This window comes from Macaca mulatta, chromosome 7, assembly GCF_049350105.2.
Source record: "Macaca mulatta isolate MMU2019108-1 chromosome 7, T2T-MMU8v2.0, whole genome shotgun sequence".
In the NCBI taxonomy this organism is placed as follows: domain Eukaryota; kingdom Metazoa; phylum Chordata; class Mammalia; order Primates; family Cercopithecidae; genus Macaca; species Macaca mulatta.
In genome coordinates this window covers 166,161,929-166,443,330 of record NC_133412.1, presented here as the reverse complement: position 1 = coordinate 166,443,330, position 281,402 = coordinate 166,161,929, and the positions used below count along the sequence as shown (strand labels likewise).

At 52.1% G+C, this 281,402-nt stretch overlaps 4 protein-coding genes and 1 pseudogene across 10 annotated transcripts; 2 read left to right on the top strand and 3 right to left on the bottom strand.

Moving 5' to 3' along the window:
- Nucleotides 1-3,987: 3,987 nt before the first annotated feature.
- LYSET (lysosomal enzyme trafficking factor) lies at nt 3,988-6,065 on the bottom strand. 2 transcript variants are annotated; one of them, XM_028850343.2, is made up of 2 exons: nt 6,014-6,065; nt 3,988-4,815 (listed from the first exon to the last, which is right to left on the bottom strand). In XM_028850343.2, the coding sequence occupies exon 2, from the start codon at nt 4,797-4,799 to the stop codon at nt 4,404-4,406; it is 396 nt and encodes a 131-aa protein (XP_028706176.1). In that variant the 5' UTR covers nt 4,800-4,815; nt 6,014-6,065; the 3' UTR covers nt 3,988-4,403.
- A 111-nt stretch (nt 6,066-6,176) lies between these two features.
- MOAP1 (modulator of apoptosis 1) lies at nt 6,177-8,840 on the top strand. Its single transcript, XM_001089776.5, has 2 exons — nt 6,177-6,492; nt 6,689-8,840. Exon 2 carries the CDS (start codon nt 6,809-6,811, stop codon nt 7,862-7,864), a length of 1,056 nt encoding a protein of 351 aa, XP_001089776.1. The 5' UTR covers nt 6,177-6,492; nt 6,689-6,808; the 3' UTR covers nt 7,865-8,840.
- Nucleotides 8,841-49,190: 40,350 nt separating this feature from the next.
- Nucleotides 49,191-49,590, bottom strand: LOC106999524 (cytochrome b5 pseudogene; annotated as a pseudogene).
- A 23,145-nt stretch (nt 49,591-72,735) lies between these two features.
- ITPK1 (inositol-tetrakisphosphate 1-kinase) lies at nt 72,736-254,850 on the top strand. 6 transcript variants are annotated; one of them, XM_077941648.1, is made up of 11 exons: nt 72,736-72,904; nt 73,354-73,590; nt 118,187-118,211; nt 178,000-178,125; nt 200,217-200,334; nt 232,105-232,203; nt 232,562-232,602; nt 236,549-236,714; nt 242,572-242,639; nt 248,106-248,268; nt 252,773-254,850. In XM_077941648.1, the coding sequence occupies exons 2-11, from the start codon at nt 73,496-73,498 to the stop codon at nt 253,114-253,116; spliced, it is 1,245 nt and encodes a 414-aa protein (XP_077797774.1). In that variant the 5' UTR covers nt 72,736-72,904; nt 73,354-73,495; the 3' UTR covers nt 253,117-254,850. The 6 variants fall into 6 exon arrangements, with proteins under 6 accessions (XP_077797774.1, XP_002805235.3, XP_001094303.2 ...); XM_002805189.4 differs by having other exon boundaries at nt 72,736-73,590; nt 252,773-252,855; nt 253,898-254,850; XM_001094303.5 differs by having other exon boundaries at nt 72,736-73,590.
- A 4,880-nt stretch (nt 254,851-259,730) lies between these two features.
- On the bottom strand, nt 259,731-271,884 carry CHGA (chromogranin A). The gene is given in 8 exon segments (NM_001278450.1): nt 259,731-260,225; nt 262,203-262,690; nt 263,372-263,824; nt 265,254-265,352; nt 267,366-267,434; nt 268,288-268,381; nt 270,739-270,785; nt 271,577-271,884. Coding segments are annotated over 8 exon segments (1,380 nt in total). The 5' UTR covers nt 271,623-271,884; the 3' UTR covers nt 259,731-260,141.
- Between the last annotated feature and the right edge of the window lie 9,518 nt (nt 271,885-281,402).

Here is a 281,402-nt window from a genome sequence, read left to right as displayed (position 1 = left end):
AGCCATCAATTTCTTTTTTCTTTTTTTTTTTTTTTTTTTTTTGAGACACAGTCTTGCCCTGTCACCCAGGCTGGAGTGCAATGGCACCATATCAGCTCACTGCAACCTCCGCCTCCTGGGTTCAAGTGATTATCCTGCCTCAGCCTCCCGAGTAGCTGGGATTACAGGCAAACGCCTCCATGCTCAGCTAATTTTTGTATTTTTCAGTAGAGTCAGGGTTTCACCCATGTTGGCCAGGCTGGTCTCAAACTCCTGACCTTGTGATCCACCCACCTCGGCCTCCCAAAGTGCTGGGATTACAGGCGTGACCCACTGTGCCCAGCCGCCAGGCTAATTTTTTAATTATTCCCTAGCCATCAATTTCAACTTCTTCCTCTATCCAAGAGCTAACAGATTAAAAAATATATTTCACTTTTTCCTCTTTACCTTACCTAAAAAATGCTTTGAACTATTAAATAGCCACAAACTAGAAATAACCCACAACTTGGATAAATAGGTCCTAAATAATCAAAAAGCAGATTAAACCTGCAATCTGAAATGTAGTAATTACATTTGGAAACACTAAGTTTACTACATTAATCCTACTCTATTTTAATATTTCTACTATCAAGGCAAAAGGCAATATAATCTTGAAAGACAGAGACGGACTGAACATTTTCTTACCAAATCCCAAAATACTAGAATTTGAAGTATCAAGAGAGATGGATCTACTTCATTCAAAAGGAATTACTACTTTGCAATACCAGTGGCAACCTCACAAACCTTGCATTACATGAAAGTTTTTTTTTTTTTTTGAGATAAGTCTTGTTCTTGTGGCCCAGGCTGGAGTGCAGTGGCGTGATCTTGGCTCACTGCAACTTCTCTCTCCCGGGTTCAAGCGATTCTCCTCCCTCAGCCTCCCAAGTAGCTGGGATTACAGGCATGCACAACCAGCCCTGGCTGATTTTTGTATTTTTAGTAGAGACAGGGTTATGCCATGTTGTCCAGGCTGGTCTTGAATTCCTGGCCTCAAATGATCTGCCCGCCTCGGACTCCCAAAGTGCTGGGAGTAGCATGAGCCATCCTTTTTAATAGAAATGGGGTCTTGCCATGTTGCCCAGGCTGGTCATGAACTCCTGGGCTCAGGCTATCCTCCCACCTCTGCCTCCCAAAGTGCTGGGATTACAGATGTGAGCCACCACGACCAGCCTACATAAAGCATTTATAAAACAAAACTGAAATAATTGTCTTAAATCACTGCCTCAAGACTAATAAAACTGAAAACTCTCGATGATTTACCTCAGATTACTCTCTTTTTTGAGAAGCAGTATAGAATGATAAAAAAGCTGGAGATCTGAAGCTGACATCCTGGGTTCAAATCTTGGCTCTTTCACTTACTGGCTGTATGACTATGTACCAGTTATTCGTATGTGTTTCAGATTTCTTCCTCTGTAAAAGGATACTAGTAGCAGTATAATACCTGCCTCCCAAGACTGTTGTGAAGAATAAATGTAAATCACTCATAAACAATGCCTGGGGCCGGGCGCGGTGGCTCAAGCCTGTAATCCCAGCACTTTGGGAGGCCGAGATGGGCGGATCACGAGGTCGGGAGATCGAGACCATCCTGGCTAACACGGTGAAACCCCGTCTCTACTAAAAAAATACAAAAAACTAGCCAGGCGAGGTGGCGGGCGCCTGTAGTCCCAGCTACTCGGGAGGCTGAGGCAGGAGAATGGCGTGAACCCGGGAGGTGGAGCTTGCAGTGAGCTGAGATCCGGCCACTGCACTCCAGCCTGGGCGACAGAGCGAGACTCCGTCTCAAAAAAAAAAAAAAAAAAAAAAACAATGCCTGTAACATGCATACTGAAGACTTAAAAGATGCAAGTGATTTGGTCATCTGAACCTCACAGAAACAGGTATTTCAAACTGCTGCTTACTTTGAGGATTCCATGTACTGTATCAAAAGATATATCATTTCAGTAACTAGACCTTTGGAGGCAGTGAGATAAATGAGACAAATTTATCTGAAAGATCTGATCTGCTACTTTTGCATGACAAAGGTACCTGCTTTATCTTTTAAGTAAAAGCTTGCTATGAAATACTCAGCCTTCCTTTCTGCTTCAGTCAGATGTAGTGAAAAGATGAGGTTGCTAGGAAACTTTCAGATTTCTAGTAGACAAATGGAGAAGAACTTGTCAATAATATTGCCATTTCCATTCTTTGACATGACTGGGCAAACAGTACCCAGTGCTTAAAACATTTGTCATTTGTGAGAAGCACTATGCCTCTGTGGTTAGTAACGAAGGCATGAGAATACCTGGTTATAACCCTGGCTCTGCTACTCGCTGTGACCTTTGGCAAGTTACTTGCCTTCTCTGCCTCAGTTTCCTTATCTGTGAAATCTGGATAATAATAGCCATCTTATAGGGTTGTTCAGAGTTAACATGAGTTAATTTCCATAAAGCTCTTAGAATAGGGTTCAACAGAATCAGCACCAAAAAGTGTTAAATTATTAAAAGCATAAAATGTTTTCCAGTATTAATGACATAACTGTATAAAAATATATCTTGATCTCACACAGAAAAGAAGACATTCTACTGTGTCCATGTTTTAGTTATTTGTATTAGTACCAGATGTGAGGTAGTACAAATGCAAAGGAGAAGGTATACAAGGATCACATCTTCATGTAATTAACCTACCGCCTGACGACCTGACCTTGGGCCAGAAAAGAAAATCAGAAAGATTATGACTTGATAGCATCTTTTAGAGGGGTCTCATGCATCTGATAAGGACTGGACTAAATTACCTGTTATAGGCTGGGCGTGGTGGCTCATGCCTGTTATCCTAGTACTTTGGGAGGCTGAGACGGATCACTTGAGGTCAGGAGTTCGAGACCAGCCTGGCCAACATGGTGAAACCCCATCTCTACTAAAAAATACAAAAATTAGCCGGGCATGGTGGCGGGTGCCTGTAATCCCAGCTACTTGGGAGGCTGAGGCAGGAGAATAGTGTGAACCTGGGAGGCGGAGGTTGCAGTGAGCTGAGATCGCACTACTGTACACCAGCCTGGGTGACAGAGCGAGACTCCGTCTCAAAATAAATAAATAAATAAATAAATAAATAAATAAATAAATAAATAAATAAAATACAGCTGGGCATGGTGGCTCATGCCTGTAATCCCAGGCCTTTGGGAGGCTGACACAGGCGGATTACCTTGGGTGAGGAGTTTGAGAACAGCCTGGCCAACATGCTGTAACCCTCTCTACTAAAATAACAGAAATTAGCCAGGCGTAGGGGCAGTCACCTGTAATCCCAGCTACTCAGGAGGCTGAGGCAAGAGAATCTCTTAAACCGGGGAGGTAGAGGTTGCAGTAAGCCAAAGGTTTCAGTGAGCCGAGAATGCACCACTGCACTCCATCCTGGGTGACAGAGCAAGGCTCCGTCTCAAAAAAAATAATAATTTTAATTAATTAATTAATAACCTGCTTATTTTCATTGAACACATTGTTTCCATCTTCTATTTGTAAGTTATTTCTAGCCTTTCAACATTTACCATTTAGTCTCTTCCCAAATAGTTTTCTAAACTAGTAGCAATGGGGCACATGTTCTCAGGGCCTCCTGAGGCTGTGTCACAAGCCATGGAAAAAAAAATTTTTTTAATTAAAAATAGCTGGGCATGGGAGCCACGCCAGTAATCCTAGCACTTAGGGAGTGCTAGAGGGGAGGAAAGCTTGAGCCCAGGAGTTCGAGACCTGCCTGGGCAACGTGGCGAGACCTCATTCTCCACAAAAAAGAAAAATATAAAAAATAAAACCATTAAAAGCACTAATAATAATTTAGCTAGCCATTACCAAGAGGAAGAACAAATTCTGCTTATCAAGACAGCCATTACCTTAATACTTTTTTTAGCAATGTCTCATAAGCTGACAGCAAGTATAAACAGCTGGCTTAGCTGCAATAGAATGAATCGGTGTTTTAAGTGTGAAGAATTTAAAGCAAGCCAAGTAATTGTATAAAATTTAAATTTTATGATCATGTCTGGACCTTTTTACACTTAACACAATGGAAATGTTCATATTCATTTTTTTTCCCCAAAGGAAAAATTTCTGAATCATCACTATGTTGCACAGTAGAATAGAAATATGAATTCAGGTACTCAGTCAAGTTTCTAAAGAATGCAAATAACAGACACGATTTAACTTCCAAAATCTGAAGTCATCAACATGATTTTGTAGTACTCTATCTCAGGTTTTACCTAAAAATTCATTATTATTCAGATAAAGATAGCCCCCTGATCACATGTTTTTAAAAAGCCTCTGCCCCACCACAACTTCCTGAGATCTGTGAAGAAACTGCAGTCTTGTGATCAGACTCCATATAGGACTGGCAGTTTTGTAATCGTAGGGAAAAAACGGTGACTGATTTTATGTGTCAATCAGTTGTAGTCTGCTGATCTGATTAGAAGCCTTGACAAATGCCTGGTGGCGATTGCAAATAACTGCCAAGCATATAGGGATGATACAGTAGCCCACTGTTTTGGGATCAGCTCTTGTACAAGAGTATAGGAACAAAAACATCTGTAAGTAAGGTACCAGAAAAATAATTGTCCACAACCAAAAAGGCAAGGAGAGTAATCGAGCTTTCAAGGAGTGTGTCCATGTGGTTCCTTCAAGGGGCTCCTCAGGGTGCTGTTGAATGTGTTCCAAGGCCAGCCTATTGTAAGTCTCATTGATTTCAAAAACATAGTAAAATGCTGCTGCACTTGCTAACAGATACAATCCCACTCCAATCCATCCCATCCGCTGACGGAAATTCATCATTCTCCATGCTCTGTGCCTTCAAATTAAAAAAGAAAATACAATTAGGGTCTTGTAGTACTGTCACCGCAACTACTCCAAATGTACTTGCTTTATCTCCAAGAATTCTAGGTCGGGCGCGGTGGCTCACAACTGTAATCCCAGCACTTTGGGAGGCCGAGGCGGGCGAATCACGAGGTCAGGAGATTGAGACCATCCTGGCTAACATGGTGAAACCCTTCTCTACTAAAAATACAAAAAATTAGCTGGGCGTGGTGGCGGGCGCCTGTAGTCCCAGGTACTCGGGAGGCTGAGGCAGGAGAATGGCGTGAACCCGGGAGGCAGAGCTTGCAGTGAGCCGAAATCGCGCCACTGCACTCCAGCCTGGACGACAGAGCGAGACTCCGTCTCAAAAAAATAAAATTAAATTCGAAAGCATCCCACTAACACACTTAAGATTTAAAATAATTAAACGCCTATTAAGAAATGTAAAACTTACAGGTTTTGTGTAATAGTTACAATAAAAAAACAAAAACAAAATAACCATTGATTTCAGTATATACTGAGTTCTGCTTTTTAACGGGAATCTCAGAATAAATCACTGCATCCTACTTAAACAGGTCCATAATACCCGCCCTCCAGAAACTGGAATTAAACTAGTTTCCCACAGCACTTTTCACTTTGACAGGTGAAACACTTTCGGCTTTACAGTACTGCTTCAGATGTGAACGCGGGGTGCTACAAGTCAAGCCCCCAAGTTAAGACAGTAACTCCTAAGCACTTACAGTGGTCCCGAAAATCTTCCTGTTCCCACGGCAAGCGTTAAAGAGTCATTCAGCTCTGAATAATCGGGTGGCTTTGGCATTTCAGAGAAAGCCACCATAAAATAAATCCCCTGGGTCACCCGGCTAGGAGAAAGGTGAGCGCCGCCAGCCTGGAGCACCAGCTACTAGTGATTAAGAACGGCGTGACTGCGGCGGGTCACGCGCGGCCCGGCCCCCGTCGCCGCCGCCGGAGACCCGCTATGGGGACCTGACCCGGCCGGGAGGCGTCCCCGCCAAAAGGGCCTCCAGGCGGCCGGCCCCGCCCCCTGCCGCGCTGCAGCGCCGGCACGCAGCGACCAGGGTTGTGCTGACTGCGCCAGGCCCGGGCCTCGCAGCCCTGCAGCGTCGCGAGCCCAGCGCCAGTCAGCGGCCGCCGGCAGAGCCTGCCTGCAAAGCTAAGGTCCCGGATCTCACCTTCCTGTCCCGGGTGGCCAGCCCGCCCGCCGTCCCGGATGCCGCCGCAGTCCGGGCTTCCGGCTCGGGCCGGAAGCGCGCGCGCCCCGCCCCCCAGAGGCCCGCCCCCCCTCATGACGTCAGATCGCCCCCGCCCGCCGCGCAGCTTCCCCCAGCGAGACCCAAACAGCTGGAATCCGCGCTGGAGCTGGGGGTCTAGCTGCGCGGGTGGCGGCACGTCCCTTCAGGTGGGCGGCTGTCTGGGTCTGGCGACTCAGCGCTCCTCAGCCTTTCCTCCCGGTGCCCGATCGCGACTGTCATCGCCCGATCACTTCTTGCTACGGAGAGCATCACAAGCACCTGGAGGACCGGCATCAGTCGCTTTGGCCCCTGAGTGTCCGTCCGAGCCTAGGGGAGCCCGCCCTCCCGCACCTCGTCGGGGCCCGGCCAGGCACCTCCGCCGCCGGCGCACGGACGCGGGCACCGAGCACTAGATTACGGTGAGTGGAAGCTGGCCCGGAGAGGCCCTGCAGGCCCGACATCCGCCAGGCACCAGGGCTGGGAGGGGTGAGGGGCGCGCGCCGCAGTGCGGCGGCCCTGGAGTCGCCGCGGGGGGCAGGGCGCGCGGGGCTTGGGGCCTGCACGCGTGCCTTGGACGTTGGCACCCTTAGCTAACCTGTCTGCTGTGTTTTGCAGGCTGCTGGACCTCGGCACGTTGACGAGATTTCCCTGAGGTACCGCGGAGGATTACTTTGAATTGCAGTGGCCGCCTGTGGTCTGGAATATTTAGAACTTAAGTGTATTATTTCGGGCACCATGACTTTGAGGCTTTTGGAAGACTGGTGCAGGGGGATGGACATGAACCCTCGGAAAGCGCTGTTGATTGCCGGCATCTCCCAGAGCTGCAGTGTGGCAGAAATCGAGGAGGCTCTGCAGGCTGGTTTAGCTCCCTTGGGGGAGTACAGACTGCTTGGAAGGATGTTCAGGAGGGATGAGAACAGGAAAGTAGCCTTAGTAGGTCTTACTGCGGAGACTAGTCACGCACTGGTCCCTAAGGAGATACCGGGAAAAGGGGGTATCTGGAGAGTGATCTTTAAGCCCCCTGACTCTGATAATACATTTTTAAGCAGATTAAATGAATTTTTAGCGGGAGAGGGCATGACAGTGGGTGAGTTGACCAGAGCTCTTGCACATGAAAATGGCTCCTTAGACCTAGAGCAGGGCATGATCCCAGAAATGTGGGCCCCTATGTTGGCACAGGCATTAGAGGCTCTTCAGCCTGCCCTGCAATGCTTGAAGTATAAAAAGCTGAGAGTGTTCTCGGGCAGGGAGCCTCCAGAACCAGGAGAAGAAGAATTTGGACGCTGGATGTTTCATACTACTCAGATGATAAAGGCGTGGCAGGTGCCAGATGTAGAGAAGAGAAGGCGATTGCTAGAGAGCCTTCGAGGCCCAGCACTTGATGTTATTCGTGTCCTCAAGATAAACAATCCTTTAATTACTGTCGATGAATGCCTGCAGGCTCTTGAGGAGGTATTTGGGGTTACAGATAATCCTAGAGAGTTGCAGGTCAAATATCTAACCACTTATCAGAAGGATGAGGAAAAGTTGTCGGCTTATGTACTAAGGCTGGAGCCTTTGTTACAGAAGCTGGTACAGAGAGGAGCAATTGAGAGAGATGCTGTGAATCAGGCCCGCCTAGACCAAGTCATTGCTGGCGCAGTCCACAAAACAATTCGCAGAGAGCTTAATCTGCCAGAGGATGGCCCAGCCCCTGGTTTCTTGCAGTTACTGGTACTAATAAAGGATTACGAGGCAGCTGAGGAGGAGGAGGCCCTTCTCCAGGAAGTATTAGAAGGGCATTTCACCTGAGTCTCAGGGAATCACGAAGGGATATGGCAATGAGTAGAGCATGAAGGTAGAACAGTCTATATACTCTTTGACACATACAATCCCTACCTTGTGCTGCCAAGTAACTCATTTTTGTGCAATTCTCAGTATAAGCCCTTTGTCGTTTCTATGCCTATTTAAAGTCTCCTAAAGGTGTAATTGACTAGGAAGGATGTAGTTCTACACTGCTGTTTACCTATTTAAATTCATCCTTGTGAATATCTTTGTTGTTGTTGTAGGGACAGAGTCTCGTGCTCACCCAGGCTGGAGTGCAGTGGCGCGATCTTGGCTCACTGCACCCTCCACCTCCCGGGTTTAAGCTATTCTCCTGCCTCAGTCTCCCGAGTAGCTGGGACTACTCGTGCCACCACGCCCAGCTAAGTTTTGCATTTTCAGTAGAGACAGGGTTTCACCATGTTGGCCAGGCTAATTTCGAACTCCTGACCTCGAGTGATCCACCTGCGTCAGCCTCCGAAAGTGCTGGGATTACAGGTGTGAGCCACTGCGCCCGGCCTCATCCCTGTGAATTTCTTATTGTACAAAAGTTCTTTCACTACCTGTGTGCAGTGCTCTGAGAGGACAGACAAGGCTCGGGTGTATATGCTGACCAGATCTCATTGAAATATCAGCTTGTTTGGTACGAGGCACAAGTGTAGCATGTCACATGTGATCATGTTGGATCATTGACAGTTTTTAGGTATGTATTGACCTACATTTATGATGAAGATCCTGAGTGGAGGTTAAGATACTAAGTTATTTTCTGTATGAATCAAAATTATATTGATTCTGTGCAATCAAAACAAAAGGCGGAATAGAATGCTGAGATTGGTTAAGTTTCAATGACCATCTTTACAGATTTCTGCTATGTGTCATCAAAACATCTAGTTCTGAGTAACATTTTCACGATTGTTATAAAATTATAGATGTGAGCTTCTAAAATAAAGGAATGGTAATAAAATGACGTTGTCTGTTTTGTTTATATCAAGGTTCCAGGAGAGATTTCATTTGAATAAAGAGTTCCCAAAGCATGAATCTGCAAACCACTGGACCTACACAGACTTAGTTCCTTGAACTCTTTCCTCTTGGTGCTCAGGGGTAGGAAACTGTTTTCTAAGTGAAGAGAGCTTCCACTGAAGCAGTAAAACAATGGGGTGAAACAAGACAGTGCACAAATTAGTGCAAGTAGTGCAGATGTATCAGTGTGTCAAATTTGGAGGGAGAAGGAAAGAAATGAACATTGCATGCTGCTGCTTGGAAGATTGGACTAAAAGTTTCTCCGTTTACTCTCTTATTTAGTCCTCTTGGAAAAAGGTTGAACAGTATAATCTTAGCACTTTGAGAGGCTGAGGCAGGAAGATTGCTTGAACCCAGGAGTTGGAGACCAGCCTGGGTAATGTAAAAAAAAATTTTTTTAACTAGCCGGGCATGGTGGTGTGCACCTGCAGTCCCTGCTACTCAGGAGGCTGAAGCTGGAGGACTGCTTGAGGCCAGGAGGTCAAGGCTGCAGCATGCCATGATCATACCACTGCACTCCAACCCGGGTGACAGAGCAAGACCCTGTCTTAAAAAAAAAAAAAAAAAAAAAAAAAAATCCTGCAATATAGGAAAACTCAGTTTCACACTTGTGGAAATGGGCACAAAAGTTTAGAAATTTGGTGTGGTGGCTCACACCTGTAATCCCAGCACTTTGGGAGGCTGAGGCGGGCAGATCACGAGGTCAGGAGATCGAGACCATCCTGGCTAACACGGTGAAACCCCGTCTCTACTAAAAATACAAAAAAATTAGCCAGGCGTGGTGGTGGGCGCCTGTAGTCCCAGCTACTCGGGAGGCTGAGGCAGGAGAATCTCTTGGACCTGGGAGGCGGAGGTTGCAGTGAGCCAAGATCGTGCCACTGCACTCCAGCCTGGGCAAAGCGAGACTCCGTCTCAAAAAAAAAAAAAAAAGAAAAAAAAAAGAAATTCAGTCAAGGTGAAACATCCTTGGGCCAGAATTCTATCCTCTGATCCTCTGTAGTAAGTGTAGTGAGTGATTAGGTCAGAATTCTCTCCTCTTTCTTTCTGCAAGGCCCATATTCTTTCTACTGCCAAGAAAGAGAAGCAATCATCAGGGTATCTATACCCATTAGCCTCACAAGGGAAGCAGGGCAGGCATTGGCTCCATTTCATAAATGTCCATCTTATGTGCATTGCAGGGGAGTACAGTTGACCCTTGAATAACTTGGGGCTTCAGGGAGCCAGCCCACTGCACAATCTGTACATAAGTTTTGATTCCTCAAAAACGTAACTATTATTACTGACTGGAAGCCTTACCAATAACAGAAAGTTGATTAACATATTTTGTATGTTATTTGTATTATATACTATATTAAAGTAAGCTAAAGAAAAAATGTTCTTAAAATTATATGACTGGGTGCAGTGGTTCACACCTGCAATCCCAGCACTTTGGGAGGTCAAGGCAGGTGGATCACTTAAGTTCAGGAGTTTGAGACCAGCCTGGCCAACATGGTGAAACCCACACACACCTGTAACCCCAGCTACTTGGGAAATGAGGCGGGAGAATCGCTTGAACCTGGGAGGCAGAGGTTGCAGTGAGCTGAGATTGCACCACTGCACTCCAGCCTGGGCAACAGAGCGAGACTGTGTCTCAAAAAAAAAAAAATGGGGGAAGAAAATTGTAAGAGAAACTATATTTACAATTCATTAAAGAAGTGCATCATCATAAAGGTCTTCATCCTGGTTGTCATCTTCACATTGAGCAGGCTGAGGGAGAAAAGGAGGGTTGGTCTTGCTGTCTCAGTGGTGGCAGAGACGGAAGAAAATCTGTGGATAAGTGGACCTGTGTAGTTCAAGCTCCTGTTGCTCAAGAGTCAGCTACACGTTATTCTGGATCAGAAACCTACTGCAAATTAGACACTTAGCAGTGGAGAATATGAGAATCTATAAGACCTGGGCAGGTGGCATGGGTTATCTTTTACCTTAAAAAAAAAAAAAAAAGCATGGTTAACAATTGCTGAAAGGTAGGATAAAGTATTTCATAAAGTACCCAAATTTGGAATGTGCACCTTGGTTTTAGATTCAAAGGCATGGTATAATGTTTGTGTTATGACTAAATGTCATGATTAGGTTCCCATAAATTCTTCCACGATGGAAAGATAAATATTAGATGATATATGGACTCTGAATAGATTAGAAGGTGTAATTCTGATCTTGTTTATATTTGTGTAGTCATTTGGAGTGTACAAGGCATTGTGACACGGGCCGCTCACTTGCCCCTTCAGTAGTGGGAAGCAGACATGGCGAATGTGTGCACCCATGGGTGTTAATACAGGTTGCACCTCTCCATATGTGAGGCACTGAGCTGAGGGCTTAAGACTGTGTCATTAGATTTAGACTACAATCCCTGCCCTGGAGGTCTGTTCAGGGTCAGTGATGATAGCTGGTGTTGAACAGCAGATACTGAGCACCAGTGAACACATTTGGTCCTACAATGAGCTCAGTCCTTGATTTTTCCTGTTTTACAGATGAGACTGAGAAGCTAAGAAACTTGCCCAGGGTTTCACAGCTAGTGAGCGGCAGGCTCAGACATTTCCAGAGTTCCATCTTAATGTATTCTATGCTACCTTATTCAGAAACCTGCTATTTCCCCATTTGACAGATGAGAAGCTTGAGGATCAGAGAGATTCAATGCCAGGGGTAAGGGCTCATAGTCTGATTCCAGAAAGCTGTTCTTAAGGTGTTCTGACATGTATCTGGTAAACACTACATAATTTTTGTTTAGGTTATGTTTATGGAATCACATAAAATAAAATATACTCCCCTTAAATAGCTATGTTTCAACTGGGCGTGGTGGCTCACGCTGTAATCCCAGCACTTTGGGAGGCCAAGGCGGGCAGATCACCTGAGGTCAGGAGTTTGAGACCAGCCTGGCCAACATGGTGAAACCCTGTCTCTACTAAAAATAGAAAAATTAGCTGGGCGTGGTGGTGGGCACCTGTAATCCCAGCTACTGGGGAAGCTGAGGCAGGAGAATTGCTTGAACCCAAGAGGTGGAGGTTACAGTGAACTGAGTTTGTGCCACTGTACTCCGGCCTAGGTGACAGAGTGAGCCTCCACCTCAAAAAAGAAAGAAAGAAAGAAAAAAAAAAGAAACCATCACAGATCACAGACTAGAGATTAAGGAAAGAGGTGGTGAACTAAATGTAATGTGTCCTGGAAGGGATCTTGGAACAGATAAAGGGCATGAGTGGAAAAGTGGGATCCAAGTATAGTTAGGAGGTTAGAGGTAACAGAAATGTGTCAATGTTAGTTTCCTGGAGGTGCCAAATGTACCATGGAAATGTAAAGTGTTAACAATAGGAGAAAGTAGGTGAGAATTCAGGAGCTCTCTGCGCTCTTTATAACTTATCTGTAAGCCTAAAACTACTATTAAAAAAATATTCATTGAAACACACACATAACTTGGGTTCCTAGATGTTTCAGCAAAAAGTAAAAAATAATTTAAAAAATAAGGACTGGGTGAGGTGGCTCATGCCTGTAATCCCAGCACTTTCGGAGGCTGGGGCAGGCTGATCATTTGAGCCTAGGAGTTCAAGACTGACCTGACCAACATAGTGAAACCCTGTCTCTACAAAACCACACGTGATAGTGCAGGCCTGTGGTCCCAGCTACTTGGGAGGCTGAGGTGGGAGGATCTCTTGAGCCTGGGGAATTTGAGGCTGCAGTGAGCCAAGATCGCACCACTGCACTCCAGCCTGGGCGACAGAGCAAGACCTTGTCTCAAAAAAAAAAAAAATCTGTGTAGATATATACACCATATGCATGGTAATAACAAATGACCTGAGATGCCAACCAGTAAAACAAGTCATTTCATTCATTGAAACACCACTAGGTGGCAGTTAGCACGAAGGGCAGGCCCCAGCCAAGCCAAAGCAGGAAAAGGGATTCTTACGTAAACAGGGTCATATCTAACCCTGGAAAACTAGAACATTTCTCCAGCTTTTATGCAGAAAAATATTTTTCAGTACTCAGTCTAGGACAATGACTTCTCTCTAGGTCCATGACATTCTAGAACCTTCTAATTCATTGGTCAGAGAGGCCTGGCCTCACCAAATGGATTGATCCCAGTCTGTTTAAGTGAGAACATTCTTCATGATTCCACTTCACTCCCAGCTAGTGTGTCTCTCAACGTTGGAAACCAGATCAACTTCTGAAAGTCACTTATTTTAAAGAGAATGAAATTGAGGTTCAGGCCAGGCGCGGTGGCTTACACCTGTAATCCAGCACTTTGGGAGGCTGAGGCAGGCATATCACCTAAGGTCGGGAGTTCGAGATCAGCCTAACCAACATGGAGAAACCTCGTCTCTACTAAAAATACAAAAATTAGCTAGGCGTGGTGGCACATGCCTATAATACCAGCTACTCGGGAGGCTGAGGCGGGAGAATCACTTGAACCCGGGAGGCAGAGGGTGCGGTGAGCTGAGATCGCATTTCCAAATATTATCAGCATATCTTTTGATGAGTATGCCTTTTAATTCTCTCACTAGATTCTATACTCCTCTTCAAGGAGTATCACATCCCTACATAAGCCCAATACACTTGGAAGGTAATCAATATTTCTTTTCTTTTTTGAGACATGGTTTTACTCTGTTGCCCAAGCTGGAGTACAATGGTGCAAACACAGCCCACTGAAGCCACACTGCACTCCAGCCTGGGCAACAAGAGTGAAACTCTGTCTCAAAAAAAAAAAAAAGAAAGAAAGAATTTGAAATTCAAAGCACTATGGAGCTATGGTGGGTTCCCACATGCTCTCCTTCTACTGCTGCCAGCCAGCCTCACTCTGCTTTGAGAGGTGTTAGTTTTTTGTTTTGTCTTGTTTTATTGAGACTGAGTCTCACTCTGTCACCCAGGCTGGAGTGCAGTGATGTGATCTCGGCTCACTGCAACCTCCGCCCCCTGGGTTCAAGCGATTCTCCGCCTCAGCCTCCCAAATAGCTGGGATTACAGACACCTGCCATCATTCCTGGCTAATTTTTGTATTTTTGTAGAGATTGGGTTTCATCATGTTGGCCAGGCTGGTCTTGAACTCCTGACCTCAGGTCATCTGTCTGCCTCCACCTCCCAAAGTGCTGGGATTACAGGCGTGAGCCACCACGCCTGGCCTAGTTTTCTTTTTCTTTTTCTTTTCTTTTCTTTTCTTTCTTTCTTTTTTTTTGAGATGGGAGTCTTACTTTTGTTGCCCAGGCTGGAGTGCAATGGCACGATCTCCGCTCACTGCAACCTCCACCTCCAGGGTTCAAGCAATTCTCTTGCCTCAGTCTCCCGAGTAGTTGGGATTACAGGCATGCACCACCACACCCCGCTAATTTTGTATTTTTAGTAGAGACGGAGTTTCTCCATGTTGGTCAGGCTGGTCCCAAATTCCTGGCAGGTGATCTGCTCGCCTTGGCCTCCCAAAGTGTTGAGATTACAGGCGTGAGCCACTGCGCCCGGCCTATTCTTATATTACCATATAAACTGGGTAAGTATGTTAAATAAATTAGTGTCATATATGACACTGATTTACTGATAATTATTCATTAATTCACTGTAAAGCAGGCTTGTAAGTCACCACCCTAAAAGGTGGGTTGGGAGTCAGAGGTTGGGTGGACAGTAGCAGAATTCTACAGATGAGGCGTGTGAGGCTCAGAGAGGGTGAGAGGCTTTGCTCCAGGACACGAAGCTGAGTAGAGGTGGGGCCCAACTGGGAACCCGAATCTGAGGCTGCTTCTCTCTTGCTCTGTGACCTGAGCAGAGATGCTTAATTCCTCTTGGACTTCAGTTTATTTACCTACAAAATCTGTGCTCTCTTTTAGCTCTAAAACTCTGGTACTCAGAGGATTCTTTTGAGTATCTTTAAACTATAAACTGGGCCGGGTGCGGTGGCTCATGCCTGTAATCCCAGCACTTTGGGAGGCCAAGGTGGGCAGATCACTTGAGCTCATGAGTTTGAGACCAGCTAGGCCAACATGCTGAAACCCCGTCTCTACCAAAAATACAAAAAAATTAGTTGGGCATAGTGGTGCAAGCCTGGAATCCCAGCTACTCAGGAGGCTGAGGCAGGAGAATCACTTGAACCCGGGAGGCAGAAGTTGCAGGGAGCCAAGATTACACTACTGCACTCCAGCCTGGGCAACAGTGAGACTCTGTCTCAAAAACATAAATAAGTAAGTTATAAACTGACTCTAAGTTCTTAATATTTGTCATTTAATACGCGTTTCCAAATATTATCAGCATATCTTTTGATGAGTGTGCTTTTAACTCTCCCACTAGATTCTATACTCCTCTTCAAGGAGTATCACATCCCTAGATAAGCCCAATACACTTGGAAGGTAATCAATATTTCTTTTCTTTTTTGAGACATGGTTTTACTCTGTTGCCCAAGCTGGAGTGCAATGGTGCAAACACAGCCCACTGAAGCCTCAAACTCTTAGGTTCAAGCAATCCTCCAACTTCAGCCTCCTGAGTAGCTGGGACCACACACGCGCAACACTATGTCCAGCCAATCAATATTTCTTGTTTGTTTGGTTGGTTTTTCTTTTTGAGACAAGGTCTCACTCTGTCACCCAGGGTGGAGTGCAGTGCCACGATCATGTTTCACTGCAGCCTTGACCTCCCGGGCCCAAACAATCCTCCCACCACCTTAGCCTCCGGAGTAGCTGGGACCACAGGCACGCACCACCGTGCCCAGCTAATTTTTTGTCATCGTTTGTAGGGATAGGGTTTCACTATGTTGCCCAGGCTGGTCTCAAACTCTTGAGTTCAAGAGATCCACCTGCCTCAGCAAGAGTAGGCATAAGGCAATGAATATAATCATTGGTGAACCGGTTTCTCACCTTGTTTCCTAAACCCAACCCATTACCTCTCTTCTATTAATTATTAATAATAATAATTATTATTATTATCACTCCAATAATAATAATAATACAGCATAAATTATGCTACAGAAGACACAACACTGTTCGCTACCACCCAGCGCAGCAACTATTAACCTTTTTCCTCTTTTGTAATTAAGATTTGTTCACCCACTTTACAGAACCGTTAATATCAGAGGAAGTTCAACCTCTCCCCAGCCCTAATAGAAAGAATGGGTGGTAAATCTTTTGTTGTTGTTGTTTTTGTTTGTTTATTTTAGAGATTTGGTCTCACTCTGTAGCCTATGCTGGAATGCAGTGGTGCAATCATAGGTCACTGCAGCCTCGAACTCCTGGGTTCAAGTGCTCCTCCTGTCTCAGCCTCCTGAAAGAATGGTAAATCTGAAAAGTTGAAATGATTTGGTATCCTTTGCCAAACTGCTTGCTATAGGCGTGGGCAAATAATTCAGATCTAGCCAGTGAAATATGAGCAGCTATTTTTTAAACTGTCTTCATAGGAGCATAGACTCTGGTGCCAGATTGCCCCAGGTCAGATTCCAGCTTCAGGCTGGGCACAGTGATTCACATCTGTAATCCCAGCACTTTGGGAGGCTGAGGAGGGCAGATCACTCGAGGTCAGGAGTTCAAAACCAGCCTGGCCAACATGGTGAAACCCTGTCTCTATTAAAAACACAAAAAAATTAGCCAGGTGTGGTGGCACATGCCTATAATCCCAGCTACTCAGGAGGCTGAGGCAGGAGAGTTGCTTGAACCTGGGAGGCAGAGGTTGCAGTGAGCCAAGATCGTGCCACTGCACTCCAGCCTGGATAACAGAGTAAGACTCCGTCTCCAAAAACAAAAATATTCCAGTTTCACCATTTTCTAACTCTGTGACCTTGGGCAACTTTATTAACCCTGCCTGGAGCCTCAGTTTCCTCAACTGAAAATGGGGATAACAATGAAACTCATTCACGGGATCACTGTGAGGATCCAATGAACCTGTACCTGTGAAGTGCTGTCAGTCACGGCACAGTGAATACTCAGTAGATAGCTCTTGTCTCTGTTCACCACTGCTGCATCATAAATTAACCCGGAACTTAGTGTCTGAAAGCAGCAATGGTTTAACAGCTGTTATCTCACAGTTTCTGTGGATCAGGAATCTGGGAGCAGCTTACCTGGGTGGTTCTGGTTCTCAGAGACTGCAGCAGAGCAGCCAGCCGGGGCTGCAGCCATATCTTAGATGATCCTCTTTCACACTCACCCACGTGTGCCTGTCCACGGGGCTGCCTCATGACACAGGGCTGATTTCCCCTGGAAACAAGTGATCCAGGAGAGAGTGAGAGAGATCACCCACGCGGAAGCCACCATCTTTTAATCATCTTATCTCAAAAGTGACATCCCGTTGCTGTGTCATATTCTATTCATTAGAAGCAAGTCGGTAATCCAGCCCATACTGAAGGCGAGGAGAGAAACATAAGTGTGGATTCCAGGACGCGGGAATCACTGGGGCTGTCTTAGAGGCTGCTGCTGACAGCTGTTAGTTTTACCTATGCAGAGAAAAAGCCTATATTTTTGTTACTTCTATTTTATATTTTACCTACAAATGACAAAATTCCTCTATTAGAACTAGATTAAAAGAGAAAAAATCCTCCGTCCATTCCTTCATGTATCCGAGCAATAAGCACAGAATTGCCCTGTGTCCATTCTAAAAGTTGCCAGAGGCCATTTGAGGTTCACTGGTGAACAGCCAGCATATGTTCACCTTTTTAACGTACATGCATAAGTGCCTCCTAAATCTTCCCTACTCCAAGCCGTAAATGTCCAGCTGCTTCTCGGTTTCCCTGATTCCCTCCTGATCTCACTTCCCTCCCTTCTGTGTGTCCTTTAAGAATAAGCAATAAGCCAGGTGCAGTGGCTCATGCCTGTAATCCCAGCACTCTGGCCTGAGGTCAGGAGTTTGAGACCAGCTTGGCCAACATGGTGAAACCCTGTCTCTACTAAAAATACAAAAATTAACCAGGGGTGGTGGTGCCTGCCTGTAATCCCAGCTACTCGGGGGGCTGAGGCAGGAGAATCGCTTGAACCCAGGAGGCAGAGGTTGCAGTGAGCCAAGATTGCGCCACTGCACTCCAGCCTGGGCAAGAGAGGGAGAGACTCTGTCTCAAAAAAAAAAAAAAGAAAGAAAGAAAAGAAAAACAGGAAGCAATAGCCTGCTTGGCCCCTGACACTCTCATACCTCTGTCGGAGTGGGGAGACTTACCTTGTACCAACCAGCTTTTGGTTTCTAAGCAACCGTACCATGAATATTTAACACAGGCTTTTATTTTTTTGCTTTTGTCTCACTCTTTTGCACAGGCTGGTGTACAGTGGCATGATCACAGCTCACTGCAGCATTAACCTTCCAGGCTCAAGCGTTCCTCCCACCTCAGCTTCCTGAGGAGCTGGGACTGCAGGTGCATGCCGTCACACTTGGCCATTTTATTTTTATTTTTGTAGAGATGGAGTCTTGCCGTGTTGCCCAGGCTTGTCTGGAACTCCTGGGCTCAAAGCAATCCTCCTGCCTCAGCCTCCCTTAGGCTTGCAAGTGTGAGTCACCATACCCAGCAACAAAAGCTATTAAAGTGTGCATTCCTTTTATCTAACATATTCTATAGAAATGTATCCCAAGAAACTAAATAAGGATGTCTACAAAGAATGGACTAAAATGTTTTTCACTGCAATATTTTTTATAATTGTGAAAAAAATCAGAAACCATATAAATATCCAATAATAACTAACAGATTAAGTAAATTATGCAATGTCCAAAGGACTATAAACTCAGTAGCTATTAAAAATTTTGTACTGAGGGCTGGGCATGGCGGCTCATGCCCATAATACAGCACTTTGGGAAATTGGAGTGGAAGGATTGCTTGAGCCCAAGGGTTGGAGACTAGCCTGGGCAACATAGTGAGACTCCCATCTCCACGAAAAAAAAAAAAAATTAGCCAGGCGTGGTGGTGTGCACCTGTGGTCCTTGCTACTCGGGAAGTTGAGACGGAAGGATTGCTTTAGTCTAGGAGGTCAAGATTGCTGCGAGCTGCGATCAAGCCACTGCACTCCAGTCTGGGCAATATAGCAAGATCCTATCTCTATATTAAAAAACAAAAAACTTGCATTGAGTTGCAAGTATTGCAGTTGCTGTTTTTGTAGGTCAAAACTATTTGAATTTGGGTAATTTCATATGTTTCAACCTAATAGAAGAATTTTTTTGCATACAAATAGGTTTACAACCCACCATGAAGTGAAACAAGGCCAGGTGCAGTGTCTCAAACCTGTAATCCCAGCACTTTGGGAGGCTGAGGTGGGAGGATCACCTAAGGTCAGGAGTTCGAGACCAGCCTGGCCAAAATGGCGAAACCCCGTCTGTACTAAAAATACAAAAATTAGTTGGGCGTGGTGGCAGATGCCTGTAATCCCAGCTACTCAGAAGCCTGAGGCAGGAGAATCACTTGAATCTGGGAGGCAGAGTTTGCAGTGAGCCGAGATTGTGCCATTGCACTCCAGCCTGGGCGACAAGAGTAAAACTCCATCTCAAAATTAAAAAAAATAAAAAAATAAAAAAAAAGGAAAAAAGGAAAAAAGAAAAAAGCAGAGTACAACAGTATTTATGGAACAACTCATTTTTGTATTGGCAAATACATATAAATTATTTATAACGAAAAAGTCTGGAGCAGCATATGCCAAACTGTTAACAGCAGTTATCTGTGGGTAGCAGAATTATAAGCAATTTTAACCTTTTTTAAAATGAAGTTTCTGCTTTTCTCCAGTGAATACTTCCTATTTGTGTAATGTTTACAGATTCTTGAATAAATGAAACAAAATAAACCATAAGAGATAAATTGTGAGCTTGAGTCTGGGAGGTCAAGGCTGTAGTGAGCTGTGATCATGCCACTTGCACTTTAGCCTGGGTGACAAAGCAAAAAAAAAAAAAAAAATTCCTTCACTTAAAAATATCTGCGGTTGGCGGGGCACAGTGGCTCATGCCTGTAATCCCAGCACTTTGGGAGGCCAAGATGGGCAGATCATGAGGTCAGGAGATCGAGATCATCCTGGTTAACACAGTGAAACCCTGTCTCTACTAAAAATACAAAAAAATTGGCCGGGCGCGGTGGCTCAAGCCTGTAATCCCAGCACTTTGGGAGGCCGAGACGGGCGGATCACGAGGTCAGGAGATCGAGACCATCCTGGCTAACACCGTGAAACCCCGTCTCTACTAAAAATACAAAAAACTAGCCGGGCGAGGTGGCGGGCGCCTGTAGTCCCAGCTACTCGGGAGGCTGAGGCAGGAGAATGGCTGAACCCAGGAGGTGGAGCTTGCAATGAGCTGAGACTGCACCATTGCACTCCAGCCTGGGAGACAGAGCGAGACTCCGTCTCAAAAAAAAAAAAAAAAAAAAAAGCAATTAATTCTTGTTGATCGTAGGGGGGAAAATCTGCAAAGACCCTCTTTCTCTCTCTCTTTCTTTCTTTCTTTCTTTCTTTCTCTCTTTCTTTCCATTTTTGTTTTGAGACGGAGTCTCACTCTGTTGCCCAGGCTGTAGTGCCAGTGGTGCACTCTCAGCTCATTGCAAACTTCGTCTCCTGGGTTCAAGTGATTCTCCTGCCTCAGCCTCCCGAATAGCTGGGATTACAGGTGCACGCCACCACGCCTGGCTAATTTTTGTATTTTTAGTAGAGATGGGATTTCACCAAGTTGGCCAGGATGGTCTTGAACTCCTGACCTCAAGTGATCCACCTGCCCTGGCCTCCCAAAGTGCTGGGATTACAGGCATGATGCATTGCACCCAGCTTTTTTTTTTTTCTTTCACCCCTACACCTTCTTCTGGGACTTCTTTCTTTCTTTCTTTCTTTCTTTTTTTTTTTTTTTTTTTTTGAGACGGAGTCTCGCTCTGTAGCCCAGGCTGGAGTGCAGTGGCCGGATCTCAGCTCACTGCAAGCTCCGCCTCCCGGGTTCACGCCATTCTCCGGCCTCAGCCTCCCAAGTAGCTGGGACTACAGGCGCTGCCACCTCGCCCGGCTATTTTTTGTATTTCTTAGTAGAGACGGGGTTTCACCGTGTTAGCCAGGATGGTCTCGATCTCCTGACCTCGTGATCCGCCCATCTCGGCCTCCCAAAGTGCTGGGATTACAGGCTTGAGCCACCGCGCCCGGCCTCTTTCTTTTTTTTGAGACGGAGTCTTGCTCTGTTGCCCAGGCTGGAGTGCAGTGACTCAAGCTCCGCACAGTGCAAGCTCCGCCTCCCGGGTTCATGCCATTCTCCTGCCTCAGCCTCCCGAGTAGCTGGGATGACAGGCGCCTGCCACCACGCCCAGCTAATTTTTTGTGTTTTTAATAGAGATGGGGTTTCACCATGTTAGCCTGATGGTCTCGATCTCCTGACCTCGTGATTCACCTGCTTTGACCTCCCAAAGTGCTGGGATTACAGGCGTGAGCCACCGCACCCGGCCACCTTTTTCTTTTTAAATTTTTTAAAAGTTTACTTGTTTATTTGAGACAGGGCCTTGCTCTGTCTCCCATGCTGGAGTTCAGTGGTACGATCATAGCTCACTGCAGCCTTGACCTCCCAGGCTAGAGCAATTCTCCCACCTCAGCCTCCCAAGTAGCTGGGAGACCCTTTCCCTACCTCCCTCCTTTCCTTCCTTCCCTTCCTCCCTTCTTCCCTCCTTCCTTCCTTCTTCCTTCTTTCCTTGTTTTTTTTTTTTTTTTTGAGACAGGGTCTTGCTTGGTCACCCAGGCACTGAGATGTGGTGGTGTGATCATAGCTCACTGTAGCCTTGAACTCTTGGGCTCAAGTGATCCTCCCACCATAGCCTCCCAAGTAGCTAGAACTACAGGCCTGTACCACCCACCTGACTAATTTTTATTTTTGTGTAGATAAGCTCTCCCTCTGTTGAACAGGCTGGTCTCGAACTCCTGGCCTCAAGCAATTCTCATCCTTCGCCCTTCCTCAGCCTCCCGGAGGGTTGGGATTACAGGCGTGAACCGCTGTGCCAGGCCCAAAGACCCTTTTTCCAATCACGGTAGCGTTCATAGATTCCAGAGATTAGGCCCTGATACCTTTGGGGGCCATTCTTCAACCCGTTACTTCCTGTGCTTTCAGACCATGGTGTGTGGCTGTGTCCTGTCCTGTGTCCATCCTGCTGCCCTCGTGTTGTGGAAGTTCCAGGAGGGTGACATGTTTTCATTTGATAGACTCCTCTGCCGGGACTGTTCCTTCAACAGTTGTCCAGGCCGAGCACGGTGGTTCATGCCTGTAATCCCAGCACTTTGGGAGGCCAAGGGGAGTGGATTGCCTGAGGTCAGGAGTTCAAAACTAGCCTGACCAACATGGTGAAACCCTGTCTCTACTCAAAATACCAAAAAAAAAAAAAAATTAGCTGGGCGTGGTGGCAGGTGCCTGTAATCCCAGCTACTCAAGAGGCTGAGGCAGGAGAATCACTTGAACCTGGGAGGCTGCAGTGAGCCAAGATTGTACCATTGCACCCCAGCCTGGGCAACACAGCAAGACTCCGTCTCAAAACAACAACAACAACAACAACAACAACAGTTGTCCATATTCCAAAACATATTGACACCACTCCTTGGCAGTCGACGTACCCACTTCTCCTTGTTGTAGGTTTATATTTGTTTTCATCCTTGACTGTCATTTTGGATGAGTTTCAGGTAGAAACAGAGATAACATGTGCATTCAATATACAGTGTTTAACCAAATGTTTCTCTACAGGCTTTAAATATTTTTGTGACTAGCTTTATTACTTCTTCCATTTGTTAAAATATTATCTGCTTGTTTTCAAAATATTCTCGTACCGAGGACAAATAGACAGGCGGCTAGAAATCACATCTCTTGGTCAGGTGCGGTGGCGCATGCCTGTAATCCCAGCATTTTGGGAGACCAAGGTGCGAGGATTACTTGAGCCCAAGAGTCTGAGCCCAGCCTGGGCAACATAGTTTGACCCAGTCTTTATAAAAAATAATGAAAATAGGCCGGGCGCGGTGGCTCACGCCTGTAATCCCAGCACTTTGGAAGGCCGAGGCGGGCGGATCACAAGGTCAGGAGATCGAGACCATGGTGAAACCCTGTCTCTACTAAAAATAGAAAAAAATTAGCCGGGCGCAGTGGCGGGCGCCTGTAGTCCCAGCTACTCGGGAGGCTGAGGCCGGAGAATGGCGTGAACCCGGGAGGCGGAGCTTGCAGTGAGCCGAGATTGCGCCACTGCACTCCAGCCTGGGTGACAGAGCGAGACTCCGTCTCAAAAAAAAAAAAAAAAAAAAAAAAAAAAAAAAAAAAAAAAAAATAATGAAAATAAATAAAATTTAAAAAAAGAAATCACACCTCTTACCCAAAAACAATGGTTAAAATTTGGGTCTACCATTATATATTTTTTGAGACACTGTCTCACTCCAGCCCAGGCTGGAGTGAGACAGTGGTGCGATCTCAGCTCTCTGCAACCTCCGCCTCCTGGGTTCAACCGATTCTCCTGCCTCAGACTCTTGAGTAGCTGGGACTACAGGTATGCACTCCCACGCCCGGCTAATTTTTTGTATTTTTAGTAGAGACGGGGTTTTACTGTGTTGGCCAGGCTGGTCTCGAACTCCTGACCTCAGGCATCTGCCTGCCTCGGCCTCCCAAAGTGCTGGGATTATAGGCATGAGCCACCGCACCCAGCTCCTGTTATAAAATTTTTAAAGCCTGTCCCAAATATGATGGCATTTTGCCCCAAGCATGTACTTCTTAAAATATAGACCTTTTCTTTTAATACTTATAGCACACATGACGAAATTGCCAGTAATGACTTAGTATCATCCGATACCCAGTTCATATTAAAATTTCCCCAATTACGTCAAAAATATCTACTCACCAAAATTAAAAAGTATCTTCTTACAGTTGGTTTATAGGAATCTGGATTCAAAACAAGAGCCATGCCTGACATTTGGTTGCTATGCCTCCAAAGTGTCTTCATTAAAGCAGTCTCCTGCCTTGTCTCCATGCCATTGCCTTGTTGAATTTCAATTTTTAAAAAAAAACATAAGAAATATACAATATTCCCCTTTTATCCACAGGGGATACGTTCCAAGATCCCCAGTGGATGCTTCAAACTGTGGCTAGTGTACCATGCCTTTTCCTATGCATACATACATATCTATGTTTTGTTGTTGTGTTGTTGTTGTTTTCGAGATGGAGTCTTGCTCTGTCACCCAGGCTGGAGTGCAGTGGCACAGTCTCGGCTCACCACAACCTTCACCTCCTATAGTCAAGCGATTCTCCTGCCTCAGCCTCCCGAGTACCTGGGATTACAGGTATGCACCACCATGCCCAGCTAATTTTTGTATTTTTAGTAGAGACGGGGTTTCAGCATGCTGGTCAGGCTAATCTCAAACTCCAGACCTATGATCCACCCGGGTTGGCCTCTCAAAGTGCTGGGATTACGAGCATAAACCACTGTGCCTGGCCTGTTTGTTTGTTTGTTTTTAAGAGATGAGGTCTCACTATATTGCCCAGGCTGGTCTCGAACTCCTAGGCTCAAACGATCCTCCTGCCTTGGTTTCCCAAAGCGCTGGGATTACAGGTGTGAACTATCACAACTGGATTTTTTTTTTTTTTGAGACGGAGTCTCGCTCTGCCGCCCAGGCTGGAGTGCAGTGGCGCAATCTCGGCTCACTGCAAGCTCCGCCTCCCGGGTTCACACCATTCTTCTGCCTCAGCCTCCCAAGGACCTGGACTACAGGCGCCTGCCACCACGCCCGGCTAATTTTTTGTATTTTTAGTAGAGACAGGGTTTCACCGTGTTAGCCAGGATGGTCTCGATCTCCTGACCTCGTGATTCGCCCGCCTTGGCCTCCCAAGGTGCTGGGATTACAGGCGTGAGCCACCGTGTCCGGTCTTTTTTTTTTTTTTTTAAGAGATGGGGTCTCACACTGTTGCCCAGGCTGGAGTACAGCAGTATAATCATAGCTCTCTGTAAACTCAAACTCCTGGTCTCAAGCAATCCTACGGCCTCATCCTGCCCAGGTGCTGGGATTATAGGCATGCACCACCAAACTCAGCTAATTTTTTAAAAAGTTTTTGTAGAGATGGGGTCATGCCATGTTGCCCAGGCTGGAGTACAGTGGTATGATCAAGGCTTACTGTAGCCTCAAACTCCTGAGCTCAAATGATCCTCCCATGTTAGCTTCCCGAGTAGCTAAGACTACAGGCGTGTGCAACCAGGCTCAGCTACTATGATAAAGTTTAATTTATAAATTAGGAGCAGCAATAGATTGACAACAATAACATAAAATAGAACAATTATAACAATATACTGTAATAAAAGGTATGTAAATGTGGTCTCTCTCTCTCCTCTGTGTGTCAAAATATCTTATTGCGTGTAATATTTTCAGGCCCCAGTTGACCGCAGGTAACTGAAACCACAGCAAGTGAAACTGTAGATAAGACAGGACTACTGTATTTCTATTTCCCACATTGTTCCAAAATGGATTTGAGATAGTCCAAGAGGGTGCACTGTTTCATTATGTTAAGATTTGTGAATGTGACTTGGGGCTAATGAATCAGCTTAGGTCTTGCTCAGATGTCAAACTCCAGCCCCAGGCATTCTGCCCCCAGAGCAGCACCTGTAGTCTGAAATTCGAACTATTTCACCTGGGAGGCGGAGCTTGCAGTGAGCTGAGATCCGGCCACTGCACTCCAGCCTGGGCGACACAGTAAGACTCCGTCTCAAAAAAAAAAAAAAAAAAAGGCACCTGTTTTTCACCCGAAGGTCTTGAACACCATCTCCAGGCAAAATTACCTTTGAATCAGATGGGATCTAGGAAAAGGCAGAGACCTCAAATACCAAACTCCTTCCATAGAAGCTATCCTGCCCAGGGGAAGCTGTGCCTACATTTCCTCAAGTTCATGTACAGTCAGCTTCAAATTTTTATTTTTATTTTTATTATTTTATTTTATTTTTATTTTTTGTTGAGATGGAGTCTTTCTCTGTCACCCAGGCTGGAGTGCAGTGGTGCGATCTTGGCTCACTGCAACCTCTGCCACCAAGTTCAAGCGATTCTCATGCCTCAGCATCCCAAGTAGCTGGGACTACAAGCATGCACCACCACACCAAGCTAATTTTTTTTGTATTTTTAGTAGAGACAGGGTTTTGCCATGTTGGCCAGGCTGCTCTCGAACTCCTGACCTCAAGTGATCGGCCTGCCTCAGCCTCCCAAAGTGCTGGGATGACAGGCATAAGCCACTGTACCTGGCCAATTATTTATTTATTTATTTGAGATGGAGTCTGGCTCTATCGCCACGTTGGAGTACAGTGGCACGATCTCAACTCACTGCAACCTCTGCCTCCTGGGTTCAAGTGATGTTCCTACCTCAGCCTCCCAAGTAGCTGGGACTACTGGGGCATCCTACCACACCCAGCTAATTTGTTTTGTATTGTTAGTAGAGACGGGGTTTCACCGTGTTGACCAGGATGGTCTCCATCTCTTGACCTCATGATCCGCCCACCTTGGCCTCCCAAAGTGCTGGGATTACAGGTGTAAGTCACTGTGCCTGGCCCAATTTTTTATTTTTTTAGAGACAGGATCTCCCTGTCATCCAAGCTGGAGTGTAGTGGTGTGATCATCGCTCACTGTAGCCTTAAACTCCTGGGCTCAAGTGATCCTCCTGCCTCGGCCTCCCGAAGTGCTGGGATTACAGGGGCATGCCACCACCTGCTTTAAAGGAAGAAACATCCAAGAGTCCTTCTCTTGAATTATTGTTTCAGAATATTACTGAAATATGTATAGGAAAAGAAAACGTAACTTTTTTTTTGAGACACAGTCTCACTCTGTCGCCAGGCTTCAGTGCAATGGCATGATCTTGACTCACTGCAAACCCCACCTCCCAGGTTCAAGTGATTCTCCTACCTCTGCCTCCCACGTAGCTGGGACTACAGGTGCGTGCCACACCTGGCTAATTTTTTGTATTTTTAGTAAAGATGGGGTTTCACTGTATTAGCCAGGATGGTCTCAATCTCCTGACCTCGTGATCTGCCCACTTCGGCCTCCCAAAATGTTGGGATTATAGGCGTGAGCCACTGTGCCCGGTCAACATATCTTTTTTATGGGGGTAAACGGATGACTTCCCTCATCACCTCCTTCCTATATTTGAGGATCTGCCCACTGCATTCATTTCCCAGGGCTGCTGTCACAAAGCACCCCGAACTGGGTGGCGTGAAGCAGTAGAATTCGAATCTCTCACAGTTCTGGAGACTAAAAGTCTTGACTCCAGGTTTCAGCAGGGCCATGCACTCACTGAAGGCTGTAGGAAGGATCTATCCTGTGCTTCTCCCCGCTTGTGGTGGGTGCCAGCAATCCTCAGCGTCCCTTGGCTGGGAGACATCACTCCAGTCTCTGCCTCTGTCATCACATGGCCTTCTCCCTGCGTGTCTCTCCGTGTCTCTGTTTTCTCTTCTTATAAGGACATCAGTTATTGGATTAGGGCCTACCCTAATTCAGTATGACCTCATTTTAACTTAACTAATTACATCTGCAAAGGCCCTGCTTCCAAATAAGGTCACATTCTGAGGTTCTGGGCAGACATGGATTCCTGGAGGACACCATTCAGCCCTGGCCACCCACCCCATGAGTCTCACTGGGCCAGGGAGGGATGCAGCCCACCCCCTTCTACAGAAAATGAAAACACCCAATACACACGTTCTCAGTCTCCCTGGCAGGTGCTGCACAGATGCATGACCCGGGTTTGGCCAATGGGGTACAGCCACATAGGCTTTTGTATCTGGAGCCAGGGATGCAAAGCAGCAGGGGGTGGAGAGATTCTTTTTCTTTTTTTTCTTCAAGATGGAGTCTTGCTCTGTCGCCTAAGCTGGAGTGCAGTGGCGGGATCTCGGCTTACTGCAACCTCCACCTCCCAGGTTCAAGCGATTCTCCTGCCTTGGCCTCTTGTGAAGCTGGGATTACAGGCATGCACCACCACACCCGGCTAATTTTGGTAGTTTTATTTTATTTATTTGTTTGTTTGTTGTTTGTTTTGAGACAGAGTCTCACACTATCCCCTAGGCTAGAGTGCAGTGACGCGATCTCGGCTCGCTACAACCTCCACCTAGGTTCAAGTGATTCTCCTGCCTCAGCCTCCTGAGTAGCTGGGATTACAGGTGTGTGCCACCATGCCTGGCTAATTTTGGTATTTTTATAGAGATGAGTTTTCACCATGTTGGCCAGGCTGGTCTTGAACTCCTGGGTTCAAGTGATCCACCCGCCTCAGCCTCTCAAAGTGCTGGGATTACAGGCACGAGCCACCACACCTGGCCTGGAGAGATACTTAAAGCTGGTCACGTGTATTTTTTGTATTTTCTGTCAGCTTTTGTTGTGATAACAAACACCCCCAAATCTCAGGGGCTTCTAGCATCAAGCATGCGTTTCTCACAGTTCTGGGCATCAGTTGTGGGTGGTCAGATGATTGGTTGCTTCTGCTGGAATCTGATGGGCTGGGGTCCAGACTGTAGTTTGGGATCAGGTGTGATCCACATGTCTTATTGCAGACCCCAGGCTGAAGGAGCAGCCAGCTACCTGGGGTATGCTCTTCTCATGCAAGACGGCAGGAGTGCAAGAGCAGGGGCAGGAATCCAGGATGCCTCCTGAGCGCTCTGCTCAGAACCGGCCCAAGGTCACTTTGCCCATCCCCCATTAGTATGTGCAAGTCACACAGCCAACCCAAAGTCAGTGGGGGCAGGGCAATATACTCTGCCCACAGAGAAGCACAAAGCGGGGCGAGAGAAGCAATCCTTTCTGGAAAATAATAGAATCTACCACACCATGGCAGCAACAGCTAGATGGCAGTGGTGTCCTTACTAGTCTGGATCTGGGCTGTGGTTCCCGCCCAATTTATCTTATTTTCGTAGAAATAGGCGGTGGTGGGGCAGCGGGTGGCGGTGGGGGAGGTTCTTATTATGTTGCGCAGGCTGGCCTTGAACTCCTAGCCTCAAGCAATCCTCCTGTCTTGGCCTCCCATAGTGTTGGCATTACGGGCAAGAGCCAGTGTGCCCAGCCACCTAATTTCTGATCTGGTTTCTTTCCTTTTTCTTTTCTTGTCTTTTTTTTTTTTTTTTTTTTTTTGATGCCTAGTCTTGCTCTGTCTGTCTCCCAGGCTGCCAGGCTGGAGTGAAGTGGTGTGATCTCGGCTCACTGCAACCGCCACCTCCCAGGTTCAAGTGATTCTCCTGCCTTGGCCTCCCAAGTAGCTGGGACTACAGGCATGTGCCACCAGGCCTGGCTAATTTTTGTATTTTATTTTATCTATTTATTTATTTATTTTAGATGGAGTCTGGCTCTGTTGCCCAGGCTGGAGTGCAGTGGCATTATCTCAGCTCACTGCAACCTCCACCTCCTGGGTTCAAGCGATTCTCCTGCCCCAGCCTCCCAAGTAGCTGGGATTACAGGCACCCGCCACCACACCCTGCTAAATATATATATATATTTATATAGATATATAATTTTTATTTTTTTATTTTTATTTTTTTTCGAGATGGAGTCTCACTCCGTTGCCCAGGCTGGAGTGCAGTCGCATGATCTCGGCTCACTGCAACCTCTGCCCCGCCAGGTTCAAGCAATTCTTCTGCCTCAGCCTCCTGAGGATTACAGGTGACTGCCACTGTGCCCAGCTAATTTTTGTATTTTTAGTAGAGACAGGGTTTCACCATCTTGGCCAGGCTGGTCTTGGACTCCTGACCTCATTATCCACCTGCCTTCGCCTCCCAAAGTGCTGGGATTACAGGCGTGAGCCATCACACCCGGTCAATTTTTTGTATTTTTGGTAGAGACAGGGTTTCACCATGTTGGCCAGGCTAGTCTCCAACTCCTGACCTCAAGTGATCTGCCTACCTTGGTCTCCCAAAGTGCTGGGAATGCAAGTGTGAGCCACTACACCCACCAATTTTTGTATTTTTAGTAGAGATGTGGTTTCACCCTGTTGGCCAGGCTGGTCTTCAGCTCCTGACCTCAGGTGATCCACCTGCCTCGGCCTCCCAAAGTGCTGGGATTATAGGCGTGAGCCACTGCGCCCAGCCTCTGATCTGGGTTCTTAAACTAGTTCTGTGACATGCCCAGTAGCCTTTGGTACATTCCTTTTCAGCTTCAATCAGCCAGAATTGGAGTAGCGAGGTGGCCACTGACCTAGTGTCTCTCATCCCGAAGTCCACCTGTCCACTTGCTCTGGGGCTGGGACTCTGAAAACCACATTCCAGACTACTTGGCCAGCTGGCTTTCTGGCAAGGGCAGCCCATCTAGAGAGAGACTGGCAGAAGGAAGAGAGAAGGGGCAGCCTCTCTGACACTCACACCCCTGTCCTTGCTTTCCTAGCAACAGCAGACAGTCCCTGCCTCCAGATTCCCCCAGCACCTCACACCCTGCTCCACCGCACACTCCTCATAGTTTTCCTGACGGGGTCCTCCCCAGTCACTGTCCCAGACTCAGCGCCTCCAGATTGAGCCTATAATCCCCGCTTGCGGGAGTGGGCCTCCTCCTGTTCCCACCACTGGGTAGCCAGACATACCCTCGGGGCTCTCAGGGGTCCTGGAGTATTTCAAAGAAGAGTCCACACTTTGGAGCCAGATAGGACAGGACAGTCTTGTGGCGTTGCTGGCTGTTACCCCAGCTGGGCTGTCCCCGGTGAGAACCTGACTCCATCCTGTGTGCAGACCAACAGGTGCTGCTCCCAGGGTCTCAGGAAGCTGGTGTGGCTCTCAACAGTGCATTTCAAAGTCCCTCCCTCTTCGCCTCTCCCTCGCTTCACACAAAGGCCTCTCTTTTCTTCCCTGGTAGGTCCTGATGGCCCAATAAAACTGACTGCTAAGTCATTACCCACTGGAAACTGGTTTCCCTTCCCCTCGGGCTGGAGGGACTAATTCTTCACATGCTACTGGAAAGGGAAGGAAACTATTCACACCAGTGTGTGATTGGGATGGGAGGCAGCGAGGGTGTGGGGGATTCCCTTCCCAGATCAGGTTGAATCCTGCCAAGGCAATGAAGAGAAGGAAGAAAAATAAAACTTAAACTTCCATATTTTAAAAGTTCATATTCTGGCCGGGTGCAATGCTTCACACCTGTAATCCCAGCACTTTGCAAGGCCAAGGTAGGCGGATCGCTTGAGCCCAGGAGTTCGAGACCAACCTGGCCAACATGGTGAAACACCACCTCTACTAAAACTACAAAAAGTTAACCAGGCGTGGTAATGCGCACATGTAGCCCCAGCTACTTGGAAGCTGAGGCACCTGGGAGGCAGAGGCTGCAGTGAACTGAGATCATGCCACTGTACTCCAGCCTGGGCAACAGAGCGAGACACTGTCTCAAAAAAAAAAAAAGTTCATATTCTGCCTCAGCTTTTTAAACTAGAATAAACTTAAAAATACAAACAAAAACTCATGAACTAAAGTTAACAACTTTAAATCAACCTGACGGATGGATAATGTTTCACTGAAAGAGAATCAAAGTGAATCACTGATAATGTGGTTTAACGGAAGAAAGATGTATTTTCAACTTGATTTTTCTCTTTTTTTTGTACTGGATAATGAATCATTATTTGAGTCACTGGCATAATCACTATTGATTTTTTTCTGGATGTGAACAATAAACTCTTTTTCAACCACTTATCTGTTATTTTAATGAGCCAATCAATTTAATCATATACTCCCAAAATATAACACAGAAAATATTAAATGAAATTTCTTTACTGTTTATTTACTACCATACGGACTGCTAATGCAGATTGTAATTTGGATAGGAAGAAGGTGAAAGTTGCAAAATTCATCTCACAGGACCACACAACTCTCTTTCCATTTTTTCGTATTTGAACTCTGGTGAAATGTTTGCCTTTAGTGATACTGCACACTGACCCATCTGCAGTCAACAGGATCTTAACCCAAATGGAAAAGCACGTTTCAAAATCCTGAGCACTCATGGGAAGGATAAAATAAAATAACATAAAATAAAATAAAATCGTGCAGGCTGGGTGCAGTGGCTCACTCCTGTAATCCCAGCACGTTGGGAGGCTGAGGCAGGCAGATCACTTGAAGTCGGGAGGTTGAGACCAGCCTGGCTAACATGGTGAAACCCCGCCTCTACTAAAAATACCAAAATTAGCCAGGAGTGGTGGCTGTAATCCCAGCTACTTAGGAGGCTGAGGCAGAAGAATTGCTTGAACCCAGGAGGCGAAGGTGGCAGTGAGCCAAGATCATGCCGCTGCAATCCAGTCTGGGCAACAAAGGAAGAATAGGTCTCAAAAAAAAAAAAAAAAAAAAAAAACAAAAAACTGTGCAAGGCACAAAAGTTCTGGGATAGTAACCCAGATAACCCAAAAATGAAAACACAACATTCCAAACTTCTGGCAGAGCTTGTGGATCCCCAGGAATACGGCTGCTGATGCCAGTTGGAAAAGCACCACCCTGAGTTACTTGGGGAGGGGAATTAGGATGAAAAAAGAGATTGCTCAGGGGCCATGTCCATGGGCTTTGGAAGTACCTACTGCTGAGCTGCAGAAGCAGCTTGGGAAGACCCCAGATGATGAAAGAAATTGGGGGTGAGTTTCGAAGGACAAATGTAGGCCCCTCATTTACGTGTGAGGACGTGGGCCTCCTCTAGGAAGCCTGGGGCAAACCTGGCCAGAATGGGGATCCTTCTGAAAGCAAACCCCATAAGATGTAAGATTGCCTTTCTTTTCAAAAAAAAGTTTTTATTTAATTTTGAGATGGAGTCTCGCTCTGTTGCCTAGGCTGGAGTGCAGGGGCACGATCTCAGCTTACTGCAGCCTTGAACTCCTGGGCTCAAGTGTTCCTCCCATCTTAGCCTCCTGAGTAGCTGGAACTACAGATGTGCACCACCACACCTGGCTCCTTTTTAAAATTTTTTTAAAAATTTATTATTTATTTATTTTATTATTATTTTTGACACAGAGTCTCACTCTGTCACCCAGGCTAGAGTGCAGTGGCACGATCTCAGCTCACTGCAACCTCAGCCTCCCAGGTTCGAGTGATTCTCCTGCCTCAGCCTCCCAAGTAGCTGGGATTACAGGCATGCGCCACCACGCCTGGCTAATTTTCTGTGTTTAGTAGAGATGGGATTTCACCATGTTGATCAGGCTGGTCTCAAACTCCTGGCCTCAGGTGATCCACCCACCCCGGCCTCCCAAAGTGCTGGGATTACAGGCATGCACCACCATACCCGGCGTTCCTGTTTTTTTTTAAAAAGTAAAGATGGGATCTTGGTATGTTGCTCAGGCTAGTCTACAACGCATGGGCTCAAGCGATCCTCCTACCTCAGCCTCTCAAAGTGTTAGGATTATAGGAGTGAGCCACCACACCCGGCCTGTATGATTGCCTTGCCACTGCTCCTCCTTGAAGCATGAGCTGCAAACTTCTTTAAAAAGGCTCAAATGAGGAGGGGCATGGTGGCTCACGCCTGTAATCCCAGCAAATTGTGCAGTAGCACAATCTCGGCTCACTGCAACCTCTGCTTTCTGGGTTCAAGCGATTCTTCTGCCTCAGCCTCCCAAGTAGCTGGGACTACAGGTGTGTGCCACAATGCCCAGCTAATTTTTGTATTTTTAGTAGAGATGGGGTTTCACCATGTTGGCCAGGATGGTCTCGACATTGTGATCCACCTGCCTCGGCCTCCCAAAGTGCTGGGATTACAGGTGTGAGCCACTGCACCCGGCCTTCATTTTTTTTTTTCCCCAGAAAGCATAACTAAGTGGCACTCTCCTTCTTTTCTGAGGTATAAATTTCCATTCCTTGTCCAGGCGCAGTGACTTATGCCTGTAATCCCAGAACTTTGGGAGGCCGAGGTGGGCAGATCACGTGAGGTCAGGAGTTCGAGACCAGCCTGGCCAACATGGTGAAACCCTGTCTCTACTAAAAATACAAATATTAACCGGGCATGTTGGCGCACACTTGTAGTCCCAGCTACTTGGGAGGCTGAGGCAGGAGAATCGCCTGAACCTGGGAAGCAGAGGTCGCAGTGAGCCATGATGGCGCCATTGCACTCCAGCCTGGGTGACAACAGCGAGACTCCATCAAAAAGAAAGAGAGAGAGAGAGAGAGAGAGAGAGGAAGGAAGGAAGGAGGGAGGGAGGGAGGGAGGGACGGAAGGAAGGAAGGAAGGAAGGAAGGAAGGAAGGAAGGAAGGAAGGAAGGAAGGAAGGAAGGAAAAAAATCAAGAATCCCTTCATTTCAAAACTGGTGGGACTCTGAATTGTACACTGTTTATGACCATCCCATGGGATGGCACCACTCTAGCAGGTAAACAGAAATATACATCCTATCCCAAGTCAGCCACTGGGAGCAGCAGCGTCCAGGCGTGCTGGGACTCAGGCATGCTGGAGCTTCATTTAGTGGTCTTGGAGCATTCCAGCTGACAAGCGCATCATCGGTGTTGTAATCACTGCTACAGAACAGTTAGCTGAGATAAAGTGCTGCGAGGAGGTGCTCCGATCCCTGTGAGGGCACTTGTTGTAATTTATGTGTGAGTGTTTTGCAAAATACTAGCAGTGATACAGACAGCAAAGGCTCAACGAAAGCACAATACTGCAATGGCTGTAGAATCTGTGTTCTGAGGATCATGCCCCCCAACTTTAGAGCTATTCTTAGGAGAAATTATTCTTGAGTTTTTGAGTTGTAAATGATACAAGTCTTCAGAAACCTGCCATTCTCATGAAATGTAACTGACTCGATCAGATTCTGATGCCTAGGAGATGACCTCGGCTGGGAAAGAAGTATTGCCCTCCCAGCCTTACCCACCTTCTCTGTTTTTTGTTTGTTTGTTTGTTTGTTTTTTTGAGATGGAGTCTTGCTCTGTTGCCCAGGCTGGAGTAGCATGGCAAGATCTTGGCTCACTGCAACCTTTGCCTCCCAGGTTTAAGCGATTCTCCTGCTTCAGCCTCCTGAGTAGCTGCGACCACCAGTATGCACCACCATGCTCCACTACGTTTTGTATTTTTGGTAGAGGCAGGGTTTCGCCATGTTGGCCAGGCTGATCTCGAACTCCTGACCTCGGGTGATTGGCCCATCTCGGCCTCCCAAAGTGCTGGGATTGCAGGCATCAGCCACCACGCCTGGCCTCACCTTCTCCCATCTAACCCTTGGAGGCCTATCTCATTCCATTGTCTTCTCCACCTACCACTCATCTTTTGTCAGGGTTTTTTTTTTTTTTTTCTTCAACAGCTGAGGAAACTGAAGTTCTGGTAGGTTAAGTTGCCCAAGACCACACAGCTGGCCATCAGTAGAACTGGGATTTGAACCTAGGTCATCTTGACACCAAAGCACATCCTGTGTTTTCATTTCCACCATCAAAAAGTTGGCAGGACGGCCAAGCATGGTGGTTCATGCCTGTAATTCCAGCACTTTGGGAGGCCGGGGTGGAGGATCACTCGAAGCCAGGACTTGGAGACCAGTCTGGGCAACATAGTGAGACCCTATCTCTCCAAAAAAAAAAAAAAAAAAAAAGAGCTGGGAGTGGTGGTGCGTGCCTGTAGTCCCAGCTACTTGGGAGGCTGAGACGGGAGGATCACTTGGGTCCAGGAGGTTGAGGTTGCAGTGAACTGTGATCATACCACTACACTCCAGCCTGTGTAACAGAACAAGACCCTCTCTAAATCTAAAAAAAAAAAAAAAGAAACAAAAAAACCCAACAGGAATAAACAGGTGTCTGCCTGTGATGAGGGTAGAGGGAAGGTATTTCTCAATAAGATATCATTATTCTTTCACAAATTATTCAAACATTATGAGGCACCCCTGAATGGGATGATTTTGAAGTTTGTGTAGGTGGAAAGGGTCACACCTTCTCTCCAGACATAATGTCACTGTCATGTGGTTAACGTGGCAATGGTATGTATGTCAATCAGCAAACTCAATCAGTGATTCACTTGCAAGATTTTATTTTAGTGCATCAGCAGACTTTTCATTTCATGGAGTCAAGGAGAGGTTGATGCAGGCAGGGCAGGAAATTGCAACACAGGGGCCAGCCACGGTGGCTCACGCCTGTAATCCCAGCACTTTGAAAGGCCGAGGCAGGCAGATCACTTGAGGACAGGAGTTCGAGACCAGCCTGGCCAACATGGCGAAACCCCATTTCTACTAAAAATATGAAAATTAGCCATGCATGATGGTGCATGCCTGTAATCCCAGCTATTTGGGAGGCTGACACACAAGAATCACTTGAACCCAGGAGGCAAAGGTTGTAGTGAGCCAAGATTGCGCCACTGCACCCCAGCCTGGGTGACAGCGTGAGACTCTGTCTCAGGAAAAAAAAACGAAAACGAAAATTGCAACACAGGCTGCAAGGGCAAACCGTCAAACGCTTCCTGATTCTCTGGGAAACTGCGAGGTTATTTATCTATCTACTCACCAAACACAAATGACGAAATAAAAGCATGAGACCCTGGATAATTTTCCCATTGCCGGATTACAGGCCAGCACTGCCTTACAAAACAGCGTCATTCTGAAATGAAGTGGCTGTGTTATCGATTAAATTGAAAGCAGAAATCAATTGATTTTCATAAGTATAATTCTAGGGGACTTACATAACACATTTTTCTTTTCGAAATCCTTTTACATCTGTGATCTTAATTTATCTCTGCACAACCTCCCTGCTTTGGACAAACTTTCATTATAGCACTTATCGCCCTGCAGTTAATGTTTAGAGTACGTGTCTGTCTCTCCCATTGGTTTATAACCTTCTTCAGGGCAGAGACCCTGCCATATTTATGCATCTATAAAGCCCTAGCACTTGGTAAGGTATGAGTTAGGACTTGTTTTGTCAGGAAACTGACAGAAACCCACTGGATGCAGTTTAAGCAACAAGCGAGCTTTGTTTCAAGCAGCTCCAGGGCAGGGGTGCAGCCACGTCTAGGATGACCGGGCACCAGGCGCTCTCACATTTCCTCATCTCCCTGCCTGCCTCATTAACACCTCTGCAGAAGTGTCTTTCATCGCTTCCTGGTCCACTGAAAACCTGGCTGCCAACATCTCCTGAGTTAACGTGCAACTTGCCCAGCCCTGCATTGACAGCCTCAATCACCCTCTGGGCCCTGACCTCCCCAGTCTTCTCAGGCCTAGGCTCTGATTGTCCCGCCTCGGTGAGGTGTTCACCTCTAGTCCAATCAACGGCCAGAGGGCTGTTCCTATGGTAACCATGTGCCCGGGCAGGAAGGAAGAAGGCACAGCTCCCAGAAAAAAAGGGAGAAGGGGCAGGGCAGCTCAAACAATAGGTGGCTACGTCCGTGTGTGTATACTTGGTGCTCTATAAATGCTCACTGTGATCTGCCTTGCTCTGAATGCTGCTGCAGTGTCGGCCTTCTTTTAGTTCCGCAAACACACCCTGCTCATTCTGGCCTCAAGGGTCCCCACATGTGGTTTTCGCTTCCCGATGACTCTTCCCTGTCTGCACCCCTTGGCCTGGCTGACGCCTACTCTTCCTTTGGGTCAGCATCTGGACTCACGACCTCCTTAGAAGGCCTTTCCTGACCCACGCCCAGAATACCCTGTGCTCACTTTCTTTCTCTCTCTCTCCCTTTCCTTCCTTCTTTGCTTTTTTTTTTTTTTTCCCCCCAGTCTCACTTTGGCTCACTGTGATCTGCCTTGCTGGAGTGCACTGGCACGATCTCGGCTCACTGCAACCTCTGTCTCCCGGGTTCAAGCAATTCTCCTGCCTCAGTCTCCCAAGTAGCTGGGACTACAGGCAGGCGCCACCACGCCCGGCTATTTTTTTTAATGTTTTTTAGAGACGGAGTTTCACCTTGTTGGTGCACTACCACGCTGGTTAATTTTTGTATTTTTAATGGAGACAGGGTTTCACCTCGTTGGCCAAGGCAGGTCTGGTCTCAAACTTCTGACCTGAAATGATCTGCCACCCTTGGCCTCCCAAAGTGCTGGGATTACAGGCATGAGCCAGTGCCTCTGGCTACCCTGTGCTCTTTCTTCAAAACCCTCACCACGTTGCAGTTACTTGTTTAATTCCCGCCTGTCAGTTCCAGGGCTGCCAGCAGTCCCTGCAAAGGAATTAGCCGGCAGCCTGCGGGGGTGAGGGCGGTGGGGAGTTAATGCCCCATGAAGCAAACCTTTGACTGATGGGAGATGGGGAAAGTGGATACATTCTGGCCCTTTTCATCCTCAATGGACTTTCAAGAGGAGAAGCCTCATAGCCACTGTGGTTCCTTCTCTCCTCTCTCCCATGGTCTCTCCTCGGTGCTTTCTGCGATGGCCCTCCCTTATAGAGTAGGAGCAAACAGGCCTTTACCTCAAGCTCTGCTTTCTGGGAACTCAAGCCAAGTTACCACCTCTGGCTGGCTGAGTAGAAACGTCCGTGTATGAAGCACGGTGCTGAAGCAATGCGTGAGGAGGCTCCTCTGCCCACCTCTAGGCTTTGCTTTCCTCCACGTTACGCAGCCTCTCCCTCCACGGAGGCAGTTTGCCATCAGCAGCTCTGGCTTGTTCCTAAGTGCAAAGAATGTTCCTTTCCCATAGTTTCAGCCTAAGTCCTGGGCTCTGCCTCACAGACTGTGATTGGTCCCTAGAGGGACGTGTGTTCTCCTTTGACCCAATCGCTGTGGGGGTGGGCACCAACCTTAGTCTCCAGGTATGCATTTTTCAAGTGTCAGGAGCAGGGGTACCAGGAATAGGGAGCAGATGAGGCCCAGGAATTGTAAACAGGGTGTGGTATGGGAGAAACGATTCCTGGGGTCATCTTGGAGGCTGCCTCCCACAGCTCCCCGTTGAGTCCTCTGGGGATCAGCCCTATCTACATACTTTCTGCAAACCTTTTTCCATGTTGTATTATGGATGCTTTGCCTTATTTCCAGATTGCAAACTCTTTGAGGGCAGCGACTAAATCTTACTCAACTTTTCCTTCGTTTTTAGCCTCAAGAAATTCTTTTTCTTTTTTCTTTTTCTTTTCTTTTCTTTTTTTTTTTTTTTTTTGAGACAGAGTCTTACTCTGTTGCCCTGGCTGGAGTGCAGAGGCGCAATCTTGGCTCACCGCAACCTCCGCCTCCCGGGTTCAAGCGATTCTCTTGCCTCAGCCTCCTGAGTAGCTGGGATTACAGGCATGTGCCACCATGCCCGGCTAATTTTTTAATTTTTAGTAGAGACAGCATTTCTCCATGTTGGTCAGTCTGGTCTCGAACTCCCAACCTCAGGTGATCTGCCCGCCTCGGCCTCCCAAAGTGCTGGAATTACAGGTGTGAGTCACTGCGCCAGCGCCAGAATTTCTAATATAGAATATATATTCAATAAATGTCAAAATAGACTGGGTGCAGTGGCTCATATCTGTAATCCCAGTACTTTGGGAGGCTGAGGTGGGAGGATCACTTGAGTTGAGGAGTTTGAGACCAGCCTGGGCAACAAAGTGAGACCTTATCTCCACAGAAGATTAAAAAATTAGCGGAGCATAGTCATGTGTGCCTGTGGTCCCAGCTACACAGGAGGCTGAGGCAGGAGGATCGCTTGAGCCCAGGAGGTTGAGGTTGAGGCTGCCCTGAGCTATGCTCGTGCCACTGCACTCCAGCCTGAGTGACAAAGTGAGACCCCGTCTCAAAAAAAAAAAGTTAAAAAAAAAATGTCAAATTAAGGCTGAATGTATTCTTGAATTAATATAAATGAATGAATTAGTGACTACCTGGACAGATAGTTCAAAAGGCTAGAGGAGATACTGTGAAATATGATATGATTAATTTTCCCCATTTTCTGCGGGCCAGATCCCTAATGAGTAGGTTACTCAGATCTTGCTTCTTTTTTCTCTGATTACTTCCCACTTCCCCGCCCCCACACCCTGTGGTTACAGAACCCAAAGTCTTGGTGGCCATATTGGAATAACATCCAGCCCTCTAGTCACAGCTGGTTGGACACTTACCCCAGGATGCACCAATGGGCTCCTTCTTAGGGAATTTGAAGTTGGGACTAAAAGAGGCCAAGCTTTGGTCTGGCTTCTTTTCTCTCAGGAGGAACATGAAAACCTGGATAGTGTTAGCAACAGCAATTCTTCGTTCTATGGACTGGGGAACAGAGAAAGTCAATCTGCCAGAACAGGAGACAGAATGACCACAGAGGAATGCGCATGAAGAGAGAGAGAAGGATGGCCTCGGGCTACTGAAACACACCAGTTCCTGCTTCCAGTCCAATCCTGAGATCCCAGCGGCATCTCCAGTCTTGGTTCCTGTGAGACCAAGATTCTTCGTTTTTGTGTTTTGTTTTTTTTTTCGTTCAAGATAGGGTCTCACTCTGTCACCCAGGCTAGAGTACAGTGGCATGATCATACCTCACGACAACCTCCACCTCCTGGGCTCAGTGATCCTCCCACCTCAGCCTCCTGAGTAGCTGGGACTATGGGCACGTTCCACCGCACCTGACCAATTTTTAAAAATTTTTTTGTAGGGACAGAGATTTCACTATGTTGCCCAGGCTGGTCTTGAATTCCTGGGCTCAGGCAATCCTTCTGCCTCGACCTCCCAAAGTTTTGGGATTACAGGTGTGAGCCACCCCACTTGGCTGAGACCAAGATTCTTACAGTCAATGGGACTGAAGTGGTGATGTGCTAGAGCCACTCACCATGCCCATGCGAGCCAGTTGTGCATACTTCCTCCATGCGAGCCAGTTGTGCATACTTCTTCTATGCGAATCAGTTGGGCATACTTCCTCCATGCGAGCCAACTGGGCATACTTCCTCCATGCGAGCCAACTGGGCATACTTCCTCCATGCGAGCCAGTTGGGCATACCTCCTCCATGCGAGCCAGTTGGGCATACCTCCTCCATGTGAGCCAGTTGGGCATACCTCCTCCATGTGAGCCAGTTGGGCATACCTCCTCCATGTGAGCCAGTTGGGCATACCTCCTCCATGTGAGCCAGTTGGGCATACCTCCTCCATGTGAGCCAGTTGGGCATACCTCCTCCATGCGAGCCAGTTGTGCATACTTCTTCCATGCGAACCAGTTGGGCATACTTCCTCCATGCGAGCCAACTGGGCATACTTCCTCCATGCGAGCCAGTTGGGCATACTTCCTCCATGCGAGCCAACTGGGCATACCTCCTCCATGTGAGCCAGTTGGGCATACTTCCTCCATGCGAGCCAGTTGGGCATACCTCCTCCATGTGAGCCAGTTGGGCATACTTCTTCCATGCGAGCCAGTTGGGCATACTTCCTCCATGCGAGCCAGTTGGGCATACCTCCTCCATGCGAGCCAGCTGGGCATACTTCTTCCATGTGAACCAGTTGGGCATACTTCCTCCATGTGAGCCAACTGGGCATACTTCTTCAGTGACATCACATTGGTAGCTTGAAATTGGCTATGGGGAGGACTGGGCACCGTGGCTCATGCCTGTAATCCCAGCACTTTGGGAGGCGGGCAGATCACCTAAGATCAGGAGTTAGAGAGCAGCCTGGTCAACATGGCGAAACCCTGTCTCTACTAAAAATACAAAAATTAGCCAGGCGTGGTGGCGAGCGCCTGTAATCCCAGTTACTTGGGAGGCTGAGGCAGGAGAATTGCTTGAACTCAGAAGGCAGAGGTTGCAGTGAGCAGAGATTGCACCACTGCACTTCATCCTGGGCGACAGAGACTCTGTCTCAGTAGGGAAAAAAAAGAAAAAGAAAAAGAAAGAAATTTGCCATGGGGGCAGTATTTATGCTACAGAAATTGGTAATTACTGCCAATCAGGTATCCCTCCCTAAGAGCTGCTTATTAAACATTTATAGGCATGCCACTGGATTTAAGGCCATTCTGGGGAATTTCTGTAACTTACAGCTTAGAGTCTGATTAAAACATGTGCCAGGAAAATTCCTCTTCATGCTTCAAGACCCAATAGATCGCCTGTGAGAAGCCTCCCCTGATGTTTGTAGGAAGCTTGTTCTCAGCTATTCATTGTGTCCCTTAGACATGGTGAGACAGACCAGAACTCTGAGGGTTAGATGACACAGGCCACGTGGAAAACTGAGACCCACCTAGGCAATAACTGTCTATTGCCCTAAGAGGGGCGTCCGTGCTCCTCTGAGTGGTGGCCCTTGTCCTCCTTGTACCTCCAGACTCTTTCATGCCACCCCGTCCCCATGCCCTGGCCGCTTAGTCTTCTCAACCTGTGGCCCAGACTCTCTGCTCGATGAACTGTCAATCATTTGGAGAATCTGATGAAGATCATGGACTTTCTCCTGCAAGAAACACACAGACACAAAAACACATGCATGTTGTTTCAAGATACTCATGGACCAAATATCTTCTTTACTCAGAAGTCTTTCCTGCATCCTGTGTGCCCCTCTACCCGAAGCATGCTCCTGTCTCAGGATTTAGCATTTTCAAATTTATGTTGATTTTTCAAGTATTTTACTACACGGGAGCTTCTCAAGGGAAGCACCTATTATTGTGTTATTTGAGTAGAAGGATGACTGAGGTATGACTGAGGTGTGTCCCAACACCTAATTTCTAGTCATGAGCTCACGGTGGCCAGGCACAGTGGTTCACGCCTGTAATCCTAGCACTTTCAGAGGCTGAGGCAGGCGAATGACTTGAGGTCAGGAGTTCAAGACCAGCCTGGCCAACATGGTGAAACCCCCATCTCTACTAAAAATACAAAAATTAGTCCAGCATGGTGGCGGGCGCCTGTAATCCCAGCTACTCAGGAGGCTGAGGCAGGAGAATCGCTTGAACCTGGGAGGTAGAGGTTGCAGTGAGCTAAGATCACACCACTGCACTCCAGCCTGGGCAACAGAGTGAGACTCCATCTCAAAAAAAAAAAAAGAGATCACAGTGTAGCTACAGCCACAACCCAGCTGTCTAAGCACAAAGGTGTGCCATTAGCATTAGTAAGGGACAAAGATTCCAACCAAAGAGAGGCCTGGCACACGCAGAAGCGGGGAAGCAGGAGTCACCATGGCCAGTATATTCCCAGCACCCGTGGGATGAGGGGGCTCAGGGTGTGGGGAAGTGCCTTGGGCAAAGGAGGAGGAGCACCTCAAATGTGGTACCAGGGGAAGGAAGAACCTGTACTTTGGGGTCTCAGAGATCTGGTTTCCCATTCTTGCTCCGTCCCTTATGGCTTATGACTGTGAGCAAGTCACTTTGTCTCTCTGAGACTTAGTTTTCTCACCTGTCAAAACATACTTTATTGCCAGGCGTGGTGGCACATGCCTGTAGTACCAGCTACTTGGGAGGCTGAGGTGGGAGGATCTCTTGAGCCCTGGAGTTTGAGGCTGCAGATGAATTTGAGGACCATGTTTGCTCAGTCCCCTGTGCGAACCCATCCTCTGCCCACACAGGTCTCTTCCTCCTGCCTGACCTCCCGGATAAGCTGGCCAAGTTCTCAGACATGACCAAGGGAAAGGGGAAGAGACCAGAGTCACAAGTTAAGATAGTATCAATCTGGCCAAGTGCCACGGGTCACGCCTGTAATCCCAGCACTGTGGAAGGCCTAGGCGGAAGGATCGCTTGAGCCCAGGAATTTGAGACCAGCCTGGGCAAAGAAATGAGACCCTATCTCTACAAAAAATAAAAAAATTAGCTGGGCCTGATAGCATGTACCTGTGGTCCCAGGTACTCAGGAGGCTGAGGTGGGAGGATCACTTGAGACTGGGAGGTCAAGGCTGCAATGAGCCATAATCGTGCCATTGCACTCCAGTCTGGGTCACAGAGTGAGATGCTGTCTCAAAAAAATTTTAAATAAAATAGTCTCAACTCCTCTGCTTCCCTTGCCCATCAAATAGCGTCCTTCTTACAATATGGCTTCCCATTTAGCCTGCTTATAGGTGCAACATGAACTCACCTCCTGGAGAAAACACTGGGCCTCGGGGAAGATGGAACATTGAATTTGTGACCTGCCTGTAGAAAGAAGGTAATGGAAGGGGCTGAACTGCCGGACACCTTTGAAGAAGGCTGACGGTACGAAACCTGAAGCTTCTCCAACACCCCCAGGGTGGGGGTCTAACTGCTTCTAGGGTGCCTGATGCTGAGGTAGCTGCTCTTTAAGAGCATCCAACCAACTCCCTTCTTTTTGTTTTGTTTTGTTTGAGACAGAGTCTTGCTCTTGTCACCCAGGCTGGAGTGCAATGGCATGATCTCAGCTCACTGCAATCTCCACCTCCCGGGTTCAAGTGATTCCTCTCCCTCAGCCTCCAGAGTAGCTGGAACTATAGGTGCCCCCACCACACCCAGCTAATTTTTGTATTTTTAGTAGAGACGGGGTTTCACCATGTTGGTCAGGCTGGTCTGGAACTCTTGACCTCAGGTGATCCACCTGCTTTGGCCTCCCAAAGTGTTCAGATTACAGGTGTGAGCCACTGTGCCTGGCAACCTCCTTCTTTTAACTCCATCCTCAAATACCACTGCAATGATGAAAGCAACATCTACCACCTTGTGTTAGCATGACTTGACGTGCCAGGCATTGTGTGGGAGGCTTCGTGTATATGATCTCTCTTTTTTTTTGAGACAGAGTTTCACTCTGTCACCCAGGCTGGAGTGCAGTGGTGTGGTCATGGTTCATTACAGCCTCGGCCACCCAGGCTCAAGTGAGTCCCACACCTCAGCCTCCCAAGTGGCTGGGACCACAGGTGTGTGCCATCACACCTGGTTAATTTTTGTATTTTTTTGTAGAGCTAGAGTTTCACCATGTTACTTAGGCTAGTCTTGAATTCCTGGGCTCAAGTAGTCCTCCCCCTTTAGCCCCTCTAGTAGTTGAGACCACAGGTGTGCACCACCATGCCTGGCTAATTTAACATAGAGACAAGGTCTCACTATGTTGCTCAGGCTGGAGTGCAATGGTGCAATCCCACAGCCTTGAACTCCTGGGTTCAAGGGACTCTCCTGCCTCAGCCTCCCGAGTAGCTGGGACTACAGGCACGTACCACCATGCCCAGCTAATTTTAACATTTTTAGAAGAGAGAGGGTTTTGCCATGTTGCCCAGGCTGGTCTCGAACTCCTGGGCTTAACCAGTCCTCCCATCTCTGCCTCCCAAATTGCTGCGATTCCAGGTGTAAGCCACGGTGCCCGGCCTGTTACCTCTTCTGAGTCCTCACAGCACTAGTAGTAGGAGGCACTATTATTGTCCCTGTTTTCTAGATGAGAATACTGAGTCTAGAGAAGTGGAGGAACCCGCCTGAGGTCACATGGCAAATATTAATTCAGAAACTCTCCAAGTCCAGCGCCACTGCCCTGTTCCCCACTGCAGTGTTCCTTTGACCTCCACCTGCCTGTCTGTAGCTGCCCATGCTCTGGCCAGTTCTGGTTTTGTCCAGGAAATAAAGCCCCAGGTTCACAAATGATGTCAGTGCCAAGATTTTTCAAAAGGTATTGTTATGTAATATTTAACACACACGAGAGAAAATATGTCACATATATATGTAATTCAAAAAACATAACAATAAAACAATTCCCCTGCCCTCAAACCTACCTCCCGACTTAAAAATATACTAATAAGTTTTCAAAAAACCTTTCATCTTTTGTATGTTTAGGGATCTGTTGTGTTTTCAAAATGTGAAACCTTTCTCAATATAACCCTCTAACTGGAAACCTGAATATCCCCTGTAGGTTAGCCAGCTGTCTCCCTCTACCGTCTTTTCTGGAGGGGCAGGCACTTGACTACAGTATTTTTTTTTAAATTTTTTTAACTTTAAAATTTAATTTTTTAAAAAGAGATGAGGGTCTAACTAAATTTAATTTTTTTTTAAAGAGCTGGGGGTCTTAATGTAATTATTTTTTAAAGAGATGGGGTCTTATTAAATTTAATTATTTTTTTAAAGAGATGAGAGTCTTACTAAATTTACTTTTTTTTTAAAGAGATGGGGGTCTTACTAAATTTAATTATTTTTTAAAGACATGGAGTCTTATTAAATTTAATTATTATTTTTAAAGAGATGGGGGTCTTACTAAATTTAATTATATTTTTTAAAAGATGGGGGTCTCACTAAATTCATTTTTTTAAAGAGATGGGGGCCTTACTAAATTTAATTTTTTTTTTAAAGGGATAGGGGTCTTACTGTGTTGTCCAAGTGAGTCTCAAGATCCTGGGCTCAGGCCATCCTCCTGCCTCAGTCTTTCAAGTAGCTGGGACTATAGGCATGTGCTACCATGCATTTTTTTTTTTTTTAATCAAACTTCTGTCAGCAAATTCTGTGGGTCTGGCCTTCAAAATATATCACAAATCCAACCGTCTCTTCTGCCCTAATCTAAGTCACAATATGGCCGGACTCCTGCAGTAGTCTCCCAGGCACTCTCCACCAGGCAGCTATGGTTAGGTTTTTCTTTTTAAAAAAAAAAAAAAAAGAAAAGAAAAGAAGAGGAAATCGTGCCAGGCACAGTGGCTCGCACCTGTAATCCCAGGACTTTGGGAGGCCGAGGTGGGTGGATCACCAGGTCAGGAGTTCAAGACCAGCCTGGCTAACATAGTGAAACCCCGTCCCTAATAAAATTTTAAAATTAGCCCGGTATGGTGATGCACGCCTATAGTCCCAGCTACTCAGGAGGCTGAGGCAGGAAAATCGCTTGAACCTGGGAGGTGGAGGTTGTGGTGAGCTGAGAGCACGCCACTGCACTCCAGCCTGAGCAACAGAGCGAGATTCTGTCACAAAAAAGAAAAAAAAGAAAAAAAAAAAAGGGAATGGGCTGGGCGCAGTGGCTCACACCTGTAATCCCAGCACTTTGGGAGGCCAAGGTGGGAGGATCTCTTGAGCACGGGAATTTGAGACCTACTTGGGCAACACAGCGAGACTTCATCTTTGCCAAAAAAATAAAATAAAATTAGCCGGGCATGGTGACAACTGCCTGTGGTTCCAGCTACTCAGGAGGCTGAGGTGGGAGAATTGCTTGAACCAGGAGATCGAGGCTGCAGTGAGCTGTGATTGCACCACGACACTCCAGCCAGGGCAACAGAGCGAGACTCTGTTTCAAAAAAAAGGAAATCAGATGATGTTTCTCCCTGCTTGGTCCTGACCCTGGGACATATCTGTCCTGCTAGTTCAATCCTGAATCCTCAGCACTGACCAAGGAGATGGGAAGAGAGTTCATTGTCTTGATGCAGTTGACAAGGCCTTATGGTGCATCCCTCTTTCCCTGCAGGACAATGAGCTGACACTCACTGTTCTTTCCTTTTTTCCAGAAGCCTTTCCCAGACATGCTCATGGCTCATGCCTTCCTCCAGTTGCCTCTGCTCATTGGCACATCTGCCCTGACCTCTGACCTGCTCGACCCCTTTCCACTCCCCTGGTTCTCAGCCCACCACCATTGAGATCAAATACACCCTTTTTATGACACGTTGTCATGTGCCCTCCCCTTTACAAGCATGAAATAAATTCACAGGCAATAAAACCTACCCAAGCATACACTTTAAAAAAGCAATAGGATGTAGTGTAATTTATGTAAGAAAGAAAAGGAAATTAACTTTTAAAATTTTATTTATTTATTTATTTGAGACAGAGTCTCTCTCTGTTGTGCAGGCTGTAGTGCAGTGGCATGATCTCAGCTCACTGCAACTTCCGACTCCCTGGTTCAAGCGATTCTCCTGTCTCAGACTCCCAAATAGCTGGGACTACAAGCATGCACCACCACACTCAGCTAATTTTTGTATTTTTGGTAGAGACAGAGTTTCACCATACTGGTCAGGCTGGTCTCGAACTCCTGACCTCAGGTGATCCACCTGCCTCGGCCTCCCAAAGTGCTGGGATTACAGACAGGCATGAGCCACTGAGCCCAGTCAGGATATTAACTTTTTTTTTTTTAAGTTGGAATCTCACTCTGTAGTCCAGGCTGGAGTGCAGTGGCACGATCTCAGCTCACTGCAACCTCTGCCTCCCAGGTTCAAGCAATTCTCTTGCCTCAGCCTCCTGAGTAGCTGGAATTACAGGCATGCGCCACCACAGCCGGCTAATTTTTACATTTTTAGTAGAGACGAGGTTTCGCCATGTTGGCCAGGCTGTTCTTGAACTCCTGATCTCAGGCAATCTGCCCGCCTTGGCTTCCCAAAGTGCTGGGATTACAGACGTGAGCCACTGCGCCTGGCAGAAATTAACTTTTAATAATTGAATACATACTTCAGTAAATGAATGCTCTGGTGGCTATCTGCAAATATACGTAGACTGAGGTTGTGAGATGTTGACTTGAAATTGGCAGAGACATGATTTCCTCAAACAGTAAACAACTCTCGGTGGAGTTCCAAACAAAATGAAGTACAACCTTCCCTCCATGTACAAGGTTCTTGAATTCCTGGAAATTCACTGAGTGATAAATCTGTGTACAAAATACTTCGTGCTTGATTATAAAACCAAGTGAGGTTCTAGGCTCAAATACTTATAAACAGAATTTTCACATGCATGGATGTCTGCTGAGACATTCTAAAGTCACGTGAGGAGATCAGTTTTCATCCCCTCACCTCTCCAACTATCTTGTGCATCGCAGCATGTCTGGCGTGCCTGACTCCAGCCAGCTGAACGCCTGCTGTGCCCCCACTCAATGGGACAACTAGAAAAAAACCTATAGAAATTTCAAAAATGTACGCTAGGCGGCGCTGCCACCCTGGGCAAGAACCACATCTAGGCCCTCGTTTTATTCTTTCTCCTCACCCACCCCTGACCACGTGAGATTGTAGTATGCATTTTTTTGTTTGTGAATGGCTTGTTTCCACGACTAGAGTGTGGGCTGCAGGAGGGCAAGGCTTTGTTTCTTTCTTTTTAAAAATGATGTGTGTGTGTGCGTGTGTGTGTATATAGGTGTGTGTGTATATATATGCATATATATGTGTATACATATATACACACGTATATAGGGTTGTGTTTTTTTTTGTTTTTTTTTTTTTTTTTTTTTGTGAGACAGTCTCGCTTGTCACCCAGGCTGGAGTGCAGTGGCGCCATCTCGGCTCACTGCAACCTGTGCCTCCCAGGTTCAAGCGACTCTTCTGCCTCAGCCTCCCGAGTAGCTGGGATTACAGGCATGCACCACCATGCCTGGCTAATTTTTTTTGTATTTTTAGTGGACACGGGGTTTCACCATATTGGCCAGGTTGGTCTCAAACTCCTGACCTCGTGATCCACCCGCCTCAGCCACCCAAAGTGCTGGGATTACAGGCGTGAGACACGGCGCCCAGCCTGTATTTTTGTATTTCAAAACCAGATATATTTTTAAAAGATCATGCTTACAATAAGTAAATTACATAGTAAAGAAACATCAAAATAAAGTAGATGAATAAAAGGCACACTCGAAAAATCCGAGAGCGGAAAGGACAGTTCCTTTTGTTTTGTTTCTAATGTTGGAAGAAAGAAAAAGAGAAAATTAAAATTATTTTTTTCAAGAGAAGGTTTCTGTCATTTGAAGCAATTAGCGTTGGCTTCTTTTCTCCTGTGTCTAAAGCAGGATTTTCCTGCACTGGCTTCTGAGGAGGTTCATCCTTCCGCCATGTACAGGCGATACATCAAGCCAACGGCCACTGCTGACATGGCAAGGCTCACGCAGTTGGTCCACCAACTGGAACTAGAATCAACAGCAGTGATGAGAGTTTCCGAAGCTTGTTTAACTTTGGTCTGTCATCTGGATGGGGCTCCTCAATGATACATGTTTTGGACAATTCCCTGGCATCTCAAAGATGCCCGACATCCTCAAAGTTCTCAGTAGCGTCACCTCCAGCTTGTTCCCTTAAGACTTCTTCCCCACCAGGACGCTCTTCCAGAAATTTGGTCAAATCGTACACTTGTGGTGCAGAATCTGCCAGGTGCTCTTGCTGTTGTTGTGCTTCTGAATCTCTAGGGTGTAGTACTTCACGGCCTCCTCCAAGTGCTCGGCCATCTCGGTTGGCCGCGAGCCAGGCCCAGTACACATGGTCGCGTCGGGTGGAGCAGAGCTTGCAACTCCACCAGCTCCACCCGGGACATTCCCCATGCCGGGCACCGCAAGGGAGGCTGGGCGGCTGGCTCAGGGGCGGGGAGCCGTAAAAGTGCATATACATACACATATATTTTAGAAACAGGTTCTTACTATGTTCCCAGGTTGGTCTTGAACTCCCGGGCTCCAGTGACCCTCCTGCCTCGGACTCCCGAAGTCCTGGGATTACAGGCGTGAGCCACTGCGCCTGACCAAGGTTTTGTTTCTTCCACTAGTGGTACCCCCAATGCCTACAACAGCACCTGGCAATGACGGCTCGCCAAGGGGGAGTGGATAAATGAGTGGTATCCAAGCCCTCCCTAGTTTCCATCCCTAGAACTCTATGTTAAAGAGTGTTCGGATCCTTCCTTCCTTCCTTCCTTCCTTCCTTCCTTCCTTCCTTCCTTCCTTCCTTCCTTCCTTCCTCCCTCCCTCCCTCCCTCCCTCCCTCCCTCCCTTCCTTCCTTCCTTCTTTCCTTCCTTCCTTCCTTCCACAGAGTCTTGCTCTGTCGCCCAGGCTGGAGTGCAATGGTGTGATCTCGGCTCACTGCAACCTCAGCCTCCTGGGTTCCAGTGATTCTCCTGCCTCAGCCTCCTGAGTAGCTGAAATTACTCAAAGTGACCTACCTTCAGTCGCTTTTAAATCCAACTCCCGATTTTGGACAACATAGAGATTTTTGAATCCCTTTCTTTGCTCACATCGTGTTTTTTTGTTTTTTAAGATGGAGTCTCACTCTGTTGTCCCACCATGATCTCGGTTCACTGCAACCTCCACCTCCCAGGTTCAAGCAATTCTCCTTCCTCAGCCTCTCAAGTAGCTGGGATTACAGGTGTGCACCACCATGCCTGGCTAACTTTTGTATTTTTAGTAGAGACAGGGTGTTCACCATGTTGGTGAGGCTAGTCTCGAACTCCTGACCTCAAGTGATCTGCCCCGCCTCAACCTCCCAAAGTGCTGAGAGTCCAGGTGTGAGGCACCGTGCCTGGGCTCACATTGTATTTTAATTCGATTTTACACTGACAATGGTTCCTGCCAGCCAGGCGCTGCGCCAGTGCTGCAGAAGTGTCCTGTCACTCGATCCTCCAGGAGCTCCCTTTGGTTAGGCACTGTCATTAACCTCACTTGACAACAAGGAAACTGAGGCTCAGTAGAGAGGCTGGGCAGTTTTCTCAATGTCACACCCACTGAGCTCAAGGCCTGGGTTTTGAATACCAGGCCCTTGCTGTCCACGCACAGAGCCACCAGGCTATATACCCCTCTGGACACACTTCAGGCAGATCAGTGTGTTACAGTCGAGAGAGGTCTAGTCTAGGAGCCAGAAGACCTGGGTTCAAGGTATTAAGTCTGCCACTGGCTGACTGTGTGACTTTGGGCGGCCCCTTAACCTCGGCTTCCTAGTTTCCTCATCGACCAAGTGAGGAAGGAAGAACCAGCCAAGGCCAGGCGTGGTGGCTCACGCCTGTAATTCCAGCACTTTGGGAGGCCAAGGCGGGCGGATCACCTGAGGTCAGGAGTTTGAGACCAGCCTGGCCAACATGGTGAAACCCCATCTCTACTAAAAATAAAAAAATTAACGGTGCACGGTGGTGCATGCCTGTAATCCCAGCTACTCGGGAGGCCGAGGTGGGAGGATCTCTTGAACCCAGGAGGCGGAGGTTGTAGTGAGCTGAGATCATGCCACTACACTCTAGCCTGGGTGACAGAGCAAGACTCCATCTCAAAAAAAAAAAAAAAAAAAGAAAAAGAAAAGAAAGGAAAAAAAGGAAGAAACAGCCAAAAAGACAAACTGGACCCAAGGCCGCATGGACTGCTGTCTACCTCCTCAGGGCGGAATTCAGCTCTGCTCTGAGCTGGCCAGGGGGCCAGGTGTACCCAGGATGGCCTGGAGAAGGCCCTGAGGACAACATCCGCATTGGGGGAGGGGCTTCCACTGGAGGGACAGGGGGCTGTTCCGGCCTGGAGAGAGAGGACCAGTGGGTGAGTGGGTGAGAAGGACCTTCTGAGGGAGGAGAGTTCGCCGGTTTTCCAGGTGTCCTGACATGACCCGGCACTCCTAAACAACAGCCAGAGACAGGGATGAAGGTCAGTGTTCACACTCCTCAGGGTGGCCTCCGTCTTAGGTTAGAAGATGAAAAGATCTGATGCCACCCCGAGGGAATCGAAAGCTAGGCACAAAGGGAGGAAGAACTTTCTGTAAGCCAGGGGTATGGATACAGAATGAGGGGCCATGGTGGAGGAGAATGCTGGGTGAGCAGAGGCACGTCAGGAAAGTTGTCCAGAAGCTTCAAGCCAGGTTTTCCAACATGAAGATGCTATTTGCATATAACCTATGCCCCCTCAACATACATACACACACACAAAAGACCGAGATGCCTTCTCCTCCTCTTCCCACTAGACCTTAAAAATCCTTCAGGGGCTTTCCTAGGCACAACATGGAGGAAGCTGCTGAGATCTATTCCACCAACCCTGCTGGGACCAGGCCTGCCTGGATATTTCTGGCTCTCTTAAAAGAAAACAAACCTTTACCCGCTAATGTAAGCAGGCAAAATCTTTACCCAACAAAACAAACAAACCAGCTTCTGGAGGCCATGCCCGGCTTTCCTAATATGGCATCGGGTTGGTACCCTTGGCACCCAATCAACATGGATAGTCCCGCTCCCAGGAGAAGAGAAGAAGAAACAGACTACAGGTGCAGATAAAAGTCTCATCACACTGAGGGGCCTTCAAAGTTGGACAGTGCTCTTCAGGGGAGGGGTTGCCAGATAAAATCCAGAAGGCCCAGTTAAACTGTAATCTCCCATAAAAAGTGAATATTTTTTAAAAATAGGCTAGGCATGGTGGTGCACACCTGTAATCCCAGTACTTTGGGAGGCTGAGGTGGGAGGAACGCTGGAGCCCCAGAGTTTGAGACCAGCCTGGGCAACATGGCGAGACCTCATCTCTACAAAAAATTCAAAAAGTGAGCCGAGCATGGTGGCGCCTGCCTGCGGTCTCAGCCACTCAGGAGGCTGAGGTGGGAGAATCATTTGAGCCTGGATGGCTGGGGCGGCAGTGATGACCACACTACTGCACTCCAGCCTGAGTGACATTGCTAAAAAAATAAATAAATAAAAATAATAATTTTAAAAAGTATATCCCACAGCCCATTTGGGACATACTGTAAAAATTATTCATTGTTGGCTGGGCATGGTGGATCATACCTCTAATCCCAGCACTGTGGGAGACTGAGGCAGAGGGATCTCTTGAGGTCAGGAGTTCCAGACGAGTCTGAGCAGCAAAATAAGACCCTGTCTCTACAAAAAATACGAAAATTAGTCGGATGAGGCTGAAGTGAGCTATGATGGCATCACTGCACTCCAGTCTGGGTGACAGAGGGAGACCCTATCTTTAAAAAATAATAATAATGGCCGGGCGCGGTGGCTCAAGCCTGTAATCCCAGCACTTTGGGAGGCCGAGACGGGTGGATCACGAGGTCAGGAGATCGAGACCATCCTGGCTAACACGGTGAAACCCCGTCTCTACTAAAAAAAAATGCAAAAAACTAGCCGGGCGAGGTGGTGGGGCGCCTGTAGTCCCAGCTACTCGGGAGGCTGAGGCCGGAGAATGGCATGAACCCAGGAGGCGGAGCTTGCAGTGAGCTGAGATCTGGCCACTGCACTCCAGCCTGGGCGACAGAGCGAGACTCCGTCTCAAAAAAAACAAAAACAAACAAACAAACAAACAAAAATAATAATAATTCATTGTTTATCAAAGATTCAAATTTAACCAGGCCTCTTGTATTTTTATTTGCAACCTTCTGGGTTGCATATAAATATGATAAACAGGCCAGACGTGGTGGCCTAATCTGTAATCCCATCACTTTGGGAGGCTGAGGTGGGAGGATCACTTGAGGTCAGGAGTTTGAGACCAGCCTGGCCAACATGGCGAAACCCCATCTCTACTGAAAATATCAAATTGCCTGGGCGTGGTGGCGCACACCTGTAATCCCAGTCACTTGGAAGGCTGAGGCAGAAGAATTGGTTGAACCTGGAAGGCGGAGGTTGAAGTGAGCTGAGATCACGCCACTGCACTCCAGCTGGGGCTACTGAGTGAGACCCTGTCTCAAAAATAAATACATAGATAAATATGGTAAACAACCCAGGCCAGGCTGACGGGAGTCTTTAAAGGGAGTACCTGTCATAGGGGGACTTCATGCTTATAATTCTGGGCTTTCGTTACATATGAAAATGCAATCCCTTTTGCACTAAAGACAATCAAAGCTGAAATAGCTGCTGCTGAATGGGTATCACCGTTTTAAAAGCTACAGAAGAAATTAAAGTCAGTTTCAGCCTTTAGGAGATACCCTTGACTTCTCGTTACTGAAGGAGTTTGACCCGTTACTCACCTATGATTAAGTTTCCAAGTACATACTCACAAGCAAGCTTTAGGGATAAAGTCATTCATAACTCAAGTGCTTAATATCAGAGAACTAGTAAAGTGAGTTGATGGCTTAAATAACCACTAGGCAGAATATGAGACAGTCATTAAAACTAATGATTATGAAGGCTGGTATAACAGAGGATACTTAAGGTATGATGAGGAGAGGGAAAAGTATAGATATAACATTAAAAACATGTTGCCTATTTACAGAAAAGACACAGGAAAGAAGTAAATGCTAACTGTGATTATGCTGGGTAATTTTTTCTTTCACAGTCTCTTTTTTTCCCAAAAGTCCTTTAATGAGTGTATATTAATGTCATCATTGAAAAAAAAACTGAAAAGTCTTTAAGAATCATTCCTTTCTGCCAGGCGTGGTGCCTCACACCTGTAATCCCAGCACTTTGGGAGGCTGAGGTGGGCAGATCACAAGGTCAGGAGATTGAGACCATTGGACTAACATGGTGAAACCCCGTCTCTACTAAAAATACAAAAAATTAGCCAGGCATGGTGGCGGGCGCCTGTAGTCCCAGCTACTCAGGAGGCTGAGGCAGGAGAATGACGTGAACCCGGGAGGCGGAGCTTGAAGTGAGCCGAGATCTCACCACTGCACTCCAGCCTGAGTGACAGAGCGAGAGTCCATCTCAAAAAAAAAAAAAAAAAAAAAAAGAAAGAAAGAAAAAAGAAAAATCATTCCTTTCTTTCCAGACAGTCAGGTGGAATCCAGATATACCCCAGGTTGTCACACAAAGGCCTACCCTGCTATTTTCTCACCTTCCCTCCTCACTTTCCAATGAATTAAAAATAATATTTAACAAGTGCCTCTTAGCTGCCAATGCCTGCAACCAATAGCAGTCGGGATATGGGACTGAGAAACACACAAATCCTGTCTTCAAGGATCTTATGGCTACAGCACTTTTCTCTATTTCTTTCTTTCTTTCTTTCTTTCTTTCTTTCTTTCTTTCTTTCTTTCTTTCTTTCTTTCTTTCTTTTTTTTTTTTTTGAGACAGGGTTGCACTCTGTCACCTGGGCTAGAGCACAGTGGCACAATCTTGGCTCACTGCAACCTTTGCCTCCCGGGCTCAAGCCATCCTCCCACCTCAGCCTCCTGAGTAGCCTGACCACAGGCTACCACACCTGGCTAATTTTTGTATTTTTCATAGATATGGGTTTCACTATGTTGCCCAGGCTGGTCTCCAACTCCCAGAGTCAAGCGATCCACCAGCTTCAGCCTCCCAAAGTGCTGGTATTACAGGAGTGAACCACCATGCCTGGTCTATTTTTTAATTCTAAAATTTTGTTTAGAGACGGGTCTCACTATGTTGATTGACCAGGCTGGTCTTGAATACCTAGGCTCAAGTGATCCTCCTGCCTTGCCCTCCCAAAGTGCTGGGATTACAGGCATGAGCCATCATGCCTGGCCAGCACGTTTACATAACACCTGCTAAGCTCATTCGCTGTTCTAAACTCACCTCCCCCAGGATGTCTTCCAGGATACCCTCTCCTCATGGTCCCATATGGCTGTAGACACACTTACCTGATTTTTCCACTAGTCCATGAGCTTCTTGGGGCCAAACCCAGTGCCTCTTCTCTTTAATTATATTTAAAAATTAAAACATGGCCAGGTGCAGTGGCTTTCACCTGTAATCCCGGCACTTTGGGAGGCCGAGGTGGGCGGATCATTTGAGATCAGGAGTTCAAGACCAGCCTGGCCAACATGATAAAACCCCGTCTCTACTAAAAATAACAAAAATTAGCCAGATGGTGGTGGTGCACCCGTGTAATCCCAGCTACTTGGGAGGTTGGGGCAGGAGAATCGCTTGAACCCAGGAGGCGGAAGCTGTGGTGAGCCGAGATCACACCACTGCACTCCAGCCTGGGCGAGAGAGTGAGAGTCCATCTCAAAAAAAAAAAAAAAAAGCCAAGTGCGGTGGCTCATGCCTGTAATCTCAGCACTTTGAGAACCTGAGGCAGGTGGATCACCTGAGGTCAGGAGTTTGAGACCAGCCTGACCAACATGTGAAACCCTGACTCTACTAAAAATACAAAACTTAGCCAGATGTGGTGGTGGGCGCCTGTAATCCCAGGTACTTGGGAAGCTGAGGCAGGAGAATGCTAGAACCTGGGAGGTGGAGGTTGCAGCGAGCAGTCATTGTGCCATTGCACTCCAGCCTGGGGGTCAGAGTGAGACTCTGTCTCAAAAAAAATTAACACACCTTTTTTTTTTTTTTTTTTTAAACAGACACTCTTGCTCTGTCTTCCATGCTAGAATGTGGTGGCGTAATCACAGCTCTCTGTAGCCTAGAACTCCTGGGCTCAAGCGATCCTCCTGCCTCAGCCTCTCAAGTAGCTGAGACTTCAGGTGTGAACCCACACACCTAACTGCCTCTTTCCTCTCTGACTGCAGAATGTGTAATTGGCCTCAACAGATGTTTGCTAAATAAATGCTTAATCTATGCTACAGACGCATGGAATAACTTGGGGGTGGTGTTACCTCACTGTCTTCAGTTTGTCATTTTGATTTTCTTAGTTTGCCTTTTTCAGGCATGACCCAAACTCCAGGAAGGAAAACTAGCAGTTGTCACGTGTGTGAGAAAACTAAGCCTCTGAGACCTCCTTCTGTTGTAAATGTCTTTATGGCTTCCCACACCTGAATGCTCCATAGGTTTGCATCCATAGATTTGAATCCATCTACCAGTACAAGAAATCTCGGACAAGCTTAACCAGGCGTGGTGGTGCATCCTGTAATTATAATCCCAGCTACTCGGGAGGCTGGGCCAGGAGAATTACTTGAACCCAGGAGGCGGAGGTTGCAGTGAGCTGAGATTGTGCCACTGCACTGCAGTCTGGAAAACAGAGTGAGACTTTGTATCAAACAAAACAAAACTATCCTTAAAAAAAAAAAAAAGTCTTGGCGAAGCAACCGATTGGTTTATGTTAGCTGGCTCTATAAAAGCAACTACATACATGTTCAAATTTAGCAGAGCGTTGGGGTAAGAAGAGTACTCATTTGAGTGTAAAAAAAAGAAAAGTGGAGAATTTATAAACAGTGAAACCATTTCGAGCAGGGTTCAGCAAACCTTTTCCGGCAAGGGCCAGATGTAAGTATTTTAGGCTTTACAGGCCGCCCGGTCTCTGTCGCAACTATTCAGCTCTGTCTTTGCTGCAGGAAAGGAGCCACAGGCAAGATTTAAAGGAATAGGTGTGGCTGTGTTCCCACACAACTTGATTCATGGATGCTGAAATCTGGATTTCCCATAATTTTCACTTGTCATGAACTATTATCTTCTTTCGGGACACTGTCTTGCTCTGTCGCCCGGGCTGGAGTGCAGTGGCATGATCTTGGCTCACTATAACCTCTGCCTCCCAGCTTCAAGCGATTGTCCTACCTTAGCCTCCTGAGTAACTGGGATTACAGGTGCACGCCACCACGCCCAGCTAATTTTTGTATTTTATTTTATTTTTGAGACAGCGTCTCACTCTGTGGCCCAGGCTGGAGTGCAGTGGCGCCATCTCAGCTGACTACAACCTCCGTCCCCCAGGTTCAAGCGATTCTCCTGCCTCAGCAGGAGTTCAAGACTAGCCTGATCAATATGGTGGAACCACGTCTCTACTAAAAATACAAACAAAAAAATTAGCTGGGTGTGGTGGCAAGTGCCTGTAATCCCAGCTACTCTGGAGGCTGAGGCAGGATAATTGCTTGAACCCGGGCGGTGGAGGTTGCAGTGAGCTGAGATTGCATCATTACTCTCCAGCATGGGCGACAGAGCAAGACTCTATCTCAAAAAAAAAAAAAAAAAAAAAAAAAAAAAAAAATTAGGCGGGCATGGTGGTGCACACCTGTGGTCTCAGCTACTCCAGAAGCTGAGGTGGGAAGCTCATGTAAGTCTGGTATGTTGAGGCTGCAGTGATTGCACCACTGCACTCCAGCCTGGGCAACAGAGAAAGACTCTGTCTCAGAAAAAAAAAAAAAAAAAAAATATATATATATATATATACACACACACACACACACACACACATGTTATATACATATATATATAGAAGGCTGGGTGCCAAGGCTCACACCTGTAATCCCAGTACTTTGGGAGGCTGAGGCAGGCGGATCATTTGAGGTCAGGAGTTCAAGACCAGCCTGGCCAACATGGTGAAACCCCATCTCCACTTAAAATACAAAAATTAGTCAGGTGTGTTGGCAGGTGCCTGTAATCCCAGCTGCTTGGGTAGCTGAGGCAGGAGAATCGCTTGAATCCGGGCCACAGGGCAAGACTCTGTCTCAAAAAAAAAAAAAATATATATATATATGTGTGTGTGTGTGTGTGTGTATATATATATATAGAGAGAGAGAGAGAGAGAATATTGAGTACCTGATTATAAATGATGATGACAATTTTTTTTTTTTTTTTTTTTTTTTTTTTTTTTTTTTTTTGAGACGGAGTCTTGCTCTGTCGCCCAGGCTGGAGTGCAGTGGCCGGATCTCAGCTCACTGCAAGCTCCGCCTCCCGGGTTTACGCCATTCTCCTGCCTCAGCCTCCCGAGTAGCTGGGACTACAGGCGCCCACCACCGCGCCCGGCTAATTTTTTGTATTTTTTAGTAGAGACGGGGTTTCACCGTGTTAGCCAGGATGGTCTCGATCTCCTGACCTCGTGATCCGCCCGTCTCGGCCTCCCAAAGTGCTGGGATTACAGGCTTGAGCCACCGCGCCCGGCCGATGATGACAATTTTATGCTTTATTTCTCCCCATATTTTGATGTAGTGTAATAGTTCTCAATCTCCATGGGCACCTAAACGCCTCGGGGCAGACCTATCTCTTGCATTTCCTGATGCTGATCTTAGATGCAGAGGGTTTGATTCATTTCACTGCACATCATTATCACTGGCACATGTGAGGTGCAGCTCTTGTTTATTTTGGGGGTCCAACTTCCCCTCCAAGCCGCTTCTCCCCCAATAATTCTTTTTTTTTTTTGAGACCAAGTCTCGCTCTGTCATCCAGGCTGGAATGCAGTGGTGCAATCTCAGCTCACTGCAACCTCTGCCTCTAGGGCTCAAGCAATTCTGTTTCAGCCTCCTGCGTAGCTGGAACTACAGGCACACACTACCATGCCCGGCTAATTTTGGTATTTTTAGTAGAGACAGGGTTTCACCATATTGGTCAGGCTGGTCTTGATCTCCTGACCTCAGGTGATTTGCCCACCTCAGCCTCCCAAAGTGCTGGGATTACAAGCGTGAGCCCCTGTGCCCGGCCCTCCCCCAATAATTCTGATTCAATTGTTCTGAGGTGGGATCCAGACAGGGGTATCTGTTTTTAAAGCTGCCTGGTGATTCTAATATGCAGCCAGGGAACCCTGGAACTTGTGTTTTGTTCTCATTTTTAGTATCTTGCTGCTCAGAGTGACCAGTGAACCCAAGCATCAGCATCACCTGCTAGACATGCAGAATGTCAGGCCCCACCCCAGACCCACTGAATCAGAATATTCATGTTAACAAGATTCCCTGGCCGGGCACGGTGGCTCACACCTGTAATCTCAGCACTTTGGGAGGCAGAGGCAGGAGGACTGCTTGAGCCCACAAGTTCAAGGCAAGCCTGGGCAACATAGTGGACCCCTTCTGTACAAAAAAATACTTTAAAAAGCCAGGTGTGGTCCCAGCTGCTTGGGAGACTGAGGCAGGAGGATCACCTGAAGCCGGGAGGTTGGGGCTGCAGTGAGCTATGATCATGCCACTGCACTTCAGCCTGGGTGACAGAGCAAGACCCTATCTCAATAAATAAATAAATAAATAAATAAAAATTAAAAAAAAATCCCAGGAGATTCACATGCTCACTGAAGTTGGAGAAGTGCAATTCTTGGTTGTGGGTGTGACGCTTCCCTTTCTGTGATTGACAGGAGTTTGAAAGCAGTGTTTGAGATGCAGGACTGTAAATGGAATCCTGTTTTAGACCCAGGAGGGGCTGGTGAAGCATTGACCGCTGAGACACGTGTGCTGTGAACTTTTGGTGTTTTTTTTTTTATTTTTAATCTAGGGTTCTTGTAAAATGAGGTCCCATTGCAGTAGTCTGTCTAGCAGAGCCCAGAGAGTGAGACTGTGCCAGGAAAAGCAATTTAGGACCCAAGAGGCCAGCAGGGGCCTCCTTCCCCATGACCCTGGAGGGTGGACGTCACTGGAGCTTCTGGGGCTGGCCAAGGGTGGGCTGTAGATGGCATTTCTTAATATAGTTACTCAATAGCTATGTTTTCTAAGTGCCACAGAGGACTAAAGGAATGTCACTAAATGTTTGGCATGGAAGGAGCTAATGGCTTTGAGAAGAACATTTCCCAGGCCTTGGTAGGAGAACAGCTGTCATAGAAGGGGGGTGTCATGGAGACAAACCCCACGCATGGGCCTGGCCACTACTTTTTCACCACTTTGACTTTGGGCATGAAACAATGGTGTGAGCAGAGAGCCAGCATTGCCCAGGGAGGCTGTGATCTTGGGGCTTGGCCTTGCCCGGGCAGCAGGCAGGGCCGGCTGCTGCTGGCTTTCTCTGTCTGCCTCCATTTATCAGCCTGTACAAAGGGCATGTTGCTACAGCCAGCAGGATTTCAAAACTCCACGGTACCACCTTGCTCTCTGAGTATTTCCTTCCTTCTTTCCTCTGGAGGTCTCGACAAGACTCCTTTCCTTGACCTCACAGTAAGAAGAATGGTGGGAAAAGCCCAATATGAGGGGGAAAGTCCCGCCCTGCCATTGCTCTGTGACTTCCAGGGGACACTTCACCCATCAAGACTCTCATTCCAGGAGGTGGGGAAAGCATGCCCCTCTCTGCAGGGTGGCTATAGAAAGCCATGAAGCCAGGTATTTAAGAGTTCTTTGGAAACCAGATTCAGGGTAGCTGTGTATACACTAAATGAGCTCCTCTTGAATAGAATCACTTCCCTTCCACCAGACCTGCAAAGTCAGTTTAAATCTCTCCTATCCCACTTTTTCAGGAATGACAGCTGACTTCAGTGTCTGATCAGTTTTGTCACCTCCAAGGAAATAATGGACTTAGGTAAGAGTATCAATTGGCGTTAAAACCATTAGGAGGTCTAACGGCAAGGGAACGAACAATAAAACCATGGCAGATTCATTCAAATAAATCAGTCAACAATGGGGACCAAATGTGATACACACAACAATATGGATGTATCTCATAGATAAGGCTGACTGAAAGAGTTCATATTGTAAGATTCTGTCTGTATGAATTACGGAAACAGGCAAAACTCATCTGTGTGATAAAAGTCAGAATAGCAGTGATGTAGTTTGGATATTTGTCCCTGCCCAAATCTCATGTTGAAATATAATCCCCACTGTTGGAGGTGAGGGCTGGTGGGAGGTGTTTGGATCATGGGGATGGATCTCTCATGAATGGCTGGGGCTATCCACTTTTAAAGGACCAGATAAGTGAGTTCTCACTCCGATTTCATGAGAGATCTGGTCCTTTAAAAGTGCCTGGTGGCCGAGTGTGGTGGCTCATGCCTGTAATCCCAGCACTCTGGGAGGCTGAGGCGGGTGGATCATGAGATAAGGAGATCGTGACCATCCTGGCTAACACGGTGAAACTGAGTCTCTACTAAAAATACCAAAAATTAGCCGGGCGTGGTGGCGGGCGCCTGTAGTCCCAGCAACTCGGGAGGCTGAGGTGGGACAATGGCGTGAACCCAGGAGGCAGAGCTTGCAGTGAAACCTTGTCTCTACTAAAAATACAAAAATTAGCCAGGCGTGGTGGCACATTCCTGTAGTCCCAGCTACTTGGGAGGCTGAGGCATGAGAACCGCTTGAACCCAGGAGGCAGAGGTTGCAGTGAGCCAAGATCATGCCACTGCACTCCAGCCTGAGTGACAGAGCAAGACTCTGCCTCAAAGAAAAAAAAAAGATCTAACTTCTAGTTTAGAGCAAATGTAAGGGATAGAGAAACAAGTTAAATGGCACAATGAAGAAGCAAGCAGAAGACTGAATCTTCTGCAGGACAATCAATCCAGTCTCTGTCACGAGAGGACCTGATCAGAGGAGCTCAAGGGACATCACAATCAGATGCAATGCAAAGCCTGGGCTGGAACAAACCAGTCAAAACTAAGTAAACTTTTAGAGGTAATTAGGGATAACTGAACATAAATTGAGTTCTAGATAACTGCAAAAAATTGTTTTTAATGTTTTCTTGTTTGTTCGTTTGTTTTGGAGACAGGGTCTTGCTCTGTTGCCCAGGCTGGAGTGCAGTGGTGCAATCTCTGCTAACTGCAACCTCCACCTCCCGGGTTCAAGCAATTCTCTTGCCTCAGCCTCCTGAGTAGCTGGGATTACAGGCACCCGACACCATGCAGAGCTAATTTTTGTATTTTTAGTAGAGACAGGGTTTCACCATGTTGGCCAGGCTGGTCTTGAACTCCCGACCTCAGGTGATTCACCCACCTTGGCCTCCCAAAGTGTTGGGATTACAGGCATGAGCCACTGTGCTCAGCCAGTGTTTTCAAGTATGTAACACTAACTGGGTTCCATTTTAAAATGTTATTTTTGCTGGGAATGGTGGCCATTGCCTGTAATCCCAGCACTTTGGGAGGCTAAGGCGGACGGATCATCTGAGGTCAGGAGTTCAAGACCAGCCTGACCAACATGGAAAAACCCCATCTCTACTAAAAATACAAAATTAGCTGGGCTTAGTGGCGCATGCCTGTAATCCCAGCTACTTGGGAGGCTTAAGCAGGAGAATCGCTTGAATCCGGGAGCCCAAGGTCGTGGTGAGCCGAGATCATGCCATTGTACTCCAGCCTGGGCAACAAGAGCGAAACTCCGTCTCAAAAAATAAATGTTATTTTTAAAAGACAAATGGTTTCTTGTGCATCTTTTCAGACTGAGACGTTCTCCATTCACACAAACACATCTATGTTCATGTAGTCCCTTACTTTCTTTACTTAGCAGTAGCTTACCATATACATTGCATTACACTTGGGGTTTTTTTGGTTTTGTTTTTTGTTTTTGAGACAGAGCTTTGCTCTTGTTGCCCAGGCTGGAATGCAATGGTGTGATCCTGGCTCACCGCAATCTCTGCCTCCGGGGTTCAAGCAATTCTCCTGCCTCCGCCTCCTGAGTAGCTGAGATTACAGACATGCACCACCACACCTGGCTAATTTTTAGTGGAGATGGGGTTTCTCCATGTTGGTCAGGCTGGTCTCAAACTCCCACCCTCAGATGATCCGCCTGCCTCGGCCTCCCAAAGTGCTGGGCGTGAGCCACCGAGCCCAGCCCCTACACTTGGGTTTTTAACCCAAGTAATATGGTTTGGTGGTGTCCCCACCCAAATCTCAACTTGAATTGTATCTCCCAGAATTCCCGCATGTTGTGGGAGGGACCCATGGGGAGATAATTGAATCATGGGGGGCAATTCTTTCCTGTGATATTCTCGTAATAGTGAATAAGTCTCACAATATCTGATGGGTTTATCAGGGGTTTCCACTTTTGCTTCTTCCTCATTTTTCTCTTGCTGCCACCATGTAAGAAGTGCCTTTTCCCTTCCGCCATGATTCTGAGGCCTCCCCAGCCATGTGGAACTGTAAGTCCAATTAAACCTCTTTTTGTTCCCAGTTTTGGTTATGTCTTTATCAGCAGTGTGAAAACAAACTAATATAGCAAGTTAAAAACACACCGCATACACACTGCATTATACTACACGGTTACCAGTTACCATACACGCCACATTACATCACCTGGCCAGGCATGGTGGTGTATACTTGTGGTCCCAGATACTCGGGACACTGAGGTGAAAGGATCACTTGAGCTCAGGAGTTTTAGAACAGCCTGGGCAAAATAGTAGACCCCATCTCTAATAAAAATAATAATAAGTAAATAAAAATAAAAATGTAGGCTGAGTGTGGTGGTTCATGCCTATAATCTCAGCACTTTCGGAGGCCGAGGCGGGAGGATCACTTGATCCCAGAGGTTCAAGACCAGCCTGGGCAACATAATGAGACCTGTCTGTATTACTTAAAGTAAAATTAATAAAAAAAAATTAAAATGTGGCCAGGCGCAGTGGCTCATGCCTGTAATCCTAGCACTTTGGGATGCTGAGGTGGCGGATCACCTGAGGTCAGGGATTCGAGACCAGCCTGTTCAACATGGAGAAACCCCGTCTCTACTAAAAATACAACAATTAGCCAGGCGTGGTGGCAGGCACCTGTAATCCCAGCTACTTGGGGGGAGCTGAGGAAGGGGAATCACTTGAATCTGGGAGGTGGAGGTTGCAGTGAGCCAAGATCATGCCACTGCACTCCAGCCTGGGCAGCAGAGCGCAACTCAGTTTCTAAAATAAAATAAAATAAAATAAAATAAAATAAAATAAAATAAAATAAAATAGTCTGGGCACGGTGGCTCATGCCTGTAATCCCAGCACTTTGGGAGGCTGAGGCAGATGGATCATCTGAGGTCAGGAGTTTGAGACCAGCCTGGGCAATCTAGTGAAACCCCATCTCTACTAAAATATGAAAATTAGCTGGGCATGGTGGCATGCACCTGTAATCCCAGCTACTCCAGAGTCTGAGGCAGGAGAATCGTTTGAGCCTGGGAGGTGGAAATTGCAGTGAGCTGAGATTGTGCCACTGCACTCCAGCAAGGGTGACAGAGCAAGGCTCCATCTCCAAAATAAATAAACAAACAAATAAATAAATAAAGTATATAAAAAAAGATGCAGGGCCAGGCATGGTGGCTCATATCTGTAATCCCAGCACTTTGAGAGTCTGAGACAGGAGGATCACTTGAAGCCACAAGTTTGAGACCAAACTGGGCAACAAAATAAGACCTTGTCGGCCAGGCATGGTGGCTCACGCCTGTAATCCCAGCACTTTAAGAGGCTGAAGTGGGTGGATCTCTTGAGGTCAGGAGTCAAGACCAGCCTGGCCCACATGGTGAAACCCTGTCTCTACTAAACACACAAAATTAGCCGGGCGTGGTGGTGCACACCTGTAATCCCAGTTACTCAGGAGGCTGAGGTAGGTTCCCTTCCCCCACTCCCTCTCCCTTTCTCTCTCTCTCTTTTTCTTTCTTGACCGGGTTTTCCTCTGTTGCCTAGACTGGTCTTGAACTCCTGGCCTCAAGCAATCCTCCCACCTCAGACTCTCAAATTGCTGGGATTACAGGTGTGAACCACTGCACCCAGCCTTTTCTTTTTAAACGTTTTATTAAAATTTGTTTTTCATTTAAACTTTTTAATAATCTTATGAACTAGGTCTGATGATCACTGCTATTTAATAAATGATAAGACTAAGGTTTGGACAGATTTACTAGCTTGGCACAGTTACACAGTTAATAAATCACAGATAATACACAATCACGGCCAGGTGCAGTGGCTCACGCCTATAATCCCAGCACGTTGGGAGGCCGAGGCCTCCTGACCTCAGGTGATCTGCCCTCCTCAGCCTTCCAATGTGCTGGGATTACAAGTGAGCCACCGCGCCCAGCCAAGTTTTTATATTATTCGTAGAGACAGTTTTCGCCATGTTGGCCAGGCTGGTCTCAAACTCCTGACCTCAATTGATCTGCCCGTGTTGGCCTCCCAAAGTGCTGGGATTACAGGCATGAGCCATCACGCCCAGCCACTGTGTCTTGCACTAGCAAATTTAACTTCCGTGTCAATCATTGTCCCTCTCCCCTGAGAGGTCTGGGACCACCTAGAGGAACTTACCTAGCCTGCATTCAGTCGATATTTCCTGAGCACTCTTGCATGCAGAGGGCTCTTAGAGGCAGCTTGGCTTCATTTAGAATCCAGAGAGAACCCAGATTCTTAGCATCATCTGGTTGTTTTTTTTTTTTTTTTTTTTTTTTTTTTTTTTTAAGACAGGGCTTTGCTGTGTCACCCAGGCTTGGAGTGCAGTATTGCAACCATGGCTCACTGCAGCCTCAAACTCCTGGGCTCAAGCAATCCTCTCACCTCAGCCTACTGAGTTGCGGGGACTGCAGGCATGTGCACACCTGGCTAATTTAAAAAAAAAAATGGCAGGGCTTGGGGGCTCATGCCTGTAATTCCAGCACTTTGGGAGGCCGAGGTGGGCGGATCACCTGAGGTCAGGAGTTTGAGACCATCCTGGCCAACATGGTGAAAACCCATCTCTACTAAAAATACAAAAAATTAGCTGGGTGTGGTGGCAGGTGCCTGTAATCCCAGCTACTTGGGAGGCTGAGGCAGGAGAATCACTTGAACCTGAGAGGTGGAGGTTGCAGTGAACCGAAATCATGCCATTGCACTCCAGACTGGGTGACAAGACCAAGACTCCATCTCAAAAAAAAAAAAAAAAAAAAAAAATTTTTTTGGCTGGGCTCAGTGGCTCATGCCTGTAATCCCCCAGCACTTTGGGAGGCAGAGGTGGGCAGATCACTTGAGGCCAGGAGTTCCAGACCAGTCTAGTCAACATGGCAAAACACCATCTCTACTAAAAATACAAAAATTACCTAGGTGTGGTGGTGCACACCTGTAGTCCCATGCAACTTGGGAGGCTGAGGCAGCAGAATTGCTTGAACCCAGGAGGCAGAGGCTGTAGTGAGCCGAGTTTGCGCCACTGCACTCCAGCCTGGGTGACAGAATGATACATCTTAAATAAATAAATAAACAAATAAATTTTAATAGAAATGGATCTTGCTATATTGCCAATGCTGGTCTTGAGCTCCTGGGCTCAAGTGATCCTCCCACCTCAGCCTCTCAAAGTGCTGGGATTATGGGTGTGAGCCTACTTGTATGCTATGGGATACAGGGCTGAGCAGAAAATAACCCAGCCCCTGCCCTCAAGGGGCTACAGTCTAGTGGTGGGGACAAATATTAATCAAGCACTCAAGCAGTGTGAAAAGTCAAATGTAATTATCACCACCCCTAGAGTTACAGAGAGCTAGATGACTGAAACAGCAGGGAAGGGACCCCTGAACCGAGAACTGGTGAATGGGCTAACAAGCAAAGAGAGGGAAGAACATTCCAGAAAAAGGAATTGCATGTCTGAAGGCCCTAGGGAGCACAGGGACTAAAAGAGGACAGCATGACAGGCAGAGAGGAATGGGAATAGAGAGGGAGATGAAGCTAGGAGGCCTTGGCCTTGTCAAGGAGTTTGGCTTTATTCCAAGTACAGTGGGAAGCGGTTTAAGCTGGGGGCATAGAGGAAGAGGGTAACTGTAGCCTGATCAGATCCAATTTAGATAGTTCTGGCTCAGAACAGTCAAGTGGGGAAGAGTTGATGGGTTTCCTGGAAATGAAAGAAACTGACAAGTAGTGAATCAGATAAATACTTAGCCCAACGTCATATCCATTCCTGGAACCAGCCCATATCCAAACACTGTTTGATCGGGCAGGGATGGGGTAGGCAAAAAGGCCCACTCCCTTAGTCAAGGCGGGACGTCTCTGAATGGTGGTCCTAGTCCTTGAGCTCCCTGTGGGATGACCAAGACCTTAAAACAAAGATAAACACGTAGAATGATCGGCCCAGGATTTCAGAGAAGAGTGGGGAGGACCCTGGTTCCAGCTGAGCAGCAGGAAGATCCTGTTCCACCCAAGGCAGGGGTCCCAGTCCTAGAACCCACCCCTTCCCTCCTTCTCCTGATCACCAGAAGAACAGTGAGCTCTCTCTGTGTGTGTGTGTACATCTTTGGCTGTAGGATCCTGGTTCTAACTCTCACCTACTTGCTCTGTGACTTTGAATAAATCCCCTTCTCTCTCTGGGCCCGTTTCATTATTGGAAAAAGAGAAAGTTGAAGTAATCAGTGACTCAACTTTTGGGGTGGTTCACAAGACCCTTTGAGAGTCTGTTGAAAGCTCTGACCACTATGTACATAATTTCTGGCAGCTGCAGGGGTTCCTGTAGCCCTGGGGCTGGGTAGCAGGATTTACCTGGGGCTCAAGTGAAAAAATCCTTAGACAAGACATTAACAGGCACCTTTTCTGACGGCCTGCTATAGAACCAAGTCTCATACTCTGTTCTAGTCCTCACCACAATCCTTTGTTGTTTTTTTTTTTTGAGATGAAGTCTCGCTCTTGTTCCCCAGGCTGGAGTGCAGTGGTGCGATCTCAGCTCACTGCAACCTCCGCCTCCTGGGTTCAAGCAATTCTCCTGCCTCGGCCTCCCGAATAGCTGGGAGTACAGGTGCCTGCCACTATGCTCGGCTAATTTTTATAGTTTTAGTAGAGACAGGGTTTTACCATGTTGACCCGGCTGGTCTTGAACTCCTGATCTCAGATGATCTGCCTGCCTTGGCCTCCCCAAGTGCTGTGAGCCATGGCGTGTGAGCCACGGCACCTGGCCACCACAATCCTTTAAGCACTACTCTTCCCACTTGGAGCTCGGAGACAGCACTTAAGTCACTTGCCCAAGCTGAGAAGAGCTGAAGTAGGACCCCCAAGCCAGGTCTCTGTGAAGCTAAAGACTGTTCTCCCCGTTCCAATGGGAGACATCACTACTCTTACCCTTTCCCCATTCCACCCCTGCCCCCATAACAACACACATTTAAGGCCCCATAGCCCCCTCTTTTTTGTATTTTTTTTTAACTCCAAAGAAGGCAAATGAGGGTCGCAGGTTTATTTATTTATTTATTTATTTATTTATTTATTTATTTGTTTGTTTGTTTATTTATTTATTTATTTGAGATGTGGTCTCATAGTATTGCCTAGGATGGCCTGAAACTCCTGGGCTCAAGCAATCCTCCTGCTGCAGCCTCCTGAGTAGCTGGGACTACAGGTGTGCCACCATTCCCGGCCTTATAAATTTTTAGTTATTAGACATGAGGTCTCACTATGTTGCCCAGGCTGGAGTGTGGAGGCTATTCATAAGTGTGATAATTGTGCACTACAGCCTTGAACTCCTGGGCTCAAGCGATCGTCCCATCTCAGCCTCCCAAGTAGTTGGTACTACAGGTGTGCACCACCGCACCTGGCTGTATTTTCAACTCCTTTCAGGGAGCAAGGTTTACCTTTTGACGTAGGATAGAGGATCTGAGGCCTCAATAGGCTAAGTGGCCTGCAAGGTCATACAGCAAGTGAGTAGTTCAACTGAGAGCTGGAGACAGAGGACATCTGTGATCACCTTGGAAGTCCCAGTGAGGACAAGCCTTACCTAGCTCCAACTCAGAAGGCCAGAAGGAAGAAGGGTTTGGGGGAGGCTGTAATCAGGGGAAGGACGCAGGGCCCTGGGGTGGGCCTTAAATAAGGGGCTTCCTGTGAGCCTGAGGATGGCCATGCCCTTGTATATACTTTGTCCTCCAGGCAAGTTCTCTGCTGGCCCTTTAAATCTTTTCAGTGGCTCTAGGTGGGGCATTTATCCCCACTTTACAGATGAAGATACCAAAAGAACTTTATCCCGGCCAGGCGTGGTGGCTTACGCCTGTAATCCCAGCAATTTGGGAGGTAGAGGCAGGCAGATCACTTTAGGTCAGGAGTTTGAGACCAGACTGGCCAACATGGTGAAACCCCATCTCTACTAAAAATACAAAAATTAGGTTGGGCGTGGTGGCTCATGCCTGTAATCCCAGCACTTTGGGAGGCCAAGGCGGGCGGATCATGAGATAAGGAGATCGTGACCATCCTGGCTAACACGGTGAAACTGCGTCTCTACTAAAAATACCAAAAATTAGCCGGGCGTGGTGGCGGGCGCCTGTAGTCTCAGCAACTCAGGAGGCTGAGGCGGGACAATGGCGTGAACCCGGGAAGTGGAGCTTGCAATGAGCCGAGATTGCTCCACTGCACTCCAGCCTGGGCAACAGAGCAAGACTCCATCTCAAAAAAAAAAAAAAAAAAATATATATATATATATATATACACACACACACACACAAAAAAAAAATTAGCCAGGCGTGGTGACACGTGCCTATAGTCCCAGCTACTTGGGAGTTTGAGGCAGGAGAATCACCTGAACCCGGGAGGTGCACTGGACTCCAGCCTGGGTGACAGAGCGAGACTCCATCTCAAAAAATAAAGTGAAATAAAATACTATTAAGAAAAAAAAAAAGAACTTCATCCATCTGCTGTTCAGAGGTGACGATACACACACTGTCTTCAGGGTCTCTCCCAAGTTCCCCTGGTCCGTTGCTCAGGCCTCATCTTCCTGCCTAGCTCCATTTTATCGTGCCCTTATTTACGGTGTTCTTGCCTTTTCACCCTCTGAAACTGTTTTCCCCTTTGCCTGGCATGTTGCCTCCCTCCCCCACTGAACTACTCATCCTTCAAGATCCAATGCCAAAGTGTCCCCAGTCATGCAGCAAAATGGGACAGATTGCCATCTTCCTTCCCATTTCCCCCTCAGCTCTCACCCCGTTTCTTTCTTCCTTTTTTTTTTTTTTTTGAGATGGAGTTTTGCCCTTGTTGCCCAGGCTGGAGTGCAATGGCGCGACCTCAGCTAACTGCAACCTCCACCTCCCTGGTTCAAGCGATTCTCCTGCCTCAGCCTCCCGAGTAGCTGGGATTACAGGCATGCACCACCATGCCCACCTAATTTTGTATTTTTAGTAGAGATGGGGTTTCTCCATGTTGTTCAGGCTGGCCTCGAACTCCCGATCTCAGGTGACCCGCCCGCCTCGGCCTCCCAAAGTGCTGTGATTACAGGCATGAGCCACCGCACCGAGCCTCACCCGGTGTTTCTAATCAATGGCTCGTGTCCATTTTCCTGCGCCACACCCTAGGCTCTCATGTGTTTGCCAAAGGAGTGAGGGAATTCCAGGAACCCTCCTGAACCACTCAGCCTCAACTGGTCTTTCAGTTCCTAAGAACAGCAGGACATTTTTTTTTTTTTTTTTTTTTTTTTGAGACGGAGTCTCGCTCTGTCGCCCAGGCTGGAGTGCAGTGGCCGGATCTCAGCTCACTGCAAGCTCCGCCTCCCGGGTTCACGCCATTCTCCTGCCTCAGCCTCCCGAGTAGCTGGGACTACAGGCGCCCACAACCGCGCCCGGCTAATTTTTTGTATTTTTAGTAGAGACGGGGTTTCACCATGGTCTCGATCTCCTGACCTTGTGATCCGCCCGCCTCGGCCTCCCAAAGTGCTGGGATTACAGGCGTGAGCCACCGCGCCCGGCCATGGACATTTAAAGTTGATGCCTATAATCCCTACTGTTGACTTCATTTGTCAAGTTTATTGTTGCAGCCCCCATCCCCTTCGTGTTTACTCCCTTAGCCTTCTTTTATCCATTTTGTGCCTTGGCCCTAGGGGTCCTTGCCATGATCTTCCCTTTATCCAGCTTTCCATGCCCCCCCAGGAACCAGGCATTCTAAGCCACAGAGCTGACCCTGGAACCTGTCACCACTTCCCTTCTAGGCTCCCATGGCTTAAGAAACTCCAGTACCCTTGCCAGTACCCGTCCCTAGCTGGCCTCCTGGAGGAGTTCTGTGTCCCACCCATCGCCTTTTCCACTCTCCACCCCATCTTTTTTCTCTATCTTGTTAAAGAAAAAAATTAATCAGATTCTCGTTAAAGATGGCAAGGAAGCCAGGCGCGGTGGCTCACGCCTGCAATCCCAGCACTTTGGGAGGCCGAGGTGGTAGGACAGCTTGAGCCCAGGAGTTCGAGACCTGCCTGGGCAACACAGTGTAGCCCCAGCTGCTCGAGAGGCTGAGGTGGGAGGATCAGTTAAACAGGGGAATTCGAGGCTGCAGTGAGCTATGACTGCACCACTGCACTCCAGCCTGGGCAGCACAGAGAGAAGCTTGTCTCCTTTTATTTTTTTTTTGAGATGGAGTTTCTTAATGTAGGCCGGCCAGGGTGACCACATACCAAGCGTAGGGATATTCCTGACGGCAGGATTCTTGGTAAAACTGGACTAAGAAGGCCAAGGACAAAGCCCAAGGTCGCGGCCTGGTCAGAAAGAGGTCTCGGAGGAACCTGACTCAAGTGTGGTCAAGGGGAGTCTTTGTCACCCTCTGGCAACTTGGCTCTTTCGTGTCTCCCAGCCTCAATTCAAGCTCTTCCCCCTTCCCAGCTCCATCAAAATCTCCTTGATTTCCAAGGCCAGCTTCAACGTCTCCTCTCAAACTTTCCTGAGCCTTCCCTCCACGGGAATCCATTTTTCCTGCCTGGGCCAGGGGAGAGAAGTCCATTTCTCCTTCCCAAACCCAGAGACCTTTGAGGCAGGAAAGCTCTCGGGCTGCTCCGCAGGGAAGGGCAGGGTAGGCGGGGTTTAGTGACTCCCCGGCGCCGACGCTTACCCGCACCCATGAGGAAGGGGTCTCCGGGGACGGCCGCTGTTGTCGCTGTCGCCTCCAGTCCCCGCCCCTTCCCCACTCCGTGAAAGGGACCCAGAGTGGAGCTGTGGTCACGTCCTACGCCTACGAGGGCCCCTGAGTGTTTGTTCACCCCCTCCCCGGGGGCCCCATCCTGGGCCGGGGTCCGCTTCCTCGAGGGAAGGGGCGAATTCCTGGAAGGTCTCCGTCCGGGCGCAGTTGCAATGGATTGCGTTGGGGGCGCTGAACCCTGCTGGGGGTACAGAGACGCTTCCGAAACTCAGCGGCTCGGTCGCCTCAAAAGGCCAGGCAGAACACGCCCACACCGCGCCTCCCTTCCCGAAGACCGCCCGGCCACGGCCGCCCCCAGGAAGCCCCGCGCCCTGCACCCGGGGACACAAACAGGCGCCGGGTAGCCGCGAGGGCCGGCGCGGCGCCTTTAAGAGGCGGCGGGCGGCGCTGCCCCCTGGCGGCCGCCCCGCGGCTTCCTTGCCGCCGCGGGCTCAAGCGGGGCGGCCGGGCCAGCGCGGGGCGGCGGCGGGCAGGGGCGGCGAGTGCGCGGGCGCTCGCCGCCGCCCTTCTCCGAGGACAGCGCGCGGGGACTAGGCCGAGGAGGAAGTGGCGGCGGCGGCGGCGGGTGAGGACCGCGAGCCGGGCCAGGTGGCCGCGTGCGCCCCGCCGGGGTCCGAGCGCGCCCGGGGAATACGGCCCAGCTCGGAACGTCCGAGGGCGGGGACCTGGGCGGGAGGAAGAGGGAGGAAGGGCTCGGAGGCCGCGCTTCTGCCGCCGCCGGAGGGCGCGTGGCTCGGGCCGGCGCGGCGGGAGGGCGGGCAGGGCGGGGGCGGTGTCTGCGGAGGCCCGGCTTTCCCTCCTGCGGGCCCTGGCCCCAGCACCGGCTCAGGCTCAGCCCTGCCCCAGCCGGCAGGCCGGGCGGCGCGGCGCTCGCGAGCCGGTGGGCGGGAGGGCGAGCCCGCGGGCGGCGGGGGCGTGGGCGGTGGCAGCTTGGCCCAGCCAGTGGCCTTCCGCGCTGAGCGCCGCTCCCTCCTCCCGGCCGCCCGCCGCGCCCCGCCCCGCCCCGCGCGGCAGGACTGCGCGCCCCAGCTCCGATCCCCGTTCCGCGTCCCCGCCGCCGGGAGGAGGTGCCCACTCGCTCGCGGCGCGCGCTGGCCGCCAGACTCGGCCTGTGGGCGATTTCCTCCGGACCCAGGCTCCCCGCCCGAGGAGGAAGATGCAGACCTTTCTGAAAGGGAAGAGAGTTGGCTACTGGCTGAGCGAAAAGAAAATCAAGAAGCTCAATTTCCAGGCCTTCGCCGAGCTGTGCAGGTAAGGAGGGACGCGGCGCCGGTGCCCGGGGACTCCTGGCCCGAGTCCGGTGCAGCCTCAGCGGTTGTTTTGGGAGGTCGGAGCCAAACGGGAAGAAGTGACGCGCGGGGAGACTGAGTCCAAGCAGCCAGGTGCCGGTGGCCGCCGCCGGCCGCGTTCCAGGAAAGCGGTGGCCGGTGCGGGCGAGGTGGCACGGACCGGGGCGCTCAGGTGCACAGTGACCCGGCTGGGGAGGCCCCCAGCAGCCCAGGGCGCGGTGGGAGTGCTGCTGAGGATTGCGGAGGGACCTGGGAAATCGGGGCATCCACGCTGTGGGCTAGGGGCTTGAGGTTACTTTTGGACAGGAGTGTTTTTCTTCCTTCACCCCCTTCCCTTTCGTGAAGAAAGGGCACCCACGTTTGTGGACCACCTACTATGTGCCCCGCGTGTGTGCTCGGCTCTTGAGGCTGTCATTGCATATCATGAGGTTAAGCCCAGTTGAAGCGAGTAGCAATTCTTGGCATGTATGTGGTGATTTGCTGTCTCATTAGAGCCTCGCAGCAGCCCTGCAAATTGGCCAGGGTGGTGATTCTGGGCCACGTGTCTGAGAAGGGGGACCGATCGGCAGAGGAGCGGGGTACCTCGCTTGGGGTCCCGCAGTCTAGGGAGTGGCTGGTGCGTAGAAGGTGCTGGGTAAATGCCCGTAGTGTGGAGTGGCCTTTTGCCATCTGGGCTGTGTGCCCCTGCTCCCACCGTGCTGGTGCTCCTTGGCGGAGTCTCCGGTGTTTAACAGATCACGTTCTTAATAAATTACAGAACTACTGAGTCTTGGGTCAGATAGGCCTTCCCTTGCTCCACAACTGTGGCTTTGCCTCTGAGAAGCAGTTAAGTCCTTTTCTCAGTGCAAGCCTAAGAGAATCCAGCTCTGAAAGCCTTTTGCAAACTCCAGGTGGAAACCTTTTGTGATGCAGCTGGTTAGATTGATTTTTGAAAATCGGCTCTACTTGCATTTTTGTCCCTGTGGGGGCCCCACACATGTTGGAGAATTGAACAGTTGGGTTTCTGTATCCCCTGGTGCTCCTAGGGCGAGTGGCTGGTCTGAGCTGGCATGCGCAGGTGGGCCTGGCAGCACCTCTGTGTACCTGATGCCTGTCCCAAGGGCCTGCTGCTCCTTTGCCCCGTGCAAGCCCCGCAGGCGCTCTTCCTGCAGCCAGAGGTGCGCAGCTTGTATAAGATAGTGCCTGGTTCTTTATCCCTTGGTCTGGGGATGGGGTTGGCTGCCTTCTCCCAGGCCGGTTCCCTCTTCATGATGGATAGGGCGTGCAGAGTGGTCCCAGCAATTCATGAAGAAATCAGGAGGAGCTCAAAGCCAGAGCTTTGAAAATGAGTCTTAGGACCCTTGAAACATTACAAAAGGGTACTTGAACATTGTACCGCAGGTACACTCTCTTGTGGGAAGGGCATTCTAAGACACTGAAGAATTTGGAGAAGCCCCTTTGGCATGTTCTCAAAGTCCAGTTCTGATGTGAGGCACCGGAGCTCCCCCTGCAGTCATATAAGACTTGGGAAATCCCAGTGAATACCTCGCACCCTTTGTACTGCTGTCTGTATTTGTGTCATCTTGTGTCTGCAACTCAAGCTTGAGGCTTGTCATTGGGTTGGCTTGTTTTACTTGGTAATTAGGAGGCTCTAGCAAAATATTCCTCACCAAGACTCACAACTAGGTCCTCGTGCTGGACCTGCAATTGGCTTGACCTTGTAGACATTCTTCCTTTAAAGGGGTAGGAGTTCAGGGCAAGCTATGGTATCAACATTCTGGGGGGTAGAGCATTAATTTTTCTGAAAGGGTGGTTGTCTTCAAAGTCTAGTTGCCTTCCTTTGGCCAAAATATTGGCTTCAAAGAAGGCAGAAGGCACCAGGGCCATTCTAGAACCCGAGGAAGCTCATTTGGTGTTTTCACTAGGGAAGCTTTAGATATTTTATCACTTAAGCCTAAGAAGGAAAAGAAAACACCAAAAAGAGTTTTTCCGTTTCTTCTTTATTACTTTCAGGGCAGTGCCCCCTGGTGGCCACATTTCTATACTGGCTGCAAAATACTGCAACTGTTGAGCCAGTGACCAGGGAGCCCCATGAGGTGGTTTTGTTTGGTGTGAGGGCCGCTGAGACTTCAGTGGCTGAGAGACAGTGCAAACGACATGATCATGTTTTCCACATTCAGAATCTGGGGGCGCAGGGCTTCTGTATTGACCGGTGATGAATTGTCTATGAATTCCCTAATGAAAAAGTCTAAAGGTATTTGAAAATGGCCCTGCTTTGGACCGGGCACAGTGTCTCCTGTCTGTAATCCCAGCACTTTGGGAGGCCAAGTGGGTGGATCACGAGGTCAGGAGATCGAGACCATCTGGCCAACATGGTGAAACCCTGTCTCTACTAAAAATACAAAAATTAGCTGGGCATGGTGGTGGGCGCCTGTAGTCCCATCTACTCAGGAGGCTGAGGCAGGAGAATCACTTGAACCTGGGAGGTGGAGGTTGCAGTAAGTCGAGATCGCGCCACCGCACTTCAGCCTGGGTGACAGAGCAAGACTCCATCTCAAAAAAAAAAAAAAAAAAAAAAAAGAAAAAGAAAATGGCCCTGCTCTGAATGTTTGGGCAAAGAATGACCCAAGTGGTCTGGCCTGGTGTGGGTTGTTTAGCTGAATGTCTGGCCTTGTAAAAATCTGATCTCAGAGCAGGAAGAGATGTTGGCCATCATCTCATCCAGCCCCTTTGTCTTACAGTGGGGAAACCCGTCAAGAGAGGGGGCAGGTTCCGGACTCTTGCTCTTTTCATTTAACTTCTAGAATGGGTCCAACCTGGCTACCTTGAGACTTGCCTTTCTTATTGGGCATCTCCGACAATAAGGCAGTCCCCCGCATTGTCTTTCCAGGAGTCTGGTGGCTGCTATTTAGCCCCCAGGACACATTCCTTACAAGGCTGAGCCCCTCTGCAAGTGTAACCCTTGTCCTGGTGTAAGGGTTTGGGGGGTAGGGCACGTTGATGGCAACAGTGGGTGGTTAGAGCCACTTCATGGGAAGTGCCCCACCTGCCGTAGGTAGGGACAGGGGCCAACCTTTTCAGATGTACACTCTGATAGGATGGGGCTCTGCTAGCCAGCAGATGGGCCTTTGAATCTGCTTGTTTGTGAGTAGTACTGTTTGTTCCTGTTGCCATCCTGTTTCTTCCCCTTTCTACGTGGACACGGCTCTGGTTGTGTTCTCTTGTACCCCTCCCACCTGCCTTCCCTAGCCTAGGAGCAACCCTGTAGGTCTCCCACACCACCCCCTCTTTGTGGCTTTTTTTTTTTTTTTTTTTTTGAGGCAGAATCTCGCTTTGTCACCCAGCCTGGAGTGCAGTGGCGCAATCTCAGCTCACTGCAACCTCTGCCTCCCAGGTTCAAGCAATTCTCCTGCCTCAGCCTCCTGAGTAGCTGGGATTACAGGTGCCTGCCACCATGCCTGGCTAATTTTTGTATTTTTAGTAGAGGTGGAGTTTTACCATGTTGGCCAGGCTGGTCTCGAACTCCTGACCTCAGGTGGTCCACCTGCCTTGGCCTCCCAGAGTGCTGGAATTACAGGCGTTCCCGGCCTTTGTGGCTTTTTCTAGATGCTCAGAAGGGGCTTCAGAGGGGGAGTGAAGAAATTAAAGCTGTTAGTTGGAAATACTGGGTGATATTAATTTAATTTTTAATTTTGTAGTTCTCTACAGTGCCTCATTGGGGAATGCTGGCTGGCCCCAGTTTCCTCAGCTCATGTTTTCTGTGCCTCGTCCTCTCCTCCAGCTCTTCCTCTCTGTTCCATTCTTTCTGTGGCTGAACCTACATTGCAGGAGGTGGGGGCGGAAGAGGCACATGACTTGGTGAAGCTTTCTGTATAAAATTTGGGTGAACCTCATCTGCCTTTACTGTAATAATTGCTGATTTTTAATGAAGTGCTTCCAGGGACCTCATCTCATTTAATCCTTCCAGCAGCCCAGGGATGGAGGGATGAGTGATGGAGGGATGAGGAATCAGGGATGAGGGATGAGGACATCCCTCATTGGGATGGAGGGATGAGGAAACAGAGGCCCTGGGAGTATATGGGACCTGCACAGCCAGTTGGAGGGCTTTCTCGCGTCCACTCCTGAGGCCTTTGTGCTGAGAATGTGGCTTCCTTGTTTATTTGCCCAGGTTAGGCTGGGGCTTCCAGGAGGCTCCAGAAGCACAAGAGTGTCTGTGAGTTTCTCATCCTCCAGAGACTTGGAGGCCAGCTGGGCTGACTCGGCTTGCAAGAAACGTGTTTCTGGAGCAATCTCAGACTTTGGTTTCCCACCAGGGACCCATTTGTCCCAATACCTTAGAAGGGACGGAGGAGTTCATTAATGCTCACGTTTATGAGCACCCTCGGTAGGTAGCCCAGGGCTGGGAGTTTGGTGTCAACAGTAAACTGGCTTGGGAGGCGTGCCAGTGAGAGTGTAGCATGCCACCGGGCCTCTCCCTTCCCCTTGAGCCCTACATTTGTTCCTTTAAAATAGGGCCATCTCCAAGGCCCTTTTCTGCAGGGATGGCCTAGCATTCTGGTCTGGAATTCTTTCAGGAGATTCTCTGGGGGGAGGAAGGAGGATCTTTTCCAGGATTAAGTGATGCTGGTTTGTGGGTGGGTATTTTTTTATTTATTTTAATGTCTGGATTTACCACCATTTCTGGGGTGCAGAGGTGGGAGGAGGTGCTGACTTAGGTTTTCTTTGCAGCAGTGCATAGGGAGTATTCATAACCCAGCCTCGCAAATGAACACTTTCTACCAGCCTCCTGGGGAGCACACAGAACTTCATGTGGGAGGAAGCGTCCGTGTGTACATGGGTTGTCTATCGAAGGGACTGCCTCTGTTTCAGGCCTGGCTCTGTGGCTGACGGCCCACGTGCCCTGTGACCCTCGACACATTCCCTACCCGTCTGTGCCTCACTTTTCTCATCTGTGGGGGTAATAATTTAGCTTAGGGTTGCAAGCATCAAATGAGGGAATTGGCTAAAGGGTTCAGGATAGTGCCTGGAGCTCTGTCAGTGGCAGCAGCCGCTGCTGTCATCATCCCTGTGGAGTGAGCGAGTGGGTCTCTGCCCACGGATGCCTCTCTATTCAGGGACCTTTGGCCTTTGTAGATTTAGTGTTCTTAGTTTTGGTAGTTTGCAAGTCACCCTGAAGGCCATGATGGCTGAACTGATCATCTTGCAGGGATGTGGGGTTTGTGGATTTGAAACTGTTCAGTGGGCACAGCTAAGAAGGGGAACCTGGCTTTCCTGGTGGCCTTTCAGCATCACAGCAGGGTTCTGTTCTCCTTTAGCACATGGCCCACCTGAATCTTACAGCCCCTCAGGAGGCGGTGGTGCTGTCCCCACCTACTTTATGGATGCGGAAGCTGAGAAATTTACGTTAAGGTGCTACTTGTATATTTTCAAGTTTGGAGATTGAGAAGAGTTTGTTCTGGGGGTTTCCTGAAAATGCCAAGTCTCCACTAGTAATCTTGTTACTATTACTAGCTATCATTTATTGTTTTCTGTATCTTTTTGAATATTCAAGACATGCACATATTAAAACAAATTCAGAAGACTCAAAGTATACAATGAAATGTCAGCCCCGTTTGCTTCTCATTCCTGCGTTCCAGTTCCCTGGGGCAGTCTGTCTCTATAGGCATTTATGCATACACACGGGCGCAGGCAGGTGTGGGTCTCTCCATGTGTATCTACTGTTGTGCTCTTGCTCATTGCATGGGACTGTGTGTCTTGGAGAAACTCCACATCACTGCTTCATTTGGAGACAGTTTTGTATCATTGCCTCTTTTTTAAAAACAGCTGTGCGGTCCAGTTCTTAAAAGGATGGAACATGTGTCTTCCCCTGGTGTTGGTTTCTGCTGGTATGGGCAGCACGACAATACCCTGTCCCCTTGCCTGGGTGTACATTGCTAGATGAGGAGGGCTGGGTCAGAGGGCACGGGCAGTTTACTTTTTTTTTTTTTTTTTTTTTTTTTGAGACGGAGTCTCGCTCTGTCACCCAGGCTGGAGTGCAGTGGCCGGATCTCAGCTCACTGCAAGCTCCGCCTCCCGGGTTTACGCCATTCTCCTGCCTCAGCCTCCCAAGTAGCTGGGACTACAGGCGCCCGCCACCTCGCCCGGCTATTTTTTTGTATTTTTTAGTAGAGACGGGGTTTCACTGTGTTAGCCGGGATCGTCTCTCGATCTCCTGACCTCGTGATCCGCCCGTCTCGGCCTCCCAAAGTGCTGGGATTACAGGCTTGAGCCACCGCGCCCGGCCCAGTTTACTTTTTAATACTTTGTGTGTGTGTGTGTGTGAGACAGTCTTCCTCAGTCGCCCAGGCTGGAGTGCAGTGGCACGATCTTGGCTCACTGCAACCTCCGCCTCCCAGGTTCAAGTGATTCTGCTGCCTCAGCTTCCCTAGTAGCTGGAACTACAGTCATGCACCACCACGCCCGGCTAATTTTTGTATTTTTAGTGGAGACTGGGTTTCGCCATCTTGGCCAGGTTGGTCCAAACTCTTGGCCTCAATTGATCTGCCCACCTCAGCCTCCCAAAGTGCTGGGATTACAGGCATGAGCCACTATGCCCAGCTTTTTCATACATGTTCTGAAACTGCTCACAAATTTCACTATGTCAGTCCCAGTGACAGTGAATGGGAGAGCCTGCGTTGCACACCCTCCTGTGCTCAGCGCTGGGACAAATCTGTGGGTGAGATGGTCCTCTGATTCGTATTTTGCTTAGTGAGATAGTGAGATTGAGGAGTTTAGGTTGTTGGGGGCTGACGGCAGGCACCCGGAAGAGCTGGGTGCACCTGCATGGTGGGCTGGGCGCCAGTGTTTCTAACCACTGGGCCATCCTGCCTTTACCGGTTATTTCTCCTACAAGGTTTAGCAGGTTTGGGACATTCAGTAAATACTTAGTCAAGTGCCCCAAGAGCACAGTTCCTGAACAGTTGGATGTAAATAGGGTTTCAGTTCCCACTCATTTTGAATTCAGCTGGAAAGCTACTTTTGAGAGAATGCTATGGCACTTCCCTTTTAAAAAGTAACATTCATTTTAGAAAGCAAAGCATTCAGGAGCTGTGCACCTCCTTCTTTCCCTTGCAAAGTCACTGTCTTAAACACCTTCCCCATCCTGCATGAATTGGGCCCAGCCCAGCCTCTCCCACTCTGGTAGCCCTTGGGGAGCCGGCCTGGGTGTGTGTGGCCTTGCTCTGGAGAGGGTGTGGGACTCCCAAGAGCTGGCCCACGGTCACACAGTGGAAATGTGGGAGGGGAACTTGCCTCACTCCAAACCGAGTGCTCCCCATTCACCACTGGCCAAAGCCTCCTTGTGAACAGGCCCTACCTCCCGGCTGCGGCCCACGGTATGTGTTGGAGTGGCCAGGCCATACCTGTGGGGCTGTTTGAATCCTTCCGGGACTTCGTCGTGCTGCTTGGAGCCTGCTCAGAAAGCAGCTGCCCTTGTGGCCTGCATCTCCCCAGCAGAGCCCCATGGGCTGGTTTCTGTAGGCGCGTCCTCCGGATGGCCCCGGGGAGTGCTCCCCCAGCCGCTTTTAGGGTTCGGTGGGGTGGAGCCGTGGAGTGTTGAGAATCACTCCCACAAGGGAGCCCCGGACTCCGGACCCCCCTCCACATCCCCTACCCCTCCAGGCCCTTGAGTGCTGGGTGCCCCACCCTGTTAATTGCTCATGGTGTTCCAGGGCACACCGGTGGCAGAGGCCACCTGCAGACTCGTGTGCCCCAGAGGGCAAATCGAGACCCACAGGCCAAAGACCCTCCCAGACAGCTTCAGGGAGATGTCTTCGTTCTCCTCTCAGGCCGTCAGAATCTTCACTGATACTTAGGCCCCCACCACTGGGCCTGTTCTTTCTCTCTGACTTGCTCATCGTCCTGCTTATTTTAAGTCTGTCTGGTTTTTAAGTAGTTGGTTCCATGAAGGTAGAGATTTTGGCAGCTTTATTTACTGCTGAAACCCCAGTGCCTATACCAGTGCACATAGGAGCTCAAAAAAGAATCTGTTAGTGGCCAGGTGTGATGGCTTACACCTGTAATCCCAGCACTTTGGGAGGCCGAGGAGGGCAGATCATTTGAGGTCAGGAGTTTAAGACCAGCCTGGGCAACATGGTGAATACCCATCTCTACTAAAAATAAAAAAAATTAGCAGGGCATGGTGGCAGGTGCTTGTTATCTGCTACTTGCTACTTGCTACTTGGGAGGCTGAGGCAGGAGAATTGCTTGAGCTCGGGAGGTGGAGATTGCAGTGAGCCAAGATTGCACCATTGCACTCCAGCCTGGGCGACACAGCTAGACTCTGTCTCAAAAAAACAAAAAAAAAGTATGTTAGTGGATTAATAACTGCCTGGTGGTTTTTGGAAACCTTTTTCATGTTCCTATGGCTCAGCCAAAGCCGCTTGTGACTCTGGAATGCTCTGGGTCAGGAAGGAAACCCCAGGGGTGGGGGAGATGGGGAGGGAGTTAGGTGGTAAGTCCCAGGTTCCGGAGGGGCTCGTGGGCAAGTCCTGAGCATCTGCCCTGGCCAGGCCTGTGCTGGGTGCCAGTCCTTGCCGGCATATACACCTGCAGGAGGTGAAGGCAAACCAGCTCTCAGATGCACTGGAAATCTGCAAGGTGTGAGTAGAGCCAGGAAACCTGCAAACAGGAGAGAACCATGGCGCAGTGACTGTAGCCACTTTAGCACTCTGTGGTCAGAGAAGGCCTCTCTGAGGAGGTGACGATCAGCGAAAGGGGCCTAGAGCTCTCTCCAGGAGCTAAAGAACTCACAGGGTGGATGGTGTCCACTGTGTAGAGGCCACACACTCTGGCCTGCCTCTGCCATAAGCCCTGGGTTCCATGTGGACTGGAGGGCAGGCAGCTCTGGGCAGAACTGAGGCCGGTTTCCACTTTAGACAGGGTGGTTCAAGGAGGTGTTGGGGTGTCCTTCTAGAACCTTGTTTCCTGACCGTATGACCTTCCTCTCATCCGAGGGAGGCTGCAGTTATGCCCTCGGGGCCAGGGATAGGAAGACAAAAATGCTCCCCTTAGGTCTGGCTCAGTCCAGCCTTTGTGTTCAGGAAATGAGCCGCTCTGGGCTGTGGGGTGGTGGTGGATGGGGTGGTGGTGGGTGGGGTGGTGGTGGGTGGGTCAGCTGACCTTTCTCAAGGATCAGGTTAGGCCTCAGGTGCCCAAGGGAGCAGAGGGAAGCCACGCCTGACGTGTGTGCTCTTTGACAGTCATCAAATCTTCCTCCAAGTTACTTGTTTGCCAAACTTGCCCAACAAAAGAGGCACCAGGGGCTGGGCACGGTGGCTCGCTCCTATAATCCCAGCACTTTGGGATTCTGAGGCAGGCGAATCACCTGAGGTCAGGAGTTCAAGACCAGCTTGGCCAACATGGCAAAACCCCGTCTCTACTAAAAATACAAAAAAATCAGCTGGGTGTGGTGACCGGCACCTGTAATCCCAGCTGCTCAGGAGGCTGAGGCAGGAGAATCGCTTGAAACCGGGAGGTGGATGTTGCAGTGAGCTGAGATCGCGCCACTGTACTCCAGCCTGGGCGACATGAGCGAAACTCTGTCTCAAAAAAAAGAAAAAAAAAAAAATCCCACAAAAATTAGCTGAGTGTCGTGGTGGGTGCTTGTAATCCCAGCTACTACTTGGGAGGCTGAGGTGGGAGAATTGCTTGAACTCAGGAGGTGGAGGTTGCGGTGAGCCAAGATTGCGTCACTGCACTCCAGCCTGGGTGACAGAACAAGACTCAGTCTCCAAAAAAAAAATAAATAAATAAATAAAAAGACACCAGGGGCACTGGGGAGAAGTACACTGAAGTCTACCTTCCCTGTGAGATGAAGATTCCCCTGGGAAAGGGGCTGGGGAGCTCCTTGTGAAGTACCCTGATGATTCTTACGGGAAACTACTCACTGTCATTTCATAAAGTGCCTCACTAGACCATAACTCAAAACTGTCAGGCGTGGGGAAGCACCGAGTTAGCCAAGGCTGAAGCAGTGTCTTCAGACTTCTCGGGGGCAGGGACCCTCCAGGAGGTGTGCTGGAGCCAGAGGTTCCCACGCTGGCTCCTGGGTCTCTGTACCCTGAGCTCATCGTGGGAATCTCCAGTCTAGCAGCGTTCACCTGAGGCCTCACTGGAGCCCTCTCATGCAGGAGGGAAACATGGCAGGGGCACCAGGTCGTCAGCCCAGCCCAGTTCTACCTGCTGTTGCTACCTTTTGCGAAATTCCTTCTCAAAAGAAGCCTTTTCAGATTTCTTGCCTATGGCTGCTGGTTTGCCCGGAGTGTATAGAAAGGAGCTAGTTTTGCACAGGAGACATTCCTGGGACTGACCTGGCCAGATAGACACTTGCGGTGTATTCCTCGGCAGTTGATGTTGCAAACCCATGGACTCCTTAGCAATCATTCTCATTGGCCTGGGGTCGCTCTGGGCGCTCTTGGAGCCCAAGCCAGAAACTGGGACTCTGGGCTTGTTTAGGTGGCCTGCTGTGCTTTGGCGGGGCTGTGTTGCTTCCCCTCTGCCCCCTTGTACATTCATGGCTCATACCAGATCTCAGAGGATCCTGAGAACCTACCCTGGGGGTCAGGCACTATTGCAGATGGGATAACTACCCTCCGGGATGGGTGAGGGGTCTTCATTTGTTAGATGAGAACCCTGAGACTCAGGGAGAGGTGAGGTGCTTGGTCACTCAGCTGTGAGTGGCACAGCTTGGATTCACTACTCAGGAGGCTGAGGCAGGGGAATCACTTGAACCCGGGAGGCAGAGGTTGCAGGGAGCTGAGATCGCGCCACTGCACTCCAGCCTGGATGGGTGGAGTGACTCCTGTAAGATGGGTGGGGGTGCAGAGGATGGGTGACTCCTGAAACCATGCTGTTTCTACCCCGCCAGGTCGCCTTTGTCTTCAGCACAGCATCCAACCGCCGTCGATCGGTGTGGTATCCAGTGTCAGGAAAATCAAGGGGTTCTTTTCTTTTCTTTTTTTTTTTTTTTGAGATGGAGTTTCACTGTTGTCACCTAGGCCAGAGTGCAATGGTGTAATCTTGGTTCACTGCAACCTCCACCTCAGCCTCCCCAGTAGCTGGGATTACAGGCATCCACCATCACACCCAGGAGATTTTTGTATTTTTAGTGGAGACGAGGTTTCACCATGTCAGGCTAGGTTTTACCATGCCAGGCTAGTCTTGAACTCCTGACCTCAGGTAATCTACTCAACTTGGCCTCACAAAATGCTGGGATTACAAGTGTGAGCCACCATGCCCGGCCTCAAGGGTTTTTTTTTTTTTTTCCTGAGCATTCTTTGTGTGCAGTTGTTGGGCCCAGAGGGATAGTGCATGGTGGAGATGGCAGTGAAGTTGGAGCATGAGACTTGCCCTGAGCCTCTGCCCTCCCAACTGTAAAGCGGGTGTAGTGCACCTGCCCTAGGGCCAAATGATAGGATTCCCCCTCCACCCAAGAGGCCGCCCCCAAGGCAGGGCCTGGGGCGTCTGACACCTCTCTGCTGGGAGCTGCTACCCATCTTTTTCTGGGGGATCCTCCAGTGGTCAGCTTGCTGCTTCCTGGGCAGGGCGGGGCATGGTTGGTGGGTGCAGAGAGAATGCTCCTGTGGCAGTTTCACTTTCATTTCTGCCTCACACCCTGTTTCCATCCAACAGTCGAGGGCTGGGCTGCGGAGGTGAGGAAACATCCGGTCTCCACCCTGGGGTCCTTGTCCTAGTGCAGGTTCCCAGGCCTCCCCCTCCCCTGGAACAAATCTGGGGTGGGCCGTGACATCTTCTTTTTAAAAAACACCCCATTCATTCCTTTATGCACTCACATGCCACGTACTTACTGAGTGCCTGCTGCATGCTGGGCACTCCTGGGTTCTGGGGATTGATACAGCAGTGAGCACCACAGTCTCCTGGAGCCGCAGGGTCAGTCTTAGGGAGAGCTTCAGGGCAGTCGTCTCGCCACTGAGCAGCTCTTGCCCACAGTGTGCTGGGTCATGCACCTCTCAGGGTCCTGGGCTCGTGAGTTTCTTGTTATTATTATTATTTTTTTGAGACAGAGACGGAGTCTTGCTCTGTCTCCCAGGCTGGAGTGCAGTGGCGCGATCTCAGCTCCCTGCAACCTCTGCCTCCCGGGTTCAAGTGATTCCCCTGCCTCAGCCTCCTGAGTAGCTGGGATTATAGGCGCCTGCCACCACACCCGGCTAATTTTTGTATTTTTAGTAGAGATGGGGTAGAGACGGGGTTTCACCATGTTAGTCAGGTTGGTCTTGAACTCATGAGCTGCCTGCCTCAGCCTCCCAGAGTGCTGAGATTACAGGCGTGAGCCACCATGCCTGCCCCTATTTTTCTTTTTCTTTCTTTTTTGTTTTTTTTTGTTTTTTTTTTAAGAGACAGGGTCTTACTATGTTACCCAGCCTGGTCTCCAACTCCTGTGTTCAAGCAATCCTCCCCGCCTTGGCCTCTTGAGTAGCTGGGACTACAAGTGTGCTACTGCACGCAGCTCATGAGTTTCTCTGTGAGGAATAGAGTGATGTGGGTCTGCTGGCTTCTGTCTGTGTGAAATTTCCTCTTCACTCTGCACCCCCACCCATCTTACAGATATGGAAATGAAGGCTCAGAAAGAACATGCAGGTCAGGCGCAGTGGCTCATGCCTGTAATCTCAGCACTTTGGGAGGCTGAGGCAGGTGGATCACCTGAGGTCAGGAGTTCAAGACCAGCTTGGCCAACATGGTGAAACTCCATCTCTACTAAAAATACAAAAAATTAGCTGGGCATGGTGATGCACACCTGTAATCCCAGCTACCCAGGAGGCTGAGGCGGGAGAATTGCTTGAACCCAGGAGGCAGAGATGGCTGTGAGCCGAGATCACACCACTGCACTCCAGCCTGAGTGATAGAGCAAGACTCTGTCTCCAAAAAAAAAAAAAAAAAAAAGCCCCGAGCAAGTAGTTATAGAGCTAGCAGGTGGGGCAGCTTAGATTGGAACCTGATCTGACTGATACTAAAGCTTTTTTTTGTCTTTTTTTTTTTTGTTTGTTTTTTGAGACAGAGTCTCGCTCTGTTGCCAGGCTCTGGAGTGCAGTGGTGCAGTTTCGGTTCGCTGTAACCTCTACTTCCCAGGTTCAAGCGATTCTTCTGCCTCAGCCTCCCGAGTAGCTGGGACTACGGGCACGTGCCACCATGCCCAGCTAATTTTTGTATTTTTAGTAGAGACGGGGTTTCACCATGTTGGCCAGGATGGTCTCGATCTCTTGACCTCATAATCCGCCCTCCTTGGCGTCCCAAAGTGCTGGGATGACAGGTGTGAGCTACCACTCCCTGCCTTATTTCTGTCTTTTTTGCCATTGTTGTTGTAGAGACAGTGTTTCACTATGTTGGCCAGGCTGGTCTCTAACTCCTGAGCTCGATCAATCGCTCGCCTCAGCCTCCCAAAGTGTTGGGATTATAGGCTTGAGCCACTGTGCCTAGCCAGCCTATTTTCTTTTGCTTTTTTGTGAGTCTCTGTCATCCAGGTTGGAGTGCAGTGGTGTAATCTCAGCTCACTGCAACCTCCACCTCCCAGGTGCAAGCGATTCTTGGACCCTAGCCTCCCAAGTAGCTGGGATTACAGGTGTGTGCCACCACACCCGGCTAATTTCTGTAGTTTTAGCAGAGACAGGGTTTCACCATGTTGGCCAGGCTGTTCTTGAACTCCTGACCTCAGGTGATCTATCCACCTCAGCCTCCCAAAGTGTTGGGATTACAGGTATGAGCCACTGCACCCGGCCCAGCCTATTTTCTTTAAGATTTTAAAGTCCTAACATTCATCATGGGATCCTTGAAAAGAAAAGGAGTTATGTCCTCGCCACCAGAGGCTTTTGCCGCCTCCCTGCAGGAAGGTGTGTCCGGTGGCATTCGGATCGTGTTGGAGAAAGGTTTTGCTTCCTGCATAATCGGCTCCCAAGCACCCTTTTTATACCTTGACCTGGGCGCAGACAAGTTGTGGCCTGTGCTTGCGGAGATTTGGGTGCGCCATCCTCTGGCTGCTCTGGGGATGCCTGAAGCTGTGGAGAGGCCAGTCCAGGACCCAGCTTCTGACCTTTGTCTGCATATCAGGAGGAGCCCTCCTGGTGAGTAATGTGCCTCATTCTTTTGGGGGAGCTGACAGCGGTGCCTGTAGTGTGGAGCCGGTGGCAGGGGCAGGGGAATCTTCCTCCAGAAATGCACATAAGCCTGCAGTCACCCTGCCCTGCATGGTTAAGTGTCATAAGGACAGTTTGCCCCAGAAACAGCAGTGGCTCCTGTCTCTGGAGCTCTAGCTTCGTGCCTGACGTGGTGCTGAGCGCTAACATGTGGCTCTTTGAGGCTCTCAGTCTGTATGTGGAGACCGAGGCTCAGAGGGGGTAAGTGACCTTCCCGGGGTTTCATAGCCGATCACCCTGGGGGTGGGTTTTAAACATCAGTTTGTGTGGTGGCACGATCTCAGCTCACTACAACCTCCGCCTCCTGGGTTCAAGCGATTCTCCTGCCTCAGCCTCCTGAGTAGCTAGAATCACAAGCATGCGCCTCCACACCCAGCTAATTTTTTGTATTTTTAGTAATGATGGGGTTTCACCCCATTTGCCAGGCTGGTCTCGAACTCCTGACCTCAAATGATCCACGTGGCTTGGCCTCCCAAAGCGCTGGGATTACAGACGTGAACCACCGTGCCTGGCCTCGGCTTCTTACTAGGAGGATGACTGTGGGTGTGTTTCGGCTCCTCTCTGGGCCTTAATTTCCTTGTCAGTAAGAGGTGGCCTTGTGCTCAGGCATAGGAGGGGGTCAGCACATGCGAACTTCCCTTCTGTGCAGGGCAGAGGCCATCTTTGGAAGCAAGAAGGAGAAGGTGGCCCCTCACTCACCTGTGTCAGGTGGTATCAGAGTAAACCTCCACTGTGGGGTGAGGTACAGAGAGTCACAATCTTAAAAGAGGAGTAATTTTTGAAAACCTTTGAGCCAGAAGAGGCCTTTGCAAATGAGAATTTGCAGCTCAGAGTGGTGGCCTTGCAGGGTCACACATGTAGAGCTTTGGGCTGACAGCTTCACAGCCCACAAGTACATCTCCTGTGGCCTCCAGGGAACCTCTAGGAGTGTGAAGAGGCAGGGTGTGTTCTGTTCTGGGCCATCACTGGTGGACCCCATCCCTGGCCAGGATGAGTTATTTTTGTTGATGGACCCTGAGGACTCTCCTAGCCTTGCTGGAAATGCGGCAGGAAATTGGATTTGGGATGGGTGGGGGGTGGGGAGGTGCCCCTTCCCTGACGCAGCCATCTGGGACTTGGGCAGTTCTGTGAGTGCCTCTGCGTGAGCTTCAGGCTGGGACCCCGTGGACAGTGAGACCCATGGACTGGGCCACATGGCTGCAACTCTGTTTCTGTTGCTGCGTGCTCCGGTCCTCTTATTCTCAACCAACAGATGTAGTGAGTCACTGGGGTCTCGTCAGCTAATGATCTGAGCAGGAAGTTGATTGTATGGCTGATTCCTAGAGTCACAGGGATGGATGGGTTCTGACAGGAGCCTTGATGCTGAGCGGGTTCAGTAACAAAGGGGATGTATTGGTTCCTGAGTCAAATCCTTGGGGCATTCGGCATGAGGTGCAGGTAGGCTCAGGCGACAGTCCAATAGGGCCCGGTCTGCCTGTCTCTCTCTCCCCCCCGCCCCCTCGCTGCTTCCCTGGTCTCTTTTACATTGGCTTCATTCTCAGGCCCGTGTGGTACAAGGCGAGTCCTCACCCTCCACCCTTATTCTCAGCCAGGCACTGTGGCATTCCTTAGGTGTGTGATCTCATTCGATCCGCATTACAGCCCTGGGAGGCGGGTGGTTTTAGCATTCCTGTTTCTAACAGAAGGGCTAAGTAACTTGCCTGGGGTCACACAGCAGGTAGGGGCAGAGCTGGGATTCAGAGCTGGTCCGGTTGGCTCCAGGGCCCCACATCCCTCATGCTCCAGGTCCACAGGGACAGGGATTCCTTCTGGTGGCCTCTGATTTGTCAGCCTGGGCCACGTACCTGTCTCTGAACCATTCTCGCTGGGGCTGGGGAATGCAGTGTCTCATTCCCTTCTACATGGCCCGAGTGTGGGCAGGGTGGATCCCCAAAAGGATGCTGTGGGGGAACTGTTCCCCAGAGGCAGGGGAGGGATATTTGGCAGCTGAGGTGGGGGTGGACGTGCTCCCTGGTTCTGGGCTTCAGTGGCTGGCCAGAGTGAGGCTGGAGGCTGCTTTCCCTCAGCTTCCAGCTCTGGACCTGGCTTGCAAAGACCTGGACGGGGCCTGAGGGTTCGCACACAGAGTCCAGGGCCAGGACTTTGTTCCCAAGAAGGGAGTGGAGGTAGCCCCACAAGTCTGATCCCCAGTCTGGCCTACCCTCTGCTGGGCGCCTCTGCTTGGGGTTCCAGAATTCTCAGAGGCTGCTGGGTGTGAGTGCTGGTGGGAAGCTTTGGAAGGGAGGCTGCTCGGGGCCTCCCTGTGGCTGTGGCTGCATGGGCAGCCCCGAAGCGGCTTCTTGGACCCCACCTTGTGCCTCAGTTAAACCTGAGTCTGGCTTATTCCCATGGCCAGTCTGACACAGGCAGATTCTGAAGGTCCTGGCTGTGCCCAGCAGCCGGCTGGGTGGGTGGGCATACTGGAGGGCTATTTGTGGGCTGGGGTTTTTCAGGGCCTTGGGAAAGACTGCCTGAGTTCTGGGAGAAGGACCACGTCTTCCCTGCCCCGCTGTCGCTGTGCAGAACCTTGGTGTTTTGACACTGGAGTGTTCTGGAGCTAAACAATCTTGTGTTTTGTAAACACAATTAGCCTGTTGCTGTTTGACCCTGTCCTGCTTGGGAAAGGTTGAGAAGGTGTCTTTCTGCTGGGTCCTGGGAATTCTGAGAGCCTGGAGCAGCTGTGAACTAGTGGCTGGGGGTTGTCAGAGCTGGAGGGGAGTGTTGGTCTGGGGAGGCCACTCCTGTCCAGGACGTTCTGCTCCGATGTACTAAGCTGAGCAGGCCTGGGGGACTGCGGGGAGGACATGCTGGACTATTTCCACCTGGAAGGGGAGAGGAAATGGACGGTGAGTGGCTGGTGGCCACAAACCCAGGATGTTCCATACCTCAAGGCCCCAGTTCCGAGGGCCCCGGGCAAAGGGGCTGGGCTGGAGGTTGGGAGAAGTGCAGGGTGACAGGCCCTGGTTAGAGTGTGGGTCCCTCATGGTTCCTTTCTGAAACGAATGGGGCAGGTGAGGGCAAGGCCTGCTCAGAGCCCCTTGCCCCGGGCCTGCTTACCCGCTGCGGGCGCCTCTGCTTGGTGTTCCAGAATTCTCAGAGGTGGCTGCATGGGAGTGCTGGAGGGAAGCTCGGGAAGGGAAGCCGCTCTGCCCTGCCTTGGTTGTGGCCACAGGGACAGCCCTGAAGTAGCTTCATGGGCCTTTCGGTGCTGCACAAGGTGGCAGAAGCTGGGACCAGCGCTCAGACCCCTGCTCTGCCGTTTAGCTGTGTGGCCCTGCACCATGGTCTCTATTTGAGGACTTCTAGCTCAGAGGCTCAGGAAAACGAGTTTGGAACCCAATACTTCTGGTTTAGCTGGTGGGGCTGGTGGACCTGTCAGGTTGGACAATGAAAACCTCAGGGAAGCATGTCGGTCGGGTCTGTTAGGTTACACTGTGAGGAGGGGTTGCTGCCGTTTATCCGCTGGTGAAAACGGAAACCAAGTTCAAGAAGTTGGTGAGTTGACCCATGAAATGCCTTGCAGTCTCTTGGGGAAGGTCATAACTGCTTGTGAATAGCACTAAACACATTTTTGTTAAAAAGTACTACTGACTGGGTATGGTGGCTCATGCCTGTAATCCCAGCATCTGGGGAGGCCAAGGCAATAGGATCGCTTGAGCCCAGGAGTTCAAGTGTGGGCAACATGGTGAGATCCAGGTCTCTTTTTCTTTTGGTTGTTTTTTTGTTTGTTTGTTTGTTTTGAGATCTGGGTCTGTTTAAAAAAAAATTAGTAGGGTATGGTGATGCATGCCTCTGGTCCCAGCTACATGGGAGGCTGAGGTAGGAGGATCAGTGGGGGGCTGCAGTGAGCAGTTATTATGCCATTGTAATCCAGCCTGGACAACAGAGTGAGGCCCTGTCTCAAAAAAAAAAAAGGTACTACTGTACATGATCAAAAATCATATTAAGTGTGGCATGCCTGTAGTCTCAACTCCTTGGAAGGTTGAGACAGGAGGATTGCTTGAGCTTAAGAGTTCGAGGCCAGCCTAGGCAACATGGTGAAACCCTATGTTTAAAACAAAACAAAACAAAATCTCCAAACCAAATTATATCAAGGGCATATAGTGCAAAGTGAGTCTCCCTCACACTCAACTCTTAGTCCCCAGAGGCAGCCACGTTGCCACCTTTTTGTGTGTTTTCTCAGATACGTACTGTTTACAAGCAGACAGGTATGAAGACAGATGCGTGTAGGCACATACATGACGGCCCTCCCACACTTCACTTATTTTCATTTAATAAAGCTTGTAGATGATTCTATACCTACACTGACTTTGAATCGTCAGTGTTCTGAAAATAATATGCGCATATAACTTTACTTTTCTGTTCTAATACAACCCCAGGATCGAAAAAGAACCCTTGTCAGTCATTTCTTGGAGTTCTTGGCCTGCCGCCTTGTGCTTTCTCTCTCCTTCTCTGGGTCAGCTTGGGCTGCTGTAACAAGTATCACCCACTGGGTAGTTTAAACAGCAGACATTTATTTCTCACAGGTCTGGAGCCTGGAGGTCCAAGACCAAGGTGCCAGTAGATTTGGCTTCTGGTGAGGGTTCTCTACTTGGCTTGCAAACAGCTGCGCTCTCACTGTGCTCACATGATGGGAGGAGAGACAGCATGCTCTGGTCTCTTCGTAGAAGAGCACTGATTGCACCTTGGGTACCCTACCTTTGTGACCTCATCTAACCCTAATTACTTGCCAGAGGCCCCAACTCCTAGTATCATCACGTTGGGGACTAGGGTTTCAACCTCTGAATACTGTGAGGACACAAACGTTTAGCCCATGGCATCCCTCCTGGCAGTGCAGAGGTTGTGCGGCACAAGTCACTGTCCCCCCAGGGCTAGGCTGGGAGGGGCTTCATTCAGCATGTGCAGGTCCCCTGCCTCCTGCACCAGCCCCGGGCATGTGGCCCCAGGACAGGTGCTGTTCGGGAAGGAGGCCATCAGGTGTGCTGGCCCTAGTCTTCTTCCAGGCTTCTGAGCCCAGCCTGGCACCCAGGGCAGGTGGCTGAGCTTGGGCAGGTGGGGACCTCCCTTTCCTCATCTGAAAATGGGGGTATCAGTGCCCAGTTTTGGGGTGGGTTGGGGGATCAGAAGAGATGCAGACTGAATTGGTAGAGGTTTCTAGCAGATAATGTCTAGTCTGATTATAATTTATGTTCTTTTCAAAGCTTTTTTTTTTCTTCTTTTTTTCTGGCTAAAGATATGTTTTAGAGGCGGTCCTCATCTCTTATGTCTAAATTGATCTGAGAGAGGGGCTGTTGCTGTGGACTCTTGCACTAGGGAGGACTGATCTTGGTTGATACCCTCTCACCTGGTACTCTCCCTGCCTTGAGGCCAGCTGGGGCAGGGAACTGGGGCCTGCTGCGGGCTGGTGAGGGTCCTCTCCACAGCCCAGCCAAGTCTGGATTTCCTCAGCTACCTCCCTTGGCTTCTAGCAAAATCTACCCTCCCTGAGTCCCACATGCTTCTGGGAGGGCCCCCCCACCAGCCAGCCCTTGATTCACATTGAGCCCCAGCTGAAGGAAATGAAAGGGTGTCATGTTTTTCCCAAATTTTTGGTCCTCTTTTTTTTTTGAGACGGAGTCTCACTCTGTCACCCAGGTTGGAGTGCAGTGGCATGGTCTCGGCTCACTGCAACCTCCCCCTTCCGAGTTCAAGCAATTCTCCTGCCTCAGCCTCCCAAGTAGCTGGGACTACAGGTGCCTGCCACCACGCGCAGCTAATTTTTTTATTTTTATTAGAGATGGGGTTTTACCATATTGGCCAGGCTGGTCTCGAACTCCTGACTTTGTGATCCACCCTCCTAGGCCTCCCTAAGTTCTGGGATTACAGGCGTGAGCCACTGCGCCCGGCCTGGTCCTCTCTTAAGACAATTTAACATCATGAAATAAAAATTTCAAGAGACAAATCATCCTTCTACCTTCCGTCCATTTCCTTTCTGTATATTCTCTCCCCTTTTTGTATCTAACACTCAGAAAGTTGAAATCCTCGTATATGGAGCATTTTGATTTCTTTCTGCACCCAGTGTTGTAGCGTCAACAAGTTCCATGTTTGTATAATCTTTAGACTGTTCTTTTTTAAATTTAATACTTTATTATGAAAATAATACATATACATAAATGTGCTTATAATAAAATAAGCATCTCCCTCCCCCTTAATACCAAGTGTTAACCATTATTAACTTATAGCTGCTCTTGTTTTATTTCCTTATTATTATTATTATTATTATTATTATTATTATTAGAGACAGGGTCTCGTGCTGTCATCCAGGCTGGAGTGCGGTGGTGCAGTGGTGCAGTCACGGCTTACTCCTGGGCTTACCTCCTGGACTTACTCCAGCCTCAACCTCCTGGGCTCAATTGATCCTCCCACCTCAGCCTCCTGAGTAGCTGGCACTACAGGTGCACACCACAAGGCTGGCTAATTTTTGTATTTTTTGTAAAGATGAGGTCTCACTATGTTGTCCAGGCTGGTCTGGAGCTCCTGGGCTCAAGTGATCCTGCCACTTCAGCCTCCCAAAATGCTGGGATTATAGGGATGAACCACCTTGCCAGGCCTTCCCCATTTTATTACTATTGTTTTTCAAGACAGGATCTCACTCTGTTGCCCAAGCTGGAGTGCAGTGGCGTGATCATGGCTCACTGCAGCCTTGATCTGGACTCAGGCAATCCTCCCACCTCAGCATCCCAAATAGCTGGCACTACAGGCACGCACTACCATGCCCAGCTAATATTTGTAGATTTTATAGAGACTGGGTTTTGCTATGTTGCCCAGGCTGGTCTTGAACTCCTGGGCTCAAGCTGTCTGCCCACCTTGGCCTCCCAAAGTGCTGGGATTACAATTAAGCATGAGCCACCGTGCCTGGACCCCATATTGTTTTAAAGCAAATCTCAAACAAATCTCAAACATATAATTTCATATAAAACAATTTTAGTGTGGGGGGCCAGGCATGGTGGCTCATGCCTGTAATCCTAGCATTTTGGGAGGCTGAGGTGGGTAGATCACCTGAGGTCAGGAGTTCAAGACAAGCCTGGCCAACATGATGAAACCCCGTCTGTACTAAAAATACAAAAATTAGCTGGTCATGGTGGCACGCACCTGTAATCCCAGCTATTTGGGAGGCCGAGGCACGAGACTTGGTTGAACCCAGGAGGCAGAGGTTGCAGTGAGCTGAGATCGCGCCATTGCACTCCAGCTTAGGTGATGGAATGAAACTGTCTCAAAAATAAAATAAAATAAAATAAAAAATAACTTTAGTGTGATCTTTAAAAGCTAAAGACTTAAAAAAAAGTACAATAGACAGTGATCATTTTAAATTACTTCAGAATAGATCTACTGAATGTCTATGCTTGTGATTTATTGCATTGTAATCTTATTTAATTTTTTTTTGTGACAGGGTCTTGCTCTGTTACCCAGGCAGGAGTGCAGTGGTGCCATCATAGCTTACTGCCCCCTTGAGCTCCTGGGCTCACACAAGCCTCCTGCTTCAGCCTCCTGAGTAACTGGGACCTTAGGCATGTGCTACCACACTCGGCTAATTTCTTTTTTTTTTTTTTTGAGACAGAGTCTTGCCCTGTCGCCCAGGCTAGAGTGCAGTGGCGTAATCTCGGCTCACTGCAGCCTCCACCTGCCGGGTTCAGGCCATTCTCCTGCCTCAGTCTCCTGAGTAGCTGGGACTGCAGGCATGCGCCACCATGCCTGCCTAAATTTTTGTATTTTTAGTAGAGACCAGGTTTTACCGAGCTGACCAGGCTGGTCTCGAACCCCTGACCTCATGGTCTGCCCTCCTTGGCCTCCCAAAGTGCTGGGATTACAGGTGTGAGCCACTGTGCCTGGCCATTTTTTTTTTTTTTTTTTTAGATAGAATCTCGCTGTCGCCCAGGCTGTAGTGCAGTGGCGTGATCTCAGCTCACTGCAACCACTGCCTCCTGAGAATTGGGTTCAAGCAATTCTCATGCCTTAGCCTCCCAAGTAGCTGGCGTTACAGGCGCCCACCACCACGTCCGGCTAATTTTTGTATTTTTGTTTCTTTCTTTTTTTTTTTCTTTTTTGAGATGGAGTCTCGCTCTGTTGCCCAGGCTGGAGTGCAGTGGCGCTATCTCGGCTCACTGCAAGCTCCGCCTCCCAGGTTCATGCCATTCTCCTGCCTCAGCCTCCCGAGTAGCTGGGACTACAGGTGCCCACCACCATACCTGGCTAATTTTTTTGTAGTTTTAGTAGAGACGGAGTTTCACTGTGTTACAGGATGGTCTCGATCTCCTGACCTCGTGATCCGCTCGTCTCGGCCTCCCAGAGTGGTGGGATTACAGGCGTGAGCCACCGTGCCTGGCCGTTAATTTTTGTATTTTTAGTAGAGACAGGGTTTCACCATGTTGGCCAGGCTGGTCTTGAACTTCTGACCTCAGGTGATCTGCCTGCCTTGGCCTCCCAAAGTGCTAGGATTATATGCATGAGCCACTGGGCCCAGCCCACACTTGGCTAATTTTCTTTTTTTGAGATGGAGTTTTGCTCTTGTCACCCAGGCTGGAGTGCATTGGCGGCAATCTTGGTTCACTGCAACCTCTGCCTCTCAGGTTCAAGTGATTCTCCTGACTCAGCCTTCTGAGTCGTTGGGATTACAGGCACACGCCACGATGCCCGTATAATTTTTGTACTTGTGATAGAGACAGGGTTTCATCATGTTGGCCAGGCTGTTTTCTAACCCCTGACCTTAAGTGATCCACCCACCTTGGCTTTCCAAAGTGCTGGGATTACAGGCGTGAGTCACCGTGCCCGGCCGATTTTTCCCATTTTCTTGCTGTTGTAGATACAGCTGCATTGGACATCTTTGTGAATATAAATGTCTTCCTTCCCTTTCTGATTCCATTACGTGTACGTAAAAGTTTTTATCAGTTATTGTTGCATAACAAACCATCCTAAAAACTACCGGCTTTAAGCAATAAGCAGTTTTTCTTCCCACAGTTCTGTGGGCTCTGCTGCTTAGCTCTGGTCTTGCCAGGAATCCCTTGTATGTGTGCAGTCAGCTTGCAGTCTGGTAAGGGGTCTCTGCCCTGGGGCTTGGCCTTTGGCTAACTGAAGGTGCTGGGCATGACCTGGCCTCCTTCTTGGCTTTCCTCAGGCTGCTGGACTTGTTCCTGACACTAACAAGATGTTTCCAAGGCCTCTGGAGGCCCGTTTGCGTTTCTACAGTTTGTTGGCCAAAACAAGACCCAAGGCCAGCTAACGTTCAAGGGGTAAGAAAATAAACTTTACCCCTTGGCGGAGGTGGCAAAGTCATTGAAAGGGCCTGGATACAGGGAGGGTCAAGCCCTGGGAACATGTGTGCACACAGAGTGTGTGATTTGGGCCTGCGCATTAGCCAGCAGCCCATAGACCTTTCCCAAATTAGTACCTGGCAGGTGCCCAGATGGTGTTGGGCTGGGCATGGGGAGGGGCGGAGAAGTCGGATTCATAAGGAACAACTGTCGTCATTCAGAAAGCTTTTCTGAGTGCCCGCTGTGTGCCTAGCTCTACCGAACCAGGTGTTGTCAGTCCTGGTCCTCCAGGAACTTGGCCTTTGCTGACAGAGAGAAGGCTCTGTGGGTGACTGACCAAGGGACTCAGTGGCGTCAGTGTCCTGTGTGGTGGTGGGAAGTTTTGTTCCTGGATTGGGGCCTGGTGGTCTCTGTGTGGCAACCCCCAACCTCCATGAAGAAGTTCATTTTTCTCAGCTGGAAGAGGAGGATGTTAGAACATTGGAGCCCATACATTCTAGAACATTCGAGCCCCTACATTCTAGAACATTCCAACTGAGAGAGCCCTTGGGATTCTCAGTGGGGAAACCAGTGGTGAATCTGCAGCCAGGACTAGCTCCTGCGCTCTCTCCTCCTCGTGCTGCTGGGTGCTTGTGTTGTTTCCAGATTGCATCCAGACCCAGGATTTCCTGTTGTTGTTCTTTTTGTGTGTTTCTTCACTAGAACAACTCCTACATCCCCCGCAGAGCTGTTTACAGACATCTGTTGACCTCCCTCTGTGCCAGGCCTCGTGGTGCATGTGGCCTCATGGTGGCCAAGATGGACAAGGTCTTGTCATTTGGAATTTTAGTCTTTGAGGGCTATGGGGAGGGTACAGACATATCAACCAGTGACAGGGATGAAAACGAAGTAATAACAATGGTATGAAGGGGTCTGGGGACTGTCCTCACATAGTCAGAGAAGGCCTTTCCCAAGGAGAGAGCTGTGGCTGCTGCTGACAGGTCAGAAAGGAGTCAGCTGCAGAAAGCTGGGGCTGTATCATCTCAGGCAGGGGAAGCGGGAATAGCAAGTGCAGAGGCCCTAGGGACTCGGGAGGGAGCCAGAGCTTGGTATGTTGGTGAGCTGTGGCTGGAGGACATGGCGGGGCAAGGCCTGGGAGGACAGGTCCGTGGGGAAGCAGGCAGGGCCAGGTTTCTCAGTGCTTTCCAGGCCCCGGCATGCAGTTTGAGTTTATTTTACAGGAGGTGGAAGGCAAAGGCTCTCATCAAATTACCGCACAATGTAGTCCATGAAATACTACTCAGCCATGAAAAACAACACAACCACGTCCTTTGCAGCAACATGGATGCAGCTGGAGGCCATTATTCTAAGCAAATTAATGCAGGAACAGAAAGCCACATGTTGGTTTGGCTTTCTAACCAACTAAACCTTGGGTACATATGGACACAAACATGGGAACAGTAGACACTGAAAAACTACCCATTGGGTGCTATGCTCAGTACCTGGGTAATGAGATCATTCATACTCCAAACCTCAGTGTCACACATTATACTTGTAACAAACCTGCACGTGTACCCCTGAATCTAAGATAAAAGTTGAATTTATGTAAAAAAAAAAAACTTAGTCTGTGACTCTAGGTGACCCTTTTAAAAGCTTTGGGTGGTGCTGATAAGGCACCCAGGCCTATCTATGCCTGTTATCCTTTGATGATATTAAATGAACAGCATTGCTCCCAGTATCCCTGGGGCCGTGCTCAGCCTCGAAGACCAGACATGACCAGATGCCTGTGACTGTGCCCTGCAGCGGCTTCATTACTTCCCATCCCTCCAGCTGCCTGCCACAGGGCCCAGAAGCTGGCTTTGGAATCGGAGGGACCGGGTCAAACTTGCTTCTGCTTCTGTCTAGCAAGTTATGGAGCTTCTCTGAGACTGTTTCTCTGTCTGTAGGATAAACAAAGCACTTCTTAACTTCTGTGGTTGGTGTGTCAGTTGAAATAATTATGAATGTTATAAAGTTCCACTGCCTGCTAGATTTATTTACAAATACTACACATAACCCATTGTAGGCCCCAATCAGCAGTGGATGGTATTACTGTGGTGGTGGTGCTGTGGTCTGGGTTTCAGACACCATGTGAGGTGCTGGAGTACTGAGTTCCTCCCACACTCCGGGACACCATCTGGTGGGGAGTCAGAGACAGGAGGTGAAAGGTTAGATGAACCCTGCTTGAGGAACAGGGCAAGTTTCTCTATCTGGGAAGATGGAAGAAAGCTTTCCGCGGGTGGTGACCCTTGAGAGGTATGTTTGAGGGCTCAGGGAGCTTGTTCACAGACGATGGAAGGTAGTGGAGAAAGCAGGCAAGCCTGTGCCAAGGCGTGACTCTTTGGAGCCAGGAGTCCTCCAAACATGGACTCTGGGCATGTAGGGCCAGCGCGGGTGGGTGGCTGCGGGGAGCCCCTGGAAGCCTGGGCCGAGAGCCTTGAGGAAGTGGTGGGCTGGCTGGGGGAGGAGCAGCCCCTGCCTCTCCCTGTGCCTGCAGTGGATCCTGTCCCGACGCTCTGATTGGCAGGTGTGGACATACACATGTCAAGTGGTGAAGAACATGGAGCAGGTGGGCTCAGTGGCTCGGGTCCTGGCTGCTTCACTGGGAAGCTTGGTGGCCCTGGAAGGTCATTGAGTGTCCCTAAGCTTCCGCCAGGGAGACGATCGTAGGGCTGGTGTGAGGGGAGATGAGGAGTCTGTGTCTAGCACCCAGCACAGGGCATGCACTGATAACGTGATGGCTTCACCCAGCTCCCAGGGGCCGCAGCCAGCTGACACCCCCTGGGTGACTTAGCTGTATGGGTGGTGTGCGGCCTGGCACTGCTTGCTGGTCTGGGGGAGACGTCATAGGCTGGCCTGGGGAGGATGTCCCCTCTCAGCCTCCTCTGAGCCGTGGACATAGGTGAGTTTTTGGAAAAGCCCATACCGGCGGTGATTCAGCTCTGCTTCTTGCTTCCTTCTGTCTTACTCTTTTTTTTTTTTTTTTGAGACGGAGTCTCGCTCAGTTGCCCAGGCTGGAGTGCAGTGGCACGATTTCGCCTCACTGCAAGTTCGCCTGCCTCAGCCTCCTGGGTAGCTGGGACTACAGGCGCCCACCACCACGCCCGGCTAATTTTTTACATATTTCGTAGAGACAGGGTTTTACCGTGTTAGCCAGGATCTCCTGACCTCGTGATCCACCCACCTCGGCCTCCCAAAGTGCTGGGATTACAGGCGTGAGCCACCGCGCCCGGCCCCTTCTGTCTTATTCTTAAGTCACCCACAGAGCAGCCACCTGCCAGTGTCTGTCCTCCAGTCCCCTGCCCCAAGGGACTGCTCTAGGCAGGGAAGAGGAGGAGGAGGCCCCACATATCCTCGGGTAGAACGGAGGAGGAAACTGAGGCTCCTCACAGAGGTTGACTGACCTCTGCGGGACCACCCAGGTGTAAGAGCTTGGATGCTCCCAGACCCTCCCTCCTCCCGGGAGAGGTGGAGCCGAGGCGGTGGGGCCTGGCTGGAGCGCCCCAGGAGCTGAGAGAAGTTTAGTCTGCCTAGAGCTTGGCAGTCGGGGTGAGGATTCCTTTGAGGCCTGATTGCACAGGATCCTATAAGCCATACAAGCTTGGGCTTTGCCCTGAAGGCTGGGGAAGCCATAGCAGGTGTGTGAGGTTGGCTGCTGGGTGGAGGCTGGGGGCCTGTGGGATTGGGCGGGGGAGGCTGCTGCAATTGTCCAGGCAGTGGCGGTCTAGATAGTGCGGTGGCTGTGGATATCGACTCTTTAGAGTCCATCCAGGTCTGAGGACTCATTAGCACCTCAGCTACTCCTCAACTACTCAGGATGTTGTCTGTCTGGGGCCGGTGGCCTCAGCACTCCTGGTTCCTGAGCATCGCCACACACCCTGTATCCACGGACTCAGAATCTGTGTTTTAAAAGGGCCCCCAAGAGGTGCCAGTACAGACGGCACATTCATGTTTGCAAACATTGGTTTAGGGAAACTGTTGACCTCAGTGCAGGGCTGAGAGCGGGGAAGGAAGGACTGAAGTCAAGACCTGACTTCACGAGGAAGGGGAGGTTGGGGAGTGGAGGAAGAGAAGATGATGTTGGAGCACTCAGACTTCTGACTGGGAGGAGGGCTACATCCCCCCACCCCAAGGGCGGCTTGAGGACTAGCACAGTTACAACACAGAGGGCTGAAACGGCCTGGCTGCCAGGGCCAGGGCAGAGAGCTGGGCTCTGCCGGGCAGCCCGCACACCCCAGCTCAGCTCTGCCCTTGGAGGCCCTAGAACCCTGTGGACACTGTCCATTGTCCTTTCTGCCGTGTGCATGTAGGCGTGGGTCGTGTCTGCCCCACAGATTGGGTATTTGCTGTTGTGCTGTCAGCAGATGGGTGTTGAGCCCATGCGGGCCTGGACTGGTCACACAACGGCATCCTGCTTGTTGAGTAGCCATCCTGGTGAGGGGTCATGTGGTAATGAGCATGTGGAGAGCTGGGGGCATCATCGTGAAGACCAAGTGAAGCGGCAGTCGGATCTGGGACAGAGGTTCCTCTAGGGAAAGACCGTTATGGTCTGGGGCGCCCTGGCTGGGGGGTGGGTGAGTGTGTGACTGGTGGGTTTGGCTGAGGCAGGGGAGTGCGCTCTTCAGCCCAGCCCCCTGGCCTGAGCCCTGCCATGCTGGAGTCTCCTGGTGCCTGGAGGCTGAGTCGAATGCAGCGGGGCTGGGCAGAGGGTGCCCGGGCTATCATGGGGTGGAAGCTTGGCTGGCCCAGTGGGCATCAACCAGGACCACATTAGGCCCAGCTTTGGCTGGGTTCCCCACAGGCTCTGCCCGTCAGCTGTGCCCAGCGGCATCCCTGGCCTCCGCCCGCTGAATGCCAGTACTACTCTCGTCTTCCAAGAATGCCTGCAGGTACTTCCAGGTGTCCTCTGAGTAGGGGGTAAAATTGCTCCGCTGAGGACCGGTGCTGGCTGAGGGTCCGTCATCATTCCCTTCTGGGTCTAGCCTGGCTGCACTGCCACCCGGTGAGCTCTGTTTCCAGGCAGTGGGTCAGGCCTGCTTTGGGGACTGGCGTGCTGTCCTCCCTCACCCATGTCAAGGCCTGCGTGGCTGTGTGCTCACGTGTGCTTGATGTGATCTGGGAGTCAGAGCGCCTGGGTTCCTGCTCCAGGCTTCTGTGGTGCCGTAAGGACCTTAGGTCTGGGGGTCAGGACGCCTGGATGGAAAATCCTGGCACTCTGGTCCTTGTGGGGGACCCTGAGCCTCGATTTTTGCATCTTTGGAATGGGGCTGTGGTAGCCTTTCCATGGGTGCAGGTGGAGGCTGGGAATGCCAGTGTGCCCACCCTCCCCATGCTGGGCTCAGCGTGGGTGCCTGGTGACAGTGTGTTAATCTCCCCCTGACTTGACTTCTCTGTGAACTCAGATAAGTCCCTCTCAGTTCTGGGCCTTGCTTATAAAAGGGTTCTTGGGCTCTCTTCTGTGTAAAAACGGGGGGCCCTATGAGGTGGAGAGTCTAGGGGACAAGGGAGCCATGGGGATTGGACACTGTGCCAGAGCCTGTGGTGCTTTAAAATCAAGGCCCAAACCCAGGGTCCCAAGGCGGGCCAAGCAGCAGTCGAGGTCCGAGTGCACCCGGCCTGCCAGTGCTGCCCAGGAGTGGCACCTCCCGTCATCCCTCAAGCCCAGCAAGGATCCAGTGTGACAAGAGCATGGAGGTTGGACTTGGCAGAGCTGGGTTTGCTTCTTTGCTCTTCTTTGACTTCCTGGAGCCTTTCTGAGCTTCAGGTGCCACATCTGAAGAATGAGGTTAAATGGGAGGCGGGGAGGAGCTCGGGGAGGAGCTGGTGACACTGACTGGATGCCACTATGTGCCAGCCTCATTCATTCCACCCTCCGGCAGTGTCCTGAGTTACACGCCTGGCCATGCTATTTTCCAGACGGGAAAACCGATGTGTAGAGCCCAGCATAGGAGGCACACAGCAAGTGAAGCTATCCTTGTTGACATTAGCTGGTTGCTCTTGGCATTTGAGTCTGAACATCAAAGGCCTTGAAGATTAGAAAGAGAGAATGAAGAATGATGTGCCTGGTGCCTTCTTGGGAAGAGCCTGAGGCCAGCTGTAGAGGGGAGCAAGACTGGTTCTGGGCTGAGCTTCCTGGCCTGGTGCTTTCCTGGGCAGCTGGAAGTGCTTCTGTGGGAGCTGTCTGGCCCTGGCGCCGTTGTTGGCTTTGTTATTTTTTTGCCTGCAGGGGCCTGAGCATTCTGTACTGACGGTAAAACATTTGTTGGACTGGCGCTGTAATCACACCGCGAGGGACACTTGAAATTATGTCTGTATTTGGGAAGCTAATTTTAAAGAACTTTTTCTCTTCATAATTATATGCAATCAGCCAGCTAGTGTTATTGGGGGTTCTCTTTTTCCCTCCTCAGCTGAGAGGCCATCTGCCTTCCTCTTCCTGCCTTTCCTCCCAGCACATGGTGAGCCATCTCCCTGGGAGAGGGACCACCGGCCCTTGGCTGCCTGCAAGCCCCAGGGAAACCTTTCCACAGTGATTGCGGAGGAAGGGATGAAGAGGAAGAGCAGGGGAGGACGATGGGGACCTCTGGCTTGGCTATAGGATGGGTCTGTTTTCAAGATTGGAGGCGCAGGTTGGTGATGGAAATGATGGAAGGTGACGTTTCGATTTGGACATTGAAGCAGCCAGGGCTCTTGTTGAATGCAAGTGACAGAAAATCCAGTTCAGATGAGTTTCAGAAAAAAAAAAAAGCATTTCTTGGCCCAGGTAACCAAACTGGCACAGGAGTCGTCTTACCCCTCAGGTCCCCAGACATTCCTCCTGTCTCTGGAGTTTTATTCCTTATCAGGAAGAATTTAGTTCCAGAAAACGCTGGCCAAAAAAAGAAAAGAAAAGCCCCCATTGCCCACTCCCTGCAAATGGGGCTCATTCCTCTCTATCTTGAGTTCTGATCCTGACAAGTAGGGTTTCTCCAGGATGGTTGCTAGCACACCAGTCCGGGATATGGGCTGGATGTTTAGGGTTGGCACAAAGTGGGCTCTGTGGATTGTCCTTCACGTGGGAGGCATTCAGGTCAGGAGGATACACCGTGTGCTGGCCCTTCAGGTCTCGGTCCGACTGCCCTTTCCAGCACCCTGGGTTCCTCCGTGTCCTTCCTCTTGGACCGCCCTCTGAGAGGATGGTGCGAGGAAGAGGCTTCCGATGTTGTCCGTGGTAGGCAGGGATGGGGGCGTTCTAGGGGCGGACAGCATGGGCAGGTGGTCAGAAGTGTGAAAGAACCGACCCGTGGGGGCAGGGCAGGAAGCCCGGTGTGCTTGGAGCAGATGGGGCGAGACTTGCTGCGCGAGGAGGTAGGCACCTGCTGCAGAGGCCTGAGTGGTGGGGGTGAGGGAAGCCCAAGGGGTGAGTCTGGGCAGCGGCTGGGAGGTGACGAGCTGGGTTTCAGATGCAGAAGGTGCAGAGTGTGTGTGCAGGGACAGCAGGGAGGCTGCCCGGTGGCCTGCACCGCAGAGCTGTGTGTCTCAGAGAGTGGGAGGCTGCCCGTGCTGGCCTCGGTTCTTCTGCCCTTCTGGAATTCTGCATCCTTCTTTTGACATTTCTCTCTAATGCTCAGGGTCCTGCCTCTTGGCTTTGGCTTGGTGGCAGCTCTGACCCCCTGCATGGGGTTCTGAGGGGTTATTCCAGCTGTTTAGGGACTGTAGCCATGGCTCCCAGCTGCAGAGCCTGACAGGCCTGGAGGCTGGCAGGAAGAAGATGGGTGTGCCCGTCTGCCAAGAGCTGGCTCTGAGGCTGACTCTTGGCACTGGGGTCCTCTGAGGCCCCAGGCTCATTCTCACCTCCTCCAGAGGCCCAGCTGACCTACCATTCTCATGAGCTGCAGTCCTGTGACCCAGCTGATTTCTATCTCATTGGTGGAACCCTTTAGAGGTGGGGTGGGGCTGCTAAAACATTAGCCCTGCTTCCTTCCCCACAGATTGACCTCTCTTCCCTGCCTGCGGGCATCTGGCATCTACTTGAATCCTTCTTATCACGGGGTGCTCATCACGTCTCGACTGCCTTCCTTTGGAAGCCAACAAACTCTTCCTATGGTTGAGCTGAAATCTACTTCATAGGAATGGTTCCTTCTGCCTGGAAGGTTTGATATTGGACAGAAGGACTGTCAACCCTGTGGAGAGGGGAGGAACAGGGTGCCGGCTCCCCCGGCTTCTGGGCTGGATTGACCCAGGGTGTGTCTATTCCATAGCGTCCTGACATGCCAGAGGCTGGACCTTAGGAAGTGCCTTCTGGGCCCTTCACTTCGGGCCTCCTCAGAGACTGCTCCTCAGGTCTTGGGGCCCCTGGGGCAATGGCACCCATCTTTGGGCCTCCTGGGGTCAAGGTTCTGAGGGAGGGTTGGGGCAGCAGGTGGTTGGGTGGAGAGGCAGCTCTGTCCAGGATGACCCTCTTCCAGAAGTCCCAGAAGCCTCATCCCCAACAGACCTGGTGCCCCCCGCGCCCGCCGCCACCATAACACAGGTCCCTTTTCTCCCCAGGAAGTCACACAGTGCTGTGGGATGAGGAGGGTTTCCTGACAGATTTGGGGAGAGCGGGCCTGGGTGGGAGTGAAGGAGCCTGGGAATTACTGGTATTTGGATGGGTTTAGATTGTGGTTCTGCTTCTTTTTTATTTTTATTTTTTGAGACGGAGTCTCGCTCTGTCGCCCAGGCTGGAGCGCGGTGGCCGGATCTCAGCTCACTGCAAGCTCCGCCTCCCAGGTTTACGCCGTTCTCCTGCCTCAGCCTCCCGAGTGGCTGGGACTACAGGCGCCCGCCATGTCGCCCGACTAATGGTTCTGCTTCTTATCTGCTGTGAGTCTTTGGTCGGGAAACTGAACTGCTCTGAATTTTGCCACTTGAAAAGAGGTGATGGGCTGGGCACAGTGGCTCACATCTGTAATCCCAGCACTCTGGCACTCTGGGACGCCAAGGCGGGAGGATTGCTTGAGCCCAGGAGTTTGAGACCAGCAACCTAGTGGGCAACATAGTGAGACCCTGTCTCTACAAATAATAAAACAAGAGGCCTGGTGCAGTGGCTCGTGCCTGTAATCCTAGCACTTTAGGGGGCCAAGGCAGGCAGATCACTTGATGTCAGGAGTTCAGGACCAGCCTGTTCAACATGGCAAAACTCCGTCTCTCCTAAAAACACAAAAATTAGCCGAGTATGGTGGCACACGCCTGTAGTCCCAGCTACTTGGGTGGCCGAGGCGGGAGAATTGCTTGAACGCAGGAGAATCACTTGAACCCGGGAGGTGGAGGCTGCAGTAAGCCGAAATCGTGTCACTCTATTCTAGCCTGGGTGACAGAGGGAGACCCTGTCTCAAAAAAAAAAAAAAAAAATTGCAACCGTTGTACCCACCCAGTGGCTGCTGAGATCCGGTGTGAGGGGGGCGGAGTACCTGGCCCTCACTAGTCCTGCCACCACCTCCTCTGTCCCTATTTCTGCCTGGGACAGGGAGAGCAGGCCTGGGCGGGGAAGGAGAGAGCCCAGGGTTTACGGGTGTTAGCCTCTCGTTTATTTGGGTCATGCTCAGGCGCCTGGAGTCCTCTCTGAAACTGGAGGGTCTCGGGTAGCTGATGAAGTGCTGCCTGTTTTAGGGTCAGGTGCCTGGGCACCTCTCATGGACCTCAGGATGAGCCCAAGTGTCAGTAATTATCACCCAGCTCCCCAGTTTATAGTCAAAGCTTCCAGGCCTGGAGCCTTTGGTCTCCAGCACCCAGTTCCCCCACATCTCTTCCCTGGGCTTCTTCCCCCCGATTCCCATCAGGGACCCCTGTGGCCATGTAGGGCTGTACCCAGTGCCTTTTGGGAATCTGCAGGCACTGTGCGAAGCTGAATACTGGGCTCCTCCCCATCGACTCCTCATTGACTGTTGAAGCCCCTTATGAACTCCTGACAAGTCCTTATTCGTTCCTGCCTGACACGTGAATGCTTCCAGGCGGTGTCTAAGAACCCTGGGACGGCAGAGCTGTGGGAGCCTTGGGGTTGTGGTGGGCAAAGTAAGGCCCCTGCCACTCCCCACCAAAGACGGCAGGTCCTACTCCTCAGAGCCTGTGAATGTGCTGCCTTGTGTGGTAAAAGAGTGTGACGTGACTACAGATGGGATTTTTAAATTTTTATCTTTTAGAGATGGGGGTCTCACTATGTCGCCCAGGCAGGAGTACAGTGGCTATTCACAGGTGTGATCAGAGCACACTGCAGCATCAAACTCATGGCCTCAAGTGATCCTCTCACTTTAGCCTCCCAAGTAGCTGGGATTATAGGCACGTGCCACTGCTCTTGGCTTACAGATGTGAATGATTGAGTGGTCTTGAGATAGAAAATGTTCCTGCATTACCTGGGTGGGCCCAGTGTAATCACAAGGAGGCAGGAGGATCAGAGGGGATGTGACAGTGGAAGCAGAGGTTGGGGTGTTATGGCCACAAGCCAAGGAATGTGGACAGCCTGTAGAACTAAAGAAAGTGAAGGAATCAATTTCTCCCTGGAGCCTCCAAAAGGAAGCCTGCCTCTGACTCAGAACCCTAAGAGAATAATACATTTGTGTTGTTTTTAGTCACTACTTTTGTGATTTGTTACAGCAGCAATGGGAAGCGAATACGGTGTTCTCCTATCCTGCTCTTCTCAGGGCTTGCAGGTGAATCTGTGACTGAGAAGGGAGGGACTGGGTCAAGGTCAAGGCCAGAGCCCATGTGACCTGACATCTTGGGACCTTCCTTTGACCTGCCATCCTGAAAATATCTGAGGGGCCAGGGAGATATTCGAGTAAGGGGCCTTGTGGTTTAAGTTTTCTGAGATGGGGTCAGGGCTGACTCGTGCTTGTGGCCAGGGGGGCCCAGGAAACCCCAGTGCCCATGACCTGCTCTTTGCCTCTGCTTCTCCTGGTGCTTAGCAGGCCTTCTCCAGCATGCTCTGGCAGCTTCCCTCTCCCTCCCCTCCAGGGCCTGGCTCACACAGCGGCTCTACCGAGACTTCCCTGTGCCTCCTCTGTCCCCCGGGTGTTTGTCCTATTTAAGGGCCTGTGGCACACCCGCCAGAGGGCGTGGCATGTAGTCCACTGGTCTGCCCTGTGGCAGCTAGCATCTCAGGGCAGGGTTTGCGGTTTGGGGTCCGCCTCTGCTCCCGGGCCAGCCCCGTGCTTGACAGAGAAGACCAAAATCAGACCAGGAAACTCTCCCTGCCTGTGGTTGAAGGTGCAGCAGCAGGGCAAAGACAACTCAACCTTAAGAGCTTGAGATCCAGGGACCGGGAGCTGCCCCCAGCCCTTAGGCCAGGTAAGGAGTGTTGGCAGCAGGATTTGGGTGAAGTCTTTCAGTCTCCTCTGGAACACAGCCTTTCAAAGAGTGTCAGCATCCAGAACACAGGCTGGGGACACACGCACTTGTGCTGCTATTTTAGGAGTGTGGGGTACCTTGAGGATAGGTGCTAGAACAATGCAGGCTTTCCTGAGCTGGCTTCTCCCTCCCCCAGTGAGTCCAAGGGAGGGAAATGTCACGGGAATTTCTGCCTTAGCTCGCTCATTAGGCTGATACTAAACGACTTTGCATTCTTGGGATTAAGAAGCTGCTGTGAAGAGAACCAACTGAATCATTAGCCCTGAGGCTGGCCAACTGACGGGGATGGGGGAGTGGGGGTGGTGGGGAGGGGAGGAGGTGCTAGAACCAAGCCTGCCGACCTGCCCCCACCACCTCCCTCTCCCAGCAGCCCACTCCCCTGCTTCCCACAATTTAGGTCCCATCCCTAATTAGGGGAAAGAAAAATTACTGCATCTGCAAGGGGGTAGTAAAAGACTCAAAAACGATTTCAAGTCAAGAATTTTCATACTAAAAAGCGGGGATGTCGAGAGCCCTTAAGGGAATAGACTTAACATCTGTGATCAGCCAGAGGTCAGGATGATTCCCCATCTGAAGTGGTGACCCCTTGGATGTGGCAGAACACTGCCTTGCGTGATCTCCTGCCCTCGCCTGCCTTCCTCCTTCCTGAAAATTGAATTGAGGAGGGGAGTCTCAAAGGCACCTCAGTCCCTGTGCTGCTTTCAGCCCCTGCAGCTCTGATGGCCTCTCCAGGAGGTGCCAAAGGTGGGTTACCCACTCTGCCTCTCACTCTTGTCCTGTTCACTGGGAAAAGCTGCTTCCAGGCACCCCTGGAAGCTGTTCTGGGTCTGAGGGAGTGCACTGACTCAGGCTGCTATGCCTGCACTGAGGGGCACCCGGACCTTGGGCTCTGCCTGCCTCCCCTGGGTGGGGCACCCAAACTGGGGGAGGGTCTTCAGGTAAGGTGGTTGGTGACTCCCCAGTCAAAGGAAAGATGCCGCCACTCAATAAAAAAGACACATGGCAGCTTCCAGTTTATCTGGTTCTTCCCTAGAGCTGTTCAGACAATTCAAATGTTTGTACTGGCTTTAAAATTCTGTTCGTATGTTGTCTTTATATCAGGCCATTTCAGTTTCTGGCACTGTTAATAGGAGGAAAATCCAAATTCCCAAACAATCAGCAAGTGAACCAAGATGCCGCAGAGCAGGCAGGCAGGGGACACGGGACTGGAGCCTGGCCCAGAAACCTGGCAGCACTCGGGGAGTGTTTGCAGAGAGCCTGCCAGGCCCGGTGTCTGCAGGGGGCACAGGGATGCTGAAATAAAGAGCCGTCTTTGGCCTCGAGGGGCTCATGGTCTGATGCCGAGTGTGGAGCAGTCTTCAGTGGAAGCCATGATTCCTGCCTCTCGATGAGGAGGGTGCTTGAGCTGCTCTTGGTGGGTGGGCAGGAGTTTGCCAGCTGAGGAAGGGCACCTGGCAGGGGGATCAGTTTGTGCAAAGGCAGACTTAGGTCAAGCCTTGGCATTTGGAGATTGGGGTCCCTCCTGGGAGGGTTTGAGAGGCTGCCGCTCCCTCCCCCTGTTGTCTTCCAAGCTGCACCTCCAAATGCCTGCGTGGCAGGTGTTTTGCTAACAATTTGGGGCTGTAGACACAAGGCACAAGCTGTGTCCCTGAAAGAGTGCTTGTTAGTCAGGATAGGCCAGGTTAGGCTGCAGTGACAAACAGCCCCGAGAGGCCAGAGGAAACAGGTTTACTCACAACTCGTTCAGCATGCACTCTGGATCCAGAGACTCTTGGGGGCTGTGATCTGCCCTGCAGTGGCTCAGTGTGTATCCCACTTCTTAAGTTCAGCACTGTGGACATTTGGGGCTGGATAATTCTTTGTTTTAGGGGCTGTCCTGTGCATTACAGGGGCCCTTTCCTCACTGGATTCTAGTAGCACTTTCCTCAGTGTGACAATCAAAAAGGTCTTCAGGTGTTGCTAAATCTCCTCATGGGGACACACAGTTGCCCACAGTTGGGAATCAGCGCTGGCTGAAAGTCCTCTTCATCAGTTGTTTCTTTCTGGTTCCCAGTCTGACTTCGTCACCACTCAGCCAGCGCTGTTTCCAGGTGGTGGGTTTGGCTGGCTCTGCTGGTGGGTGGCAGCCTCATGTGCTTCCTTGTTACTGAGGTCAGGGAGGCCTGGGTACTGGCAATGGAATGCTTCTTCCGGGAGGGGACGTGGTCACCTCTGTTCATGTCTCATTGCCCAAGGCAAGTCATGTGGCCATGCCTAACTGGGGGCAGGGACAACACAGTGGCACTGAGTGTCCAGGAGGGAAATTGCCAGCTTTGGTGGCCACCATTGATGTTCACCACCAAGCATTAGCCTGGTGGGGTCAGTGCTATGGAGCCCAGCAGCCTTTCTGTCTGCCCAGTGCTAGGTGTGGGCAGCTTGGGGCGGTGGGGCCTGAGGAGGGTGGGAGCCAAGGCAGGCTTCCCAGAGGAGCTGATCTGGGGGGTCAGGTGGTGATGAGGGGATGGCATTTGAGGAAGGGAACAGTGTGGCCATCAACACACATGGGTGACAGGGGCCCAATCATCTGTTTAGGAGCCCGAAGTCCTGGGGAGGCATCTTGGGCTTCTGTGGGGTACGGTGTGGGCCCTGTCCTCTGCAGGCAGGGAAAGGGAGACCATCACTTGGGGCTTTTTCCCCAGCGCCTCGTTCCTGGAGATGCCAAAGGGTCTTGTTATTTGGGTGCCTGAAATCAGCAATTACTGAACTGTGCCACACGTTGCTTGGATGAGGATGTGCCTGGCCTCCCACTTCCCTGAGTGGTTCTCGGTATAACCCTCCTCCCTTGCTTCTTCACCATTTCATGTACTTCACTTGCTGCAGCCCTCAGGTCCCCACACCTGCCCTGGGGAGGGCCTCTTGGGCAGGAAAGGTCATATCCGTTTAACAGATATGAAAGCTGAGACCCTGGGCGGCTCAGCGGCACATCCCATGCCTGCTGCTGGTCATGGTCCCTGAGCCTTTTGTGCCCTGCTCTGCTGTGTGGCAGGCCTGCTGCTGGATGGGGTCTGTTATGCCAGAGTGTCTTGTGTTTACCTCCTGACGCCACACCTGGTAGTGTGCTACAGTGGCCTGGTGGTGGCGTGGATGCTGTGGACGTGTCTCTGCTCCGTATCACTCTCTTCTACTTCTGCTCTGATCCTTTTTATTGTTTTCCCTTATCATCCCCTCTCCCTCAGTGCTGGGTCATCCAGACTAATTTTCGTCATCTTCAGAAGTGGTAACCACTGTTACTCACGGGACCCCTGCTGCTCAGCGGCCAGTGACAGAAAGCTTTAGCTGGCTTGAGCAGAAATCTGCAGCTGAAGCTCCAGAGAGGACGAGCCCCACGCGGCCAGGTCTGGCCAGGGAACCTGCCCTCCTGGAGCCCTCTTGTCCCTTTCTCCTGGTTGGCCTTGGGCTCCTCTGGATTCTCGCCACATGGAAGCAGTGGTGTCCTCCAGCATTTCCAGGCAGTGCCATTTGCACTGCAGACAGTCCCCCAGGACCTGTCTGGTAAAGGACCAGGACCAGGGCTTGGATCCTGCTCCCGTCCTGCTGCTAAGTGAGGTGCCAGGTCACGTACCCACCCCTGGAGTGGGCGTGCCGCCCCCAGTCATGTGGGCTAGAGGAGGCGCAGTTCTGTAAGGGCAGGAAGGCAGGGTGGCAGGGCAGAGCACAGGTCACAAGACCCCGTCTCTGGTGTGAGCCAGGTACTGTGCCAGGCCTGGACTCTGCTTCCCTTAAAGCCCGTGTGGGGTGAGTTCTAGGATTCTTCCATTTTACAGATAAGAAAACAGAGGCACAGGGTACAGAGGGGTCTGGTTCCATGTTCTGCTCTCAGGGGCTCACCTACCTCTTCCACTTCCACCTACCTCACGAATTATGTTCATCTAAGCCTCTGAATGCTGCGAAGCTCAGTCCTGGGCTTCTGATCACTTCCTGGTACCACCATGGTTGAACAATGGAGTGCTACTGCCTTCCTGTGATGTTCTCTCATCTCCTGGGCCTGGCGCAGTGCCTCGGTCTGCTCTTTCCAGACTGTGAGCCTCACAGCTATTTCTAGTTCTTAGGTTTCCTTTACTCCTGTTCCCAAGACCTGTGAGGGCTGCCCGCTACCCCTGCTATGTCCTCCCCCAGCAAATCAGATCCTGCTTCCACTGGTCACAGAGAAGCCCGTGGAGTCGCTCTTGTGGACAAGCAGCTGTCCCCATACCCAGCCGCTCCTGAGCAGCACCCAGGGCGTGATGAACCCTGAATCCTTCCCAGGCCCTGCCCCCAGACCTCCTGGATCAGAGGCTTCAGGGTGGCCTCGAATGAGGATTTTTGACACGCTCCAGTGGTGGTTCTCAGGTTATCTGCCCTGGCATTTGGGACCCACTGGCCCATGGGTAAGGGCTGGGCCACCAGGTGACATCCTGGGCCTCGGAGGCGTGCCCCACCTTTATCCTCTGTCCTGCGTCTCAGCCCCTGCCCCCTGAGAGGGCTTTATGCTTCCAGAGCCCCAGACACCCTTTGGGGAGGGTGCAGGACTCCCCTTACTCCTCCATAAGTACTCTTCCCAGCACCTGTCTGTAGTTACCCTTCGGTTGCTCTGCCAGATGGCAAATGCTGCCTCCTCCTTGAAGCCTTCTCTTATTGCCAGCCTCATCCCCTGAAAGCATCAAATCATTTTGTGAGTATTTTAACTTCCTTAAGGGTTCGAGCTCCTTGGACTTCCGGGGAGAGGCTTCCTTGTGCAAAGCGGATCCTCCCTTCATTAATAATCCAGCTTTTGGAAAAGCATGTTTATACTTAGCTATTCCTATTTTATTAATATTAATATATTAATGTAATATTTATCAAGAAAATGACAGTTTAGAGCCTATAAAATTATTCGCAGGTGCAGGATTTTTTTTAAGATGGAATCTCGCTCTGTTGCCCAGGCTGGAGGGCAGTGGCCCGATCTTGGCTCACTGCAACCTCCGCCTCCTGGGTTAAAGCAATTCTTCTGCCTCAGCCTCCCAAGTAGCTGGGATTACAGGCACCCGCTGTTATGCCCAGCTAATTTTTGTATTCTTATAGAGACGAGGTTTTACCATGTTGGCCAGGCTGGTCTCGAACTCCTGGCCTCAGGTGATTTGGAAGGCCCACCTCAGTCTCCCAAAGTGCTGGGATTACAGGGGTGAGCCACCATGCCCGGCTGCAGGTTTTTAATGAAACTTAAAAGTTATTAAATTGTAGGCCAGGCGCAGTGGCTCACGCCTGTAATCCCAGCCCTTTGGGGGGCCGAGCTGGGTGGATCACTTTAGGTCAGGAGTTCGAGACCAGCCTGGCCAACATGGTGAAACCCCATCTCTACTAAAAATACAAAAATTGGCCGGCGTCATGGCGAACGCCTGTAGTCCCAGCTACTCAGGAGGCTGAGGCAGGAACCCAGGAGGCGGAGGTTGCAGTGAGCTGAGATGCTACTGCGCTCCAGCCTGGGCGATAGAGCCACACTCTGTCTCAAAAAAAAAAAAAAAAAAAAAAAAATTAAATTTTAACTTTTATTGTTACCTTCCCTATAGTTTTGAGGGTAGCATATATGTTCATTGTAGAAAATCTCAAAAACACAGAGAAGTAGGAAGAAAAAACCACAGCACTTTGTTGGCATCACCCAGCCCCGTGGCCACAGTTAACACTGCAGCCCACGCCCCTCAGTCTGTTTTCCAGGTACTGGACCGTTTCCAGGCCTTAGAACCCGTAGCGAGTTGTGGTGGTCCCCGATGCAGGCCTCATTTCAGCTCCTCTTGGGGCAGCACTTGGAAGCTTTTCACAATACACCCTGAGCTCTTCTGTCTTGTGTCCTCCATTGATCGATTGCTTCGTGCTTTTATCAAGCATCTATTTAAGAAACAATTTAAAAAATATATTTTCCAGTTTTTGATAACATGTTATAGGCCCTTGGCACAACATTGAAGCGATGTATGAGGGGACACAGTGAAAAGGAAGTCCCTCGGCCACCCCAGCTGCCCTTGCCCTTGACCAGGGCCCCTGCCATGATCGTTTTCCTGTAGCACCCTCAGGTTCACTCCGTGTGTACACAAGCACACATGCTCGTCCCAGATGTTGTTCTTAACACAGATAGTTGTCTACAGCACACAGGGTTTTGCATCTTACGTTTTCCATACAGCAACGTCTTGGAGATAATTCCTTGTGGGTGCATGGAGGCCTTCTGTGTTCTTTTTACTGCTGCGTACTATTCCTTTGACGGCGTGTGGTTTGTTAATGTCCCCTCTTAGGGGAGTTTAGTTTGCTGCTAGTGTTTTGCTATCGCATACAGTTTGGTAATTAACAGGGCAGAACTGGAAACATATTGCACACTTGAGCCTATCTGTGGGGTGATGAGGTGGGATTGTGGATCCAGGGTTTTTAGGAGGAACAGTCAGTCACTTGACAGCCAGTGCTCTGGTTTCTCTTCCCTCCCACTGTCCCTCATGTCCCTTCCTTTTCCCTCTTCCCCTTTGGCTTCATCATTCAATTTCTGAACTTTCTGGTTACGGTGGGACTTCAGGAACGTGCTTCTTAGGGCATCAAGGTTGTTGGTGCCTTTGTTCTGCAGGAGTTTCCCGATGAAAAATCAGCCCGACAGGTTGTTCTATTTTCCCAAGAGGCTGTGGTGGTGCGCGTGGGATTCCACCACCAGAGGGGATGCAGTTTTCTGCCTGCCACCTCCTGGTTCTTCCATTGCACTGAGGCCCTGGAGGCTGGAGACCAGGCCTCCCTGCTTGGTGCCACCCTTGCCCATGGTGGTGCGCCTGGTGAATGCCTGGGTGTGGGGAGAGCCCTGCTCGGGGCCAGCTCCTGCACTTTGCGAGTCTCCCATGCCTCGGCTTGCTCCGCAGGTAATGGGGCAACCACTGTGCCCCCCTTATGAGGCTGCAGAAGGTATTGGTGAGTGGTGAGCTTCAAGGGGTGTGCAGCATACATGGGTGGCCCCCTCTTTTCTGCCACTATTGCAGTTTATCCTTTTTTTGGAGCTCTGTGTGACAGAGGAACTGCTGTGGCTCCTGGGAGCTCAACCCCACTTAAGATTGCAGCCGATCTTTTCTCTAGATTACTTTTTTGTTGCTTTCTTATTTTATGTGTTCCATCTGTTTTCAGAGTTAGAGACTGTTTTTTTAGGACTAAGGGAGAGAGGACTGCCTGGGATGATGTAAAATGTGGACTGATTGGAATTGACCTCAGTAAAGAGACGAGAGTCACATGCTGAGATAACCCGGATGCCAGCAGGGTTGACTCAGAGGGAAACTGAGGCCCTGGCCCAGAGCCCAGTGGAAGTCTGCACCAACTGGTGTGGGTCACTCATGCTCCTCTGTCCCTGGCCTTTCCCATTGTGCGGTTCACACTCTGGGTGATTTGGGGCTTGGGTTTTCCGTCCTGGAGCTGGGTTGCTGGAGTTTGGGCTGGCTCCTCAAGGTCCTCTGCTGTGTGTCCTGGGGCAGGTTCCCGTCAGTGACGCTTCCTGCAGCTTTCTCGTCCCTCTGGTGGGGGCCAGGGTGATTGGGAATGAGGCAGGGGCTGAGGTGTCCACAGGTGCTCAGAAACGGTGCAGGTTGTGAGCTGATGGTTGGGTGTAGCACAGGTTCCTCATGATGCTATCTGTCACTGTGCTGTGGGCTTTGGTGGCCCAGTGCTATGCTATTGTGTGTCTCCCCTGTCCCTCATGAAATCATGGAAGCAGATGGATATTGGCCACCATTCCTACAGGAAGTGCAGAGAAGCTAAGAGACGCTGAGGGTCCCTGAATGCCTCAACCAGGGTGGTTCTCAAACTGGACTCCTTGGGGCCCAGGTTTCTGTTGAGGTGTCGGGGGTTTGAGGAAAGGTGGGCTGGGTGCTTCCCACAGTGGGACCTGGTCAGCTCTCCTTGGCCTCTTCTCTTCCTGTCTCTTGGAGTGGCTCCTTTGTGAGGTTCCGCTCAGTGCCTTGGTATCAGAAGGTGCTAAGGAAGCCCTCACTGAATGAGCTGACAAACAGATTTAGGAATTAGTGGGTGGCGCCTCAGCTGTGCCATGAAACAAGGCAGCAGGGGTGCCCAAAGGTTCCTGCGGGGCTTTTGCCCATCTCCTCCCTAAGACCTTGAGCCTCTCAAGGGCCCAGACTGTGGAGGTTGCATTTGTTGTACCCTCCAAGTGCTGGGCTCAGGAGCTAAGCTAAATTGTTACACATTTACACCTTCATCTGCCAGCAGCTGTAGAGGAGTGTCTGTGTGCCAGGGGGCATCATAGCTGGGCACGGGCACACATAGCTTTAAAGTTTGGCATAGTCCCTGCTCCAAGGAGCTTGGGTGAGTAAATCACAGATTCCTGACCTTGCCTGGCCGCAGCCGTCTCTGAGCATCTGCTGGAGGCCTTTCTTCCCAGCACAATGTGCACAGCATGCTGTTTTGGGCGCTTGGGTCCTGCAGGTCCTGGTGGCCCTACACCAGCACTCATCCCTGGCTCATAGCAATCAATACCCCAGAACAAAGGGCCAAGACAGTGGTTGCCTTAAGTTCTTCCAGGTGGGGAGGCTTCCTGGAGAGGCTATGCTGAGCGGAATCCTCAAGGCTGGGGTGTGAGGTGGGCACCAGGGCCGGGGAGGAGAAAGCTTTGTGTGCCAGAGCTGCACAGGTGGGCACTTCCTGGGCTCACAGTAAGAAATGTGGGGTAGGGAAGGCTGGGCATGGTGGCTTACTCCTGTAATCCCAGCTCTTTGGGAGGCTGAGGTGGGTGGATCACAAGGTCAGGAGTTTGAGACCAGCCTGGCCAATGTGGTGAAACCCCATGTCTACTTAAAATGCAAAAATTAGCCGGGCATCATGGCGGGCGCCTATAGTCGCAGCTACTCGGGAGGCTGAGGCAGGAGAATCGCTTGAACCCAGGAGGCGGAGGTTGCAGTGAGCTGAGATTGCACCACGGCACTCCAGCCTGGGCAACAGAGTGAGACTGTGTCTCAAAAAAAAAAGAAATGGGTGGGGAAGGGAAGGGTGGGAGTCAACAGAAAGCCTTTGTGTGTCCTGGGCAAACTCCAACCCAGGCCATGAGGCTCTTAACATTGGGTGGCAAGAGTCAGGTTATGTGGTGGCCGTGGGACTGCGTGTGAAGCGTGAGGATGTGGGGGACATGAGTGCAGCTTGGAGGCTGTTGGCGAGGCCGGGGCAGGCGTCAGTGGGGCGTTGGGAAGGCAGTGGGGCAGGACTGTGTGGGCCTCCCATGTGTGGCAGTGGATGGGTTGGGGCATGACTGGCTGTGGCAGGTCCTGGGGTGAGACCTGATGGGGAGGACAGGGGGAGCCGTGGGGGTTGAGCTCAGCAGGGATGGCAGGTGCTGGGGATGGTGGTAAATTCGGTGGCAGGGGCCTTGGGACGACCAGGCTGGAGCTTGGCTGACAGAGGCCTGGCACAGGAGTAGAGGGAGGTGGCTGGTGTGGGGCCTCCAGAGGACTCCAGCAAGTCCCTCTGCGGAGCCAGCCCTCTCAGCGGGAAGGTGGTGTGAGGAGTGGCTGGGAGTGGAAGACATGGCCGTTCTGGGACAGTGGCAGGAGAAGCGTAGCTGCCGGCTCCCTCCTGAAACCCCCTCACGGTCCTGCCCTCAGCTGGCTGTTGGGAACCTTCAGAAAGGACGTGTCCAGCCTGCTGGAGTAACGCTTGTTTTCTTTGTTTTTCTCCACAGGAAGCGAGGGATAGAAGTTGTGCAGGTGAGTACACTCATCCTCGTGGTTCTATGGGTAGGGAGGCCCTTGGCGCCCACCTCTCCGTCTCTCCTCCTCTCCTCCTCTCCTCCAGCGTCGGACACAGCTTTCTCTCTTCTTCACGTGCAGCTTGTTTTTAGCACCCCTGTGGATTTGATGTGGTTTCTGCCCTGGGCTGGGAAGACTCCGACTAGGGCTTCTCGGGTTTGGAGGGTTGCTGTGGCTTTGTCAGTGGGGAGAGGGTTGGTCTGGGAGTGCTGAGGGGAGTGTGCGTGGCAGTGGTCAGGTTGGGGTGGGTGTGGGAAGGGTGAGGGGGCAGTAGGCACCCAGCTAGACATTCAGTTGTCTTTGTGTCTTTGTGCTTTGTGTAGCCTCACCCTGGGTGGACTTGGGTCAGGTGCTCATTAACTAGAAAAAGAAGGATGGATGGAAGAAGAAGGAAGAATGGATGGAGGGGGAGGGAAGGATCTTGGAGCGAGGGGAAAGGTGGAAAGATGGAGGGAGAAGGAAGGAAGGGTGGAGGGGGAGGAAGGATAGAAGGATGGATGGAGAGAAGAGGGAAGGATGGATGGAGGGAGAGGAAGGAAACATCAAAATACTCTCAGACTCTGTGTGAGGGGCAGGCTGTGTTATTTGCACTAAAGGCTGTACCTGGCGCCTAATGGGTACTTGGTAAACCTGATGGTGACCTGGCCATGTCCTGTGTTCCCCTCGCTGTCCCCGTTGAGTGTGACTCTGTGGCCTGTGCAGCTGGGCTGGCATCCTGTCTCCTTGCCTTGTGGGCCTCATCTGCCTGTAGCTGCAGAGAGGGGAACCCAAGCTGGGGACTAGATCAGGGCAGAAGAGGTGCTGGCCCCTGCTAGAATATCTAAGGGGCTTTCAAAAAGCCTGCTGGGGAGCTCTTCTAGCCCACCCCTGTTAACTTCAGCTCCAGGCCTTCCCTCAGTGGCCATAGGAGAGCAGTGTCCCCATTCCTGCAGGTTCAGCGTCACAGGGCCCAGGTTTCCCCTGCTCCTGGGACCAGACTGGGGCTGGTTGATGGATGGGGCTGGTAAAGGCTCCTCCTTACCTCCCTGCTGGTAGTTTGTTGAACTTATCACTGGAAGGGTGAGATTTGTTTTGGGGTAAGGAGGTAGTTTCTGGAAGCCTCTCAGCAGCTCTAGGTTTTTGTCCAGGCTCTTCTTGGCTGTGCAGAATTGCATGATATACACTAGATTTTTCTCTTTTATTTTCTGTTTTTGTTTTGTTTTGTTTTGTTTTGTTTTTTTGGATGGTGTCTCGCTCTGGAGTGGAGGCTGGAGTGCAGTGGGGCTATCTCAGCTCACTGCAACCTCCGCCTCCTGGGTTCAAGCAATTCTCGTGCCTCAGCCTCCTGAGTAGCTGGGATTACAGATGCGCGCCACCACACCCAGCTAGTTTTTGTATTTTTAGTAGGGATGGGGTTTCACCATGTTGCTCAGGCTGATCTTGAACTCCTGACCTCAGGTGATCCGCCCACCTCGGCCTCCCAAAGTGCTGGGATTTCAGGCATGAGCCACCGTGCCCAACCTGCACTGAATTTTTCTGTGGGCTTTAATTTCTCCATCATCAAGTGAGGGATATTGGAATTCAGGAATGTCTTACGGGTGTGTGTTCAGGGACCATTTCTGATTGATTGGTTTTGGTGGCCTGGAGGATCCTAAATCTGTGAGTGGGTGGGAATAGGGATTGATCTGTAGTGCCTGCCAGGGGTACAGGTGTGGAAAGAGGAGATATAGTTGTATGTCTCATCATGGGGTTAGATGGTCTCTAACCATTGCAGCTCTAGGATGTGGTGGCTTCCATTTCCCTTTTATCCCTCCATAATGGTTCACTTGGAAATCCACAGATCCTTTACAGATGCTACTTTACCTACAATAAGCCTGAGACTGACAGCTGGGGCTCCCTGTGCTCAGGAAGGCCCCGGCTTGCCCTGTGGTTCCACCCAGCCACTTGGGGGAACTGCTGTGGAAGCCATTTTCAGAGGAAGTGAGTTCAGGCGCTCCCCAGCAAACACACTGCCTGAGAGGGCAAGACAGCCTTCCCCCATGCCTGATCCTGTTCACATGCGACCTCAAACTGTCACACAGTGGGTGTCACCCCCACCGCTGGAGGACAGGATGAGAGATGGACAGGGGTCGGCGAGTTTCATTTGTATGGCGTTCCGGGAAGATTTAGACTAAAATCTTTAATCCGCTCCGTCTGTGGGAGGAACAGGAGACTGGAGCCATTGTGTCAGAATGTCCGGGGCAGAAGCAGCATTGCAAAATCTTTCTAGACATGTATGCTGTTCATTTCAGTGGTGGCTTGGGGGAGGAAGTGGTGGCTGGGCACCAGAGCGAAGCCAGACTGGACACTTTCCACTCCAGCATCTGAAAATAAAACCTACTATGATACCTCTCTGTTCACCTCCTCCTGGCATCCGTGTGTTTGGAGAACTTTTAGATTTTAAGGCATTGAGAAAGACTCTGCAAAAATGGGAGGCTTTTCAAAATCAGCTGGGCCTCTGTGCACAGGATCTCCAGGCTGCTGGGCCCTGGGAGCTGGGGCTGTGCCATCCTCTGGGTTCAGGTGCTGGTGACTGAAGAGGATGTGTGTCCCCTTGCTGCCAGCCATCTTCTTGTGTCCTATGTCTGGTCCCTGAGGGGCGTTTCCTGTTCTGTGCAGCCACCCAGGGATGGTGTGGTGTTAACCCTTTAGAGTTGGGGAAACTGAGGCTCAGAATGTTGTGCCTTCTCTTGGGGATTTCAGCCAGCAGTGGTGGAGTTGGGATTTGAGTACAGGTCTGTCTGTCTCAAAAGCCTGTGGCCCCTGGTTTTCTGCCGAACAGTCTCCTCTGCATGTTCATTGGTTCTCCATTTACTAAATGCTTCCATTCCTTTTATTACCTGGACTTTGGCTGCTATCTAAAAAAAAGGATGTTGGGGCCAAGAATCAGGACTCAAGACTGCAAAACGCTGGTGACCGGAGGGAGGTCGGTTGGTCATGGGAGTTGTTTCTCTTCCTGTTATTTAATGGCAACAGTAACAGTCCTTTTATTGAGGACTCCAGTGTACCAGGCATCGTGGGTTTACTTTAAGGAAGCATTTGTGTGTAACCTTCCCGAGGCTGGTGTGGGGGCATATTTAAGAAAGTGGATTTTGCAGATCTCAGTGTCCTCTTGTGCCTGTGCCTAAGGCTGAGAAGCTCAGGAGCCCTCCTTCCCTGCTACCCCTGTGCCTGTTCAGCTCGTTCCTTCTCCCAGCTCTGCAGAAGAGTGTGCACGCTGTGAGGTGCAGGGCCGCCTGGGGTCAGGTTCCTGCCTGTGTGACCTTGGGCCAGTTGCCTAACGACGCAGTGTCTTTCTGCTCATCTGTAAAATGGGGATAATCATGGTGCTGTTCCCTTGGCACCGTTGTGAGAACTGAGTTAATTTGAGTGAAGTAATTGGCACTGGGCCTGGCACACTGGAAGCTGGCTGTCTGCAGGAGAACTGTACACTCTATCCACAGGCAGACCTGACCGAGGTGTGAGACCTCAGGGCATAAAACCCTCCCAGTAGTCAGGTACAGTGAACAGTCATTGTCATCCTGGGGCCAGGGAGGTATTTCCAGTTCCTTGCTTGCAGCAAAATTCAAAGAGGACCTGATGGTGTCCTCAGCTGATAGCACGTTAAGAATAACTTCTGTTTTGGGTGGCTGAGGTGGGTGGATTGCTTGAGCTCAGGAGTTTGAGACCCACCTGAGCAACATGGCAAAACCTCATCTGAGGGCTCCCCACCAACTACAAATGCAAAAAATTAGTCGGGTGTGGTGGTGTATGCCTGTCATCCCAGCTGCCTGGGGGCTGAGGTGGGAGGATCACTTGAACCCAGGAGGTCGAGGCTGCAGTGAACCGAGATCGTGCCACTGCACTTCAGGCTGGGTGACAAAGTAAGACACTGTCTCAAAAAAAAAAAAAAAAGAATGATTTTTGATAACAGATTACTATAATTCTTGGCATATAATTATAAAGGAATCCAAAGAATTTGCTATGGTAAATCTCTTTCCATTCCATTTTTTAAATTTGAGTAAGTGGTTTCTGCTCTCATATCTGTAAAAATTAGAAAATGGAGATGAAATTGATAAACGCTGTTTGATTCTAGCGATAGGCAATATTCATCTGAGCATTCATGAAGTAATTTTTCAGAAAATTCCCATTCTTTGTACAGATGTATTTTTAATAAGATTTATTTATTAAATTTTATTTATTCATTTATTTATTTATTTTTTTGAGATGGAGTCTCACTCTCGTTGCCCAGGCTGGAGTGCAGAGGCATGATCTTGGCCCATGCAACCTCTACCTCCCAGGTTCAAGCGATTCTCCTGCCTCAGCCTCCCAAGTAGCTGAGGTTACAGGCACCTGCCACCACGCCCAGCTAATTTTTTTGTTTGTTTGTTTGTTTTTTTAGTAGAGATAGGGTTTCACTATGTTGACCAGGCTGGTCTTAAACTACTGACCTCAGGTGATCCGCCTACTTCGGCCTCCCAAAGTGCTGGGATTACAGGTGTGAACCACTGCGCCTGGCCTAATAAGGTTTATTTTTAAAGGTTATTTCTTACACAGTTTTGCAATATCTTTCTGTCTTATCGATCAATTGTATACTTATAGTAATTATTAGAATAATTCGGTCCAGGAGAACACTTTTGACAGAGCTTTATGGTCACAGGAAGTTAAAAAAAATTAAAACATTGATTTTTGCATTTTTTGGCCCTGAAGTATAATAGGATAATCAGTATAAAGCTTTCAAGCATAAAATACACTGTGATGTATAAACATCTCTGAGGGAGATCAGAGTTTGTGGAGGAAAAAGGAACACTGTTAAATTTCCAACAGTTAAAGAAGAGCTTGATTATGTAATTTAAAAATGGATGATGGTGAATCTCAAATCGCCATGGTATTTAGATACCGTTGGATCCATTTAAAAGAGAAACATTAACAGTTTTATTTTAAAATGTTAATATTTACAGTATGTTGGAAATTACATCCTCTACAAGTATTTAGACTTATGAGAAATTTTTCATATCAACTTAAAAATGTGCAAATAGATACGTGGTTTTAAACATTTATTTTGTGGGGGTTTGGTTGGAAGGCCACTGCTTCAGAACATTACCCTGTTTACTTCTCAGAACCAGGCCTGAGGCACGTACCTCCTCAGAGAGGCATAGCACCAGGCTTTGCTCTCAGGCCGTCCAGAGGCCCTGATGGGGCTGCGCTGGACTGGCCTGACTCTGGGGCCTGTGCGTCCCCTGAGATCCAGAACCGCTCGCCGAGACTTGCTTGGCAGTGGACTTGTCTGCAGACCTGGTCTGTTAGGCCATGTGATGATGATCATGCAAGACACAGCGCTGTCTGCTCAGGGCTGCTCAGGCAGGAGAGGAAGTCGCAGGGGAGCCAGGACCCAGGCCGCTCAGGAGAGATTGTCCTGCTTTGTGTTGAGAGCAGGGAGTTGGGCTGTGGGACAAGGGGAGAATATAGTAAGGGTTGTGGGGCCAGATGCCCTCCGCTTCCTGTCCTGAGAGGCTACTTGTCGTGACAGTGATGGTGGCAAGTGCCTGTTTCCTCAGCCCCCTGCTCTGTGGTATGGTAATGGGAATGCTGGACGCACGGGCCACCCTGACTCCACCGTTTCAGTGTTGAGTTGGTCTCACTGAGTGCTGAGCTGAGGGCCCCTCATAGCCAGGCTGTGCAGATGGGACACAGTAGCATGAAACAGTTTCCCGGACACCTGCTGTGGATAGGCCCCAGGTGCTAGGGGCACACACAGGCCCAAGCCAGGCCCCTTCAATTCTCTGTGATGTCTGTGGATAGTGACCAAGGTGGGCAGGGACACCAGACAGGCACAGAGGAGGCCCTCACGCAGCCTGGAAGGCTCCCTGGAAGAGGAGTCTGGTTAGTGGCAATGAGCTCATCTACCCAACAGATCCTATCTGAGAGGCAAGACCTGACGGGGCTCGACCCACTCCCCAGGTCCTTGTGCTTCCTTCTAAAACACCTAGTTGCTAAAATGACCAAGTGCCAAGCACAGCGCTATGATTGCTTCCCCTGTACACAGTGAGCCTGTGTTGGAGAAAATATCCCCTGGGTCGTCTGTGGTCTGGGGAGTGGAGCTGGGGCTCTCCTGTGGACTGGGCAGAAGGCCTGCATCAGTCTTGCTGGGTGCTGTCACCTCGGGGCATCCTCCACTCTAATCCAATCTGTGGGGAAGGCTCAGGAGGAGCAGTCTCCCATCCAGGGACTCACTGCCTCTTTCTGGAATAGTCCTGAATTTGGTGGAGGAAGACCCTGAAGGAAAGACCCACCTGCTGCCGGGCCCCCTCCAGCCTGGGCATCCTTAGGAAAGTATGTTTTGCAGCCTGACCCCTGCCCTGGCCTGTTCTCCGGGCTGCCTTTCCCCAGTTATTGTAAAAGATCAGGGGAGAAGGTGACTGTTGGCATGAGAGGGCTCGGGGTTTGACTTTAAAATGCAAATGAGCAAGCTATAAGCGTGAGAAGTACAGTAGCTGGTTATAGATTCACTGTCCTCCATCCAAATTCCTTGAGAATTCAGACACTATGAAACCCAGTCTCTGGTGCAGTGGCTGTTTCTCAAGCAGGCAAGGAAGTAAGTAAGTTCCCCCAGCTTGCAAATGAGTGAACGGTGGGCATACACCTTTCTGTCCATGTTTTCTCCGCAGCTCGTGCTGGCTGGCATGCTGGTGACCTTTGTGTATGTATTTTTACCCCTTCCTGCACCAGACTTTCTGGGGAAGAGGTTGGGTGGGTGACCATCAAACCACCAAGAAAAGGCAAGTCTGAGAAAGAGACACTAAGACCCCAAGGGAAGGTCCATGTGCCTGGGGCCGAGGCAGAAGTGGGTGCTGGGCCTCTGGAGGCGAAGGAGCCATGGGGATGCCCACTGGCAGGGAAATCCTGGGGATGCCCAAGCCCAGGGGCAGGGCAGGCCTGTCTGAGCTGTGGGGGAGCGGTGGGGATGGAGGGTTGGGCATGTAGGAGGAGTGGGCCACCAGAGGATGGAGGCCATACCTCCTGACATGGAATAAACCAGGCATAGGGGCTGGCAGGGGGGCGAGGTGTTAGAACGGCCTTACAGACAGGAAGCACGGCGGGAGCCCACACACAGAGAGCAGCTGGGGAAGGGGGTCCTTTGGCTGACAATAGCTTGGAAAGGCCGCAGCCCCAGGCTTGAGGGGGCTAGTGAGAGACCAGGCTGGAGAGAGTAGCGATGCCAGGTGAGTTGTTCATGGGGTGCTGTGTTGGGGGCATGGAGGGGCTTCTGCAGGTGAAAGCTGGGTGCTCCAACTGGAGGCTATGGGGGAAGAGCTGTGGGGAGGGTACATGGAGGGTGATTAGACAGGGCTGCACTGGAAAGCCAGAGAGCAGAGTTTTCTGAGAGAGACTGTGGCTGCAGCCTAGTGAGGGGTGATGTGCTCTTCTGGGGCTCCTGCAGTGACAGAGGGCAGCAGGAGACAGACGGCACGGCGTGGTACCTGGGTAGATGTGGGATGTGAGAGGGGAGGATCAGTCCGCAGACTCCTCCCTTGTTTCTGGCCGGAGTGCCTGGGCATGGGGGTGCAGGAGGAGCAGCCGCCAGGGAGGGAAAGCCCATGCCAGCGCTGGCGCTTTCTGATAGGCGTGCTGAGCACAGGCAGCAGAGGCCTGTGTTGGTAGCTGCTCTCTGAATTCAGAGCCAGAGGGGACTCCTGTGGTTGCATGGTATGCATCTCCAGAAGTTATAGGTGCTAAATTCTCCATCTCAACATTAAAAATGTACTTGTTATTTAGGTTATATTTTCACATGGTACCAACATGTTTTTAAAAGGTGTGCAGAACACAGTGTGAAATGATCAGTCCACAGCAGGGTTCCCTCTGCCACCCATACTCTCCAGCGTACCCCAGCTGGCTGGCCCCGGTGCTCTTGATGGATTTTATTTCCAGGTCACTGGGGCATAGGTAGGGGTGGACACCCGTGAACATTCTTCCTTCTGTCAGTTTTCTCTGCCGTGTGCTCTGGAGCCAAGCATAAGGGGCTTTGGGAGTAACGATTGCTGTGGCCTTTATTGGAGGGTTCTGACATCTTTGGAGCTGGGACAGCCCATGGCATCATGCGGTCCACCCCTATCTTGGGCAGTGGCTTTCTGAAATTCACGTGAGCCTGACTCTGACCTCTCCCCAGACCCCAGCACCTCCAAGGAGGACCGCCACGGGCTTGGGTTGCTGGCTCTGCACACAGTGTTTCCATGTGGTCATTTGAGGCAAGTAATGGACACAGATTGCTCTTGGCTGTGCCTCACCTCCCTGTGGGATCCAGAGACCTGGGTTTGAGTTTCTGAGCCTGTTTCCTGGCTGTGGATCTTTTTCTTCTTCTTTAAAGGGATGGCAGCGCATAGGTTTAAAGACACCTAAGAGATGCTGAAGGAATATTAACTGATTTTTACTCATCTGTTGTTGTGAACAATGGTGGCATTTGAGTGGGGAAAATACAGCTGCAGATGAAACTGGGCTGCTGAGAAAGATACGTTGTTTCAGGGTAGAGAATATAGGTTTTTTTTTTTTTTTTTTGCCTCCCCTCGGTATCACTTCTGGGTTTCTCACTATTGTGGATTCCAGCTTACTCATTCATTTTTTAAAAGATAGATTTTATGGTTTTTTTTTAAATTTGAAATGAGGTATTTTTCTTTTTTTCCCCTAAACATTGAAAATTATTTTCATTCTCCGCCATTTACTATTTGCTTAGGCTATGTAGATAACAAATAATACAAACTTAGGTGAAAGCATGATCCCCATAGTGTTTTTAATAATGATGATACGTGAGGTGGGGGGAAGGGTTATATAAATCAGGGTCTGCTCATAGCAGTTCTGCAATGTGGCCATTAAAAAAAAAATCACATTTGGGAAGACAGTGTGGGGAAATGCTCGTGAGTTGCTTTGAGTACTGTCGACATACTCTGAGTGGTTTCATTTCTATCCGTTTTATTTTGGTTTCTGAGCTTTTTAGGTTTGCTGTTAGAAATAGAAGCTGTCATCGTGTTGCAGTCCTGCGTGGCTTCCGAAGGCTGTGGCGTTCAGTTCTAGGGTGGTTCTTTCCCCAGCCTTTGATGCACCGACTCAACTTGAGCAAATCCTTTAAAAAAAAAAAAATGTTCCCACAAACCATGTCAAGACAACAGAGCTCTGCCAGGGCAGGTGGGGCTCTCTGTGCTCCAGGGTGCCTGGGTGCCTTTTTGCAGGCTGGCTTCCAGAACCCCAGGCCCTCCTCACCACACCATGCAGGGTTGGGACTGGATCTCCCTGGTACCTTCCACCCTTGCGTGGCCGTCAAATGTCAAGAATTCCGTGGCCTCAGTGGAGCGTGCCAGACAAGCATTTTACATAAAAGCAAAGAAAAGAGATGGAATGAAGAACACAGGGGAAAGAGGAAGGGATGGAATGGGGGTTAGAAAGGGCCAGAAGCAGGACTGTGCTCTTAAAGTAGCTGACTGTCCTGGCATTCTGGGGTGAAGGTATCCATAGCATTGCTACTCAGAGTGTGATTCTAGGGAATCTGGGCGCAGATGGAGAAACTTGGACACAAACACTGGACTCCTCAGCAGTCAGTTCCCGTTTGGCCTGGTGCAGGGCCGAGACTCTGAGGAGGAGGGTCTTGACCTGAGGACCCGGGACCGTGCTCCATGCCCAGCCAGGCGCAGCACCATCGTAGTCAAAGCCAGGAATGGAGATGCATTGCTTCAGGTCAGTTCTAAAGACCAGGAAGTGTCCCTGAGTATTTCGGTTGAGTAAGGAGTTGGCATCTCCCTCTTGAGCCCCTTCCCTGCTCTCATATTTCTATTCATGCTTTTAGAACTGCTAAATGTCGGCCAGGCATAGTGGCTCATGCCTGTAATCCCAGCACTATGGGAGGCCGAGGCAGGCGGATCATGAGGTCAGGAGATCCAGACTATCCTGGCTAACATGGTGAAACCCTGTCTGTACTAAAAATACAAAAAATTAGCTGGGCATGGTGGCAGGCACCTGTAGTCTCAGCTACTCGGGAGGCTGAGGCAGGAGAATGGTGGGAACCCAGGAGGCAGAGCTTGCAGTGAGCTGAGATTGCACCACTGCACTCCAGCCTGGGCGACAGAGCGAGACTCTGTCTCAAAAAAAAAAAAAAAAAAAAACTGCTAAATGTCACCTTGGCAGTGACACCTCCCCTGCTTTCCCAGCAGACGCCTCTGCCCCACTCTACACACACACACACACACACACACACGCACGCGCACACATGCACACACATGCACACACATGCACACACACCAAGCTGAGCTGCCTGTTGGTGTGTCCTCCTGAGGCTGGGACTTGTTGGTCTCCGAGGAGCGCATGGTCTGGCCCTGATGTGTGCTGTGTCTACTGGGAGAGTGAATTAAAGACTGAGCTGTTGTGCTACACAGGATGTGGCAGGCCTTGAGGGTCTGTGTTTGCTAAAAATAATTCTAGATTATTCTTTTGCTCATTAAGTAATATGTACTCGTGGAAATCTTGGGAAGTCAAGATAGGCTTACAAATGAAAACCCAGAGATAATCATTAAAGCAATTTTTACATAAAATATGCTCTTTTTTCTATATGATGTGCATTCAGGTTGGGCTTTTCTGTGTCCCTAGTCAGGGAAATGGTTGAGCATTTGCCTGTGCCATTTAAACACCTTGGAAATTGCTGTTAGAGTGGCTGCACCAGCTTCCCACCATCCCTATGTCCCAGCATCTAGAACCATTTCTCTGCTCCAGAGTCTCAAGTTCTAGGTTGTTTCTGGTTTGCTGTTACTAACAGTGCTGCCCTGGGTGTCTCTGGACCTAAATCTTTGGGGACCTAAGTCACATCTCAGGCTGTTTCATTGGGTTGTGGTCTAAAAGTGACTTCATGGAGTTTAGGGCATTGAGATCTTACAGGGTGGTAGTGCCAAATGGCTTGTAGCCTGTTTGTATCTCTTTGCACTCCCACTGGCAGTGCATACAAGGGTATATCTCACAGCAGTGAATTGGTTGTTTACCATGGTATCTCCCATGCCTGGCTCTGTGCAAGAAGCGGGAGGCTGGGGGACCCAGGGCTTTACAAGGCAGTGTCAGACTGCAGCCAGTACTTCTATAAGGACGGAGGTGTGGCCACCAGTCCCCTACACTGCCTTGTGATAGAAAAGGCCAACTCCGCTTGAGCACACACTTTGTGCCAGCCTTGGTTGTATTTACATATATTAATTTGTGTGTTCCTTATACTTTATTGTTAGGCATTTACTATTGTCATCACCTGTTATGAACAAGGAAATGAAAACAAAGAAAGATGAAGTAGCTTGCCCAAAGTTGCATGCTTATTAAGTGCGGGAGCTGAGATAGGAACCCAGGCAGTGGGGTTCTAGAGGGCTTATTCATTATTTTTAAAGCTTTCTGTTATGGAAAAAGCCACACAGTATACCAGAGTAGAGCCTTAGTCAGTGTGTGTCAGCAGGACCCCCTTTCTCTGTTGTGCCATTCTGGCCTCAAAACTTGAGACCAGCTCCTTGCTAACGATGGCTGCTGTCCTCAGAAGGAGCTGTTTGTGATTATTTACTGGTGCCACCTGCACCACCTTCACTGTCATCATCAGTGGCCCAAGGAAATGTGAGTCTGAATGAGGTATGTTGTGTATTTAAAGGATGCGATGGGCAGATGAGCCAAAATGAAAGGATCTCTTCTGTTTGATTTAGTATCATGAGTAAAAAAGTCAGAAATGTCTGTAGCATAAGTTATGTCTGTTTGGTTTGGCTAAAGCAGGGCTGACCAGGGATGATTCTCCTGCTGTGAGTGAGTGAGCTCCCAGCTTGCCCCCTGGGGTTAGAGCACATTTTGCTCTGGCTGGGGTGCATTTGGGGGCATGGGCTGATTTACGTTTTCCTTCTTTCTGGACCTCCCCGGGTCTAGCCACGATGGGGTGAAGGCATCACCCCCAGGGAGTGCCAACCCCTGACCCTAGCCCCATGACCCCCTCCCATGCTAGCTCATTATTGGCAGGGGAGGTCCCAGGGATTCCCCGTACATGCATCATGGCTTTTCCAAAAGCTGTGTAAATCCAGAGTTGTAACTTGGCTCTGTCTTTCTCCTTCCGCTTGATCCACCCCCAGCTCAAGAACTCCCCTGGGAAGCACAGTGGCTCCCGCCTTTGCCTTAGGTTCTCTGATGTTCTGCACAAATGGTGGGCAGAGTCAGCCCTTTCAGGGACCTGATTGCCCTGGTGTCTGGTTCTCCTTCCATAGGCCTGTTTTCCAGCTCGACTGTCAATCTGAGTCTTTCTCTTTTTGAGCTTTATGCAATAGCTTTAGAGTATACCCTATAAGGAGATCCCGGCTTGCTGGTGCCCGGCCCTGCAGCTGTGTCCCAGAAACTTGGCAGTGGTGCGTGCGGCTCACTCAGCACTTCTACAGAAGCTGCCTGGGGAGGCTCCCAGGGTTCCGGTGGGAATGGGATACCGAGGTCTGAGAGGGGGCTTTGATCAGGTGTCCTGGGGGAACATTTAGAGCTGGATTCTCTGCAGGAAGGCCACCAGCCAGCCAGCCGTGATGGCCTATGCTTGTAGTCCCAATACTTTGAGAGGCCAAGGCAGGAGAATTGCTTGAAGCCTAAAGTTCAAGACCAGCCTGGGCAACATAGTGAGACCCCATCTCTACAAACATTTTAATTTTTCTTTTCTTTTCTTTTTCTTGCTCTGTCGCCCAGGCTGGAGTACAGTGGCGCGATCTCGGCTCACTGCAAGCTCCGCCTCCCGGATTCACACCATTCTCCTGCCTCAGCCTCCCAAGTAGCTGGGACTATAGGCGCCCACCACCAGACCCAGCTAATTTTTTGTATTTTTGGTAGAGACGGGGTTTCACCATGTTAGCCAGGATGGTCTCGATCTCCTGACCTCGTGATCCACCTGCCTCAGCCTCCCAAAGTGCTGGGATTACAGGCTTAAGCCACTGTGCCCGGCCAATTTTTTTTTTAAAAGGTCACCAGCCCTGGTGTCTGGGCAGTAGGCACCTAGTAGGATTGCTTCAGAGCTCTAGAATGCGCACATAAAAGTTCCAAAGTGCGTTTGGTCTCTGGGCTGGGCTTCTTTGAGCAGCCCAGCCAGCAGCAGTGAGAACTCCTGTGTGTGCCTCGCCTACTGGGTGCCAGGGTTAGTGCCCCACCTGCCAGGTGAGAGGACTGAGGCTCACACAGGTGGGCTCGTCACTGCCTAGCATGTGAGCTGTGGAGCTGGGATTGGATTCCAGGGGTGTGATGGCATAGCCAGTGCCTCTTCTGCTCTGAAGCCTGGCTGCCGGGTGAGAGTCCAGTGACCCCTCCCTAGTTCCAGCTCCATCCCTCCATAGCTGTGCAGCCCTGGGCAGTGGCACAACTTCTCTGAGGCCCGTCTACCAGATGGTGACGAGATGGATGATTGAGATGAGGGGAGGGCAGGTGAGAAGGCCTTCTAGAACTCAGGTCCTCCTAGGGGAGGCGTGGGTAGCCTGAGGTCAGGGACAGGGCTTAGTGTGCTGTGTGGGGCTGTGGGGAGTGGGAAGCTCACTGGTTTTCTTGCTCCTGAGATGACTCGAGGGGTCTTGTGAAGCTCACACCCCTGTCTCACTGGGCAGGAGTTTGGCCTCCACTGTGTATCTCTGCCATCTCAGGTGGGTGGGGGATCAGGGGGTCCCTGGGCAGGAGGGTGTGGGTTTCCTGGCTTGGAGGCAGACCTTGGCTCACTCCCTTCCCTGCCCAGGCAGTCTTTTTGCTGCAGGCCCTGCCAAGTAGAAATAAGTTATTTACAGTGTTTTGACAGGATCATCGGCAGCCGGGATGGGCAAGGATGCCTTTGGGACTGAGCTAATGGCCAAGGAGTGGGGCTTGGAGAAGGGTCTGGCGTGGGAGAGAGATGGGAGATGGGGGTGGGGTGGGGGCCCATATTTACTGAACTTGATAAATCTTGATAAATGCCAGGCCCGGCCCTCCCTTAAGCCAGGGCTTTGGGGCCTGGCAAGGGTAGGACTTGATGAGTTTGCCTGTCGACCGAATATTCCGCCTGATTGCTCAGGACCCTCACTTATTTTGCCGTCTGAGCCTTCAGTGCCTTCCTTTTTTCAGCAGGGACAAGGACCCCTGCCCACCGAGTAGATCTTCTTGGGGAGAAGATGAAACGCCTTGGTGTGTGATAGGCCAGGCCCTTGCCTTGACCGTGAGCCAGGCAGCCCCTCACACTGGGCCACCATTGACCTGTTTTACGACTTCAAATAGCATAGACCTGCTGCGGGACCAGGGCCGCCCGCTAGTGCCTGACCTCTGTCCTGCACGATTTTCTGACCCTCTAGAAGTGGGTTTGAAAGTGTCTTTCAGGACGGTCTGGAGAGCCTCCTGTGTAGCTTGTGGGAACAAAATGTGTTTCCCCCAGCCCAAGGATAACCAGCACACTAAAACGTGAATAAAGTGTGACTTTATTCATGTCCTTTGAACATAAAAATGGCACACACATTGATGCATTTAAAAAAACTTTTTTTTTTTTTTAAATTAAACTTTTTTTAGAGATGAGATTTTGCTCTGTCACTCAGGTTGGAGTGTAGTGGTGTGATCATAGCTTACTGCAGCTTTGAACTCCTGGGCTCAGGCAATCCTCCCACCTCAGCCTTCCGAGTAGCTGGGACCACAGGTGTGCACCACCATGCCCAGGTTTGATGCAGGTTTTTTTTTTTTTTTTTTTTTTTTTTTTTTTGAGACGGAGTCTGGCTCTGTCACTCAGGCTGGAGTGCAATGGCTTGATCTTGGCTTTACTGCAAGGCTTTGCCTCCCAGGTTCAAGCGATTTTCTTGTCTCAGACTCCAGAGTAACTGGGATTACAGGCACGCGCCACTATGCCTGGCCAATTTTTATATTTTTAGTAGAGATGGGGTGTCACCATGTTGACCAGGGTGGTCTTGAACTCCTGACCTCAAGTGATCTGCCTGCCTCGGCCTCTAAAAGTGTTGGGATTACAGGCATGAGCCACCAGCCTTGACGTAGTTGTAAACAGAGTTGTGGTTCTGTTGTAATCTGTCCCCACAAACACGCTTAGCATTCTTTTAGTGCTTCCCCCTTTGTTAAATGTCTACTTAGGCTTGCTTTTTAAATGACTGCATAATATTATCTGATTGTAACTGAAATTCTTTGAGTCCCTTGGTTGATGCTGGCCACGGTTCTGGTCTCTCACCTTTATAAATAGTATTGTGATAAACATCCACTTTTGATATTGTCGGGGCAAGCCTGTGATGATTATTTCTTTGGGTTACAGAAGTTGTATATATTGTTTTTATAGTCTGTAGGAGGAATACATACTTCTTGGTGAAATAAACAAACCCATACGTTTTGGGGAATTACAGAAAGCGAAGGTCTTGTGGGAGTTTGTGCTTCCAGATTTGAATGCTGTGTTATCTCGTGTGCACCAGGCACACATACAGCAAGCACTCACTTCTCTCTCATGTGCCCTCCCTCCCCTCCTTTCTCACTCCTGCCCCAGACCCCTGCTCTCTGCCCATGGGGCTGGGGGCCGTGGCCTAGCTGCAGCTGTGCCCATGGCCTTTTCCCCTTGCGATTATTCCTCACCCAGGGAAAGCGGCAAGGAGTGCTGGGCTCTGGAGGAGGTGGGTGGTCTCTGGGTGGCCTCTGGTCCTGCTTCTTCCCAGCACTGAGAGTACTTCAGCCTCCTTGCCTGGAAAAAGGGGTTGTCATAGCACCAACCTCTAAGGTTAAGAAGGGTAATTGAGATACAGCGTTAAAGTACTTATCCCATAGCCTGGCCCCAGTTCTGTGTTGAGGAATCTGCAGCTAGTAGTGGAGGGTTAGGAGTCGTTTGGGGAATTGCAGTCTGGAAAGTTAATTTCTGAAGAGTATCACACAGCAGCTTGCAAGTTAAGTTGTCTTTTGGAGTGATCCCTCCAGTGGGTCCTTAGTGGTATGGAGCCAGTCCAGATTTGGAGTGGGACTTTTGGTGTGGGTATGGGTCACTGTCCCAGGGAACCCCAGCTGCCTGACCTTGAACCAAAATCCTTGTCATTGTGGAGCCTGTGTCCCCCTCTGCCTTGGGCATTTTTACTTTTATCTTCCTAGTTCTCAGAATAGCTCTGTGAGACGGGATCTATTTATTATTCTCCCCATTTTGCAGATGAGAAAACTGAGGCTCAGATTTGTCACTTGCTTCTGTGACATTTCTAAAGTCACAGAGCTCCAAGCACCAATCACTGTGGGTCTTTGAACTCAGATCTGCTGTTTCTTATGGCCTAGGCTCTTTCTACTCTGACCCTTCCAACCCCTGCCCCTGCCCCAGTGCTAACCAGACCTCTCTGGTTCCTCATAAAAACCTCATGTGGCCTTCCTGCATTTTCCAAGGTTACCACACAATCAGCACCCCAATACCTTGTAAGCATGGGCCTTTTGCAGCAGAGCAGGGTCCCCTCCATTTCTGAGCTTGTGTCACTGTCCCCATGCTGACGCTCACCTTTTCCAGACTGTTTCCCCCTCAGCCTGGCCTCTCTCCTGGTGAGGGTCCATGCCTGGCCCACGCGGCCTGATGGTTCTGCGCTCATCTCTCTGGCTCAAGTTTGCTCCCTGTCTTCTGACCCTGTATGTGTGGTGACCCAGAACACGTTCCTCTTCATATCAGCCAGGGAGCTGGCAGGAAGCAGAGCTCACCCTCAGTGGTTCAAAGAGAGCCTTGAAAGCAGGGGCTGTTTGTTGAGCTGTGGGCAGGGTTAAGGGAGCAGCGGGGGCTGGTGAGGCACCCAGAGCCTGGCAGCAGAGAGGAACTGCTCCTGCTCCTTGGGCTGCAGGTAAGGTGAAGAAAGTGTAGAGGCTCTGTGATGGCAGTCACAGCAAGCCACAGCCACTGCCCAGGCATGTCACTGAAGCAGGGAGCAAGGGGGGACTAAATACCCCGCCCCTCCCTCCTCCTGCCCTCTGGTCTCCTGTCAGTGAGCCCTTTTGGCCAAGTGCAGCTGGAAGCCCTGGATCTTGAATGCTTCGTTCTATGGCAGTCAGTCTCCCAGGCTCAGAGCTGGGCAGTGGATGGGGGTGAGCAGGGAGTGACCAGCACCCCCCACCCCTGCCTCACGACCCGCACCCCCTCTACCCCTGCCTTGTGACCCGCATCCCCTCCACCCTTGCCTCGGGACCTGCACCCATTCCACCCCTGCCTCGGGACCCACACCCCCTTCACCCCTGCCTCGTGACCAGCACCCCTTCCATCCCTGCCTCAGGACCTGCACCCCCTCCACCCCTGCCTCTTGACCAGCACTCCCTCAAGCCCTGCCTCGCGACCTGCACCCCCTCTACCCCTGCCTTGTGACCCCCATCACCTCTACCCCTGCCTCGTGACCCGCACCCTCCACCCCTGCCTTGTGACCTACACCCCCTCCACCCCTGCCTCATGACCTGCACCCCCCCACCCCTGCCTCATGACCCGCACCACCTCCACCCCTGCCTCGTGACCTGCACCCCCTCCACCCCTGCCTCGAGACCCGCACCCCTTCCACCACTGCCTCATGACCCGCACCCTCTCCACCCCTGCCTCGTGACCTGCACCCCCTCCACCCCTCATGACCCGCACCCCCTTCACCCCTGCCTTGTGACCACCACCTGCCCCTGCCCCGAGACCTACACCCGCCCCCGCCTCAAGACCCGCACCCCCTCCACCCCTACCTTGTGACCGGCACCCGTCCCCGCCTCGAGACCTGCACCCCCTCCACCCCTGCTTCATGATCTGCACCCCCTCCACCCCTGCGTCGAGACCTGTACCCTCTCCACCCCTGCCTCGTGACCAGCACCCCCTCCACCCCTGCCTCATGACCAGCGCCCGTCCCCGCCTTGTGACCTGCACCCCCTCCACCCCTGCTTCATGATCTGCACCCCCTCCACCCCTGCCTTGAGACCTGCACCCCCTCCATCCCTGCCTCGTGACCAGCACCCCCTCCACCCCTGCCTCATGACCTGTACCCCCTCAACCCCTGCCTTGTGACCAGCACCCCCTCCACCCCTGCCTCGTGACCAGCACCCCCTTCACCCCTGCCTTGTGACCTGTACCCCCTCTACCCGTGCCTCGTGACCAGCACCCCCTCCACCCAACCTTGTGACCCACACCTCCTCCCCCCTTCCTCATGACCCGCACCCCCTCCACCCCTGCCTCATGACCCTGTGGACCTCAAGGCAGAGCAGCAATGTGTCCCGTGTCCTCTGTGGGAGGAGACCCAGTTCTTCTGTCCCTACCCAGAGTCCAGCATGGCCACTCTGGCTTCGACCTTCCAGCCTGGCCCTCCCAGATGCCCCTGTGGCCATCGTCTTATGGGCTCATTTCTATAATCAGTTTATGATTGATCCTTTGAGGGAGCTGATGGGCTTGCAGGCCCAGGGCCCTAACAGGGGCTCAGCCCTTCATTCCTTCTGTTGCTGGGCGCTCACCCAGGCCCCAGTGGCAGGTCCCCTGCTGCCCTCTGGGGAGTCTAAGATGACCAAGTCCTTGACCTCTTCTGCGTCAGTAGCTCAGGGAGACAGACAGGTGTGGGGCCACCTGGGAAGATCGGGGCAGGGAGCTGGGGAGGGCTCTCGCTGGGCTGATGGATTTCTCCCACCTGTCAGTAAGTAACCCCTTGAGAGACAGCTTGTGGTGACACCGGAATCATGGGCCATGATCCTTTTTCTCTCCATCAAGGTGCCTGGCACCACCAAGCATGGTGAGAATGACCAGGAGGGCGCCTGGTGGGTGAGCCCTGGGTCATGTGGCCCCCATGGGAGAGCATGAAGCCATGGCTGCCTATGCTGCAGGCCAGGGCCGCAGGAGACTGCGTTCCCCGCTGGAGACTGGGTTCCCACTGGCTCTGCCTCTCATCCCCACCTCTGCCTCTTATCCCCGCATGGCCTGGGCTGGGCTCTGCTCTTTTCTCTGTCTGACAGCTGATAGGATCTCATGGGTCCCGTTTCACTTTCGCCTTCTGTGAATCCCTGATTTTTCAGAAAACGGGGCTAGAAAATCTCCCAGGTATACTCGCACATCTGTTCCCTTTCTTAGCCTTTCATCTTGAAGTCAGCTTGGTGAGGTTGCCCTGTTCATGCTACAGAATCCAGGGATCTGAGGCCTCCCGCCCTCTGGGCAGGGAGTGAGTATGAGTGAGCGAGTGTGTGTGAGTGAGTGAAGGTGTGAGCGAGTGTGTGCGCGCGAGAATTTGTCAGTCTGCTTGAAGCAAGCTCTTTGGGTGCTGTTTCAGCAGGACAGATTTCCAGAGAACCCAGCCAGCTCTCCACGTTGGGCCGCACCTGGATGCGGTGTTTCTGTGTATAGCAAACGCGCATGTGGCTGCCTGTGTATGCACCGTGGATTTGGAGTCTGGCTGATGGGTTTGCATGCCATCTCTGACGCTGACCAGCCTTATGACCTTGGGGAGTCACTGTGCTCTGGGCAAGTCGCCTGTTGAGGCTCATAATCCTGACAGCATTATTCATCCTCGGCCTGTGGTCTCCTGGGTGGCATTTGGGAGCACCCGGTGGGTGAGCCAGGTGCTTTCTAAGCTGTAAAAGTGCCCTGTGATGTGAGCAGATACGTGATGTGCTCTCCCAGCAGCACCCAGTTTTGGAGGCTCAGGAAGCATTCCCAGCAGGGCCTGTTTTTAGCCTTAAAACATCATGCTTGAAAAATGCTCGCATGCAGTTTATTTAACTTTAAGTGGGGCAAATTCTGAAATGAGTTGTTTATTGTCCAAGTTGAATTTTTAATTTCTCATAAATTCCCCACAAATTGCTGTAGTACATCTTTATTTGTTGAATCTGTCAGAGTTGTTTATGGCACTGAAGCCTGGGCTCCCCCTGTTTGTGGGCTGTTGCCACGGCAACGCCAGGGTCGGAGGCTCTGGAGGAGGGGCACTGCTCCAAGGTGGTGTGGAACGTTCTGGAATGGGCTGGCGGTGTGAAGTAGAGCTGTGGCTGCTGCACTGAGATCCAGCCTTGGGTGGGCTGAGCTGGTTAAGACCCTTGTTCCTCTTTAACATTGCCATGCTCCTCTTGGTCCCTCTTCCCTTGGGGGTGCACTGCTGAGGTCTCCTAATTCTGCTTCCCTAAGCCCTCGCTGCTTCCAGTGTGGTCTGGAAACTAGTGGCAGCTGCACTGATGGGGCGCCCATGAAAAATGCAGACTCCCGGGCCCCCAGACCTGCTGAGTCAGTCTGCAGTTCACCAAGCTTGCAGCATGGGTAGGCTGCGGAAGCCCTCATGGCCACACTGCCCTTGGGTGACCCCAGAGGCCTTGGCCTGGCGGTTCTTGGTCTTTGCCACCATCCTCCCCTGTGATCTTTCTGACTCCTTCCCGGACAGTTCCCTCTGCTTGGCCAGGCGTGGGCTTTGCCCGTCAACCCTGCTGCACCCAGGCCACTCTCCTGCTTCGCACACACCAGTCTCTACTCACACCGTCCACCCCAGCCTTCTCTATCTGGGGAACTCTGGGCATCTTGGAAGAGGCAACTCTTGAGACACCTCCTCTGCGAAGCCCTCCCTCCTTTTCTCCAGACCGGGTGAGGTTCAGCTTCACTGGAACTCTCCTGTGGCCTAAACACCTCACATGCCCTAGCCTCATGAGGCTGCCTGATTCACCTCCCTAGCTGTGAGCTCATGGGGTGCCCTGGCTGCTCCTCCCGTCTGCTGGGTGCTCAGACCCCAGCTAGTGCTCAGGAAGGTCTGTGGAGTCATTGCTACTCCAGTCAGCTGGCTTCACGAGGCTGAGACTTGAGGCTGGACTTCTCCCAAGAGGCTGTACGCTCTGCCTGGGGAATGGTAGGGACCGCTGGGCACCTTCAGTTTCTACCCGAGGCCTGACTGGCAGTTGGGGCTAGGACCGGATGAGGCTGGGTCCTTGGACTTTGGAAAGGCACTGTGGGAGGGAGGCATGGGAGGGGACAGCTGAGAGGATTCCCGAGCTCATGCGCAGGTGAGCGCAGAAGTTCAGGTGGCCTTTGTATGTCCCTTGAGTATCTGCTCTGGGCCAGGCAGTTGCCAAGGCTCAGGAGAGTCCCAGTGAACAGACCCCAAATCCCTACTTTCATGGAGCGCTTGTGTCTAGGTTGAGAGACTGAAAACAGAAATATGTGTGGGTGGCAAGTGAGGTGGGGGAGGAGGACAGGGAGAAAAATGAAGCAGAGTAAGGGGCCGAGGGTTGGTGTGGGATTTGGGAACATGGCTTGGCTAAAGCTGAGGAGATGCTGACCCTTTGACCCTGCAAACCCTCCCCTGCATATACCCAAGAGAAAGGAGGGCTGTGTCCACCAAAAGACACGTGTAGAATGAGTGTTCCCAGCAGCAGCATTCCTGGTGGCCTCAAAGGGAGACAGCATGCATGCCCACTGGCTGTAGAATGGGTACGTACGTGAACTGTGTTATCGTCGGGTCATGGAATTGTATCGAATACAGCAGTAAGAATCAACCACGGATGAGTCCCATAGGCATGAAACATAGCCAAAGATGCCAGGCGCAGAGGCGTATTCAGTGTCTGAGTCCATTTATGTGAAGATCTTCACCAGGCCAAGCTTCTCTCTGGGGACTGGAGGCAGGCTAGCAGTCACCTTTGGGTACAGGGTGCCGGGTGGGAATGTGAGGAGCCTGTTGGTGTCTTGCAACTGTCCTCAGTCTTCCTCTTGGGTGCCAGTTTGTGAATATTCAAGCTATTCACTTATGGCATGTGCTTGCTTTCTTATCATGTTATGTGTCAGAAAAAGGCTCATAAAAGAAAGAAACAAAAGGGGGAAAAAAGCCATGAGAGGCAGAGAGAGTGCTGTTTTCTGTAATATATGCCCTTAGATTCTCTAGAACATTGGTTCTCAAGCCACTGTGCATATCAGGACATGGCACTGCCCCTCCTGAAGCTCCCCTTGCCAAGAGGGATGCATGCTCCAAGGATGGGCTGCCTGGTTAGAAGCCAGTAGCCCCAGTGGCATCTTTCTTGCTCTTCACTAGACTGGAGCCTCTCTGTAATCAAGGGAGTATGTGTCCTGCACCCCCAGCCCTGGCCCAGTGTCTAGTTAGAATAGACAGTGAGCATGTACAGATTGAAGTGTTTTTTTTTGGTCCCAATGGTTTTAGCGTGTCTTCGGGAATATAGGCTCTGTTTCTGGGCAAGGAGATACAGGGTTCCCTCCTGTACTTTAAGACTAACCTCCAAGCCAGAGAGGTGGTACTGGCGGGAGATAAGATCACCCGTTGTCTGGATGCTGTTTTCCATGCAGCAGATGTCGGCTCCAGTTTCTGTCAACCAGTTTATTAAAACCTGCGTTTATTACTTGTTTGCCCTGTGCCAGGCACTGGGCTGTGTCTTAGTCCAGCCCCACAGTACCCTGTTTCCAGATGAGGTCGAAGCAGCTACACATGGGGGACTGGCTCAGTTCACTCGCTAGAAGTGGGGACTCTGCCTCTAAGTGGGGTGAATCCCAGGCCAGCACTTGACCCACTGACAGGGTGGAGGGGATGTGAGGAAGGAAGATGTTCAATCAGGGTTGGATGCATGAAGTGCGGGGTGGGCTGCAAGGAAGTACTTCTAAGCCTTTGCTCTTCACTTTCTTCCCCCACCTATCTCTCCCTACTTTAGCTGTCAGTCTGACTTCCCTCTCTCTAGAACCTTCCCGGATGACTCCGCAACCGGGTGGTTTTACCTGCTGTTTCCGAAGCCTGGCTGTTCCGTCTACCTCCCAGGCATCAGCCCAGGTTCCAGAGACCACTGGAATCACTGTCACCTGGGAGATTGATTTTTAATAGACTCTGTTTTAGAGCAGTTTTGGGTTCACAGCAAGATTGAGAGGAAGGTGCAGAGATTTCCTGTATCTGCCCTACCCTGACACACATGCAGCCCCCCTTACTGTCAACATCCCACACTAGCCTGGAACATTTGCTACAATCAGTGAACCTCCCTGGATGCATCAGGATCACCCGAAGTCCCCCATGTGTGTAGGGCTCACTCTTGGTGTAGTACATTCTGTGGGTTTGGACAAATGCGTAGTGACCTGCATCTACCATTGCTGGACCATACAGAGCAGCTTCACTGCCGTGTAAGTCATCTGCACCGCCTGTTCTTTTTAAAGCATTTCTAAAAAGAAGTGCTGATGGGGTGGCGTCAATTACGTCCAGATCTCTGGGGCAGCTCCTGAGCATTGGCTGTCATGAGGCCCCCAGGTGGTTCTGACAACAGGCAGCCAGGAGAGGGGCGGGTGGGAACCACTGGATCGAAGTAATGGTTCTCAAACTTGAGTGTGCACTAGAACCCCCAGGGAGCACGTCTTCAAACAGGTGGCTGGCCCCATTCCCAGGGTCTCCGAACCAGCAGGTCTGAGGGGCCTGAGAATCCACATCTGTAACAGGTACCCAGGTGATGTTGACCCTCTGTCTGAGAACCACTGGTTTTAAACAGTGGTGACAAAAGGTGTGGTTGGGCCAGATGTGCCTGCTCAGAAAGCCACCAGAGTGCTTTCCAAGTCTTTGGGGCATCTGGGAGATTGTGCCCAGCCCCTTTCCCAGTTCCGAGTGAGGGACTAACCCTGGGATGGGAAATGTAGGGCTGTTTCCTGTACCACCAGACCCTTGGGGACCTGGGTTTGGAGGGAGGGTGGTAGTGCGGGCAGGTATTATATTGAATATAGAGTGAGCCAGAAGGCCGGTGAGGCTTGGGGGCGAACTTCCAGCCCACTGAGTCACTCTCAGGGAGTCTCTGGCCCCACTGAAGGATCTCCCCACCTGCCCCCACTTGGGGTTCCTTTGACCCTCACAGCAGGACAAATAAGACCCCTAGGGTAAGAACAACCCAGACCAGGCCTCCCTGGGTCAGAGTGTCACCTAGGGCCTGGCATTGAGACTTTGACCTTGTATAGAGCCTGGGATTATGGGAGAAGCAGGCTGTTCTTCAGACAACAGGCCGCCCTAGATGCCTGGCGTCTGTTGTAATAAAAGACCTTTAGTAGAAACTAAGTCTGTTGCCTTTGGCCTCCTAGGAGCCCAGCAATAAAATCAGTGTAAATAGAGCTAACATTTGGGAGTGGTTTATAAAGCACTTGAAAAAAAATCCCTCATGTAAACCCAAAGACAGTCCTACAAGCTGCGGGAACGATTAATTACCCTACCTTTTGGATGTGGAAACTGAAGTTGAGAAAGGTTAAATAACTTGCCCATGGTCACAGATCTTTTAAATGGCGGAGCTGGGATTTGGCCTGGGGACTCTGCCACCCAAGTCTCTGTGCTTTCTGCTGTCTTATTCCCCTTCCTCCACATGGTCCCTCCAGGCAGAGATGAAGGTGCAAGTTCCAGCTACAAAAGGGTGAAAATGCTGGTGCTCTCAGAGTGGAATGTGTTGGAATTTCTCACAACAGAGTTGTTCTTGAAATAGGTGGTTATTCTTGGCGTTTCTTAGCCCAAAACTGTAGAGGTGAGTACTCCATAGCCATAACCGTGGCAGGGATTAGGGAGTGAGTTAGCTTTCCAATGGAAGGGCTTCCGCCCCACCTGCTGTCTTCTGTTTCACATGCTGAGACATTTGGAGGCGCAGGGTGGGTTCTGGTCTCATTGGATTAGCTTTCAAGCTTGGCTCTGAGGCACCCCTAGGGGTTCCTTGAAGGGGTACCTGCTTTTCAAGGGGGATGAATTGCTCACCACTCCCTTCACCTGAGCAGCTCTTTCTTTTTTTTTCTTTTGAGACAGAGTTTCACTCCGTCACCCAGGCTGGAGTGCAGTGGCATGATCTGGACTCACTGCAATCTCCGCCTCCCAGGCTCAAGCGATTCCCCTGCCTCAGCCACCTGAATAACTGGGATTACAGGCATGCGCCACCACACCTGGCTGATTTTTGTATTTTTAGTAGAAACAGGGTTTCACTATGTTGCCCAGGCTGGTTTCAAACTCCTGAGTTCAAGCGATCCACCCGCCTTGGCCTCCCAAAGTGCAGGGATTACAGGTGTGAGCCACCTTGCCCAGCCACTCTTTCTTGATCTGTGTTTGATCTGGGGTCTAACTTTGATCTGGAGTTTGCATGTTAGATTTCGTTTCAGGAAAGACATTTGAGGTCAGAGAGAGTTTGAAAACCATGGTGTCTGGGGCAGAGTCCTGGGACCCTCAGCTTCCCTGTAGTGGGAAATTGAGGCATGTGTATGTGCAGAGAGCTGTGGGCCTGCCAGGTGGTGGCGACTGTTGGCTGTCAGGTCCTGGGGGTGGAGTGTGGCCATCACCGTTTGATTGGTTCCTTGTCCATCAGGTGTCCTGAGTGCCCAGGCAGACCGGGCCACATACTGAGCACTAGGCATATAGCTGAGAGCAAACTGCCACGTCCCGGCCCTTAAGGAGCTTCCAGTTTAGTGGGAAGACAGAATCGGTCTTGGATGGACTTTGAGTCTCTTCCGGCACTGCAGGGCGCGTTTACTAAAGAGCTGGGCATTGGACTCGCCTGACCTCTGCCAGCTCTGCTTGCTGATGGGCCAGCGACACTCACTTCCTCCTCCAAACGTGTGGGCCTACCCAATGCTGGTGACTGGAGGTCTCGGTAAGCCTGCCATGGGGTCACTGAGGTCCTGTGACTCGGCTCCCTGGGTCTCTAACCATTCCTCACCTGACTCCATCTTTCCAGAATTACTCTTGCCAGCCCCCCTCACATCCAGGGCTTGGATTTGTCACCTTTCTGGGTGGAGGGAATAAAGGGAGGAAACACGACCTGAGGTGGGGTGCAGGAGCCAAGGCAGGCCCTCAAAGTGTGCATCCATGCCTTCAAAAGCTGGCTGCAGTATTCGGCCACCTGCGACCCCTGGGTGCCCGCCATCAGCCCTTGCTCCTCTCTCTTGCCTTGGATAGGACAGAAGTTGCCACTTGGGTGTTCTTGGAGAACCATTTGGAGCATGTGGTACTCAAGAGTGAGTCACTTATTTTTTGCTGTGTGGCAGCAGGGTCTCCCTAGACAGGACATACTCAGGGGCTTGCAGGGAAGTAGGGGAGTGGAAGTGCCTCCTCCCACCCCACACATGGCAATTGGAGATGAGGCAGCCGATCCTGCCTCCTTGAGTCTCAGCTGTTATTTTCCAGGCTGGCAGCACCAGTGGGAGAACCCGTGTGTCCGCTGGGCTTTCTTTAAAATGCACCGAGTGCAACCCGGTCCTCCTTGTGTAAACTTTCTCCAACTGGCCAGATGGTTTGCTTCTATTTAAGGCAGTGAGAGTATTTCCTCCGGCCTGCTGCCCCCTGGCCTTTGTTTTGTCCCAGGAAGGCCATTCCTCGAAAGGGAAGCTGAGCAGGAGTTGCACTTCTCAGCAGCAGGGATTGTCGGTGCCCACCCCCATGGCAGGCCTAGAACCTTTGCCAAGCGTCTCTCTGCCTGGAGGGACCGTGTTTGTAACTTGACTCCCTCCGTCCCTTCCAAACCTGTTTGTGCTGTGTTTTCTTAGATTGTCATGAAGGTCTCCCCGCCATCTCCCACCCGAGTAGCCAGCCCGGTGCCTCTGTCCGTCCACATCCCCATCTTTTCCGCTTCCAGGTTCTGTTGATTTTTCCCTCTGGGTATTTCCTTACCCACAGCTGACCCCCGTCCTTCTGTTCTGTGACCCCAGTCAGTCTCCCAGTCCCCCTTACCCATTATTGCCAAGCCTCTGGCTGGCATCCCCAGCTCTGGGCTCTCGCTCCCTCAGCCCAGCCCCCACCTGGCAGAATGATCTTTCATCGATAATATCTGAGTCACTCCTCTGATCTAACCTTTCCTGGCCTTTCATTGTCTTTAGGTTAAAGTCTAAGCCCTGGAGAATGGTTGACGAGGCCCTTCCCAGTTTGGTCCTGCCAGCCAGGCAGCCTCACCCCCTGCCACTCCCAACTCAGACACCAGCAACAGCTGCACACTCTCTCCCTACCTCTGCACGTGCTGGTTGCAACCTTCTCCAGCCAGACGTTACTTGCTGGCAGAAGCATTCCTGGCTTCCCCTCTGTCCCCTCACCTCCTCCAAGCTGACTACATTTACCTGTGGGCTCCTTGCGGGCACTCACCTTGGTACCGAGCAAAGAACCCTGCATGCAGGAGGCCTTCCACACGCGATTCTTGTGTATTGCTGACTTTCCCCCAGGGTCTACCTAGAAGCCACAGAAAGGGTTTTGTAGGGCTTTTAAGGGTCAAATGGAATCTGTTATTCTTTAGTATCATTAATATCTGCAAAGTGTCCTTCCCAGCAGATCTTCACTTCTCCTTGTCTACACTGTCCCTTTTCGTCTGGGTGGCAGTAATGATTGGCCTGAGCCTGTTATGAGATCTTCATTCCCAGCCTCCCTTGCAGCGGGGGTGCCCATGTTATGTGCACTTCTAACCAGTGAGACGTGACTGGAGAGAGTTTCTTTTTTCTGAGACAGAGTCTTGCAGTGTCGCCCAGGCTGGAGTGCAGTGGTGCGATCTCGGCTCACTGCAACCTCTGCCTCCTGGGTTCAAGCAATTCCCGTGCTTCAGCCTCCTGAGTAGGTGGGGTTACAGGTGTGTGCCCCCATATCGGGCTAATTTTTGTGTTTTTAGTAGAGACCGGGTTTCATGGTGTTGGCCAGGCTGGTCTCGAACTCCTGAGCTTAAGCAATCCGCCCACCCTGGCCTCCCAAAGAGCTGGGATTACAGGCGTGAGCCACAGCGCCCAGCTGGGAAAGAGTGTTTCTTCTCTTTCAAAGGGTTAGCTGTTCCGCCCTGGCCCCTTCTTGCCCCCTTCCAGATACTTTGTGGGAGTTTCAGGAGCTTTGGCAGCTGTCTTGTGAGCATGAGGCGACAGGCATGCGGACAAAGGTCTACCATGGCGAGCATGGCAGAATAGAAACTTGAAAGGAGCCTGGGTTCTTGCTCATGTCAAGCTGTTGAAACACCCTAGAGACTCCACTCCCTCCTAACATTCCGTCCTTATGATTAAAGTCATTTTTAGTCAGCACTTAAAACCAGACACATCTTCACTCATGATTCTGAGTTTGTCGGAATTGTTTTTTGTTGTACAAAAACCAAATGCACCCTTGGCATAAGGACTGGCCATCATTGAAACAAAGCTTTGAAGGCTGAAGGTGCTTGCCAAAGAGAAGGGTGGCAGTGCTCTGAGTGTTACTACCATCGATGTCAGAAGTGTAGGTGCCCAAAAGGATGACCGCTGGGCACTCTATTCATTTGGACATGTTATGTCAGAAAACAAATCACACCATGTTATGAGAAAATGTAAAGCCTCTTCAGGTTGTAAGTAGCAGTTGTCAATATGAAAGAAAAATCTTAAGGAAATGTCAGTAAATAGAATTTATTGGCCCGAATGTCTCAGAAGGTCCAAAGATAGGTCTGGCAGGTTTCAGGCCATTAAGGACTCACGTGTGTTGTCGTCAGAAATATTTCTTCACTTTTCATGCTCCTTGTGAAAGTCATTTTGGGTGGGCTTGTGCCAAGTCATGTGAAACTGGTTGCCTGCAGCTTCATCCCCTTGGCTTAACAGCCCTGCAGGAAGAGATGCCAGGCTGGCTGGTGCTGGCTGTCATGTTCATAGGTTGGCCTGGCTTGGGTCACATACATGTCGTATTTGCCTGCTAGGAATGCCATAACAAGTCACCGCAAACTGCGTAGCTTAAGAGAACAGAAATTCATTCTCAGTTCTGGAGGCTAGGAGTTGGACTCAGGGTGTCAGCAGGGCCCTGCTCCCTCTGAAGCCCCGGGGGGAGGACCCTTCCTTGCCTTGCCCGCTTCTCATAGTCCCAGGTAAGCCTTGGCTTGTGGGAGTATCACTGCAGTCTCTGCCTCCCCACTTGGCCATCCCTGCCTGGGTGTCTGTGTCTTACCTGGCTTTCTCCTTTTCCTATAAGGACACTAGTCATAATGGGTTAGGGCCAACCCTGATGACCTCATCTTAACTTAATTTTATCTGCAAAGACCCTGTTTTCAAGTAAGGTCATGTTCATAGGTACCAGAGGCGAGGACTTCAGCTTATCTTGTTGGGGGACAAAGTTCAATCCATGACACCCGTCCTTGAGCCAGCAGCCACGTTGGACTGGATGACATGATACTCTAGCTGGCCAGGTCTATATCACATGCCCACTCCGAAGTGAGTGTGGGTCAGCCCCCTGGAGTTACGTGCCTTAAATGTCAGGGAGGAAGGTTCTCCAAGGGAACTAAGTTGAGGGCAGGCCACAGATGGAAACTTGGCAAAAGCAGTGGTGGTAATGGTTCCCCAGAAGCCCGGCCTGGCCTGAGGGCCCCAGCTTTCCGGTCCGGAGTGGTCCATTGGTCTGATTCTGCTCTCCCAATTCAGTCCCCTCTTTCCCGACTTTGGCTCTGCAGGAGGGGCACTTAGTTCAGTTGGAGGTGGATGGAGAGAGAAAGGAGACCCAAAGCAGGGAGGCCCTTGGATTTCCTTACCGGCCTCTTGCTCTGGGCTAGAGCATGGGCCTCAGATAGCGTTGGCGCTGGGCTGCATATGTGGCCTTGAGGGGGTTCCACTGAGCAGAGCTTCTGATGGGGGTTTGCAGCCTGGGCGGGCTAGGTAGTGACAGAGCTCTGATGATAATGAACCATCGTTTGCTGCTTTTATTCATTCACTAGCTTTTCATCTTCTGTGGGAGAAGGCTGTGGGAGCATGCGGTTCACAAGAAATGGAAAAACACCAGTCCCCTGATTCTGCCCCATGCTTTCCGCTTGACCACTCATTTGGAGATGTTTCTGTTTGCTTGTTTTTGTTTTTGTTTTTTTCCCCAGGCTGCTGGGCCATCCCTGCTTCCCTAGCCTTTTTCCGAAGGTTCCAAAGCCCAGAGCACTTAGGAAAGTCTGAGCACTAAATTGCATCCTGCGCAATCACCATATCCCGTGTGTATGTCTTATCTCCTTTATGACGGGGACATGGTTCATAGTTGCCTTTATCTGGAGCGCATGGGGCCATGTGGGAAAGGAAGCTTGAGCCAGGCCAACCCTGTGCAGACCCTGCTGTCCCACCGTGGGTCCCCAGGCTAGCACTGTTTCTCTGAGCCTCAGTTTCTTCCTCCTCAGAAGAGAAAATGGGAGTAGCCCTAATGGTTGAGATTTCTCTCAGCCAAGTGCCTGTGAGTGGGTTTGTGCATGCTTAGGACCTGAGCAATGTCCACAAGAAAGTCCTGTTTGGAGCTTGTGGTCAGCCTGGGCGATGAGGTCAAGATGCCCTGAGAGTTAGGAAGAAGGGGTGCGGCTTGACTGCCCCAGACCACACTGGGAGGTTTGCAGAAGAAAAGAGCACGGGGTGGGGATGGGGTCAAAGAGGACTCTCTGTGTGCCTGGTGAGGGCTTGAGGCCTGGCTCACGGACCATGGGTGGACCCATCCCACCAGAGCAGTGAGCCGCTTGGGAGGCAGTGAGCCGTGAGTGTGGAAAGGAAGCCAGAGGCAACGTGGGTCCTCATTTGGGGGCATTGGGGAGCCATTGAAGGTTTTTAGGTAATTGAGGAGAACAGTTTCAGGAAAGGTATTCTGACAGTTCTGGCCCAGGGTGGATTGGGTTGTGTCTAGGCTAGAAACTGGATCCTGAAATTAGTTCTGAAACAGTAAAAAAAAAATAAAAAATAAAATAAATAAATAAATAAATAAAACTGAATTAGAGAGTATAACTTAATTTTAATTACTGGTCCTTGTTAATTAGTTCTCTGATTGCATGTAAGCCAAGGTCTCTAATTGGATTTTCTTAGATAGGGTTTCACTGTGTTGCCCAGGCTGGAGTGCAGTGGCTATTTCACGATGCAATCATAGCGCACTCCAGCCTTGAACTCCTGGGCTCGAGTGATCCTCCTCTCACTTCGTCCTCCCGAGTAGCTGGGACTACAGGCATGCGCCATCACGCCCAGCCTCTAATTGGTTTTTAAGTGCTGTCATACGTTTCAGGGAGACTCTCCACCCACTCTGCACTAATCTTCCCCCATCCTGGTGATTTGCTGCAGAGCCTTTGTCATGGGGCAGGGGTGGCATAGCCTACTTCCAGCCCCTCAGTCTGCGGCAGTGCTCTTCAGGGTCGCCACGGGAGTTGAATTAAAAGGCCACTCTGACCTGGCCTCTGTGGTTTCCTGGCTGGCTGCATGGACCAGCCCTCAGGCGCTGTGGGAGGCAGAGCTGCTAACTGGCAGGGATAGGGGCCTGAGGGCTTGCCCAGAGGGGTAACTGGCCCCTACTTATTTGTGAGAGGTGAGGCTTGGAGGTTTGGTTTGATCTTAATGCCCTGTGCCTGCAAGGGCAAGGAACCAGTGCCTGGTGACTTGGAACTAAGGCACAGACTTCCATTTCAGGCTCAAAGGCAGCATGGCACTGGGCTGCAAAGTCAGGGATCTGGTTCTTTAAGGTAGATCTTACAGGAGGGAGACCTTAAATGCCCCTTTCTTCCTGATCTGATAGATCCTAGAGCCCTGGGGCCTGTCCTGGCCAGGATCCCTGGTGCTAAACCCTGTCAGGTTGGTGGGGAAAGGGCATTTAAGGCGCTTACCCTGTTAAGAGGTACGCTAAAGAACCACAACCCTGACTTGCGGCCCATGCTAGTCCGTCACGATGTCAGGGGTTTTCTTGCTTCTTCCTCTTCCTCCTTTGCTAGCCTTGGTGCTTGCGGTGGCCTTTCTGGCCAGGCCATAGACAGAGGCCACACCCTTCTTCCCTCTCTGCTGTGTTACTGTCCCCGGGGCCACTGTCCTACCTCCTCTGAGATCTACAGCCCCACGGAGTTGGGTGATGGTTGCCGCCGCATTGGTCAGTTCTGCGTCTGGGTCAGTCCCAGGGGCTTGCATGGCCGGCTCTCAGTCCTTTACCTGGGGGTCCTGTGGCTCACCCATGGCCCTGGCATTCCAGAGTTTCCATCTGCTGCCAGGCCAAGTGCAGCATCCTCACCAGGTTCACAGCCAAGCAGATGGACGCCACTGTTCGGCCTAGGCTTTGGTTTAATTTTTATGCTGGACTTCCTCAGTAATCGCCAGCACAAACTTACTCATGATCCCTTCCTTGTGTCTGGATTTCAGCTTTCCCATCTCTGCGGAGGGGTTGGACCAGATTACACACGGGTGACTCAGATATACCTGGGCCTGTGTGCAATCTGTTTGGCCCACACAGGAATGTTACATTCTTTCCTTTGAATTTGTTGCCAGTATTTAAGCTGGTTGCCCTTAGGCCCCACCATTCTGTGTTGTCCCACACCACCAGCCTCCTGGTTTACATTTGCCCCATGGGCGCTTCAGTTTGTGCCCCTCCATTTGCTCCTAGGACTCCCTCCTCACCTCCCCCCCCCTCCCCCCGCAACCGAATTCCTCAGTACCCTCTGGCTCTGTCTTCCCAAGGTGATGGGACTGAAGAGGAGGGAGGCTAGAGCCTAGCCATCCACAACTGGGTTCCAGAATGGTTGGATTTGAGGACTCTGGGGATGGGGAAAGATTTTTCATTTGCTCAGTACTCAGAGTAGTGGACTTAGGGCAGTAAAGGTCTCGGGAACAGAGTTGAAGCCAGAACTGTAGGAGGATGCATACTGGGGCCTTCAGGTGGGCGGCGGGAGAGGAAGGATGGGGCTGTGGTCTGGGAAGGGCCCCTCGCAGGATGCCAGCCCTGCCACTGATGAGGGCAAGGAGAGCGGTGGCCTGGGCATGACGTGCGCCTGGAACAGGTTCCTGGTGACAACACCCCCAGCCTTGGGGCTTAAAGATTGTGGTGTAATCCAAGCTTGTTTTAATCAAGCCACAGATAAGAATGAGCCTCCTCCCAGCCAGGCTGAGGCTGGCTATGGCCTGAGTGCACATTCCTGCCTGGTGCACTTTGTTCTTCTTGTAGGTGGGGCTGGGCGGGGCGGGGGGCGGGGTGGGGAGGCTGCCCTGCTGCCTTGGACCCAGCATGGCATTTCCCCTGCTTGACAGGGACACTTGGAATTTCCTGTTGGAAACAGCCTCAAAGGAAAGAGTGCTTGATGGGTTGAGCCTTGAATGTGTTCAGCGCTTTCTGCAGTGACTCCAGAGAGCACTGGGCTTTTGCAGTCTGTACTCTGCTGTCTTTGGCTTTCCCACTGGTATTTCCTGCCCTCAGAAATCCACCTGCCCCACATCTCTTTTCTCCCCTTCTGTCTGTGCACATAAATTGGGGTGGATTTCAATCCGACCTCCTTAGCTGTGTGTTCTTGGGCAAGTTATTTTGCTTCTGTGAGCCCCACCTTTGGGTTCTGTGTGTGCTATGAAGCCACCTGTGGCCCACGTGACCAGTCCTGGGTCAATATTTTTTTTACCAATGACAAGAAGTTTCTAAGGGTTTTCCCAAAGTGTGGGCCTTGATGGGGAGCTGGCAGTAGCTGGATGAGAAAGAGTTTGGACTTCAAGTCCATTTGTAGAGTTAAGATGGAAATTTTTTCTTTCTTTTTTTTTTTTTAAGACAGTCTCGCTCTGTCACCCAGGCTGGAGTGCAGTGGTGCGATCTTGGCTCACTACAATCTCCGCCACCTGGGTTCAAGCAATTCTCCTGCTTTAGCCTCCCGAGTAGCTGCGATTGCAGATGCACGCCACCACTCCTGGGTAATTCTGAATTTTTAGTAGAGACGGGGTTTCACCATGTTGCTCAGGTTGGTCTCGAACTCCTGACCTCAAGTGATCCGCCTGCCTTGGCCTCCCAAAGTGCTGGGATTACAGGTGTGAGCCACTGCAGCTGGCCACGATGGAAACTTTAATTTCCTTCTCCTTGTCTGAGGCCCTTCTCCCTTTCTTTGCCCACCAGTTCTTCCCTCTGAGTGCTGCAGCCACCCCACAAGCCCCAGTGCCCTGTCAGGCCCAGCAAGACGTGCAGGTGGGGCACTGGCCTGAGTTCTGGATCTTTGCTTCAAAGCCGTGTTAAGTTCAGCTCTACCTTGTTCCAGTTCCCAACCCTGTCCCTGTTAGGGGTATCCGATCAGCACCCTCAAAACTAGAGAGATCGCAGCCTCAAACAAATCCTTTTGGCAAATGGCTGCATGCTAGGAGGGTTTTGGTGACCTGAACATGTGCCAGGCATGTTCTGAAACCCCCAGCATCAAGGCCCACCCAGGGATTAGGATCGAAACTGCTTGGCTGGGGAGAGAGGGACTGTTTTTCTTCTTAGCCACTTTCTTTTCATATATGGCTATCATTCACTGAGTGAACGTTTACTACAACAGCAGGGTGGCAGAGTGGAGAAAACGTGTTTCCAGTTTGCTGTACCTGTGTTGGAATCTTGGATTTGTTACTATGAGATTCAGGGCACTTGAGTCATTTGTTCTCTACAAGGTTTATTTCCTTACCTTATAAAATGACTTGATTTGTACCTCCTGCAGTGGGCGTGGTGAGGACCCAGCATGACACCTGCACATGGCAGCTGTGTGGTAGGCAGTCACTACTATTGTCCTTTTGTAGGTGGCCCTTAGGATTAGACACCGTGGGGGACACAGGCTGGGTGAGATAGGGTCCTTGCTACCAGGAGCATATGGTTAACAGGGGGCTGCAGGATAGATTTGTTGTGTTTTGGGAGTTCCTAGCATCTGAACCCCCTCCCAGCTTACATCTGAGGATTCTCTTCCATATGAGTCTTGGAGGCCAGACAGGAAGGGCCAGGAACTCTCGTCACCTGTAGTGCTAGGTGCAGGCACAGGACTGCCAGCCAGGCGCGCCACCTGGTGCTGGGATTCAGGAAGCAGGACAGGGAGCATTCGTCATGGTGGCTCAGTGGCAGAGGCAGGTGCCAGATGGGACTCTGTGCCCTGTGTGTTCAGGTGTGGGCATGGGCTGGGCAGGGGTCCTTGCCTGCCTGCCTGCCGCAGGGTCCACTGTCACTGTGCTTCTCGGGGTGAACGGCCTCCCTGGCAGGGGCCGGGTTTCTGAGCGTGGCTCTCCCAGGTTCCTGTGTTTTCTGACCTGCACAGTGGCCTTTTAGTGAGGTCCCTCGCTGCTCTGGTCAGCCTCAGGAAGGTTCCGGCGCTCACATCCCAGAACCTGCTGGTCTCTGGGCCTCAGAGTAACTCATACTGAGAGGAGGGAAGCATACCCAGGCAATACTGTGCAGAGAGAGCAGGGTTGCCACTTCTGGCTGCTGGGAAGAGTCAAAGAAGACTTCTTGGAGGAGGGGGCATTTGAAAGGTACTTTGTAGGACAGAGGGCCTAGCCTCGGGGGTGGCAGCCTGGCCCTCACCTTATAGCCTCTTTGAAATGTAAATGATGCTAGTGCCTGTGGGATAGGGCCTTTGTGAGGAATAAATGTTGGAGGACAGCACCTGGCCAATCGTTGATCAGTATAGCCCCCTCCTGTCAGGGGATTAGGTTCATGGCAGTTGTGTAAGACCAGCCATCTCCCCCGAAACTCTGTATTGATGGGGAGTGGTAGAGTTTTATTGGAGAGCTTCTCCTCTGAGCTCAGTGCATAGACATCCTATCTTGTTGAATGTGCACAACACTTCGAGACATAGGCAGGATCCTTCCTTTTTTACAGGGCAGAAGACGGGGCCTTGGTGAGGTGAAGTAGTTCCCAGGGTCTTCCATCCAGGTAATGGGGCCAGGACCTTGCTTCTAGTTCTCCTGCCTCCCAAGCTTGGCTGTTTCCTACAACTGCATACGGCCCCACCCAGAGGGAGGTAGTCACCAGAGAAAGAGAATGGCAGTGACCCAGAGGGGGCACAGAGCTACTTCCTGCTCAGGGAGTGCCGGGTGGCCTCCTGCGGGAGGGCAGGGGGGGATTGAACGGCTCCTTCAGAGAAGGCTGGGAGCTCACCAGGTCCTGAGGAAGAGGAGGGACTGCGTGCAGGAAGCCTCAAGGCATGAGCCAGCTTAGCATTTGGGGGAACTCCAAGTATTTGGTGTGTACAGTGTCTGTGGGGTGCCTGGGCAGCGGTATTGGGCTGAGCAGTGTGGCCGGGGACCATGTGTGCTCTGGCCAGGGGCCTGGACCTCATTCTGTTTGTGATGAGGGCCCATGCAGGTGGGGAGTGGCAAGGCGGACCAAAACCACTTCTCCTCCACCTCCCCTCCCCACCCCTCCCCACTGCTGCTCTGTCCTTGTACCCCAGGCCACAGTGAAGGACATTGGGCTGAGGCCCTGCTCTCATAGGAGGAAGCAAAGCCCTGCTTCATGTAGCTGAAGCCCAGGCTCCGCATTGTCCACCCTGACATAGACTCTCTGAGTCCTCAGTTATCTGGTCTGTAAGTGGCTATGAAGTCCGTCTTGCTTCTCCTCCGAGAGAAATCATGAGCATAAAGAGCCTGCCAGACGTGTGGATATGTGGTTTTAAAGATTAGGGCAGTTTAACCGAAAAGAACAAAACACTGGCTGAATTAATAGAAGTGGCACTGGGCATTCTTCCCATCAGCCTGAGTTGGAGGTGGGGTGCCTCCCAGCAGGGGCTGGCAGGAGCACCCGCGTGCGCTCTGACCTCATCCGGAGTTTCCGGGTACCCTGCACAGCGGGACACCCTCTGGAGGAGGCCCTGTGGGGAGGGCAGAGGGCCAGTAAGAACACTCAGTGGCCTTGGAGAAGCGAAGGTGCCATTTGTCCCCTCCCAACCACCCTGCACTTCGTGTACTGAAACTGACAGCAAGGGAGACTTGGCAGGGAGAACTCCCAGTTTAGTTCCTCAAGTGTTGTTGAGGCTGAATACCAGCCTGACAACTTGCTGGCCTGCTGGTGGGTGTGGGGCCGAGACGGCCTCAGCGACTTATCACAGCGACCCTGTGAGGTGTAGGTGCATCCTGGTCCCCCATTCAGTGGTCACAGAAGCACAATAGGGTTTAAGTGACCAGCCAGGTCTGCAAGCAGCGGATTCAAGATTCCAGAGTCGGGGGGTCTGACACCAAGCACCTTTGGTTTGTAAAGGTACAAAGGCTCCAGCAGGCACAGGGTGGAAGAGGAAGTTTCTGGTTTTGAATTTTTTTTGTAGACAAGGGGTCTTGCTGTGTTGCCCAGGCTGGTCTTGAACTCCTAGGCTCAAGTGATCCTCCTGCCTTGGCCTCCCAAAGTGCTGAGATTACAGGTGTGAGTCACCACGCCCAGTGAAAAAAGAGGAGGCGTCTTGTTGACATGGATTGGGAGAAGGTTGAGTAGCTGAGAAGGCAGAGAGAACAGCCTCTGCAGAACAAGGAGGTGGGGGGTGTTTCTGGGTATTGTGAGCGTGGAGTAAAGGGGAGAGGGAGCCCAAAGCATGCTGGGGCCAGAGCCTGCCCAAAAGGCCTGGGCCCTGAACTCTGGGCATCATTTAGTAGGAAAGGGGAAGTCAGTGGTGGGGTCTTGAGTTTGGCAGCACCCCTGTGAGAGCTGGGCGTATGCAGGCGGACACTGTAGCCATGGCAGCAGAATCAGTGGTGGTGGCAAAGGGAACTTACTGCCAACTTGGGACATCATTTGGGGCTCAGTTCAGAGAAAAACTGAGCAAGAAATAGGTCACAGGTTTTAGGAAGAGTATTAGAGTATCTTATTTTCTGGCATGTCCAGGAAATGCCATTTTCCACTGGATGCATTTTTTTAGATGGTTGCTTGGAGCTTATGTCTTTGTCTTAAGAAGAATGGTTTTCCAGTTTTAAACACGTTATCTGGCTGGGCGCGGTGGCTCACGCCGGTAATCGCAGCACTTTGGGAGGCCGAAGCAGCTGGATCACTTGAGGTCAGGAGTTCCAGACCAGCCTGGCCAACATGGTGAAACCCATCTACTAAAAATACAAAAATTAGCCGGGTGTGGTGGCACACGCCTGTAATCCCAGCTACATAGGAGGCTGAGGCAGGAGAATCACTTGAACCCAGGAGGTGGAGGTTTCAGTGAGCTGAGATTGCACCATTGCACTCTAGCCTGGGCGACAAAGTGAAACTCTGCCTCAAAAAACAAACAAACAAACAAAAAATAAATTTAAAAAACCCCGCATATATCCCACTCTTCTTTCCCTTCTAAAAGAGAGTATATGGATATAATTTAATCATTTTTTCTTTGTTATTTATGATTGTACAATTAAACAACCAAACATTAAAAGGTAGGGAATTGATTAAATAAATTGTGCTTGATTTACCTTTTAATCATAATGCTTTAGAATAATATGCAATGTTGGCTGGATGCGGTGGCTCACACCTGTAATCCCAGTACTTTGGGAGGCTGAGGTGGGCAGATCACCTGAGGTCAGGAGTTTGAGACCAGCCTGGCCAACATGGCAAAACCACATCTCTACAAAAAATACAAAAGTAAGCTGGGTGTGGTGGCGCACGCCTGTAGTCCCAGCTACTTGGGAGGCTGAACCTGGGAGGCAGAGGTTGCAGTGAGCTGAGACTGTGCCATTGCACTCCAGCCTGGGCAACAGAGTAAGACTCAGTCTCAAAAAACAAACAAACAAACAAACAAACAAAGGAGGAAGAATATGTCATGTCACAGGAATATGTTCATTATAGTTTGTTAATTAAAAAGTAGGATCCAGATGTTTGTGTAGTATAATTTCAGTTTTAGCAAAGATAAATATTAAAAACTTGGAGGAGTATGTTATGTAATACAAATGTTATGGGCTATCTCTGAGATTAAGTTAAAATTTTTCGATCCCTGAGTAAATAACTGGGGATGTAAACATCCCTTACAATGGACATTAATTTGATCAGAGAAAAAAGACAGTTTTTTGAAAAGCTGCATTACTTTATAGACACAGCTGTTATCTTTATTGTGCCTGAGTCTTACCATCTCCACTGCAGGAGGCAGCTGGGTCACGTTCAGGGTTCCTAGGGCCCCAGGTGGCACTTCTCTGTCTTCCTTGTCTTCAGCATCCAGACCACACCTTGTCTGGAAGCTGAGTTTGAATCTCAGCCCCTGGGCTTGCCAGTGGGAGTTCTTGAGTCTTGGGCCTGGCCTTGGACTCTGTTGTGAAGTGGGAGCCAGCCTTGCAGGTGACTCTCAGGTGAACATGTAAGGTGCATCTAGGCTGCTCGGGCCTGGGGCTACATCCTGAAGCTTACCTAGGCCTTCAGCCAGTGGCTGCTGTTTATTCCAGCGGTGAAACCCAGCCGTCATATTCCTTGAAATACCTTGAATAACTCTTACCACACTTGAATTTTCAGTGAGTTTGACCTTGACCGTCTGTTTGAAAGAAAGGCAGACACACACCCACACACACCCATGGTGAAATGGAGGCAGGATCTGGCATCCTGGGCTGAGAAGTGCTGGTCTCCTCTTTTCCTATCAACGCTGCCCTGTTGACCATGCAAAGCGCATGGAGGTGCCATTGTCCCGGGGTCAGGGAGTTGGCAGGGAGGTTTGCTGTGACTCAGGAGCTTCCTGTGTAGGCCCCAGGGATTGGGACTGGCCTAGCTCAGAGCAGGAGCCACCCAGGGAGCAAGGGAACAGCCTCCCAGGGCCTCCCTGGTCCAGCTGCCTGGCCCTGCGGGCTCTTCTGAGGACAGAGCCCTGACAAGTGAGGGTCAGTGCCCAAGAAAAAAGGAGCATTGTTAGGGGGTGGGGGCCAGGGGAACAGCCAGGGCATTGTCACCCAGCCGGGAGGCTCTGTGTGTTCCGTGGCTTTAACAGCTCTCTGACAGTCACAGGCACTGAGGTTTGGGGCTTCTACCCCTTGACAGCAGGTAGGTCCCTTTTTGGCAGCTGTCAGCCTCTCTCAGCCCTTCCCTGCTCTGCTTTGGGGGGATTTTTCTTGGCATTTCCAAGTTCTGGGGGCCACATCCTCCCCCACCCTCCCCTGCAGTATTGAGATGAGCGGTGCGGGTTGTTGGTAACGATCCCAGAGCCCAGAGAATAGGGGCAGTGTTCCTGGGGGAGAGCCCTCTCCCGGCCGCTGGGGTGCTGAGCCTGATGAGTCATGAGGGGTGCGGGCCTCAGAACGCTGGGGAGGCTGGCCTGGGGTTACGGGGTATGGAGAAGCTGCCACCAGCAAGCAGCAAGAGCTGCGGGGGTCAGATGGGGCGCGTGCTCCCACCAGCCTCTCGGAGGAGGTCACGTGTTTGTCATTGTTGGCTGTGTCTGACGTGCGGGAAAGCAGCCGTGAATACTGAGGAGCCTGTCACGTTTGTTCTCTCAGCATCTTTGGTTTATCTTAAACCCTAGTGAGATGTTTGCAGTTCTTCCCACGCTGTCACAGAGCGTGACCTTGTGGCCTCAGCCGCATGCCCTTTAGACATTGCAGTCCACTGCACCATGTGGGCCTCCTGGAGCAGGGCTGGTTGCTACAGGAGGGGCTCCTCCCAGCAGGACAGGGACAGTGTTCCTCCGGTTGTGGCCTCTGCCCCCCGTAGCTCCCGAAGTTACCGACCTTGGGCTCCTGGGGAGGGGCAGGTCTCACTGACGCCACCGTTGCTTTTGTAGCCCTTTCTTGGAAGGGGTGGCCTTGGGCTTGGTGAGTACTCCTCCCACCTGTTTCCAAGCTCTGAGGATGCTCCTCGGGAATGAGAAAAATCCAAGTTAGTCATCAAATGCTGGAGTCAGGCTGGGAAGAGGCAGCCGCTTGGCACCACATACATCCACCTGGGCCCACCACCCTCAGCCCAGTCCTTGGACCTCTCTGGGCTCCTGGCTAGGCCCTGGGCCCAGCTGGTTTCTGGTGGGAAGTGACAGGCCCAGTAACTGAAGCAGGAGGCTCTGGTCCAGACTGACCTGGGTGGGTTGAAACCTGCCTCTGCCATCTCCTGGTACCCAGGAGGATGAGGCGGCTGTTCGTGGTGTTGCTGGGCACCAGGCCCTGGGCAGCCGTGGTTGTTTCCATCCTGGGCCTTCTGCAGCGCCCAGTAGACCACTGCCTCCCACTCACCGGTGTCACAGCAGCCAGATGGGTTTCTGTGGCCTGAGCCCCCTCCCTCCCTCCCATCCTATTTCCTAGGCAGTGTGGCCTCTTTGGCCATTTGTTGACCTCCCATTCTCCTTGGCTTCTCAGTGCAGAATTTCCATAGCACATCAGTCTGCACTGGTGATTTGGGGCTCTCTGGTGTACATGTGCAGATATACACACCCATGGGAGATGAGGGAGGCGTTCCATTGTCCTTCAAGGCTCAGCTTACCTGCCATCTCCTTTGACTCGGTTTTTGACTGCTCAGTTTGAATACCTGTGCCTGCCTTTGTGTGCTCGCTGCACTCTTTTGGGTCATTCTGGAAGAGCCTCCATTTTATTTTGCCTCACTGGCCCGATTGCCAGCCATGTCTGCCCTTGAGGCCATCCCTGCTGCCCTGGTGCAGCATTAAGTCCACAGCGAGTGCCTGGTCTCATTTGTTGAATGAATGTCTGCAACATAATGTGACCAAGGTCCCACAGATCAGCAGCCCAGTGAGCTGAGAGCTCAGGTGAGCTCATCTGTGTGTTTCAGAGGGGGCGGTGGGCAGAGGACAGCAGGCTGTTGTCCTGAAGCCTCTAGAACCTAGCGGAGACGAGGAAGGACCCAAAAGAAGGAGGTGTGTGCACCCTATAGGACTTGCTTTTTAGGTGCAGGTGCCCAGAGGCCAGGCCCGTCAGTGCTACCTGGGATGGGGCTGGAGAAGGGAAGGCCTGCCACGCTCCATAGGTGACAGGAGGGCCAGGACCGCTGTTGGAGGGAACCACTGAACCCTCGGCCCTACGGTGCAGGCCCACATGGGGCATAGCCCCTGGGCACTGGCACTGCCCACTGCGCATGTGTCCTGGGGCCATGCCAGCCTTATCTGCTGCTAACCTGGCTTCTTCACCATCCCTCAGTGGGCACAGCTGCCGCTTCCTCTCAGTGTCTGCTTCTCCCTTGCTTGGTGGGTCGTTATGTACCCACTTAGCCATAGGCTTTCACTGAGTCCTCACCTTCACGTGGGATGTGGGAGGTCCCAGGGCCCCCAGGCAGCTCAGGCTGGCCTGCCCTCTAGTGGGGAGCAGAGCAGACAGATCTCCCAGCCCAGGGGGGCCAGCTGTGGTGGAGCCCGCCTCCCCATTCTGTTCTCAGAGAGGAAAAGCACAGGAGTACAGGGGTGAAGGCATAGACTGGGCAGAGGGGCCAGAGTGGCCCTCTGAGGGGGCCTTTGGGGCCCCCAGAAGAGTTTTCTGGGTCAGAATCAAGAGGCTTTTTGCATTCTGTGAGCCCAGTCACTTTGCCTCTGGTCGGGGTAGGTTTTCCAGAGCATCTTCCTGCTCTGACGGGGGGCGGGGGTGGTGGGGGTGGTTTGCCATAGGAACTCCCGGCTGCTGCAGCTGCTGTGTGGCTAAAGCCACCTCCCAGTTCAGTGTGCTGAGGGCAGGATGTGGGGGAGGGCACCTGGGAGGAAGGTGTCAGGGCAGGGCTTACCAGGACCCACGGGTAAGTGTTAGACGGCTTTTGGGGCTACACTTTGGATAGGAGGCTACGGGTCCCCAGCATCAGAGCCCACTCTTTCTCCCCCATTCCTGAGTTTGGAGAAAGGCTGCCAGCTGGTGCCTCACCCCTACCCCTCACCAGAAGAGGGCCTGTGCATGCCCCCTGCCCCTCAGTCCCCAGTCCCGCAGCTGCTGTGCAGTCCTGCTTCTCTTTCTGCCTCCTCCCCTGCATCATTCCTGCCCTAGCTGTAGACCTCTCCACCTGGCTACCCCTGTGCTGCCCACGAGCCCTCCTGTGCCGCACCACACACCCACGCTCACATGCACGCACATTCACACACGCCATTCTCTTCCAGGACAAACCCTCCCTGGTTCCTGAGGCCCTGGGGACCAGTGGGGGTGTGTCTGTCTCTCTCCAGTGCCTCTTTCTCCTCTCTGCCTTTCCTTAGACACGTGCCTCTTACCTCTTGTCTGGCCCAGCTTCCTCCATGAAGCGCTGTTTGGTTTTCTCAGCAGGAGCCTCCCCTTCCCAAGGCTCCCGCTGTTCCTCTACCAGTCCTGCCCTGGGGCCCTCACTCCTGGGTGGTCACTGTTGACTGATTACTCATCAGTGTTCCCTCTCTAGACCCTGGTTCTGATGTCCATGCCCAGCAGGACCGGCCCAAAGGAGGTGGTGGGAAATGTTGGGGAGAGTTGGCTGCTGTGGGGCTTTGAGGAAGCCTCCTTCCTTCTCTGGTTAGGAAGTTATGGCAGCAAGGCAGGGCAGCCCTGCACACTGATCCAGCTTTGCTTATTCTACTCCTTTTCACAAGGCTCACAGGCCACACGGCTGCTGCCTCAGAGTCACTGAGGCACTGCTGTGCCAAGGCACAATTGGTTTATGTTAATATCACCCACCCCAGGAAACCTCCCTTGACCCTGTCCCTAGGTCTGGCTGAGATGGCCATCGGTCCTACTCTCATCTGTAGGATTGCAGGAATAACAAATGACACTTAATCACAGGCCTCTGAACAAAAACTGGGACCCAACAAATTTACAGATTTGAGTGTGCTGATTTCATTTGCAGACCCTGGGAAAACCGATGCCTGTACCTTTCCCAAGCCCTGGCAGGGCATTGGCACAGATCTGCTTTCGCCCTGAGTCTCTATAGGGGTCTCTGTGTCCATGCCTTCTCAGCAGCTCACAACTGCTGCCCAGGGAGATGAAGCCCACCTGCTCCTTTGCCAGAGGGCTCACCCCCTGGAGAAAAGGGCTGGCTTTGCAGGATTCGTGATGCAATCCGTGCTGGCCTTTGTCACCTGTTTCCCTGAGCAGCTGCTCAGAGCTGTGGAGTACGCTGCAGTCTGCCGAGTGCGATGGCCCCTTCATGAGTCCCGGCGACTCACCAGGGTCACGGCCAGAGCTGGGTGGACGTGTGCCCTCTAGATGAGGCTAATCGGAAGATATTCAAGGGCATCAAGCTGCCCCGCCCAGCTTGGTGTGTACATGGTCCCCGGTGGACTTCCTCCCATCCAGGGTGGGGCAGGTCAGATGTGGGTCAGTAAACTTCTGTGACCTGGCAGCATTCTTTGGAATTCTCCCAAGTGAGTATGCAAGGGTTTCCGCGTCAGCGTCTTTGTCTCTGCACATCTCTATGCAAGTGAACGTATTAAAGTACCTGAGAAGTCCTGCAGCAAAGCTTCTGCTTAGCTTGACACAACCGAGTCTTTGCAAATGATTTTGAGTGCTGAACTTCCCCTTTTCAAGAAATGTTTAAAAAAAAGTTAATGCTGCTTTATTATGATTATTATTTTTTGAGACAGAGTCTCGCTCTGTCGCCCAGCCTAGAGTGCAGTGGCGTAATCTTGGCTCACTGCAGCCTCCGCTTCCTGGGTTCAAGTGATTCTCCTGCCTCAGCCTCTTTAGCAGCTGGAATTCTAGGCACGTGCCACCATGCCCAGCTAACTTTTCTATTTTTTGTAGAGATGGAGTTTCACCGTGTTGCCCAGGCTGGTTGCAAACTCCTGACCTCAAGTGATCTGCCTGCCCCAGACTCCCAAAGTGCTGGGATGACAGGCATGAACCACTGCACCCGGCTGCTTTATTACTATTATATCAAATACCAGTTTGGAAAACTGCCTCAAGGAATGCTCACTTTGGACTGGAAAGCAATGAATATAGAAAGAGTACAGCTTCAGGGCTTAAATAATAATCTGTGCAGGCTTTGTAGGAATTTGAGTCAGAGTTTCCCCTGCTTATTGTTAAAAAGGATGCATAGAAAATATTTTTGGCTTGGAGAATTCTTTGCCACCTGTGGCCGGGGTTGCCAGTTGCCATTCTAGGGGGAACATGGAGATAAAGCAAGCATTGAAATATGTTTTTTTGTTGTCAGCAAAAATAAACATCCCAGGCCGGAAGCCAGGGCATGGAAGGGGAGAAGTTTGGGGACATGAAGTTGGAAACCCACTTGGAGATGGGCACTTATTCTCATACCACCACCTCTTGGAGCCAGACCAGGGAACCTTAGGGGGTCTGGGGCCCTCGTTAAAGCCCAGGCCCCCAGGTTCCAGACAAGGGAAATGATGGCTCGAGGTTCCACAGCAAGTCAGTGCCAGGCTCCTGACCCCGGCCTGCTGCTCTCTTCGAAGCATCATGGTTTCCGAAAATCTTATCTAAGTCCCTTGTTCCATGAGGCCATAAAAATGGCAACTGCCATGTATGAAGCGCTTACAGCCTGTACCAGGCAAGGTGCTGACGCCTCACCTGTGTTAACTTCCACAGCGGTCTCTCCAAAGGGACTGAGGCATCTAACTCCCTCACTCATGGCCCTTTGCCAGCTTCCCCCACTCTGAGGACCCTGACTCCTAATTGTGCCCCCACCTCTTTGTCCCCTGTCCCCTGCCCCCTGTACCCACGCTGGCCTCCTCTGCTCGGGACCCCTGCACTTGCCTTCTTCTTAGTTCAGAATATTCTTTCCCAGGTCTCTTCCTGGGCCTTCTTCTTGCCCAGTCCTTCCTTAGAGAGACCTTGGATTCATTTGCCAGTGCTGCTGTCACAAAGAGCCACAAACTGGGCAGCTTAAATAGCAGAAATGCACCCCTTCCAGTTCTGGAGGTGACAAGTCTGAGATCCCACGCAGGGCTCCTTCCGAGGCGGCGGGACCTGTACCAGCCGTCTCTCCCTGCTGGGGGTGGATTGCCGGCCGTCTTTGGCGTTCCTGGGAATGTAGAATTATCACCCTCATCTCTGCCTCTGTCTCCTCACGATGTTCCTCGTTTGTGGGGGTCTATGTCTAAATTTCCCCTTCTTTTTTTTTTTTGAGACAGAGTCTCGCTCTGTCACCCAGGCTGGAGTGCAGTGGCCGGATCTCAGCTCCCTGCAAGCTCCGCCTCCCAGGTTCACACCATTCTCCTGCCTCAGCCTCCCGAGTAGCTGGGACTACAGGCGCCCGCCACCTTGCCTGGCTAGTTATTTGTATTTTTTAGTAGAGACGGGGTTTCACCGTGTTAGCCAGGATGGTCTTGATCTCCTGACCTCGTGATCCACCCGTCTCGGCCTCCCAAAGTGCTGGAATTATAGGCTTGAGCCACTGCGCCCGGCCCAAATTTCCCCTTCTTATAGGAGCACCAGTCATCGTGGACTAGGGACCTACCCTGCTCTGGTATGACCTCATCTTAACAAAGGTCATCTGCAAGGACCCCATTTCCTAACAAGGTCACGTTCTGAGATACTGGGGCTTAGGACTTCAACATACTGTTTTTTGGGAACACAGTTTAGCCTGTACCAGGCCTTCTGACAAGTGCCCCCCTTTCCCATCATGCCCTCTGCACTTCATTGATACTGCAGCCCTTGGTGGCGCCTGCAGTCACTTCATTTACTTGTTTGTCTGTCTCCCACACTAGGGTGTGAGTATGAGCACTGAGGACAGGGACCTGGTGGTCGTCTTCACACTGTGTCTTCAGAGCTTGAGCAATGCTAGGCACAGAATTACTCTGTTCACTTAATTACTCAGTGAATGAGTGCGTGAATGAATGAATGAACGAATGAAAGAAAACAAGGCCTGTTGTCTTTCCCATCCATCACTCACACAAACTGAGGCTTTGAGAAAACCGGAGCAGAGTAAAGAACAGGCTTTTGTGTGTGATTCATGAAGCAGTAACGGTTTCTCTTTTATTTACATCTTGGATAAAGGGCAGAAGCAAGCAGGGTGGCTGTGACTGCATTCTTGATGTTTTCAGCATTTGTCAAGTGGGACGCGTCACCTCATTTTATTTTTGCACGTTCTCCAGTCAGCTCTACTGAGTGTAAATGCGGGGCGCCACTCTCACACCCTCAGCTCCCACGTTGGCAGTTGGAAGGGAGTGCCGCATGCATTGCGCGCTAACTTCGTGCTCGCCATCTGGGAGGGAAGTTGGGATCCAGGTGGTTCAGTCCTGGATCTGAAATCCTCTGTGGGAAGTGCAGAGAGACAGGGTAGCTGGGTGTCTGGAAGGGGGTAGCAGCCTTTCAATTCATCTGGCCGAGAGCTCAGATAGAAATCGATCCCTCGCCACAGCACGTGTTCAGCTTTGGGACAGTCAGACGTGGTGCACCAAAGACAATCGGCTGGGGACTGTCGGTGGCTTCCTCTGTTACCCTTGCCCTGTCCACTCTCTTTGGGCCTGGGAGGGTCGGTGTCTGTGACTGTCCGATCCTCACTATGCTTGGCTCTAGAGGAAGGGGCCTGCATGATGCTCATGGCCTGCTTGGGAGGACCAGAGTCATGCCCAGGAAGCTGTGCTGGTGACCAAGGGTGGTGGCCATCTCCTGCCTTGTGTGTGCTTGTTGTAAGAGCCGTGGCATCTTTGGCCCACAGGGACTGTGGTCTGCCAGCTTGGCTGAAAGCACAGCTGCTTGGTGCTTGTGTGCATTTTGAGCTTCCTGTGGCCCATGTCTCCTCTCTACAAGGTACACCCTGGGACTGAAGCTAGGGTGGCTCGAGTGTCCTTGACTACTCTGTTGCCCAGAGACGGCTTGCTTTTTCTTACCCTGCCAGGCCCAGGGCATGTGTGGCTTACTCCTGGGCTGCTTGGGACATCGTGGAATTCTTTAACCAGGAGATTCTCACCTCCCCCACCATACCCTCCAGAGTCCAACACAGACGTAACTAAGCTCAGGGTCCCCAAGGGTCTAGGCCCCAGGTGGAGGCGAGGGGCGGGTAGTGTGAGGTGTTGGCTGTAGGGAAGGGAGTGGTAAGAAAACATGGGCCTGCCCTTACTCTCAGTGACCTTCCACAAGTTCCCTCATCTCATCCTGTCCTCATTTTTTTGGTGCAAAGCAGGGATAACATGTCCTCGGAGGGTGGTTATGGAAATGCCCAGTACATACTGTATGGATAGGTGAATGGCACAAATCTCGCCAGCCTTGGGGAATCAATTCAGTCCATGTTTGCTGGTTTCTAGAACAACTGGGCACGGTGCCGGGCCACACAGGGGACATGGGGAGGAATAAGACATAGTCCCTGTCCTCAGAGAGAGGGCACAGGCTAAGGAGAATGCTCTGTGACTCATCAGTGGTGTAAGCTCAGTCAGCTTGAGCCTCTCTGTTCTCCCTGAGTAGGCACCACTGTGAGGAGGCAGTGAAGCGTTCTCAATGGGAGGGAGGAGCCACAGCCCCACCATCGTGCCTGGGACGCTGAGGCTTAGAAATGCCAAAGCTGAACCTGAAGGCGGTTACCAATGGTGGGCTGAACCATTTGGCGTTGGAGGTGGGAGATCCAATGGGAACTGTGATTGATGGAGTTCCGGAGGGTCCGAGAGCTGACACCTGCTTCGGGAGGGTGCCTGCAGGGGCCCTGTTCTGGCCCAGGCTTGGTGCTAAGGCTTCACCAACACGGTCTTGTGGAATGCTGGTGGCAGCTGTCATTGGCTTTATTGTACCAGTGAGGAAACAGTGTCTCAAGGGGGTTGAAGATCACTGACAGAGGCCCAGCTGCCTCTGCTGCTCCATTGCTTCCAGTACCTGGGACTTGAGTTCCAAAGCCATCCTTGGCATAGGCACATAGTGAGCAGTGCCTGGGGAGAGATTGTCCTGGCTGGAGAGCTCGTCAACAGGCTGAGCAAAGGTGTTAAAATAGGCTGTCCTGTACCTCTGGGAGTTGGTTTCCAGTCCAGTGGAGACTGGTGGCCCCTCCAAGCAGTGACTCAATCTGGGTTCACTCCATCAGGTTGTTCTGTCATCCAAGTGTTTTTCGTCAGCCACATGAATGGGGTCTAGGGAAAGCATGCTGTTCATCATACACTTGAACTAGCTTGGCCTGGAAGCCCCCACTATGTCTGCTCCCATTCTGTTGGCCAGGACATGTCCTGTGGCTCCTGTGCACATGCAAGGGAATCAGGGCAAGTTGAGTATGTGGCTATGGGAGAGCAGCCTCCAGGTTTCTGGCTGGAGCCAGCAGATGTGTGAGCCCACAGTGCCAGTTTCCCACTGAGGTCCTCTCAGTGCAGAAAGCCAAGCACCAGCACCTTTTTTTTCCCACTGCACTCTAGGTGACTTGGAAAGTACTGAAGCCTCAGGCCAGATGTTGGAGAGAGGAGAGCCAGGATTCCTCGGGCACTGAGAGCAGGGAGGGTTTTTCAGTGAGCCCCTTGTGCTCAGCCAGAGCAGCTGGGTCAAGTGGCCCTGGGTGAGACTCAGGTTGTCATGTGTGCCATTTGGTGGGAAAGGGCAGTTGGACAGCAGTGGAAATCATTTCTGTTTTCTGTTGATGACTGTCTTGCTCACTCAGTGGCTGGTGCATGGGCTCTGAGATCTGCGGAGGAGTCCTGAGAGCCACATGTACACGGTTGTCCACGTGCGTGCACATGTTGTAGACGTGTCCCTGTGTTGGAACATCTGGAGTGTGGTTCTCCACTTGTGTAGCCCAGAGTCTGCCTCCCTGGCCCGGCCTCTCCCAGGTCCTTCCTCATTAGCTATGTGGATGAAGGCGAGTTGCCTTGGTGTCCCCATCTGTACAAGGGGAATAATAATCGGCTCTGCCTCACGGGGTCATTGAGGTGATTAAGTGAGATAGTTCATGCCAAGTGCTTAGAGCTGGGCTGGGTGCACAGAGGTGCTCGATGGCTGTTAATTATTGGCTGGATTTGAATCTAAGCCTGTCTGACTCTGACTTCAAACGTGTGTTCTTCCTAGAGACTGCTCAGTTGGTAATTTACAAACTTTCAGTAAGTAAATAAGACATTTTACTGGTTTTAAATTTCCAGGAGCACATGATGAGAAGTCTCCCTTTCACCCTGGTCCCACAAGCCCCCCGGTCCTCTCCCCCGTGGTGGCTGCCAGTCTGACCAGTTTCTTGTGCACATCCCCACATACTCTGTGCATATCCAGTAAGATCCCACTTAAGTCTTCGATAGGTTCTTGAGGACTGTGACTTTAAACGAAATGTACAATGAAACCAATTTTTTTCTCACTGTTATAAAAAAGTGACGTTGAAGGAATTGATGTTATCTGAGGACCTGCTGTACAATTCAGTTGATGCCGCACCCTCCAAGAACCTATCCCCAATGTTCAATGAAGACTTACTGTACAGGCAAATGTTGATTTTGTGTAACCCTTTATTTCCCTCCCCATACATATTCTAGCGTGCTATGCTCAGTGATCGGCACCTTCTTGGAGATCTTTCCATGTCACTACAGAAAGCGCTCCCCGTTCTCTTATGTGGCAGCATAGTCTTCCACCATATGGGTCATCATAAGTGATTCAGTCTCTTCTTGTTGGACTTTTATTTAGTTATTAATTTTTGGCGATTACAAACAGTGCAGCAATGTGTGTAAGTGCATATGTGGGTGAGTTCACCCTGTGGGATCAGGTGGTCCTGGGTGAGATATACCCAGATATTGTGACAGATATTACCGACTTGCTGCCTTTTGAGATGGTCAAATTCACATCCCCCCAGCCCTGGCCAACACAGCATGTTAACCATCTCTCCAACTTTCAACAATGTGGTACATAAAAAAATGATATCTTAATGTAGTTATAATTTGCATTTGTTATATAAATGAGGTTGAGTATTTTCTAATACTTATATGTTGGGAGCCTTTTGTAGTTAATTTTCTGTACTTACATTCAAACATATCTTTTGTTCATGTTTTCTGTTGTGTTAGGTTGTCTTTTTAAAAAAATCAGTTTGTACGATCTTAATTATATTTGAGAGAGATTAGTCATTTGTGATATGAGTTGCAAATATAATAATGTGGTGTTCCTGGTTAAGAGGATTCATGACCAAACCATGGGTTTTCCTTAAATTGATACATAAATATAACTAATTCTCCATCCAAGTCCTATTCTTTTTTTCTTTTTTTTAGACAGGGCCTCACTCTGTCACCCAGGCTGGGGTGCAGTGGTGCAATTTGTGCTCAAACCACGCTCCTGCCTCAGCCTCCTGAGTAGCTGGAATGATAGACATGGGCGTGTGTGCACCACCAGCCTGGCTAATTTTTGTATTTTTTTAGAGATGGGGTCTCAGTCTGTCATCTAGGCTGGTCTCAAACTCCTGGACTCAGGCGATCCACCTGCCTTGGCCTTCCAAAGTGCTGGGATTACAGGCATGAGCCACCGCTCCCAGCTCCAAGTCCTGTTCGTAAGGGTTTGTAGGAAAAATAAATGAGCGTGACTGGTCAGGAAGATTGTGAAAAATGGAGGACCTAGCTCTTACTGGTATTAAACTGTATTATGAAGCTATTGTAATTAAAACAATGTGGATAAAAGAAAACCAAACCAAATCAATGTGGTATTGATGCAAGACAAATTAATGGAGAGTCCAAAATATGTGGGAATTATGAAAATATTGGCATTTGAAAACAGTGGGTAAAAGATGGGTAAGTAAATGTTGTTGAGACACTTGAGAGCCCATCGGGAAGAAAATGTACACAGATGCACACCTCAGTCTTCCACTGAAACAACTTCTGGTGGATCCAAGATTTAATGATAACAACTTAAAATGTAAAAATAGTTGAGAAAACCATGGGCTGATTTAAACAACAGTCTAGGGAGCAAAGATCAAAAGATGAAAATATTTATACATTTGAATTACAGAAAAGTCAAGATTTTATGCCTGGCAAAACCACCACAACTAAAATAGAAAGACAGCAACGTGGGCGGTGCTAGGCCTTACCACTGCCTGCTTGCCCCCACAGCCTCCGTTCCTGCCCTTGTTTTCCGGGTTGGGGTGCCAGTGCCAGGCCCTTCAGCTTGGAGAGTTTCGTGAAGCTGACAGTGGTGTGCTGTGTCGGTGGCCGGCAGGATGGAAAGACCCTGATTCCAGCCCTGGATAGGCTCTGGCTTCCTGACCCAGGTGGCTCTCAGGAGATGGTGTGGTTGAAAACCTGAGGCCTGCCAGCTAGGATTTCAGAATTGTCCTCTTCTCCTGGAGCTGGGGCAAGTCTGGGTTGGCAACGCTGTGCTTGTGGGTGCTTCCCTGCTTCTGGCCCCCTCAGATTGTATCTCAGACCACATGACAGCTGCCCCCAGTCTCACTCCCTGCAAGTCAGGAAAGGACGTCCAGCCAGCCATGTTGTCAGCCCACTCCCCTTCCTGATGAAGGCAGAAGGCTCAGGAGCCTGTGTCCTGGAGCCACAGGGACCTGGGGGTGTTGGGGGAGATTTGCTGGTTATATAGCCTCAGTTCGGTTGTTTTGCCTCTTGACTTCCTTGCTTCATGTGTGAAATGGCAACAGTGGCCTCTGCCTCTTAAGGACATGGAGTTTACGTACTTAGGAGATTAGGTCTGTCATTTGCTCAGTGCAGCACCTGGAATATGATAAGGGCCCTGGTAGTTCTGGTGGAGGTGATGATCAGAATCATGCTGGTGGAAAGCCTAAGACAGACAGAAAGGCCTCCGCTGAGGCCAGAGAACATTCAGCCTCATGTGAGGAAGAAAGTCCTATTTGCTGACACCAGTGCAGCATAGTCAGCTCTAGTCACAGAGGGAAGTAATCGACGGCCGGCCCTGGCTGTGTGCTCATCATGACTATAGGAAGGATATTTCTTTACCCTCACTCCGCAGGCGAGGAAGCAGGCTTGGGGAGGGGAGGGATGTACCCTTTCCCAGGCTGCACAGCTGGAGGCTCAGCCCCTGCCCCCTGACCGCTGGGCATCCTTCTCCCTGGGGAGGGGGCACCTCTGTGCTTGTGGTGGTCTGGGAAGAAGAGCACTGGCCAGCCATGGAGGAGTGCTGTGGGAAAGAGGATTCTGCAAGTTCCTTCCTCCAGGCCTGGCAACAGGAGGTTAATGTGTGGGATCCTCTCCGCTCTCCCCACAACACACACAGAGTGCGGTCAGGCTTTGTTACGTGGCCTGTGATTCCTGCCTTGTGGGTCCAGATCTGCCAGCCCTTTTATGCCCCTTTTTTTTCTTTTTCTGCCAGCCTGTGATTCATACTTTCCCCCCGGGATAGGACTAGATTGGTGCCTGGCAACAGAGGGAGGGGTTAGCTCCTATCAGCTCTGACTGTAGCCTCTCAGGTGCCACTGTGAACAATAACACAGATGAAGCAGCCCCTCGGCCAAGACACATGGATCGAGGGACTCATCTGGCAGATTGAGGGGACTGCTAGGGGTGAGCTTTCCTGGGATGCTGGGGAGTAGCCACGTCCGTAATGTGGCTCTATGGAGGCTCCTGCCTTCTGCTCCTAAGGACTCTGACAAGTTATCTTCCTCTTACAAGATAAATCCCCGTTCCTCTCTCATCCAAATACTAAACTACAATGTGAAAAAAATCACAACTAAATTCCGTTCTCAATCTTGCAGTTACCTGTCGGGGCCTGATTGCCTTAATCTGCTTTTCTCCCCTTCTCTTTCCCTTCCCTTCCATCCTTCCTTTGTCTCAACAAATGAAAAAGAAAAGCTTGGGGTAGGGGGACCACCTATTTTATGAGGACAGATTAGGTTGTGCTGTATTTACCAACAGCCTCAGAATCTTAGCTGAAAACCGTGGGTTATTCTGCACTCATGCCACGTGTCCACAGGGCCAGCTAGAGGCTCTGTCCATCTTGTTCACTCAGAGATCCACAGCTGAGCAGCCGTATCTGGAAGGTCGCTGGTCTTGCACCAGAGGGGAGAGAGGGCTCTGGAGACCTCACTCCTGCAGTTACGGGCTCTGCCCAGGAAACAGCATGTTCTGTTTTCACTCACAGCTCATTGGCCACAACGAGTCACACGATCACCCATTTACCAGGGAATCAGGAAGTGCAGTCCTGCCTTGTGTCCAGAAAAGGGGCTGATAGGCCAGGTGTGGTGGCTCACACTTGTAATCCCAGCACTTTGGAAGGCCAAGGTGGGCGGATCGTGTGAGGTCGGAAGTTTGAGACCAGCCTGGCCAAACATGGTGAAACCCAGCACGTCTCTACAAAACAAACAAACAAACAAACAAAAACAGAAAAGCAGCTGCTACCCACAGTCCTTTTATTTTCATATTCTGGGTTTTCTTATCAGCCTTTTCCACAGTAAGTGTTGGTTCGTGTGGTTGTAATTCAAGCACCTACCCTTATCTCTATCAAGACCTCTTCATTGTCATCTCAGTGACTGCTTTTGTTGTTGTTGTTGTTGTCATTTTTTAAGAGATATGGCCAGGCACAGTGGCTCACGCCTGTAATCCCAGCACTGTGGGAGGCTGAGGCAGGTGAATCACTTGAGTTTAGGAGTTCAAGACCAGCCTGGCCAACATGGTGAAACCCATCTCTACTAAGAATACAAAAACTAGCTGGGTGTGGTGGTGCACGCTTGTAATCCCAGCTACTCGGGAAGCTAGGCCAGAGAATCGCTTGGACCCGGGAGGCGGAGTTTGCATTGAGTGGAGATCATGCCAGTGTACTCCAGCCTCAATGGTAGACCAAGACTGTCTCAAAAGAAAAAGATGCGATCTTGCCATGTTGGCCAGGGTGGATTCAAACTCCTGCGCTGAAACGATCCTCCCACCTCAGCCTCGTGAGTAGCTGGGATTAAAGGTGTGCCCCACTGTGCCCAGCCACACCATCTCAGTGGCTTGTGACTAGCCCTTTGTGGTGGCATGCCCAGCATTAGCCAGCACCCCATTTTCGCACATGCACTCTGTGTCTTTTCTCTTGTCAGTGTGTGGTCAGTGACTCTCCCTAGGCCAGAAGTGGCCTTCACCTGTTGATCATTTCCATAGGCCAGCATCCCAGGAGTGGGTGTGCTTATCCTTTGCCTGCTCTTGGACCTGGCCCTCCAACACCCAGTGTTGAGAACGCAGAACAGGACTGGCCCATCCTGAGAACTCAGGGCCAGTCCTATTCTTAAGGAGCTGTGCTTGCTGAATGGGTGTGACTTTTCTGGGTCTGATGTCAGCTCATAAATTCCCAGAACTTTGGCTCTACAAGGTAGCGCCATCCTCAGGCCATTTAATTGTCTCAACCCTTTATCTTATAGAGAAAAGTTACCCACTCTTATGCCTTCACGAGTTTGCTGTTTCTTCCCATTACCTGAGTAATTGGAAACCAGTTACTCAGGAATCAGGGAATTGGGTGAGAGAGCGTTTTCAACAGCTTCCCTCCCCAGCCTGGGGCAGAGGCTGCTAGGGTGACCTGTACTGTCCTTGTCCCAGGCTGCTGGTCTTGGTGGCAGCCCCCGGTGACCTCTAGCTCTTCACCTCTCTGGAGCTCCTTTGAGAGTGAGAGTTGTACTTGCCAGGGGAAGGCCTCCATCTCCTCTTTTCCAGGCTTCGTTGGAATCAAACCCATTGAAAACACACCACTGGCATGGAGTCCTCCAAGGCCAAGCTCCTTTCTTTTTGTTTTGTTTTGTTTTGTTTTGTTTTGAGTGAGGATCTTATTCTGTCTCCCAAGCTTGAGTGCAGTGGCGTGATAGCTCACTGTAACCTCTGCCTCCCGGGTTCGAGCAATTCTCCCACCTCAGCCTCCCAAGGAGCTGGGACTACAGGTGCCCATCACCACACCTGGCTAATGTTTGTGTTGTTTGGTAGAGATGGGGTTTCACCATGTTGGCCAGGCTGGTCTCAAACTCCTGACCTCAAGTGATCTGCCCGCCTGGCCTCCCGAAGTGCTGGGATTACAGGCGCGAGCCACTATGTCCGGCCACAGCGTCCTTTTTGAAGTCTGTCCATGAGGTTTCCAGATCTGACTTTTCTTTCTGGAGAGACCTGCTTCTGCTCGGCAAGGCCTTTGAACTTTGGCGATGGCAGTTCTGTCCCAGATTCTCAGATCCATGGAGAGGGCAGAGGAATAAGTCAGACTTCAGCCCTCTCACCCTTTATTGGTTGGGACAAAACTTTTGGGAAGTTTCCACTGGTCAGTAATAATAAGAATAGTAAGTATAGGGAAATACAATAGCTGACATTTATTGAGTGTCACTGGCTAGGTACTGCTAAGAGTGGGTGTGAAGTTGTGAGATTGTGACATGTTATTTAACCACCCTGCGCCTCTCATGAGTCCCCATCTCAGACCATTGTGAGAATTGAGTGACTCACTGCATGTAAAGTGCTTAGAGCAGAGCCTGGCACCAAGCAAGTATGCAAGAGCTGGGTGCTAGTGCTGGGATCGCGAGGCTTCTTGCTTTAAAGACAAGGAAACTGAGATTCCTAGAGGATGGTGGCGACACAGCCCTCTCCATTACCTGAGTAATTGGAAACCAGTTACTGAGAAATTGAGGAATTGGGTCAGAAAGATTATATGATACCACAGAGGAAGAGCAGCCTCCAGCTCTGGAGCAGGAGACAGTGGATTAAAGAATCAGCTTCATAACTGGGGTTATGGTGCAATCTTGGAGGGATGTGCAAAGGCTTCTGGGGCTATAGGGAACACAAGGGAGCCACTAATTCTTCCTGTTTGGGCTGAGATGAGTTGAGAAATGTGAAAGAGGATTGAACTTTCGCTCTGGGACTCTTAACAATCCTGTGAGGTGCAGGGAAGGGTTAATAGCACCCTAATTTTATGACTGGGGAAACGGAGGTACTCCACAGCTCACTGACCTGCTCTTGTTCAGAAGCTGGTGGATTGGGGATGGGTTTCTAGGCCTGTCTGCCTGGCCACCCCTCCCCAGTTCCAGCTTCTGGGAGAGACAGGGAGCGTCAGGACCTAGCTCAGCGTGGTTACCAGGCTGGGTACGATTGGGTTAATCATTTTGGAAGTCAAAGAGGACTTTGGGGCCACTGGGGTTTGCAGGCCTTTGTCCCGTCTCCCGGCCCTGCCCCCAGCTCTAGTAAGTCTCTGCCTTCGTCCCCGAGGGAAACAGTGGCCCCTTGTTTTCTCCGAGTTCTGAACTCCAAGCGCCACACAGAGCAGGATCCAGCATGGGCCCTGCAAGATGGCGTGACTTGGAAACAGAGCGCCCACAGACCTCAGGTCCCGGCGGGCAGCCTTTCACTGAGACACTCTTGCTCCTGCTGAGAGGGACAATCCAGACCCCATCCTCTGAGGAGGACAAGAAGTCCCCGGGAATGTTCTCTTTTCTGGGGGCAGAGTGTGGTCAGAAAAGCAGAATGACAACCTTGAAATGAGTTCCTGTCCCCATGGCATCTGCAAGACATGCCTCTGTGGTGCCCTTCCCCCTCGGGCATCCCCCTGCACAGTGTCCTTTCCTCCATGGCCTCCCCAGTCTCAGGAGCTGGGCCCTTTCTCCTATAGGGCCGCACCCAAGGGCCCGTCTCTTTTCCAGCCAGCGGAGGGAGACTGCGGCCCGTTTGCAGTGTGTTCAGGGGACAGACCCCTTCAGGGCAGTTGTGGCATGTCAGTCACCTGAGGAAGAGCCACCAGAGCTGCCAACAGCCCTGCTGGTACCCAGCACAGATGCCACAGCGAGAGGCGGCCGCACCTGAGAGCGGCCTAGGCCTGATGTGTGTCCCAAGCTGCTGTTCTCACAAAAGGGTTTTACTGGCATGAAAATGCTTGGAAAATACACAAAGGAGGCTGGCCCATTTCCAGAGCTCAGCTGTTTACCTTCAGCGGAGCGCCGGGGATGCGGAGAGCTTATTTTCCAAACAGCCACGGTTGTCAGGTCTACGGGCCTCAGGCTGATGCCAGGCGAGGACACCAGGGCGTCCCCTCTGCTCACCTCCTTCCCCAGCACCAAGGGAACGCCACAGTTTCTCCCAGGCAGGGAAACCTGGAGGGCTGTCTGGAGATGTGGTGTCCCGTCTCCCTGGTGGGCATGGGGGTTCTGCAGGCCCGCATGCGTCGCTCCTGTGGCCCGGCTCCCCCTGCGCTCGTAGCTGTCTTGGCCTCTCGTTTGTGGTGCCTGTCCCACTGGAGCCACAGACTGTAGTGGAAATGGGTTGGTGTTTGGCTGTGTCTGAGAGCCCAGTGTTCTCTGCCCATGGCCTCTCTACCTTCCTTCAGATTCTGCTTTTTCTGGGAAGAGGTGTTGGGTGGAGTGTAATTTGGAATCTGTGATGAGAGCCCAGCAAAGCTCTTGCAGTTTCTTCTTTCTATCAAAGGGGAAACTGAGGCCCCAGGGGATGGCGAGCCCAGGTCAGCGGGCCGCTTGTGGAGGCTGACACATGGGCATTGCCGCACAGTCTCTATCCTGGCCGCTCCACCTGCGTGGCCCTGCTTGGTCATTTTCCTTCCTGGGCCGTTGGTGTCCTGGTCTGTGCAGCAGGGAGCGTCCTCCCCGGCCCCTGGGCTTGCCGTGAGGATGAGCCAATGCCAGGTCTCAGGAGATACTGGGAAGTGTCTTTCCCGTCCCCTTCTTCACCCAAGAGCCCCAGAGATGGGCAACTTCTCAGCTAGCCTGGTTTTGGTTTTATTTTGTGTTGTTTTGTACACAGGCCTGTCACCATGGGGAGGGAACAGCATTCCTCAGTAGTTTCTTATTGTGAGGTCTAAAGGATTTTTTTTTCTATATAGGGGAAATCCCTTAACATCTTTCCTGGCAAACAGTAAGAAAGACGAGTTAAAGACACCAGCAGATGAGAGCTGCCGTGTTCCGGGGGTGCAACGGAGAAGAGTTTAGTAAGGGACCATCACAGGGTGTGGGCAGACCTGAGAGCCAGCACAGGACAAAGTTCCCTGCTAACAAGCCCTGAGAGCTGTCACCACCCCCAGGCCTGAGGGGACAAGGGGACCAAAACATACCTGGAGCCGTAGGGAAGGCGGTAGTATTGAGAGAGGGGCTGCCCTGCTCCATGGGGGCTGTGACTCCTGCCAGAAATACGGCAGGGGGTCGGGGCGTGAGGATGCTGCAAGTACACCCTCCCTCTCTCCTTCTTGCCCATCTTCTGTTGTGCCTCCAGTTGGCCCGACTTGGCCAGAGGAGAAGGCAGCCAGGTGGTTGTGGCCTTAGAGGACAGCTGCCTAGGGCACAGAGCAGGCATGGGGAGCGGGGTTGTGGGGGCAGGCAGCGGGGAATGGAGTGAGAAGCGCAGCCTGAGATCTGAATTTGTGTTCCCGCTCCACCGCCTTCCTGCTGTGGGACCCTAGGCAGGTTTTAAAAGTCTCCGTCCTCCACTTTCCTCATTTGTAAAATCACTTCTCGTAGTGGTTGTTAAATACAATGAAAGAAATGCACGCAAGCTTTGAGCGTGGTGCCGACTGCCAGTGACCATTTGTAGTTGTCATTATGATGTCTTTAGTAACATCTTTAAAACAATCAGCCTTGAATCCTGGAGCGAAACCCACTTGGGGGTGGGGTTGAGAGCAGGGGTGGGGCTTGTGACCTTCTCTGGCCTCTGCTGAGGCCAAATTGGGGGTCAGCCAGGTGCCGGGCTGGCGCCGCTGCCTCCGAGTCACTGGCCTTGCAGGTGGTGGTGGCTGTGGGCCGGGAGGGAGGCATGTGGCGGGTCAGGCAGCGGGTGTCAGGCTGCCCCGGCTTTTGGCAGGTGTTCCTGTCTTGGGGTCAGGTGACGCTGACTGTCTGTTGGCCAGAGGCCTTGGGGACTGATCATCCCAACCTCAGGCACTTGCAAAAATAAACACCTTCCCCGGCAAAGCAGGGGAGCAGCGTGGAACAGATTGCAGGCAGCCCTGCACGCCTTCGCTTCTCCCGACGAGCCCAGATTTCAGTGTGAAGTGCAAGCGGCTGGTCGCTCGAAGCAGCAACGTCTAGATTCCTGAGGACCACAGCTTTGCCAAGACTTTTTATAGGTTAGCAGAAGCAGTATCCGCTTAGATCTAAGTTCTGATCAGGCTGTGTGACGTTAGTCATTTACTTAACCCCTTGGAGCCCTAGTTTCCCTAGGTGGTTGGGCAGATGGGACATGTTCAGAAAAGCCTTTCTCTGTAAAGCCATTTCTCAGCATCACTTGCCTGGCCTGTTGACACCGTCACCTTGATTCCTCTTATGTGTCTTGTACATCCTGGATAGCATGGGACTTGGGGAACAGAAGTACAAACGTGGGCCGTGCCCTTGAGGAGTTAGCAGGAGAGAAGAGTTGTGGGGTCTTGGAGGGTTTGTCCTGCTTGTCCTGTCTATATTTTCCATGTCAGCCCTCCTGCCCCATCTCCAGAGTGCTACAGGGAGGCTCGAGGGTCCTCTGGTGATGTGCCCTGGGGTGGACAAGAGGATGGGGGCAGTGGACTGAGGTGCTGAAGTTGTTGCTTTTGTCTGTGTTCCCTGCCTCGCAGCTGAACCTGAGCCGGCCGATCGAGGAGCAGGGCCCCCTGGACGTCATCATCCACAAGCTGACCGACGTCATTCTTGAAGCTGACCAGAATGATAGCCAGTCCCTGGAGTTGGTGCACAGGTTCCAGGTGCGTGAGGACCATGCAGCCCTTGGCTGTGGCATTTTCAGGAGGAGGAGGGGAGGCCCTGGAATGGCCGTGTGCGTGTTTAGGGTGGTAGCGGTTCTCTGGAGGTATAGTCTGGAGAAATGGCTCTGCCACTGGCGAGACGTGGGCTCACGGGCAGGTGCTTTGTGCGGCCTCGGTGTCCTCGGGTGTAGCATGGGGACTGAACCAGGTCATGGTTGGGCCGTCTCCACCCCCTGGCTGTGTAGACACGGTTTACTGATGAGGCACCACTGAGTTCCAGTGTGGCCTCCACGCCCTCAGCACAGGCACGCACAGCTCTTTCCCCCGGCTCGGGTGGGCACAAGGGATGGAACCCTTTTGCTGCACATGATAAAGGGGACCCCCGAGGGCCTTTGAACTGAGTCCTGCCTTGGTGGAGAACCCTGCCTCTGCCCGTTACTTTGACCTGGGTACTCACCTTTGAGCACAGCCAGAGGTATCTTGCTGAGTCCCTTGGTCACTTCCCTGTCCCCACCCCACTTCCCCAGCAGCCTCGAAGGTCCTGCCCACTGCCTTGGGGTTCTCATGCTGGCTACTGACTTGTTCTGTGTTCTTTCTGTTGTGGACAAGAACATGATTCTGTCCTCTGGAAAGCGGCTCAGAGGTCATGAAAAACAAAGTTGTATTGTCAGTGAAAATGCAGGCAAGATGGTAGCTGTTTTCGGGCCTGCCTAGTGGGATGGGGATGCCTGAGCTGGGGTTTCCAGCATGTGATAGGTGCAGATTTGGTGCCCTACTTTTCTTCATCAGGACAAAGGGCATCTCGCCCGCCTCCTGGTCATCCACTGTCGCCGTCCTGCTGACACTATTTTCTCCCCGTGTGTTTGGGGTCGGCCACCTTGGCCCCTCTTGCTTCCCTGGGGCTCTCACCCTGTTCCTTGGCCAACTCCCTGCTGCACGTTCCTGCTTCCCACCAGGAAGTGGCCCCAGAGGCAGGTGCAGTCTGCTCCCGGCCTCCCCTGCTCAGGGGCAGGGCATGTCACACGTTATGCCCTCCAGGGCGTCTGCCCGGCCAGTGGCCCCAAGTCCATTCTACTTGCTGGACGCTGTCTCCTTCATCGGACTGGAGACTGTGGGAAAAACATGGTTGGGCTCCTCTGTGACCTCATGGAGCCTCAGTTTCCTTATTTTTAAAATGGGTGCTAGGAATAAGAAAAGCTCAGACCGTGTTGGGAGGATTGTGCTGGGGCTCGATGGGAACAAGACAGAGGAGAAGTGTGCCCTGGTGATGCACTGCTTCCTGAGCCCCTGTCCCATGCCAGGGCTGGGCTGATCAACACTCACCCATGTGCTGCATTTGATCCCCACAGCCTTGGTGCAGACTCACCAGCCTTGTTGATAAGCAGGAAGCGGAGGCGTGGGAACATGTGCAGCTTGTCCACAGGGAGCCGGCAGAGCCGGGGGTCAGTCTTGACTTTTTCAGGTGAGCCACTGCTCATCCTGGGGGCTTGCTGTTCTGTTCCTCTCTGGCCCCAGCCTACACAACTCTCCTGGGGTGTGGTCCACAGCCAATCCAAGTCACACAGCGACTTTCCCCTGAGCCATTTGCTCCTGCCTCACCCCCGTCTCCTTCGGAAGGCCCCCGAGTCCCCAGTTCATGTTCCTATGGTGCCCTCAGGGGACATTTTCTGGAGGAGCACAGCCATGCCTGGGCTGCTGCACAGCCCTTTGGTACAGGGATAGCGCATCTCTTGTTGAGTCCATCTGGGGGACAGTGGCCTTCCAGATACCTGATTACCGTTACCTCCGAAAGCACTGCAGAGCAGTTACCGCATACCAGGCCCTGCTGGAAAGCGCTTCACGGCGGTTGACCCATTTGCTCCCGTGAGCTGTAAGGTTCGATGATTCCTGTCCTGTGGATGAAGAAGCAAGTGCAGGGCAACTAGAAAGTGGTCCAGGTAGGATTAGAGCCTGCGCTAGCTTGCTCTCCTCACGTGCTGTGTGGCCTCTCCAGAGACGGATGAGGTGGAGGACTTGGGAGTCAAACTGTCTTCAAGGCAGATCCTTGCTCCAAAACTTAGGAGCCAGTCGCCTCCCCCCAGCCTCAGTTCCTTCCTCCTCGGGTGGGCAGGTTGCTGGGAGGAGTAAACGCCTGTGGGTGTGAAGTTCCCATTGTAGCTGAGTGCCACTTCATCACACCCACACGGTTGCTCTTCCTAGAGAGAGGGCCACGGCTCCCGGCTAGCCTGGGCCCGGAGTTCTGGAACATCTGCTCCCAGGCTCTTATCCCTCTTGCCTGCTCCCCAGGCAGGTGATGTCCAAACAGTGAATGAGAGTTTGGACATCTGTGTGTGTGTGAGAGACAAACAGTGAATGAGAGTGCCCACTGTGTTCCTTTTCTGGGCAGAAAAGAATATTACAGGGAGAATGTGTGGAGGGCAGCATGGGGACTTGTGGCTTAAGGCTGTCAGGCAGCCACAGATATGTTTCTCAGGTAGGGTCTTGGCTGGGTCTTGGAGGATGGTTGCTGTGACCTCACTATAACCTCCCAGCACCAGTATTTCTGGGATAAATTTTCATCGCCGTCTATGCTTCAGTAAGAAACTGGATATCTGATAAAGTGGGAAGTTTCCTCCTTTGTGAAGAGAACCATCCTTTGGGGAAAAGGATGTGGGGCTGCACTTTCCAGAGGCCCCAGGAGAGAGGAGGCAGGCGGGGCCGGCACAGAGAAGGACCAAGAGACACTGGGATGGGGGCCGGGGAAGACGCTTCCTCCTGCCCCTGGTCACTGGGCTGTCAGCGTTGACCGTCCCCCTCCCTCTGCCATAAGATGCAAGTTCAGAGCCAGACCATGTGGACCCAGGGAGGCGGACACTTGACCTCAGTCATGCCCTTTGTTTTCAGATTTTTGTTTCAAATTTTATTTTCCAAGCATTAACAAGGAGGCATGAGTGTGGTTTGAGGACTGGGAGGGATAGGGATGCTACAGGCAGAGGCAGGGGAAGCAGCACGCAGAGCTGGGGTCCTCCCATTTTGTTGTGAGCAGGAAAACAGAGGCAAGATGCTTTGCCCCAGCAGGGGCTCAGCTGGAAGGGCCTTCTCCACAGGCCATATTCAGGTCCAGGGAGGAAGGAGGAAGTGGTTTGGGGCTGTGTGGGTGGAGGAAAAGAAATTTCTGAGATGTTCCTCAGGGCCCCGGAGCACTGCACCAGGCTGCCTCTGTGAAAGCTCTGGTCCCCAGGGAGGGAAGAAATTCCCAGTCAGGAGGCCGTGCCTGCTTCTGGCGGCCCTGGTGAGCAGGTGGAGGGTGTGGGCCAGAGGCTTACTGCAGAACTTTAAAGCTGCTGGTCACCGAACCTTCACCACTGCCCCAGGGTTTTGGATTTTTTTTGTTTGTGTTTGTTTGTTTTTTGTGTGTTTTTGATTGGCTTCTAAATGGCTTGGCTCGGAGACTCGGTTGGGATGATTCAGTTGTTTTTCTGTTCCAAGGTTCACGTGGAGCCAGCAGCCTGGTGCCTCCGAGGCTCTGCCTGAGGTTTGGTTCTCGGTGTGCAGACCCAGGCAGGGGCCCCCAGGGCCTGGCCACATGGGCAAGTGGGGCTGGCGTGCCAAGAGGATCCCTGCCCTGGGCCTGGGGACACTAGGGGCCTCCTGGCCCGGTGAGTGGCTTCCGCAGGGGAGCAACACGAGCCTTCTCCTCGCCGTGGCGCCCAGAGCCATCTGCCAGGTGTGGACGCAGGGTGGGAGGAAAGGGGCCCGCCCTCCTTTTCTGCTGCCCCTTCTAGCCCCAGAATTGCCTCTGAAGGGCTGCAGTGATTGTGATCCATGGGTCATGTGGGGCTGCCTCGGGGGACCTTCCTGGGGTTCTGCCTGAATAAGCTTAGAACTAACAAGGAGGTTTCAGTCTCAACTGCTGCCTCTTCCCTGTCTTTATCAGAAGGACGGTAATTGTCCCCCAGATGTTCCCTGAACTCCCGGTCTGCACAGACTGCAAGGAGAGGGTCCTCTGCGGTAGCCCAGGAGCTCCTGGCCAAGAGGGGAGGCCGGCGGGCAGACCCAGAACTGACTTCAGTGCACCTAAAGTGATGTGTTAGGAAAAACATGGGTCTGATCATAGCACAGCTTGGCTTAAAACATCCCATGCTTTCTTATTGCTGTGACACTGAAGGCCATGATTGCCAGCTTGACCCACGGGGCCTCAGTGATCTGCCCCACCCATTCCTTCCCTGGCCTCCTCAGCAACTGCTAGGGCTCTGATGCGTGTCCACCTCGGCGTCTTTCCACAAGCTGTTCCGTCAGCTCAGTGCCCCTTCCCGAGAAACATCCTCCCTCGTGAGCTGACTAATGACACATCTCTTGTCCCAGGCCCTGCCAGCTTAGCACTGTTTCTTGATGCCCTTCGGAAGTTTGTAATTCTTTATCAGTGGCTATTGTCTGTCCTTTCACTGGGGCAGGGATTGTGTCTGCTCCCAGCAGCTGGTGTTCCCACTGCCGCCTGCAGTGCCTAAGTGTTTAGGTGGAGGCGCATGCCCTGTGCTGGTCATGTGCTGGGACGGCCTTTCATGGAGTGCCCTGATGGGCTTGTGGAGGGAGGACGTGGCTCTGCTGGGCTGCTGGGAGCAGGGAGGGAGGAGGCCAGGAGGGTTCATGAGGCAGATGGCACTGCCTGATGGGCATGTGTGGCGATGTCTCCAGGTGTCAGCGAGGTTGGAGAGGGAGCAGCAACGCCAGAGCTCCAAAGCTTTTTCATGCCAGGCTGTGCAGCTTGGAATCTATCCTGCAGGGAGAGTGGGGCGGGGATGGTGGTGATGCGATCGGATATAATTGGCAAGAGAGAGGCCCTGCTTTGAAGGGGAGATTGCCAGTGCAAGATGAACTCTGAGCAGGTGAGGACACTGTTTACTCCTTGGAACCTGGGTGCTTCCAAGATGAAGAAGGAGCTCATGGCCCCAGGCTCAGTGTTGTGCCCATCTCAGCCCCAGGTGCCCTTGCATGTGGTCCTGAGCGTCCCATCCCTCTGCTGCCGTGATAGGCCGGCCTCTGAGCAGCTCGAGCCTTGTCCAGCCTACACAGGACAAAATTGCACTCACCTCCTGGCTCCTCTCAGTGTGTAACGATCTAAAGTGGATCTGGGAAGGAAGCTCCTGCCCCGAAGAATGCAGGAAGAGAATGCACACTTGGCCACACTGGTTCTTTCCGTGTTTTGCCTGGAAGGAAACCATGTTTATCCTTCAATAGTGCCTCCCCGATCCCACCACCCTCCTGAGGGGACAGGAAGCAAATGGGACTGGGAGCTGGTGGGAGGGGGTGACGTTTGAGGTCCTCCCTGCTAGTCCGCCAGGCAAGGCCAGGTTTCACTGCAGGGGTAGACAGCTCCCCTCACCCAGCACAGGCTGAGCTTGTCTTGTGCCACATGGTCCCGGAGGGTTAGGCACAGCTTTGCAGTCTGAAATGACAGCCGTCACAGCAGGGGGTGAGAAGGCAGTGAGGCTTATGCTGACTCTCAGTGTCTACCTTGTGGTGACACGGACTCATCCATCTCCCTGGACCTCCCTACAGGCAAGGGAACTCAATACTGCACAGTTCCCTTTTCTTCTTAAAAACGACTAAAATACCTTGTTAGGGTTATTGTTAGCATTAAACTAATTAATACGTGCGATGCCCGTAGTGCTGGTATGGTGTGAGTGCTGCACGTGTGTGTAATGCTCGGCCACGCTTAGTGTGAGTGCCTGGGGTGTGATGACGCGTGCAAGCCACTCAGTACAGGCCTGGCGCCTAGTGAACCGTCAGTCACCGTGGCTTATGTCAATATTATTATTACAGTGACAGTAGGACTACTCTGTCAGCCTTATCTGTGGCCGCAGCTGACTTGAGAGTTCTCAGTCCTAATTGGAGTCAGTGAGGCAGTGATTATGAAAGTGTCCCCAGACGGGAGATGCATTCTGTGCTAGGGCAGCGGAAATGCCTAAAAGGCAGGGCCAGGTGGGGGTCAGAGGGACTCGAGTGCTGTTCCTGGCCCCACCCTTCACCTGCTGGCCCACCTGGGCCTCCCCTTGCCTACTGCATAGGGAAGGTGCAGAATGGCACAGAAGACCTTCAAAGCTGTTGCGTCTGCCTCCAAAGGACTACCCAAGGCCTCGGCTCACATTTACCCCAAATATGATTTCACAGCTGCATTGAATCAGACCCTGTCGGTCCCTGATGTTTATTGAGCAGTCGCCAGCACAGGGATGGAGAGGAAGTAGAAGAAACAAAGGTTTTTGTTGTTCTAGGTCTTCGAATCCGACTTGGAAGATAACATCTAAGCCTATCAGAGGATAAATAACACTGTAGAATCTAAGTGGTTTGTGTCGGCTTTGCCTTTGTGCCTGCTGACCGGTGGGGTCAGAGTAAGAACCGTGTGCCCCTGGAAGGGGTTTGTGTTGTCACCAGGGAGCCGTGGGAGGGCTCCCTATTTGCCAAGCATGTACCATGTGGCCCTTTCTGCCATGGGCCGTTCTTATCTCTTATGTCTTTGGTCCTCATCTCAGTCCCTGAGATAATGGAATTATTTCCCCATTTTTCAGTGGGAGACAACTGCAGCTGAGGGAAGTTAAGTCACTTGCCCAGGGTCAGGTAGAAAGTGGCAAGGCCAGGACCATAGCTTGGAGGGGGTTTGGTGACACCTGATGGCTCTGTGGGTGGTGTGAGGGTTGGTGATTTCAGGGCCACCTTGGCAGGAGGTCATCGTCTGGGATTGCCTCTGACACAGCTGGTGCCATGTGACAATGAGACTGCTGGCCAGCAAATGCCACGGGAGGCAGAGTTGGACGCATCTGGTGGCCCTGGTCCCAGAGAAACAGATCACGTCCTGTTCTGGGGTGGCTGTGAGGTCAGCCTCTCGATAACTGCTGCCCTGGGTCATAGGCGACTCCTCCCGCGGTGTCTAGCCACACAATCTGTCCATTGTGCACCAACGCCAGGCCAGGAATCGCCCTTTCTGCTTTGGGGAGGGCGGGGCCGTTCTGTGCCGTTAGCCTGTTGCAGTTGCTTCCCCTTGTGGAAAGCAAGCCTGGTCCCCAGGAAGACATGTGGCCCTCTTACAACCAGGAGCAGAGCTGGACTTTGTGTGGCTCGGTTGGGACAGGGGCAGGAGAGGGCACCCCAAAGCCTGAGCTCTGAGCCAGCATGTGGGCTGCCGCCCCTCTGCTTGTGTGTGGACAGTCAGGGTTTTTCAGCTCAGGGTCTGGGGGCTTGTTGAGTTTTAGAAATATTAATGTTTATCAATAATACATTTTCCCCAAAGTTTTAGAAAGAACTTTTATGCACACTATTTCTGGATTTCTTAACCTCAACATGATCGACAACTTGGGCTGGATAATTCTGTGCTGCTAGGGGCTATCCCAGGCAATACAGGGTGCTTAGTAGCCTTCCTGGCTGCTCATTAGCAGATGCAAGCAGCACTCCCCACCAAAAATCTCTCCAGATGTTCCCTGGTGGAGGGAGCCCACGCCACCCGTAGTTAAGCGGCGCCACGTTTTGTAAGAGATGGGTCCGGCAGCTCTGAGAGCTCAGGCCGGCCAGTCAAGTCGTTCCTGATTTTTGTGTGGACCCTGAGGCCCTATTGGGTACAGTTTCTGGGTTTTAGTGTTTAGAATCGCACACCAAGACGACTAGCATCTTGTGGCTTCTCTTCTTCAGTAATATGAATACCTGCGGCAGAAAGGACACCCTGTTTTCTGTTTCCTCCTGGTTTGTGTGGGTGGCATGACTTCCCATCGTGTTCCTGTGCTGCCTGTACAGGCTGTGTGCCCGGGATGAAGCCCACTGTGGCTGCCTTTGTTTTCATGTAATAAATCCCATTGCCACCTCACCAGCCAAGAGTACAACCGACCGGGTAAACCATGCGCTGGGCCTCTGCTGACCTTGGCCTTCTGGGATGGACAGAGTGAGGCATGAGGATATCCTTTGAGCCCCTCCCTGTAGGTCCCTGCCCCAGGCCTCCCACGCCTCCTGGCAGCCAGCCCTTGGTCTGGCCCTGGCCCTTACCCATTTGTCTCTCCACTGATCTGTGAGATCATTTATCAATAACAATGATGTTCATTCAGCAAGTCTTAGTTGAGAACTTACTGTCTGCCAGAGTTCCTAAAAGACATTACAGATGCAACAATCAATAAGACCTGGTGGACACAGCCCCTGCCCTGCTGGAGCTGTATCCAAGTGTGAGTGCATTGGATCATGACAACAAAACCTAGGTAAATAGAGGACAAGGTAACACAGCCCCAGTGATGGCGATTACTAGGAAAAAACACACCGAGGCCTGGGAGAACAGAGAGGTGCTTGTTACTGATCCTCTGAGGAGTTGACATTGAGCTGAGGCCTAAAGGGCAGGACAGTCAGGAGGGGAGCAGGCAAGGGGGCAGCACCTGGCCAGGCCCTGCAGTGAGATAGGATGGAGCCGCAAGGACCCACGGTAGCCAGGCGCAGCTGGAGCACGGTGGCAAGGGCTGTCTGCAGTGGGCTGGGAGCTGGCAGGAGCCAGACTGAGTCTGGGCCTGGTGGCCCCCTGGGAGCGCTGGGTAGCTCTTTGAGGACTCGAAATATCATGCCAGCTCCCCTCTTTGATGGCCCCAAGTTGAGCCACAGACAATGTGACATTTTCTAGTCCCCAAGCTCTCTGAGGAGGAAGGAGCCCCGCCCATTGCAGTAGTCAGAGGTCAAGGAGGAGCTCCCGGGGCAGCAGGACGACTCCCACTTCTGCGCATGCCCACAGCCACTGAAGAGGATGGCTGACATGTGGAACCGAGGCCAGTGTCATCCACAGGGTAGATGTCGTAGCCAGGTCACCCCTGGCAGCAGGAGCTGTCTCTCTTCTTGTGCACCTAGAGCCTGCACCAGAAACTAGAAGACTGGGGTGGCTGGATGCAGAGGTGAGGAGCCCAGGGGTCCTCTGGCCTCAGTGACCCAGTTGGCCTAGGTCAGCAGCACCGCCGCAAACTGTGCCCTGATTCTGGATGACTGTTCTCTCCCTGCAGACACTAGTTTGTAAGCCCTGCTGGCTGTGAGTCATGTTTGCAAACCCAGCAGTGCATCACATGGACAAGGCATGGGAGTCCACGGGCTGCCAGGAGGCATTGGCTTGTTCTGGGAACTGAAAGTCAGACTCAGCCAGGCGACTGTGGGCCAGGTTGAGGTGGGTGGGGCTCCAGCAGGCATGTCACCTTTGGCCTCGATGTAGGGAAGCTGCTGTCCTGTGTGTTACTGTACACAGGGGAGGGGCCGCTGCCCAGGCCCACCCGAGCGGGTGTGTGGGATGCGTGTAGGGTTCAGACAGGCGCTTAGGGGGTGTCGGGCTGCTGCTGAGGTTGGTGGAACCCAGCTCCGTGTGACCTTGGGCAGGCAGCCCCTTTCTTGTCCCCCTCTTGTTCAGCTGGTAGCTGTGACAGCGGGCTAGGTGACCGACCCCTTCTAGCTCCATCTGTGTGGAAATCCCAGCTGTCCCTTCATCCTGTGGGATCCTTCCCTTCCCTGGTCGCCTAGAGGACCTGACTAGTGCGATGGTGCTGTGACAGAGAGCATGTAACATTTGTCAGGGAAATAGCTCTGGCTGGGCACCTTGCCTGCCTCCCGCTGACAGAAGGTGGAGAAAGCTCATAAAAGTTTGGTGTGAAATCTGGGGAGAGAGGGGAGGTATTGTTTTCAGTGGCGGGCCTGGAAAAAGGGGGCGTTTGCTGTCTCCAAATAATAGTGTTCTGTTTCCTTCCAGCCCTCTCCTCTGTAGCGGTCAGGGTTATGTTTTGGCCTGAAAATCATTGTTTTGCATGGGTCTTTCTGCTGGCTCTTGAACAACGTTTCTCCCCTAGAGAGCCTGCGGTTTCTCCCAGCCATGGCTCACACCACGTGCCAGGCGGCTAAGTGAGGTGCATGACACTGTAATGCCTCAGTAGCCCCGTGGGAGGATGACCTGAAGTGACCATTGTGGGTGGCACCCACCTTCAGGATGGGAGTGCCTGCGACCTGCAGGCCACAGGAGACACAGTGGGGTCTGCATGCAGAATCACATTCAGGGTGCCCCGTTTGGGTGCTCAGGCCCCTGCCCTGCTCCACCCCACACAGCCCCTTTTAATGTCTTCCCCCAGTCTGGAATGGAGAATCACGTACCGTTCATTGACCCTGGAGCCTGGAGCCTGGTTGCTTTGAATCCCTTATTCGATATTCATTCTGTTCACCAGGGAGGGGATGGGTTGTTGGTGTCTGCTTCAGGGAAGCTTCCCCAGCCCTTCCCAGGGCGCTAGCGTTTCCCCCACCCCTTGTTGGGCTTGGGACACTGAGTTTGACCAGCTTGCACATGGACTGTGAGTCTGATGGATCCTAAGTGTGGCTTGCCCTGTGCACCACTGCTGGGCTCTCAGCAGTCCTGAACGAGCTGGCACGTGCATTTGGAACAAGTTTGTGAACAGAGTCCCTCTGCTGCCCAGCCAGCCACTTCCCGTCTTGGGGGGCAGCCATCGGTTCCAGTGGCCTGGAGCCTTTCCAGGGGGTTCTGTGGGACTGAACACAGACAGTCTTCCTCGCTACACAGCCCCTGTACAATGGGGCTATACGGTATGCCCTGGAAGTGATCTCATCTTAGTCTTTTGCAGGCAGCCTCATTCTAACGGCTGCATGTTAAACGGCCTTCCTCTCCTTTACCAAGCCAGCTCTCTACTGGTGTATACCTAGGGCATTTCTGATCATGTTTTAGAAACATGCTGTAGTGAATAGCCTAGTACATGTATTTTTGGGTACACAGGTGAGAAATTCTGTAGGATAAACACCTAGGAATCGGGATGCTGAGTTTGTGCATTCTGAGTTTTGGCTGTTGTCCAGTGTCTCTCTGCAGAAGCCAGTTACACTGCCACCAACTAAGGACTGGTCCCTTTTCCACCACCTTAGGAAGCGTCTCTAATCAGTTTACCTTGGCATGGAGTCACAGAGTGTTGGAGGGTGCCAGGATCCTGGCAGTCTCCTCCTCTTGCCTGTTGGTTTTGCCGCGGGGAGCTCCAGGCCTTGGGAAGGGTGGTGTCATGCTGCCTCACTTGGCTTGGCCAGACCCTGAGTCTGGGCCATCTTGCCTCTGTCTGGTGCTGTGTTCTCACGCTCACTTTTCTCTTCTGCACTCCATGTCTGACCACCCCAGCCTGAGCTCAGGGATTTAAATATTGGCTCGCAGGAGCTAATAGGCCTAGAGGCAGATTGCATCAGAGTTTTCCTTTTGCCAGCTCTACCAAATCACAGAAATCACTGTATAAAAGATGAAGGCAGCCCATCAGTTCTCCCTGAACAGCGAGGTCCAGCACACATACCCCTAAGGCCAGCACTACATCTGACACACCAACAAGACCGCATCCATCCCCAGCTCCATCCTGTGGCCTTGCAGGCTGCTGGACTGGTCACTCCATAACCCATAGCTGTCCTTGTCACTTCCCAGCTCAGGACCCTGTTGCTTTAGGGTCAGGTCCAAACTCACCAGCTGGTCAGTTTCCTCAGCTGACCCGTCTCCTGCTCTCTACCTTGTCCTCACTTTTCATGTTGAGACTGCCGTCTGCCCCAGTCCTGCCAGGCCTCCAGCAGGCCTGCGAATGTGCTGTGCTCCCCCACCCCAGACCTCTGCTTTTGCTGTCCCCTCTGCTTGGAGTGCCCTTTCTGCCCCGGCCCATGCCGGTGGCCCTTTGTGGTTTATATCACCAGCCTCAGCAGGCTCCTCCCCAGCCCCCAGCCCTGTGCCCCCCACACCCACACTTCCCTGCTCCTTTTTTGCTGGTCAGTCCCACGCCTCTCCTTTGCTCAGCCACATGACCGCCACTTAGTAGCCTCTGGGAGGGTGGGGAGAATGCGATTGCTCGATAGTGAATAGGTGACATCCGTCACCACACACGCGCTCACACACACATGCACTCACAAGCTCTCACACGCGCTGATTCTCACACATGTGTTTCTCAGAGGCTGCCACTCTTTCTGCTCTTGTACTGTCTGGGAGGCCTCAGGCTGAGTGCTCAGACGTGGGAGATTTCTCTGGAATACAAATGAGGGTTGCTTAAGACCCAAGTGTCTGCTGATGGGAGAGCTCAGCTCTCCCAAGGGGCCGTTTCAGAAAAGTTAGGGAAGAAGGAGTGAGGAAATGCCCTCACACACCAGGACTGAATCCAGGAGAAACAGAGACCGCAGGGAACCGCAGCCTCAGAGGACAGCTTTGCTTGGGCTGGTGGTTGGTGCCTGTCGCCAACGCGCAGCTGTCCACGGCCCATCAGGGTGTGCCTCCTGCTGGCCTCCCTCCCTCACCTGTGGCGGGCATGGATCTCGCTGGCTTGCAGGCGACTGGGGTGCGTGCAGTGACCGTGCCGTGGGTGTGCTCTGAGGACAGCGTTCCCTGGCTCCTCTGTTTGAATGTCTCCGGGCCTGGGGGGCATCTGGCTCCATTCAGGGAGCTAACAGCTCTGTTTTTGGTTTGTTCCTCACGTCACAGAATCAAATAATCTAGAACTTAAGAGGCAGAAAGGATGTTATAATTGAGTTATTCTAGCCCACGCATCTTACAGATGGGAAACTGAGATACAGATAACTTAAGTGACTTTCAGAAACACATATAAAGTGAATGGCAGTTCTCGGACTTGTAACCCAAGTTTCTTGACTCTGTATTTGTTTCAACTGGCACAGTGCCCTAGGACCCATGTGTTGGGGTTAAGTTAGCCAGGTGCAGCTGGGCTGTGAAAAAGATTATCTGACAGTGACGGGCAGGCAGAAGCCTTGGCTGACTGTCAGGGACTGTCACATAGGTTGCACACTGCACAATCCAGTGGTAGGCTTTGTGAATGGCACCTTGGGTAACTAGGCTTGATGGTCCTGTCGCAGTGCACAGTGGATGCTGCTGCAACCTTCTTTTGGCTCTTGAGAGCCCACCTCCAAGGTTTACCTGCATGCATCTCCAACTCCGACCCCCTGCCAGCCTGGCCGCCTGGCACATTCTGTTGCACCCAGGCCTAGTGTGGATTTCCCAGGACTGTCTGTGGCATGTGGTTTTCTGTAAGCTGTAATCAACAGGCAGGTGTTCTGGGAGGTGCCAGGAAGGCTTTGCCTGGAGGATGTTTGGCTGGCCTTGGTTGATGACAAGTTAATCAGCAGGGGTTAGTTTCACGGTTGCAGTGGTCTGCCAAGAGAGTTCATTACTTGTCCTTCCCAGAAAGCATTGCTTAGCCTGCCTGCCCCTGCCCCCGCCCCTATCCGCATGTGACCTGACCTCCCATGGAGAGGCTTTGCTTTCTGCAGAACCACACTTTCTGCCTTCAAAAGTACAACTGCTCTTGACACTGTTGTATCTGTTAGTCCTCCCCCTGCAGGGGCCACTCCTTCATTCAGCAGCTGCCCTGGGAGCCCTCCTGTACATAAGTGCAGTGCTGGCCCTGACACGCTTTTCCCTCTGTGCCACACGGACCCTCCTCACAGAGGTCCTGTGGACTGTGGCCTTCAGTTATGTCACGTATTTACTGTCCTAAGGGGTGTGTGTCTTCCATTTGCTTACATCCGTCCTGCTTCAGGGCTGGGAAGAGATGCAGAGCTCTGGTCCAGCTGTGGCTTTGAGAGAACAAGCAACCAGTGAGGACCGTGGGTTGGGAGGAACAGTGGAGATGGAGCTGCAATCTCAGCTCTGCCACGCTCCCTTGCGACCCTGGCCTCACTGCCACTTCCTTTTCCCTTTCTGAAAAGATGGGGGGTGGACGAAGGGTCCATCTGGGTTTTGCTAGTTCTGACCTTCTGTGCCTTTCCATCTGGGAAAGGAAATTGCAAACTAGACCTACTATTTTTTCTTGGATGCTCTACCTCGTGCTGACCCCAGATGGAGCACGCCCGGCCTCCCTGGACTGTCAGGCTGGCGGCCTCGCCTTGGGTAGCGAACAAGAGAAAGGCTTCCCTTTCTCCTGAAATGCTGCTGAGCAACCCTGGCCCTAGTTAGAGTTGAGATGCTTTTCATTTCACCAGGCCTTCCATGCCTTGGGTCTTTGACTGGAGGGCTGTGGAGCCAGAGGCCCTGGGTTCGGACCCCGTCTTGGCCACTGCTGGCAGGGAGAGCCCTGGCCACCCACTAGGTGCTCTGAGCCCTACTTTGTTTTCTTTTTTCTTTTTCTTTTATTTTGAGACAGGGTCTCACTGTAATACCCAGGCTGAGTGCAATGACGTGATTACAGCTCACTGGAGCCCCGAACTTCCCGACTCAAATGATTCTCCCACCTCAGCCTCCTGAGTAGGTGCACACCACCACACCTGGCTAATGTTTAATTTTTTGTAGATACAGGGTCTCGCTATATTGCCCAGGCTGGTCCTGAACTCTCAGACTCAAGCAGTCCACTTGCCTTGGCCTCACAGAGTACTGGAATTATAGTCGTGAGCCACTGCACCTGGCCGGGCCTAGTTTCTTTGATTGTCAAATGGAGCTGCTAACGGGATCTACATAGGGTTGTTTTGAGGGGAAATGTGTCCATTCCTGCAAGGTGTATAGGTCTGTGACCTGTGCTTGGTGAGCATGTTTATGACTCACCCTGGAATCTTGGCAGGACCCCCGTCAAGATGCCAAGGCTTCAGGAACCAGAGACTTCCAGGGTTTCACTTGGCGCTGGGTACGGAGGAGCTGGTGGAAAGGCCAGGCCTTGTGGCCCTCAGCTGGGCCTGGCCGTGCTCTCAGGAGGAGTCAGGGGAGTGAGATTGTGCTAAGTGAGCCCAGGATCACTTCCTTTCCCATGAAAGCCCCTAGGAGTACTTTTAACAGCCATAAGGAAGTAATTTCAGTTCTTCTGTCAAGGGGGGAATCACTGGTGTTAATGGGGTGGCCGAGTGTTAACTGAACACACAGGCCCTGATGCAGTGGATCCTCGGGTTGGCCGGGAAGTTTCCTCTGGGCATGACATGCTGCATTTGCCTTGGTGCCGACCCATAGCTCCCTCTGGAGCCAGATGGTGGTCAGGATTCGAGAATCCTGTTGGGTTCAGTACGGGAGGCTGTCGTCATCCCCAGCGATGCTGCTGTGGCCATGGGGGAGGTGACGGAATTGTGCCCCCTCTAATGCTTGGTCTGTTCCACGTGGAAAGCTGGAGTCCCAAGAAGCAAACTCCAGGCAGGCCCACGCTGGCGTTCAGGCCTGTGCTTGCCGTTGTTTTGTTTGTTTGTTTGTTTCCTGAGACAGATTCTTGCTCTGTCACTCAGGCTGGAGTGCAGTGGCACAATCTCAGCTCATGCAACCTCTGCCTCCCAGGTTCAAGCGATTCTCCAGCCTTAGCCTCCTGAGTAGCTGGGATTACAGGCACCCACCACCATGCCCGGCTAATTTTTGTATTTCTAGTAGAGATGGGGTTTCACCGTGTTGGCCAGGCTGGTCTTGAACTGGCTGGTTTTGAACTCCCGACCTTGTGATACGGCATGAGCCACCGTGCCCAGCCTTCTATTATTATTATTATTATTATTAGATGGAGTCTCATTTTATCACTCAGGCTGGAGTGGAGTGGTGCGATCTTGGCTCACTGCAACCTCCCGTGTTCAAGTGATTCTCCTACCTCAGCCTCCTCAGTAGCTGGGATTACAGGCGTGCACCACCATGCCCGGCAATTTTTGTATTTTTGTAGGGGGTTTTCCTATGTTGGCCAGGCTGGTTTCAAACTCCTGACCTCGGGTGATCCACCTGCCTCAGCCTCCCAAAGTGCTGGGATTACAGGCGCGAGCCACCGCGAGCCACTGTGATATGTTGAGTTCACTAGTGCTCAGCTTTCAGGTGTTCCCTAGCCTTTCTGGGGATTCACAGCGGTTCAGTCACAGAGCCCGTGTTTCTGTAGGTGACCAGGTGCACTGCAGTGGTCTGGGGTTTGACACGGAAACGGCTGATTTTGAATCCTGGCAAAGCCCCCTAGCTGGTTGTGTTTGACCTTGAGCCAGTCAACACTGCCTCTCAGAGACTTGGTTTCTTTATTTATAAAATGGGAATAAAAACAGAGGCATTTGCTCTGTAAACCATGGCGCTGCTCTGAGAATCAAATGCAATATTTTGTGTAACTGCCTGTGTTGAACCAGAAAAGTGCCACACTTGTATACTGTGGTGGATCGTTACGATCATGATTTAAAACATCCATGCCTGAGGAGCCAAACCTTGGGGTCTTTTGTATTTTCATTTCAAAGTATACACCCAAGAGAAGTGAAAACATATGTTCACACAAAAATTTATACACGTACGTTCACAGCGGCGTTGTTCCTAACAGCCAAAAAGTGGAAACAACCCAAATTCCATCCAGTGATGAACGGACAAACAAAAGACGCTACACCCACGCCTTGAAGTAGACCGAAGCACTGCCGCACACAAGCATGCATTTTAAAACACCGTGTGAGCAAAAGGAGCCAGTCACGAAGGACCACATGTCTCATGGCTTCGCCTAAGGAAATGTCCAGAATAGGCAGATCTACCCAGATAGAAAGTAGACATGTGGTTGCCAGAGGCTGGGACTTGGGGCTGAGAGTGAAAGGGAATGGGATTTCCTTCTGACAGGATGAAAACGTTCTAAAATTGAGCTGATCGTTTGCACAACCCTGTTGATATTCCAAAAACCCTTGCTTTGGGGTAAATTGCATAGTGTGTGAATGATATCTCAATCAGGCTGTTTTTAATAAAAATCCTATGAGGTAGGAAGAAGTACGATCTCCATTTACAGGTGAGGCCCAGGCTCACAATGAGGAAGGCCCAGTTAACCGGGCCTGGCGGCCTCCAGCTCCCTGGCATGCAGCCCCTTCATGCCATCAACCCTTACTCTACAGAGAAGGGAGCTGAGGCCCAGCAAGGAGGAGGGGTTTCCAGGCTCTGTGTGGGGCCTTTTCTTCCCTTCCAGCCTCCCTGCCCACTGGAGGAGAGATTTCCTAAGCAACGTGTGGAGCAGGACCTTCCCAGCCCTGCCATGGAGGTTACCCTGTGCCCGCTCGGCGCTCAGGCCATGCAGCCCAGTGGGCAGAATTTCAGCCCCTGGGTCCTGAGTGAAGGAAGGAGCAAGCTGTTAGGATGGGCAGGGCAGAGCCCGGGACTTTGTCTCTGACCAAAACCTCTCAGAGTCTCAGGGTCCTGAGAAAAATGGGGAGAAGCCCTGCCACCCTCACTGTGCTGTGGGGGACCCCCAAATATGGGAAGGTGCTACAAGACCTGTCAGGACTTGCTTTGCGTGTGGCTGTCCCTGCTGGCTTAGGGGGTCAGTCCGGCCCCTGGGCCTCTGGCAGGCGGGCCACGCACAGCCTCTCCTCAGAGCACAGGCCTAGGGCAGATGGGGGCCGGAACTCCAGAGGTTTCCAGTTTCCATGGTGTCCACTTCATCTGTTTCTTTTTCTGTCTTGCACTTTTGGGGTCACATTTAAGAAACTGTTGTTTAATCCAAGGTCATGAAGATTTATGACTGTGTTTTCTTCTAAAAGTTTTATAGTTTGGGCCTTTACCCAATAGGGTTTTTATATTGAAAGAAGCAGTGCCTTTGAAAACCCTTTTGTCCAGCAGTGTGCATATAGCAAGTCCCAGGTAAGTGGCCACTGCCTTTATTTTTAAATGATTACTGATTATGATCATTTTTATTTATTATTATTATCCTTACTATACTTAATCTCTCATTGTGTTTCCCATCTGGGTAGCTGGCTCTTGTTTCTTCTTGAAAGATAGTGTTGGTGTTTGAATCCATTTCTGGCACACCTAGGGGTGCAGGGTAGAAAGGGAAGATCTGGTTACCTGCCTCCCATTTCCCCCCAGACTTTGTGTTATGGGAAATTAAAAATATTTGAGAAGAGAGAATGCCGCAACGTGCTCCCAGGTACCACCTCCCAGCCTCATGCGTTAGCAGCTGCAGCCACTCTCATTTCATCCGTCCCTCACCTACTTCTGTCCCTGCCCCCAACCCAGATTGTTTTGAAACACATCCCAGATTCCTATTTAATCTGTAAGTCCTTTTCGAGTTGCATCTCTGAAAAATGAATGCCCTGGAAGGTCACTGCCTGGAGCCTTGGCTGCCAGCGGGGTTGGAGGTGGGAGGTTGCGTTGCACCCTGGCATCAACAGGAGGGTGGGCATGGGCCAGAACCACAGCCCCCTTCCATGGGCATGGCTGGCTTCCCTGGGGTCAGCTGCACAGGGCAAGGCAGGGTGAGACGAGACCTTGTGTCGGGTTTGGCCCTAGGAGCCCAGGTGTTGCAGGGTAATGAGAATCCTTTCATTTTTGTGTCTACAAACTCCTTTTGCATCCGTGATCTCCATGATGCCCACAGCAGCTACCTCGGGTAGGCTTTATTCAGAGTGGACCTTGCCCAGGACGAGTCAGCGTCAGAGGCAGAATCTGAACTCAGGACTCTGACAGCATTTTCCATTAGAAGGAGCAAATCCCTGTGTCTCACCCCCTGCTCATTTCCTGCCTGTGAGGATGGAGGAGGAAAGAGTGTATCTCTGGCGTTCATCTCATTCTGCTCAGATTCTCAGTGACAGCTTAGCAAAGGGCCGGTTGTCCCTGTTGGCATCATTCCATGGGCTTGGGGCCTCTAAAAAGCCTGAGGGAGCTTGTGCTGTGGGCGGGCACCATGATGCTCTGCCCCAGGTGTGTTCCAGCCCTCATCCTGGCGGGGGCTGAATGTCTGCCTAGAGCCAGGCTGCCCTTGTTGGCTCCAGGATCGCGCTCTTGGTGTCCTTTAGCCAGCAGGCCCTGCGAGGGAACATGTGCTTACCATTTGGCGTGGAGACGGCTGTGCCTTTCTTCCTCTGAGTGGTGATAAAGTGGTACAGGGTGCTCACCCGCCCAGCAGATTGGTAATTCTAAGAGACCTGTGAAAAATGCACGAGGCCTTCAGTATAATAGATAAGCTGGAAAGCTTGGCACGAAGTCCACTTGTGGATAGTGAGGCGACTGGGAAAACTCTGTCCTCTCTGTCCCCATCCTAGAAGAGATCGTGTTTAGGAGGAATTCTGTTAATGCCGATGCTTTCATGCCCGGTCAAAAGCTTGTTGGCGCCTGCTTGTCAGATGTTTTCCCCTTTGGTTTCATGCAGCCTCTTTCCTCATGAGTTTGGCTTAACTTCATGTCTTAATGAATCTGAGTTCTCTCTTTAAAGGTCACTGTCCTAACGCATAAACATGGAATCAGAATCGCCCTCATTTATTCAGAACTGAGCGGAGACTGTTCTCGGAACTTTGAGGGGAGGAAGGAGCATGTCTGTGTTCTAAGCAGCCTCAGTTGCCGAGGGAGAATTGGCTCGTCCCATCCACGTGCTCGACTGTTGGCCCCCTTTTGGAAGGAAGGCAGCAAATGCGTGGGTGGCCCTCCCGTTACCTGGAATGCCTCTAGCTAGTGGTCCGTCCTGTTCTAGAACAGCTCTCCTGTGTAGCCTTCAGGTTTACCTTTACAAATACACTCTTCATTTACTCAGTCTGTTTACACCCTTAGAACTAGAGGCCATCTTTACAGAGACCCTAAGGGCATCTGCAGTACTCTTCATGTCACAGATGTGGAGACTGAGATGCCGAGAAGCCAAGTGACTTGCCCAACGGTGACTCTGAGAGGTGATGACACTGGGCACCTGGGTTTCTTGACTCCTGGTCACATAGCCTTCCCACTACACCAGGCTTCTTCCTGGTGTGTTTAGGGTAGGGGAGTGAGGACAGCCAACTGCCTTTAGCTCATAACCGAAGACATGAACTTGCTGGCCAGGACTATAGATCTGGTGGGGTGAAGCGGAGAAGGCTTTTGATCATCCAAGTATCTGCTGCACCCCACATAATGCCCAGAGCACTGTCAGTGATGTGAAGTCTCTTGAGTGGATGACCTTTTAATATTGACATTTCTTTTTCTTTCTTTCTTTTTTTTGGAGACAGGGTCTCACTCTGTTGCTCAGGCTGGAGTGCAGTGGCATCATTGTACATTGCTGCAGCCTCAGTCTCCTGGGCCTGAGTGATCCTCCCACCTCAGCCTCCCAAGTACCTGGGACCACGGACTTGTGCCACTGCACCCAGCTATTAATGTTGTGCTATGAATATGATTTCATACATATGTGTGAGTCTCGGCGGGGAGGGCCTCATGAGTGACCTGCTCTCGTGGAAGCATGGACTGCGTTTGAAAGGACAGACTCTGATGATGAAATGGTGCCGAGAGGGGTAGTTGCCCATGGAGAGCCCCCAAGTGAGATGAGGGATCAGGTGCAGGCACTTGGGTGAGGCTGAGACTGTCAGGTGAGAGGCACTGGGCATGGCTGCTTGGCCCCAGGGCAGCTCTACATAAAACCTTCCTTAAGGAGACTCTTCGGCTAGTCCCCACGCTCTGTGTGGGTGGCAGACGTGGGCTCTCCCGCATCAGTGCCTGGTCCACTGTCTACAGGCAGCAGGTTGGTGGCCAAGTGGCTTGCTGACGGCTGGAGGGAGCTGTGACGCTCCTGCCCCGCATCTAGGTCCTCGCACTTGTGTACAGGGAGAGGATGGCTAAGGGGTGAGGACAGTCACAGGCGTGAGGACTGGAACGCAAGGCCTCCCCGAGGTTACGCCAGCTGCCGCTGAAGTCTTTAAACCTTCAGACCGAAAGACGGAAAGGAGCCCAGGGCCAGACACTTTGCCGCGAAATCCAAGGAGAGACCGATTTCAGAGCAGAAGTGGGAATATGAGTCTCTGGTTTTTGTGTTAAAAGTGGCTTTCGGCTTAACAAGTGGTCACTAGGACCAAAATAAGTTCACTGAAGAAAAGTAATTCCAAATGGCGGTTTCCTTCTGTCCATAAGATTCACTAGGACGGCAGCACTGGGGTGCGTTTCCCCGGCTGTGCAGGCCTCACTGACAGGCTGCGGAATGGTGAACGGAGGGCAGGGGCTGGCTGGGCGGAGGAATCACGCTGGTGTGTCCGTTTCCTTGGACTGTCGTAACCAAGTATCACAAACTGGGAAGCCTAACACTACGGGAATCTCCCAGCCCTGGGGGCCAACAGCTGCAGTCAGGGCATCAGCAGTGGCTCCCTCCAGAGGCCCCGAGGGCGAAGCTTCCCTGCCCCTCTCCCGGGTCCTGGTGGGGGTGGGCACCCTCCGTCCTCCTAGGCTTGTAGGTGCATCACTGCGGTTGTCTGTCTCCACACGGCCTCCTGCCTGTGTCTGTGTTCAGGTTTCTCTCCTAAGAAATCCAGCCAGGGGATTGGGGCCCACCCACATGCGGCATGACCTCGTCCTAACTCCATTCCATCCACAGAGACCCTGTTTCCTTATCAATAAGGCCACGTTCACAAGTGCTGAAGGGTTAGGACTTGAGCGTATATTTGGGGGGCACAATTCAACCCGCAGCAGCTGGTTGAGGCCTTCTTTAGGCCAGCTTTTTCCCCGAGACCCCCTCTCGTCACGCCAGCATTCCAGTTTTGTCCTTAGAATCATGGAGGTTGAGAGCAAGGGTGGGCTCCTTTGCTATGTCAGCTCGGGTTGGTCTGGCCCACCAGGGTGGTGTGGGATTCTGCCTGTTATTTTATTGAGTTCTGTTCTGGACAACAGTGTCTTCCCCGCATGTAAGGGTTATTCCCCTAAGAAGATAGTAAGTTCCTTAGAGACTGGTTTTTGTCACAGTTTCTCTTGCATTTCCTTCGTGCCTACCCCAAAGCTAGCAGGTATGGAGGTGCAGTACTTGAGGAGTGCTGGGTGGCCGGTGCCCACCCTGTGGCATGTTTCTCTCCGCCACACCTTCCCACAGACGGTCTGATGACTCCTGGCCTCATCCCACTCCCCCGGCCCTGCCTCAGAGTCCCTATCAGTGTGGGCACGGGGCCGCCACTCCCAGAGGAGCCAGCGCCTGGAGTGGATCTGCTTCCGGGTGAGGTTTTGTCCGGAGTCAGGCGGCCTGCCCTGAGCCTGGTTGAGGTTTCCTCGCTGTCTTCCGCGTGGCGCTCTATTTCTGAGTTTGGCCTGGTCAGGCCTCTCTCTCAGATCTCAGGGTGACTGCTTGCAATGCCCCAGTGCTGGAATGCACCACCTTCCACCAAAGCCAGGGCTGGAGGGTAGGACGGGATGGATGTACAGAGGGCACAAGGGGTGAAATGCTACCTGGCCTTTCCGCCGCTCTAACCAGAGCAGCCTGCTTCCCTTTCAGGAGTACATCGATGCCCACCCTGAGACCATCGTCCTGGACCCGCTGCCTGCCATCAGAACCCTGCTCGACCGCTCCAAGTCCTACGAGCTCATCCGGAAGATTGAGGCCTACATGGAAGGTAGGGACATGTGTGGCACCGCATCCGTGGCAGGCGGCCATCTTTGTGGTCACAAAGTGGCCACGGCCTGAGGTGTGGAGAGAGAGGGGTCTTGTCTTTTTAAGCACTTTGGGGCAGGAAGCATTTGAATTCCATGGGGCAGTCATTCTGGGGAGGTCCTTGCGTTCTCCTGTGACCAGCAGTGAGGAAATGAAAGCCTCAGGGTGCTCTTGCGGAAAGGGGTTCTGAGGGTTTTGTTTTGTTATGTTGAACCCATGGGTGACATTGAAGTGTCCTGGTAACACAGTGGCTGGAGAGCAGGAGTGTGTGCAGACAGCTCAGTGGCAGGCAGGCGAGTGGAGTTGTGTAACTGGGCAGAGGACACAAACAGAAACTGAAGGCCTTAAATCAAACATGTGGAGATGTAATGTGGCTGCTGGACCTCACGGGTCCACTCTGTTCTGGAGGGCAGGGGCCTCCCTCTTCGCTGCAGCGCCTCCCTTGCCAACTGCAGGCTCCTGTCCCTGAGGACTCACCCCGACCCCTCCCTACCCCTGGGGCAGGCAGAGCCAGAGAACTCAAGGCTGCATTCTCAGGGGGTTTATGTGAGAAAGACTTTGTGGAGAGACTCCTGTTAACAGTAACCTTCTAGTTCACTGCTTGGTCCAAGTGTGCCCTACTGAGAGCTCTTGTTTAATTTTAAGGAAAAGTGCTTGGCCTGGACCCTCAGGCTTTGTGAGGATTTATCCTGGGGTCAAGGAGGCAGCCCCTGCTCCCTGCCCTACAGACCATGATTGAGGCCTAACCTGGCTGCTATGAACTCTGACTTGGATGGTGACTTGGCCTTGGGCATAATTTCCTGTGATGGTGACTGGTGGGACCAGTGGGTACCTTTTGGCTCACAGCTCCAGAGGCAGACCATCTGCATGGGAGTCTGAGACCACAATTTATTGAGTATGTGTTGTGTTCCTGCCTTTGGGTTAGGCCCTCTCCTTGTATTCTCCCTTTTGGTACACTTAGAAGTGGGCATGATAAGCCTTCCCATTTTACAGATGAATCCCAGAGGCTCTGAGAGGTTAGCAGACGTGCCACGTCACACAGCATTCAGGTGGCTGGGCTGGCATCCAGCCAGGTCTCTCTGACTCAGGCTCCCTGGCCCCTACTCCTGAGCTTGATGGCCAGAGGGCCCTGGATCTAGAAGAACCTGAAATGGGTACCACTGAGGACCCTGGCCTGGAGAATGGGTGAGTCCTTGGTTCCCTCTCGAAGGAATGTGCCCTGCAGAAGAGCTGGCTGCTGGATCTGGCTGTCCTGGAAGGGCTCCTGAGGCTTCTTTCCCTGAATGCCTGACACATTGGTGGGTGCAGAGAATGGGGGTTTTGTCCTGGTGCCCCCTGTGGGCAGGCTTTCTTAGCATACGCCGGCAACCTTTATTTGCTGGGCCTGGAGTGATTGGCCTCTGCTGTGCACTTCCCCTCCCTTTGCACTGTCTTCCTGGAGCCATCCAGAATCCCAGATGGGAAGAAAGAGCTGTACATTCCCTTCTAGGGTCACCTTCATCTCAGTCTGCCATAGGTGAAGGTTTGGTCAAATGTTGGGAGAGGGAGTCAGCCTCCTTCCAGAAGGTATGCTTGTTGGACACTGCCTGTGTGAAGAGCAGAAGGCTGTATTAGAACATGAGAAAGCCCAGTGAGTGGAAGAAGGTGGCAGACCAGCAGTCACATCTCATGTCCCGGACACGTCCATTTGAAGAGTGACACGTTTGGATGGGATTCAAGACAGTGCTGCTGAAGGGCCCTTTGGAGCCAAAGGCACAGGCTCTGGAGGGAGGCACCCTGTGTGTGGGTCCCAGTCTGGGCTCTTGTTAGCCACGTGGTCTCAGTCAAATCAATCATTTGAGTTCTGCTGGTGTTCTGGAAGATGTGGGTGATACCTGGTTCAGCCATGGGGTCAGGGTCAGGATACCCGGGATGATGTCTGCAGCGCATTTAGCATGGGACTGGCCCATTGGGTCACCCGGGAACAGCAACTGCTCCAGCTGCCGCCACCATGATGGCAGGACCCCAGCATCCTAATTGAGTCTTCACATCCTAGATTTTTAGGAGTAGAAGACCAGGGCTTTGGGATCAAGAGTGAGCCTGGGCCCGGGGTATGAGCGTGTATGCTGTGTTCAGGGAGCAGGAACCCAGTGATGATGAGGTGGACCGTAGGAAGTCACACGCTGAGAGGCAGGCCCAGGAGGTACCTCCATTGCCCACTTGCCTGGCTCGGAATTGGGCCTCTTGTGGAGGCAGTTAGGAATCAGGTCAGGAATTTTAAGCAGGGTGTGTCCTAGTTCATTGGGAGATTAGAAAGTTCAGGAGCTGCCCGTAAGGGGGAGAGCTGTGGGTGTTCCAGGAGAGGACCCAGTCCCCAACAGGTCCAGAGAGAGAGCCGTTGACCAAACCCTAACACACGCTTGGTTCTAGATCAGCAGGAAGTGTAGAGTGGGTGGGCCATGAATGTTGCACCCTGGGTTTTCCTTATCATGCACCCTGTGCCTGGGCTCGTATTCTTCCAGGAGGGCGGTCAGAGGCTGGGACTTCCTGGAGCCCTTTCCCGACTCCCAGGGGCTGTCCATTCACCAGCACTGCTGGGTGGGTCCCTGCTGCATGCCCCCACAAGCTGCAGAGGCGGAGAGCCTTCCTGAGAAGCACACCCTGGGCCCCCCTCCTCCACTCCCTGCTGTTCCTGGAGGCACTCAGCCCTTTCAGGCATACTGTAAATGGCCATAATTACCCTTGAAGTTCCCTCAGATAATCACAGCAATCCAGTGACATGCTTTTGTGTTGGGAGAAGGGGCTTGGCGAGACTTCCTCCGGTTGTCACCCTCCCTGGCACTAAGGCTGCTGTCTCTGTTTTCAGAGAATCTGGACAGCTGCAGGGAAAACAGAGCTGGTGGGGGATGGGTGGGCACTTCAGGACTGCTAGGATCCTCATTGATGAGCAGGGGGAGGGAGATGACCAGAGCCCCTGCTTTGCGGTGGGGTTGGGCAGCTGGGCCATGGCACAAGGGGAGGCTCTCCCAGGAATAGCAGGCAGAGCCCTTGGATAAGGGTCTGTGCTTAGGTGGGCCATCTGTCTCCCTGCAGAGCATCAGCCATGGAGGGCCTCTCCCACCCCAGCTCTGCATCCAGGAGACAGATGAGGCCTGCTGCTGGGAGCTCCCAACCCCGTTGTCTCCGGGCAGCCTTTGTGAGGTCACTGCCTTCTCAGTTCCACATTTCCAGAGCTCATCCTTGTCTCATTCAGAGCCTGGAGGGGAAGCAGGGTCATTTCTCTGCCTCAGCTCTGGCAGCTTCAAACCCACCCACTTAGTATCAGTTAGCATTCAAATTACTTTAACAGCAGACCTAAAATAACAGTGGCTTAAATGTGACAGAACTTCCTTTCTCTCTGATGTAAAAGCCCAGAGTTAGGCCATCCAGCATGGGTGCAGGGGCTGGGACCCTGGCTCCTTCTAGCTCCTTATTCTTCTGTAGTCTGCCCATCTGGTCCTGGGTGATGGCTGTATTTCCAGCCCTCATATCCAAGATCTAGACATTAGGATGGAGAGGACGACTAAGAAAAAGGAAGCAAATGAGAAGAAGGCCTAGTTCTCTTTTAAGGAGGGGTTCTGGAAGCTACAGGACCAACACTGGCCAGAATTAGCCACATCCTAAGCTGCAAGGAAGTCGGGAAATTGAGTCCTTGTTCTGAGCAGCCACATGCCCAGCTAGAACTCAGGTTTTATCACCGTGGAAGAAGGGCTAGAATGAGTTTTAGGGGAGCACTAGCAGTCTTCCATGTTGTCACCTTCCAAAACATGGGTCCCTGCCTGAGGACCTACCTTTCCCATGGCTGATTGACCTTGGAATTTCTCCTCTGGCTGGGGCTTTGGCCTCAGTCTGTGACCTCGGCAGCAGTCTCCTCCCTGTAGCAACCAGCATCCTGGCTTGCAGAATGACCCACCCCAGCATGCCAGGGCTCCAACTTTCCCTCATAGATGACTGCTTCTGGGAGGCAGCCATGCCTATACCTACACCCACGTTCCTCCCCACACCCACACCCCCTAGGCAGAGGCACAGGCAGCAGTGAGCTTGGATTCAATTCAAACCAAGCACTTAATTCTTCCTAGAAATTAAGCATTCCCTGGTGCAGGCCTTGGGGAGGGAGGGAGGAGGCAGCAGTGACAAACATTGAATTTGCAGGCTCTTTCTCCCATCAGCAGCCCACTCTGCCACCCAGGGCCAGGGTCCAGAGATGGAAGCCCCGAGGCCAAGGCGTGGGTGTGCCACCCCAGGTTCAGCGATTCTGGGCAAGGCTCCAGCTGGCTCCTGAACTGGCTGAGAAGGCACCATGTGTGAGAAGGCACTTGGGCCGTAATTGCAAGGCGTGGGTTTGTGTCCCTGTCTGCAGGGACAGCAGGTCTCTGACCATTGGGCAACAGGCTGGAGAGGTCCTTGAAAGCCCTGACTGCTTTGGGGTGACGGGAGTCTCTCCTCTTCTCCTTTTCTTAGAAGCTCTCACACATCTGCTCTGGGGGTGACAGATGGCCCGTTTGGGATCCCAGGCCTCCTGGGGACGGGGGTGCATACCACAGATTGAATGCTTCTGCCTGTGGTTTTATGAGAATTTAATCAGGGCTCATCTTAGAGGCCATTTGAAAGCTGGATTGAAACTGAGTAATGTAGATACCAAGCAAAGAGAAAGTAACATTCCTTAGAGCCTGGAGAAATAATTCCCCAAAAAGCTTCTGCCTTGGGGGTAGGTGTTTGTGATTGGTGGGGAGTTGCTCCCAGAGGCAGGAACTGACTGTCAACCCTCAGGGAGCTGCAGTGGGGTGGGGGCTTGGAGTCAAGGCCTCAGACCCTGCCCATTGCCCCCGCCCCCTCCCCCCGCATTGTGTGGCCTCTCTGAGCTGTGCGTCTGTCAGCACTTAGGCAGGTGCTTAGCGTGCCAGGCGCTGGGTTAAATACTTTACAGATAGTAGCTAATTTAATCCACTTAATGACCCTATGAGGAAGGTTCTGTTATCACCTCCAATTTAGAGGTGGGGATACTGAGGGGCTTTGAGCTTAAGTTACATAAGGTCACAGAGCTACTGGGGGTAGATTTGGGATCAGAACCCACACAGTGTGGGTCTGTTCTTAGCCAGTGGTTCTCAAGCCCAGCCCCTCACCCCTGTGTGTACCCCTCCCACGCCCCCAGCTCCCCTGTGGCTGATGAGAGAGGGACCGAGGCGAAGATAGGTAGGGTTGGGGCTGTGTGCCTGCAGGCGAGTTCTGCCCAGGTTCTCCTAGTGCTGGTGGCATGGCCATCGTCCCTGGGGGTGCCCTCTGGGGTCCAAGAAATGACACTTGAGGGCAGCCACACATCATGGCAGGAAAGAAGGACCTTGTCGCTGACGAGGCTTCCAATCTTAGCCCGTCGGGGGACCGGGCCAGTCACTCTCCCCTGAGTTGTTCGCTCATCTGGGAAGTGGGTCGCCAGTGCCTCGGTCGTGCTGAGTGGGCATCTCAGGTGGTGGCCCCACCCCAGATTGGGCAGAGCGACCTCTCGGTGTGTACCTGCCCATGCCTCCCCCAGTGTCAGCCTGCCCAGACCACGGGGCTGAGGTGAGGGGACAGCATGCCCCATGGAGGGGTCCGGAATGAGGGAGAACAGGGTGCCAGTGAGGTAGGGGCCTCTCGGGGGAGGCGCTTGGCTTGTAGTTCCCTTTCCTGGACTTAGGGGATGTGTGAAAGCACCACTGTTTTTGTTTTCACATAGGCTATTGCCGCCACCCAGGCTGAGACCCGCCCTTTGGGTGCAGGGGAGGCTCTGCAGAGCAGGATCGTGCTTGTGGCTCCCATGCCCCAGGGCAGCTGAGTGCCAGCTGCGGACCAGGCCGGGTAGGTGCCTCGCCGGCACGAGGTGGCAGCTGGGACCGAGGTCAGCCCTGGTCTGAGTCCACATGAGCCTCCTTCCTGGCACGTGCCGTGTGGAGGCCAGTGCCCTCCGCCAGTCCGGGAGTCGTGGGGTGAGGAGGAAATGGTGCCCCAGAGCATGTGGGACCAGGTCTGGCCTGTGAAGGTGGCTCCTCCTGTCCTCGAAGCTGCTCCTTCCCCCAGCTGCAGGGTTCCCCCTTTACAGATGGGGGTGTGGAACCTTCGAGAGGTTGTGGTAACTTAGTTGAGGTTTCAGAGCTGGTGCATCTTCAAGCTGAGCTCCATGTTGATGCCAAAGCTCACCCTGTTCCTTTACAACAAACATCTATTTTACAGCTGATTCTCAGAATCCCTCCCATCTCCCTGCCCTTGGCTGACCCTTCCGTGTGGTCTGCTCCTGTCCTCTGGAGCCAGGGGCCGCCTGTGCAGCCATCCACACGTTCACATTCTAAGACGAGGCTGTGTCAGCCCCCAGGGACCCGGGAATCCTGGAAGCATCAGTCCTGCTGGCCAGGCTCTCAGTTGAGGCAGCAGAGGCCAGGAGATGTTCAGGGCAGGACAGGGCCTCAGGGAGCGTGCCCCCAGGATCACCCTACCCCGTCCCCTTTTCTGCACCCCCACAGCCAAAGCCAGCTCCACATCAGGCCCACAGGCCTACTCGCGGCCCTTTCCGTGCCATCTCTTCCCTGGCCTAGCTGCAGCAGGGTGTTGGGGGGTCCCTGGAGAGTAATGAGAGCTCCCCACTCTCCCTCTGGCAGCCTCACCCCTTTGTCCCACCAGGGCTGGGGGTTGTGCCTGGAGGACAGTGGCCCTGGAGCCTGGATCAGCTTTTTCTGGAGAGGTTGTCAGGTCCAGGCCTCCTAAGGGCCCTGGCAGAGATGAAACCGATGCTGGGTTCTCTGCTAAGCTCCTCATTTCCACAGCTGTGGCCCAGGGCAGTGGTCTGGAGGCTCCCAAGAGAGGCTCACAGGAGAGAACTGAGCTCTCGTGGAGGCTGGCTGGCACCCTGCAGGAGAGAAGCACCTTCCTCTAGGGAAGAATGTTCCTGTCTGTTCACTCAGAGCTTAACCTTGCTGGGCCTTTAAGACCACGGCAGGGACCCATTCTCCAGCAAAACAAGAAGGCCCCTCCACCCGCAGAACCAACCCCTCCAGCGCCATCCAGCTCAGTGGCTTCTGTCCGAGATACCCCCATTGGTCCAGGTGGACCTGCCCCAGGCCTTCCTGCAGAGCTTTCTGAAAACGCCTGTTTCCTCTCGACCCACAGGCACCCCTCCTCTAGGAGGTGCTCCCCCAGTGACATCACCTGGCTCTGAGCACTCTACTAGGGCACTGCCGCTGATCCTAGGCCAGTTGGTGAACAGACTGTCTTTGGGACTCTGGCTCTCACCCCAAATTCCTTTCCCCTGGCTGTGTTGACTAACTCCCTCCAGACTCCGCTCCCAGGAACCTTCTTCCCCCTCCTCACACTGAGTCTCCTGGCTCCTCTGGAATATAAGCAGGGCACATGGGTACTCAAAACCTCCTTGTTGGTCAGATTGATCAGAAAGTATCCAATAGCAGCCATTTACACTTTAGTGTGAATTTATGGCTCACTTAGTGTTTTTCCAGCTGAAAGAGATCTTGAGTTCTCGAAACTCTACAAAAATTGCTCTTCTCCACATCCTCAACAATGAGAATAGAAGCCCCGAGTGGTTGCATGGTTGACTCAGGACCACTCGGCACCTTTCCGACTCTCAGTCCAGTGCTCTCTCCATGGGACCCACATCTCTGCAGGGGTCTTTTCAGAAGCAGTGCCATAGTGAATCTAAAGTCAGACTGCCTGGGTTCAGAGCCTCTCCTGAACACCCAGCTGTGTGCATTTAGGCAAGTTATTTAACTGCATTGAGCCCCAGCTTTCCTGTCTGTAAAATGGGGAGGGAGTTAATGTTGGGGCACCTTCCTCACAGGTTGTTGTAAGGATCCCTCAATCGGTGGGAGCTCTCCGGGCGGACAGTGCATTGTGAGTTTCAGACCACACCCTGTGTGCTGTGACCCTGTGAGTCCTGTGTTTCTGAGCTTGCATTTAGTGCTAAAGGCAGCAGCCCCTGGCGCCCTGATGGTAGGCCTGCAGTGACCCCCATGAGACCAGACCCTGCCAGGCATTTGCTCCCCTCTGTCCATTCTGCCCAAACGCCCAGCCCCATGTTTGCAAATCTGTAGCCTAGGTTCATTTCCCCAGACAAGAATGTCTTCAGGGTGACCCATCATGTAACACAAGTGGGCTTTTAAAAATCTCTTTATTGGCTACTAGATGATGTATTCTAGATTTATTGTAATAAAGTTCACATTGCACAGGTATGTTTAGTGTAATTTTTAAGAAATTTTGACAGAGTTGCAAAGATAGTACACAAAGTTCCCATATACCCTTTGCACAGCTTCCTCCAGTGTTAACATCCTGTCTGACCATGATTATCTAAACCAGGAAGACCACATTGATAACTATTCAGTAATTGAAAGGCCTAAATGAATTCCAGTTTCCCCAGTTGTCCCACTAATACCCATCTTCTGGTCCAGGATCCAATCTTGCTGTTGCTCTCTGTGGTCTCCTGCTGTCTGGGATGGAGCCTCAGGTTTTGACCTTGACACTTTGGAAGAACCTCGACTGTTTATTTTGTGGAGTGTCCCTCAATTCGGGTTTATCCGGTGTTTTCGTGACTAGGTCAAGGTCATACATTTTCAGCAGGAACACCACCCAGCAGTGCCAGTCCCTCCCTAGCGTGTCATATCAGGAGGCACATGAGGACAACGATGTCTTCTGTCTGCTCAGCAGCAGTTATTTGGTTAAAGTCCACCAGGCTTCTCCACTCTACATTTCTATTTTTTCCTTTGTAGTTGGCAAGAACCTTCTAAGAGGATTCTTTGCAGACTCTCTCTCATACCTTTGCCCTTCTCTTGTAGCATCCATGGATGGGTCTTGCCATTGTTACTGTGGTATTTACCGAACAGTCATCATACAGAATTGTAAGAACTGTGTCCCAACCGCCCCAGTTGCCCTGGAAAGTGACAAGATCCCCTTGCAGCTTTGCAGACATCCACAGGGCACCAGGTGGCACCTTGTGGAGTGTCAGCATAATCTCATGTGTGAACAAAGGGAAAGGCAAAATAAGGAAAAGAGAAAAGTGTCAGATATGTTAGAGAATCAGGATTACATGTTTCTTTGCTGCAGGACTTCTCAGAGCCTTAGTAATGTGTTAATATGAATCTTTAGTCCAGGGGCAGTGTATTGAATTTCATCACTGATTGTAAGATGCACTGATACTTTATATTCTATAAAAAAGAAAAAATCCTAAGGAAGTTGTGAAATATCGATTATGAGACACATCTCAATTTCAGAGATGGAAAATATGGAAAACATGCCATAGAATCAGTGAAGTTCTGCAGAATTTAGCCTTTTCCATCCAATCAATTGTAGAGTCCCCTCCTGTCTTTGGCGCTTCTCTTAAGAGACTGTTGCACTCAACACACTCAGGAATTCCCTGACTGGGTGCCTCCTCGCCGCCCTTGCTTCTGGCGCTGCACAGGTCTGTTCTTGAGCTCCCTGTATTAGTGTGTGGGCCCTAATTGCTGGTGCTTCTTGAATCTGTTTAACTCCAGCCTCACTTCCCTGAGGCAGCCGCTGTTCATAGTTTAGAACTTATCCTTCTAGACCCTTCTTATTCATACATGTAGAGGTATATGTGCACTTTTAATTTTATTTTTTCATTACAGTAGGCTCTGGTGCAATGTGTGCATTTTAGAAACAGGGTCATTTTACCCACATCCTGATACAACTCTTTGTCCTCCCTGAGCATGTGTCTTGCTTGGCTTCTTTCCATGTCAGCCCACGAAGATGAGGGGGATCAGGTCTGCCCCTTTTGCTGGCAGCATAATATTTCCACACATGAATGAATGAATCCTAATTTATATTGGACCCATAAGGTCATTCCAGTCTTGTTTGGATTTTTGTTTTTAAAACGAACTGGGCTGCAGTAAACAGCTCCCTGCATATTTCTGTATAATTAATCCCTAGAAGTGGGATTTCTCAGCCAAAGATTATAAACATTCCTCACTTTGGCAGATCTCACTGGATTGCCCTTCAAAAAGTTTGAGCAAATTTCACTCCTGATGGCGCCAGTCTGCCTGGGGAAACCGTACCCAGCTCGTCTGATGTGTGTTTGTCATTATTGGCACAATTGAGTGTCCCATCTTGGATTCACTGGCTCCATTTGCATGTCTTCTATGAACGAATCTTTGCCTGTTGTTTGCCCATTTTTTTCAGTTGAGTTGTTGGTCTTGTTGATTACTTAGAGCCCTTTTTGTATGAAGAAAATTGTCCCATTGTTAAAAATTATGGATGGGGTTATCAATGTAAGCATCATCTTTGCTCTGGGGCCAAGCTAAGATGCTTTGCTTTTAGAATAGGTACTACCAGAAAGAGCCCTCCAAACATTTTTAAAATGTCTTGAAAGTAAAAAGGCTGCCATGTTTTGGGAGCGGGAGCTGGAGCTGAGCGGGGACAGTGAGCGTCTGCCTGGGCCCGGAAGGGGCTGTAAATCAGTGGGAGCAGCTGCCACAGAGTCTACCCACGTTTCCAGCTACCGCCGCCAGACTCAGACATCGGGCACTGAAATGTCTGTCTCTGTCTGGGCCAGTGTCTGGCTCCTCTTTTCCTGGGCTTTGGACATTCTGGTTGCAAACAGCTCTCTGGTCACATAAGATGAAATGAGTCACTAGCTGAGTCAGGTGGTTTTGAGGAAACCTGCTCTTCCCCTGCCTGTGGCTTGCTGTAGTGGGCTGTAACGTTGCACCTGTGGCATTTGTTGTCTTATCTTCCTGTCCTCCAGTGTTTTCTGTCCACAGCTCGCCTGTCACCAGGTAGCTAAGTGAGGATCTAGCTGCTAGCAGGGAGGTTGCAGCTGTGGCAAGGCCGTAGGGTCTCTTAGATGCCTTCAGAGAGCAGGGTAGGGGGCTGTAGCCACTGGCAAATTGCCCCCTCCTTCCCCCCAGTTACTCCAAATATCACAATTGTGTTTCCCCCTTGAAAGCTGATAGTAGCTGGATGTGTTACTTTCCCATTGCTGCATGACAGATGACAACAGACTGAGTGACTTATGACAGTACCTGTTTATTATCTCACAGGTGGGTGGGTCAGAAGCCCACATGGTGTGGTCGAGCTCTTGGCCCAGGGTGTCACAGGCTGAAATCAAGGTGTCCGCAGGGGCAGGTGCTCTTCTGGAGGCCCTGAGGAATCCACCTCCAAGCTAACTCTTGTTGGCAGAATCCAGTTCCTGGTGGCTGTAGGACTGAGGTTCCCACCCTTGCTGGCCAGCAGCTCCTACAGGTCCTGCATTTCTTCTCACGATACCCCTCTACTTGCAAGGCGGCCACAGCTGGCCAGTCTCTTTGTGCTTTGAATCTCCAGCTTCCTCTTCAGAGAGGCAGCTCTGTGATGCCTTAAGAGTCACCCAGACCATCTCCCTGTTCTGAGGGCAGCAATGCAGCGTACCCGAGTCCCAGAGGAGAACCCATCCATCATGCATGCAGTCCTGGCGATCATGCAGGGTGTCGCCCACCCACAGGGGGTCTTGGGGTCACCTTAGAGTCTGCCTGCCACACTGAGTAAATACGATGGTTTTTCCTTGCATACTTCTAAGTTCAATGGAATCTGATTGCTATCATTGCATCTCTCCAGGCCCTGTCACCTGTGCTGGGTGTCTTGGGGCATGTCGCCCCTGCCCACTCCCTCTCCTGGGTGGCGTCTCTTGCCATACTGCCCCTGCACTCCACACTGCAGCCAAGCTGAACCCCAGGGGCACCCCTCTTCACCCTTGGCCTTTGTCCATGGTGTTCTGCCTGTCTGGAATATTCTTGGTCCCCACGACTAATTCCAACTTTGGGGTTTGGTTCAGGCCACCTCCTCCCAGAAGCCCTCTGTGCCACATACTCCCTTCCCTGCGTGGGTCTGAGTGCCTTCCTCCCTACCCACAGACCCTTTGCTGCCCTCATCACACATTCTTTCCACTGTTTCATCATTGTCTGCTGCCCACTCTCTTCCCCACCTGACCATGACAGCCTTGAGGACAGGGGCGAGTGTGTATTTGGGGACCATGAATCACCAGATCAGGGCCTGGAACATAGTACCTGCTCAATAAGTGTGCAAAGGAGGGAAGAACGTTTTCAAGAATCAGATATGTAAGAAACAGATGCACTGGGGGAGGCTCTGAGCAGAAATCCCACTCCCATGAGAGACAGGCCTGGGGCACGTGGGGTCATGGGCTCAGGGCCACAGGAAGGGGTGGTCCTTGTTGTCTGTGGGGCTCTTGCAGAGGTAGTATTTAGAGCAGCTCTGAAATAATGGACTCGATTAGAGGAAGGCAGGAACCATTTCAGGGAGAGAGCAGGATGTTCAGGAGAAATGGGGGCTATTGGTGCTGCAGGAGAGAGCCCCACACCAAGGCCCAGAGGGCCTCCAGGGCCAGTTTCTGCTTAGCCTGTGGGGGGAGATAGGGAGGCCACTGGGAGGCTGCTGTGGCTTCAGGAAAAGATGCTGAGGGTGTGGTGAGGGTGGCGACTCTGGTCAGGAAGAGATGGGGTGGAGGCCAGAAATTGAGGGGGAACATTGGCAGGCATCAGGGCAGGCATTATTGTTTGGGATGAGTTAAGGAGAAGGAAACACAGGACAAGCCATAACCACAATCTGTGGTGCCAGCTTCACAGGGCAGGACAGTGCTGGGGGGCTCCAAGGGTGGGCCAGGTGTCTCCACGGCGGCCAAGAAAAACTACAAGAGAGGTCAGGTGCGGTGGCTCATGCCTATAATCCCAGCATTTTGGGAGGCGGGTGGATCACCTGAGGTCAAGAGTTCAAGGCCAGCCTGACCAATATGGTGAAACCCTATCTCTACTAAAAATACAAAAATTAGCTGGGCATGGTGGCGCATGCCTGTAGTCCCAGCTACTCGGGAGGCTGAGGCAGGAGAATTGCTTGAACCTGGGAGGTGGAGGTTGCAGTGAACCAAGATCACGCCACTGCACTCTAGCCTGGGCAACAGAGTGAGACTTCATCTCAAAGAAAAAAAAAACCTGTGAGAGAGGGACCCCTTGTAGGCCCCCAACAGTAATAAGTCCCCAGTCTGGGCCAAATCTGAGGGCTTCAGTGATAAAGATTCTATTTCAACAGGCAGAGATGAGAAGGGAGGGCATTCCGGTGGCAGGTACAACACAGACAAAGGCCAGGCAGGTAAGAAAGGCCAAGTTATCACCAGGAACAGAGATGGTCCCTCTTCATGAGAGCCTTTCTTGTTTCGGAGCATGGGGTGGTACAGGCCCCCTCCACCTGGCGTGGAGTAGACTTGTTGGCCTTGTCATAGACCAGAGCCCTCCACCTTTCTCCCCTCCCCTCAAGCATTTAGATAAGTTTCTGTCATGGAGTTCACTCGGCTGCCTCAGGGCCTCTGGCTCAGCCAAGAACACGGTCAGGGCTGGGTGATGTTCCCTTTGTGTTTTCTCTGGACTTGTTCTGGCAAGCCCCAGATCCAGCCTTGTATTCTAAACATGAGGATTCTGCATCAAAGCTGTGTGGTCTGCCCAGAGATGACCCAGATCTCAGCGCTCCTCTAGGGCTGGTGTAGTCTGTTCTCACACTGCTATAAAAAACAACCTGGCCGGGCGCAGTGGCTCACGCCTGTAATCCCAGCCCTTTGGGAGGCCGAGGTGGGCGGATCATGAGGTCAGGTGATCGAGACCACCCTGGCTAACACAGTGAAACCCTGTCTCTACTAAAAATTAAAAAAAAAATAGCCGGGCGTAGTGGCGGGCACCTGTAGTCCCAGCTACTCGGGAGACGGAGGCAGGAGAATGGCGTGAACCTGGGAGGCGGAACTTACAGTGAGCAGAGATCGTGCCACTGCACTCCAGTCTAGGCGGCAGAGCGTGACTCCGTCTCAAAAAAAAAAAAAAAAAAAAAAAGAACAACCTGAGGCCTGTCATGGTGGCTCACATCTGTAATTCCAACACTTTGAGAGGCCAAGGCAGGTGGATTGTTTGAGGTCAGGAGTTCCAGACCAGCCTGGCCAACATGGGAAAACCCTTTCTCTACTAAAAATACAAAAATTAGCCAGGCATGGTGATGTGCACTTGTAATCCCAGCTACTTAGGAGGCTGAGGCATGAGAATCACTTGAACCAGGGAGGTGGAGGCTGCAGTGAGCTGAGATTGTGCACTGCATTCCAGCCTGAGTGACAGAGTGAGACTCTGTCTCCAAGGGGGGGAAAAAGTGGATTAAAAAAAAACCTACCTGAGAGTGGGTAATTTATAAAGAAATTATGAAGAGGTTTAATTGACTCACAGTTCTGCAGGCTGCACAAAAAATATGTCCAGGGAGGCCTCAGGAAACTTACAATCATAGCAGAAGGTGAAGGGGAAGTAGGCATGTCTTTACATGGCAGTAAGAGAGAGAAACAGAGCAAAAGGGGAAGTGCTACATGCTAGAATTCCTGAGAACTCACTATCACACAAACAGCTAGAGGGAAATCCACCTCCATGATCCAGTCACCTCCCACCAGGTCCCTCCCCGAAATTGGAAATTACAATTTGACATGAGATTTGGGTGGGGACACAGAGCCAAACCATATCATTCTACCCTGGCACCTCCCAAGCCTCATGTCCTTCTCACATTTCAAAAGACAATCATGCCTTCCCAACAGCCCCCCGAAGTCTTAATTTATTCCAGCATTAACTCAAAAGTCCAAGTCCAAAGTCTCATCTGAGACAAGGCAAGTCTCTTCTGCCTATAAGCCTGTAAAATAAAAAACAAGTTAGTTACTTCCAAGATACACTGAGGGTACAGGCATTGGGTAAATAGACCCAATTTCAAGAGGGAGAAATTAGCCCAAACAAGAACTACAGGGACTGCAGTCTCCATGCAAGTCCAAAACCCAGCAGGGCAGTCATTAAGTCTTAAAGTTCCAAAATAATCTCCTTTGACTCCATGACTCACATCCAGGCCACACTGATGCAAGGGGTGGGCTTACAAGACTTAGGCGGCTCCACCCCTGTGGCTCTGCAGGGTACAGCCCTCACAGCTGCTTTCATGGGCTGACACTGAGTACCTACAGCTTTTCCAGGGACACAGTACAAGCTCTCGGTGGATCTATCATTATGGGATCTGGAAGATGGTGGCTCTCTTCTCACAGCTCCACTAGGCAGTGCCCCTGTGGGGTCTCTAGCATCACATACTCTCTGCACTGCCCTAACAGAGGTTTTGCATGAGGGCTCCACCCTTGCAGCAGACTTCTGCCTGGACATCCAGGCATTGCCATACATCCTCTGAAATCTAGGCAGAGACTCAACTTTTGCCTTCAGCTCACCTGCAGGCCCAACACCATGTGGAAGCCGCCAAGGCTTGAGGATTGCACCCTCCAAAGCAATAGCTTGAGCTGTACCTTGGCCCCTTTTAGCTACTGCTCGAGCTGGAGCAGCTGGGATGCAGGGTGCTATATCCTGAGGCTGCACAGAGCAGCAGGGTCCTGAGCCCAGCCCACAAAACAATTTTTCCCTTCTAGACCTCCAGGCCTGTGATGGGAGGACTGCTGTGAAGGTCTCTGAAATGCCCTGAAGGGATTTTCCCCTATTGTCTTGGCTATTAGCCTTCGGGGCTTCTTTACTTATGCAAATTTCTGCAGCTTTGAGTTCCTTCTCAGCAAACGGGTTTTTCTTTTCTACCACATGCTCAACCTGCAAAGTTTCCAAACTTTTATGCTCTGCTTCCCTTTTAAATATAAGTTCTAGTTTCTGGTCATTTCCTTGTTTTTGCAAATGAGCATAGGCTTTTAGAAGCAGCCAGCCCACATCTTGAATGCTTTGCTACTTAGAAATTTCTTCCACCAGATGCCCCAAACTATCTCTCTCAAGTTCAAAGTTCCACAGATCTCTAGAGCAGGAACACAATGTTGCCAGTCTCTTTGCTAAAGCATAGGAAGAGTGACATTTACTCTAGTTTCCAGTAAGTTCCTCATCTCCATCTGAGACCTACTCAGCGTGGACTTCACTGTTCATAGCACTATCAGCATTTTGGTCACAACCATTCCACAAGTCTCTGGGAAGTTCCAAACTTTCCCTCATCTTCCTGTCTTCTTCTGAGCCCTCCAAACTGTTCCATACTCTGCCCATTATCTGGTTCCAAAGTTGCTTCCACATTTTCAGGTATCCTTATAGCAGTGCCCCACTTCTCTGGTGCCATTTTTCTGTATTAGTTTGTTCTTACGTTGCCATAAAGAACTACCTGAGACTGGGTAATTTATGAAAAAAAGAGGTTTAATTGACTCCCGGTTCCATAGGCTGTACAGAAGCCATGGCTGATGAGGCCTCAGGAAACTTACAGTGATGGTGGAAGGTGAAAGGGAAGCAGGTGCACCTTCACATGGTGACAGGAGAGAGAGAAAGAAGGGTGAAGTGTTACACCCTTTTAAGCAATTGAATCTCGAGAGAACTCACTCACTGTCCTGAGAACAGCAAGGGGGAAATCCATCCCCATGATCCAGTCACCTTTCACCAGGTCCTCCCCCAGTGCTGGGAATTACAATTCAACATGAGATTTGGGTGGAGACAGAGAGCCAAACCATGTTGGCTGGCTTAGAAGTTTGCTGCTGATCTGAGTTCGAGTTCTGTCATGATAGATAGATGGATGAGAAGGCTCTACCTTCCTTAATGCCTGAGGGTCAAGAGTTCCATCTTTGGGCAGGAGGAAGCAAGCATGTCACTCCTCCAGTATTCTCTACTCTTCTTTCTCCCCTGCCTCCCCCAGTGCCATGTCAGGCTGCAGAGCAGTGATGGGCTCTGTAAGGTGATCTTGGATGGTTGTAAATGGCAGACCTTCAAATAAATACCAGTGATAATGATGACGATGATGATGGAAAGGATGTTGGGATCTGATACTTGGTGTCTTCTGCATGCTGGTTTCTGTTTTAAGTGCTTTGTGTGTTAACCTGTTTGATCCTTACAGCAATCCTATGAGCAGGACTGCTCTTATTGCCATTTTACAGATCAGGAAATTAAGGCACCAAAAGGTGAAGTAACTGTCTCAAGTTCACACAGTATGGAGTGTTCAGCCAGGCAGCTCCCGGGACTGGCTGCAGTGTTTGGGAAGCACAGGTGGCCCAGTGCCTCTGTTTCCTGGTCCGTGAAGTGGGAAAAGAGCCTTCCTTACCTCTTTCCAGACTCAGTGTTCTTAAGTGACAATGATGAGACTGGAGACCAGTGACAAACGCTATCATGCAGTGGTTTGCCCAGCGGTCAAGGGCATCCTTGCCTGCCACATGCTGGCTTTGATCTTGAACATGCAACCACTCAGGGCCTCTGCTTCTCACACGCAAAATAGAGTGATGATAGTGATCCATGCTATGGCATTGCTATAAAGATGACACGAGTTGATGCCTACAAGTGCTTGTTGATGGAGCAGAGTACACTGCATTGCATGTCTGGTTATTGTTGACATTAAGCCCTGCATGTGTTGTGTTATGTGCCCAACACGTCATTTCCATGAGCCTTCATTTTGGTTATCTGTTAGATGGAAGTCCAAAATGATAAGGGTGTTTATTTTGCTCATGAATCCGCAGCTTGGCTCAGCTGGGTGGTTCTCCCATGCAGTCTTGCATGGCAGCTTAGCATGATGGTGACAGAGTAGCCAGACTACTGACTTGGCAACTCAGGGACCTAGGAGTGTGTCCCAAGAAAGAGAGCCTCCTGTGGCCTTGCATCCAGAGTCCATATTCTATTTATCTGTGAGGCTCTAGGGCCAGTTCACATTCAAGGGGACAGCATTTAGGGTCCACTTCGTAATGGAAAGAAGCATGTAAGAAATAGAGACTGAAAGTCCCACAGTCTGCCATCTGCTAACTGGAGACTTGAGAGCTAGGGGAGCTGGTGGTGTAAGTTATAGTCTGTATTAGTTCATTCTCACACTGCTATAAGGACATACCCAAGACTGTGTCATTTATAAAAGAAAGAGATTTAATTGACTCACAGTTTGCAGGGTCAGGGAGGCCTTAGAATACTTATAATCATGGCGGAAGGGGAAGCAAATATGTCCTTCTTCACATGGCAGCAGCAAGGAGAAGTGCAGAGTGAAGCAGGGGAGCATGGGGGGAGCCCCTTATAAAGCCATCAGATCTCGTGGGGACTCACTATCATGAGAACAGCATGGAAGTAACCACCCCCATGATTCAATTACCTCCCACCGAGTCCCTCCCATGATATGGGGATGATGAGATTTGGGTGGGGACACAGCCAAACTATATCATAGTCCAAGTCCAAAGGCCTGAGGACCAGGAGAGCTGATGCTATAATTTATGGTTTGACTGCAGGAGACTGATGTCTCAGCTTGAACAGTGAGGCCAAGTGAGTGAATTCTTTCTTACCCCTCCTTTTGTTCTATTCAGGCCTTTGACTGATTGGACAATGCCCACCCACTTTGGGGAAAGTAGTCTGCTTGACTCAATTTACCAATTCAAATGCTAATCTCATTCTGTTACACTCAGAACAATGTTAACCAGATATGTGAGAACCCTGTGGCCCAGTCAAGCTGACAAGAATTAACTGTCCCACCATGGCAGGCCTGCTGTGTTCTAGGCTCTAGGACAGGTCCCAGGCACACAGAGGTGAGCAAGGCAGGAATAGTCCCTGCTCCCACCGAGCCTCCCACCTCACCTGCCTCTGTCAGGTAGGCAGACACCCAGCAAGCCTTAATGTCAGAGGAACTGGGTACTGGGGCAGGGGTACTGCCTGGGGCACTGAGCCTGCACCCTGTGGCAGAGCTTGATTGGCTCATTTTGCCCAGAGCTTGGAAGGAGGGAGGAGCTGGAAGCATAGGCAGGCCCTTGGCCATGGAGGACTTCGAGGCTGGCAAGGAGCCTGGACCTGATTGTAAAGGCCGTGGGAGCCGTGGGGGAGCATGGGGCAGCGGCTCAGCCTTAGGCTGGGCTTCACGGGTCACACCTCCCGAGTTCTCCCTTGCCCCCTCCCAACAGCATGAGGTGTGCCAACACTCAGGAGATGCCACTTCTCTACCCTCTCCTCATGGTGGGTCCCAGGGAGGAGACACAGTCCTGCCCTAGCCCCTGTGCCCTGAGACTCTGAAGTCACTGCTTAGTCCTTGTGGCGAGGGCCTGGCCTTCTCTCACACCCCTGCTCCTCTTGTGACCACAGTCCTCATGTGACCCTTCCTTTCCTCAGTGAACCGGACGTCTGGGCAGTGCCCAGTCCTGCTGGGGAAGCCTCGCTCCAGGCTGCCTTTCAGTGACCCAGGCCCCATGGGCCTTTTGCCATTGGCCTTGAGTGCCCTCAGCTCTGAATTCCTCAGTGCCTAAGCAGCACGGGAAGTGCCTTCTCTCCTCCCTTGTCCCACGGGGGCACCTGAGAGGGCCACTGTGTCCTTATGCCCGATGCCCATGAGAGATGCTAGCTCCTGGGGAGCTCCTGAGACCATGCACCTTGGATTGGAACCTGGGCTCGTAGCTCTGTGTCCTCTGTGTATGCACCGCTGCACACATGCCTGGCCTGCCCAGGGCCCTTGGGGTTGCTGCATTAGCTACACAGGGCTGCGAGGCTGAGGGTCCACTGCTCCTAGGAGCCAGCCGGGACCGTCACAGATTTTCAGGTGGCTTCCACGAGTCAGGCTACTTGTCCCACATCCCCAGGGCATGCCAGCTTCAGGATCTGGAACTTTTAATGTCTTCACAAACAAAACGCAACATGTCATTCCAGTTTTATCTCATCCAGGACTGTTCATAGACCTTTAACACACGATGATGTCACTGCCATCCAATTGTTTCCATCCTTTCTGAAGCCCCCAGATCCCCTGCAAATCCAGCCCTGCTCAGTGCCAGCCCCTGCAGGGGCCCCACCCTCCAGGGGCCCCCAACTTCAGGGAGAGATGAGTCACTCATCCTAAGCAAGAGGGACAGTTTGGAGGTATTAGGGATGTGCCCTGGAGGCACAGGGCAAGGGCAGCTCCTCAGCGTAGCTGGAGGGATCCAGTGCTCTGCCAATCTGCAAGAGGGCAGGGTGGGGTCCTGGGCAATCAGGGCACCCCAGAGGGGCATGCAGGGGCCCTGCCTGCGGGCAGGGCACATGGCTTTCTAGGATGCCATGCCTGGAGCCCTCCAGCCAGGCCAGGTGGGCAGGACCTTGTGCTCTGGTGGTGAGGGTGCATCCAGCCCTTCTCGTCTGGCTCTAAGTCCCTTCAGATCGGGACCCCTTCTGTCTCTCTGTCGCTCTCATCCCGGGGCCTCTCACCTGGGTCCTTCCTGGCATCCCCCTCCTGGTTCAGGCCTGCGCTGCCCTCCTGCCTGCGTGCCTGTGAATTGACTGTGGGTGTTACTGGGTGGCTGCCATCGTCATCACCAGCCAAAAAGTCATTTGGGTTGTTTTCAGAGCTGCTGTCAGGCTGGAACTTGGTTCACCCAGATGCACAACATCTTCCCTGTCTAGAATTCAAGAGCATGTGGTTCCCGCCCCCTAACTACATAACCTCAGAGGGAAGGTGACTTTGGACGATGAGTCCAGGCCCTGAATGAGTCCGGAGCACTTGCACTGAACAAATGGGCGGGCTCTTTCCAGTCCTGCCACAACCATCTTCAAGGCTGTTCCAGACCCACAGCGCCACAGGGTGGCCAGGCGGGAGATTGCAGGCCCCTCCTTCTTACTTCGTGGGCTGTGCCAACACTGGGTTTCCCTCCTCCTTTTGTTTGCAGCACTCATGGCTCACTTATCCCATCCATCAACTTATCTTCATGCATGTACATGTGCCAGAGAGCTGGTTCTTACTGAGGCCTGCCTTCTCCTGTCCCCAAGGAACATACTGCCTAGTTACTGAATCAGAACCCCCATGTGAAAATTTAATAGGGCACAGGAGATAAACAACAAAACTCGGTAGCAATGCCAGAAAAGGTATTAGAAAAACGTGACTGCGGGTAGCAGTTGCAGGGTGAGTGCCACTGCGAGGCAGCAGCATGGGACAGCGTGTTCTTGGGGGCTCTGGAGAAGAGCTGGGATTCTGTGATGCTTGGAAGGGTGGATGTGGCCAAGTGAGACATGGAGTGGGGGCCATCTCAGAGGTATAGGGGGGACACTATATCCACCTGGCGCCAGGGTTTGGCTGGGTTGTGCAGTGAGAGAAGAGTTGGGCACAGTAGCTCATGCCTGTAATCCCAATACTTTGGGAGGCCAAGGTGGGCAGATCACTTGAGGTCTGGGGTTCGAGACCAGCCTGGCCAACATGGCAAAACCCTATCTCTACTGAAGACACAAAATTAGCCAGGCGTGGTGGCGTGTGCCTGTAATCCCAGCTACTTGGGAGGCTGAGGCGGGAGAATCACTTGAACCGGGAGGGGGAGGTTGCAGTGAGCTGAGATCACGCCTCTCTACTCTAGCCTGGGTGACAGAGTGAGACTCTGTCTCAGAAAAACAAACAAGCAAACAAAAGAGTTGGGAAGTATATTCATTTGCTGGGGCTGCATGACGATGCTGCATTTAGACAACAGCAGTGTACTGCTTCCCAGTTCTGGAGGCAGAAGTTTCAGATCTGAGTGTTGGCAGGGTTGGCTTCTTCTGAGGCCTCCCTCCTTGGCTTGTGGATGACTGTCATCTTCCCATGTCTGCACATGGTCTTCCTCTGTGTGCCTGTGTCCCAATCTCCTTATAAGGACACCAGTCCTATGGGATTAGGACCCACTCTAGTGACTTCATTTCACCTCTTTAAAGACCCTATATCCCAGTACCGTCCCGTTCTCAGGCATGGGGATTGGGGCTTCAATATGAACTTGGAAACAGCGCTCAGCCCATTACAGGAAGATGCAGAGTCAGGCTGCAGAGGCCTAGAAAGGCTGTGGGCTTCAGTCGTGGGGCATGGATGCCTTGCTGGGAGCTGCCTCAGTACAGGTGAGAGCTGTAGGACTGTGGTTTGTGGGCAGAGGAGCTTGTGTGCAGAGAAGATGAGTATGTAGTGAGGGGACCAACAAGGGGCTTCCTGGATTAACAGACTTCAGGAACATTGATTCCAGGAGCTGGGAAGAGGTCACGGTGCTGGGCCACAGCCCTTGTTCCATCAGTGTCCAAGGCGGGCAGGCCAGAGCAGGCTGGGGGCACTGTGCTGGTAGGTACCAGGCACCCCAGGGAGGGTGGGCATCCATGGAAACAGGGCTGGATAATACAATTCTCAATCATTCCGAATGCCCCTCATGGGCGTGGCCTCACCGCATCCCTGCAACCACCCCGGGAGGTGGGCAGCATCGCTGGCCTAGTTTACAGATATCAGATCAGAGCATTGGCAGTCCCAGTCATAGCAACTGGGCTGGCCCTCCTTTTGCTTCCTGGGCTTTCTCTGCCGTGACGGCTTCCTCCCTGCAGTGTCCCTGGCTTCCCTGGCCCTGGGCATTGTGGCATCAGTGCTGGATGCCCATGTTCCTTGGTGTGTTATTAACATTTGACCTGCTTCCTGGACCCTCCCCAGCAGACCTTGTGTATGACGGTCCAGGTCATGACGACAGTAATACAGCTAGCTTTTCATGCATACCTGCTAGTGCTGGCTTAAAACATGAAGCCCGTCCTCAGCATCTGCTGTATGCTGGCCACCTCTGAGTGAGGGCAGTGGGACCACGACAATGAGTGGGGGGAGGGGTAACAGCCCTCTGAACCAGGTGCTGTTCTAGTCCTCATTTTACAGCGAGGAAACTGAGGCACAGTGAGGTAACTGAGTCACAGCGAGGCAAAGTTTCTTGGCCAGGGTGATACAGCTGATAAGAGATGGAGCCAGGATTCAAACCCAGACAGCCCAGGTCCTCTACGGATCCTGCAGCGTGCCCAGTCAGGTGGGGGAGGTGGATGCATCATTAGTTGGCCAAGATGAGCAGCGTGGGGCCCTTGGGTGGCACAGCAAGGGGGCTGCTCCCAGGTGAGCAGGAAGAGGGTACCTGACCCATGTTGGAGGATAAGCAGGAGTCTCCCAGGCCATGGGTTGGTGCCGGGAGGGGAAAGAAAGGGCACGTGGGGCTGAGAGAGCTGCACCTGTATGGACTCTGGGGCCTGAGAAGTCTGGGCGTGAGTTTCACTCCAACCCCCACTTTCAAAAGAGGCTGCGAGGCCAGGTGCAGTGGCTCACGCCTGTAATCCCAGCACTTTGGGAGGCTGAGGCGGGCGGATCACGAGGTCAGATCGAGACCATCCTGGCTAACATGGTGAAACCACATCTCTACTAAAAAAAATACGGAAAAATTAGCCAGGCGTGGTGGCAGGTGCCTGTAGTCCCAGCTACTCAGGAGGCTGAGGCAGGAGAATGGCGTGAACCCGGGAAGCAGAGCTTGCAGTGAGTGGAGATTGTGCCACTGCACTACAGCCTGGGTGACAGAGCGAGACTGTGTCTCAAAAAAAAAAAAAAAAGATGCTGCGAGAACTTAGAATCTGCTGACCCTGCTCTGTCAGCAACACAACGGTGGTCCCTCTTGCCCCAGTCTCCTGCCATACAAAATGGGCCCCTAGGAATCGGCAGTGGCCCAGGAAGCAGGACTGAGCCCAGCTCTGAGAGCCGGTGTCCCAGGCACACATAGCTGGGGTCTCCCATGTGCAGGGGTGCCCTGGGATGTGGACCAGTAGCCGCTGTTCGACACCTGCCTGCTCCCCTGAGGGCATCCCCCACTGGGTCCCTGTAATGTGCCAGCCCTCCCAGCAGCTCTCTAGGGAAGCAACACTCCCATTTTGCAGACGAGGAAAGCAAGGTTCAGCAGAGTTAGGTCGTGTGCCCAAGGTTTCAGTGAGTGGAAGTTTGCCGCAGGTCCATTGTCGGGCCGGCCGGCTTCAAAGCTGCGCCTTCAGGTGCTCATTTCCTCCTCCTTCCACCCCTGTTGTCCTCTTGGGTTCACCTGTTTGTCACTGAACTTTCGTTTTCTTGTAAGTTCTGTAGCTGCTACCAGTGGATGAGGGAGAAATCACCTGGTGGAGTGGATGGGTAATAAGGTGTGACGCGGGAGGCCAGCGTGTTCCTGGCTCTGCTGGTAACTTGTGTGGCCTTGAACTATTCCCCCTCCCCTTTCTGGACTTATGGAAGGCTGTGGCTGGGACTTGCCCATCTCCGCGTGCCCTCCTGCTTCATGGTGTCTGATTTGGAGAGGCAGAGAGGGAAGACGGGAGCATTTCCGTTTCCCATGGGCTGATATTTGCTCTCAAAAGAACACAACCCACCATCCAACCAAAGAAAGCCTCATTCCACCTCCCATCCAAAAATAAAGATGGTAGAGAAATAAGCAACAGTGGCCTTTTTCAGGGAACCAGAAATAGTCTCCTGGGCTCCCCGCTCTGGCTTCCGGAGTCTTCATTCTGTCTCTATTCTGAGAGAAGAGCTGCTGGCGCCACCACTGCGAGCTTCTGATTGACAGGGAGGAACCCCTGCTGTCGCTGTCCCTCAGGCAGGCAGAAGGGGCTTGTCTGCTGGTACCGAGATGGTGGGGGTGCACCTGGGCGCCACCTGCCAGTGGAGACAGGCGGGCCTGGTTCCTTCCCAGCCTCATGCGCTGCTGGAGCATTCTCAGGCTGGGTCCAGTTCATGCGTCCGAAGAGCAGCAGGTTGGGCCTTTGCACTGGCTGTTCCCTGTGCCTGGTTGCGCCTCCCCGAGATATGCAGCCCCCCTGGCTCCCTCCCCCCGTCTTTGGAAGGTGCCCCTCACCATGCTGTTCAAATCGCATACCCCACCTCTGCCAACACCCCCGGCACCCCCATTTTGTGCTAGATGTTTCCCTGCCAGCTCTGGCCAGCTATACATTTCACTTACCTCTCTAGACTGTTGTCTGGGTCCCTTCCGCCAGAATGGAAGCTCCTCAAGGACAGGGATGCTTCCGTTTTATTTATTGCTATATTGTTAGCTCCTGGAATCTAGTAGAGGCTCAACATACTTTTTTGTTGGTGAATGGTTATTGGAACAGTAGTACTCTGTGTTTCTTATTTACTCCGACTTCATGGATGTGTCAGGATGCTTTTGGCTACCAGAAACTGACTCAAGCGGTGCAGACATTGCAGCCTGCCACGCCCAGCAACCCAAGCGGGGCAGCTCAGGATGCAAAACAGTCTGCGGCCACTGAGAGATGGAGTCCTTCCTAGCATGTGCTCTGTGGGCTCAAGACTGCCTTCAGCAAAGGCTGGTGCCTGAGTTTGGAATACGAGCTCATCCTAGCAGTGTGGCTGGGCGGGTCTGAGTTGAGCCCCCACCCCATGCCAGAGCAGGAGTGGTCCAGGCAGCCGGTGTGTCTGCCGCTCAGAGTGTGTCAGCAAGCTCCAGACTGGGATGATTAAACAAGAACAGACCTCCCTGCTTTCCTGGCCACCCAATTCCTGCTCCTACCTAGGCTGCTGTCTTATGCACCAGAGCCTGGGATTTCAGAAGGGTATGGGGCTGTCTGGCCTGATACTGGATGTGGCCCGTTCTTTGGAAATGTCTTGTTCTTGCATTTCATCTGGACTCCAGACATCTCTGGAGGAAGATGGGCTCCCCTTGTTCCTTCTCTGACTTCACCGTGGACCCAATGGAGATGGGGAACAAGACTTAGTGCGTGTATAGGGAGGACTGGAGGAGACCGTGGTTGTGAAGCATTTACTTAGCTCAGTGTCCTGCAGAGAGCAAGCACTCTGGATGACAGCTACTGCTACTAGTTTTTTTTCCCCTGTAATTTATTGATATAATTTATGTATCATATATTTACCTTTTTTTTTTTCTTTTTGAGATGGAGTCTCACTCTGTTGCCAGGCTGGAGTGCAGTGATGCGATCTAGGCCCACTGCAACCTCCGCCTCCCAGGTTCAAAGGATTCTCCTTCCGGAGCCTCCCCGAGTAGATGGGATTACAGGCATGCACCACCACACCCAGCTAATTCTTGTATTTTAGAGACGGGGTTTCACCATGTTGGCCTGACTTCAGGTGATCGGCCCGCCTTGGCCTCTCAAAGTGCTGGGATTACAGGTGTGAGCCACCGTGCCCGGCCAAATTTACCTTTTTTAGGTGTACATCTAGTTCTGTAATTTTGATTATATTCACAAAATTATGCAGTCATCACTACTAATTCTAGAACATTTTCATCACCCCCAAAGGAACGTACCCATTTGCAGTCACTCCCAGCTCCTTCCTTCCCCAGCTTCTTCAACCATTAATCTCTTTTTTGTCTCCATGGATTTGCCTGCTCTGGACATTTCAGATAAATGAAATCTGTATTACAGTATGTAGCCTTTTGTGTCTGGCTTCTTCCTTTTAGCCCAGTGTTTTCACGGTTCTTCCATGTTGTAGCATGTCTCAATACTTTGTTCCTTTTCATGGCTGAGTAATATTCCATTGTGTGGGCAGACCACATTTTGTTTATTCTTTCTGCAGTTGATGGGCTTCTGAATTGTTGTCCCATTTGGACTATGATGAGTAATGCTGCTGTGAACCATTTTTAGGATTTTGTGTGGACATATGTTTCCATTCTCTTGGGTATAAGAAGTGGAATTGCTGAATCATATGGTCACTCTGTTTAACTGTGTGAAAAACTGCCAGACTGTTCCCCAAGCAGCTGTACCGTTTCTCTGTTCCCACCAGCAATGGATGAGGGTTGGAATTTTTTCCATACCCTCAGCAACACTTGCTACTGTTGGTCTCTTTTATTGTAGTCATCCTGGTAGGTGTAAAGTGGTGTCTCATTGTGGTTTTGATTTGCATTTCCCCGATGGCTAATAATGTGCTCATTGGCCATTTGTATGTCTTATTTTGAGAACTTTCTGTTCAAATCCTGTGCCCATTTTTAAACAGAGATATCTTTTGATGTTCAGTTGCTGATAGTGCTTTATATATTTTGGATACGAGACCCTTCTCATGATTTGCAAATATTTCCCCCCATTCTGTGGGTTGTCTTTACGTTTTCTGTATAGTGCTCTTTGAAGCGAAACATTTTAAATTTTGATGATGCCCAATTTATTCTATTTTTCCTTGGGTTGCTTTTGCTTTTAGTGTCCTATCTAAGAAGGCATTGCCTAATTCACGGTCATGAAGGTTCACATCTATGTTTTCTTTTAAGAGTTTTGTAGTTTTAGCTGTTATAATGAGAGCATGATCAGTTTTGAATTAGTTTTGTGTATGATGTGAAGTAGGGTTCCATCTTCATTCTTTTGCATGTGAATATCCAGTTGTCCGAGCACCATTTGTTGAAACGAATATTCTTTCTGCCCCTTGAATTGTCTAGGCACCCTTGTAGAAAATCAGTTGAGCATAGATGCACAAGTTTGTTTCCAGATTCTCTGTTCTATTCCATCGATCTTTATGTCTGTCCTTATGCTGGTACCACATTGCCTCAATTACTCTAGCTTTGTAGTAAGTTTTGTAATGAGGAAGTGTGAGTCCTCCAACTTTGTTTTTCTTTTTCCAGATATTTTAGTGGTCCTGAGTCGCTTGCATTTTCATAGGAATTTTAGGATCAGCTTTTCATTTCCTGCATAGAAAAGTTGTAGTTTTGATGGCTATCGTACTGAGTCTGTAGATCAATTTGGGAGTATTGCCCACTTAACAATATTGAATCTCCTATTAATGAACTTTGTGTATCTTTCCATTTATTGAAGTCTTTGATTTCTTTCAATGGTATTTTGTAGTTTTCAGTGTTTAAGTCTTACATTTATTTGTTAAATTTCTTTTTGATGCTTTTGTAAATGGAATTGTTTTCTTAATTTCACGTTTGGATTGTTCATTGCTGGGGTACAGAAATACAGTTGAGGCCAGGCATGGTAGCTCACACCTGTAATCCTAGCACTTTGGGAGGCTGAGGTGGGAAGATCATTTGAGCCGAGGAGTTTGAGACAAGCCTGGGCAACATAGTGAGACCCCTTCTCTACCAATTAGTTGGGTATGGTGGTGCAGTTGCTCAGAAGGCTGAGTGGGGAAGATCCTTTGAGCCTGGGAGGTTGAGGCTACAGTAAGCTGTGATCGTGCCACTGCACTCTAGCTTGGGCAACAGAGTGAGACCCTGTCTAAAATACATATATATATATATTTTTTTTTTCTTCTTCTTCTTTTTTTGAGATGGAGTTTCGTTCTCATTGCCCAGGCTGGAGTGCAATGGCATGATCTCGGCTCACCTCAACCTCCATCTCCCGGGTTCAAGGGATTCTCCTGCCTTAGCCTCCTGAGTAGCTGGGATTACAGGCATGCACCACTACGCCCGGCTAATTTTGTATTTTTAGTAGAGACAGGTTTTCTCCATGTTGATCAGGCTGGTCTTGAACTCCCAACCTCAGGTTATCCGCTTGCCTTGGCCTCCCAAAGTGCTGGGATTACAGGCATGAGCCACCACACCAGACCCATAAATATCCTTTTTAAAAATTAAAAAAGTACAGTTGCTTTTCTTGTATCCTGCAACCTTGCTAAACTCATTTATTAGCTCTAATGGTTTTGGAGGTTTTTTAAATATGTGCATTCCTTGGGATTTTCTATGTGTAAGATCCTATTATCTGCAAATAGAGATGATTTCACTTCTTCCCTTCCACTCTGGATGCTGTTTCATTTTTCTTGCCTACTGGCCGCGGCTAGAACCTCCAGTACGGTGTTAAATAGAAGTGGCAGAGGCAGACCTCCTTATCTTGTTCCTGATCTTAGGGGAAGTGTCTAGTCTTTCACTGAGGAGTCTGGGTTTTTCTAGAAGGTTAAAGAAGCTCCCTTATGTTCCTAGTTTGTGGAGTGTTCTTGCCATGAAAGGGTGTTAGATTTTTTCAAATGCTTTTTCTGCATCCCTTGAGATGATTGTGTGGTTTTTGTCCTTTATGAATATGGTGTATTGCCTTGGTTGATTCTGTGTGTTGCGACTGCTATTGTTACGAGGTTTGCCACAGAGCAGAGTAGCACACTGTTAGGAACCCCTGGAGCCAGGGAGCTCCACGGGCACTTTTTCTGCAAGGGAGGCTGTAGTCAACAGCAGGGGCCTGGGAGTCAGATGGTGCGGGTATGACCCCCTGGCTGTACCACTGGCTCACCGTGGAACTCTATGCAGGGAAATGCCACGTCTGTGCCCTAGTTTCCTCATCTGTAAAATTCTAAGGGACAGGAGTGCTTCCTTGTGGGGTTCTTATGAGGGTAAATGAGTTACTGTGTAACTACGTGGGACAGTGTCTGGCATGGAACACATGCAGTGTTTTGAGACATTGGCTACTGGCCACTAGTGACATTATGTAAAAGCTTGGATGGGCCAGGCTGGGGAGGGACAGTTGAGGAGGGCATTGAAATCTGAAAGCCAAGCTGATTCACCTGCTCTAAAAACTCTGAGGGCCGTAGGGAGCCTGGAAGCTCTTACAGGAGGTGGCCTGTTTGACCCCAGCAGCCTCCAGATCTTCCTGTGGGAGGAGGGGCCAAGGGTGGAGCCCAGGCTGGTGAGCGCCCGTCTGAAGCCTGCCTACGGCAGAACCCTCCAGTTCATTCAGGCCTGAGCACCATATCCTTTGGGACTGGGTTGCAGGGGCTGTGTGTTTGCAGCAAGGAGGCTTTTGCACAGACTGCTTCCTCCCTTGACAGCCATGGAGGGCCTGCCAGCCCTCACACAGCATTCCCACCCGGCCTGGGGCCTTGTTTGGAAAATGGCTTTCAGCTGAGCACCAGCTCCCCCACCCGCCCCCGGCCCTGACTTTCCTGACTTCCCCTCTCCTGGGCTGCCAGGTGAGCCTGGCTCCTTGTCCTGGCTCTGCCGTTGACCACTGTATGACCTTGGGGCCTCTGTTTCTGCACACTGTCAGGGACTGCTGCTGATTGAATAGGCCTCTGTGCAGAGGGCCTGCATCACTGTCTGCCGGGGGCTGGGGAAACACTGGCTCCAGACCACCCTCCCAGTGCCCCAGAGAAACTGCAACCCCCCAAATCTTTCTGTTTGGAGTTTAGACTGTGAGGGTAGGAGTGAGGGAAAAGGGGAATGAGGATGAGGAGGGAGATAAAAGCACTTTTATATGCTCTGTGTAATTCTTGGCATTTGTTTTTATGAGATAAATGAGGCTGGATCTACCTTGATTTAATGTCCTGACCTCCTAGCCAGCCAAGTAGCTAGCAGCTCGAGACAGGCCGCCTCGCTCTGTTTACTTTTGGTTTGGTTTCCAAGCCTGTGGGTGGCAGACCGCCCCCGCCCCACTCATGCTCAGCCTTTCCTGGCCCCTGTGCCCTGAAGTACAGGGTGGTCCCACCTCTGTGGTCTTATCAGGGAAGGGGGACAATGACAAGAAACAATAATAAAAAACCAGTAGTTTCATCATCAGCAGAGCGATTCCAAATACGTTTTGTTATCCCATAAAAAATCTTGTTTCCCTCTGCTCGGTGCTGGGCATGAGTCAGGTTGAAGAGAACAGGTCAGCTTTCGAGGGTTTTTTTTTTTTTTTTTTTTTTTTTGAGACGGAGTCTCGCTCTGTCACCCAGGCTGGAGTGCAGTGGCCGGATCTCAGCTCACTGCAAGCCCCGCCTCCCAGGTTCACGCCATTCTCCTGCCTCAGCCTCCCGAGTAGCTGGGACTACAGGCGCCCGCCACCTCGCCCGGCTAGTTTTTTGTATTTCTTAATAGAGACGAGGTTTCACCGTGTTAGCCAGGATGGTCTCGATCTCCTGACCTTGTGATCCGCCCGTCTCGGCCTCCCAAAGTGCTGGGATTACAGGCTTGAGCCACCGCGCCCGGCAGAGGGTTTTAGAAAGTTGGGCTCACCCTTAGAATCCACTGGGTGGGCCTGGAGGGGGGCTCGGGAACGCCAACCTGTGAAGGGCGAGAAGCCATTGGCAGGGGAACCAGGCGCGGAGATGCAGTGAGCATGCCGGGGAGGCCACCTCTGGAGCTCCACGGGATGCCCTCAATTATGTTAAGTAGTCGGCAGGTGAGGGGTCAGGCGGTGTCCATGTGGAAACAGTTGTGTTACCACCAGCTAGGTCTTAATCTCTCTGACCCCACTTTCCTCCTCATGGGATTATTTTGCAAATGTAGAGGTGATGCCGGCAAAGCCCTCAGCACAGCGCTAGACACATGCTAAGAGCTGTATTGTCACTGCGATTATTATGAAGCAAGTGTAGTCTTTATTGAACCAGAAAAATGGTCATGGCTTATTAAGTTAGGATTCAGGTTACAAAACAGTATCCTGTTTGTAAAGCGCTCTGTGTGTAAATGCACACGTGGCTAAAGGCCCCAGTGGTGGGGTAGTAGTTGTAATGTCTGTGAATATGTCCGTTTTTTACTTTTCTGTGCTCTTTGGATTTTACACAGTGATCATACACGAGTTTTGTAATTACAGAAATGTTATTAGACAGTGTAACGGCAGGCCTGTGGTTATTTTTATTTTATTTTATTTTTTTTTGAGACGGAGTCTCGCTCTGTCACCCAGGCTGGAGTGCGGTGGCCGGATCTCAGCTCACTGCAAGCTCCGCCTCCCGGGTTCACGCCATTCTCCTGCCTCAGCCTCCCGAGTAGCTGGGACTATAGGCGCCCGCCACCTCGCCCGGCTAGTTTTTTGTATTTTTTTAGTAGAGACGGGGTTTCACCGTGTTAGCCAGGATGGTCTCGATCTCCTGACCTCGTGATCCGCCCGTCTCGGCCTCCCAAAGTGCTGGGATTACAGGCGTGAGCCACCGCGCCCGGCCAGGCCTGTGGTTATTGTCCACACACACGAGCACATGGGACTGCAGAGTTTGAGGACGGTCAGATCCAGGAGCACGAGGGCACGGAAGGCCCCTGGGGTGGGGCGGGCTGTTGCAGGACGTGTGCCTGGGGCAGCTGTCCGGGAGCTGTGCTGACCAGGCCTCCCCTCTGCCCTAGACGACAGGATCTGCTCACCGCCCTTCATGGAGCTCACGAGCCTGTGCGGGGATGACACCATGCGGCTGCTGGAGAAGAACGGCCTGGCTTTCCCGTTCAGTGCGTACCACCCCAGCTCCACCTGAGGGCAGGCGCTGTAGGCCTAGGCCAGCATGGGGGAGGGGCGGGGTGTATAGTCCCCTCTGGATATAAACTCTCCCGGGGATGGACGAGCACATGGCCCTGGGTCCCACCTCCACCCACACCACAGAAACCGGGTCCTGGTGGGAGGCACAGGGCAATGTGCTCCGCTGCCTGGCCTGGGGGTTGTCTACCCACACATCACCCTCAGTGCAGATACCAGGTGTCCAGAGTGTGTGTCTCAGCTAGAGTTCCTTTCTAGACGTGCCAAATGCCCCTGCCTTGTGGGTGAATGGCCTCGCTAATTTCTCTCTGCTTTTCTCTCCCCAACCCATAGTTTGCAAAACCAGAGTGGCTCATGGCACCAACTCTCACGAGGTGAGTGGAAGAAGATCTGACTGTCTGTCGCCCCCGACCCCCATCCTTTCAGCTCGTCGTGTCTCATTGCGACCCTGCCAGATTCCTCACTGTCACTGCTCCTGCCCTGCTGTTAGTGCCGGCTCCTTGGTAGACAGCCTCCTTCCCTTCCCTGGACTTCAGAGGAATGGAGCAGGAGTGCTGTGGCTTCCTACACTGTCTGCAACCTCACCCCAATGTCTGTCCTGTCCCTAAGGCAGGAGGATGTGCTCGGGACCCACCTGTCCTCTCTGGAGCCTGTCTTAGCTCTGGCAGCCATAACAAACCCCAGGCGCCACATTTATTTTCTCACAGCCCTGGAGGCTGAAAGTCCCAGGTCAGGGTGCCAGCAGGGTCAGTTTCTGGTGAGGGCTCTCTTCCTACCTTGCAGATGGCCACCTTCTCCCTGTGTCCTCACATGGCCTCTTGTGTGTGTGAATGGAGAGGAATAGAAAGCAAGAGCAAGCTCTCTAATTTCTTCTGATAGGGGCACTAATCCCATCTTAAGGGCCCCGCCCTCAAGACCTCCAAAGAGGCCCCACCTCCAGATACCACCACAGTGGGGCGCAGGCTTCAGCGTAGAAATTCTGGGGCACACATTCGGTCCATGGGGAGCTTGTGCGAGTCATGCTCCAGTCCAGCCCACCCTGCAGGACTGTCTGTCCTTTGGGCCATCAGTGTCATCTCCTTGAGGGCCTGTTTTGTGGCAGGCACTGGGCTGGGCCCACATGAGGGCTGTTAGCTCCGAGAAGGCTCTGTCACTGCCACAGGGGTCTGCCATGCTGCTGAATTGAGACGGGCCAGGGAGGAAAGGGGGGCCGCTTGGAATCAACCCCATGGAATGCTTTGATTCACGAGTCACCCACCCACCCATTCATTCTTTTATTCACTTTATGATGTTCCCGGCCACCTTGAGGACCACGGGGACCAGGGAACAGATGCATAGGATGTGAGTCCTGTCCCTAGAGAGAGCCAAGGAGCCTGTGAGGACTCTGGGGACTAGAGGAGTGGATGGTCATATAGGGGCTTTGCTGGGGCCAGGGCCTGCACCACCCTCAGGAGCCACAGCTGAGGCCTTGTGTTTGCCCTGGACATAGCCCTGCCTGAGGTCTCCCCACTGGGCACATGTGGAGGTGTGCTGGGCAACAGGCATCTGACCGGAGTGGGCTCTCTGGGGAAGGCCTGTCCTTGGAAGGCCGTACCAACAGAAATCCTCCCCAGAGCTCACGACTAAAAGGGGAAGACTCAGCAGCATGGGCCTTTCCTGGGTTATGTACTGCTCTTTGTCCCTGGCCTGTACTTCTGGGTAAGTGTCAGTAGACAGTGTCGGCGTAGCGTGGCGCGTGCTGTGATGGGAAGGAGTGTGGGGACAGCCCGCCCGTCCCGTTGTCAGTTGTCTGAAATCGGGAGCCCTCATTCAGTCTTCCTGTGGGTGCTGGCCCTCCTGCCGCAGCCTGCCTGGCTCTGTGCCCGGTGCTGGCAGCACCCTCCGGGATGTGCCCGGTCAGGGAGGGAGCAGGAAGGCCCCCCTCGGCCTGCCCGCCTTCCAGCAGCCCCTTTCCACCACCCGGTGGTTCCTCTGTGTGTCAGTTGCTTGGGTGTTACTGACGGAAGCACGAGCGCAGTCATCAGTGTGATTAGATCGGCCTAACTCAGAACCGGGCAGCCCGGGAGGAGGGAGCCACTTCTGCGAGTCACTTGAGGCCTGAGGGCCGGGGCTGTGGAATCCCACGCCTGGGACCGATTCTGGTGCTGCGTGTTGCCGTTTGTGCGACTTTGGCAAATTCCCCAGCCACCCAGAGTATCCGTCCACGTTTGTGATTGGAGACGTAGCGGCTTCTGTGAAGGATGAGGGGTCACTGCCAGGGTTGCCTGGGTGGACTGCTGGATGAGCTGTCGGAACCAGCTGCCCTGGAGCCTGCCGGGTACTTACCAAAGGGGATGGAGGTTCTGGATCCAGGTGCACCCCTCTCAGGATGCCCCTGATGGGCCTCGGGACTCTCAGCCCTCAAGTATGGGGTCAGCACGCTCAGGGGAAGCTATAAATCACCCCTCATTCTAGCCGTCTGCCTCCAGGATGTTCATACGGACATCCCTCCTCCCCCCGCACTCCCCAGCAGGCTGTCTGGGTCCACTGCCAACAAGGTGTGCCACCATGTCCCACGTACTCAGAGACCCCTAGCAGACTCTTGTGTACAGACGGGGTGTGTTAGCATTACAGGGACGTGCCTTCTGGGGTGGACACTGTCCACCAGATAGGCAGAGGCTGGGGGACGAGCTTCTCACAGATTCCAGGGGTACCCGGGGAAGCCAAGTACAGCAGGGGTGGAGAATAGCACTGTGCATGGTGGGCTTTAGATAGGCCAGCAGGTGCTTCTGATCTGGAGTCCTCGTCTGCATCCCAGCCCACCCACTCCCTGCCTCTGAATCTCCCAGCCCCAGCCCCAGCCAAAATCAGGACCATTTCTGCCAAACCACTCTGTCTTCATTTTATGTTCACAGAACGATTTGGGTTTTTGTTTTGTTTTGGGGCCAGTGTGAGGGTACTCATTTGCTCCATAGTGGAATTTTTGTTTTTTGTTTTTTAAGCTATAACTTAGCCGAAAGCCCCGAGCACCCCTGCAGCCACCCATGATTTTACAGAGGAAGACAGTGGCGCTTAAGCAGGGCGGGGGCCCAGCCTGGGCTCACACAGCAAGTGCCAAGCAGGCACTCCAGCCCCTGCCTGGCTCCAGAGCTGCTCGTGTTTTTCCTGTCCTTTATTCTTGTCAGAAGGCTGAGGAGACGTTCGCTGCCCCCCAGCGCTCCTAGCACAGACACACACTTTTTGTTTTTCCCATGTGGCCTGGATTGCCATGTCTGTCCTGCCCAGCTGGGCTCCAGGCACGTAGGGCTGGCGCTCCGTGACAGCTGACATGAGGGGTGGCAGCTGGGGAGGCAGCCAGCTGTCCAGGGCCCATTATCCCTGCTCAGCAGCCCCAGCCGTCTGGTGGCTCCTTCCTGGGGCCCTGCGGGCTGAGGGATTAGCCGTGACCCTGGCACCAGCAGCTGGATCGACTAAGCCGAGGGCCCACCCCTCTGTCCTCAGAGCAGGCCCTGGGCAGAGCCCGTGCTGGCCGGGGCTGAGAGGGTTTTGGCAGCTGCCCCCGTGCACTCCCTACCTCAGCCCCTACCAGATCCTCCTGTCGGGGACCTTTTTCCCTAGAGGAGTCGGGGACCAGAAGCGCAAAGGCCTGTTGTTTGCCGAGTGTCCTGTGGCTCCGTGTGTAGGGGCCCGGCTGGGTGCTGTGCAGACCCGATTCCATCCCGGGCTCGCTCACGGTCCGGCAGTCACTGAATCTCTCAGCGCCTCATCGTCCTCATCTGTGAAAGGTTGTATGCTCACCTCAGAGGCGCATTGTAAGGGAGACATGAGGTAACACGTGTACGTGCTCAGAACAGAGCCCGGCTTGTCACGGCTGCTCGACAAGAGGCAGCCGTTGTCATCAGACAGGCTTTGACCCAAGGCCTCCTGACTCCTGTGCCTGAGTCATCTGTTTCCTTCCCCCTCCTCCCGGGTCTTTGTGGAGGATCCTTTAGGATGTCATAGGGTTGAGTAGCACACAACCTTAGGGGTCCCCTTCCCTGGACCACAGTGCGACGAGTGGCTCCACACTGTCAGAAGTTGTGCAGCTCACAGCCAGCTCAATCTCACATGGCAGACCCAGTGGAGGGAGGACCTCCTACCCCGTGGCAGAAGGGATGCATCCCCAGGTGTTCTTCGCTCCACTCCACTCACCCTGGGTTGAGGCTCCTCTCGGGGAGTCCTCATGCCACGGGACCAGGAATGGGCCTTGGTGGAGGTGCTCTGGACAGGTGACACACCTGTGTGTTGGAGGTTGAGAGGATGGTGGATTCTGACAGAGCCTTTGACCCCTTGTCTTCCCAGATGGCTATCGTGTTCAACCAGGAGGGCCTGAATGCCATCCAGCCCCCCTGCGTGGTCCAGAATTTCATCAACCACAACGCCGTCCTGTACAAGGTGTTCGTGGTTGGCGAGTCCTACACTGTGGTCCAGAGGCCCTCACTCAAGAACTTCTCTGCAGGCACATCAGGTAACCGTTCCTCTCGCCATCTTGGGCTGAGCGAGACTCGGGGGCCCAGCTGGGATGTGGCAGCAGCTGTCTGTCCTTCGGCACTGCCCCCGCCCCTGTGTTCTTGGTGGGATGGAGAGGTGCTCTAAAGATGGAAAGAGTTGTGTACGGTGGATAAAGAGGTCTTGGGAACTAGTAAAATGTCCCTGTTCCCTGGGTTATTGTAGGGGCCCCACCCACCTGAACCACCATAGACTCCAGAACACATCCAGAAGTGTTCTGTCCCTAGGACGCTTCCTGAGGACCCACACGATAATGATACTCACGGAGGAACACGCTGGGACAGGTGTGGCCAGCATGGCGTGTATTGGCCTTCCAGGGAGGCGAGGGCAGGTGCTGCCTGCTGTTTCCCGCTGAGCCGTCTTTACCTTGGGTCTCGTTTTCCCCGGGGAAGCCTGAGACAGAGTTGCCTGCTGCTGCCTGCGTAGCTGCCAGGGTGAGTTAGGCTCTGTTAGAAGCAGCAGCTGCCGGATCACAGGTCTTCTTAGGTGCAGGACTCCTACTGTGCCAGTGAGCGGGTTTTGAGTCAGTGGACGGTGGTCTAGGGGTCCCGTGGGTGTCTCGTAGGGCGTTCTCAGCTGTTGTCGCTAGGCCTGAGAAGCAGCTCCCCAGGGATTAGCCTGTGGACCCTGCTGCACTGAGGGGCCTTCCTTCCACCAGCTGCTCACCACCCTCTCCAGCCTCAGCCATTTTAAAAACGGACACTGAGTTAAAGATTTGCTGGCAGTGGAGCTGCTCAAAAGAATGTTCTAGTGGCTTCTGAAGGCATCTCAAGGCACGTTCTGGAAACCTTTGGAACAGTGGCAGTGTCTTGGGATAAGTAGCTTTCCAGGAGGACCCCTTGGAGAACACTCACTGCCCTGCTGTGGCTTGTTCAAATCAGCCGCACATTTCTTTCAGCAAGGGGAACCCACATCATCAGAAGCGTTCAGACGCCAGCTGCTTTACCTCCACCTGAGCAAGCAGATGTGTGCTCTTGGCATCCCTCGTCTGGGGACTGCCTGTGGCCGTCCACACCTCCTGGCTGGTGTGCCGCCCGGCGTGGAGGGGCTGCAGCTGCTGTGGTCGCCCTCTCAGCCCTTCTTCCCCTAGATACCTCTTCTCTTTCCGTGGACACAATACAGAGCGTGGATACTCTGGAAACATGCAGGTGTTCAATTTCCTCCTGAGGACAGACGGCCTTCCTAGCTGGGCATGTGGCTCCTGGACTCAAGGCTGTATTTTCAGGGTTTGGGACATCCTGGGTTTTTCTGGGTTTTTTTGTTTTCTCCTTTTTCTTCCTGGTTGCAAAATGCTGGGCCAGTTTCCGTCTCGACGCTGGGAACCATTAGCAGCAGAGTGCGGGCTCCTGTCCTGTATCTGTGAGGACAAGGACTCCTTGCCTGTGCGTCTTCTCGTGTGGCCATTTCTAGGTTGCCGGTTTGCCATAAAATGCAGGCCAGGAGACCAGACATGGTGGCTCATGCCTATAGTCCCAGTTCTTTGAAGAGACCCAGGTGGGAAGATTGCTTGAGGCCAGGAATTTGAGACCAGCCTGGGCAACATAGTGAAACTCCATCTCTATAAAAAATAAAAAATTACCTGGGCATGGTGGCGTGCACCTGCAGTCCCAGCTACTAAGGAGGCTGAGGCAGAAGGATCGCTTTAGCCCAGGAGTTTAAGGTTGCAGTGAGCTGTGGTCGTGGCACTGCACTCCAGCCTAGGTGACAGTAAGACCTTGCCTCTTAAAAAAAAAAAAAAAAAGCAGACTAAGCCCAAATAGTAGAGAAACACACAGAGCTAAAAAGGAGAAGTGTTTATTCTGTTCACTTGAACTAAGTAACTGTTAGTGTGTCTCTGCATCCCCAAAGCGGATTCTGTGTCCCCATCTCTAGGGCACGGTGCCAGGGAGCTAACGTGGGTTCTATTGTATATTCTCTTTCTGGATAAGAAGTGTAATGCAACAGCAGCCCTTTAAGCTGGACCAGCTGAAAAGGGGGTTTGGGACTGTGGCCTCTTTCCGGCCCCCACCCCAGCTTTCCAATTTCCTTTGCCCAATGACAGGTCCCCCAGCTTCCCATGGCCACGCAGGGATGGGGGCTCCTTGAGTGGGATTTTTCTGGACCTGGGATAGAGACAAGGAGACGAGCCTTCACTCTACAACTGCCAGTCTCCTTTGCCTGTCAGCTGCACTTTTGTTTTTTACATGTTGACGTCTGAAATCAAGTGTGCGTTATAGCCAGTGGCATCCATGCAGAGGCTTTGGCTGGAGCTGAAGTCAGGTTGTGGCTTGTGCCATCCACCAGGAACATTTTGTGTTCTCTGCCCATGGTTCGCATTCACGGAGAGATTGTTCCCCTCCCTCCACCTGTGCCAGTATAGAGATAGGCGAGTTCCTTTGCTCCCCCTTTCTATATAGTGGGTTTATTTCTTGTTCATCTTTACCCTGAGGACGCGGCGCAGGCTCCCATCTTTATTCAGGTTCCTTCCATTATTCTCTCCAGCCTGAGTCTTGTTTCTCTTAGGCATGTATGAGTGGTACCTCCTACCATGTAGAGCGGGAGGCAGCAAACTTTTTTGCAGAAGGCCAAATTATAAACATTTCCAGCTCCATCACAATTATTTAATGCTGCCATCGTAGTGCAAAAGCAGCTGTAGATATGTAAATGAGTGGCACGGCTGTGTTCCAATGAAACTTTATTTGCAAGTGCAGGTGGCCGGGCTTATAGTCTATAGTCTGCTGAGCTCCACTCCGGAGCCTCTTAATAGTCAGTGATACAGCATTTGTCAAGCCTACCATGTGCCCAGCCCTGCGTGAGCTGCTGGGGATCCAGTCAGGGACTAGATAGGCACCCAGCTTCCTGCCCTCTAGTTTGTATTCTGGTGGGAGAAACTGCATACAAGGAGAGAAATAATAAAAGGGTCAGCTGTGGCCTGAGATGAGGGGTTCTGAGGGAAAGAGAATGTGTCCTGGGATACCACTGGGTGAGGGGAGCCACTTGGAAAGGGCAGCTCAGGTGGTCCCTCTGCAGAGATGATACTCGTGGCAACTGGAAGATGACTTGGGTCACTATCTGTAGCACTGGACACATTCTTCCCATCCCATTTGCCTCCCGAGAGAGGAGATTAAGCAAATAAGGCTAAATGCAGTGTGGCCCCAGCTCATGGCTGTACTGCTGAGTTGCTGGGATATTTGGGGGCTCATCTTATCATTTATTCTTCTTTTAAACCTATTTTTTAAATCCATAAGTTGAGAAGAAAAGCACACATTCTTCCCTTCGTTGCCCTCCCTCCCTGTAGAATGTTGGTGGTAGTTCTCCACCAGTGCTGTTGGGCTAGGCTAGGAACAGACTGCACGGGGCACCCGAAATCCAGGGTGCTGTCATGAGGAGGGCTGCTACATGCTGGGAGCAGCGCCCTGGTCTGGTGGATTAGAGGAAACGGCTGTCTTGGAGCTGGCCACCAGGTCTCTTTCCCTGATGCCTTCTCACTTGCCTCAGCTTTCCATCGTCGCCGGGGTGACTGGCAGCCGCGGGAGGCTGCTCCCACTCCCTCTGACCCCTGCTCAGACCGCACGTAGAGAGGAACTGAGCCCAGGCCATCTCTTACTGCCCTGCCAAATGGTCTGGCCAGAGCTCCTAGGTCGGAATTAGCCAGAGGGGCTGGGTGCGGTGGCTCATGCCTATATCCCCAGCACTTTGGGAGGCTGAGGTGGGCAGATCACCTGACGTCAGGAGTTCAAGACCAGCCTGACCAACATGGTGGAACCCTGTCTCTACTGAAAATACAAAAAATTAGCCAGGCATGGTGGCGGGTGCCTGTAATCCCAGCTGCTCAGGAGGCAAGATAATCGCTTGAACATGGGAGGCAGAGGTTGCAGTGAGCCAAGCTCGGGCCACAGCACTCCAGCCTGGGCAACAGAGTGAGACTCTGTCTCAAAAAAATAAAAAGAAAAACAGAATTAGCCAGGAGGAGAAACGAGCCCCTCTTGAAATGGCCTGGACTCCGGCTTTTCCTACCAGAAGAAGCTGTTGGGTTGCATGATCTATCCAGGTCAGCAGACACTGGCCAGCCCCTCTGAATACCCAGCTCTGGCCCTTCCTGGCACCCACTCAGCACCCACGTGTTCTCCTTGTGGCTCCTGCAGACTTCCCAGCCTCCCTGATCTATGCTGTGTCTACCTGCGCTTGGTGGCCCTTCCTCCCCCTGGGCCTTCTCTGCTACTGGGCAACTGCTATTGAGGATCTGCAGGGAAATAGGTGGGAAGGTGCCGTGAGCTCAGGGGCTGAGCCAGGCTGGGCTACAGGATGAGCAGGTGGGCAGTGTTCCCCTCCCAGCTGCTCGAGCCTGCTCCAGCCTCAAGCCCATGGGGCTTATGCCATCCGCACAGGCTTCTTGGCTGTCGGTGCCTTGGGAGTAGAGATCCTGGGGGCTTCATGACGCATGTCCTGCGGGGTGTTTATTTTCCCCAGGCTCCTCCCCAGGACCATCTTTCATGCCCCCCATCTGGACTGGCTCTGGTCAGAGCGGCAGGAGGACTGTCGGGCACACCAGGGCAGCCAGGGGCCTCTGTGCCCCGCTAGTGGGAAGGACGCCAGGTACATCTCAGCGCCTGCCCGCTTGGCTTCCATCTGAATCATTCTCTCATGCATGATTGTTGTGGCGCTGTAGAGTCCTGGAGCTGGTGGGGTTGTTGGCAGCCAGAGCAGGTGCCCCGTTGGCATGGCCCCTGGCATGCAGTGCCCCTCAGCCAGTGCCCTCCTGTCCTCGTACATAGGTGCCTGGGTCCTAGGGATGTGCATGGCATCCTGGGGGCAGGAGCCACAACGCCTTGCCCTGCAAGGACTCCAGGGGCTGCTGGGGCTGGCGGCCCGGGACAGTCCTGTGCCAGCCTTGGGGGAGGTCGTGGGATGGTGACAGACAGCCTTTTCCAGAACTCGGCCTGAGGCTCATGGTTCTGCAACTCTTGCATTCACGTGCCAATGCTTCCCAGTGCCTACGAGCGCGTTTCTGACCAACCGACCTGACAGTTCCCCCAAGTGACTTTGGTTCACTCCCCAAGGACTTTCTACTATGGGATCTACTTGCACTTTCACTGTTCTTGGGATTGGTCTGCCTCTGCGGGTCCCCAGTGGGCCTGTACGGGCTGGGTGTTGTGGGAGGCAGGCAGGAGCCAGACATGTGGGGTGAGGGTATTTCAGACTCTCTGTGCCAGCTTCCAGTGCCAAAGAGAAATTGTGCTGTGTGCTTTCTTGGATGGATCCTGTAGAAGCCTGCGTTCTCTGATTTCCTATTTTTTTCCCTAAGTCGCTAAGAACCACCAGAACCCTTTGTATTTTAAGTGCTCACGTGCTGGTGGCAGCCTGTCCCTATGTCTCTAGCACGTTCCCCAAAAGAGAGTCCTGTGGGCTGGGGAGTGGACTGGGAGCACTGGCCTAAATAACACTGAGACTGCTTTACCTTGGGCCCTCTCTGGGGTGATATTCAGGTGTTTAGCTGTCCCACCCGGCCCTTCCCGCCCCCCCCCCCCCCGCCAAAACCTTCCCTGTATGGTGACAGGGCACTTTGGGAACAGGGCCTCAGGGAGAAGCAGATGTGATGCTGTGAGACGGTAGCAGAGGTTACCGTCTTTTGGCTCGTTACATCGGTCACTTTTATGTGGGAGGAGGTGGTGAACCAGAGGCCCTGACGGTGCCCAGCTCACTAGAGCCCAGGGCTCTGCAGAGCCCGGGGCCGCGTGTTGTGTGCCTGGGGTGGTGCTGCCCCCTGGTGTCGGGTGGCGGCAGTGTGGTCCCTGCATTGAGGTTCTAACGTCGGCTCCTTCCTGTCGCTTTTTCAGACCGTGAGTCCATCTTCTTCAACAGCCACAACGTGTCAAAGCCGGAGTCGTCATCAGTCCTGACGGAGGTGGGTCCTTCCGTTGGGGTGGCTTGGCCCGAAACTGCCCTCCCCTGGGCCTAGGTGTGGGCTGCTATGGCCATGGGGTCCTTGGCCGAGCTCTCCAGCAGGCTAGGGTGGGAAAGACCTTTGCCTCTGTGCCAGGGGCTTCGGGAGGTTCCAGAGACCCCTGTTCCTCTGCTTGCTTCAAGCCTTCGTGCTAGCAGCCATTGCAGCCCGGCCCAGCACAGGGAGAGGTGCGGGGCACGCTGGGCTTGCGGAGACTCTGCTCACTGCAAGCTGCCCGCGCAGAAGGTGTGCTGACCCTTCTCCCAGCGTGATCCCAGCGTGAGGAATTGGAAGCACTGCTCTCTCATCTGCCTCGTTCCTGATTTTTCAAAAGGCTGTGGAGGCAGCACCATCTCAGTCCTTTGTCCTGCAGTGGTCCTGAGGCTGGCAGGAGTGTCACCCCTGCCCCCAGCACTGTGGGTAGTGGGCATCCTGGCTGCTCAGTGAGTGTCACTGTGGCCAGTGTCAGCCCAGGTACCCTGCAGTGCAGGTCGCAGTCAGGCCTCATGGCATCAGAGAGGCTCGGTGACCTTTTCACGTTCACAAGGCTGGGATTTGACCCCAGCAGGTCTGATTCCAAAGTTGGATCTCCCAGGAATTTAGGACTTCTGACCTCACCAGTGATTCCTGAGCACCTGACCCCAAAGAATTTAGGAAAGGCTATCCTCTGCTGTTTCCCCGAAGTCCAGAGAGCCAGCGGCCACTTCCCTAAACTCAGAGCCCTCTGCCAGGGAGCCCGCTGTTCTGAGGATATGTGTGTACTGGTCTTCTGGGGGGCTTTGCTGGTGTCCTCCTCCCTGTCCTGGTCTGGCCTCTCCAACGAGCCAGCCTCCACTCCAACGGCAGTGCTCGTGTCCCTGGGGGGCTGCCCCAGAACCCAGGCGGCCTGTCTGTCATTGGTGTCAGGGTCCTCTGAGGAGCCAGCAGTGTGCCGAGCATTAGACAGAGCACAGGCGTGGGCAGGACCTAGAGGGAACATCGCCATCCTCAGGATGTTGACACATGTCCCCTGGGAACATGTCAGGCTTTGGGAACAGATTTAAACAGAGCCTCAGTGCCTGGCTGAGCATATTATAAGATGTTCTGTACAAGAGACGGCTTTTTTCTAAGCTTCAGAATCACAGGGCTTCTTCCCTGTGTGGCTTTGCTCTGGGGGCCCCAGCAGCCCGTGTGATGGAGGGGAATTGGCATTTGCAGACTGAGTGTCCTCTCAGGGGTAGGGCCAGCAGCCATGATGGCAGAGGGACCCATCCTGAAGAAGTCACTGTCTTGGATTAGCACATGTTGACCTCAGCCTCAATCTCCTCATCTGTAAAACGGGAAGGGGTGGACCTAGAGACACTGCAGGGCCCTTCCCTTCACCTCTGAGGTCTGCAGTCGCCTCCTCCTTCCCTCAGCGCATGGCTGCTAGTCAGGAATCTGCCAGGACTGACGACTTCCAAAAATAGAAAAGGGAAATGCGGTCAGCACCACCTTTTCCACTGGGACATCAGCCCCTCCTGGACGCCCGCAGGCTGGCCTGACACAGCCAGCTGCCCCTGCCCACCTGGGGCTTCTCCAGTCCTGCCTTGGCCTCCCTGGGAGTCTGGTGCAGGAAGCCCTCCTCTGGCCTTAAAGCACCCCTCCCTTCCCGGTGGGAGACCCCTGAGGATGGGCCTAGCCCCACCTAACTTGCAGGGTCCCACACGCCCTTTGCTTTTCGGAATTCAGTCTCGGGTATTAGGTAAGGGCACAGACTCTGACGGGTCTGCCTCGGCCCAAGCTAAGGTGAGTCGCGTCACCTCTCTGAGCCTTGGTTTCTTCTTCCTGGCCCAGAAGGGTTCGGGAGTCCAGGGAGTTCCTGGGTGAGAAGCACCCACCGCAGTGCCAGGTGTGTAGTCCAGGCATGGTCTCACCGGGTGCTGAGGCCCACTGGGGACCCGTGAACGCCTTCCCAGCTCCCCTGTCACCTCCTCGCTTTCCAGAATGTCACCAGATCACTTGCATTGAGGGCCCCAGGCAGGATTTCCGTGCCTTTATCTTGTCCTAGGATGGCTGTTTGGTTTTGGATAACCAGACAACTTCAGAAGGATTTCTGAGATTCCGTAGCTAAGCCAAGAGCGCTTTTGTAAATGGTGTGCCGTGGGGCGTGTGGCAGTGCAGGAACCGAGCTCCCTTACTACCGAGCCTGTGCTGTGAGCCTGAGGCAGCAGCTCCTTCTGTCTGCACCACAATCTCTCAGTGAGATGTTTTTATTACCCCATTTATTGGGACAAGAAAACAAGGCCCAGAAGGGTTTTGTTATGGCTTAGGGTACACAGTAGAGAATGGGCAGCCCCAAGTTGTCCACCAGCATCTCTCTGACTCAATGAGGGCCCTGGGCTGCAGGGCGAGTGGCTGAGCTGCCCCACTAGGCTTGGCCTTTGGCCGCCACTGGCAAGAATGACCCAGGAGGCTCAGAAAAGCTAAGTGGCTGGGTGTGGTGGCTCATGCCTTTAATCCCAACACTTTGGGAGGCCAAGGCGGGCAGATGGCTTGAGCCCGAGAGTTTGAGACCAGCCTGGGAAACGTGGTGAGACCTTTAATCCCTACCGAAACAGAATACAAAAATGAGCCGCACAGGGCGTTGCTCGCCTGGAGTCTCAGCTACTTGGGAGGCTGAGGTGGGAGGATCATTTGAGCCCGGAAGGTCAAGGCTGCGGTGAGTTGTGATCTCGCCATTGCACTGTAGCCTGGGCAACAGAGCAAGGCCCTGTCTCAAAAAGAAAAAAACAGAAAAGTGCTAAGGGATGAATGCCTCTCACAGCCGGGCCACTCCTGCCCCCTAGAAAGTATTTCTTCCGGATAAGACACCAAGGCCTTGAGGTTGTGAGCAGGGGGGCCCTGCGTGTCCTGCAGAGCCGGGATGGGAGATGTGCTGGTGTAGGCCTCAGAGCGTGGGTGGTGCCCGGGCGCGGGTCCCTCAGAGCGTGGGTGGTGCCCGGGCGCGGGTCCCTCAGAGCGTGGGTGGTGCCCGGGCGCGGGTCCCTCAGGGCGTGGGTGGTGCCCGGGCGCGGGTCCCTCAGGGCGTGGGTGGTGCCCGGGCGCGGGTCCCTCAGGGCGTGGGTGGTGCCCGGGCGCGGGTCCCTGCTCAGCACTTCCCTCCCTGGAAGCTCCCAGTGGCTGCTTTAGCCTCCTGTGCTTCGGTAAGGGCCACTTTTCTTGGTGACCAGGGCTCTGTCCCCAGCCCTGCTGACCCGCTTTCACTTTTTTTTTAAAATTCAGGTGCGCTGGGCATAGTGACTCACACCTGTAATCCCAGCATTTTGGGAGGCCTAGGAGGGAGGATTACTTGAGGCCAGGAGTTTGAGACCAACCTGGGCAAGATAATGAGACCCTGTCCCTACAAAAAACAAATAAAATTAGCCAGGCATGGTGGCACACACCTGTAGTCCCAGCTACTCCAGAGGCTGAGGCCCAGGAGTTTGAGGCTGCAGTGAGCCGTGATTGCAACACTACACTCCAGCCTGGGTGACAGAGTGAAACATTGTCTCTAAATAAAATAACACTGAGGTAAATTCACATACATAAGATTAACCATTTCAAAGAGAATAATTCAGTGGCAATTAGCACATTCACAGTGTTGTCCAATCACCACCTCTATCTGGTTCCAAAACAAAACATTTTCATCGCTGAGAAGAAAACCCTGGGCCCGCCAGGCACTCACTCCCCATTTCCCCCACCTCTTGTTACTGGCAGCCACTGAGCTCGTTGCTGTCTCTGTGGCGTTACCTGTCCCAGATATTCCATAGAAATGGAATCACACAATATGTGAGCTTTTGTGTCTGGGTTCCTGCACTCAGCGTGATGTGTTCAGGGTTCCTCTGCATTGTAGCATGTGTCAGAGGTTCATTCCTTTTTTTGGCTGAACAGTATTCCATTGAATGGACAGACCAGTTTTTGCGGCCGTTCATGTGTGGATGCACGCTGGGGTAGGAATGACACCGCGGTGAGCATGGGTGGACGGCATCCGTTTGAGTACACGGTCTCAGCTCTGGGGTGTGTACCCTGGAGCACACTGCCGGGTCAGTTGGCTATTCCATGTCCAGCTTTTGAACCCAGCTTCACTTTTGTCTCTCATGGATCAGCCACTCCCTTCCCTTTTGGCCCCTAAGCCCACAACCCCCAAAACTTCAGTATTCATTGAGCACCTAGTGTGAGCCCTCCCTTGGCTGATTTAGAGGAGACGGGATGCAGTTCCTGCCCTAGAATTCAGATGAATCTCCTCCCAGCCGGGCACATACTGTCCCCACCTTCTCAATAAAGTCTGAGATGGAGGCCTTGTTGCTTCCTCTTTCAGAAGAGCAAACCTGAGACAGGGAGGCTAGGTACTGTTTCCTGAGTCCACAGAGCTAGGAGTTCACTGTCAGGTTTGGAACCCATGTCTCTCTGACTCCAGAATCCTTCCCAGTGCAGTGCCCCAGTTCCTTGGAGGCCCTGGCTGGGGCAGGCTGAGCCCATGACAGTGTGTGTCCCAGGCCAGCCGCGACGGCACAGGACGTGAGTGGCAGAGGGGAGTGCCGGGCTGGGAGGGAGGACAGAGCAGGGTGGCCTGACCAGCACATGGAAGCTTTGAGGAAGGCTGCGCTTGGACCCCAGGAGGCAGGCAGGAGCAGCAGAGCAACCTCTTTAGGGAGCCCGCGTTGTTTGGGGTGTGAGTTCATTTGGAAACAGCATTTCTTGGGGAGGAAGACTGGCCTGCTGGGCCCCAGGGCCCTGGGAAGGAGGACTGGCCTGCTGGGCCCCAGGGCCCTCGCCGTCTCCTCCCTGGAGGTCTCCGTGATGGTGGGCAAGTGGCGGTCTGATCAGAACTCCTCGCTTCTGCCTGGCTCTGCCCCTCAGCTGCTCCTAGCCATGCCCTGCAGCTGCTGGCCTCTGCACCTTTGCCTCCCCTGTGTCCTCCCTGGGGCCTCTCTCCTTCTCCCACCCCTCCCAAGGGCCTGCATCCTCCTGCCTTCAAGGTCTGGCTTTAGTGCTCTGAACCATAATGTCTTCCTAGGCCCCCGCCACACTCTTCATCTCCTTCCTCCCTGCTAAATGGCTTTAGTTTTACAGGCTAAAAAATATGGGTCCAAATTCTGCCCTGTGCTTTTGAGCTGTGTGACTTCGGACCAGCCCTGACCCTCTCTGAGCCTCAGTTTCCCTGTGTGTAACGTGCAGTGCTGGCACTGGCCTTCCAGGCTGTGATGAGCCCACAGGAGGTAATGAGCCTCTCACACCTGGTGCCTGGCGACCCTCAGAGGGCAGGACCTGGCCAGTGGTCGCCCCGTGCTCACCACAGTGGGTCTGTCCAGCCTCCTGGCCCGAAGCATGCCAGGGCCTCGTGGTGCCTGGGGTGGGGGTCTCTCTGTGTGGTGCGGCATCGCAGTTCCTCAGCCCACGGCCTGACTTCCTTGTGTATGTCGGCAGCTGGACAAGATCGAGGGCGTGTTCGAGCGGCCGAGCGATGAGGTCATCCGGGAGCTCTCCCGGGCCCTGCGGCAGGCGCTGGGCGTGTCACTCTTCGGCATCGACATCATCATCAACAACCAGACAGGGCAGCACGCCGTCATCGACATCAATGCCTTCCCAGGTGAGTGGCGGCCGGGCCACCTCCACTGACCGGCCTCCAGTGATTGTCCTCAGGTGACCAGGCAGGCGAGGCGGGGTGACCGAGGCCCGAAAGCCCGCTTTCTCCCTTACCACAGGGTCCAGGGAGGTGCAGCCTTGAGAAGCCTCAGCCTCACCTGCGCGATGGGCTCACGGGGTGTGCGAGGAGGGAGGGAGAGCCGCACATCCACCTGGGGAACATCCAGACTGGAGTGTAGTGTTGCAATCACGCGTGTCCTTCACCTCTCTCCACCTGCGTCGTCAGCAGATCAGCCCCTCCCCCAGGCCCTCCTCGATTTAAGGAGCAGGAAGGACCGTGAAGGGATTACAGCCCCCTGCGGTTTACATTTTGGGAAACTGAGGCCCCAGAGAGGAGGAAGCTGTTCAGGCCCCACAGCACATTGGTGGCAGGCCAGAGACTCCCAGGTTCACATTGCCTCAACCACCCTGAACTGCAGCGCCAGGCACTGGGGTTGTTCCCTGCTGCCAGCTGGGCCCTAGGAGCCCACTGGCACTGAGCCAGCCTCTGCCATGTGCCCCTCAGCTCTCAGCAAGGGGCTCTATGAGGACCACAGGAGCAGAGCCCTAGCACAGGGCATGAGGGACGATGGTGTGACATCACAGCACGCTGTCACCAGGCTGCATGCTTCGGCACCCGCTGTTCCCCAGATGGGGGTCCCCTGTTCCTTTCTCCATCCTGACCCTTGTTAAGCACCTGCTGTGGAGGTGAAGCCAGCCTCGCTTGCTGCTGAGGTGCAAAAACGTTTAGGAGATGCTTCCCGCCTTCAGAGACTGTGCCTGGCAGGTGGGGGCCCGGGGTTATTTGTCGTGGGGGTGAGGCAGGACTTTGACCCCACGCACCGGCTGGGCACTTTCTGTGTGTGTCACCTCCACTGGTCTGAGAGCATATGCAGGCACAGTCAGCAGCACAGGCCACAGCAAGAAAGCCAAGGCTCAGAGGAGTGCGCTGGCTCCTGTCATTCAGTTGGTGTTTACCCGGGGCTGCTGTCACCCAGAGCTGCTGTGTGCCCCAGCTGGTCCAGATGCTGATGCAGTGTGAGCTCCACTGCCCGGCCCTGCCTAGGGAGGGCTCGCCCCTGTCGGGAGGAGGCGGAGGACAGAGCGGTCGGTCGGGGGCCTCCTCTGTGAGGTGGTGACACTGGAGCAGAGGGGCAGGTCCCAAGAGAGGCACCGTGGAGCCCTGTGTCTACAGCAGGTGCAGCCGTGGGGCAGGAAGGGTGGAGGACAGAGTCAGGGGAGCAGCGTGTGGTGAGCTGAGGACGTTGGAGCTCACCCTGGGAGTCGGGGAGCAGCCACCATGAGATCTGTGTTTGTGAACCAAAGGGCAGACCCGTGGGACAATCATATTTTTCTCCATTGCCTCTGGGTGCAGTGGGGAGGAAACCATGGGTTTAGCTGGAGCTGGGGAATCATGGGGTTTTGCTGTGCAGGTGTGAGGGAACCAGGGCACAAGGGACATTCGGGATAATGCAGGGGGCATTCAGGATAAGGAAGCAGGATCTAAACCACGGAGCATGTTTTGAGTGGCAGAATGAAAAGGGGACAACGTCAGTGGCTGGAGGGCCGGGGGGCACAGGGAGGCCTGTTGGAAGAGAAATTCTAGAAGGAGGAAGGAGACAGGAGAGGGTAGGAAGCTTTGCACCTGAGCAAGGCCAGTGCCTCCCGACACAAAATGTGTGGATGGTCGCGATCTGTGGGTGCAGACAAGGGATGGCCCTGTGAGCCAGTGTGGGGCCCTGTGAGCCAGTGTGGGGCCCTGTGAGCCAGTATGGAGCACTGTGAGCCGGTGTGGGGCCCTGTGAGCCGGTGTGGGGCCCTGTGAGCCAGTGTGGGGCCCTGTGAGCCGGTGTGGGGCCCTGTGAGCCGGTGTGGGGCCCTGTGAGCCGGTGTGGGGCCCTGTGAGCCAGTGTGGGGCCCTGTGAGCCGGTGTGGAGCCCTGTGAGCCAGTGTGGACAGGGAGGGTTCTTCCAGAGAAGCCAAGAGAAGGGCCACGCAGATGGAATGGGGCTATGGCTGAGCCTGGTGGAGACTGGTGAGGGAGCCTGGTGCTGAGGGGAGGCCCAGGGCTCTGGCAGGGCAGAGCTGGTTCCCTGGGAGATGACTCAGTGTGCCCACCTTACCATAGAGCACCCTTTTGGGGCCAAGCAGAGGGACAGGCCTATTCTTCTGCACCCCACAGGAGGCCCCTCGGGCCATGGGTGTCCAGCAGCGCCTGGGAGAGGGGCCAGCACACTGGCTCTGGAATAATAACAGCAACAGCAGCGTGTGCTGATGACATTGTGAGCCAGGCCTGCCCCGACGCCTCACTCGTCCTCACGAAGCGATGTGCAAAGGGCCGCTAGGCTCTCTGTGTTGCTGATAAGGATGTGAGGCTGGGGGTTGAGTGGGTTGTCCAAAATCACGTGGTGAAGCCGGATGGGACCCAGACCGTCAGCCTCAGCCTTTCCACCTCTCAGCTCCAGCCATGGGTTCGAATCTTGTCTCAGCCTTTACAGTCTGATGGCACAACTAACGTTTCAGTCTCAGTGTTCACTGCAGTGGGAACCAGTTTCCCACCCTGCAGACAGAGGAGACAGCTTTTGCACAGTGCTGGTGTGGAGCTGGCACTCTGCCCTGCGGGCTCATGCCTCAGTCCGCTCCCCAGGCTCCCGTTTATCCTCAGGCCTCCGCAGAGGCAGCTGTCTCTGCACCACCACAGAAAGCGGCCTCCCTGCCCTGGGCCCTGGGCCTCGTCTGGGGATGACGGGGGAGGTTGCTGGGGAACGGCTCTCTTCCCTGGTGCTGACCTGATGGTGAAGCTCCTCCGCTGCATCTCTCCCCAGGCACCCAACAGCCATGCCTCTGCCCGGGACACCTACCCTGCCCTCCAGCCCCAGCGCAGGGCCGACAGACACCCCTGGTCCTATGGTGGAGGACCTGCCACCATGTGGTATTCAAGGCACACACAGGACCAATGGCATCCTTCAGATCCCACTCTGCCTCTTGGGAGCCGCCCTGAGCCTCAGTGTCCTCACCTGTAAAATGGGCTGCAGAATGCAGTGAGCTGAGGACCGTGGCGACCACAGCCCAGTGGCTGCTACCTCCCGAGTCCTGTGAACACCATAGACATCGTCACTGCCCTCCCTGTGGTGGTGAACAGTCACGCCGCCTCATCTGTGAAAGGGGGACGGCATTATGAAGATTAGGCAAGAGGATGTTGCGGGACGCTCGCACGGTGCCGGCTGGGAAGGTGCTGCTTGCCGGCCAGAACAGCCGTCTTTATTTGCACCATGGGCACCCGCCTGCATCCCCTCTCAGACTTGGGCTTCGTCAGACCACAGCAGTTGTTTTCTGAATAAATAAGGGCATGGGCAGGTTCAGCAGCCTCATCTGCCAGGCCCCTGGGCCCCGTAAGAGGTGGCACAGGGTGCCCACGTCTAAACCTTCATTCCCACCCCGGTGGGGCTGATGGTTGTCAATGTTGTCCCAGAGGACAGCCCAGGGTTTCTGAAAACTCCCGCCCCTGCCAGTTGGCTCGGCAGGTAGGGCGCTCGCCCTGTGTGAGTCTCTTTTGGAGCAGTTTGCTGGGAGCCAGCAGAATCCTCACCTGAGATCCGAAACCTGCCTGCTGGCTCCCGAGGGCTCTGCCGATGCTCGCAGCTGTGTTAGGAAGCGCTCGCCCCAGGCAGGTACCACGGTTTCTGTTCTGTTCCCCTCTGTTGAGGGGAGCACGTGTTGCTGCGCCGTGGAGCTTGTCTCAGGCCTGGGGCTTGCTAGGGATGCCCAGCGTTTCTGTCCCTTGGCTTGATCCTCAGAGAATGGGGCACAGAGACGGCCTCCCTGCAGGTATTTCTTGGTGAGAAGGAAGCAGACTCAGCTGGGGTGGCAGCTGCTTTGGGAGGCAGACACCACTCACATCCCAGCCGCTCTCAGTGGTGCCACAGCAGCCTCCACCTGGGTGGGAGGTGGTTCTCTTCTCAGTTTGCAGATGGGGAAGCTGAGGCTGCGGGTGGAAGCAGGCTCCGAGACTCAGCCTGAGGCCAGACTCAGCTGAGCCGCAAAGAGAGGAGGGGTATTTATTACTCTAAGTGTGTGGAGCTGGCTTTGGTGCTGCTACCTCCAGCCACACCAACATCCGCTGCACACGTACTGGCTTTTACCACGCAAGTGGGTGGGTGGGTGAGATAGTGGAGCTGTGCCTCAGAGGAACAGGGACAAGCAAGTTTCATCCTCAGTTTACGTTCTTCAACTTCTCACACCCTGGCAACAGCTGAAGGTCGAGGAGTATGCACCTGATTGGGCGTCCAAGCTCTGTGACTCCCCTATACCCCCCTTATCTGCTGAGCCTCACGTTTTCTCTGTAACTGGGACGCAGCACGCCCTGCCTCATCCCGGGAGACCATTGGTTCTGCATCTTCCTCCTCCTCTCTGCATGATGCGTGCCCCTGGCTCACGCCCCCTGTGCTGTCTCTCTCTCCCACCCCCAGGCTACGAGGGCGTGAGCGAGTTCTTCACAGACCTCCTGAACCACATCGCCACTGTCCTGCAGGGCCAGAGCACAGCCACGGCAGCCACAGGGGACGTGGCCCCGCTGAGGCACAGCAAGCTTCTGGCTGAGCCGGTGGGCGGCCTGACGGGCGAGCGGACATGCAGCGCCAGCCCCGGCTGCTGTGGCAGCATGATGGGCCAGGACGCGCCCTGGAAGGCCGAGGCCGACGCGGGCGGCACCGCCAAGCTGCCGCACCAGAGACTCGGCTGCAACACCAGCATGTCGCCCAGCTTCCAGCAGCACTGCGTGGCCTCCCTGGCCACCAAGGCCTCCTCCCAGTAGCCACGGAGCTGGGACCCAGAGGGGCGGCGCGGGGCGCAGAGCACACCCGCTGGGCCAGCAGCTCCCAACGGCGATGCTACTACTAAGAATCCCCAGTGATCTGATTCTTCTGTTTTTTAATTTTTAACCTGTTTTTCTGATGTCATGATCTAAGTGAGGGGTGGGGGGGAATGGAAGAGAGTACCAGGTGGTCCAGTGTTGGGGAGCGGGGCCATCTGCCTGCTCCCTACTGTACAGGCCACCTCACTGAGTTTACACACGCTTGTGTTTGCAACACTAGGTCTGGACGGGAGGTGGGGGGTGTGCGTGTGACTGCCATGAGAGTGTCTGTGCACATCCCCATCTATTGGTCTCTGTGGCCGCTGTGGACCAGGCCCCTGGGGACCCTGGAGGGAAGCCTGCCCATGTCGGGCTGTGGGTGGCTGATCAGGGCTGTGGGTAGTTAGTTGATCAGTGTGCGTGAGAGTGGCTTCCCTTCTCCCTGACTCCCCACTCCCTGACCTGCCCCTTCCTTGTTTTTCCTCCTACTGGTCTCCACCAAGGCTTTGTAAGCCCCAACCCTGCCTGGTGTGTAGCTAACCCCTCCCTCCCCACAGCCAGAGGAGGCCACAGACCCCTCAGGGAAGTTCCATGCTGGGGTCTGGGTTGTGCTCCCTCACAAAAGGGAAGGAAAGGAAGCTGGGCATCCTCTGGGCCCCCCAAAACACGTCCCACTTAGCCCTGCACAGCAGCCTCCTTCCCCCAAGCCGGCACTGCCGCTCCCTGGAGCCCCGGAAGGAAGCTGCCTGGCTGGGAGCCCCGAGCTGATGGCGCCTGTACTGAGGATTTGGGCTGTGATTTGGGCAAATCATTCCAGGTCTTTGGGCCTCCACCTCCTCGCCTCTAGTGGACAGGTGAGACCAGAGAGCACCACGGGGCTGGCTTCGCACTCTAACCCCTGGGATGCAGCCTGCCTTTCCGTAAAGTCACCTAGGTGAGGACAGGCGCGGGAGCCTCGGCATGACACCGTGGAGGTCGGGGCCCTCTTCCCAGTGGGTTCACTCCTTTTCACACCTGCTGGATCCCTCCTCACCCAGCAGGCCCAGTCCACCTCTCATTGCAAGCCCCAAGCACTGAGCCAGCCAGGTGCCAGGGAGCCACCCCCGCCCCTCGCCCCTGCACGCCTCAGACTCACCCCATCACCTTGGCAGCAAAGCACTGGCTCTCCGCTCTGACCCCTGGTCCAGGCAGCCCCTCCGCAGAGAAAAGGGCTGGAGAGAAGCCTCCGCAGCCCCTGGACGATGTGGAGTGCTGGGTGAGAGGCATCGGCCCCCCCAAGTATGTTTTTGTGTCTTAAGATACCAGTTTACTTTGAAAACGAGAGAACGGCTTCTGGGCTGTCCTCTGCCCAGTGAGACGGAGGACACGAGGGAGAGTGCTGAGTGTCCCGAGAGAGGCCCCCGAGCTGGTGCATGGAGGTCCTTCGGCCTGGCTCAGTTGGGCTGCGGGGCGCCCCCTTTGCGGAGGGAGGCACAGGGCTTGGGCGAGGGGCAAAAGCCATCAGAACTGCCTGGCTTTTTTGGAAACTGAGGACCCAACAACTAACCACGTTTACACAACTTGAGTGTTGAACCCCGATTAATGTCTGTACGTCACCTTTCCTAGTTCTGACCCTGAGCCCCGGGGAAGCAGGAAAGCGTGTCCGGCCTCTTGCACTGCTTTGTCTCCAAAATAAACTACTGAAATCAAACCGCATTTCACACGTGTTTACACATGTTGCTCAAGTTTGTTATGTCATTCTCCCAGTCCTTAAAAAATGTTTAATAAAACAGCTTTACCTTTTAAAAATAAAATTTCAATCCCAGTCTGCCTCAGGTACGGGTGGGGTGTGCAGCTTGACTCCTGGCTGCGTTCCTGTACCATTTGTGGCCTCCTGGGTCATGTGTGTCCAGGGCCCAGATACCGAGTAACCGCTGTCTGGTGTCCTGGCGGCACCCACAGCCCTCTGTGGCGGGGTGGGGGCGGGGCTGTGGGTGTGCAGGGCAGCTGCATTTTCCAAGAGTGGAAATGGAGGATGGAGATTTGCTTCGTAAAGGCCTGGGAGCTACAAAGGGGGTAGGGAGGGGCCGGCCGCACTCAGGGCTGGGGGGTTGGTGGACTCTGCCCAGTGAAGCCAAGGGAATGTCGGCAAGGAGAGGCCCGGACAGCGACGTGGGACTCGCACCTGGGAGCGATGGAGATGGAGCCCATTTCACTAAACGTTCCCTAGGTACGCTCTGACCGTCTGTAATCCCAGGACAGTGTCCATAGAGTTGTCTCCCCTTCAGTCGCATTGTCCCTGGCCTTGGAGTTTCTGCCTCAGGGAAAGACCCACTAAAACCACCTGGGCCGTGGCGGCCTCCTCCAGCGCATGGCGGCGCTGCCTCCTGAGCAGAGTCACTGAGAGTGTCTGGGTCCAAGGAAAGGACCCACTTAGCAAAGGTTGTTGTGTGGTGCTGTGCAGGACTTGTGTGCTGGCCCGGAGTTGGCCCCGTCAGCATCGGGTGGCTTGGGGCTCTGGTTCCTAAGCTTCTGCTTCCGAGTTGGTCAGCACATTGGCTCTGTGGCCCTGCAGCACCTGTCTTGATGGTGGTCCATGGATGGGGTGCTGAAGGGCTCCAGGAGCAAGGGGCCGGCCCACACTTTGGCTGAGTCCTTGGGTAGTTTCAGAGGGTCACCTGCACAGTCTGCATTGAGCATCCTGGGGCCGAGGCCTTGGGTCAAGTTCTTCCTGACAGTGCTTTGATTATATGGTGATGTGATTCTGCAAACATAACCCCCCACTGAGTGCCAGCTGCTGGGTGTCCCCACCCCCAGAGCCAAGGGGAGGCCACCCTGGAGCTGGTGCTTTGCCCTTGGTGTCACGGAGGTGTCTGGGTCCACACGTGGTGGGTGGGCTGGGCCTGCACTCACCCAGCATGGCGGGCCGGATTGGACCCAGCTGCAACCTGGCGGGTTCCATGGGGCTTCCTGTGCCTGGGCCTGCCTGTGTCTCATACCTGTCAATGAAGGAGAAAGCCACCTGGAAAGAACATTCCTCTCTGTACCCAGGGGACTGCCAAGTGTGCTTTATAGAAGGCTGGAAGACCGACCCAAGTAGGAAGATTCACGTGAGCCAACTGAGCACAGCTGCCAGACGGCCACTGCAAGACCAAGGGAGCCAGCCTGTCCTTTGTCCTTCTAGCCTGGAAGACTGGTTCTTGACTCTTGGGCACTCACATTGGCCACTGGCCGCAACCACTGAATGGCTTCACTGATGTCCCTGGGGTCTGTATCTGCCCTCTCTTCTATTCCCTAGAAACTCTGGCCAGGCATGGCAGCTCATGCCTCTAATCCTAGCACTTAGGGTGGCCGAGGCAGGTGGATCACGAGGTCAAGAGATTGAGACCATCCTGGCCAACATGGTGAAACCCCATCTTTACTAAAAATACAGAAATTAGCTGGGCGTGGTAATGGGCACCTGTAGTCCCAGCTACTCAGGAGGCTGAGGCAGGAGAATTGCTTGAACTTGGGAAGCGGAGGTTGCGGTGAGCCGAGATCGCACCACTGCACCCCAGCCTGGCAACAGAATGAGACTCCTCAAAAAAAAAAAAAAAAAAACTCTGATAGTTCAACCGGTGGGATCCCCGGCAGCTCCTCCTGCTCCCTGAGCTGTGGCTCATGGGCCATTGGATTCAGAGACCTTGAACTGGGTGCTGGCTGCCCTAAAGGAGCACGACCCCTCCAGCCTAGTGATTGGGAGGTAGAGAAGTGCAGCCATCCTTGACAAAGGCCCAGCCTCCACCGCCTCAGGCCAGCCTGACTGCACCCCGATGCCACAGTCATCTGCCCCGCCCGGGCATAAGCCCAACTCAGGTGATACAAGCGAGGCTTTCCCATGGGTCCTCCTCTTGTGAGAAAGGGTCTGTGCTCTGTCCCTTCTCTCTGCACAGCCATTGTCAGTGTGGTTTGGAGTGAGTGAGCCTCCCACACTGCGCAGGGCAGAGCTGGTGAGCATGACGTCATGGGGCAGAGCTGGTGAGCATGACGTCATGGCCTCCTGCCGACTGGGGTCTTCTTCCCTCTGATTCTCACCAGCAGGAGCACCCAGACCCCCCTTTTTCAGAAATGATTGCATTTTCCCTTCAAGAGTCATCTGTGACCTGGCAGTGTGGAGGGACTGTCCCCTCCCACAGCCTGGCCGACCCCCTTCCTCCAGGGCTGTGTGGAATCACCTCTCGGAAGCTCACTCTGAAAAGCCAGTCACAGGGATTTCACCAGGGTGCTGCTGTTCGTGCCGACACCTGTGCTTTGTGACAAATGCTGTTTGCTTCAAGCTGTTCACAAGCAACTTCACCAGAATCCCAAGCTGGTTCGTACGTAATTTGTGAACGTACATATGCATACTATACGTGACCATGTACGAGATACAGACGCCATGGCTTCTGTTCATTGGCTCATTTGCCTGGTCGCATGTTCACTCCACGAGGTTTGACACTGCAGGTGGCTTTGGGATGGGTGGTTTCAGGGACAAAGTGTTCTGTGATCTCTGTATTTGCTAACTAACTAGTCTTGTTTAGATTTCTTTCTTTCTTTCTTTCTTTTTTTTTTCTGAGATGGAGTCTCTGTCACCCAGGCTGGAGAGTGCAGTGGTGTGATCTCAGCTCACTGCGACCTCCACCCTCTGAGTTCAAGCAATTCTCCCGCCTCGGCCTCCTGAATAGCTGGGATTACAGGTGCCTGCCACCACTGCGCCTGGCTAAGTTTGGTATTTTTAGTAGAGATGGGGTTTCACCATGTTGGCCAGGCTGGTCTTGAACTCCTGACCTCGTGATCCACCTGCCTCGGCCTCCCAAAGTGCTGGGATTACAGGCATGAGCCACCACGCCCGGCTCTTGTTTTGATTTCTAACAGTCTAGTGGAGTACAGTTAATGTGTTTATTTCTGTAACTGTTGGGGTGGAGTGTAAACCTAACTTTTGGAAACGTGAAATAAACAATTGCGCCAGCCGTTCGGAGGGTGTCCTTCTGTGCTTTGCAGGGGCCAGGGAGTGGCAGTGCACATCAGCCGCCACGAGCAGCCCATCCTCATCAGAGAAACCCAGACTTGCCAAGACCCCTCAAACAACTCAACACCATCGCAGTGGTTTTCTGGGCCATGCTGTGTGGGCTCACGATCCTCACTGTCATCTGGTAAGGAGATAGTAAGTATTGTTTCCATTTTATAAATGAGGAAACTGAGGCCCTGAGAGGGCCAGGAGCGCCTGCCCAAAGACTCCTGCTAGTCAATGGCTGGGCTGGGGAGTTCAACTCCAGTCTTAGGTCCAAATCTGGGTTCCCACCGTGGAACCTTGCCTGCTCAGACTCACCAGGCAGAGCTTCAGGGACTTGGTTCCCACATCCCAACTGGCCTCTGGACTTGGCTCTGCCTGGGCCCCTGGAGGGTGGCAGCGATGCCTCTGAGCCTCACCCACCCACAATGCCCATGCCTTTCCCATTCCTACCTGGAAGACACCACGTGGGCAGCCTTCGAAGGCCGAGGCCCCTCCCTGCACCCTCTCCACCACTGCCTGGGATCATCACCCTCCCCGGCTTGCTTGTGTTTGAACTGCAAAGGCCAAGGACGTCAGCCCCAGAACTGCCACCTGGACAGGTGAAGTGACTGGCCGAGGCCAACCAGCCAGTCCAGCAGAGCCTGGCTCGAACCCAACCTCCTCCTCCTCCTGGCCTGCAAGGTGCGCCCTCCAGTGTGGGCATGTGCTCCTCCTGCTTGAGTGCATTTTTGTCCCTGTGGGTTGCTTTGGCTGTTGAAGGATGCAGCTGTCTCCGCTGGGCAGTGAGCTTCTTAAAGCCAGGACTTGTCGCAGCCATGCTCAGGCCTACCAGGCCCAGAGCAGCCATGCACAAATGTTTGACGAGTGACTGAATGATGGGCCCTGATCTTCAGCCAGCACACAGAGGTCCTGACTGAGTAATCCTCACAGTCCCCATGTTTCAGTGTTCTGAGCATCATCTCTGCCTGTGACTTGGGTGAGTCATTTCACCTTCTCTGCCTCCGTTTCCTCATTCACAAAACTGGGACTAAGAGCAGCCTGTGCACTAGTGAAGCGTTACATACACGAGATCTTCAGACGCCCCACATTCCTAACAATAAGTGGTTGTGCCAAGCGGGCCCTGCAGCTCAGAGGCTCGAGTCTGACGCCTGTGGCCTGCGACAGGCACTAGGCTGGGCTGTCAGGGCCTCCACCCAGCACCACAGGTGATCGGACGGCAGGGACCATCAAGGAGGGGTGACCTGGGCTCAGGAGCAGAGCCCGTGTCCCCACCTGGCCCTGCCTGTGCATGGCCCAGTTCAGATGTGACTGGGGATGGGAAGAGGCAGGAACCCAGACGCCCTCGGCAAGTGTGCTTTAATCCCTACAAACACTCTGAGGCAGGCCAGCATTCCTATTTTACAGGTGAGGAAACTGAGGCTCAGAGTTAACAAAGTCATTTGCTCAAGATCCCACAGCCAGGAAGTGGCCCAGAAAGGAGTCCCCTAGGCAGACTGAACCTCCCTTCGTCCCTTTGCCCAAATCCAGTGCATACCACTCCACTCTACGTTGAGAGGGGAAAAAATTCAGAGGGAAGGGCCCAGAACAGATTTATTTTTCTTTAGATAAATCTCATACAGATTATGTTACAGTCAGGAGTTCTCAGCTTTCACCAAAAGGTCAGAAGTTATTGCAGTTGTGTCCAATGGATAGGATGGAGGAAGGGAAACTTCTAGAAAGCTGCCTGTGTTCAGAGAAGGAGTCGTCAATGTTTAAAGTTGTGAGGCTGCCCTGCAGAGGACGTTCCAGGGCAGGGAGGAGTCAAGAGTAGGAGACAAGGTGCGTGGGGGGGGCGACAGAGTGGCCTGGGCTTGGGCAGGCTGGAGGCTGCCTCCCTACCGGAAGCAGCATCCGGGCTGTCTGGCCAGGACTTGCCAAGGGGACAGCAGAGCCAGGACCACAAGGTGTCCTGGGGCCAGCCCTGCCAGCCGATGTCTCAGCCCCGCCGCAGTGCCTGCAGCTGGTGGGCCACTTTCTCCAGCTCCGCCTCGATGGCCGACAGGCTCTCCAGCTCCTGGTCCTAGGAGAGACATTGGAGGTCACTCAGGCCAGCCTGGCCAGTGGCATGGAAGGCACAGTAAGTCAGAAAGGCACTGGGTTAGCTGTGTGGCCTTGGACAGGTGGCTTCGTCTCTCTGAGCCTCAGGGGCCTCATCGGTCATGGAGACAGTGATACGAGCCTGCTGCTCTCAGGATTATTATGGACAAGAAGGTGGCTAATGTCGGGGACCCTGTTCCCACACTGCGCTTGGTGGCCTCTTATCCAGGCGCCACTTCCTCTCAAATGGTTCTGGACAAGTGGGAGTCTGTTCTTTCAGGGCACATGGAAAAGAAAGCTTACAGTGTCCCGAAGAGCCCCCTTCCCTCGGCCTGGCCCATGGGTGCCAGGACCTAGGGTGAGGCCAGCCCGGGGCTTCCAGGTCTGTCTTCTGCAGCCTTCCCACCTGGGGGGAATGGGGGGCCTGAGGCAGGGCTGCATGCTGGGGGAGCTACCCCACGTCGGCCTGCCTAGGGCTGGGCTTTGATCCCTGGTCCTGATTGTGAGAGGATCCCAAGCTCTGGCTGCTCAAGTTCAGGGAAGCAGGACCCCTCCTCTGAGCCCTGTTCTATGCCCCAGTCTCCAGAAGTTTCCAGGCCTCAGAACTTGGACACCCACAGAGCATACCCTCAAGACTCAGAGCAGGAGCGCAGGGAAGGCTGCCTCCCTTGACCTGGGAGGGGTCATTTTCCCGGGGTCACTGCCAGATTTGAGGCTGCCGAGGGCATCCTGGCCCATGGACCCCAACATTGATCATTGCAGGCCATGAGAATAGAACCTGCAGCCGCTTCGTCTTGGAGCAGGCCCTGGGGCAGGTATTCTGTGAGGCTGGGGTTTCTATGAAGACCCTTGGGCTGTGTCGAGGAGGCCCCGACCCCATCCTGTCCACATGCCTCAGGGGTCCCATTTCTCTGCCCTGTTGTCTGGAGCTCCCTTTGCTTGTGGAGAAAGGAAACTGGTGGCACCTCTGGGCCCCCATTCTCTCCAGCTTTGTCCTCAGTCCCTCACCCTGGGCTCCCAGGCACAGGGGCAGATGCCCTCTCCTGCTCCAGCTGCCAACGTGGAGCCTTCTTCCTCTCAGACTGCCAGGCCCAGAGAGGGGGTCGGGGACCCAAAGAAGGGGCCGCACCCTCTTCTAAGTGAGCAGAGAAGAGCCTTGGGGTCGGGGCCATGGACGGGTGTCAGCTTTCCCACAGAGCCCTGGTTCCCACCTGGACACTAAGGCTTGAACCAGGTATCCCAGCCGCCTACCTGCCAGGGACGCCAACTCCCACCCTGCTCCTGTGGGCTGTGTCCCCACGCCCCATTCATCTTCTCCAGGGTCGCTGGTTTTCAAAGCCCTTGTGTGTTCCACTCATGGTAATGAGGTGGGCAGGGGAGACTCTTTACCCCTACTTCATAAATGGGGAACCCAAGAGGCTCAGAGGAGGGGAGTGACCCACCGAGTCCACGCAGCCAGGAGGAGGCAGAGCCCAGGTCTTCCGGCTCACATCGTGTGGCTCCCACCTGATCCCCACAGGCAAGAGGTCCCCGGCCCTACCCCTGCCCTGCCCCGTTACCCTCATGGGCCAGATGCAGGGCCTGAGCCTGGGAGGAGGCTGTGCCTGGGTTGCCTGGGGGCCAGGAAGAGACACGGCCAGACCCACCACATGGTTTTTCCAGGGCACAACCTGTAAGGCTCCCTACCGCCTTCGGGACAAAGTCCCCACTCGGTACCTCCCCTGTTGCCACAGGCTGATCTGAGCTCCTCCCACCTCCCAGCCAGCTTTGCTGGATGCCCCCTGGGAGCCAAGGCATTCTCCTGCCCTGAGAGCCCCCGGTCTGAGCATCTCTCCATCCCCAGACTCCAGGGGGGCCGTGTCCCCTCAGTGGGGTAGGAGCAGTGTGTCTGGGTGTGGCTGCCCCTGCTGGACCCACTCTCCGCGGCCCAGCACCGAGCTGGCTCCCGCCCCATACCAACCTCTGGTCTGCGGTTGGCACTGCCTTCCTCCTCTTTCTTCTCCTCAGGGTAGCCTCGAACCTGGAGGGGCAGGCCCGCCTCAACGCTGTCCTCCTGGGAGGATGGCCTCCAGCCTTGTCGCAGCTGTGGCCCAGGGCCCCTGAAGCCGTAGGCCCGGGCCCGGAAGGAGAGCTTCATGGAACGGTCCGGGTTGTCCTCCTCCTCCTCCTGCCCCTCCAGCCGCTTCTCAGCCGTCAGTTCCTTGGCCAGCTGGTCCATCTTGCTCCAGCGTTTGGAGTCCTCCCACTCCTTGGAGAGCCGCTCCTCTTCCTGCTCCAGCTCCCCGCTCTTCCCACCCCGGAAGAGGCCTTGCGGGGCCCCCGCCATCTCCTCCTCCTCTTTCTGCTGGGAGTACTCCTGCTCTCCCTTCCCTTCGGGGACCTGAGCCTCCTCAGCCCCAGGCTTCCCAGCTCCATCCACAGCCAGAGCCTCTGACCGACCTGGAGCAGCTGGTGGGCAAGAGCAGGAGAATGGGTGGGGGACCACCATTTTCCCAGTCTCTGCCACTCCCCGGGGGCCTCTGCTGTGGCCACTTTTAGGGCCACAGACCTTGGCTCGTAGGGCCCAACCCAGCCTCTCCACAGTGATGACACTTAGCGGGAAAAACCTTCTTGATACCAGGCTTTGCAAGACCCTCTCAGCTCAGAGTGGTGGGTTAGCTGGAGCCTGCCTCTTCCCCTCATCCTCACCCCAGAAGCCCGACAGCTGGAGAGTGAGGAAAGACCCGCAGCGGGAGCCAGGGCCTCTCCTAAACCCTAGTTGAAGCTGACACTGTTCCCAGATCAGCCTGTGCCCTCCTGCCATGGTCTCTGTTCCCAAAGCCAGCCCTTCCATCACCCACCCCTAGCTTCCAGGGTTGGTGGGGGCAGGCTATGTGGAATAGTAGGAAATGCATGGTTTTGGAGTCAGAGAAATCTGGGGTAGAACCTCAGCTTTTACTACAAATTAGCTGTGTGACCTTGGGCAAGTTACTTAACCTCTCTGAACCTCATTTGTCCAAGTGGGAAATGGAGCTAATACCTACATTTGAGGGTTGTTATGAAGGTGGAATGAGGTTATGGAGAAGGCTCCCCTCCCACCCATCCCCGTCTCCCAGATGTGTTGGTTGAGGTCTCCACCATCATACGTACTTTCGCCTTTCCGGATCTCCTTGTAGCCAAAGCTTGGGTGGGGCTTCAGCGCTGCAGTGGGGCTTTCTTCCTCAGGGACAGCCTCCTCTCCAGCCTCGGCCTCCTCCTCCTCCTCCTCCTCTTCTCTCTTTGCCTGCCACCCTGGCTCTGCACTCAGGCCCTTCTCTCTGTCCACCAGACCCTGAGAGAGGCCCTCACTGTCCCCCTCGGCCTGTGGGGCTGTGTATTTCTGGCTGGGGAGGCTGGCTGGAGGGTGGGTGTTGGTGGCCTCCTCCTCCTCCTCCTCCTCTTCCTCCCCGGGGGCCTGATTGTTCCCCTCAGTCTTGGACTCCTGCCTGGGCTCCGGGAGGGCCTGGGGCCTGGCTCCGTCTGTGGCTTCACCACTTTTCTCTGCCTCCTTGGAATCCTCTCTTTTCTCCATAGCATTGTTGGAGGACGGCTCTTCCATCGCCTCTGCAGACACAGCACAGCCAAGTCAGGCCCTGAGGACCGGACCACGTGTGGGGCCTCCCCACAGGCTAATTTCAGATCGTACTCATTATGTTTCTTGGCTTCCAGCGAGCCCAGCCCAGACAACGATTAGGGTTACCCCTCTGTCCATGTCCAGGCTTGATCTGAGCACAGCTGGATTTGTTTCTTTCTTTTTAATCTTTTAAAACAGGTTATTATTCAAAGAACAAAAAACAAAAATCCAGACCTTAAGAATTAATCCAGGAGATAAAGCCTGAACTGAAAATTAATATGTCAGCTGTGTGTTCTTGGGCAAGTTGCTTAACCTCTCTGTGTAAGAGGCACCATGTCTGCAACTTCATTCTCCCCTCCATGTGGGGCTTCTCTGTCTTCAGCGTCCTGTGAAAGGGCTCAATTCTGCAAAATTTTAGGGTTTCATTAAAAGGTATTTTATTGTGGCTGCCTTAAAGACAGCCTTTGAATAAGTAAAAATTCCTCCCGTCATTAGAATAATGACCACTGAACAAAGTACTGTCAAGTACATTCCACCATCTGAGCTTCACCAGGACTCTGGTGAAAGGTGCTCCCATGGCTATTTCACAGAAACCCAAAATGATCTGCAGAAAGGTAAGATGACCTGTCCATCTCACGCATTTTGCAGGCAGCAGAGCTGAGCCTGGAACCCAAGCCTCCAAATGCCAAGTTCGGGATCTCTTTGCACTGACACATGGCTGCCTGCCTCATTAAAACTTCAGCCAGTGTGAGGGCACCTGGGCCTCACTTGAGGGCTTTCCCTCTCAGCCCCAGACGGGAGACACCGGGATACAGCTCCTGAACACCGGCCTTACCGGCCCATCTTCTACATGGAGAGCAGAGGCCCCACGGGGCCGGTTTGTGGCTCTCCCCAGGCAGGGAGGATGGCTCAGAGTGTCACTCTGACCTAAGCCATGACCTCTTGGACTCCTAGAAGCTCTTTGGTTTCAAGAAAGATGATATGGGTTCATTTCACATTTCACACCTACTCTGTCTGTGGTCCTCCTGCATCCTGGCTATTCTGAGGCCCCACCGCTTCCCAGGAGGACACGCACTGGGGGCGGGGCTCTGCTACAGTGGCCACTGAGTAGACCCAGAGTTGAAGTTGTCCACCTGCCATGCCAGAGACCTCCTGCCCTAGAGTGTCAGCCCCTGTTCTGGGCAGACGGGACCCAGCGAGGGCTTTGGTGTGACGCAGGCCCAGATTGAAACCCCTGGTCATGCCACTCACCTTGGGCAAGGGACTTAGTCTGGGCAGCACTTTCCCCACTTGTAGCGAGAGGGAAATAAGGGATTATGGGTGGGGCTCCCAACTCATCGGACCCCTGGGTCCATCATAGCCACTGTTCCCATTGCCACCCTCCCTTCCCCACCTCTGGCCAGACTGGCTGGGACTGACCTTCCAACTCGGCCTGGCTGCTCTGGTTCTCAAGAACCTCCGAGAGTTCATCTTCAAAACCGCTGTGTTTCTTCTGCTGATGTGCCCTCTCCTTGGCGCCTGGTATGAGAAAGAGAGGGAAAAGTCCCATTGGTTCCAGCCCTGGCATATTCATCTATAAGAGTGAAGGCCTCCATTTCCCCATCTGTAAACTGGGTACATCATGTTCAGGGCCTGCCCAATGAGACACTGATGGGGCGGTGAAGGCTTGGCCTCCCTCCTGTCTCTCGGCTGGGCCCTCAGGCAGCCACCCTGCCTCGCCAGATTCAGCTTCTCCCCGGGAGGCCAGAGCAAGCGTGCTGTGGCCTCACACAGCCAGAAAGGCTCAGATGGAGCAAGGGGCCCAGGGGCAGGAGTTGGGGGTGGGGAACCCCTCAGGGCCTGGCCGGTAGCTCTAGGAACCCTGCAGCAGGCAGTAATGGTGGCAGCTCTTGATTCAGGTAAGCCCTGCTACCCTTGGACGCTGTGAGTCCAGGCCCCAGGAGAAGGCCAAGCCCTGTGCCCACATCTGAGCCCAGGGTTGGCGCCTGCTGCCGTGACCCAGAGACCCCTCTCCCCCCACCGCTGCTGCCTCCTCTGACTGTCCCCACACCTGTGCCTGATTCCTGATGTTGGCCCCTCAGCTAGCCCAGCTCTGCGGTTGGTCCTCATTTCTTCCCCAACAATGGGCTTTCCGGGGCAGCTGTGGGCCAGGGACCACGCCCAGCCCTGGCCTCAGGCAACATGGGTTCCAGTTCCCTTCTGGCTATTTCCTAGCTCCTTGGGCAACTTGGGCTCTCCAAGAGTTGGGTGCTTATCTAGAAAACAGGGTTGCTGTGTGGTAAATGCTAAGACAGAGGCACACAGAAGATGTTACTGGAGCCCAAGAGGGAGTGGATGGATAGATGGATGGACAGAAATACATCCAGGACTCTGTTAATGGAAAACAGTCATATATACGTATATTGGATGCTGCTTACACTGGATACACATGTGTATGTGAATACAGATGTTTCAGGACACATTCTCCTATAATAGTCTCTGTTGACAATCTAATTATTTAAATGTAATCAGTTAGTCATTCAATATTTAAAGTTATCATATTGTAATAAAATATTTAATGCTTAATTAAAAAAAAAAAAACACTAGTCCAAGGTCACTGATGCTGACATAACCATCCAGGTAGTAATAGTCCCAGCTGCCCCCAGCACACCCTGCCCCCTCCAACAACAATAGGAGATGGGTGCTTGCCACCCAGGCTGGCTCGTGAGTGGGAGGAAGAACAGTGTGTTAGCTTGGAAAAGGCCATAGGAATCCTATTGCTGAGGCTGTGTTTACACGCCTCCTCCCCAAAGCCCTCTCTGTTCTCACACATGGCCTGGTCTGCCCCAGAGGCCTCAGAGTGGGGCCCATCCTGGAGCCAGAGCAGCCTTCATACTCCCACCCTACCCCAGACACAAGCCCAGCCCTGAAAAACACTCTTGCTTCGTTGGGAAGCAGATGCTGGATTCATGCTATAATGCCCTGTTCTCAGGGAGAGACACACCACCACCAGTGGTCCTGCCCCGGTGGAAATTGCCACTTCCCACAGGGAGTCAGCTGGGGCTGGTGCAGGGCCAAACTCAGGCTTCCTGGTTTGCGAGGGTAGGGCTGTGCTTTGCATCAAGCCTGGAAGGAGCTGGGGGGCTGGGCACAGAGGCTATCTGTGGGATGATGACAGCTTCACCCTCCACCCCAGTATCCTGTCCAGGCTTGGCTTGAATATCATCATCAGTGATGAACAGCTCACTACTTCATAAAGTTACTTCCTAAAATGACTGAACTGCAGAGGCCATGGGTTTTAGGGAAGCTGCATTTGGCATGTCTCTATTCACTGTGTGACCTTGGACAAGTCACTCAACCTCTCTGGGCCTTGATTTCTTTAACAATATCAATAACAGATTGAGCCAGGTGGCACGGCGGATCCTGCTTTTCCGCTTTATAATTGAAAGGAAATGACAGTCCCAGAGAGGAACTTGCTGAACCTTCCACCACATTTTCTGACTCTCAGTTACTGGAATTTACCCAGAGTCATGTGCAGTGGCTGGAAAATACCTTGGAGAGCGAGGTCTTGGAGCTCCTTCAGTAAATTCTGATGTCTCAGAATGGAAAGGATCCGTTCATCTGCAATGGAAGAAGAATCGTCATGGGTGGTTTCCAGAGAACGGCTGAGAAAGAGATTACCATCAATATTTTCAGCTGAGCACAAGGAATTTACTCTGGAAACTCAAAACCAGGGTGGCGGCAGCAAGACTGGATCTTGAGATAACACTTTTGAAACTACCTCCTTTCCAAGGTGTGTGTCAGTTTCCTACTACATCAGAGAAGTCAGCCACTGCCCCAGCACCCAGACCTTAGCCAAGGGGTGGCAGCCCCTGAGGATGAGTGGGGGTCTCTTTAAACACAATAGGTTCCCATCTCCATGCCTGCGCTCACACTGTCTACCACACCTGGACAACCTTGTCTTCATTTTTCCGCCTGTCGGTTTCCAATGTTTCTTTTAAAGCCCAACCCAAATGCTGCTGGCTCTATCCAGCAGTTAGTAAAAACTTGACTGGTTGCCTGGAAAGATTTTGTCCTTCTCATGTCCACCCATAACATTCCTTTATTCATCACACATCTAGAGGGTGTCTTCAGGAGCCAGAGGCTGTTCTAGGCACTGGGATACAGCACACAAAATCTTTGTCCATAGGGAGCTCACAGTCTGGGGGCTTGGTGTTCCAGCCCTGGTTTCATTTTGCCTGGAGTTCTAGTTAATTATGTTCATATGCATCCCCTCTGCCAGTCTGTAAGCACCTGGGCTACAACCCCTCCAACTGTCTATACACCTCAGACCCCAGTGCAGTGCCTGGACATGATGGGCACTCAGTCAGTGACTGTTGAGTTAAATCATTAATTCCACCAAAAGCCACACACCCATCTCCTAGCCTCCCAGCCCAGCAGGCAGCAGCCCTCACCCCTAGCTTCCAGTTCATACCTCCTCGGAGTGTCTCGAAACACTCCTGGCTGACAGGCATGGGGCTGGGCTTGGAAAGTGTGTCGGAGATGACCTCAACGATGCATTTCATCACCTGGGAACAGAGTGCGGGGGCAGGTTGGGGTTGGTTTGATCATGGGGCTCAGTCCCTGGAGGCTCTAAGGTGAATTTCTAGTGAGGACAGAGGGTATTTGCTTTTGTCTTTGGGAGTCCATGATCCCTGGCTCAGGTACACAGCTCTGCTTTCTTAGCCAGACAGTGATAGCAATGATAATAGAAAACCCTTATACAGTGCTTACCACGTGTCAGGCACTCCAACCACGTGGCCAGCAGGTTCCCCTCTAAGGTGGATCATGGTGAGAAAGGGGTGTAGGGAATGGTACCTGGTACCTTCTCATCCCCAAGTGCTATTTCTCTAAACATGAGAAAGCTGCTTGTGGGCACTAAAAGGATGTCTTACAAAAGTGCTCTGATCGTGAAGATGTCCAAAGGTCAGTTCCTCCAGGAAGTCCTTCTGGACTGCCCAGAGGAGACAAAGACCTTCCCTGTCTCTACCCTGTTTGGAAATAGGATGTAGGTTACTGTCTGCCAACACCCATGGTGTTGTCACATGCGAGGAGTCACAGCTTCATATTCTCACTCCATGTTCACCATGGGATGGGTGAATCTCCTGGCGGCACGTGAGCAAACATTGACTACACCTGGGACCACGTCCCAGGTCGACCACAGCCACGCCTCTGAAAGTCCTATCCTGTGCCCGCAAAGGTGCTGTGGATAATTAGGCCCCTGATAAATGAGTGATCTTTGATGATGGTGCCCACTGTAATGTGGTATCCTAGTTGTGTGATCTTGGACAAGTGACTTAACCTCTCTGAGCCTCAGTGTCCTCATTTGTAAAACAGGAATGAGAATACCTTCCCAACTGCTCTCCCAGGGTAATGAGGTACAGATGGAAAAACACTCTCTCGAGCATGGAGTGTCAGCACGCCCAGGGAGGGGTTCACAACTCCAGCCCTGCTTCCACAGCCGAGAGCTGAGTAGAGAGCAGGAGGTGTCAGACAGGCATCAGGCAACACCGGCGGGGAGTGAGCGGGTGGGAGGCTGTGTCTACGGGATGCCAAGGCAACCGGTCCAAGGATCCAAGATGGCAAACTGGCAAGTGCTCTATAATGTGTGTAGTCACAACAACATTATATGGAACCTTCAGGTCTTAACCAGCTGTTCTGGTGCCCCTGACCACAGACTGCTGGGTATAATATGGTGACCAGAGTGTCTCCCATGAGGGATCTGGCAAGGAGAGCCCAGCAGCCTGTACCCTGTATCTCCCTGCAACCCTGGACCTTGCACCGGGAATATCAGATAACCACCTGTTCGTGAGGGCATTTTCTGGGAGGCAGGAATTGGGTAAAGGGTCTGGAGAGGGATGGGGAGATCAGCAAGGCAGCTGTAGGAATAACAGTGCCTATTTACTAAGGACCTACTATGTGCTAGGCAATTCACATCCGTGATTCCTACTCTTTACACTTCCCCTCAAGGAAAAGGAGAAAAAGGCAGAGCTCAGAGAAATTAAGGAATTTTCCCAAGGTCACACAGCTAGAATGAGTGGTAGAGGTTTAAGTTCTGTCTTATCTGCAACTAAAACCTAGGAAATATAATTGAACAGAGGTTGGAATCCCTTGGACGGTTTCGATTTTAACTGTGGTGTCTACTGGAAGAAAATAGTTTCTGGGAAGGTGGGGAGTAGAAATTTCTCTGACCCTCAAGTGAAGATTTGGCTGAGCACTAAAGCCTGGAAAAAACAGCCCCAGCTCAGCCATGAATGAATTCCAAGTACACACCCAGCGTGGCGTGTCTCTTGCTGCTAGAGAAACCCCTACCAGTGTCTCCTAAGGCCCTTTCCTGGGTGACCTCCATGACTAGCCCCTATGGCGGGACCGTGGGTGCAGGAGCCATGATCAAAATGTTTTCATTGTGTTCCTTCGGGAGAGCCAGGGCTGGAGAGCCTGCTGGGTGTGGGTAGTTGCTGGCAGAGCCTTTCAGGGGGAAAGAAAGAGTAAAGGGGGAGGCGAGAGCCAGGCAGGCAAAGGCCATTTTTACAGGTCTGTGGACAACCACAACTAGAAAGAAGCCACCCCCACCAGCCCCTGGTGGGCCTACTGGATTCAGAGTGTTCAAGACAGCCTGAGGTCAGGCACCTTGGCCCAGTAGGTAAGATGCAGGCCTCTTCTGCTGCACATGCAGCTCAGAGGAAGCTGGGGAAGTCCCCACAGCAGGACAGCAGGGAAAGCAAGCGATCTTTGATATCTTCTTTTGCAAGCTGTCCCCACAGGCTCAGCAGCCGCAGTGCTGGCTCTTGGCTTTATGCCAAACTTACTCCTGCAGCTGCCCAAGAACTGGCTGTGAAGTGTCCACTGGAGCCTCCTACCCCTCATCCCCAGCACCCCTTCTTACCTCGGTGTCCCCTTTATTCCTAGGGCTGTTCACAGGGAGGGCAGTGACTGGGAAGAAGAAGAGAGTGCTGGGGTCACTCCTCTGCTCCAAGTGGAGCCCAGTCCTTCCTGACTGGGCTCACTGGGGCCGGTCCACCCAATGCCACCCCTCAAAACTGCCCCCACCAAAAAGAGAGGCTGGGGCTGATTTTGTTTCCTTTGCCTGGTTGCTGCCCACAGTGGGGTGGTCCCCAGAGGCTGCACGGAGAGGTCCTCCCCCTCCCCCTTGGGAAACTCCTGCTCTGGAGCTGGTGTGCTCTGGAGCAGGGAGCGCTATCAAAACAAGGCCAAGGGCTGCACAGTGGGACTGGGGTGGGAGACAGACGAGGGGAAGGGAGAGACCCCAGAGGCGGAGGGGAAGAGATGGAGGAGGGGGATTGTGAGGGATGATATGGAGAAGTAGAAGTCAAGGCCAGAAAGGCGGGGAGAGTGAGATGAAAGGGGAAGAGGGATGGAGGGGTGCGAGCAGCCATCCTCCCACCTCCCCCCAATGACCTTGGTCGGCCACCGCGCAACCGGCACTGGCCCTGATGTAGCCGAGGCGCCAAGCCCAGACAAGGGGTGGGCACAAGGGGGCCTTTCCCCGCGGGGTTGGGAGTCAGGCCCAAGTGTCCTGTGGGTCCCGGGCAGAGGCCACACTGCAGGGTCGGGCGGGAGGCGGCGGCGCTGTCCGCGGTGCTGAAAACTCGCCGCGCCCGAAGGGAGATGTGGAGGGGCGCTGGGCGCCGCGCGGTGCCCGGACCTCAAGGTGGGCAGAGGAGCCCGGGACCCTCTCCCGCGAGCCCCTCGCTCTCGCTCACCTTGCCCGGCGCAGAGCAGAAGCGCCAGGACAGCGGCGGAGCGCATGGCGGACCCGGGCGCCGAGCAGCTGGCGGTGTGGGGCCGGGCACCTAAGCACCGGGCGAGGGGCGGCTGGACCGGCGGCCGGGGTCTGGCTGCGGTGGCACCGGCGCGGGGCTGGGGGCGCAGCGCCTTGGCGTGCTTCCGTCTGTCGGTCGATCCTCCCGCAAGCTCCCTGCACGGGGCTCGAGTACTGCAGTGGGAAGAGCAGCAGCAGCAGCAGCGCCCGCGCGCCCCGCTTATATACCCCGACCCCGGAAATGACGTCAGCGGTGCCGCCCCCTGCCCCTTTCCCCACCCCCTGGGGGTCCTGTCCCCGCTCGCCCCACCTCTAACCTCATGCCTCGCTACCTCTGGCCTCCGCCGCTCGGAGCTGGTGGGTCTTGGCCGCGAAGCGGGTATCTGGTTTCTAAGAGGTGGCATGGGAGACAGGGGGGCTGTGGCTCATTCTCCACCCCTCGACGGTTCCACCGATTTGCCGTGTGTCCCTGCGCAAGTCACTCCGATCTCTGGACCTTACCTTCCTCCATGTGTACTGAGGTCCCTGGCAGCCCTGGCACCCCGTGCTATTTTTCCGAAGTGCCTCCTGCCCGGGGTGTGCTCCCCCTGGTCTCACAGGCTGCAGGCACGCCCATCACTCATGGCTCCCTCCAATATCTAGGAGGCTCTAGAGGGGCCTCTGATCCCCTGTCTGAGTGAGGCTTCTCTGTCTCTGGCAAGCTAGTTTTGTGCCTTCACACTTTGTTGTTGAATGTGTATTTATTTGAATAATGTTTAGTCATCATTACTTCCACAGGGCTGAGTGCCACACAATCTGGCACAGAGGAAACGCACTTGACAGGTAACTGTTGAATGTATTAATTGAAGGTTCAAACCATGGGTGAGTGAATCCTGGGCTCTGCACGCACATGGGAACCGGGGGCTCACTTTCACCAGGAAGCTTAAGCCACTGTTGGACACCTTTTGTTGGGTAGTGAGGTAGGAGTGGGGGCCAGTTCTTATTACATCCGCCAAAATAGGAGTCCTTGCAACACCTACTCATTAGCCCTAGTGCAACCCCTTAGGGTTGCCCTCTTGCCACTGGCAGCCCATCTGAATTTGAGAACAGCTCTCACCTCTTCCTGAGCATTCTCAAAACCTGGATGTTTTATGTAAAAGGTCAATTTCCTGGTTGGCTTCCCTTATTTCTGGGGCCCTTGATGCTCCAGCCACATTGCTACTCTCACCCTCAGGGCCATTTTGGAAGCTCTTTGCCACCTGACCCCAGTGTCACAGGGAACCAGGGATCTGGGTGACGGTTTATCATTGGCTGGCATCGTCCAGAGTCCCTCCTTCCTGCCCACCCCTCTCCATCTGCTGCTGCTGCTTTCTACTAATACTTCCTGTCCCACACCTGTGCTCACACCTGTCCCTAAATAAGAACCTGGTGGGAGCTCAAAGGAGACTGAAATGGCCACATTCATGCATTTATGTATTCATTCAACGACCATTTGTTAAGCATCTACTATGTGCTTAGAACATCCTAGAACAGTACTCAATTGAGGGTACAGCATTAAACAGAACAGACAGGAGCCCTACGTTCTAGATGGTGAAGACAGAAAATGAATAAGAAGTAACATCCATAATTTGTCAGCAGGGAAGGGGAGGGCTGTGCTGAGAGAGGGTGTGGTTATACTTAAATAGGGTGAATCGGCTCATGCCTGTAATCCCAGCAGTTTGGGAGGCTGAGGCGAGCAGATCACCTGAGGTCAGGAGTTTGAGAACAGCCTGACCAACGTGGTGAAACCCCATCTCTACTAAAACTACAAAATTAGCCGGCCCTGGTGGCACATGCCTGTAATCCCAGTTACTTAAAAGGCTGAGGCAGGAGAATCGCTTGAACCCAAGAGGTAGAGGCTGAGTGCAGTGAGCTGAGATCACACCACTGCACTCCAGCCTGGGCAACAAGAGTGAAACTGTCTCAAACAAACAACAACAACAAAAATGGGAAATAGAATGCTGGTTGCCAGGGGCTGAGGGGCAGGAGGAAACAGAGAGTTAGTGTTTCATGGGTACAGAGTTTGGGAAGATGAAAAAGTTCTGGAGATAGATAGTGGTGATGGCTGCACAGCAGCATAACTGGACTTAATGCCACTGAACTGTGTCCCTAAAAATGGTTAAGATGGTAAATGTTAGGTTGGGGATATTTTACCACAATAAAAATATCACTCTCAATATCTTGTGGGGATGTTGACTGCAGGAAGGTGGCTGGTTCTAGCCTGGAGGATGGAGAGCAGGGGGCAGAGCTGGTGTCCTGGCCTCCCTGGAGGATAGAAGCTGTCCAACCAGCATCTCTGGGAGCACCACAGGCACTGGACCTGGTGAACAGGAGGGGAGAGGCACCAGAGCCCCTGCCAGAGCTTGGTCTTCTGGGATCCAGGGAGGATTCTCACAGATGTTCAGCTCCCCAGAATGCTCATTCCAAGAGAGGTCCCAAAAGTAGCCCTCTCTCTCCCCCATGGGGAGATGCAGGCTAAGAGCTGGCCGGGATCCCCTGGGGCCCCTCACAAGCCAGGCCTGAGTCTAACTCTAACAGCGCGGTCAGAGCCCTGCCCATGTCTCCTGGTGCTTTGAGGGCCCTGACCAATCTCCCACTGCTAGGATCTACCCTCTGTGTCCACACACAGGTTCTTTTTTTTTTTTTTTTTTTTTTTTTTTGAGACAGATCTCGCTCTGTCATCCAGGCTGGAGTCCAATGGCGCGATCTCAGCTCACTACAACCTAGAAACCCAGAAGGCCGCAGAAAGCTGCAAGTTCAGGGAGTTACCCCCAGGAGCAGCCCCCAGCCAGTGTTATCAGGCTTTTACTTGTAAATACCCCTGGGTGGGATAATTCTGAGGAGGATTTTTTGGTACCATTTCCCAGCAGTGATGTCTGGCTTCATAGTGCACACTTTATTGACAGCGCACACTTTATTTAGACAGCCCACACTTTATTGACAGCACACACTTTATTTAGACAGCCCACACTTTATCGATAGCATGCACTTTGTTGACAGCTCACACTTTATGACAGCGCACACTTTATTGACATTGCACACTTTATTGATAGCACACATTTTATTGACAGTGCACACTTTATTTAGCCAGCCCATACTTTATTGATAGCGTGCACTTTATTGACAGCACACACTTTATTGATAGCGTGCACTTTATTGACAGGGCACACTTTATGACAGCGCACTTTATTGACAGCACACATTTTATTGACAGTGCACACTTTATTGACAGCACACACTTTGACAGCGCATACTTCATTGACAGAGCACACTTTATTGACAGCGTACACTTTATTGATAGTGCGCACTTTATTGACACTGTGCACTTTATTGACAGCATGCACTTTATCGATAGCACACACTTCATTGGCTTCCTTTCCCTTCCCGACCCCTTCACCCTCCAGCCCCATTTTCCCTCCCTGGTCTTCTACCAGGGATTCCTTATCAGCCATGTGCACTCAAATCCTTGTCTCAGAGAACCCAAGCTAAGACACTGACCTGCACCGGCTCTCTGTCTGAGGTGTGGGTGGTCTGACTGTGTTCCTGTTCCTCCAATGGTACTGTGACCACATGGAACTCAGTGCCCTTCAAGCCTTGTCCCTTCTCAGGCCCTGGCAGGTTTATTCTCTGTCCCTGGCTCTGTGGCTTGGTTGGTGTTAGTGTGGAGGGTGGCTCTTTAAACACCTGTCCTACCTAGGAGGTGTCTTGTCAGCTCCAGGTCATTGCAATGCCTCCGACCAAGGTTGTGGCCCAAAAGGTGAGGGTGGGCCGAGGCCGGAATGCACTTGGTTGGGAAACTGAACAGGGCCTTCCATGAACCAAGGTGCAGTGACAGAATGAAGGGGTGGGCAGAGCCCTGGGCTCTAGGGTCAGCCTGACACACAGCCTATCCTGGGGCTGCTGTCAATTCCCTGAGCGGCCCGTGCCAGCCGCTTTCCCATGATTTCCCATGAGGAGGAGGATGATTGAATTGCTCACAAGTGTGTGAAGAGTAAAGCAGTCCATGCAGGTGAAAGGCTCACATATTTGTGATGCAGTCACTATCATTATCCTCACCTATAGATTAGGAGGTAGAGGGTCAGAGAGGTTACCTAAATTGCCTAACAGCACACAGTTAGCAAGTAGCAGAGGAAGGATTTAACCTCAGGCTGTGGGTCCCCAACACAGTAATGTGGATGTTTATTGGTTTTAGATAAATGTGGACGTTTATTACTTTTAGGTAGATGCTAATTTTGTCTGACAAAAGGGGGAACTGAGTCTCAGAGACAGATAGTGTCTTGTCCCAAGTCACACAGAAAATCCAAATCAATAGCAGGGTTGGGTTGAGAGCTAAGCTCCCCTGGGTCCCAGCCTTGGCTTTCCTTCCCGGAAAAGGTTGCTTTCCCCCGAATGTCCCGTGTGATGGTGCTGTGGGGGAACGGGCTTCCCCCAGGTGTGATGGTGCTGTGGGGGAATGGGCTTTCGCCCAGGGTTGCTCAGCTGCCTTGGAGACGAGCAGTCCAGGCCCTGCCACACTCTGGCCTCTATGGACCCAGCCTCTTTTTCTGCAGTTCTACCAAAGCTGTTTGCGGTCTGGGAAGGGGAGACATTCAACCAACATGTCTTGAGCACCTGTTGTGTTCCTGTCTCTGTTCCGGATTCTTGACATATGCTACTAAAGAGAAGAGGCAAGGCCCCTGTCTTGTTGGAGGCTATGTCCTAGGCTGAGACAGACATCAACAGCAAACCATAATAAATACGTGCAGTCTAGAGTGGGGTAAAAGGTGGTGATGGCTGTAAAATACCAGAGTGGGAGGGCGTGGGTCTCACTAACTAAGTGGCCAAGGTAGGCCTCATTAAGACAGCAACTTGAGTGAGGTCCAGGGAGCGAACCACGTAGGCATATGGAGGAAGAACTTTCCAGGCAGAGTGAACAGCCAGTGCAAAAGCCCTGGGGCAGGGGCATGCCTGGCAGGCTTGAGAAAGAGCGAAAAGGCTGAGGTGGCTGGGGAGAGCGAGGCCAGGGTGGTAGGAGATGTGGTGGTGTGGGCTTGCATCATGCAGGGCTTAGTGGGCTTTGGCAGGGTCTTTGATTTTTACTCTGAGAGGGGCGGGAGTCACTGGGAGAAGATGGGTGGGGAGGGCGTGAGGCATTGGGGTCTGCAATGCATCCTATGGATGGGACCTCCAATCTAGCAAGCTCCCAGCAGCCCTAGCACCCAACTCCATCCCAAGAGGCCTGAATCAGAGTCTAGGAGAGGAAAAGAGAAAGCCACTGCCACCACCGGGCCCTGGTAGCCAGAAGTGTCCCCTTTGGTGAGCTGCTCCCCTGGCTGAGGCTCAGGACTTCTCCATGTGAGTGGTTCCTGCCAGGGGGTCCTGCCTGTGCCCCAGGGAAAGTGGCAGCTGCTTATCTGATGTTGGGGCCCAGGCCATGGAACAGCAGAGTCAATACACCTTTGTCCCACTTACAAAATCATATTTTCCAAACACACAGCTCCCCCAAGCCCCTTATCAGGCCTCCAGGTGGAAAAGCCCTGTTGCCTGGCAATGTTGCCTTATCTACAAGGTCTGCATGGAGGCCAGAGCGAGGTGATTTCATTATATCCTCTCCCATCTGTCTCTGCAAACATCCCCGGGGGCTTCCAATTAAGGTTTTGCTTTTCTTCTTCAGCAGATGTTTGCTTTAATCTAATAAAACAGTTTGCAGGCCTCCTCAGTGGGTGTAGGAGGGCTTCCGTAGGCTTCCGCCCAGGAGGGTGTTGGGAAAGGTTGGGGGAGGATGCCAGGCACACCAAGCCCTGGACACCGAGGCTGGCTGGGGCACGAGGCACAACAAGCTGGGAAGAAGAAGTGGGCCTGGCCCACACTGAGAGGCGAGATACATCTGCCTGTGCCCCGCCTCCTCTCCTTCCCAGGGCCATATTCCCCGGGGTCTAGCGGCATGCTGATCCCTCTTGAACATGATGTCTTCTAGGGTGACACCACTGGGTCAGGGCTTCTGCTTCCAAGGGGAGATCACCTGAGAGATGGGACTGCAGAGGCTCCATAAAGAAGGCGCTACGGGGGAACTGCTTAGCGATGTGCAAACTTCAAACTCACACCAGGCAAACCAGAACATAGGAAGCTGCAGGTTGGGTCCGGGTGGAAGATCGTGGGAGGCACTGGCATGGCCGCTTAGATAAGTCATTGTGGTGGAGAAGAAGGTCAAAGTAGAGGTGCTTCTAAGATGGGCTCAGTAGCTAAGTCTCTGAACAAGAGACGACCCCATGCCCAGGCTCCAACCCCTCAACTCTGTGGGTTCTGAAATGGTTGACCTGTAGGGCCTCCTACGGAGGAACCTTCCAGTGACTTCAAGGTAGTTTTTGTCCCTAGAGGTCTTTGCTGGGTGGCAGAAGCAGCTAAGAATGGTGGGAATAGCTGCACTTTGGAGCCAGAGAAACCTGGGTTAAACCCTGGCTCTTCTATACTTGTGTGGCCTTGCAAACATTACATCACTTTTCTGAGCCTCTGCTTCCTCTTTTACAAAATGACCCAAATAATCCCTTGTGTGATTTCTATAAATTTCACTAAGAGGATTCAGTCTCACCAACATTTATCAGTGGCTACTATGTTGGGGCCGGCTCAGCGGTGTTGGCAATGGAAGAGGAAGTCCCAGCACAGTTCCTGGCCCTTGAGGGTGTTCAGCACCTGTGACTGTCCCCAGGTGGATGTCATAGCTCTTCCCTTCCCTCTCTCCCCCAGGCTCTGTCCTCAGTTGCAGCCCTGGGTTCACCTGGCTCCATTTGCAGCTGACTGACTAAGTCAGCCATACCCTGCAAACCTCAGCATCAACAGCACTTGGCAGCACAGCTTCTGGGAGAGCCACTGTTTTCTCCTCAGGAAAATGGGGCTGTTGATATCAGTGCCCACCTCCTAGAGCTCTCATGGGGCCTCGTGGAGTTATTGTGCATCAGGCGCATCACACGGGATTTGGCTCAGATGACTGTGGACTCAGTGGCAGCACCTGCCTGTTCTTCTTGTAGCTTTGGGATGTAGTTTTTCAGGTGGCCGAGGATCTCTAATGTTCAGAATGGTTGAGCTGCCCATGGCTGTGTCTAGTGCCCCCTGAAGGAGAGCCCAGAAAGGAGATGGGGGCCCCTGGTGAACTGAGGGGTGCTGCTCCTGCTCTCCACTGAGGAGCGGAGGGTGAGCTCATGACCTCAGCCCTGAGACCCTGCCCCTCCAGAGCCAGCCCAGTTGGGGGTCAGAGGTACAGACAGAAAGGTCTCTGGGGAGCTCTGGCCTGGAGAGAGGATGCACAGTGCACTCCCTAGTGGTAGGGCCTGCAAGGCAGAGCTGAGTCCCCTTGTCTTCTGCCAAATGATGCTTCAGAATCAGTTGGCTAAACAGCTTCCCCACTGAAGGACAGGCTGTTCCTCGGCCCTGCCCTCATCCCCATAGCTCAGAGACTAAGCAGTCTGGTTACCCATTTCTCCTCATGCATCCCCAACCTGCAAAGGGCCAGCAGAGAAGCCAGGACCAGATGGGCCCTAATCGTGGACCTTTCTCCTTACCTGGACCCAGTTCAGTCCAGGCACTGACCCGGTGTCTTCATCTTCATCCACCTGCCCAAGAAGACTTCTCTTCCTTCTGTGTCTGAATCCCATGATGAGGACTTCATCCCTGTGATCAAAGCTCAGCACCCCCACCCCAACTCACTCCCAACAGGAGGTGCCACATGTCAGGCATTCTCGGTCATTTTCTCTGCTGTATGGGGGGATCCATGCAGGTGGGGCAATGGCACCAAACCACTTTTATCTTCCAGAAAAACTAGAAATTTACACCCTCAGAATGATCCTTTCATATTTCTTTGGCTTTCTCTCTTGTTATCCCACTCTCATCCCCTCATCAGTAATGCAGCCTCAGCTGCACCAGTCTAGGGGGGTCCCACCTCCCCTGTGGCATATTCACGTGCCATGCATGTTTCTGCTTCCATCCCTTTCCACATGTGCCCTGGCCAGGAATGCCTTCTCCTCTCGCTCATTCATCTTCCCCAAACATTAAGGCTCAGCTCAATTCCACTCCATGCCTTCCACCTCAAGAGATCACTGTCTGCTGAGATCTTTTAGCACTTACTATCCTCAACACCACTATTTGGCTCTTGCCAAATACTGTTTTTCTCTTTGTGTAGATTACCTTGTATGAATTTTTTTTTTTTGAGACCCAGTCTGACTCTGTCACCCAGGTTGGAGTGCAGTGGCATGATCTCAGCCCACTGCAACCTCCGCCTTCTGGGCTCAAGCAATCCTCCCACGTCAGTCTTTGGGGTAGCTGGGACTACAGGTGTGTACCGCCACACCCGGCTTATTTTTGTATTTTTTCATAGAGGCAGGGTTTCCTCATGTTGCCCAGCCTGGCCACAAATTCCTAGGCTCAAGTAATCTGCCTGTCTTGGCCTCCCAAAGTGTTGGGATTACAGGCAGGAACCACCACACCTGTCACTTATGCAGATCTTTTATCTGCCCAACTAGATTTCAAGCCTTTTTAGGGGAAGGACATTGCTTCAAACCATCCCGGACCCTACATGCATGGGAATATGACCTATTTTTTTTTTCATGGAGGTGAAAAATAGCTTAACCCAAATATGAGGACAATGGCATTTTTCACAAGGTAGGAGACTGGTTGGGAGGTGTTTGATGGGGATGACGGGGGGTCCTTTCTGGATCTCCTGCCTGTGTTTCACCCTGTGAATAGTACTCACATTGGCTCTTCATGTAAAGATGAGTAGGTCAAGCCAGGCTCTGTGGGTTTGCCCCAGTGTGGGCGGAATACAGCGCTCAAGGTTCGCAGGCTGCTGTCCGTGGTCCTGAACCAACACCTTCTGCAGAGGAAAGCTGGGTACTGGTTTGGTGACTCTTATCTAACAACTCCCAGGGGTTATAGTTTTAACATCTTACCCTTTTTTCCCCAGCTGTTTAAACTTTTGAAAATTTCAGATAACGACAGATTAATTAGAATCATGGCTTTGTTTCTCAAAAATTCATGGAGATTTATCATATTTCCAATAGTCAGACATTTTTCACCTCTGAGAAACTGGAGGTGGAGTCAGCGTCTCCTCCATCGTGTCCCTCACAATATTTTTACGATTTTAAGACCCAATGTGCTCCATGAAGGAGTGCATTCCCACCTTTTTGCATCATTTTATAAACATCGTATTACTGACTGGGTGAACTTAGAGAGGCCAATTCACCTATATTGGCCTCAATTTTCTCTTTTTAAAATTATGGCAGTGACTAGGCACAGTGACTCATGCCTGTAATTCCAGCACTTTGAGAGGCCAACGCAGAGGATCCCTTGAGCCCAGGAGCTCAAGACCAGCCTGGGCAACATAGTGAGATTCCCATCTCTACAAAAAGTAGAAAAAAAAAATAGCTAGGCATGATGGCACATGCCTGTAGCCCCAGCTACTCAGGGGGCTGAAGGAGGAGGATCAATCAATCCCAGGAAGTGGAGGCTGCAGTGAGCTGTGATCTCACCACTGCACTCTAGCCTGGGTGACAGAACGAGACTCTATCTCAAAAAAATAAATAAATAAATAAAATGGTGGGAGTGATGGTGCAGAAGATTTGGACTCGATTACCTCAGAGATCCCTTTCTTTGCTGAAATGGTAGCTCCTGATTCAATGCCCCTGTCTCCCACATCTCTGTGGACGTTCCCTCCCAAACTCTTTAAAATAAACAAGAAAATCTAGGTCATTCCCTGCATCAAGCTCAAAGGCAGTTTCTCA

What these genes read in the sequence shown, in the direction of transcription:
- MOAP1 (XM_001089776.5), top strand. Translation starts at nt 6,809, where the DNA reads ATGACTTTGAGGCTTTTGGAAGACTGGTGCAGGGGGATGGACATGAAC.
- LYSET (XM_028850343.2), bottom strand. Translation starts at nt 4,799, where the DNA reads ATGATGAATTTCCGTCAGCGGATGGGATGGATTGGAGTGGGATTGTAT.
- ITPK1 (XM_077941648.1), top strand. Translation starts at nt 73,496, where the DNA reads ATGCAGACCTTTCTGAAAGGGAAGAGAGTTGGCTACTGGCTGAGCGAA. An exon ending in GATTGAGGCCTACATGGAAG is followed by an intron (nt 200,335 to 232,104) that starts GTAGGGACATGT and finishes CCTCTGCCCTAG; the next exon opens with ACGACAGGATCTGCTCACCG. An exon ending in CGTCATCAGTCCTGACGGAG is followed by an intron (nt 242,640 to 248,105) that starts GTGGGTCCTTCC and finishes GTATGTCGGCAG; the next exon opens with CTGGACAAGATCGAGGGCGT.